This window comes from Artemia franciscana, chromosome 1 (genome assembly GCF_032884065.1).
Source record: "Artemia franciscana chromosome 1, ASM3288406v1, whole genome shotgun sequence".
NCBI lineage: Eukaryota > Metazoa > Arthropoda > Branchiopoda > Anostraca > Artemiidae > Artemia > Artemia franciscana.
Window position 1 is genome coordinate 70,956,951 of NC_088863.1, and position 288,358 is coordinate 71,245,308.

General features: G+C 35.2%; 5 protein-coding genes and 1 long non-coding RNA gene across 8 annotated transcripts in view; 4 read left to right on the forward strand and 2 right to left on the reverse strand.

Annotated features, from left to right (window-relative positions):
• The first annotated feature begins 32,277 nt into the window (after window positions 1-32,277).
• On the forward strand, window positions 32,278-32,910 carry LOC136038124 (uncharacterized). Its single transcript, XM_065721188.1, has one exon. It carries the CDS (start codon window positions 32,278-32,280, stop codon window positions 32,908-32,910), a length of 633 nt encoding a protein of 210 aa, XP_065577260.1.
• Window positions 32,911-33,134: 224 nt separating this feature from the next.
• LOC136038187 (uncharacterized) lies at window positions 33,135-33,650 on the forward strand. Its single transcript, XM_065721307.1, has one exon. The coding sequence runs from the start codon at window positions 33,135-33,137 to the stop codon at window positions 33,648-33,650; it is 516 nt and encodes a 171-aa protein (XP_065577379.1).
• Window positions 33,651-46,610: 12,960 nt separating this feature from the next.
• On the reverse strand, window positions 46,611-51,362 carry LOC136033521 (uncharacterized). The gene is made up of 3 exons (XR_010618936.1): window positions 51,293-51,362; window positions 49,735-49,931; window positions 46,611-48,378 (listed from the first exon to the last, which is right to left on the reverse strand). It is a non-coding gene; the product is annotated as an uncharacterized LOC136033521 (long non-coding RNA).
• Window positions 51,363-85,311: 33,949 nt separating this feature from the next.
• Window positions 85,312-225,032, reverse strand: LOC136033526 (SEC14-like protein 1). Of its 2 annotated transcripts, XM_065714272.1 has the most exons (18): window positions 224,841-225,032; window positions 209,356-209,505; window positions 192,901-193,032; window positions 185,833-185,961; window positions 174,003-174,130; window positions 171,482-171,588; window positions 159,521-159,639; window positions 156,515-156,704; window positions 150,824-150,912; window positions 147,273-147,410; window positions 138,416-138,536; window positions 131,963-132,081; window positions 129,040-129,102; window positions 122,872-123,006; window positions 113,319-113,457; window positions 107,282-107,436; window positions 93,951-94,111; window positions 86,530-87,011 (listed from the first exon to the last, which is right to left on the reverse strand). In XM_065714272.1, exons 1-18 carry the CDS (start codon window positions 224,901-224,903, stop codon window positions 86,897-86,899), a joined length of 2,253 nt encoding a protein of 750 aa, XP_065570344.1. In that variant the 5' UTR covers window positions 224,904-225,032; the 3' UTR covers window positions 86,530-86,896. The 2 variants fall into 2 exon arrangements, with proteins under 2 accessions (XP_065570347.1, XP_065570344.1); XM_065714275.1 differs by lacking the exon at window positions 129,040-129,102 and having other exon boundaries at window positions 85,312-87,011.
• A 14,716-nt stretch (window positions 225,033-239,748) lies between these two features.
• Window positions 239,749-278,713, forward strand: LOC136033560 (PHD finger-like domain-containing protein 5A). The gene is made up of 3 exons (XM_065714318.1): window positions 239,749-239,881; window positions 276,595-276,785; window positions 278,558-278,713. The coding sequence occupies exons 1-3, from the start codon at window positions 239,830-239,832 to the stop codon at window positions 278,645-278,647; spliced, it is 333 nt and encodes a 110-aa protein (XP_065570390.1). The 5' UTR covers window positions 239,749-239,829; the 3' UTR covers window positions 278,648-278,713.
• Window positions 278,714-285,412: 6,699 nt separating this feature from the next.
• Window positions 285,413-288,358, forward strand: part of LOC136033544 (LDL receptor repeat-containing protein egg-1-like) — a 140,905-nt gene continuing 137,959 nt past the window's right edge. For both annotated transcript variants that reach the window (XM_065714298.1, XM_065714288.1), the window contains exon 1: window positions 285,413-285,480. The gene's annotated coding sequence lies outside the window, so the exon portion shown is untranslated. The remainder of the gene's footprint in view (window positions 285,481-288,358) is intronic.

The following is a 288,358-nucleotide window of genomic DNA, read 5'->3' on the forward strand; positions in this document are numbered from 1 at the left end:
GTTTGGGATTTTGACTTGGATAAGGTCATCAATGCCTACCAGATTTTAGTTAAAAAACAAAAGTTCGGCGATATGTATTTACGTCTGAAAAATAAAGAAGAAAAAGAAAACTGAAGCTAAAAATGTAAAAACTGGGAGTTGTATAAATATTTCAAAATATTTTGACAATGATTAAAGTAATTCGAAAACCTTAAAATAGATACTTAAAATTTGAGGTTTGTCATAAATTGTTGACCTTTAGCATGCTTGGCACGTGAAGACTTTTCCAACTGTCAATGTTAGATTGAACATTGATAAATTGAAAAACATTGAAAAAGATAGAATATTACCAACTGAAAAAATAAAACTGAAAAAAGAAAAAAGGTAAAAAACTAAAAAAACTAAAAAGAAAAAAATGAAAAAACTAAAGAAGGTACAAAACTAAAAAGAAGAAAAAACTATAAAAAAGCTAAAAAACTAAAAAAAACTGGGAATTACACTAATATTGACAATAGATTAAAGTAATTCGAGAACCTGAAAACAGATACCCAAAATATTTAGGTTTATTATAAATTGTTGAGCTTCAGCATGCTTGGCACGTAAAGTTTTTCCAAGTGTCAATGTTAGAATGAACATTGACAAATTGAAGAAAACAAATCAATAAAAAGGAGAAACTAAAAAAAAGAAAAACTAAAAAAGAAAAAAATTAAAAAACGAAACAACAAAAAAAGAAAAAAAAGAAAAAATAAACTATTTATATCAAAATAAGTTGTATATATGCATATTTGTTTGTTTGTGGGTTTGCATTTGACGTCATTATGAGTATATAGAAATTACAGACCGGGACACCGGGACACAAATGACGACCGGGACACCGGGACAGAGGGAATATGAATGACGAATGACGACCGGGGCACAAATGACGACCGGGAACAGGGAATATAAATGACGACCAGGAAACAGGGACACAACTACAACGGGGACGCCGGGGGCACAGGGGGATATATAAATGACGACGGGGACACAAGGAATTTTCGATTAGCAATTACCATCAACAAAGCTCAAGGGCAATCATTAGAATAACGAGGTATAGATCTGAATACGGATTGTTTTCCCACGAACAACTATATGTTGCATGAGTCGGTAAACCTGACAATCTATTTATATGCCCAGACAATGGTACAGCGAAGAATGTTGTATATTTGCAAATTTTACGTAGTTAAAAACATATATCTATATATATAAAAATAAGTTGTCTGTGGATAAAGACTGTCAGGTGACGTCATGTTTGTGTGTTGACTGACGTCATGTTTCTTGATTGACGAAATTACACACCGGGACATCGGGAAACAAACGACGACCGGGACATAGGGAATATAAATGACGACCGGGACACTCAAAGAGAAAGCGACCGGGACACAAGGAATGTTCGATTAGCAATCACCATCAACAAAGCACCGGGACACAAATGATGACCGGGACACAGGGAATATAAATGACAACCAGGACACTCAAAGACAAATTACAGACCGGGACACCGGAACACAAATGACTACCGAGACAAAAATGACGACCGGGACACCGCGACACAGGGAATATAAATGACGACCGCGACACTCAAAGAGAAATTAGAGACTGGGACACCGGGACACAAATGACGACCGGTTCACAGGGAAACAACAACAACGGGGACGCCGGGGGGCACAGGGGGATATATAATTTACGACAGGGACACAGGGAATGTTCGATTAGCAATCACCATCAACAAAGCTCAAGGGCAATCATAAGAATAATGAGGTATAGATCTGAACTCAGATTGTTTTTCCCATGGACAATTATATGTTGCATGTTCAAGAGTCGGTAAACTTGACAATCTATTTATATGCACAGACAATGGGACAGCCAAGAATGTTGTACATTTGCAAGTTTTACGTAGTTAAATATATATATATATATATATATATATATATATATATATATATATATATATATATATATATATATATATATATATATATATATATATATATAAATATATATATATATATATATATATATATATATATATATATATATATATATATATATATATATATTCACAGGTGGGACACAACTACAATGGCGCGTAACTAATATGGAGCGTAACGACTTGCGCGCGCGGGGGGGGCTTGGGGGGGGGGGTTCACGAAGCGCCCCGCCAACAAGGTGTTGGGGTGGCGCGAAGTGCCAACCCGACAGCTAGTATATATATATATATATATATATATATATATATATATATATATATATATATATATATATATATATAAATAAGTTGTCTGTCCGTTACGCCACATTATATCTTCTATATATATATATATATAAACGAAAACAAACTAAAATGTAAAAACTGGGAATTGTATAAATATTTCGAAATATTTTAACAATAGATTAAAGTAATTCGGTAACCTTAAAACAGATACTTAAATTTGAGATTAATAATATATATATAAATAAGTTGTCTGTCCGTTACGCCACATCATATCTTCTATATATATATCTATATATATAAACGAAAACAAACTAAAATGTAAAAACTGGGATTTGTATAAATATTTCGAAATATTTTAACAATAGATTAAAGTAATTCGGTAACCTTAAAACAGATACTTAAATTTGAGATTTATAATAAATTGTTGAGCTTTAGCAAGCTTGGCATAAGAGGAATTTTTAGTATAGATCTTAAAATGACAGAAGAAACAGCCGAGGAAGCTGCTCAAATAGTTAATTCAAAGAGAAATTTTAGTATAGATCCTACAATGGCAGAAGAAACAGCCAAGAATTCTGCTCAAAGGGTTTATGCCAAAAGGCTTACGGCTAAAGAACGAAAAACCGCACAGTTAGATGAAAATCCACGTGGACAGCGAGAGTCAAAACGTATCAAAACTGAAAATGATAGCGATGATGATTGGGTTTGGGAATTTGACTTGGATAAGGTCATCAACGCCTAGGAGATTTCTCCAACCGTTAATGTTATAGGATGTTACCATAAGGCAAAACCAGCCTTGCGGTTCAAAGAGAAAGGACCAGATTAGGAATGTGCAATTTACGTCAACGAAGGCGTGTTGAGGAGCCTCCAGAGCAACGTGAAACCAAACTTGCTGCTGAAAGAGAAAGTAAAAAAAGAAAGCGTGTCGAGGAACCACAAGATGAATGTGAAAACAGGCTTGCAGCTTCAAGAGATAATGCTAGATTAGGAATATGCAATTTACGTCAACGAAGGCATGTCGAGGAACTACTAGAGCAACGTGAAACCAGACTTGCTGCTAAAAGAGAAAGTGAAAAAAGAAGGCGTTTCAAGGAATCACAAGAGCAAGGTGAAAACAGGCTTGCGGCTGATAGAGAAGCTAAGAAAAGAAAGTGTGCCGAGGAATCACAAGAGCAACCTGAAAATTATCGCATGGCATTCAGGTACAGCCAAGTCGATGATTATAGTAAATGTGTTCAAATCGGAACTATGTCTAAAATTTGTCCCTATTACCATCTAAGCGTTTTTTATCAAACATCAGAAAATATAACTCATGTTTTCAAATGACGTCGTTTGGGGCCCAAATCGAAAATTAAGATCAATTTATGCCTACTTTCAAAGTAAAAGGGCAAATTTATCATAGAGCTGGGTCCCTTCTACCATTCTCAGGTGAGAATCATAAATTTTTAGAATTGTACTTCATCAGTGATAGAAATTCTGAATTGAATACACATTGCAAATTTTCTCCCAACGTTGAAAGGACAATCGTTTCCCAATTGCAACATCTTTTCCACGAAAATAATAATTTAGTGCGTCTGTTCAAAACAGCCATCGATTTGATGCCTACTGATACGCCTAAAATTGTTATTTCCGCTGACAAAACGCCTCCTGGCCAACATGTGCGTAGATATAATGCTCCAACTATATACGAAGTGGTAACCGTTATGGTCGGTGATCAGTTTTTAACTCGAGATGTTACTCTTCATAAGCGAAATGCTTAGTTGGTAAGAATTGCTGAAATTCATCGATACACTTGGTCAGAGCACATGCGACGCCGAGCATGTGAGCGGGTCAATGAAAATCAACCTGGACAGCGAGAATCAAAACGTGACAAAACTGGGAATGACAACCATGATGATTGAGTTTTGGATTTTGATTAAAAAATTAGTTTTTGGTTAAAGTATCAAGGATTCCTCTATTATCAATTCCCTCCTGCTATTCGTATTAGTCCTGTTCTGATTGTATGGTAACCAACGATGAGAACTCAAATGCTGTGGTTCTAAATAGCTGACGTTCGATACTTTGATAGTTGAAGTTTAATCCCAAATAGTTGAAGTTTGATACTTGTAGCCGTGCTAATGCCTTGTGTCATGTTCAACAGAATTGAAATGAACCACATGTGTGCCAGTTCTTATTCTTTTTATTGAAAAACTTTGCAGTGGATATCTTTTTAAGTACACAATGCTTGTGCCACCTCTAGTCTCTTGTGCTTCGTCTTGACAGGCCAGATGGGTTTACGTAAAATGGCCAAATAACAAAACGACCTAATTAAATGACATAACTTTTGTTATCATTTATTGAGTTTATTTGGATTTTAAACTACCGAATGCATATGCTCCTGAGACCCTAGGTTTAGCCCTATTGACATTTTCTGCTTGAAAATGTTTAGAAGTGGAGATACAGTCCTGTGTCAAATGTAGCATTACCTGCCGATTTGGTTATATTGATGTGACATCTGCAACTTTTCTCAAGAGCTTATTATTTAAGGACTTGAAGTCTTAGATGCTCAAAAATTGATGAAAATCAGCGCTTGAGAGGGAAGAAGAGTTGAAAGGTAAGAAATTAAAAAAAATATATATAAATTTGAGAACTAAAACACTGGAGAAATTCAGGATAGAAGAATACACTTTTGTATTTTGATCTAAGAAACAAATTGGGTAATTTCCTCCACAGTTTTGTCAAAATTTTGACTGCAACAAGAAGGTCTGGTGATATTGCGTACAATAGAAAATTTGTCAGTGTCTAGCTGTTAATAGGAACTGCTTCAACTGGTTTCTTTTTAAATTAAGCTTAAACCATTGCTTCTGTACTTAAAGCAGTAAATGGAATAAAAATCCTTTATATTAACACTTGTTTTTTCCAAGGATTGAGACCAAATGTCCACCCTTATGGACAATCGATAAGGGTGAGCGGGAGGATTAGAATTTTCTTTGAGACAGTATTCGAAGTTCTATTTTTTCTGGCGATAATCATATGCTTTAAATGCTCTAAGCCATCTGGTCAAATCTTGAGTCTTATAGGGATATACTTGAAAAAAATTCTGACCCTCTTCGTCTTGAAAGCTTAAGCTGAATGCACTGTGATGACTTGTGACTCTTCGTAGAGACGCCAACCATCGAAAATTTAGGGGGACAGTAAGAATTTTTTCTGATGATATTAAAACGTTTTTTGCAAAATATAGGGGGTCAAGTACCCCCCTAAGACCCCAATTGGAGCCTCTACATCTTTGCAAAAAGCTTAGAAAGCTTAGAAAGCTTAGACCTTTTCAAGATAAATATTAACCTGATAATTTTTTGTAGTATCTCTTATATAAATAGAAAGAAAATATTGTCGAGACTGGACCAAAATTTAACAAGAAGGAAAAACAAAGAAAAGCAATATCTAGTATTCTAATATTTGTAACATTCTTTAGTTTTTTTCCATCATTGTCCTTTTCAAAAAACAAAACAGTATTCACTAAATAACAATGAACACAACTTAATTCATCGACTCCGGAGTTTCACAAGAAAAAATATCAGGTTGTTCTAAGCTGCAATCTAACGTAATTTCAGGTTATATTGGGAAGCTTACAGATTTTTTTTTCTGGGGAGAATAATGGCATAAAGCTGTCAATTTTTTCATAGAGCCCTGTCATACTTTGGTAATTTCTTTAGGAGAGAATAAAGGGATGTTTTTTTGTGTTCAAATATGAAACTAGTCAATATTTTGACTCTTATTCCCTATTAATGTTTCCAAGTCAGATTTAGAAATAACCTGTTAAATAAAAAGAGAAATAAAAAGAAAAGTGGACCAAAGTAAAAAAGTAGCTTAAAAGATAAATGAAGTGTAAAAGGTTTAAGTTTTAATTAATAATAGAAAAAATAATAATTTTATATAGTTCTGCAATATATTCTAGGAATATGATATGTTTCATCAAAATAGTTTTTTTTAACGAATAAAACCCAAGGACCATGGTTAAGGCAGAACAGGAATAAGCATTTGAAAAAATAAGAAACGACTATGACAAGAATGTTAAAACTAAAATAAGGACTTAAAAGACTTTAACGTTTTGAACCATGACTTAATCTCTAGCTTCAATGAAATAAACATATCAAGAGGCTCTTAAGCAGAGTTTTTTAGTTGCAAAAGTGGAAACCAGAAAAATACTGAATAAATTACGCCTCGTACAGTTTTGTACTCCAAACCTACTGATACTTCTCTCAAAAGATAAAATTTCAATATCTCTTGGAAATATTCTTTTGGCACGTCTATTCATGTGTCACTTAAGACCGACGTATTCGATAATAGGCTGGGCAGAAAATACTTAAAAATTGGCTAACTCTTGAGCAAAACGCTTTCAAATATCGTCTCTCTTAAAAGCTATTACAATCATATGGAAGAGTAGCCCTTCTAAGATAAGATTGTACCAAACTTTCCAAACCTGTGAAAAAGGCTAGAATGTAAAATATAGGTGTCTGTAAGTAGTAAGAACCTTTCTATTGCCTCTTGAAAGAAAAAATTGGAAGTGGTTACAAAACAGAAAGTATCTGAATATTTACACAATTAGACCGTCCTAGAATAATAATAAACAGAAACTATTTTGTTGAGTTTTTTAGTTGTGAAGGAGGAAGCCACAGTAATACTGAGGTGCACTTTCCCGAGCCAATATAAAACTACCTAATTAAATTAATGCACGTACAGTTATGTCCTCATAACCTGCTGAATCGTGTCTCAAAAGATAAAATTTGAATATCTATTGGAAATATCCTTTTAGCTTGTCTATTCTTGTTTCACTTAAGATGGACGCACTCGGTGGTAAACTGGGGAGAAAACATTCCTAAACTGGCTACCTTTTTGTGAACCTTACTTTCAAATATCGTCTCTCATAGAAGGTATCTCAATCATACAGAAGAGTAGCCCTCCTATGATAAAATTGTACCAAACTTTCCAAATATTAGAACTAGACAAGAATGTAAAATATAGAAGCTGTAATACCTTTCTATTTCCTCTTGAAAGAAAAAATTGGAAGTGGTTACAAAACGATAATATCTGAATATTTACACAATTAGACTGTCCATGGGATTCTGAGTACTTACCGACGCTGTTTGGTAAGCGCGAGATATTCTGCAAATCTATTCAAAAGCTATTTTTTCCAGCTACCCAAACCTCTCCCAAGGTGAAAAGTCTCTGTTTAGCCAGTGCGATGACTCATCATCAGCTTGGGTCTTTAGATAATGAATAATTAGCTGATTTCTCAAAGACCTCAGCCAATAAGGGAAAATGTTTAAAGTGAGTTAAAACCAAAGGAAAAAAAAAAATTAATCAATAGTGAGGTCCTGGGCTAGAAAAATAAGCTGAGAGGGAAATCAATGATCAAATATTAAAAGGGCACTTATGTGATGACTATGGCCAGAGGCTCAACAAAAGGTATGGATCATTATGCTCTATTTCCCGGTATCTTGTTTGCTTAAAATTTGGATTTAAGAATCATACTGACCTGATCAGAATGATATTCCTTGGGAGTCTCAGAATCCTTAGAAAGCTAAAAGGCATATTTCTAGGGTTGTTTCTGAAAATTTTCTCTTTAAGTCGTAGTCAGTCCTTTTTTTTTCATAATGTCCTGTCATTCTGGATGTCAAACTTTCCCTCCTTATTGAAGCCACTTTTGAGACTTCATGAATAAGCATAAATTGTTATTCGGGAATCTAACCACTCTTCGTTTACTCTTCATTTTACGTTTATAAGTTTTATTAAATTCTTAATTTATTGTCAAAAATAGTCTATTTTACTACTAGATGTTGCTTTTCTTTGTTTTTCCTTCTTGTTAAATTTTGGTCCAATCTCGACAATATTTTCTTTCTATTTATATAAGAGATACTACAAAAAAATATCAGGTTAATATTTATCTTGAAAAGGTCTAAGCTTTCTAAGCCTTTTGCAAAGATGTAGAGGCTCCAATTGGGGTCCTAGGGGGGTACTTGACCCCCTAGATTTTGCAAAAAACGTTTTAATATCATCATAAGAAATTCTTACTGTCCCCCTATATTTTCGATGGTTGGCGTCTCTACGAAGAGTCACAAGTCATCACAGTGCATTCAGCTTAAGGTTTCAAGACGAGGAGGGTCAGAATTTTTTTCAAGTATATCCCTATAAGACTCAAGATTTGACCAGATGGCTTAGAGCATTTAAAGCATATGATTATCGCCAGAAAAAATAGAACTTCGAATACTGTCTCAAAGAAAATTCTAATCCTCCCACTCACCCTTATCGATTGTCCATAAGGGTGGACATTTGGTCTCAATCCTTGGAAAAAACAAGTGTTAATATAAAGGATTCTTATTCCATTTACTGCTTTAAGTACAGAAGCAATGGTTTAAGCTTAATTTAAAAAGAAACCAGTTGAAGCAGTTCCTATTAACAGCTAGACACTGACAAATTTTCTATTGTACGCAATATCACCAGACCTTCTTGTTGCAGTCAAAATTTTGACAAAATTGTGGAGGAAATTACCAAATTTGTTTCTTAGATCAAAATACAAAAGTGTATTCTTCTATCCTGAATTTCTCCAGTGTTTTAGTTCTCAAATTTATATATATTTTTTTTAATTTCTTACCTTTCAACTCTTCTTCCCTCTCAAGCGCTGATTTTCATCAATTTTTGAGCATCCAAGACTTTAAGTCCTTAAATAATAAGCTCTTGAGAAAAGTTGCAGATGTCATATCAATATAACCGAACCGGCAGGTAATGCTACATTTGACACAGGACTGTATCTCCACTTCTAAACATTTTCAAGCAGAAAATGTAAATAGGGCTAAACCTAGGGTCTCAGAAGCATATGCATTCGGTAGTTTAAAATCCAAATAAACTCAATAAATGATAACAAAAGTTATGTCATTTAATTAGGTCGTTTTGTTATTTGGTCATTTTACGTAAACCATCTGCCTTGTCAAAACGAAGCACAAGAGACCAGAGGTGGCACAAGCATTGTGCACTTAAAAAGATATTCACTGCAAAGTTTTTCAATAAAAAGAATAAGAACTGGCACATATGTGGTTCATTTCAATTCTGTTGAAACATGACACAAGGCATTAGCACGGCTACAAGTATCAAACTTCAACTATTAGGGATAAAACTTCAACTATCAAAGTATCGAACGTCAGCTATTTAGAACCATAGCATTTGAGTTCTCATCCTTGGTTACCATGCAATCAGAACAGGACTAATACGAATAGTAGGAGGGAGTTGATAATAGAGGAATCTTTGATACTTTAACCAAAAACTAATTTTTTAATCAAAATCCAAAACTCAATCATCATGGTTGTCATTCCCAGTTTTGTCAAGTTTTGATTCTCGCTGTCCAGGTTGATCTTCATTGACCCGCTCACATGCTCGGCGTCGCATGTGCTCTGACCACGTGTATCGATGAATTTCAGCAATTCTTACCAACTGAGCATTTCGCTTATGAAGAGTAACATCTCGAGGTAAAAACTGATCACTGACCATAACGGTTGCCACTTCGTCGATAGTTGGAGCATTGTATCTACGCACATGTTGGCCAGGAGGCGTTTTGTAAGCGGAAATAACAATTTTATGCGTATCAGTAGGCATCAAATCGATGGCTGTTTTGAACAGACGCACTAAATTATTATTTTCGTGGAAAAGATGTTGCAATTGGGAAACTATTGTCCTTTCAACGTTGGGAGAAATTTTGCAACGTGTATTCAATTCACAATTTCTATCACTGATGAAGTACAATTATAAAAATTTATGATTCTCACCTGAGAATGGTAGAAGGGACCCTGCTCTATGATAAATTTGCCCTTTTACTTTGAAAGTAGGCATAAATTGATCTTGATTTTCGATTTCGGCCCCAAACGACGTCAATTGGAAACATGAGTTATATCTTCTGATGTTTGATAAAAAAAACCCTTAGATTGTAATAGGGACAAATTTTAGACATAGTCCCGATTTGAAAACATTTACTATAATCATCGACTTGGCTGTACCTGAATGCCATGCGATAATTTTCAGGTTGCTCTTGTGATTCCTCGGCGCACTTTCTTTTCTTAGGCTCACTATCAGCCGCAAGCCTGTTTTCACGTTGCTCTTGTGATTCCTTGACAAGCCTTCTTTTTCACTTTCTCTTTTAGCAGTACGTCTGGTTTCGCGTTGCTCTAGTAGTTCCTCGACATGCCTTCGTTGACGTAAATTGTATATTCCTAATCTAGCATCATCTCTTGAAGCCGCAAGCCTGTTTTCACATTGATCTTGTGGTTCCTCGACACGCTTTCTTTTTTTACTTTCTCTTTCAGCAGCAAGTCTGGTTTCGCGTTGCTCTGGTGGTTCCTCAACGCGCCTTCGGTGACGTAAATTGCAAATTCCTAATCTGGCCCTTTCTCTTTGAACCGCAAGTCTGGTTTTGCCTTATGGTAACATTCTATAACATTGACGGTTGGAGAAATCTCATAGGCATTGATGACCTTATCCAAGTCAAAATCCCAAACCCAACCATCATCGCTATTATTTTCAGTTTTGATACGTTTTGACTCTCGCTGTCCAAGTGGATTTTCATCTAGCTGTGCGGTTTTGCGTTCTTTAGCCGTAAGCCTTTTGGCATAAGCCCTTTGAGCAGATTTCTTGGCTGTTTCTTCTGCCTTTGTAGGATTTACACTAAAATTTCTCTTTGAATTAACTATTTGAGCAGCTTCCTCGGCTGTTTCTTCTGTCATTTTAAGATCTATACTAAAAATTTTACTTTAATCTTTTGTTAAAATATTTCGAAATATTTATACAATTCCCAGTTTTTACATTTTAGTTTGTTTTCGTTTATATATATATATATATATATATATATATATATATATATATATATATATATATATATATATATATATATATATATATATATATATATATATATATATAGAAGATATAATGTGGCGTAACGGACAGACAACTTATTTATATCTATCTATCTATATATATAAAAATAAGTTGTCTGTCTGTGTTTCTGTCTGTGGATCAGGTGACGTCATGTTTCTGTGTTGACTGACGTCATGAAATTAGTTGTCGTCATTTTTGCTTTGACGGTGACGTCATTCAAGATATTTAAGACATATGTTCACGTAGAAATCTATTAATGTTTAAGTTTACAATAACTGATGAACTTACCATGGCAAAAGCCGATGAAGATGCTCAAAGAGTCTATGCCAAAAAACTTGCTGCTGATAGAGAAAGTCAGAAAAGAAAGCGTGCCGAGGAATCAAAAGAACAGCAAGGAAACAGGCTTGAGGCTGATAGAGAAAGAAAGAACAGAAAGCGTGCCGAGGAATCAAAAGAACAGCAAGGAAACAGGCTTGAGGCTGATAGAGAAAGAAAGAACAGAAAGCGAGCCGAGGAATCAAAAGAACAGCAAGGAAACAGGCTTGAGGCTGATAGAGAAAAAAAGAACAGAAAGCGTGCCGAGGAACTACCAGAGCAACGCGGATGCAGACTTGCTGCTAAAAGAGAAAGTGAAAAAAGAAGGCGTGCCGAGGAATTACAAGAACAGCAAGAAATCAGGCTTGCTGCTGATAGAGAAAGTAAGAAAAGAAAGCGTGCCGAGGAATCACAATAACAGCAAGAAATCAGGCTTGCTGCCGATAGAGATAGTAAGAAAAGAAAGCGTGCCGAGGAATCAGAGCAACCTGAAAGTTATCGCCTGGCATTCAGGTACAACCCAGTCGATGATTGTAGCTTGAGTAGATGTGCTCAAATCGGGACAATGTCTAAAATTTGTCCCTATTGCAAGGCCTTGAAATTCAATGGTGAAATAATGGGAATGTGTTGCGCCTCAGGAAAAGTTAAACTTCCTCTATTGGCTGCACCACTAGAGCCATTGAAGACGAATGAATGCTTGCCTGAAAAATTCTAATTTATGGGCACACGTAAAAATATTAAAATTAACTACCAATATGCGTGTCCGATTGCAAAACGATGACTCTGGTCAAACATTTTCAGATCAATTGCTGACAATTGGAAACGGAAAGCTCCCAGTAGACTCAATTTCAGGACGTATACAACTACCTGCTGATTTCTGTAATTTAATGACATCCAAAAATGAATTGATTGAAAAAGTATTTCCGAATATTCTAAAAAATTATAAAAATAATAAATGGCTAAGTGAAAGAGCGATTCTCGCACCCGAAAATATAGACGTCCACGAAATCAACAATATTGTTTTGACCAAGATTCGAGACCAGGCAGTCCTTTACAAGTCAGTCGACACAGTTTTGGAACCAAATGAAGCGGTTAATTATCCATCTGAATTTTTAAATTCCATAGATCTTTCAGGGTTTCCACCACACGTGCTACAACTAAAAATAGGCGTACCAATAATACTTTTAAGAAATATAAACCCACCAAAGCTTTGCAATGGCACTCGACTTGCCGTAAAAAAAAACAATGGAAAACCTAATAGAGGCCACAATCTTGACAGGGCCTTTTGAGGGTGAGGCTGTTCCTATTCCTCGCATTCCCATGATTCCAACGGATCTGCCTTTTCAATTTAAAAGATTGCAATTCCCAATTCGATTAGCATTTGCAATCACCATTAACAAATCTCAAGGTCAATCATTAGAAAAATGTGGTATAGATCTTAATACTGATTGTTTTTCCCATGGACAATTGTACGTTGCATGTTCGAGGGTCGGTAAACCTGACAATCTATTTATATGCAGCGACAATTGGACAGCGAAGAATGTTGTATATTCGCAAGTTTTACGCAGTTAATTTGTATTGTATCTATCTATCTATTTATCTATATAAAAACGAGTTGTGTGTATGCATGTTTGTTTTTTTGTAAAAAGAGCGTTTGCATATGATGTCATTATTAGTACATACGGCTTTGTATATGCAGAGACAATGGGAAAGCCAAGAATGTTGTATATTCGCAATTTTTACGTAGTTTAACTCCTGCAGACAAAATGAATGCTTGCCTAAAAAATTCTAATTTATGGGCACACGTAAAAATATTGAAATTAACTACAAATATGCGTGTCCGATTGCAAAACGATGACTCTGGTCAAACAGTAGACTCAATTTCAGGACGTATACAACTACCTGCTGATTTCTGTAATTTAGTGACGTCCAAAAAGAATTGATTGAAAAAGTATTTCCGAATATTCTAAAAAATTATAAAAATAATAAATGGCTAAGTGAAAGAGCGATTCTCGCACCCAAAAATATAGACGTCCACGAAATCAACAATATTGTTTTGACCAAGATTCGAGACCAGGCAGTCCTTTACAAGTCAGTCGACACAGTTTTGGAACCAAATGAAGCGGTTAATTATCCATCTGAATTTTTAAATTCCATAGATCCTTCAGGGTTTCCACCACACGTGCTACAACTAAAAATAGGCGTACCAATAATACTTTTAAGAAACACAGGTGGGACACAGGGACACAACTACAATGGCGCATAACTAATATGGCGCGTAACGACTTACGCGCGCGGGGGGGCGCGAAGCGCCCCACCAAAAAGGTGTTGGGGTGGCGCGAAGCACCACCTCAACAGCTAGTATATATATATATATATATATATATATATATATATATATATATATATATATATATATATATATATACTAGCTGTTGGGGTGGTGCTTCGCGCCACCCCAACACCTAGTTGGTGGGGGCGCCCCCCAAGCCCCCCCGCGCGCGCAATTCATTACGTGCCATATTAGTTACGCACCATTGTAGTTGTGTCTCTGTGTCCCACCTGTGAATATAGATATATATATATATATATATATATATATATATATATATATATATATATATATATATATATATATATATATATATATATATATATATATATATATAAATATATTTTTAACTACGTAAAACTTGCGAATGTACAACATTCTTGGCTGTCCCATTGTTTTTGCATATAAATAGATTGTCAGGTTTACCGACTCTTGAACATGCAAAATATAATTGTCCATGGGAAAAACAATCTGAGTTCAGATTTATACCTCATTATTCTTATGATTGCCCTTGAGCTTTGTTGATGGTGATTTCTAATCGAACATTCTCTGTGTCTCTGTCGTCATTTAAATATCCCCCTGTGCCCCCCCAGCGTCCCTGTTGTTGTATTTTCCCTGTGTCCCGGTCGTCATTTGTGTCCCGGTGTCCCAGTATGTAATTTCTCTTTGAGTGTCGCGGTCGTTATTTATATTCCCTGTGTCGCGGTGTCCCGGTCGTCATTTTTGTCTCGGTAGTCGTTTGTTTTCCGGTGTCCCGGTCTTTAATTTGTCTTTGAGTATCCTGGTTGTCATTTATATTCCCTGTGTCCCGGTCGTCATTTGTATCCCGGTACTTTGTTGCTGGTGATTGCTAATCGAACATTCCTTGTGTCCCGGTCGCTTTCTCTTTGAGTGTCCCGGTCGTCATTTATATTCCCTATGTCCCGGTCGTCATTTGTATCCCGATGTCCCGGTGTGTAATTTCGTCAATCAACAATCATGACGTCAGTCAACACACAAACATGACGTCACCTGAAAGACACATCCACAGACAACTTATTTTTATATATATAAATATATGTTTTTAGCTACGTAAAATTTGCGAATATACAACATTCTTCGCTGTCCCATTGTCTGTGCATATAAATAGATTGTCAGGTTTACCGACTCTTGAACATGCAACATATAGTTGTCCATGGGAAAACAATCCGTATTCAGATCTATATCTCATTATTCTAATGATTGCCCCTGAGCTTTGTTGATGGTGATTGCTAATCGAACATTCCTTGTGTCCCCGTCGTCATTTATATATCCCCCTGTGCCCCTGGCGTCCCCGTTGTAGTTTTGTCCCTGTGTCCTGGTCGTCATTTATATTCCCTGTGTCCCGGTCGTCATTTGTGTCCCGGTCGTCATTCGTCATTCATATTCTCTCTGTCTCGGTGTTCTGGTCGTCATTTGTGTCCCGATGTCCCGGTCTGTAATTTCTATATACTTATAATGACGTCAAATGCAAACCCACAAACAAACTAACATGGATATATACAACTTATTTTGATATATATAGATATAGTTTTTTTTCTTTTTTTTTCTTTTTTTGTTTTTTCGTTTCTTAGTTTTTTTTTTCTTTTTTAGTTTTTCTTTTTTTTAGTTTCTTCTTTTTATTGATTTGTTTTCTTCAATTTGTCAATGTTCATTCTAACATTGACACTTGGAAAAACTTTACGTGCCAAGCATGCTGAAGCTCAACAATTTATAATAAACCTAAATATTTTGGGTATCTGTTTTAAGGTTCTCGAATTACTTTAATCTATTGTCATTATTTGTGCAATTCCCAGTTTTTTTTTAGTTTTCTTAGTACCCTTTTTAAGTGATCTAAAAAAATTGGAGGGCACATAGGCCACCTCCCACACTAATTATTTTCCCACAGTTACCCGATTAAAATTCTGAGATAGCCATTTTATTCAGCATAGTCGAAAAACCTTATAACTGTGTCTTTGGGGACGACTTACTCCACCAGAATCACCGTGGAAGGGGCTACAAGATACAAACTTTGATCAGTGTTTATATAGTAATGGTTATTGGGAAATGTACAGACGTTTTCAGGAGGATTTTTGGTTGGGGGGTTGAGAACAGGGGGTTATGTTGGGGGAACTTTCCACGGAGGAATTTGTCATGGGGGAAGAAAATTTCCATGAAGGGAGCGCAGGATTTTCTAGTCTTATTTCAAAATAGAACAATACAAAAATAAATATGGAACAGTTTTTTCAACTGAAAGTAAGGAGCAGCATTAAAATTTAACACTAACAGAATACAGAAGTTCGTTACGTAAGCTAACTTGTAAGTTACGTATAGTTCTAGTTGCCTTTTTAAGTAACCAAAACACTGTAGGGCAACTAAGCCTCCTCCCCTGCTCCTTTTTTCTCAAAGTGATTCTATTAAAACTATGAGAGAGCCATATAATTATGAAATTTCGTTTTAATTATTCATCTGTGGAGAGCCAAAATCAAAACATGCATTAGTTCAAAAACGTTCAGAAATTAAATAAAAAAAGACATATTTTTAACTGAAAGCAAGGAGCAACATTAAAACTTAAAACAAATATAAATTATTTCGTATGTGAAAGGGGCTGCTCCCTCCTCAACGCCCCGCTCTTTACGCTAAAGTTTGACTCTTTCTCTCAGCTCTACTTTTTAAAACACTAAAAAACTTTAGCGTAGAGAGCGGGGCGTTGAGGAGGGAGCAGCCCATTTCATATACGAAGTGATTTCTGTTCCTTTATGTTTTAATGTCGCTCCTTACTTTCAGTTAAAAAAAAACTTGTTTTTTTTATTTAGCTTATCCATACGGGTTCATTAAAAAATATTCTAAAGTTCGATTGTTGCTTCAGTATTTGTATATCTGAATTTGTATTCGGATAAGACTGTAATGACACATGATAACTACCCATACCTAGCACAATTATATTTATATAAACGGTTCTCGCATATCCATACTTCTTGGCAACCTTCCGTCGACAATTTCTGGTAACAGTGCCTCAAAATAAAATTTTTGTAGATTTGGCAGCATTTTGTTAGACCAGAGACACGGTCACGACCAATCTTTTCATAATATAATTCCTCTCCCCCAAAAAATATTACAAAGTATACAAAATCAATGTCACAACATTCCAATTGCATTTGAATTTGGTAATAGTAGTCATGTGTTCTTTTCAGCTTTATTTCACTATTAACTTTCTTTTCAAGACATGTATTTTTTAGCGCTATCCACTCTTCCAATGTAAGCCCTTTTGCTGTCAAAGGGCACTTCACCTCCAAAAGAGCCTTCTCACCCGAAGGAAAAATTGCTATCCCGTCCGGACTGGCCCCTTTCTTCTGCTTACTTATATATATATATATATATATATATATATATATATATATATATATATATATATATATATATATATATATATATATATATATATATATATATATATATATATATATATATATATATATATATATATATATATATATATATATATATATATATATATATATATATATATATATATATATATATATATATATATATATATATATATATATATATATATATATATATACTAGCTGTTGGGCTGGCGCTTCGCGCCACCCCAACACCTAGTTGGTGGGGCGCTTCGCGCCCCCCCAAGCCCCCCCGCGCGCGTAAGTCGTTACGCGCCATATTAGTTACGCGCCATTGTAGTTGTGTCCCTGTGTCCCACCTGTGAATAGAGATAGATATAAATATATGTTTTTAACTACGTTAAACATGCGAATATACAACATTCTTTGCTGTCCCATTGTCTGTGCATATAAATAGATTGTCAGGTTTACTGACTCTTGAACATGCAACATATAATTGTCCATGGGAAAAATAATCCGTATTCAGATCTATACCTCATTATTCTAATGATGTGTCCCTGTGTCCCGGTCGTCATTTATATTCCCTGTGTCCCGGTCGTCATTTGTGTCCCGGTGTCCCAGTTTGTAATTTCTCTTTGAGTGTCCCGGTCGTCATTTATATTCCCTGTGTCCCGTTGTCCCGGTCGTCATTTGTGTCCCGGTGTCCCGGTCTGTAATTTCTATTCGAACAATCCCTGTGTCCCGGTCGTCATTTATATATCCCGCCTGTGCCCCCGGCGTCCCCGTTGTAGTTGTGTCCCTGTGTCCCGGTCGTCATTTATATTCCCTGTGTCCCGGTCATGATTTGTGTCCAGGTGTCCCAGTCTGTAATTTCTCTTTGAGGTTCCCGGTCGTCACTTATATTCCCTCTGTCTCGGTCGTCATTTGTGTCCCGGTCTGCAATTTCTCTTTGAGTGTTTTTTCTTTTTAGTTTTTTTTTAGTTTTTTACCTTTTTTCTTTTTTCATTTTTCTTTTTCTTCTTTATTTTTCAGCGTCACTATGAAGTACATATCGACGAACCTTTGTTTTTTTTAACTTAAATCTGGTAGGCATTGATGACCTTATCCAAGTCAAAATCCCAAACCCAATCATCATCGCTATCATTTTCAGTTTTGATATGTTTTGACTCTCGCTGTCCAGGTGGATTTTCATCTAACTGCGCGGTTTTGCGTTCTTTAGCCGCAAGCCTGTTTTCTTGCTGTTCTTGTGATTCCTCGGAACGCTTTCTTTTCTTACTTTCCCTATCAGCAGCAAGTTTTTTGGCATAGACTCTTTGAGCAGCTTCCTCGGCTGTTGCCTTTGTAGGTTCTTCAGTCATTTTACAATTAAACACTTTTCCGTGAACGCATGTCTTAAATACCATTAATGACGTCACCGTCATAGCAAAAATGACGACAACTAATTTCATAACGTCATTCAACACAGAAACATGACGTCACCTGATCCACAGACAGACAGACAGACAACTTATTTTTATATATATAGATATATGTATATATATATATATATATATATATATATATATATATATATATATATATATATATATATATATATATATATATATATATATATATATATATATATATATATATATATATATATATATATATATATGTCATTGTACATAAATATCATTGTACTTTTGCGCATTTTTGCAAGATAGTTATCATTTTTTCTATAAAAATATATTTTTAAAGAGAAAATGCTACTATGAACAACTCACAGCAGCACCAGACCAACACAGCTGCACGTGCTACTCCTCCACTCCAACCTCCTGCCATCCTGTTAGAGGAAAACCTGGCTGTTGTTGGGCCAGATGTGGCTAATAAAAAAGCACAATCTTTGGCAAAATGCATCCAAAAAAATGGGATCTATTCATCTTAATATTTTTTGTATGATAGAAGATATCTTTTTTGAAGATGGCAGCATGACATACAGATGAAATATTCACTTAATTAGTTTCTATTTGCAAATAGTACCTGTTTTAAGTATCTCTTGCTTTTTTATGATGGAAAAGTAGTGTGGTCTCTGTTGTTATTAATACAAAACGGCGTTTTACCGAAATTGAATATGATCTTACCTGAGATTGATCCAAGGGCCTCCCACTCACGGTATAATTTTAGGACCTATTAGTAAAAGTAAAAAAGACCTATTAGGTCATAAACACATGCAATTAAATGAACTCTGATCATGAGGTACTAACAAGAGTTTGTGACATACTTTAGTAAAGAGACTTGGATCCAAAGAAAAGTATACTTTCTGACATCTTAGATTATATAAATAAGTTAATTTAAAACTGTAGGGTCAATATCTTGGCATTGTTAACTTCCAGGATAAAGTTCAATCTCTCAGGTTAAAGCTGTAAAACTGGCGTCGTAAAAAAAAAAAAAAAAAAAAAAAAAAAATTCAAATGTTTGAAAACCTTCCCACTGTAGCTGAAGAAGTGGAAACGGAGACCTAAGCGGAGCCCATTGTCGTTAAGTGGGTCGGGTGATACAGGACCAACTGTGCCACGCCATAAACCCATATCATCGCGCACTGTCGCATTGAAGTCGCCAAGGAGAACAGTTATATCATGGGGGGGGGGGTACTGTTGCAAAGCATCTGGACAAAGCAGAGTAGAAATCCTCCTTAGTTGCATCATCAGAATGGTTGGTCGGGGCACAGCATACAATGACAGTCATCTTGCCATGCTTGTGTCCAAAGCGGGCCTTCATTAATCTGTCCGATACAGCTTCGTGTAAAAGTAGGGCCTTTCTTGTAAGGCTATTTAGTGCAAGGCCAACACCATTCCTTCTCGAGCTTCCTCCAGACCAGAGCAATGAGTCACTGTTACCTATTCTCTTTTCTCCGCATCCGGTAAGACGTGTTTCTGTAAAACCTGCAATTGACACTTTATTCTTGCGAAGTTCTTCAGAGAGTAGGTTCTTTGAAGTAGGTGCATTCAAAGTCAAGATATTCCAGGTGGTTATTCGTAGCCCCCTTCGGTCCATAAGGTTTAGTCTTTCAGTCTTTCTGACGTCGTCAGCATGTCCATTGACGCGCGATGGTCGATATCTTAAAAGGAATCCGTGTCCGAGGCTATATTGTCACTTTTCGTAGCACTTAATTTTCGGGTGGAGGGTCGCTAGCACAACCGACCCTAGGCCTGGAATCTGATTAGAGCTATGTTAAACCTAGGTACTGAGATTTCCGGGGTGGGCTCCACCCGCCACATGAGGTTGCGGCCGTTCTGATCGGAGTGTTTAGTTAGGGGAGAAACCCCATATCCAGAGGCACGTGGTCAGCAGACAGAGTCTGCCTCATTCCGGACGAACTCCATTCACCTCCAAAAAATTTTGTACGTGGCTTTTGAATTGATAAGAACTCTTTTGGTATAAATCAGACAGAGACTTTGTCGAGAAGTCTTCACCTTATAAAAACAAATTTTTACGAACCAGCAGGGACCTCAGCAGAGGACAGTTCCTTGATGGGGTAGAAAAACGCCGATCTCGAACACGAACTTTCGTCAACGGAAAATTGTTTGTATACTTCCATTTTTATTTTATTTGAAGCTAAAAAGAATTCGAATCTGATAAAATTGCCAGTTATGATCAAAGTTAATTTCAGTAGAAACCTTATCTACTCAAAATTGCTTGAAAGTAAAACTGTTAATAAATCAATAAAATGTAGAATTGTATTGCGGCTCCTCCTCCGCGCACAAATCAAATTAGATTGTTTCTAGTAGGTTTTTTTTTATTTCAAACTAGGTCATTTTTCAATATGATAAAAAACTTTCAACTTCTCTTATTTCAGTACACCTTCAGACTTGGCATCAACTTATAGCTTTATATCCATTCCTTGTGGAATTAACTGAATTTGCTTCAGGTTCCGTTGGGAAATCTTTAAGAGACGCCCTTCATACGTTTTGGACGCTACTTACACCACCACAGCCATTCAATAGTGACTAATTTATTCATTTGTTATTTATTTCGTGTTTTTTTTTCTGTTTTCATTCCTCATTTGCGTTGTTTTATTTTCCTCAGGGTTACTGTTTTTTATTACATGCTGGAATTGAAAATGCTTGAACTAAAATTGAAAAATTATAACAGTCCCAAGTGCTTGTGTGTGATGGAAAGGCAGTTTTTCCTTTGTTGTTAATCAAAGATCATGTGTGTTGTTGGTTCTTTTTTCGTTTCTCGCTGAGATGATAGTATCAAACCCAGGATTTTAGAAGATCAGGAGAGGGCTCATTAAAACAAAAAATTAATAGTTTAAGTGACCAATTAGAATGGAAGGCAACTAGCCCCTTTTCATGCCGTTTCTCTGGGTATGACATGACCCTTCATAGCCCCTAGAGAGAGGGCTGTAATTTAATACTTTTTTCATTGTTTACAAATAGTATTTGCCATTAGGTAACATACGTATATTTTCATGGAAGTTTTTTTGTGTGTAGGGGGGGGGATTTCTAGGTGGAAAATTTTCATTGGAGAGGAAATTTTCGGGGAAGAATTTCTCTTCAATTCATCTTTCTAATTATTTTTATTTGTTTTACTTTCTCTTTGAATGCACGATTCTACATATAGAGTGAATGTCATGGTGGAGTTGCCTTCAACAGTGACTAAACTGTCTGGCAGGATTTTTCCGTAGGAAAATGTGGGTAGTGTCCATTGGGGTTCTAAATGGTGACACCTTCCTTATTACTGCACCAAACATTTCTGGCGTTTATTTTTACACTTTATTTTACTGTAGTGATATGCTTCATAATTCACAGATGTAATATTAAGGAGGGGCGCTGTGTCTTTATGGGGGGGGGGAGGGTAAGATGCGTAAAAGAGCACGTTTTGATGTCTAATTTCCTAAGCCTCAATTACCCACCAGATGAAAATTGAATGATTTTTTGGGACTTGTTGTCTAATCCTTCTTAGTTCATAGATATAATTTTAGTCTGTACCTTTATTATTGATGCTGGGAGAGGGGGGGGGGTAGGAATGACCAAGTTGGTTCAGGTTATATTCCCAAATGATATATCCTGCATGTCGAAAATGGACAAAATTGAATAGCTTAAAATCCTTCCCTGTGGGTTGTCCGCTCCTTTTTCTACTTCCCCCTTGGCATAATTTTAATGTTCCATCTTAATACTCTTATCCATTCCTTAGAAATTGATGCTGTACCTTATCACAATACCTTTACCATGAATTAGTAGGCTGGCTAATGGACTTCTTGGCTGGTAGACTTCAGGCTCAATGGGTATTCACAACAGACAGAAAAATGCATCTACTCCCAGCCCCGTAATGTTTTAAGCAGTGTTCCCCAGGGAACAGCTTCGGGACCCACATTGCTTCTTCTTTATATAAATCATATGATTACCGAAATCAGCAACCATTTAATCCTTTATGCTGATGACTCAAAACTTTTTGGTGTGCCTGATGAATCATCAATACAATCTGAAAATAACCACATTCAGGCATGGGCAGATTGGTAGCTTCTCTCTTTTAGCACATCAAAATGCGTCACCATTCATTTTAGTCACAATAATCCTCTATACCAATAAACTATAAATGATAACCAGACATCATCCCCCATAGATGATCTTCTTAAGGTCATGAACACCCTGCACAAACTGTTTCCAAAGCAAATTCTAGCCCTGGAAATATTAAAAGAACACTTACTAGCCGATCACATGGAATCTTCTTGAAGCTATACAAGGCGATTATGAGACCAGTTCTTGACTTTGGAACCTACCTTGCTGGTCCTTTTTAAAAATCTGATGTACAGTTGATTCAAGATGTACAAAGGAGGTTTACCAAGTTCATCTCTGGAATTGTTGAGAAACCATATAGTGAATGGCTATTTAAAATAAAACTCCCATCTTTGACCTTCTGACACAAGCGGAGTGATATACAAATCACATATAAATTGGTCAACCAACCCCAAAGAAGCTCTTTACCCAGCAAAAGACAAACACGAGCTCATTCTAAGAAGCTTCATAAGCCCCGAGTTAACAATAGAATCAGACAAGACTTCTTTAGCCAAAGGGTCATCAATGATTGGAACTGTTTAAGCAAGGAGACAGAGTCTTCAACATCAGCTGAAGTTTTTAAAAGGAGAGTCGGAAAAGAATAGAAAGCCAAACCTTCAAGATACAACTGGAACTGCCCATCGTCTGTGTCTCGTAAATAATGAATATTATATATTTATATAAAAAGAGTTGTGCTAGGATGCTGGTGCTGCTTGTTATACATAACTAATTTACATACCCTATCAGAAATTTACAATGTGCTGTGGCGTCTACTCTAAACTACAGAAGAATGTTCCCCTCGATCATACCTATCCGTGGTCACTGTTACCAAGTGGGCTTAAATTGCGTTTATCCTAGCACACTCTTAGTCGGAAGGCTTGTCACTGGGCTGTAAACACAGTCACAACCCTGTCCTTTTATATTCTGTGTAAAATGTTTTAACTCTCAGCTACAATGGACCAACAGCCATCTCAACAATGGAGCCGAACAGATCCAACATTGGACCTTATTTTGCTCTGAAGTGCGAATTAAGGTAATTAAGGTACTATTTTGTCAGACCTCCTGCATATAGTGTGTTTTGAGTTTGTTTGCTGTCCCCATCAACATTTCCTAAAGGTTTTTACCTTCATGCCCTTAACCGTATTGGATACTCAAAATCAAACTCGCAGGCTTTTCCCAATAATCAACATCATATATAAACTATCGTTAACCTATATAGTGTATACCACTTTCCCCAGGGCCTGTGGGGGGTATTTGTTATCCCTGGAAGTATATTTATTTGACTTTTCGACTTCTTCGAATAAGATGGGTATCTCAAAATTTTGCTTGGATATATTTGGGAAAAAAAAGGCGTGGGGGTGGTTGCCCTCTAATCACTTTTGAATCTCAAAAATGACTGTAATATTCAATTTCCAATTGAATGAGCCCTCTCCAAAGTTTGTATGAGCACACTTTCCATAACAACTTATACCTTAACAATGGATAACTTCCAAAGTTACAACCCTTGCATTGAATGCTGGTACAGGGCTGTCAGTTCTGGAGGTATGGTAATTTGATCTTTGAACTATTTTGAGCAAAATAGTTATCTAGAAAATTTAATTGTATTTTTTAGGGGTAAAATGGGCGTAGGAGAAGGGGATTAGGGGTAAAATTTCGTAGGGGAGGGAGAAGCCCTCAATCACTTTTGACTCTTAAAAAAACACTAGAACATTTAATTTGCATCCAAATGAACCCCATCCAAAGTTTACATGACCACTGCTTCCATATGAAGTGCCTCCAGGAAAGAAATATTACATTGAAGTCTTCTGGCTCTTTAGTATAGGTGAACGCTATAGCATTGCGTCTAACTTAAACCCATATTCCAGGGGGAATATGGGGGGAATTTGTCGGGTTGAGGTATTTTAAGTTCGGTTTCATTATTTATTATAAATTATTGTGTTTTAGTCTTGATTTCTTCTTTTATAATAATTTCTGTTCATTTTACGTTTGAATTATCCATAAGAAAATGTTTTCTTGTGTCCAATTTTAAATTCACTCTATGCTTTTCGTGGAGATAATCTCTTTAAATATATTATCTTCTGAATTTACGACAATTCTTGTTTCTAATATAATTTTATTATCAATTCTTTCATTAAATATTACCTTTGAGTCAAATTTTGGCAACTTGTCCTTATGCAATTCTTTTTTCTTTAATGAAAAAAAATATTCATTGAGAATTTAAATACAGTTTTTGAAATGCATAGCACCGTAACCAATAGAGCTGAAAGTGTATATTCAATTAACTGACAGGTTTATCCTCCTATCACATGGTCTTCTGAAAATCTTCATCCTGACAAAAACGAATGACACCAATCTCTTCCCTTCTTAGCTTTAACAACTTAAGTCACTGAAGCATAATTTTGATTACTTTTCATATGATCATATGATGGATAATTTCATCTTCAAAGCTGAATCTCAAGTGAATTTAAAAATTAGCCCTATTCGGTTTCAATTTTGGCTTTGACAGTCAGTAGTATCTTTTGTATTACTGGGTGAATATCAAGGCCATATCCAGGGGGGTTTTAAGGGATTTGGACCACCTTTCGTAATGTTTATCCGACTATTTAAAACGTCACAAAAATGAATATGAACACATTTTTGGTGCGTTTTTAAAGTTTTTTTGTACCCCCCCTCCCCGAAAAAAAATCCTGGATACGTTCTTGGCGAATATACTGTCTTTTGGTTTACTGCACTACTTCACCGTGAATAGAATCAAAATTCCATTTGGGAACCTTGCTCTCTATAATTTTTTAATGTATCCTTTTTATTCACAAATATTCACCGATCTTTAACGTCAATTTCAAAGTCTCCCATACATAATCCCTCCCCTAAAACAAAACCATATTCAGGTGCAAGATCAACGGATGTTAAAAATAAAATGAAAAGACTAGCGGTACTTCAAGTTTCCGTGCTAGCTGTGGAAGAAAACTGAAGCAGCGAAGAAAACTGACACCTTTGTTTTTGGCCGATTTGCCGCCTAAGAAAAAGAATTGACTAGGGAGTTGAAATTTTTGGACTTTGGCAAGGCCTTAAAGCTGATTGGTCTAAAAGCTCCTGCGTGAAATTTTAAGGCAGTGAAACGAATGAAAAGTTAAATCTGAGCCGAATGACTCTCCTGTTGAAAATTGCATGTCAACAAAAGTACAAAAAGTGATACTTGTATCTTAAAGCCATCACATTCAAGTTTTTGATTTGACGGAACCGGTTTTCTTCTGTATTTCAGTATGTACTCGGTGATAATCAGCTTAGCGTGAGAGAGTGCATATACAATTCAATGTAGGTATATTTTAATTAAATATTTTGGTTGGCATTTTGGTTAGGATAGGTTAGAAACCATTTAATATAATTCATTCTAGGGGGCCTTATTTCCATAATTATCTGCTGTAGTTACCATAATCTTGTTACGGAAGCATTTTTTTTTCATCATACTAAGGTATATTTCATTAGGGTTGACAAACTTCGTTTCTTGAGTGTGGTGGCTATAAGACGTAAATACCCAAAAAGTTATCGAGTCACAAGATATTTTTACAAATAGTCTCTCTGTTTCACTCTGGTAGAAAAGCTTAGCCGTTAAAAAATGTTTTCTGTTTCCGCCACTCTATAGGAACGAATTGGTTCAACTTTGACCGGCTGAAAAACAATATTAATTTGTAGCAATGGTGATACATAGTATCCCTCAATAGCTCACCTAATAATCCGTCCATTTATCTATTTTTTTTTCAAGAAAATGTACTACGACAAATGAATAATGAATTAAATCTGAACGCAAAAAAAAACTGAAGTACTTATACACAGCTAATGAAAGGTAATGTAATTAACATGCGGCCTCTTACTTAAGAGCCATTCAAAACCATCCTTTTGGATTTATGATATTGCATGATTAAGCTCACTGAATTGAACATTGAATCTCCGAGACTGGCAATACTGACGCTGGGTTAAGGTGAGGAAAATTCAGAAAAGCAAATTATTCTAAAGTTACACTTTTTTCTAAGTTGTATATATGTTATCAAAAAGAGAATATTTCAATTTAATTTACAGAAAATCAATTGGCTAAACAAAAATTTTAATGTAAGCAATCTTTTGAGTTTTCAGTAAACAACAAATGACAAGTCTTTTTGATATTAAATATGAAAAAAAGTTTTTTTTTAACTGCAAGTAAGGAGCGACATTAAAACGCACAGAAATGACTCCATATATGAAAGAGATTTTTCCCTCCGCAACGACTTGCTCTTTACACTAAGTTTTGACTGTCACAACTCTATTTTTTGAAAAAATGAAAGAACTTTAGCGTAAAGAGCGAGGCGTTGCGGAGGGGACAAGCCCTTTCATATACGGAGCTATTTCTGTTCGTTTTAAGATTTAGTGTTACTCCTTACTTGCAGTAGAAAAACATGTTTTTTTATTTAATATTTGAATGTTTTTGATTTAATGCATGTTTGATTTTGGCCCACTGCAAATGAGTAATCAAAATGAAATTGGTATATTTTTTTTTCTAACTGGCTTTCTTCATAGTTTTGATTTTGATAAAAAAAAGAATGAAGGAGGAGGCCTAATTGCTCTCCAATTTTTGGCTACTTAAAAACGCAACATTTTTTTTTTGAACGAACCTTCTGTTAGTAATAAACATACGTACCTTACGGATTAATTTAGATAGAACTTCTATATTTGTGTATTTTTTATTACGCATATGAGGGGGTTTTCCCCGTCGTAAATACCTCGCTCTTTACACTAAAGCTTGAATTTTACTGCAAATCTTTAAGAATGACCCCTAAATCGCAAAGGCTGTAGAGTAAACAGTTGAAATTACTAAAAATACTTTAGTGCGAAGAGCAAGGTATTTTGTAGGGGACGAACCCCCATATATACGTAAGATTTTATGTTTGTTTTAAGTTTTAGTGCTTTTAATACTGAACAAAAATCCTGCGCCCCCTTCATGGAAGTTCTCTTCCCACATGATAAATACCTCCATGGAAAGATCCCCCACATAACCCCTCCCCCTTCCCCTCTCCCGGCCCACTACCACCTCAACACGAAAAACCTCCCCCTGAAAACGTCTGTACACTCCATAATAACCATATGTAAACAATGGTCAAAGTTTGTAACTTGCAGTCCCTTCCCCGGGGACTGTAGGGCATTATATCGTCCCCAAAGACATAGCTATTAGGTTTTCGATTAAGTTGAACAGAATGGCTAGATCTCTAGGTTCATAACAACTGCATCTAAACTTCTTATTTACAGCAACTAATAAGCCATCATATGGACGGCCAGTAGTAGTTTCAATAGGTCTAATAAAAAATAAATGGTCAGACAAAACTTCTAGCATAGGACAATTATCCACATTGAGTTAGTGTTTGGCTATAAACAGACCATATCATACTTAAATAAGAGGTTCTAATATTTCTCGGGCGCTATTAATTTTCTGAACAAATACAGAAACTATATCACTAGCACTAGAGCCTATATTAAGACACACGGCTTATAGTTTCATTTCTAACATCGGGCTCTCGAACAGGAAGGTGTTTCTTAACCTCTGAACACGACAGGCTGTTGCTTCGATGACTTCCACCCCAGCTGCCACAGAGAAAGGACTGTGCCGAACAGCTCCTATTACAGTTTCGATAATTAATGGCACATTTGCTGGATTTAGTTGGATTAGAACAATCTCTAGCAAAACGACCAAAGCCTTCTCGATCGGCAAAGTGACTTATAACAAACAATATTCAATATTGATTCGGTGCCTAATACCACGATGTAATTTATCTTTTGATATAAATTCTAAATTGACAACGGACGTATTACCGAATCTAGTTGTACTATTCACACTGTTAACAAGAGTAGGTATTTGTGAAAGGTCATTGTCTTGGTCCATCCTGATAATGCCGGCATAGTCGTGCCTCACTACTTTCGTTCGAATATTTAGCATGTTCGGTATTGTGGAAAAAGCAGCAACCGCTGATTGTTCGTCAAACAGATGTATTACTAGCTTGTTTATTTTAGCCACAATATGCTGGACCTAGTCAGCACAACCAAGTTTTCCTGAAAATTACGTGTATTAACTAGGTTTTGAATGCTCAAGCTGCTCAGAACATTGATCAACACAACAGGAACAGAAGGTTGCACTTTAGCTTGCACTGGGGGTCAGACTACAGGGCATGAGGGCTGTATCGAGGTTTCCTGCTTTTCAACGAGAAAATTTAGCATCCACACGCACTCGTTTAAGCAAGCTGCTACAATAGTGGTTGGTTCATTAGGGATAGATGGTGCATCATAAGGATCAACTATAACAAAGAAGATGGATCCTCCTTGCGTGCTAAAAAAAAACTCAACAGATCATGGAAATCTGCCAAAAATGTTACGCTTGGATGCGAAGCCCTGCGCCTTTCAAGAATATCAAATTTCAAGGCACTTTTGCACACTTCCTGTGCCTGCTTTGTCGCACCTTTTGCGAAATTTTTTGATGCAGGCTTGATAACTGTATCTTTTCCTTTTGTAATGTTCCGCTCCAGAAATTTAAAACTGGAAAAACATGTATAGAGCCACTATTCTTCTGGGGCTTCCATACGAGAGAAATGAGGCAAGCGTTGAAGGCTGATTACCTTGTCCCCGTAATTTAAGGGGCAAGCCTGGCGAGTACCACGGCCACCAAATCTCTCACCCCCCCCCCTCCCCCCCCCTTCTTCTTACTTTTCTCTCACCACCTCTATTCCAGCGTGATTGCCTATAAATATCGGATTTCCTAATTACATTCTTACTGCTTGATGGTCAAATGAAGCGTAATTCTTTATATTACAGATATATATACATATATATATATATATATATATATAATATATATATATATATATATACATATATATATATATATTATATATATATATATATATATATATATATATATATATATATATATATATATATATATATATATATATATATATATATATGGAGAAAATAACATTGTACTTTTGCGCATTTTTGCAAGATAGTTATCATTTTTTCTTTAAAAATATATTTTTAAAGAGACAATGCTACTATGAACAACTCACAGCAGCACCAGACCAACACAGCTGCACATGCTACTCCTCCACCCCAACCTCCTCCCATCCTGTTTGAGGACAACCTGGCTGTTGTTGGGCCAGAAGTGGATAATCAAAAAGCACAAATGCATCCATAAAATTGGGTCCATTCATCTTAATATTTTTTGCATGATAGAAGATATCTTTTTTGAAGATGGCAGCATGACATACAGACGAAATATTCAATTAACTAGTTTCTATTTGCAAATAGTACCTGTTTTAAGTATCTCTTGCTTTTTTATGATGGAAAAGTAGTGTGGTCTCTGTTGTTATTATTACAAAACAGCATTTTACCGAAATTGAATATGATCTTACCTGAGATTTATCCAAGGGCCTCCCACTCACGGTATAATCTTAGGACTTATTAGTAAAAGTAAAAAAGACCTATTTGGTCAAAAACACATGCAATTAAATGAACTCTGATCATGAAATACTAACAAGAGTTTGTGACATACTTTAGTAAAGAGACTTGGATCCAAAGAAAAGTATACTTTCTGACATCTTAGATTATATAAATAAGTTAATTTAAAACTGTAGGGTCAAGAGCCTGGAATTGTTAACTTCCAGGATAAAGTTCAATCTCTCAGGTTAAAGCTGCAAAACTGGCGTCGTAAAAAAAAAAAAAAAAAAAAAGTTTCAAAAGCTTCAAAACCTTCCCACTGTAGCTGAAGAAGTGGAAACGGAGACCTAAGATGATCTAAGGAAGGATATCTAAGCCTTTGAATCAGAGATTCAACCTTATTATTCGGAATTCTCTTAACAATAAGCTGCTTAGTTTAAGATCCACTTCATACATAACCTGATTAAACATAAACTATTTTGTTAACTTAATAAGAACCCTGCATCTTCAATGTATTTTTTTTAGATTTAGTTAGTTTCATGTTTATCTATTGTGGTCATCATACCAATCTATTACTATGTTCCTACTATTTATAAACTCTAAAATTCTTAATAAATCTTACTAGCCAGTTACACTAATATTAAAATACGAATAAACAGATAGCAACAAATAATCTTCTTTAAATCAAAAATATCCACTGCAATTTCCTATACCAGCTTTATTCTTATTCATATCCATGAGCAAAACATTATAATTTTTTTTTTTATTTGCCGGCGAAATCTTTTTATCGTTGAAGATATAGACAGCTCTAGGGTACCCAGTGGATCGATAATGTATTTGGTAAGACGGGGCATGGGGTTCGTTTCCTTTGCCACAAGGTTAAAAGTGGCTTGTTACTTGTCAATGTAAAATAGACCCAGCAACTGAAACGTCAATTTCAACGTATTTTCTGTTATTAATGGGTATGGAGGATCTTTATCCTTAAAGTTGTGGGCACGACAATCCACTGTGCTAGAGTACCATGTGGCATCATAAGACTTAAGGATCCCAGTTTTGAAAACATATGCTCTATTTTCAATTCAAGCATGTAATAAAAAACAGTAACCCTGAGGAAAATAAAACAACCCAAACGAGGAATGAAAACAGAAAAAAAACACGAAATAAATAACAAATAAATAAATTAGTCACTATTGAATGGCTGTGGTGGTGTAAGTAGGGTCCAAACGTATGAAGGGCATCTCTTACAGATTTCCCAACGGAACCTGAAGCAAACTCAGTTAATTCCACAAGGAATGGATATAAAGCTATAAGTTGATGCCAAGTCTGAAGGTGTACTGAAATAAGAGAAGTTGAAAGTTTTTTATCATATTGAAAAATGACCTAGTTTGAAATAAAAAAAAAAACCTACTAGAAACAATCTAATTTGATTTGTGCGCGGAGGAGGAGCCGCAATACAATTCTACATTTTATTGATTTATTAACAGTTTTACTTTCAAGCAATTCTGAGTAGATAAGGTTTCTACTGAAATTAACTTTGATCATAACTGGCAATTTTATCAGATTCGAATTCTTTTTAGCTTCAAATAAAATAAAAATGGAAGTACACCAACAATTTTCCGTTGACGAAAGTTCGTGTTCGAGATCGGCGTTTTTCTACCCCATCAAGGAACTGTCCTCTGCTGAGGTCCCTGCTGGTTCGTAAAAATTTGTTTTCATAAGGTGAAGACTTCTCGACAAAGTCTCTGTCTGATTTATACAAAAAGAGTTCTGATCGATTCAAAAGCCACGTACAAAATTTTTTGGAGGCGAATGGAGTTCGTCCGGAATGAGGCAGACTCTGTCTGCTGACCTTGTGCATCTGGATATGGGGTTTCTCCCCTAACTAAACACTCCGATAAGGACGGCCGCAACCTCATGTGGCGGGTGGAGCCCACCCCGGAAATCTCAGCACCTAGGTTTAACCTAGCTCTAATCAGATTCCAGGCCTAGGATTGGTTGGGCTAGCGACCCTCCACCCGAAAATTAAGTGCTACGAAAAGTGACAATATAGCCTCGGACACGGATTCCATTTTAAGATCTCGACCATCGTGCGTCAATGGAAATGCTGACGACGTCAGAAAGACTGACAGACTAAACCTTATGGAGCGAAGGGGGCTACGAATAGCCACCTGGAATGTCTTGACTTTGAATGCACCTACGTCAAAGAACCTACTCTCTGAAGAGCTTCGCAAGAATAAAGTGTCAACTGCAGGTCTTAGAGAAACACGTCTTATTGGAAGCGGAGAAGAGCGAATAGGTAACAGTGACTCATTGCTTTGGTCTGGAGGAAGCTCGAGAAGGAATGCTGCTGGCCTTGCACTAAATAGCCTTACTAGAAAGGCCCTACTTTTACACGAGGCTGTATCGGACGGATTAATGAAGGCCCGCTTTGGACACAAGCATGGCAAGATGACTGTCATCGTATGCTGTGCCCTGACCAACCATTCTGATGATGCAACTAAGGAGGATTTCTACTCTGCTTTGTCGAGATGCCTTGCAACAGTACCCCCCCCCCATGATATAACTGTTCTCCTTGGTGACTTCAATGCGACAGTGCGCGATGATATGGGTCTATGGCGTGGTACAGTTGGTCCTGTATCCCCCGACCCACTTAACGACAATGGGCAGATCTTGGAAACGCAGACCATAGGCTTGTGTGCGCAAATCTTCGGCTTCGCCTCCATGCACAACGATCGAAAAGAAAACCCGTCGCTGCAGACATTGGGAAACTAAAGGAACCAGATACTCGCCAGAAGTACAGTATCGAGATACCGAATCGCTTCGAGGCCCTTGGCTCACTTAATATCAGCGAAGATCTCTGGAAGTATTTTAAATTGCAGACCAGTGAGGCAGCACAACTAGTGCTTAGCAAGAGGAGTTATCCAAAGAAATCGTGGATAACTAATGAAACACTGCAAGTCATAGAGCAAAGAGGGAAGGCAAGACTTCTTGGGGACATGACCACATATTGGAGGCTCAATGGAGTGCGGAACAGACTCATCCACCGGGATAGAACCCAGTTTGTTGCAAGGAAAGCCGATGAAATCGAGCTAGCTGCAAAAAAAGACATGGGCAGCCTATCCAAGCATCTCCGAGACCTCACTGAAAATAAAACTCCCACTTTGGGTCCCGTCCTGTCCAGGGAGGGTGCACTTCTCTCTGACGAGGATTCTTGTCTTGAGCAGTGGAAGGACCACTTCTGTTCGCTCCTCAACAATACTGGTCCATCTGCGCCTCCTAATGATAATCCCAGTCAACCTTGCAGTCATAGACCTGGAACAGATGTTCCTCCAGATGAGCCTTTCAGCCCCTCAGAAATTGGACATGCATTAAAAAGACTCAAGAATAATAAAGCTGCTGGTATCTGTGGCTTAAACTCAGAGCTGTTAAAATATGGTGGTCCTACAATGCTCCTGTTTCTACACACCCTGTTTTCTACAATCTGCCAAACAGAGATAATTCCAGAGGATTAGCGGAAGGGTTTCATCATCCCCTTGTGGAAGAGAAAAGGCTCGAGAAGCGACTGCTCCAACTACCGGGGAATAACCCTACTGTCAGTCCTTGGCAAAATGTTTGCAATGGTCCTGCTGGATCGATGTTGGAGCATCATTTGAAAAATCCGGCGACCGGAGCAAGCTGGTTTTATGTCGGATCGTTCAACCATCGAGCAGATTTTCACGATTCGACAAATAGTAGAGAAGACCACAGAGTTCCGACAGAAAGCATTTATTGCCTTCGTTGACTTCCGTGCTTTCTGAAGGACTAAAAAAAAGACGAAATAAGGCGAGTAGGAATAAAAGTAAAGAATACTTTTAAAACTGAAAGTCAGAAATGATGACCTGAGCATTTCACGTAGAATAGAGCATATTGAATGGAAAAATAGCAACTGTCATTGGCTTAGCCCTAGTCGGTTAACACCTATTCAGAATATCGAACATACAAGTTTTTTTGTGCATTAAAACTCATATGCTGAAGACATTGCGGATAAGTGATTCTATTTAGTTATGAGCCCTTAAAAATCTCTCAATGTTGTTCCAGTGTCCCGATACTTACTTACTTGTGCTTGCAGCAAGAAAGCCGTTTCCGCCTCAACCGGCATCCAAACAAAGCTTTTGAGTTCATTGGCCGGTTATGTACTATATCTTTGATAAACCTTAGCCAGTGCTTGTCCAATTTGTGACCGAATGTTTGTAAATTTCCAGTAGACCCCAGATCTTAAAAAACAAGCGACTACCAATTTTTTAATTACCCTACTTTTCTTCTAGGCTATGTTGATAAGGGTTCAACTAGAAGTGTCTGTTCAATGATGCGTTCTTTGGGGTGAAACAAAACGTGTTCAAGTAAGCAGAGACGATTTATCTTGATGGCGCTTGAGATTCCGTCGATGTAGGAAAAATGTCTAATATTATTCAAAAGATATCTATGTGGATGAGGTGCAATAAGATTGCTATAAATTATAATAAGTCAAATTTTGTGGTTTTGTATGCTCTCGTAATTGCAATGCATGGATATCTTCAGCTAAAGCTGGGGGCCTACCAATGTGGAGCACTTCAAGCGTTCCATGTCTTGGTATTATTGTTGATGAATCATTCTCATTTAAAGATCATATTGTAAAAGTTTCAAATATATTAGCCAAAAGTTTTGGCATGATTCGTAAACCCAAACATTGTTTTCTGAAGGAAAAAATCCGTATGTTATATTTTAATTTAATTCCCCCATATTTTGTATTTTAGTTCAATATGGCTTGGAAGTTTCACCTCAATCCTTCATCCAGTCCGAGTCTTGCAAATTATTAGAATATTTGCTAATTGAATCCCTTCTAAAACGTGTCAAGAGGCTTATGTTAGGTTGAGAATACTCCCTGCGGCTGCTCTCCGTGGCTTTTATTCTGGTGTTTTTATGTATAATTTCGTCAGAGGTAAGGCGGACTCTTTTCTAAGTGTGTTGACGCGAGTTAATGAAGTTCATTCCCATAGCACAACGTCAATGAATTAAATTTATGTTAATAATTTAATTACATCTAGGTCAGGGTTTTCTCTTATTTTTTAGAGGGGCTAAGCTATGGAATTCGTTAAATGAGAATCTCAAAAATAGTAATTTTAGCAATTTAAAAGGATGGTGAACAATGAAGGGGTTTCTAAACATGATTTTAATCATTAATGTAATAGGATACATAGTTGATAGATTAAATTGGTATTAAAATAATAAAGGTAATGATTTATTTTTATTGAGGTGTGTTAAGGAAGAAGTTGAGTGTAGAGCAGTGGTTCTCAACCTTTTTTTACCCATGGACCCATTTTCCCTTCTTTTTATCTTAGTAGACTCCTTCATAGCTATTGGACATAAGGACAATTTTCTATTCTTTACTAATATAAATTTTAAGGTTTTAATTATCAAAGAAATAGTATACGATTAAGCTTTATTTATAAATAAAAACTAGTTTAATACAAGTAAAATATTCAACTATAAGTAAAAAAAACTATAGTAAAAAAGTTAATTCGAATTTAAGGAACCAGTAGTCAGTATTTTTCTATCTATATTCCTCTTAATTGTAAATTCAGCATTCATTAACTAATGACTTTTTTTGTAGGTAGATGCTATGTACTTTCACTTCAGCAGTTAAATAAGTTCGAAATTTATTATTGTCTCTTTCTACGTTTGGAATTCATATTATTTGACGAAAGCTTGAGGGGTTATAAGCTTTCTGCCGTTAAAACACACAAAATTGCTGCTCTAATCAGGCTCTAGACTTTACGTCTTATTCCTTTTCTAGCACCCCCAAGGCGGAAATCCACGTACGTCCGTTTCTTCTGTTCCTGGCCTTTGGTGAATACGCATTAACTTAATGAATAGCCCCCGACGGAAGTCCTATGGAATAAAAGTTTCTCTATTTTGCATAGATCAAATGTACGTTTACATCTTTCCATAACAGAATCACTTTTGTGATTCAAATTGCCGTAACGTTGTTGAATTTGCAAGTAAGAGTTTTTTTTACAGCCTGTTAACAATACACAAATTTCTTCCCAAGGATCTGCAAAGAACCACGTCAAAATAGAGCAAAAGGTAAATAGTCTAGGATTTTATTCAAAAACATCACAATGTGTATCCTTCTTTCATCGGAACGGCTTTGAATTCGCTAGTAAGAAATTATCTACGAAGAGATCGTATTGCTCGCTCTCTTTTTGCATTATTAATGTCAGTTGCTGTTTTTTTTGGGGGGGAGAGACGGGTAGCAAGCCTGGCGCTCAACATTGCAGCAGCAGGAATCAAACCCCCGGCCCCGCATTGTCCAGCAGAGCATTCATCCGTATGATAACTCAGCGTCTCCCCCTATAGGTTCTGGTGCACTGGTATCAATAGGACGAATTTAGTTGTCAAACAAGGATGTTTTTAGTCATGGAGCTCTAGCTGCAGTTACAAATTTTATTAGGATGAATCAAGGCCTCCGAATGATTTTTTGAACTTGTGTATTATATGCCATTCAACATCTTCATTTAATTAGAGCCTGTTTCTTTGACGCTCAATCCTAATGAAATATCAAAAAATATGACACTTTAGAAACATATTTGGACTACATATTTGCGCATTATAGGGGGAGGGAAGTATAGAACATTTGCATGCAAAATGTGTTTGGTACAATTATCCTGCATATTATGAAGTAAGAATTATTTTCTGACTTCAAACTGTCCAAATACTTTACCCTTCTAATGTGCAAATATATATCCCAAATAATATATTTGCCATCTATTCTGTCACTTGTCTTTGTCTTGTCTCACGCTAACCTGAAAGTAACCAAGAAAGAGATCAGTTGCTCTCGAGTCTTACACAGCGCAAACTTGATTGAGTGGCGTATAACGCACAAGTACCGATTTTCTTTTTGAAATCGTTCCTTTTTTTGGCCTTATGCAAAAGTACGGTCATACAGCTTAAGTGAATTTTAATCAATAAATGAAAACAGGAATCTTTTTAAAAGAAATTAAGATTCTTACCTTCACGGAAAGACGTGACAACAGTGTACAGCTAGTCTTGACCCAGGTGTTCTTGCAATGAATGCCAAGCGACTTAAATCTACGTTAACTATTGCATAAGATATTCTCCATGCGGGATGACTCGTACATATAGACTAAAAAGAATGATTTTATATTGAACTAGGTGTTGGTGGGGGCACTTGGCGACCCCCCCCCAAGTCTCCTCCTACGCACTAAGTCGTTACGCAACATTGTAGTTGTGTCCTTGTGTCCAACCTGTGAATATAAATAGATATATATATATATATATATATATATATATATATATATATATATATATATATATATATATATATATATATATATATATATATATATATATATATATATATGTTTTTACTTAACTACGTAAAATTTGCGAATATACAACATTCTTCGCTGCCCCATTGTCTGTGCATATACAAAGCCTTATATACTTATAATGACGTCATATGCAAACGTTCTTTTTACAAACAAATGAACATGCATGCATACAACTTGTTTTTATATAGATAGATAAATAGATAGATATACTTTTACAATAAAAATTAACTACGTAAAACTTGCGAACATAAAACAGTCTTTGCTGTCCCATTGTCTGTGCATATATATAGATTGCCAGGTTTACCGACCCTCGAACATGTAACGTTAACGTTCAATTGTCCATGGGAAAAACAATCTGTATTAAGATCTATACCGCATTTTTCTAATGATTGCCCTTGAGCTTTGTTGATGGTGATTGCAAAAGCTAATTGAATTGGGAATTGCAATCTTTTAAATTGAAAAGGCAGATAAGTTGGAATTATGGGAATGCGAGGAATAAGAACAGCATCACCCTCAAAAGGCTGATGTTGATTTTTGATTGTCAGAAAGAGTCATCCAGCCTAATAGGCTGATTTACAACATCTACTTATGGTACTGCAGTATTATAATTTGTAGTACTGCAGAGAATACCGTATAGACTAAATAAACAAAAGAGTCAACCAAGTGATTTGACGTGAAACCTATGAAAAATTGAAAAAACGGATTAGGTCAGATTGGCTTCTGTATAGCCTAATGGCTATTTTTAACCAAAATCAGCCAACCTTTTAAATAAAACTAAAAATCTAGCAGTATCTATGTGGACAACAAAATGACATACTAAACCCCCTCCTGCCTGCCCCACACAGCCAACTATGAAAAAAAAATGGTTTCCTCTTTTATGATATGCTTTTAGAAAGAGTTCTAAGACACGAGTCCCTCTTTCGAGAGAGAGAGAGAGAGAGAGAGAGAGAGAGAGAGAGAGAGAGAGAGAGAGAGAGAGAGAGAGAGAGAGAGAGAGAGAGAGAGAGAGAGAGAGAGAGCTATAATCATGGCCTAATGCCATGATTATGGCATTTAGCTCGGCAGACACTACAGATGCATTATCGTGTAATCTCTCGCCTAAAGCGATATTATGGGTTGGGAAAAACGCTCCGCTTGCCACTTTCTCATTCATTTTGGACCCATCTACAAAAATTTTACCTAGGTCTAATTTTGATGGTAAAATGACATGGTTGAGACACATTGAGTATTTGTTAGGCAATATTAGGAGTAGATTAAACCTTATAAATGTAATTTGCCTAGGGAAAAGGGGTGCTCCTTTTAAGTGTCTTAGTAAAATTATAAAGGCTGTTATTGCTAGTAAGCTTGATAATGGTATATTGTGTAGCTAGTCAGAAGAATCTAAAAAAATTACATACACTGTTCCTCCGTGTATTTAGGCGATCCATTGGCTGCCGAGATAGTATCCCTATTCGAGCTATGATGCTTGAATTGGGATGAGCGCGCTTAAGCTACGATGTGCTAGGTTACTTGTTAAGTATTTTACTAAAAAATCTACATTTAATGAGGATATAATCAAGATGGAAATTAAATATAATTATAATAGTGATGTTAGTTTCAAGGATAGAATTACTCCAGCTTTTTATATTTGTAATAATATGCTTTCAAATGAGTGCCCAAATATAGTACCCATTAATGAGATAGTTTTTGAGGATAATATATTGAATAAGCTATGTGCAATAAAGAATAATGTGTACTTTCCTGTACCTGATCGTGGAGATAATAACAACTCGACTCTCAAACATGACTGGCTAAGACAAACTGACCACTTAAGAGACTATATACAAATTTTTATTTATGGCTCCAAGTCAGATAAGGGTGCTGGTTGTGCAGTGGTGGTCCCCAGTATTTCAGTTTCATGTGGTTTTAAGTTACCATGCAGCCTTTCTATTTTTTCAATTAGATGGGATTGAATGGTCAGAATATAAGTGAGTGAATATTTTGCATTCATGCAAAATGAATATTTTGCATGCATTTAAAAGATGTTCTGTGATAGAGAGACCAATAATTTTATTAGAAGTTGCATAAATCTAATTTTAGAACTTTATGACTATAAGGCACCACCTGATGGACTTAAGCATGATGTTAGATCTGTTGATGTTACTGTTTTTAGATTGAAGCCAGGTCATACCAAAAGCCGTTCAGTTTTACATAAATAAGGAGAGTTAGCTCGCCCTTTTGTGATACTTGTAACGAGTATGATGACGTTGGGCATATTCTCATGAAATGCACAAAATATGAAGTACAAAGAAATTTGTTTAGAAATTAGATTATAAAGTATCTTGGTGCATTTAGTTGTGGTAGTTGTAGTAGTATTTGTAGCATGCAAATGCTACCTTTTTGATCATTTTCCATTCTTTCCAAATTAATATACTCATTTATTCTTGTGTTGCGACCTTATGAAAAACTATATACACATAAATTGTTTCGATTAAGTTTAGCAGTATCCTCAACATTTCCTGATAGGCTCGTTTGAATGCCCTTCGTCTTCTTAGAAAGTAAACTTCAAATATGTGTATCCTTCTAAATAATATATACTATGTGTAAACCATGAACAAACTGCCCAACTTCTAGCCCTGGTCCTGAAGACAGCTGTTGACATCCGCCAAAACGAAATTACTGGACTTTTCAAAAATTCTGACAAAAATCTCTGTTACAATTTCATTCGCAAGTATTTTGGGAAACGATAGGCTTCGGGGATGGCTGATTGCACTCCTTTCTCTTTTGGCTCTTAAAATGGGCACTAAAACTTCAAACCTCCAATCAAATGAGCTATATCCGATCCAAAGCTTATGTGACCACCCGTTCCACAGAAACCTTAAATGCTCCAGGGCACAAACGACAATCCTTGCCAATGGGCTCTTGTCATTGTGTTCACTCTAAATGCACTGTTATTCGACTTTTCAGAACAAAATGGATATCTTACAACATCAATTTATTGTGGTTTGGGGAAAGAGGATTTTACCCTCCATCATGTTTGACTCTTAAAAGTGAACCAAAAATATTCATTTCCATTCGAATGAGCCTCTTCTAATGTTTACTTGACCAACCGTTCCATGATTTTATAGGATTGTCATTGTGTTCACTCTAAATGTTGTTGCATGTGCTATTCTTGCCTTTACATATTGCTTTTTTTTTATTGTATGTGCCTGGGTTAAATAAATTGCGTATCTTGATCATTACATGGTGTCAGAAGTGGATTAAACCCTAAAATGACCAAAATTTATTCATTACAGAAGGGTGACTCTTTCTGCAGCCCCCCTGTGTGGTCACAAAACGTTGAAAAATGTTAATTTGCTCGGTAATTGAGAGTTTTAGTCTATTTTTCCAAAGCTACAGCAACAGACCTAGAACCATTCCTTATATCGGGTCCTTTTGTAGCCACTTTGGACATCTGATTAACCTTGCGAGGTACCCATTTTGTTTAGAATCATTAAAGATACCAAAAACTCTCATCTACAGATGATATAGCCCTCAGTGTCCCTGGTATAAGAGCCGTGAATCATGAGAGCTGCTAATTTTTTACAGATATATTATATAGTAGAAAAAGGGGGGCATGTCTGATCTTGGGGGTCCAGTCGATTTAAACTTTCAGGGGTTATTTTCATATGTATTTTTAACCACAGCTATTATAATGGTACTGTTTTATAATTCCAAGCGTTTCAACTTAAAAAGGGGCACTAAAAGTGTGATTTTTGTTCTATATGGCACTTGCGGATGTTACAATTGATAATTAGTATGTACATATGAGCAATAGCTTTCAAATGAACCATGGAACATCACTATAAAACGTTCTGGCAGCCCACTAGCCCCAGGTTTTCCACTTGAGAAAGGGCACCAACTATGTCTTTTTAGTGCCATGAAGCACTTCTAGATAGTGGATTTTATAAGAACGTATATATGAGCAAAGCTTTCATATGAACTTTTAAACACCAGTCTACGATAATCTGGTAGCCCGCTAGCCCTACCTATTTCAAGATGGTACAATGTGCCGTTTTTAGTGCAATATGGTACTTTTACATTTTGAAATTTTTCAAAAGCACGGAGATTTGAGAAATATCTTATAAATGAGCTATTAAACATCTCTCTATGATGTTTTAGTAACCCAGAGGTCCTGAAACAAAAAAGGAAAAAAATGATTTAAGATAAACCGAAATAATAGTTACCATTCCTGAATCAGTGTCAGGTGACAATTTTCCCTCCCTACACAGTGTCTTTTTATAACGGGTTTTTAGACTTTGGGTTACTATGGGTTGTGGTTCATTAACTGCTGGAAATAATTCAATAGTGAGGGGTTAGTAAGACTAATTGGATGGGAAGTGCATTCCTACGGGTGGGCTTGAAGGCCTTATGGAATTGATGGTTAGTAAAACTAATTTCATGAGATGTGTGGCCCCTATGGGTGGGCTCGAAAGCGTTATGGTCTTACTTTTGTACATAATACAATAAATAGTATCTCAGAAATGGACATAATTTTAGGAAGTATATTTGAAATGATTTTAGCCACTTTTTAGTTTGAGCTTGTGCAAATCACGGTAACTGTGCCTTGACGTTTGTGGTTACTTCATATACAACTCCTCCCATACGAAGTGCCCTGATGAAAATAAAAGATGCGTAAAGTCCACTTAGCCCTTTTTAGGGACGGTATTGCGCTGCCTATGAAAAACTAACTTGTATATACATGTGCTTTAATCTGAAATGATATCTGAATGGGCTCATCTTATTTTTAAATTAAAACAACAAGTTTTTTTTTAATGAAAGTAAGGAGCAACATTAAAACTTAAAACGAACAGAAATTACTCCGCATATGAAAGGGGATTTTCCTCCTCCACGTCCCGCTTTTTATGCTAAAGTTTGACTCTTTCTCTTAACTATACGTTTTAAAACAGTAAGAAACTTTAGCGTAAAGAGCGGGGAGCTGAGGAGGAAAAGTCCCTTTCATGTACGGAGTAATTTCTGTTCGCCTTTAAAATTGCCTTTCAATGCTATTAATTAAATTAAAGTTAATGATTAAATAAAATAAAATAAAATTAAATTTAATTATATTTAAATGATTATTGTTGCCTTTAAATGTTAATCCCTTAAATCCTTTTTGTCTTAAATCCTTTCTTGTGAATTCTACCCACCCTTCTCAGGGGCAAGCATGTGTGGTTAGCTAAATTCTTTTTTTTTTCAAGTCTATTAAATCTTTGCGGATAATACAATTAATTTTGGTTAAATGTGATAAAGAGGTTAGAAAATGGAACATCACTCTTGCTTTATCTACCTTATCTTTAAATAAATGGTGCTGTCACAGCAAAATTAGTGTTTGTTGCCATCTTGGATTCCTGCTTCTGAAATATGAATTAAATAAAAAAAAAACTAATTTTTTTAGCTGAAAGTTAGGAGCGACATTAAAACTTAAAACGAACAGAAATTACTCCGTATATGAAATGAGTTATCCCCTCCGCAATCCCTCGCTCCTTATGCTAAAGCTTTTAATTGTTTTAAAAAGTAGAATTGTGGCAAAGAGTCAAACTTTAGCGTAAAGAGCGAGGTATTGCGGAGGGGACAACTCATTTCATATATGGAGTAATTTCTGTTCGTTTTAAGTTTTAAAGTCGCTCCATACTTTCAGCTAAAAAAATTATTTTTTTTTTATTTATTTTCTGAACGTTTTGAATTAATGCATGTTTGGTTTTGGCTCTCTGCACATAAATTATTAAAATGAAATTTGTATGTTAATTCTTTTTTCGGCTAAATGGCTTTCTCTTAGTTTTGATCAGACGATTTTGAGAAATAAGGGGTGGAGAAGGAGGCCTAGTTGCCCTCCAATTTTTCGGTTACTTAAAAAGGCAACTAGAACTTTTAATTTTCAACGAACGTTTTTATTAGCAAAAAATATACGTAACTTAAGAATTAACTTACGTAACAAACTTTTATAACCTTATATTTTTATACGAGGGGGTTTATACCCTCGTTAATACCTCGCTCTTTACACTAAATCGTAAGTTTTGTCCCAATTCTTTAAGAATAACCCCTGAATCAGAAAGGCCGTAGAATAAATAGTTGAAATTACTAAAAATACTTTAGCATAAAGAGCAAGGTATTTATCTCCTCCTAAATACCTCGCTCATTATGCTAAAGTATTTTTAGAACTCCTCATATGCGTAATAATCTCTGTTCGTTTTAAGTTTCAATGCTACTTCTTCCTTTCATTTGAAAAAAAAAACGTTTTCATGTTTATTTTTCATTGTATTCTTATAGTAATGCTAGAGAATCCTGCGCCCTTGTCATTGAATTTTTCTTCCCCCATGACAGATTTCTCCAAGGAAAGATCCTCCAACATAGCCCCCTCTCCTCAGCCCCACCCCCAAACAAAATAAAATCCCCCTGAAAACGTCTGTACACTTCCCAATAACCATTACTATGTGTAAACACTGGTCAAAGATTGTAACTTGCAGCCCCTCCCCCAGGGATTGTGGGGGAGTAAGTCATCCCCAAAGACATAGTTATTATGGTTTTGACTATGTTGAACAAAATGGCTATCTCAAAATTTTGATCCGTTGACTTTGGGAAAAAATAAGCGTGGGAGGGGGCCTAGATGCCCTCCAATTTTTTTGGTCACTTAAAAAGGGCACTAGAACTTTTCATTTCCATTAGAATGAGCCCTCTTGCAACATTCTAGGACCACTTGGTCGATACGATGACCCCTGGGAAAAAAAACAAATAAACACGCACCTGTGATTTGTCTTCTGGCAAAAAATACAAAATTCCACATTTTTGTAGATAGGAGCTTGAAACTTCTACAGTAGGGTTCTCTGATACGCTGAAACTGATGGTGTCATTTTCGTTAAGATCCTAAACTTGACGAAATTTATATATTTAAAATCAGCATTAAAATGCGATTCTTTTGATGTAGCTATTCATATCAAAATTCATTTTATTGAGTTTTGGTTACTATTGAGCCGGGTCGCTCCTTACTACAGTTCGTTACCACGAACTGTTTGGTTCAACGCTAAAATAAAAATAAACAAAAAACAATATCAATCACAAGGTGTATCTAAGATTTTTTTGCGGCGGGAGACTTTTTTGGAGGGAGGGAGTTTAAAAAAATTTCAAAAATGGGTTTATTATATTTTTTTTACGTGTTGACGAGTTAGCATAACGTTTCGGGGTGAAACTCCTCTCACTGGGTACGGCGTTGCCTCATTTTATCTGGTGCCTATTTCTGGTGCCTCTTTCTCTTTTTCATTGAAAGCTTATGTTTTTTGCTCTTTCTTTAGTTTTGTTTAGTGAGCTGATAAGCTGACTTGAGTAACGATTTCGAATCTGATTTGAGTTGTTCAATAGTTTGTTGTTTGTTATGATATAAGTATGTGAAATTTTAGCCCCAATGTACCTTCACCATTCTGGTCATGGGTGTGGCGTTTTTAATAGACAACAAGCTACATTTAAATGCCAAAATATGTTTGTCACTAAAAACCTTTTTTTTACTAGCAATTGACTCCAGCCAATCTACTTGTAAATACTTTCAGAGAATACTGAGAGGGTGTTCAAAAGAATCAAAATACGCTATATGTCTGCTGGTGAAAACGTGCATCAGCAATATCTCAGGAAGGGTTACAAGCATTAAATTAGAACTTTCAGGATGTGTTGATCATAGTTATGATGGCAGAGAGCCTCCCTCTTTTTCTAAGCCACCCGAAACAGTGATCAAAATATGAAATAGCCACACCACATAAAAACAGTCAATAGTCTAATAGCCATCCCTCTGAAGATGTCATACCCATATCCTCATGAGGAGGGATTGTACATAATGAACTGTGCTAATTCTTTAAAAGCAGAATTTATCATTGCAAAAGAAGGGGGATGTTTAATGCTGAGTTTATCAGAGAAGAATAACTAAGAGTATAAAGGTGAACCTTCAAGGAATGCTGAGAGGGATGTTAAAACTAAATCGAAAGACGCTTAGTGCATCCTGGTTATCAAATAAGTATACGAGCAATATTTTTGGAGTGGCTAAGGGTATTAGCCTTATACTTTCATGACCAACTTTATTACTACCAGGGGCGAATCTCCAGTATTTTTGATTGGGGGGTAAAGGGGTCCGTATGTGGATAGTGTATGGGCATCGGGTAAATAATAATTTCTCTCCACTTTGTTGGAGGCCAGTGCCCCCTTGACTTCCCCTCCCAAAAAAAAGACACTCAAATTACTATGAAAATTGATATGCTCTTGCCACAGCCTTTACCCCACACCTTGGGTTCCAGATGAATTCAGACATTTAGGGAAGAGAAGGGGAAATGGTCATCAAGAAAGTTTTCTTAATAGAGAGCCAGTAAGTAAAATAATTGCTGCAGAAAAAAAGAATAAACTGCGGAAAAGAATCGTTTTAAAAGGAACAATCGTTAAGTTACTAGGGTTTTATGATTTTGAAATTTGTTTTGGCTCTCCAAAGTGTTGCGACTAAGTGAAGGAATCCACAGTTACTATCTCAGATGGGTTGTTTGACAGCCATAATCAGCAACTTTAAAACGACCATATTACCAATATGCTTTCCAAAAATAGACTAAGAATGGATCTTTCGGTGAGGAGAAAGTGCTTGGGAGCAACCAAAGGGCTGTTGTTCTGCAGTAGCAACATCTGTAAAGTTCTATCCCTGTTTCGTAATTTCTTTCAGAGCAGCTTAACGATTTTCTCAAAATATTCACTCTTTTCAAAACTTGAAAATTCAAAGACATTTGTTCTGGCCATAGCACAGCCTAAACGTTAAAATGGTTGTCTTTTATCCCCTCCCATTGCAAATAAAACATAACTTGAAATTCTTCAGATTAGTAGTTTTTCTAACTCTGAAGAGAAAAATTTAGGACTTGAAAAAAAGGTCGTATTGCTTAAACCAACTAGACAAGAGACTAAATATACCCACAGTAAGACGAAATTCTGTTTGAAATTCCTGAGAGCTAAAGGGCTCTTTCTATCTGGACCAGACTCTGAATGTTAACCTATGAAAATCTATATCTAAGATATAAAAACTAACTTAAAACGACAAATAAAAGTATTATCAATTTATTTTTTCAGCAAAAAATAGTAATTCAAAAAATACAAGTTATTGTTTGTGAGTTTCTTCTGTTCGTGAAGCAAGCATCTCCTTTTCATTTGTACTGGTTGGAGCGAGTCTCAGTTTCTTGGCAAGTTGTAGAAAGTCACAAGGAAGGGGATTTCAAACTAGCAAGGTATCTGAGGCAAGGTATTGGAGTGCATATTAACAAATCATTTAGTATTATAATTGAGAAATTGAAAAAAAAACTGCCCCTCCCTCACGGTTACAAAAATTAAACTAAATTTTCATTAAGCTGCCTTTAGATTATGCCCGGTAGTTGTGTTTAAATACTTATCTATAAACTCAACTACCTAGACATAACCTAAAATAAGGCGACAGTGACTGACACTAATTCTACTGGAATCCCTGAAAAAAGAGTCACATTTAAAAAGGTAAGTTTAAATTTACATTTCACTCAACTTATTTAATAGGCCTATTTGCTTTTCACAGTTTATTTTTCTCAGTTATTTTTAACTCATCAATAGCCAAATAATTCTAAACTGGGGTTTGGTGGCCTATTACCCGTGGGCCACAGAGTAACCATTTACTGATATCAGGTAATTCACCATACTTTAAAAAAGGAATGGATAAAAATAACTTCCAGGAGATGAGAGACATGAAAAAACTAAAAAGGTGTATTTTGAAGCTCACAACTTTTGAGTCCAATGGGTTAGAAAGTAAATCAAGGAAGGAGGGACATAGATTTATTATTTTTATTCCAGAAGTTTCTTTTGCGGAAAAAGTTTCTTTAAAAATACGAAACATTAATTGTCTTACACATGGAGGCAATGTCTCAAAAATTATATAAAAATGTATATATAAACACTAAATATACAAGCACCAATATAGGTGATAAATTGAATTTAAAAATAAACAAGTTCTAAATAAAATTAGGGAGCAACACTAAAAGTTAAAATGAAGAAAATTTTTCCCCATACGATGAAACCCGTATTCTCACTAAACCTTTGTATAATACAGCGATGATCCTTTACTTAAAGGTAAACAAAAGCAGACCACCTTTCTACCCTATAATGGTACCCTCACCCCCATCATGTCAGTAGGGGAGATAAAAACATATAATGATAAATTAGGACTGCTTTCTGCGGTATCCGTTCAACCTACTATCTCAATTTTTTCTGAGTGCCAAAAAGAATATTTAGAAAATTAATAGAGAGACTTTAAAACTTTAAGAACGATTTTGGTTATGTCTACGGCTAGCGTAATAACAAGTTGAACAATATTTTTTTGCACACAGGACTACTTCTTTGATTTTACATATGATCCAGTATTCAAAGTTTGTTCCAGTGAATTGAAAATGACGCAGTACATTTCTGCTCGGTGTTTACAAAATAATTGATGATTCATGATTCTAGTTAGTTGTTGAACTAAAAATGGGCGAAATACAAATAAATCTCAGCTGAATAGAAATCTGACTGAATTCTGTGCATAACATGTTGCAATTAATATTTCTTAGAATCTTGCATTGTATTTTCTCATAGAATCTTCCAGAGTAGTTTCAACTTCAAAGTAGATTGACATAACCGGACCGGATCCGATCTCTTTGGGGGAGTTAGGGTTGGGGCGGGAGAGATTGCCAGTGCTTTGGCGATTGCAGGGTTTCTGGACGAATAGCAACATCGAAAACTCTAGTATCGAGTCCAGTTGTAGGTTCCGAGCTCGTCACGAGTGCCACAAGAGCTCTTGCTTTTGCTTGTTTTTGTAAGGGGTGATCGTTTTGCTCCAGTGGTCCTAAAATATCGCGAGAAGACTCATTAGAAAGGAAATTGAAAGTTCCCTTTTTAAGTGACAAAAAAGATTGGAAAGTAGCCTTTTTCCCCTCCGCTACCTCTTTTATCCCAAACTCTGATAAAAATCTTAGGATACCCATTCTGTTCATCATAGTTGAAAGGCCCAATAACTATGCCTTCGAATGAAGAATGATCCCCCTCCCAAGTCCCAGGGAAAAGATCTTCGAGTCATAAAATTTGCTCATTTTATTAACATAGCATTTGTTATTGTAAAGTATGTATACATTTTCAGTTGGGGGGGGGGATTTTTTGCTGGTGGTTTATCCATGGAAGAATTTTCTGTAGGGAGGAAAGAGTCCAGGGGGTGAACTGGTTTCAGGAAATTATACACTACATAATCTATCAGAATTTCTATATAAAATTCTGGAGCTGTTCAATATTTTCGCGTGGAGTTATTCGGCTTTTTGAGCGAAGCAAATGACAATGAAAACCACACTGCATTTCCATAATAAAACAAAGAGCAAAGCAATTTTATGAGCCTCAAACATTTAGGGGAAACAAAATACGGGTATTGAGAATTCCCTGTCAACAGTATACTTTAGGATACTTCTCTGAAGTTTAACATCTTCAGAAAAATTAGTGCTGAAAGAGAGGGCAAGCATAAAACTTTTAGTTGATGACGAACGCCAACTTCTTGCTGATGGTAACATGTTACCCACTGATAGATCTTATAACCATCCTCCTGCTATTACCATTTAACGATTGGTAAATAGAAAACTATATACCCCCAACATAACTTGTCCAAATGCCGAAACTGTTATATATGTAAATCTAATGCGGTAATAGACACAGAAATAGCAAGTAAAATGAAATGGGCGCAAGCTGACATTTTCTACAATGAGAATAAAGATTAATTGATAAATAACATGTAGGGGTAAATTTTGGAATTTCTTGGAATTTAAAATTACCATCTCCTATTTACCATCTTCTTGAGAAAGCAGACAAAATTCTCTAGTCGGCTACATTCACTCCTTTTGACCTCCTTAAGATTAAACACATTTATGTTTTATCTCTACCTTCATGGGAATATCAATACTTCCAGGGATATCTCCCATAATGTTTTTGGTACTGTTCATTCAAATTATATTTTACGGAATAGTGAAAAGGTGTTATTTTATTTTACTTTTAAAATAAATGTAAAAAGATTTTCTTCAAAATATTGGACCCTTGTCCCTTGTCCCTTTGCATGTAAAAAGCGTTTATTCCAAGAACTGGGCTTTAGAACTGATACATAGCCTAGGCAAAAAAAACAGTATCTGTCTCCCCCCCCCCCACATCCAATCGAAACTTTACTCACCAAAACTAGAAAAATTTCTTGGTAACTCTTCTTGTTGTTCCAAGTCATCTTCAGAGTCCGTTGTACAAAAGTTAAAAAAAAAAGCTGCAGAAATCCGTTTTCGGTATGATGCTGGAGTTAGAAAAGCTTCCATTCTCTTGGGACCATTGTCATCAGAGTTATCATCATTTTCTGAATCCGGCGATACATCAAACAAACTAAAATATTTGGCTGTTAATGGTGTAAAAAATTTCTCAGGTTTCGCACAGTGAACTTTATGTAGAACAGTGAACTTTTGTCACTATTAGAGAATCACCCTTTTTAAGTCTTTCAAAATTTTTAATCTTAATTCTTAAGGTTTTCTTGAAAATTACCAAAATTCAATAGCTAAAGTTTCTACATGCTCTACATAAATACTTCCTAATAGTAGGCCCTCCAATTGCTAGTTTGATGGTAAAAATTATCCCTGAACTTGAAATAATTAGCATACTTGTTAGTTATTTTAACTAAATTTAATATTTCTCTCTCAATTCTCGCAGATAATACTTCTATCTCATTTTTATATTCATCCTGTGTTTTTGGCTAAAACACAAACAGATTTATCAGAAGGTGTATACATATAAAACGATTTTATATCAAAACTAAAAAGTCTAGATTCACTTGATATTTCAATATTTATAACTTTGTCTTTTAAGAATTCTGAGCTTTTTACCAACGAATTTTGGAAATACGATAAAGGTTTAAGAGTCACTGCAACCCGTTTTTCAATTTTTTCTGTTGGTGAATTAGTCGTTGATACTATAGGTTTTTTGTATTTTTTTTTTGTATTATAGGTTTTATGTATTTTTGACAAACCATATTTTCATTGATAACCTCAAGTAAAGGGTCATCATTGAGGGTCAGTAAACGGCTTAAAATTGGATTTACGACAAAAACGGTTATGGTAGCGAGAAAAAGCATAAGAAAGGTATTGAGTGGTATGTTCCATTTATTCTAGGTCAGTAAGTTAAACTGCTCCCTATTTACAAGGATTACTTGGGGTATGCAAAAACATGAACTTATGTTTCATTATTGGATTATTTACAGCTTACTAATCACTGCCTTGTATTTTTGTATTAAGCAGCTTATATTATGGAATAACAACTTGAAATACCTTTTAGTAGGGCTAAACTAGAATTTTTGTGTTCCACGATTTTTTCAAAAATCAAGTGATTTTGTTGCTAATTTTATGATTATTCAAGAGTATAGGTAATTTTTCACCTGGTGGTAACACTGAGAGTGAGATAATAATTTGCCAAATTATTATTCACAATGATTTTAAAAACTGTTGCCGGTAATAATAAAAAAAAAAATATGATAATCCAATTATTAGAAACATTCTTCATTGCATAAATTAAAAATTTCATAGCTTATGTTTGTTAGTGTTAAAACTAACCACCAGTTTAAGGCATTTTTGAATTTAATATTTTTCGTCATAGCTGCAACTAATTCAGCATATGAAAAGAACTTCCTAGCTAGAAATAGAACCGACCCTACAAAAATGTGAGAGGAATATCATAAATCAATATCAAAAACTTACCTGCTAGGATGCTGGCTTCACGAATTTTGAAAAGAAACTGGCTGAATCAGAAAATTGCTCAGGACAAAAGTTCAGCTCAAATTGATTACGAAACCGTAATCAATGAACCAGAAACCTTGAAAGTGGGCAGTGAACTTTCCTGAATAAAGTATGTTTCTTCTATATTTTCATTATAAATTCACATACTTGTTATAAGTATATTGAAAACAATTTCAGAACTCAAAGTAGACAGAAGCTTTCACCGACCTTGAAACCAACAGAAGGAAGAGTATTATGGTCATTTTGACCATTAAATGTATTAGACGCTTTAAATGTATTAAATCAAAAAATAACAAGATTTTTCAACTGAAAGTAAGGAGTGATATTGAAACTAAAAGCGAAACAGAAATTACTCCGTATATGAAAGGGGCTGTTCCCTTCTAAACGCCCCGCTTTTTACAATAAAGTTTGACCCTTTCTCACAACTCTACTTTTTAAAACAATAAACAAATTTTAGCGTAAAGAGCCGGAACAGCCCCTTTCATACACGGAGGAATTTCTGTTCGTTTTAAGTTTTAATGTCGCTCCTTACTTTCAGTTGAAAAACTTGTTTCCTTTATTTAATTTCTAACATTATTGAATTAATACATGTTTTAATTTGGTTCTCCGCACATGAATAATTAAAACGAAATTTGCAAATTATATTTTTTTGTGGCTCAACGGCTTTCTCATAGTTTTGATCGGACGATTTTGAGAAAAAATTGGTGGGGTAAAACGCCTATTTATCCTCCGGTTTTTACGGTTACTTAAAAAGACAACTAGAAATTTTAATTTTTTTTCAAATGTTTTTGATAGTAATAAATATACGTAACTTACGAGTTAACTTAAGTAACAAGCCTCTGCTTTCGTATATTTTTATTACATGTTTGAGAAGGTTCACCCCTCATCAATACCTCGCTCTTTGCGCTAAAGCTTAAATTTTATCCTAGTTCATTAAGAATGACTTCCTGAATCACAAGGGTCGTAGAATGAACAGTTGGAATTACAAAAAAATGCTTTAGCGTAAAGCATCTAATAAAAAAAATAGATTTTTTTTTAATTTTTTTTAATGAATGCTAGAAAATCCTGCACCCTCTTCGTGGAACTTCTCTCCCCCCGTGATAGTTTCCCCATGGAAAATAATCCCAAGTAACACCCCCCTCTCTACTTCCCCCACCGACCAGGAAAGTTCCCCTGAAAATGTATATACACTTCCCAATAACCATTTATATGTGTAAATAATGGTCCAAGCTTTTGACTTGTAGCCCCTCCCCTGGGGACTGTGGAGGAGTAAGTCCTCCCCAAAGACATATCTCTTAGGTTGTTCGACTATACTGAACAAAATGGCTTTCTCGAATTTTTCATCTGGTGACTTCGGGGAAAAATGAGCGTGGGAGGGGGCCTAGGTGCCCTTCAATTTTTTGGGATCACTAAAAAGGACACTAGAACTTTTGATTTTCAATAGAATGAGCTGTTTTGCGACATTTTAGGACCACTGGGTCGATACGATCACCCTTGGGAAAGAAAAAAACAGAACAAATTAGCACACACCTGTGATCAGTCTTCTGGCCGATTCGACATTTTTGGTCTTCTGGCCGAAGAAAATTCGAAATTCTTGTAGATAGGCGTTTGAAGCTTCTACAGTAGGGTTCTCTTATATTTTGAATGTAATGGGATCATTTTCGTTAAGATGCTATTACGTTTAAGGGGTGTTACCCCCTATTTTCCAAAATAAGGTAATTTTTCTCAGGCTCGTAACTTCTGATGGGTAAGATTTATTTTGATGAAATTTATATATTTGAAATTGGCACAAGAGTTTGGTTTCTTTGTACATATTAATATCAAAATCCCATTTTTTAGAGCTTTGGTAACTAAAAACGAACAGAAATTACTCCGTATATGAAAGAGGTTATCCCCTCCTCAACGCCCAGCTCTTTACGCTAAAGTTTGACTCTTTCTTCCAACTTTTTTTTTTAAACAGTAAAAAAATTTAGTTGAACGAGCGAGGCGTTGAGGAGGGGACAACCCCTTTCATATACGAATTCATATTTGATATAATTTATGTTCGTTTTAATGTCGCTCCTTACTTGCAGTTAAAATTTTTTTATATATATATATTTAATCTCTTTACGTTTTTGAATTGATACATGTTTTGATTGTTGCTCTCCGCACATGAATAATTAAAACGAAATTTGCATATTAATCTTTTTTTTGGCTAAATGGCTTTCTCATAGTTTTGTTCGGACAATTTTGTGAAAAAAGGAGTGGAGAAGGAGGTAACCAATACCCTCCGATGTTTTGGTTACTTGAAAATACAAATAGATTTTTTAATTTTTTTACGAATGTTTTTATTAGTAAAAATAAACTTAACTTACGAATAAACCTAGGAAACGAACTTCTATATTCGTATGTGATTACTACGTATATAAGGGGGTTCGCCTTCTTGTCAATACCTCAGTCTTTTCACTAAAGCTTAAATTTTGTCCCAATTCCTTAAGAATGACCTATGAATCGCAAAGGCCGTAAAATAAGTAGTAGAAATTACTAAAAATACTTTAGCTTGAAAAGCGAGGTATAAGGAGGAGGTGCAGCTATTGCATGCGATGTAATTTCTGTTCGTTTTAAGTTTTAATGCTGCTCCTTACATCCAGCTGAAAAAAACTTTTTCACATTTATTTTTTTTTCTTTAAAGAATACTAGAAAATCCTGCACCCTCTTCATGGAATTTCTCTTCCCCCATGAAAATTTATGTACTCTTTGCTTTAAATTTTAATACAGCTCCTTACTTTCACTTGAAAAAACCTTTTCATATTAATTTTTTCATTTTTTTTATTGCAACAAAATCCTGCACTCCCTTGATAGAAATTCTCTTTACCCATGAAAAATCCCTCCATGGAAAGTTCCCCCAAATAACCCACCACTCTCAACCCCTCCCCTCACCCCGAACAAAAGAAAACATCTTGAAATCGCCTCTGCACTTACCAGTAACCATTAAAATAAGCAAACACTGGTCAAAGTTTTCAACTTGCAGCCCCATCCACTGGGACTGTGGGGGAGTAAGTCGTCCCCAAAGATATATTTATTAGTTTTTTTACTATGTTGAATAAAACGGCTATCTCAGAATTTTGATCAGGTGACTTTGGGGAAAAAATCAACGAGGAAGGTGGCCTAGGTGCCATCCAATTTTTTGGTCACTTAAAAATGGCAATAGAACTTTTAATTCCATCAGAATGAGCCCCCTCAAGACATTCTAAGACCACTGGGTCGATACGATCATCCCCGGGAAAAAGATAATAAATAAACACGCAACAGTGATCAAAAATCCCACTTGATTCAATATCCCACATTTTTGTAGGTAGAAGCTTGAAACTTCTACAGTAGGGTTCTCTAATACACTGAATGTGATGGCGTGATTCTCGTTAAGATACTATGACGTTTATGGGGTTTTTCCTCCTATTTTTTTTTTTTTAAATAAGACAAATTTCCTCTGGCTCGTAACTTCTGATGAGTAAGACTAAATTTAATGAAATATCTGCAGTACAGCTTAAATATATACAGTAGGGCTCTCTGATACACTGAATGTGATGGTGTGGTTTCCATTAAGATTCTATTAATTTTAGGGAGTGTTTCCCCCTAGTTTTTAAAATAAGGCAAATTTTCTCAGACTCGTAACTCTTGATGGGTAAGACTAAACTTAATGAAACTTCTGTATTTAAAATCAACATAAAAAGATAATTCTTTTGATGTAACTTTTGGTATTAAAATTCCGTTTTTTAGGGTTTCGGATACTATTGAGCTGGGTCGCTCCTTACTACAGTTCGTTACCACAAACTGTCTGATTATCAAAATACCCTAAGCAGTTATAAAACTATTAGCAATTAGACATCTTAAGAAATTGTAAATTATGAGATCCTTATGGTAAGTTTTGGTAACTGGTAATCCTTGAACTGAAAATTATCTTAGTTTTGAACAACTCAAATATGCTTTGAAGTCCTTACTCAAGTTTATCAGCTCACTATTCAAAAATCAAAAAAAGCAAAAATAATAGCTTTCAATAATAAACAAAAAATAGTCACCAGGTTTGCGGCTTTCTAACTTTATTGTCAAAGTTTAAGCTAAAGCCTAATGAAAGTTTTATATAGGTAAAACACACCAACAATTTACTGAGATTTAATGAACATCGTAAGTCAATATAAAAAAAACTGCAATTAAGAAAGCCTCCTGAAACTTTTGTTTCGGCTCTGGCTGAACATACATTTTTTCACCCCGAACATTTTATACAATTTAATGAGGCTACAACTATTTCTAATGACAGGGGATTTTTTCAGTGGCCGAGGAAGGGTATAGAAATTAAAAAAAAAACATATTTGATAATCTTTCAATAAGTAGAGACACGGGGAATTTAAATATAGACCGAATTTATGATTGTCTTTTGAAAAATGAGCCAATAGTCAATAAGGGAATTAAAATTTTACACAATCACCAGGGGACAAGATTACCTACTAGACCAAAAATAGTTGCTTCAATATTTGTTTCCAAGAGGATTATTTGGCAACAGAATAGTTAATTAGGTTTCAATTTCCATAATTTTTCCTCAGTTGCCTTGATGTTATCAATGAAGTAGCTCTAATAGCTTCTTTTCCCAACGTGGATCAGTAGCGACAGTCGTATTTCTTATTATTGGTGATGGTTTTATTTGTTTTTAGTGCTTTTTCCTTTTATCTTGTGCTGAGGACGCCTAGTTTGGATACAGGCGAAATATCCGCGTTATTTTAGTCTTTCCTCTCTATTGGCCGCAGTTTCATTTGAGGTTTTTTTTTTGTTTTTTTTATCTCTCTTTGTTGTTTAGAATCATGTCTTTCATGTTTCAAACGAAAGAATTTTCGAATTTTAGAAAAATACTTTTTAAAGTAAATTTTTAAAGAATCACGTCTTTCATGTTACAAAAGAAAAAAAAATCAAATTGTAGAAAAATGCCTTTTTAGTAAAATTTTTAAGACAGGAAAAATGGTTTTTATTTAAATAAATTAGTGGAAGATGCTTTATTCTGATTAAACCCGTTTTTTCTCTCTTTGTATTTTTGTAATTGGAAAAGCAGTATGAAATTTGAGATTTTTTTTCTTTTGTAAATTTTCCATCACCCTAAGGTGGCTAGCCAACCCGAGTCAACTATATTGTGCAAGCATCCGTGAAGGGAAAAAATTGGCAATTTGACAGTAAAACAAGCCTTACAGATTTACAGCTAAACTTCCTGGCACCAGAAACTCCTTAGCCGTTATTCATTTTTATTCGTACCGACCCGGCAGAACCTGAACATTTCTTAAAAAAAAGATTTAGAAGGAAAGACCTCAAACAGTGTAGCAAAGAGAGGTTGACCGCTGGCTCTATAGAGACGTATTTTTTTTCAAATTATTTTCAAAAAGGCAAAAATCACCTTTGTAACGTAATAACTGAGTTACTTCAGAAAGAGCCAAACATAGACGATATTGCGACATCTTTTGCCTGAGTCGCAACAAAGTCAAAACTTGCTTACTTCGGAAGGAGCTGAACATAGAGGATATTGCGACATTTTATGCCAGAGTCACAGCAAAGTCAAAACTGGCTAAATTCGGAAGAAGCAAAACATAGATGATATTGCCAAATTTTATACAATAGTTACTTCAAAGTTAAAACTAACTTACTTCGGAAGAAGCCGAACATAGACGATATTGTGACATTTTATGCCAGAGTCGCAACAAAGTCAAAACTTGCTTACCTCGGAAGGATCCAAACACATACGATATAGCAACATGTTATGCCAGAGTCACATCAAAGTCAGATCTTGCTTACTTCGAAAGGAGCCAAACTTAGACGATATTGCAACATGTTATGCCAGAGTCGCATCAAAGTCAAAACTGGCTTACTTCGAAAGGAGCAAAACATAGATGATATTGTGACATTTTATGCCAGAGTCGCAACAAAGTCAAAACTTGCTTACTTCGGAAGGAGCCGAACATTGACGATATTGCGACATTTTATGCCAGAGTCGCAACAAAGTCAAAACTTGCTGACCTCGGAAGGATCCAAACACATACGATATTGCAACATGTTATGCCAGAGTCACATCAAAGTCAGATCTTGCTTACTTCGGAAGGAGCCAAACATAGACGATATTGCAACATGTTATGCCAGAGTCGCATCAAAGTCAAAACTGGCTTACTTCGAAAGGAGCAAAACATAGATGATATTGTGACATTTTATGCCAGAGTCGCAACAAAGTCAAAACTTGCTTACTTCGGAAGGAGCCGAACATTGACGATATTGCGACATTTTATGCCAGAGTCGCAACAAAGTCAAAACTGGCTTACTTCGAAAGGAGCCAAACATAAATGATATTGCAACATGTTATGCCAGAGTCGCATCAAAGTCAAAACTGTCTTACTTCGGAAGGAGCCAAACATACACGATATTGCGACATGTTATGCCAGAGTCGCATCAAAGTCGAAACTTGCTTACTTCGGAAGGAGCCGAGCATAGGCGATATTGCGACATGTTATGCCAGAGTTGCATCAAAGTCAAAACTGGCTTACTTCGAAAGGAGCCAAGCATAGATGATATTGCGACATTTTATGCCAGAGTCACAACAAAGTCAAAACTTGCTTACTTCGGAAGGAGCCAAACATAGACGATATTGCGACATTTTATGACAGAGTCGCATCAAAGTCAAAATTGGCTTACTTCGGAAGGAGCGAAACATAAACGATATTACGACATGTTATGCCAGAGTCGCATCAAAGTCAAAACTGGCTTACTTCGAAAGAAGCCAAACATAGATGATATTGCGACATTTTATGCCAGAGTCGCAACAAAGTCAAAACTTGCTTACTTCGCAAGGAGCCAAACATAGATGATATTGCGACATTTTATGACAGAGTCGCATCAAAATCAAAATAGGCTTACTTCGGAAGGAGCCAAACATAGACGATATTGCGACATGTTATGCCAGAGTCACATCAAAGTCAAAACTGGCTTACTTCGAAAGAGAGAGAGAAAGATGGGTTTATTAATATAAATAACAAAACAAAACAAGCAAATGGTCCGAAGCAAAGCTTGTTTGGGCTTAATACCCCAATACACATACAAATAAAACAATACGAAAAAGAAGAAAAAATAAAAAGAAAAGAAAAGGAAAAGAAAAAAGAAAGAAAGAAGAAGAAAAAAAAATCAATTACCCTGCATTTCAACCGAAACGGATTTACACTTCAAAAGAGACAAAACAAAAAGAAACTAAAACTTTTTGAAAAGTTTAGCTTACTTCGAAAGGAGCCAAACATCGATGATATTGCGACACTTTATGCCAGAGTCGCAACAAAGTCAAAACTTGCTTACTTCTGAAGGAGCCAAGACGATATTGCGACATTTTATGCCAGAGTTGCAACAGAGTCAAAATTTGCTTACTTGGGAAGGAGCTAAACATAGACGATATTGCGACATTTTATGACAGAGTCGCATCAAAGTCAAAACTGGCTTACTTCGGAAGGAGCCAAACATATACGATATTGCGACATGTTATGCCAGAGTCACATCAAAGTCGAAGCTTGCTTACTTCGGAAAGAGCCGAACATAGACGATATTGCGACATTTTATGCCAGAGTTACATCAAAGGCAAAACTTAATTACTTCGCAAGGAGCCAAACATAGACGATATTGTGACATTTTATGCCAGAGTCGCATCAAAGTCAAAACTGGCTTACTTCGGAAGGAGCCGACCATAGACAATATTGCGACATGTTATGCGAGAGTCGCATCTAAGTCAAAACTTGCTTACTTCGGAAGTAGCCAAACATAGACGATATTGTGACATTTTATGCCAGAGTCGAAAACAAAGTCAAAACTTGCTTACTTCGGAAGGAGCCAAACATAGACGATATTGCAACATTTTATGACAGAGTCGGATCAAAGGCAAAGTTGGCTTACTTCGAAAGGAGCTAAACATAGACAATATTACGAAATTTTATGCCAGAGTCGCATCAAATTCACAACTGGCTTACTTCGAAAGGAGCAAAACATAGATGATATTGCGACATTTTATGCCATAGTCGCAACAAAGTCAAAACTTGCTTACTTTGGAAGGAGCCAAACATAGACGATGTTGCGACATTTTATGCCAGAGTCGCAACAAAGTCAAAACTTGCTTCTTTTGGAAGGAGCCAAACATAGACGATACTGCGACATTTTATGACAGAGTCGCATCAAAGTCAAAACTGACTTACTTCGGAAGGAGCCAAACATAGACAATATTGCGACATTTTATGCCAGACTCGCATCAAAGTCAAAACTGACTTACTTCGAAAGGAGCCAAACATAGATGATATTGCGACATTTTATGCCAGAGTCGCAACAAAGTCTAAACCTGCTTACTTCGGAAGGAGCCGAACATTGACGATATTTTCAACAAAACTCGCTTACTTTGAAAGGAGCCAAACATAGATGATATTGCGACACTTTATGCCAGAGTCGCAACAAAGTCAAAACTTGCTTACTTCTGAAGAAGCCAAGACGATATTGCGACATTTTATGCCAGAGTTGCAACAGAGTCAAAATTTGCTTACTTCGGAAGGAGCTAAACATAGACGATATTGCGACATTTTATGACAGAGTCGCATCAAAGTCAAAACTGGCTTACTTCGGAAGGAGCCAAACATACACAATATTGCGACATGTTATGCTAGAGTCACATCAAAGTCGAAGCTTGCTTACTTCGGAAGGAGCCGAACATAGACGATATTGCGACATTTTATGCCAGAGTTACATCAAAGGCAAAACTTAATTACTTCGGAAGGAGCTGAACGTAGACGATATTGTAACATTTTATGCCAGAGTCGCATCAAAGTCAAAACTGGCTTACTTCGGAAGGAGCCGACCATAGACCATACAAACATAAAAAATCAATTACCCTGCATTTCAATCGAAACGGATTTACACTTCAAAAGAGACAAAACAAAAAGAAACTAAAACCACTTTACCAGTATCGCCAAAATCAAAACCAACATCTTGGCTCCACTTGAGGTCCACTCAACTATCAAAACCATAAATATTAAGGCAAAATAGCTTTAATTACAGCCGAAATTCAAAAAAACTATCCATCTTTCTCAAAGTCGTAGGTAAACAATTCCATGCATGGGGTCCTAGATGCCGAATAGAAAATTGAGATCTACGGGTAATAGCAAGTGGACGACGAATTATATCGGACTGTCTCGTAGAATTTGGAAAGAAGCCAAACATAGATAATATTACAACATTTTATGCCAGAGTCGCAACAAAGTCAAAACTTGCTTACTTCGGAAGGAGCCGAATATAGACGATATTGCGACATTTTATGCCAGAGACGCATCAAAGTCAAAACTTGCTTACTTCGGAAGGAGCCGAACATAGACGATATTGCGACATTTTATGCCAGAGTCGCATTAAAGTCAAAACTGGCTTACTTCGGAAGGAGCTAAACATAGACGATATTGCGAAATATTATGCCAAAGTCGCATCAAAGTCAACACTGGCTTACTTCGAAAGGAGCCAAACATAGATGATATTGCGGAATTTTATGCCAGAGTCGCAACAAAGTCAAAACTTGCTTACTTCGCAAGGAGCCAAACATGGATGATATTGCGATATTTTATGACAGAGCCACATCAAAATCAAAATTGGCGTACTTCGGAAGGAGCCAAACATAGACGATATTGCGACATGTTATGCCAGAGTCGTAACAAAGTCAAAACTTGCTTACTTCGGAAGGAGCCAAACATAGACGATATTGCGACATTTTATGCCAGAGTCGCATGAAAGTCAAAACTGGCTTACTTCGGAAGGAGCCAAACATAGATGATATTGCGACATTTTATGCCAGAGTCGCAACAAACTCAAAACTTGCTTACTTGGGAAGGAGCCGAACATAGACGATATTTCGACACTTTATGCCAGAGTCGCAACAAAGTCAAAACTTGCTTACCTCGGAAGGAGCCAAACACAGACGATATTGCAACATGTTATGCCAGAGTCACATCAAAGTCAAATCTTGCTTACTTCGGAAGGAGCCAAACATAGACGATATTTAAAATTTTATGCCAGAGTCGCATCAAAGTCAAAACTGGCTTACTTCGAAATTAGCAAAACATAGATGATACTGTGACATTTTATGTCAGAGTCGCAACAAAGTCAAAACTGGCTTACTTCGAAAGGAGCCAAACATAGATGATATTGCGACACTTTATGCCAGAGTCGCAACAAAGTCAAAACTTGCTTACTTCTGAAGGAGCCAAGACGATATTGCGACATTTTATGCCAGAGTTGCAACAGAGTCAAAATTTGCTTACTTGGGAAGGAGCTAAACATAGACGATATTGCGATATTTTATGACAGAGTCGCATCAAAGTCAAAACTGGCTTACTTCGGAAGGAGCCAAACATATACGATATTGCGACATGTTATGCCAGAGTCACATCAAAGTCGAAGCTTGCTTACTTCGGAAGAAGCCGAACATAGACGATATTGCGACATTTTACGCCAGAGTTACATCAAAGGCAAAACTTAATTACTTCGCAAGGAGCCGAACATAGACGATATTGTGACATTTTATGCCAGAGTCGCATCAAAGTCAAAACTGGCTTACTTCGGAAGGAACCGACCATAGACAATATTGCGACATGTTAAGCGAGAGTCGCATCTAAGTCAAAACTTGCTTACTTCGGAAGGAGCCAAACATAGACGATATTGTGACATTTTATGCCAGAGTCGCAACAAAGTCAAAACTTGCTTACTTCGGAAGGAGCCAAACATAGACGATATTGCGACATTTTATGACAGAGTCGCATCAAAGGCAAAGTTGGCTTACTTCGGAAGGAGCTAAACATAGACAATATTACGAAATTTTATGCCAGAGTCACATCAAATTCACAACTGGCTTACTTCGAAAGGAGCAAAACATAGATGATATTGCGACATTTTATGCCAGAGTCGCAACAAAGTCAAAACTTGCTTCTTTCGGAAGGAGCCAAACATAGACGATACTGCGACATTTTATGACAGAGTCGCATCAAAATCAAAACTGACTTACTTCGGAAGGAGCCAAACATAGACAATATTGCGACATTTTATGCCAGAGTCACAACAAAGTCAAAACTTGCTTAATTCGGAAGGAGCCAACATAGACGATATTGCGACATGTTATGCCAGAGTCGCATCAAAGTCAAAATTGGCTTACTTCGAAAGGAGCCAAACAAAGATGATATTGCGAAAATTTATGCCAGAGTCGCAACAAAGTCAAAACTTGCTTACTTCGGAAGGAGCCAAACATAGATAATATTGCGACATTTTATGCCAGAGTCACATCAAAGTCAAATCTTGATTACTTCGGAAGGAGCCAAACATAGACGATATTGTGAAATGGTATGCCAGAGCCACATCAAAGTCAAAACTTGCTTACTTCGGAAGGAGCCGAACATAGACGATATTGCGACATTTTATGCCAGAGTCGTAACAAAGTCAAAACTTGCTTACTTCGGAAGGAGCCAAACATAGATGATATTGCGACATTTTATGCCAGAGTCGCAACAAACTCACAACTTGCATACTTGGGAAGGAGCCAAACATAGACGATATTGAGACATTTTATGCCAGAGCCGCATCAGGGTCAAAACTGGCTTATTTCTATAGGAGCCAAACATAGATGATATTGCGACATTTTATGCCAGAGTCGCAACAAAGTCAAAACTTGATTACTTCGGAAGATGCCGAACATAGACGATATTGCGACATTTTATGCCAGAGTCGCAACAAAGTCAAAACTTGCTTACTTCGGAAGGAGCCAAACATAGACGATATTGCAAAATGTTATGCCAGAGTCGCATCAAAGTCAAAACTTGCTTAATTCGGAAGGAGCCGAACATAGATGATATTTCGACATTTTATGCCAAAATTGCATCAAAGTCAAAACTTACTTACTTCGGAAGGAGCCGAACAGAGACGATATTGCGACATGTTATGCCAGAGTCGCATCAAAGTCAAAACTGGCTTACTTCGAAAGGAGGCAAACATAGATGATATTGTGACATTTTATGCCAGAGTCGCAACAAAGTCAAAACTTGCTTACTTCGGAAGGAGCCAAACATTACTTCGGAAGGAGCCAAACTTAGATGATATTGCGAGATTTTATGCCAGACTCGCAACAAAGTCAAAACTTGCTTACTTCGGAAGTAGCCAAACATAGACGATATTGCGACATTTTATGCCAGAGTCGCAACAAAGTCAAAACTTACTTAATTCGGAAGGAGCCAAACATAGACGATATTGCGACATGTTATGCCAGAGTCACATCAAAGTCAAAATTGGCTTACTTCGAAAGGAGCCAAACAAAGATGATATTGCGAAAATTTATGCCAGAGTCGCAACAAAGTCAAAACTTGCTTACTTCGGAAGTAGCAAAACATAGACGATATTGCGACATTTTATGCCAGAGTCGCAACAAAGTCAAAACTTGCTTAATTCGGAAGGAGCCAAACATAGACGATATTGCGACATGTTATGCCAGAGTCGCATCAAAGTCAAAATTGGCTTACTTCGAAAGGAACCAAACAAAGATGATATTGCGAAAATTTATGCCAGAGTCGCAACAAAGTCAAAACTTGCTTACTTCGGAAGGAGCCAAACATAGATGATATTGCGACATTTTATGCCAGAGTCACATCAAAGTCAAATCTTGATTACTTCGGAAGGAGCCAAACATAGACGATATTGTGAAATGGTATTCCAGAGCCACATCAAAGTCAGAACTGCCTTACTTCGAAAGGAGGAAAACATAGATGATATTGCGACATTTTATGCCAGAGTCGCAACAAAGTCAAAACTTGCTTACTTCGGAAGGAGCCGAACATAGACGATATTGCGACATTTTATGCCAGAGTCGCAACAAAGTCAAAACTTGTTTACTTCGGAATGAGCCAAACATAGACGATATGGCGACATTTTATGCCAGAGTCGCATCAAAGTCAAAACTGGCTTACTTCGGAAGGAGCCAAACATAGACGATATTACGACACGTCATGTCAGAGTCGCATCAAAGTCAAAACTGGCTTAGTTTGAAAGGAGCCAAACATAGATGATATTGTGACATTTTATGCCAGAGTCGCAACAAAGTCAAAACTTGCTTACTTCGGAAGGAGCCGAACATAGACGATATTGCGACATTTTATGCCAGAGACGCATCAAAGTCAAAACTTGCTTACTTCGGAAGGAGCCAAACATAGACGATATTGCGACATTTTATGCCAGAGTCGCATGAAAGTCAAAACTGGCTTACTTCGGAAGGAGCCAAACATAGACGATATTGCGACATTTTATGCCAGAGTCACATCAAAGTCAAATCTTGGTTAATTCGGAAGGAGCCAAACATAGACGTAATTGCGACATTTTATGCCAGAGTCGCAACAAAGTAAAAACTTGTTTACTTCGGAATGAGCCAAACATAGACGATATGGCGACATTTTATGCCAGAGTCGCATCAAAGTCCATACTGGCTCACTTCGGAAGAAGCCAAACATAGACGATATTGTGGCATGTTATGCCAGAGTCGCATCAAAGTCAAAACTGGCTTACTTCGAAAGGAGCCAAACATAGATGATATTGCGACATTTTATGCCAGAGTCGCAACAAAGTCAAAACTTGCTTACTTCGAAAGGAGCCAAACATAGATGATATTGCGACATGTTATGCTAGATTCGCATTTTATGCCTGAGTTGCATCAAAGTCAAAACTTACTTCGAAAGGAGCCGAATATAAACGATATTGCGACATGTTATGCCAGAGTTGCATCAAAGTCAAAACTTGCTTACTTCGGAAGGAGCCAAACATAGACGATATTGCTACATGTTATGCCACAGTTGCATCAAAGTCAAAACTGGCTTACTTCGGAAGGAGACAAATATAGACCATATTGCGACATGTTATGCCAGACTCGCATCAAAGTCAAAACTGGCTTACTTCGATAGGAGCCAAACATAGATGATATTGCGACATTTTATGCCAGAGTCGCAACAAAGTGAAAACTGGCTTACTTCGAAAGGAGCCAAACATAGATGATATTGTGACATTTTATGCCAGAGTCGCAAAAAGTCAAAACTTGATTACTTCGGAAGGAGCCGAACATAGACGATATTGCAACATTTTATGCCAGAGTCGCAACAAAGTTAAAACTTGCTTACTTTGGAAGGAGCCAAACATAGACGATATGTCGACATTTTATGACAGAGTCGCATCAAAGTCAAAACTGGCTTACTTCGGAAGGAGCCGAACATAGACAATATTGCAACATGTTATGCCAGAGTCGCATCAAAGACAAAACTGGCTTACTTCGAAAGGAGCCAAACATAGATGATATTTTGACATTTTATGCAAGAGTCGCAACAAAGTCAAAACTTGCTTACTTCGGAAGGAGCCAAACATTACTTCGGAAGGAGCCGAACAGAGACGATATTACGACATGTTATGCCAGAGTCGCATCAAAGTCAAAACTGGCTTACTTCGAAAGGAGCCAAACTTAGATGATATTGCGAAATTTTATGCCAGAGTCGCATGAAAGTCAAAAATGGCTTACTTTGAAAGGAGCCAAACATAGATGATATTGTGACATTTTATGCCAGAGTCGCAACAAAGTCAAAACTTGCTTACTTCGGAAGGAGCCGACCATAGACGATATTGCGACATTTTATGCCAGAGTTGCAACAAAGTCAAAACTTGTTTACTTCTGAAGGAGCCAAACATAGAAGATAGTGCGACATTTTATGCCAGAGTCGCATCAAAGTCAAAACTGGCTTCCTTCGTAAGGAACCAAACATAGACGATATTGCAACATGTTATACCAGAGTCGCATCAAAGTCAAAACTGGCTTACTTCGAAAGGAGCCAAACATAGATGATATTGCGACATTTTATGCCAGAGTCGCAACAAAGTCAAAACTAGCTTTTTTCGGAAGGAGGCAAACATAGACGATATTGCGACATATTATGCCAGAGTCGCATCTAAGTCAAAACTAGCTTACTTCGAAAAGAGCCAAACATAGATGATATTGCGACATTTTATGCCAGAGTTGCGACAAATTCAAAACTGGCTTACTTTGGAAGGAGCCAGACATAGACGATATTGGGACATGTTATGCCATAGTCTCATCAAAGTCAAAACTTGCTTACTTTGGAAGGAGCCGAACATAGACGATATTGTACATTTTATGCCAGAATTGCATCAAAGTCAAAACTTGCTTACTTCGGAAGGAGCCAAACATAGACTATATTGCGACATTTTATGCCAGAGGCGCATCAAAGTCAAAACTGGCTTACTTCGGAAGGAGCAAAACATAGACAATATTGCGACATGTTATGCCAGAGTCGCATCAAAGTCAAAACTTGCTTACTTCGGAAGGAGCCGAACATGGACGATATTGTGACATTTTATGCCAGAGTCGCATCAAAGTCAAAACTGGCTAACTTCGGAAGGAGCCAATCATAGACGATATTGTAACATGTTATGCCAGAGTCGCATCAAAGTCAAAACTGGCTTACTTCGAAAGGAGCCAAACATAGATAATATTGCGACATTTTATGTCAGAGTCGCATCAAAGTAACGCTTGTCGACAAAAAACCAAATTTTATGAATGATCAATGTACCCAGTAAGAAGAGTTTCACCACGAAATTTTATGCTAACTCGTAAACACGTAACAAAAATATAGTAAAACTCATTTTTAAAGTTTTCTTGGAACTCTCTCCCCTAAAAAAAACTCCCACCGCAAAAAACAATCCTAGATACACCTTGCGAATTATATAGGGTTTTCTTGATTTTAGCTTCGAATTCATATTTCAGAAGCAGAATTCCAGGATGGCAAGAAACACTCATTTTGCTCTGACGGCACCATTTATTTAAAAATAAGATAGATAAGGCAAGAATCATGTTTAATTTTCTAACCCCTTTATAGTTTATAACCAAATTAATTGTTTTATCCGCAAAGATTTAATGGACTTGAAAAAAAAGAATTTAGCTAACCACGCATGCTTGCCCCCGAGTAGGGTGGGCAGAATCCACAAGAAACGATTTAAAGGCAACAAGACTCCATGGGAGGAGGCAAAAAGGGAAGCTTTGAACATCTGAGCGGAGAGGAGTGTGGGCAGCTGTGTTGATCACAGATAGCTTGCTGCTGCAGCGAGTTAGTAGTGCCAGTAGTATACGACTATATGCTGATTTTTAACCGATATAATGAACAGACAAAATATAGTAAGAAAAATTTTTTGAAGTGAAAGATTGTCGATTATGTATCATTTTTTTGTGCATGTTTGTTTTTTTAGTGTTTCTTGGCATTTTGGATTTTGCCAAGGGTTTTAAGTTCACAAAAACCCCAAGATTGCAACACTCATTTGATTAAAACTATTCTTGAGACTAATTAACAATTAACTCGTTGCAAAGGGTTTTATTCATAACTCATAGAATAGTCTTAGCCCCAATAACACAAGACATATACAACAAAGCAAATCTAACATATTATCAAGATACGTATTCTTATTGTAGGATATTTTCCTCTTTTGGTTTCGCTAAAGTGCAGAAAGTAACGCTATTTTTTGGTAGATAAAAACCAAAGAAAATGAATATCGAACTTTTTTTTGACTAGCTATTTCCAGATCCACCGTTATGAAGACGCTGGAAGCAGTCAGACAATGTTCAGGCAGAAGGGGACAGCGACAGACGCCTTAAATAGCGCATTACAAGGCGTATTAAAGAAAAAAAACTACCAAAAAATAACTGTTTGGTTATGCTGATTCCAGAGATGCCATTTTCTTTAACTTTGAAGTTAACCATTGAAATCTACGAGCCTGAGCACACTCATCAAATAAAAAAAAGGGGATAAACACCCACAAAAGGCAAGGGACATTCATAAAAATCTAATTATCAAAATCAACGTATCGGAGAACCTTAGTATATAGGTTGTCTGTACAGGCCATAAAGAACTTCGTGTACTTTTTGCCTCAAAGGGGACAAAATTAATATGGATTCAATATTCTGATATGGGTATACGCTTTAAGTCTTATATAAACTATATAGGCAATCGATGTAAGATCATCAATAAACTATTTATTGATATTCCCAGTATTAGAGGAATGCTATACAATGTTTCATTCGTTCCTCGTTAATCCCATAATCCTAAGAGAGGGGGGGGGGCAGACAGATAACACGATGAATTTTAGCAATCTCCATTAGTCTTTAGCTAAATATAAAGTGAGGTCTAGAGATTAGAGGGATTAGAGAGATTAGGGAATAACGGATTAGGAATTAAACACTAATTTCTCTTCATTTGAACTAAACCACTGAACCGTGAGGTGATTACTTTCGTCTTGTTGCATAATAATATACTTGTATATGAATTAAGCAAGGTACTTGGTGGGGTGCTTTTGTATTATCCCGACCCCTCTTAAGAAGTAAAGCTAGAGAACAATTCTTACTTCATAATATGCAGAATAATCGTAGCTAACGTTTTTAGCAACCAGTCTTACTTTATTAAGCCCCTAGCCCCCCTGATGTGAATATAAAATAACCCAAATTATATGTTTCCCATGAATCCTGCTACCCGCAACTTGTTTTTTTCTTTTCAGTTTTTGTTTCGTCAAAGTTTATTCAATTAACAGACAGCCTCCGTGGGTTGAAACAAGAGAGACACAATGCGAAGATAGATGTGCCAAATGTTTTCTTTGACAACATAAACGATTTTTTTCATATTCATACCAGAACAAAAGGTGAAGGGGTGGAGTATTCGTGTGGGAGTAATAATTGTGAATAAAAACTAGCAATAAAAGCCGAAAAAAGGTGAGTTAAGAACAACTACGAGATATCCGTTAGGAGACAAATATAGTGCGATATTACGATATTTATTATCTGAGCCACACCAAAGTCAAATTTGTCGACAAAAAAAACCATGTTTCATGAAAAATATATGGTTCTTACATGACATTAGCGTCAAGCTCGTAATTCAGAAGTCAAAAAATTAGTTTGAAAAGCTTGCGATACTCATTAAAAAAGTTTCGTTCAAAACTCATATTTCAACTTTCAACTTTTATTCTTTATTCAACTCAAAAATACACAAACAATATTATGCCATAGCAGAGAGTAGAGCTGTAAGGCTGGGACAATGCAAAACATAAGAAAAAACATCAACATCTCATCGTAATAATGATTTCATAATATAATACGGTAACAGACGAAAAAATAACAGAAAAAAACTCATAAAAGATAAGTAAATATATAAATATCGGGCAGGAGGGGTGTGGGAGGCCATCCCAGACACAGGGACACAAAAACAAACACACAAATAAGAAGATCAAATATTTTAATTTTCCATCATCAATGGTGAATAGTCAAAATTTTAGCAAACAACCTTTAACATTTGCTTTTTTAAATTTAGCTGAGATTTTTGCTGAGATTGTTGGGATGGATCAAACAGAATTTTATCATTCAGCTTATGATTGTTAGCAATGAAGGGTAGTTGGTATCTAATCAAAAACCTTGACCTTTCAGAACTTACAAAAGGAATTCGATACATCCTAGACCTCCAACAATCCGAACGAGGAAGTAAAATTAGCAGAGATTTGTCATAGAAATAATTTTTAGAATTTTGGATTTGAAAATGACATATGGAAGTATTTAATATTCGTATATCATTTAAATCCAACAAATTTAAGGAGAGGAATAATGTTTTAGTTTCTGAAACATTTTCAAGTTTTGAAGGTCGATGTAAGAAATTTCCAAGTTTTCTTATTGCCCTATTTTGTAGTACCTGTAAGGGTTTTATATGCTTCCAAAATGTATTAAGATATACAACTGAGCAATAATTCAAATAAGAAGTAATTAATTTTAATCATTTTTAAGAAGTAATCATATTTAATTTTATCATTAATAACACAAGACATAGCAAAGCCAATTTAATATATTAGCTAGACACACTTTTACAAGTATAGACAATATAATTACATTTAGTACACACATAAGAAAATTAATATCAAACAGTTTTTGTTAAACACTCCAATGATAACTTTGAACCGAGATGTACCGGTTTATTCTATTAGAATAAATCTCATCCTTGCTTTTGTACAGACGTATGTCCAAACGATTTATCTCGTGTTCAATATAGCTTATTGAATATAGCTTCTTCAATAGAATAATTTTTATTGGCCTTCAGTAATGAAAACAAATTGAAAAGCACTGTAATAAGCTATGTTGAGCTCAAAATTAGCCGAAAATTTCAATTTCTGCAAAAAGTTTTTAGTAATGTTGAACTAATAATAAGTTACAAAAAAGGGAGTTCACAATTTCAAATAAGCTGAAGTGTTTCGGAGAAAAACACATTTCTTTGCTTCATTAGAAAGTAAGCATATAAGAGTGTTTGGCCTTTAATAAAAAAAAAATAAATATATATATATATATATATATATATATATATATATATATATATATATATATATATATATATATATATACAAATTTCGTTTAATTTATTCATGTGTGGAGAGCCTAAATCAACACACGTATTAATTCAAGAATGTTCGAAATTAAATAGAAATACAAGTTTTTTTTTAGCTGAAAGTAAAGAGCGACATTAAAACTTAAAACAAACAGAAATTACTCCGTATATGAAAGGTGATGTTTCTTCCAACGCCTCGCTCCTTACGCTAAAGTTTGAATTTTTCTTTCAACTCTACTTTTTAAAACAGTAAAAAAACTTTAGCCTAAAGAGCGGGCCGTTGAGGAGGAATAGCCCCTTTCGTATACGGAGTAATTTCTGTTCGTTTTAAGTTTTAATTTCGGTCCTAACTTTCAGTTAAAAAACTTCTTTTTTATTTAATTTCTGAACGTTTTGATCTGACACTTTTGAGAAAAAAGGGGTGAGGAGGAGGCCTAGTTGGCCTCCAATCTTTTGGTTGCTTAAAAAGGCAACTAAAACTTCTAATTTCTAACGAATTTTTTTATTAGTAAAGAGTTAACGTAACTTACGAATTAACTTATGTAACGAACTTCTATATTCGTATATTTTTATTACGTATATGAGAGGGTTTCCCCCCTCGTTATTACCTCGCTCTTTACACTATAGTTTAAATTTTGTCCCAGTTTTTTAAAAATGACCACTGAATCACAAAGGCAGTAGAATAAATAGTTGATATTACTAAAAATACTTCAGCGTTGAGAGCGAGGTATTTAGGTGGAGATGAGCCAATAATATGTGTAAGAATTTCTGCTCGTTTTAATTTTTAATGGTGGTCCTTAGTTTCAGTTGGAAAAACTTTTTCCTATTTATTTTTCATTGTTTTTTTTTAAATGATGCTAGAAAATCCTGCGCCCCCTGCATGGAAATTCTCTTCTTCCAAGACAAATTCCTCCATGGAAAGATCCTCCCAAGTAGCCCTCTCCCCTTAAACCTTTCCCCTCCCCCCAAAAAACAAAAAATCCCCCTGAAAATGTCTGTATACTTCCCAATAACCATTACTATATGTAAATACTTGTCAAAGTTTGTAACTTGCAGCCCCACCCCCGGGGACTGTGAGGGAGTAAGTCTTCCCCATAGACATAGTTATTAGGTTTTTCGACAAAATGGCTATCTCAAAATTTAGATTGGGTGACTCTGGGAAAAAATGAGCGAGGGAGGGCGCCTAGATGCCCTCTAATTTTTTTCACTTAAAAAGGGCACTACAACTTTTAATTTCCGCTAGAATGAGCCTTCTCGCCTTTTCAGCCCTGGAAATAAAAAAAAAAAACAAATAAACACGGACCCGTGAACGGTCTTCTGGCAAAATTACGAAACTCCACGTTTTTGTAGAGAGGAGCTTGAAACTTCAACAGTAGTGTTCTCTGATACACTGAATGCGATGGTGTTATTTTTGTTAAGATTTTATGACTTTTAGGGGGTGTTTTCCCCTGTTTTCTGAAATAAGGCAAATTTCTCAGCCTCCTAACTTTTGATAGTTAAAATTAAATCTGATGAAACTTATATTTTTGAAATCAGCATAGAAAAATGATTCTTTTGCTGAATCTATTAGTATCAAAAATCTGTTTTTTAGAGGTTCGTTTACTATTGAGCCGTGTCACTCCTTACTACAGTTCGTTACCACGAATTGTTTGATTTGAATAAACATATTTTCATTGCTATGTACACTCTTTGCAGAAAGTTTTAATTCCCTTGTTTTGAAGAGAGCACTCCAAATAGCAAAAATCAAACAGCTGTTGGTAACAAACTGTTTCTGCATCATTATGATGAGAGGGGCTATTTGTTAATTTGGTAGAAGGGGGAAGTAAATCACGCTTAACGCGGGAGACATAGGATGTGCCACACACCTCATGGCAATTAAATATAGAAATTAGTTTATAAAAGAGCCCATATTTAGCTCTCATTGATGTCCAAGTGTCCAGTCCAGTTTTTCTATTCCAGAAATGTCCCCCAAATTGCACTTTTAGGGTATCATATTGCACTCTATTAAGACGAGTGGGTGAGAGCGAGTGGGCCACCGTGCGGCATTACTGTCTCTGAAAAAGGGAAACTCATAATTGAATTTTTTGAATATTTCAAACTGACTAGCAATCGATTGACAAGAATATTCCATAAGATAGAGATTATAAAAATGGTCGTATTAACGACAATAGGGAACATATTTGCTTAAACCCTGGTTCTACACCAAATCAACTATTAATCTCACTTTCTACCTAAACTGGAGCAATTTTAAACTCATACGATAGATAAATAATTTTAAATAATTTTTTTTCTAAAATAGCTTGGTGGGCTGCCTCCCTTTATTCCAAAAATCACATTCATAATTCTCGCAAGTTTTTTTTTTCTAGTTCGACAGCAAACATATCAGAGGCAATGCTCAAGCGATGCCTTTAGTAAAGAGGCATAAGTCTTCAAAATATCCTTATTACTTATTTCCAGAGCCACTTCACAAGGAAAGGGTGGCCGTGTAACTTATGGAGAGGATTCAATCGATTGATAATTCAAGTCCTTCGATTGGAAATTTAAAATTTCAACATTGACTACCACTGCAAGCGACTGCGATCACCTGTGATGCGACTGCAACTACATGCGACTGTAACTGCAACTACTCATGACTCCGTCTATTTTTACTTTTGACTATTTTCATTTTTTTTGGGGGGGGGCTTTGAAAAAAAAATCAAAGCATATTATCCGTATGCTGATTGTCAAAAGGGCATATCAGTAGTATCTCAGGGACAGCAAGTGGTATTAAATTATAACTTTGGGACGTTACAAACTTGTCCTACAGCCACCCCGATCTTTCCCCTTACCCTATTTTGATTATCCCCCTCAACATTGATTAACATTTTGAGAAGAAAGGTCGCTTGTTGAAAACAGTCAAACAGTCTAATAACTATACCTCCTAGGATGTTTAGACCAGAACAACCCCCGGATAAGATGTGCAAAATTATTTTGTTATCCAATTTTTTATATACAGGATTTATTTTTGAGAAAGGAGGAATATTTGGTCCTAGATGTACTCAAAAAAGCTCCGGGTGTTAAGGTGAAATTTTGGAAGATGTTGAGAGGGTCGATGAACTAATTCAAATGAAAAGTGAACTAAGGCTATTAAAAGGGGGGATCTTCAGCATCTGCGGAAGGGCTAAAAGCACTAACTTGAAACTTTATTGGTCAGTACTACTAATATTATAGTTGCAAGTGCGACTAAGGGTGACTGTGACTGCGACTACTTCATTTTGTGACTACTTCCAGGAAATTGATGGAAATATTGGACAAAATTAAAACACAATATGTGCATGCTTGACGTCAACCCAGAAATAGCTGAGGGTGTTAAGTAGAAGCTTTCAGGGCCTGCTGAAAAGTATTCGGAGAACGAAGATTTACCGTTTTCCATTTTGGATGCCCCCTCCCCTGTCAGCATTGATCGAATCCACCGTTTCGAATCCTCTCTTGTCAGCATTGATCAGAACTCAGGACTCAGAACCTAATAACTATGCCTTTGGAGATTCCATATCCTTGCATAACCCCGAAAACGGATCAGATATTATTCAATCTGCCCATTCTTTACATACAAGATTTGTAATTGGGAAGGGGGGGGATCTTTGATCCTGGTTGTGCCAGAAAAGGCTATTAGGGTACTAAGGAGAATCTTCAGGGAATGATAAGTGTGGCTGCAATTGCAACTACTTCCGACTACTTGCAGCTTTGGCTGACAATATTTGAATCTTCAACTTCAAGTATTTGCGACTTTGACTTTTTTCGACTGTGACTCCTTGGTACAACGAGTGCTTGTGACTCTGACTAGTGTGACTAAGTATGGCCGTGACAGGGACAACAGAGACGCATGAAGCTCTGAAGAATATACCCTAAATCACACTGCATATAAAATAAACCTCATTTGCATACTTACATGAGCACATATTAAGGTCACGACAACTATATGAATGATTTTTTTTTATTTGGGTCGAATGAAACTCTTCTTATGACAAACGCGTGGGCGAAGCAAATCGGACGCATTTATTATACGAAGCAAGTATTAATGAATCAAAAAGTGACAAATCTGATATCCCTTTTTTATGCCTTGCGATTCGGGTAAAGTAAACCATCGAACTTGTGTCACCAATGAACCAATTGCTGTGGCATTTTTAAGAGGTAACTTAAGGTCATCCATGTCTTAAGCTCCTAGGGGCATCCCAACCTTCGAAACTCCATGTCCTAACCTTTCAAACATTAAAGGATCCAGATAAGCTGCCTTTAAGAAAAGAGTAAATTCAGAACACTGGCTCATTACAAAATGCTTTTCTAACTTCAGGACTATAAGTTCTTTGAGGGTGCCAACAATGGGGCCATCACCGGCTCTAGTATTACAGAAGAACTCAAGCCCTTATAAATCTATGTGTTCTCGACTGCCAAATGGATAAGAAGAAGCACTTATCAGTACGGTGGCATTGTGCATAGTTCGGTAATAGCAGCTTTTAGGACGGACCGACAATTAAACATAAGCCTGAGACTCTCTATTTAATCGTTGCATTTGTCGAATAAAACAAATAACAAAAGAAAAAAAAACTAATTCCAGCCTTCCTACGTTTTTGTAGACTCGATCATTTTTGGTTTGCTATTCTACCACACTTTCATGTCAAGAAGGATATGAAAATGAAGGCTCTTTGCACCCTCTTTTAAAGGTCCAATGCTGGAAAATGAAAACATTGGTTTTCTTTTTGCAGCTTTACCAGTAACAAGTCTTTGGATATCCTTTGCAGCAGCCTTATTTTCAGACTGACTCCCAGTTCCCAGTTTTTTTTTAATTTAATTTCTAATCACTTTTAAATAATGCCAGGAAATCTGACCTTCCCTCCACAGAAAAATCCCCCTTCCCACGGAGATATCCTCTAGATAGTTTAATCCCGGTGAAAATTTACCCCGAATATTTACCCTTTACAACTCCACTTGTAAGATTAAGACAGACAAGAGAAAGCAAGACACATAAACATAATTTTGTATAGGAATTCTGGCAAGTTCTCTAACTTTTAAATTTCCCCTGACAAGTTCAACTCCTTGAAACTTCCTTCCCAATGAAAAATTCCCCCTTGGAAAATCCAACAGCAGAAAAGTCCCCCCCCCCTACCCGAAAATATATGCATACTTTCCTATAACAAACACTATACGTAAAAAAATGGCGAATTTTATATATTAAAGACCTTTCTCCTGGGGCTGTGGGGGGTAATTTCTTATTCAAAGGCGTATTTATCGGGCCTTTCAACTATCTGAACAATATGGCTATCTGAAAATTTTAATCAGACAATTTTGAAAAATAGGTCGGGGGAGGGATTCTAGCAGCCCTCCCGTCTTTTTTGTCACTTAAAAAGCGCACTAAAACTTTCAGCTTCAGTTGAAATAAGCCGTCCTCTCGATATTCTAGGACCAATGGGTCCTTACGATCATCCCTGGGAATAAACACACAACAATGATCTTTTTCTCCGTCAAAAAATAAAAAAAAAATCCATCTTTTTGTAGATATGAGGCTGAAAGTTCTCAAATAAGGTTCTCTGATGCGCTAAATCAGATGGTGTGATTTTCATTAAGATTTGTTGACTCTTAGGGACTGTTGATTTCCCTCTCCTGTATGTCTCAAAGCCTTGTATTTTGATTTTTCTTATATTACAAAGGTTAGTTTCCTGGAGGCATATTTTATCTACTTCATCTGTTGAAATAAAATTTATTATCTCTTCCAGTTTCCTTTTCAAAGAGACACTGCTTTCCTTTACAGGATACTAATTTGAGAGGGGTTTATTTTAATTTTTTGAGATAACGGTTGAGTTTAGTTCCTCTTGCGTTGGCGATTCCCTTTTTCAGTGAATGAATCAAAGAAAACCCTTGATGCAGTAAATACCAAATCAGCACAAGGAGAAGATGAAGGATGGGAATAGGAAGCAGAGGAGAAGTTTCACAAAAACTTACTATTGTTGTATAATGAACTATTGCAGAAAGAGGATTTCCAAAAGGTTAGGTTTAGTTTTTTATTGTTTTAAAAATAGAGTTGTGACAAAGAGTCAAACTTTAGCGTAAAGAGCGAGGCGTTGAGGAGGGGACAACCCCTTTCATATACGAAATAATTTATTTTCCTTTTAAGTTTTAATGTCGCTCCTTACTTTAGTTGACAAAATTTGTTGTTTTTTTTTTATTTAATTTCTGAACGTTTTTGAATAAATGCATGTTTTTATTTTGGCTCTCCGCAAATGAATGGTTAATTCAACTTTAATGAATGAATGATTAATTCAAAACTTTAGCGTAAAGAGCGGGGCGTTGAGGAGGGAGTAGCCCCTTTCATATACGAAACAAATTCTGTTCGTTTTAAGTTTTAATTTCACTCCTTATTTTCAGTTAAAAACTTGTTTTTTAATTAATTTCTGAACGTTTTTGAATTAATCCATGTTTTGATTTTGGCTCTCCGCAGATGAATAATAAAAACGAAATTTGCATATTAATTTTTTTTTGGCTAAATAACTTTCTCTTAGTTTTCATCGATGATTTTGAGAAAAAAGGAGCGTGGGAGGAGGCCTAGTTGCCCTCCAATTTTTTGGTTGCTTAAAAAGGCAACTAGAACTTTTAATTTTTTACGGACGTTTTTATTGGTAAAAGATATACGTAACTTACGAATTAGCGTAAGTAACAAACTTCTGAATCCGTATATTTTCATTACGTATATGAGGGAGTTCACCCCCTCGTCAGTAGCCTACCTTGCTCTTTACACTAAAGCTTAATTTTTATCCCAATTCCTTAAGAATGATCCCTGAATCATAGAGGCCGTAGAATATATAGTTGAAATTACTAAAAATACTTTAGCGTAAAGAGTGAGGTATTAGGAGGAGGTGAACCCCTCATATACGTAATAATTTCTATTAGTTTTAAGTTTTAATGCGGCTCCTAACTTTCAGTTGAAAAATTTTCATATTTATTTTTTCACTTTAAAAAAATAATGCTGGAAAATTCTGCGCTCCCTTCATAGAAATTTTCTTCTCCCATGACAAATTCCTCCATTGAAACCACCCCCAACATATCCCCTACTCCTCAGCCCCTCCCCTCAACCAAAAATCCCCCAGAAAACGCCTGTCCACTTCCCAATAACCATTTCTATATGTGAGCACAGGTCAAAGCTTATAACTTGTAGCCCCTCCCAAGGGGACTGTGGGGGGGAGAAGTCGTCCCCAGAGACATGGTTATATGGTTTTTTGACTATGCTGAATAAGATGGCTATCTCAGAATTTTGATCAGGTGACTTTGGAAAAAAAAATAGAGTGGGAGGGGGCCTAGGTGCCCTCCAATTCTTTGGTCACTTAAAAAGGGCACTAGAAATTTCCATTAGAATGGGTCCTCTCGCAACATTCTAGGATCACTGGGTTGATATGATCACCCCTGAAAAAAAAAATAATAAATAAACACGCATCCGTGATCTGCCTTCAAGGAAAAAAAAATACAGAATTCCACATTTTTGTAGATAGGAGCTTAAAACTTCAACAGTAGGGTTCTCTGATAGGCTAAATCTGATGGTGTGATTTTGTTTAAGATATTCTGACGTTTGGGGGGTGTTTCCGCCTATTTTATAAAATGAGGCAAATTTTCTCAGGCTCATAACTTTTGATAGGTAAGACTAAACTTGATGAAACTTATATATTTAAAACCAACATTAAAATACGATTCTTTCAATGTAGCCATCTGTATCAAAATTCCGTGTTTTAGAGTTTTGGTTACTATTGAGCCGGGGCGCTCCTTATTACAGTTCGTTACCACGAACTGTTTGATAGTGATTTTATGTTTATACTGATAACAGTACAACTCGGTAAAAAACAAAACAAAATTGAAAAAAATACAAAAGAGAAGTAAAGAGGATAAGTAAATAGCTAAAGATGCATGTAAATTTCAGCAAAAAGGGCTTTAGACTTTTGAGCTTAGGAAAGCAGGAGAAAGGCAATAGCAAAAATCCTGCTTGTAGTAATTTTTGTTCGTTTCGAGTTTGACTAACGAAATAAGTTTGCATGAAAAATAGCGCGAACTCACCATTTAATCAAGACTGGAAAGAACGGGGAAACGATCTGAAGGAGATCAATTAAAATTTAAAAGTTTCGATTTTCAAAACGCCGTTTGAATTCAAATGCCATTTTTTGGCTAATGTTACAAGAAGGGCATATATCCATTTTTTTTGTATTTTCTCAAATGCTTCAACAAATACCGAAATCTTGAAGTATTTTCATAAATTTCCTTCTTAATATTGTAATTAACGCTTCATATTATTTACTTCAGTCATTTTATTTCTTACTCGAATTTTTCATCTTAATTCTCTTAGCCTTAGTTGTAGCTCGAGTTGTAGTAACGTGCACATTGTCTTTTAGTCAATTGATTATACCCCTAGTCATTCCTTAGAAGCTCCAAGTAATGGGAATACATGTACTAGAACTATCAATATTAGCAGTAGAATAAACGTTAAAGATAATGAAATCTTAGACTAACTATTACTACATCTTGAATTTTCCAACAAAAGAAGAAACATTAAAACCTCTTCAATTTTATGACATTGTCTCACACACTCTAATAAATACCAAAATCTGGAAGTATTCTCATTAATCTCCTTCTTAATATTACAATTAACGTGTCATATTATCTGCCTCAATTATTCTATTTCTTGCCTGAGATTTCCGGCTTAATACTTTTAGCCTTAATAGTAGTTGGAGCAGTAGTAGCAGTGTGTACAGATTGTCTTTTAGCCATTTGATTGCCCCTTCCCTAATAATTTTCTTGTAAGTCCCAAATTATTTTCCTAAGCCATTCCTGATATACACTCTTTTGAAAACCTATGTGTGCGTAACATGTTTAGATTTAATTGAAATTTCTCCTATGCATGCTCTGAATTTCCCATATTGTACCCTTAGCCTTAGTAGTATGATATTATAAACCGCTCCTATACATTGCTGACATATCCTTTTGACAATCTGTATGCCCATACGGTATTTTGATAAGTCTATCACTTCAAAATTTTCTGAAATTGTCACGTCCTCACCCTTAGTAGAGGTTGCAATAGAACAGTAGCAGTAGTAGCAGTATCAGGCGCATAATGCCTTTTGGTCAGTTGATCATGCTTCACGTAATTTCACGAAAATTCCAACTTAATACTCTAAACCATTCCTGTGATACGTCCTTTTGACAACCTGTATGCACATAGTGCTTTGATTTAGTTCAAAATTGTCTGAAAGTTTCCCCCCTTACCCAAAACAAATACTAAACATGAAAAATAGGCAAATTTCATAGCTTACATTCCTTGCCCCAAGGGTTGTGGCGATCGACATCCTCAGGAATATTAATTAGGCCTTTCAACTATTCTGAACAAAACGGCTAACTCAAAACTTTTGATTGGATTTATTTATGGAGTAAAGGGACTTGGGATAGGGACTGGTTGACCTCCAGTCACTTTTAACTCTGAATTAAATATAAAAAAACAAGTTTTTTTTAAATAAAAGTAAGGAGCAGTTCTCTTTTTACTTACTACTTTTAAAATAGTAAGAAACTTTAGCGTAAAGAGCGAGGCGTTGAGGAGGAAAAGCCCCTTTCATATGTGGAGTAATTTATGTTCGTTTTAAGTTTTAATATTGCTCCTTACTTTCATTTAAAAAAACTTGTTTTTTTTTATTTAATTTCTGGACGTTTTTGAATTAATGCATCTTTTGATCTTTGCTCTCCGCACATAAATAATTAAAGCAAAATTGCGTATTGATTAATTGCAACTAATTGGAAGATTTTGACAAAACAGGAGTGAGAGAAAAGGCCTAGTTCCCCTCCAATTCTTTATTACTTAAAAAGGCAACTAGAACTTTTAATTTTTTACTAACGTTTTCATTGGTAAAAAATTATACGTAACTTACGAATTAACTTACGTAACGAGATTCTATATTCGTATGTTTATATTGCGTATATGAGGGGGTTCAACCCTCGTCAATACCTCGCTCTTTACACTAAAGCTTAAATGTCCCAATTCCTCAAGAATGACCTCTGAATCCAAAAGGCCGTAGAATAAATAGTTGAACTTACTAAAAAAACTTTAGCGTAAAGAATGAGGTATTACGAGGAGTTAAACCCCTCATATGCGTAATAATTTTTGTTCGTATTATGTTTTAATGCTGCTCCTTACTTTCAGTAGAAAAAACTTTTCATATTTATTTTTTCATTGTTCTTTCAAATAATGCTAGAAAATCATGCGCCCCCTTCATTGAAATTCTCTTCCCCCATGATAAGTTCCTCCATGGAAATATCCTCCCACGTAACCCCCCCTCAACTCTCCCCCCTAAACCAAAAAAAATCCCACTGAAAACGTCTTTACACTTCCCAGTAGCCATTACTATATCTAAACAAATGTCAAAGTTTTTAACTTGCAGCCCCTCCCATGGGGACTGCGGGGGATTAAGTCGTCCCTAAAGACATTGTTATTAGGTTGTTCGACTATGGTGAATAAAATGGCTATCTCAGAATTTTGATCCTGTGACTTTTGGGAAAAAATGAGCGTGGGAGGGGGCCTAGGTGCCCCCCAATTTTTTCGGTCACTTAAAAGGGGCACTAGAACTTTTAATTTCCGTTAGAATGAGCTCTCTCACGACATTCTAGGACCACTCAGTCGTTCGAATAAAAAACAAACACGCATCCGTAATCTGTCTTCTGGCAAAAAATTCGAAATTCCACATATATGTAGATAGGCGCTTGAAACTTCTACATTGAGGCTCTCTGATACGCTGAATCTGATGGTGTGATTTTCGTTAAGATTGACTTTTAGGGGGTGTTTTCCCCTATTTTCTAAAATGAGGCAAATTTTCTTAGGCCCGTAACTTTTGATGGGTATAACTGATCTTGATCAAACTTATATATTTAAAATCAGCATTAAAATGCAATTCTTTTGATGTAACTATTGGTATCAAAATTCCATTTTTTAGAGTTTAGGTTACTAATGAGCCGGGTCACTCCTTACTATAGTTCGCTACCACGAACTGTATGACAAGAATGCTCAAACTTTCGATTACTAGTCGAATTAAGTCCTTCCAAAGTTTCTACGACAAAGACTTCCATGCAAAGTGCCTTGGTGAAAAAAAAAAAAAAAATAAAAAAAATACATAGAGCCCATTTCGCTCTTTATTTTGGAACCACTATTACGCTGCCTATGATTGGTCCAAAAAAAATATATAAACAAATATATGAACCATATCATAAAAAGAATTTAGATATGTGAAAAAAAATTATAAAAGTTGGGAATACAAAAGGGGAGCCCTTGGGGAGATCTTTAAAATAAAGACGACCAGTTTTTGGAATACAAAAATATGATAGAGCGGACCTAGCAGCCCCAGATAGGGGGAGAGGAGTTTATCCGCAAGTAATTACTAGAAAAAAAAATCAAGTGAATCAAAATCTAAAAGCCATTCAAGAAGAAGGGGGGCAAAACCCTGGATTAGACAGGAGTTTAGATGGAGAGCCCTGATTTGAATGTATGTCTTGAATAAATAGAGGCAAAAACAACTGAATGGTGCAATAAAGCATGTAGATTGCTCACCTAAGCAGTCTTTCAACCGCTGTCACTTTTCAACCGGTGAATCTTTTCAATATCCTTTTTATTTAAAAGTTTCGTCATCCAAGAATCCAAAATATTACTGCAGTAGAAAATATTTAATCATTTTAACTATGCTATAAGCGAAAGGTAAAATTAAGATGGTTAAAGTGGTTAGCATTTTTGACCTAAAAAAAGGAACAATGTTCCTCGGAATATTCTACCCTAATAGTATATGTCCAATTCCATATATTTCAGAATTTTCGGTTTTTATCCACGGAGGGTTTTTCCAAATATAACCTTTCTATTATCCATAAGCTTTTAAGTAATCCCTATATACAATAGAAAAAAACAGACGCTAGTTTCTATATTTCCGAATTAACCACATAAACAACAACTTTAAAAAGAAGTTCAGGGTAAAAAAAGACAATGAAGAAGGGTAAAACACACAACAAATTCGCAGAACTAAAAAAAAAAAAAGATGATACTCCGACACCGTCTCAACTTTACTGTTACGAATAGGCTAAATTAGTGTTTCTTAGCCAAAGACATTCTTCAGGAATGAGTTTTCCTCAGTTAAGCCTTTTTATTCCCAAAGGTTTTCAATTTTAGGTTTCAGTAAATTTTTATTTTGACCTTTCGATTTCTTTTCATACGTTTAACGAATGTCTTTTTAACATTCGTTGATTTTAGTTTTTACTTTTAAATAGGTTTTAAAGGGTGGTCTTCTATGTCTTATTTTTATTTTTTGTATAAGGGTGGTATTTGTATTTGTACAATGAAGAAGGGTAAAACACACAAAAAATTCGCAGAACTCTTAAATTGGTTTAAAAAGGGTGGTGTTCTATGTGTTGTTTTTTGTATAAGGGTGGTATCCCCTTTCTTTATAATACCGGGTGAATTGTGTCCCATATCAGGTCTGTCAGACCATGTCATTGGTTCCCATATTCAGACCATTTTTTCAGACAATGAAAAGGATGGCAAACATGTCTGATTTAAAATTTACCACAATTAATTAAATCCTGGTTAAACATGGTTGAGTTGTGGATGTTGTGGCAGTTTTTATCTATTCTTCTTTGATATTTTGCAATCATCTAAGGCCATTATTCCCACTGTGATTCATGACAATATTTTGGTGGGTCACCGGTAGGGCGTGCACCCTTCGGCTAACTATACTTTAGGGCCTTGGTCTTGAAAAAACAAAAAACATTTTTCATTTAAATAACGTCACATCCAAATGCATTTAAAGAGCAAAAAAGATACACGATGTTGCACTCAGATAATATTTTTAATTAGTACAAAATATGCCAAGAGCCTTTTAAGTTTCCTTCACGTGAATACACGTAACATTTTTAATAACAAAGTTTAATAATTACAAAGGGGCATCATGATTCTAGAAATGCTAGGTGGGGCAAGGCCCAAAATCGGCTGGGAACCACTGATCTATGGATCCACTGATCAACTAAGAACCACTTATCTATATAAATATATATATATATATATATATATATATATATATATATATATATATATATATATATATATATATATATATATATATATATATATATATATATATATATATATATATATATATATATATATATATATATATATATTTATGGCACTTGGAAGTGACATCTAGCAATCGTAAATTCTGTCGGTGTCTGCCGGTCTGTCTGTCTGCCGGTTTTGCTACTTTAGGCACTTCCAGGTAAGCTAGGACGATGAAATTTGCCAGGCGTATCAGGGACCGGACCAGATTAAATTAGAAATAGTCGTTTTCCCGATTTGACCATCTGGGGAGGAGTGGGGTGCCTGTTAATTCGGAGAAAATAGAAAAATTGAAGTATTTTTAACTTACGAACGGTTGATCAGATCTTAATGAAGTTTGATGTTTGGAAGGATATCGTGTCTCAGAGCTGTTATTTTAAATCCCGACCGGATCTGGTGACATTGGGGGGATTTGGGAGGGGGAAACCTATAATCTTGGAAAACACTTAGAGAGGAGGGATCGGGATGAAACTTGGTAGGGAAAATAAACACAATTCCTAGATAAATGATTAACATAACCGGAACGGATCAGCTCTCTTTGGGGTAGTTGGGGGGTGGGGGGTGGGGTTAATTCTGAAAAATTAGAAAAAAATGAGGTATTTTTAGCTTACAACGGGTTTATCGGATCTCAATGAAATTTGATATTTAGAAGGATATCGTGTCTCAAAGCTCTTATTTTAAATCCCGACCGGATCTCGTGACTTTGGGGGGGGGGGGAGGGTTGGGAGGGGGAAACAAATAATGTTGGAAAACACATAGAGTATATATATATATATATATATATATATATATATATATATATATATATATATATATATATATATATATATATATATATATATATATATATATATATATATATATATATATATATATATATATATATATATATATATATATATATATATATATATATATATATATATAAATTATATTGTAATTATCAAATTATATCAATTATATTAATGAATAAACGTAGGGCCGGTTGGGTTTTCGTTCGTCACCACTCTCCACCAAAAATATCGATATTTATCCTGCTATTTCAAATATTGTTCTTATAATTCGTCTGTGTCTTTTTTTCATTTTATTAACCACCATGGAGATATAAAATATAGTATGAAATATAATTATTTATTTTATAAACTCTAGTTACCATCAACCCCCTTAAAAAAAATTGTGTATATGAGCTAAATATAAAGAAACTCCATCTTTCGAGAAATTTTTGCTTAGGCGTTTTCTTCAAAGTCAAATATAAAAGCAACTTTTCCTCTTAACGTGCTTTTCTTCAACTATCTAAATTATTCTGAAGATTGAAATATTCCTCTTTTTTTATCATATAGTTTTTTCACGGCAGTTGCCACCTAAAATGTCAAAATATTAAATGAAGTCTAGATCACAGGCCAAGAAACACATTATACTAAATTTTAGAAAACAAATAACTATTATAAGTTACACCGTTAAAAAACAATAAATGTCGGACCTGTTTCTATACGGTATCCTTTACGAATTTGAAATAACACGGTCAGAAAAACTAGTTCTATTCTTTTTTAAACATCGATTTTAATTTAGCACCGTTATTGACGGCAAAATCACTAATACTTTATTTAAAATTTGGCACTCATTTTCGCAGATCTTTTTTTCTCTTTTTTCACCAAAACATCTACCAAGTGAAAGAAAATGGAATGCAACAGAATAAAAAATGTACCGTATGATCAGGGGGTTTATCTCTGCAAAGAATGTTATTTAAATATTTCTGTAATCATGACTTTAGAAACAAGCAGACAGGTGATCCTTCCCCCCCCCCCCCCCGGAAGAAAGGTCTCTTAAGAAAAATCAAATCATTTAACACAATTTTTTTGTAATGCTCTAGAAACAAACAGGTTATTACAATTGTCAATACAAAAAATCTGGTTCCTAGACAGTTTCTGGGATGATATCTTGGCTGACATCACAAAGGGGTTGGGTAATAATTATCGAAATTGTAGTAACAAAGAAAACATTTTTCACTGTTAAACGGACTTACAAGAATTTCAGAAACTTTGGTCAGATCTAACAGCTAGTAAATTTTCAAAAAATTTCTGCATCAACAATTAACAGGAAAAAAAAATCTGCTACAAATGCAAGGAAATGGCACTCTTTTGTATCTGTTTAACAATCTATTTATATAACAATTTATTTAACAATCGATCTGTTCGATAAATTCAAATTTTCAGCTACAGAGAGAAAAGTGAAGAGAATTAAAAATGAACGAAAGAAGAGCACAAAAATTGTGCTATAAATTTGACAGAGTTTGAATTCCTCAAACGCTGCTAAAAATTCGAACACAGACACATTTGCTGAATGTTATCCAATGAAACTATTTTTACTCAATATTGAAAACAATGTAGTTAAAAGAATTAATTATTTACCCAGAAATTCACAATTTTTATCATTAAAAATATCGAACTGACTGTGACTACAACCGGTCAAGACTAAAGTGAAAAATTAGCTTTTCTAGAATAAGTTTCAAAATTAGCCTTTCACCGACAAAGTATTTATAATTTTTTTTTCAATTTTCCCTAAGAAGGAAAAGAAAGAAAAGTTCCGCTTTGATTAATATCCCTACAATAGCAATAATATTAATCAAGGACACAAACCTTCTAATAAATCACCCAAAAGGTGACCAACTTTCAAAGACAGAGTACACCAGGCGCCTTTCTAAATACATCAAGTGACAATTAATTATGAGAACTCTCATATATTCATCATAAGCCACCGAAACTATCGGCGGCATAAACCTTTTAAAACCAACCAAAATTTCAGGCAGTATCAAGAAATAAATGGGAAGCCACTGGCACTGGGAAAAAATGGGGCCATATATTTCCTACAAGAAATCTTATTGTAGAAAGCAAGATTTAAAGTAGGCAAACTTAGTCATCACCGTGACGGGCAACCACTGTTAAGAGATTTGCGGGACTTCATTGAAATGCTGGTGGTAGTACTTATTGCTGAAAAACCACTTTGGGAAGAATGAAGACTTGTCATTGATCCTCTAGAAGAAAAACGGAAATAAAAGTATGCACAAAAATAATACGACTAGTTTGTTTAGAGTCAAGTCTTTTTTCTGGAAAATTAGGTAATATATGGGATATAATCTTACACTTTCGTTATTTCATTGAATTTTTTAAGTTGCGTGAGGGTTTTAATTACCCCCTGAAGAGCTGTACTGTCAGCAGGAGTTACTATTAAGTCAGCATCACTACACAGAAATGACAAAATAGCTGCCATCATTTTTCATAAAAGCATTCATATCAACACAGACCATTATTAAGGCTATAATTGAAGATAAGTTGATGCAGAAAAAGAGCTTTGTAAACACCAGGCTACGCTTCCACGACCACCGTGGTTAATGCATAGCCTTACATTTAAAATACATTCAAAATAAACAATACTTGAAAAAAAACTTTTAGTTCGAAACACAGTGAAAAATATTTGGAAATAATATATATATATATCCTTGAATGGTGATTGTTTTTATCGGTTGAACCTTAAACATCTGTTAAAACTACATTTCATTTGCTGAAATATCTGCCATAGCTTCGTTATTTAAAGCAAATAAGACTATACAAGCCGTTTACCTTTGAAAGCACAGGGACAATATATATACATATATATATACACACACACACACACATATATATATATATATATATATATATATATATATATATATATATATATATATATATATATATATATATATATATATATATGTATATATAGTACCGTCACTCAGCACGCAGCAGGCTTTTATATATGGATTCTCATTGTAGCTTGTCTTCTAACCGTAGACAATTTGCTGTCTTTTCATACTGCAGTCCTGGCCCCAGCACTCGTGACGCGACAGGCTCCTATATACGGATTCTCATTGTCGATTGTCTTCTAACCGCAGACAATTTGAGATTATTTACTCTCTTTTCACACTGAGTATTTTCAAATATATTTAGTTATTAAAGCAAATCTGATTTCTAACAACGATATCTACTAAGCTTAAACTTTTGCTTTTCTATTTTGCGTTTTTTTTTATTTTTTCAATCCCTTGTTAAAATATACACGAGTGTTTTTGCGATTACCAGCCGTAGGACCCTGGCATTCGGCACGCGGCAGGCTTCTATATACGGATTCTCATTGTCGCTAGTCTTCTAACCGCAGACAATTTGCTGTTTTTTTTTTCATGCTGCGGTCCCGGCCCAGGCCCTCGGGACGTGGCAGGCTTCTAAATATGGATTCTCATTGTAGCTTGTCTTCTAACCGTAGACAATTTACTGTCGTTGCATTGTGCGGTCTTTTCAAAAATATTTAATTATTAAAGCAGTTGCAATTTCTAGCAACGATTTGTACTAAGCTTCAATTGTTTGGTTTCTTTTTTCAGGTTTTTGAATTGTTGTAATCCCTTTTTTAAAAAATATACAAATATTTTTGCAATTACCTGTGTTTTGCTCTTTACGCAATTTAATGTCTTTCCGTACTGTATCTTTTCAAAAATATTTGATTATTAAAGGAGTTGCAATTTCTAACAATGATTTCTACAAAGCTTCATATTTTAGGCTTCTTTTTTAAGGTTTTTGAATTATTGTAATTCCTTGTGAAAATGTGTACAAATATTTTTTGCAATTTCCAGTTTTTTGCTCTTTACGTAATTTAATGTCTGTTCATACTGTATTTGTTCAGATATTTGATCACTAGAGCTACTCTGATTTCTAACAACGATGTGTACTAAGCGTGAAACTTTTTTTTATAAGGTTTTTGAATTGTTAGCTTCTTGCTAAATAGAGTAATAAAATAATTAAACCTTGCTAAATAGAGAATCATCATTTGTAATAACTACAAATTTTTGGTTTTTGGGACTTCCTACTGACATTACATAACTGGTTGCGTTGGAACCTGTAAGCTAATAACATAGCAAGCAGAATTTATCCACAAAAAAATCTAATGTTAAATTTTCAGGTATTTCTCTAGTTTTAATTAAACATTAAAATTATTGCTTAGGCACCGTGAATATTCCTGACATAAAACTTTAGAGATTCTAAACTGGACTTAAAATCAGCTTTTTCTTCATTTCTTAAAATGATATTGTACTGATAAGAAAATAAATTTGGTTATGATGTTGTTCAAAAAACTAAAAAGAAAAATGTATTCTCTGAGGCCAACCTGACTTTCATACATAATGATGATAGAAGGTAATAAGCTTACCTAAGCTATGGATGTCAGGTGATTGATTTTTCTTCTAACGATAATTTTGCCTGTCATCATCAGGTTAATTCAAATTTCTTGCCAGAAAGTAAAATCACTAAATAAATAAAACTAAAAACACTGAACAACACTAATTATGAGCCGAACCTGGAGTTATTGTTGTGCCATGGCCCGAATTTTGGTAGAGGCGTTGATGGCTGCTGTCCTAGTGGATCTTAAAGAGGTTGGGCCTTTAGGAAAGGGGTGGAGTTTTTTGTGAGTTTTCAATTTATGGGTGATTGGTTCCCAAATTTTGCTAATATGAAACTCACCATTGTCTTTATTGATGACTGGTTTATTTTTAGCAATTTCCAAAGCTTCTCTGATTTTCTGCTTTAAGAGTTGTGGGACAATAGCAATAAGTTGGGCTTGGTCAAACTTAATGGAGTAGGAAGGGTTTTCAAAGATATGATGGGCCAATGCAGAGAAATTATCTTCCTCCTTTAGCTTTGTCTTTTTAAGGCAGGCTATAACCAGAAAAGTACATATAGATAAGCTGGAAAAGCTTAAGTTTGAGAAGTTTTCTTCTAGGGATACATACATTCCTAGAGTATCTCCAGGTCCAGCAGTCATCAATTTAAGTCAACAAACTTTTGACCAAAAGAAATTAGACATTCTTTCAAAAGGATGGAAATTTTCTATCCCCCCCAAACACATACCAGTAGAACAAATCATATCCAATGTAGAGTCAGTTATAACTCTAAATAAGACAAAAATCAATGTTGACCCACAAGATATTAGAAGCTTGGTTTCTAATACCCTACGGAAAGGTTTTTCCAAGAAGAAACTTGCTGAGGAGAATCTAACAAAAGATGAAATGAAAGTCCTCACAGATCTTAAGAATGATACCAATATCATAATTACCAAAGCTGATAAAGGCAATACAATAGTTATCCTTAATGAGACTGAGTATGTCAGCAAATCATTAAACCCCTTGAGTGACAATAAAGTGTATGAAAAAGTTGACATTAATGCTGTAAAGGTTGCTTATGATAATGTCAAAAAAGCTCTGAATAATCTCAGTTTTACCAATAGGATTAATGATAAACTTTACCGAACACTCCTTCCTGTCAGACCAGTCATTCCTAGATTTTATGGTGTACCGAAAATTCACAAACCAGATATACCCCTTAGACCTATTATCTCAAGCGTAGGTTCAGCCACACAGAAGTTGGAAAGATATTTGGCTGGTATTTTAAGATCCATAACCCTCAGCAGCAAGCACACAATAAGAAATACTAAAGAAGTAGTTGATAAGCTAAATAGCATCAACATTGGGGAGAATACCACAATGTGCAGTTTTGATGTTGTATCTTTGTTTACCAGCATACCTTTGCCGCGTCTTATACCAGCTTTACAATCAGCTTTAGAAAAGGATGGTTCCTAGAGAGAACTGACTTGCTTGGACTCCACAAAAATCATTACTCTCACGTCTTTATGTCTCAGCAATGCTTACTTTACTTTCAGGCATCAAACTTATAAACAGATTTGGGGCATACCAATGGGATCAGCCTTGGCACCAGTTCTTAGCGAGGTGTTTCTACAACATATTGAAACTAATATCTTCAAACAGGATTTCAAGTATCTCCAACTCTACATGAGATATGTTGACGATTGCTTAATAATTTGGAATGGGGCACAAGACAAATTAATATCCTTTCTCAATATTTTTAACAAGCAGGACCCAGAAGTTAAGTTCACCATTGAACTTGAAAATAACTACAATTTACCCTTCTTAGATGTCCTCATTACAAAACGAGAAACTAGGTTGGACTTGAGTGTGTATAGAAAGCCAACACATAGTGATAGATATCTGAGATATGACTCCTATAACCACCCTATAGTTAAAAATTCTGTAGTCTATTCGTTGGTTGATAGAGCATTTCTGGTGTGCTCCTCTGATTTTAAGCTGAAGGCTGAACTTGATTATATAAGAGATGTTCTGATAGGTAACGGATACCCCCAAAAAGTCATTGACAAGGTTATTTTCAGGAGAAAGATGAGTGGAATTACCAAGAATTTCGCTCCTAAGATTGAAGATGATAAACCATTTTTGTCATTACCTTATATCAAGGGCATTACTGATATTTTAAGCTCCAAACTCACTAAACTTGGCTTTAAGGTGTTTTTCCCCTCTGGAAGGACTATTTCCTCCTTCTTGAACAAAGGCAAGGATAAGATTACTTCAGATCCACCAGGGGTATATGAGATTCCTTGCAGTTGTGGTGATACCTATATAGGTCGTACCATGAGACCTCTACATCACCGATTAAAAGAACATGCTGATTCCATTGATGCCTGCCTTAAAAAAGACAAAGCTAAAGGAGGAAGATAATTTCTCTGCATTGGCCCATCATATCTTTGAAAACCCTTCCCACTCCATTAAGTTTGACCAAGCCCAACTTATTGCTATTGTCCCACAACTCTTAAAGCAGAAAATCAGAGAAGCTTTGGAAATTGCTAAAAATAAACCAGCCATCAATAAAGACAATGGTGAGTTTCATATTAGCGAAATTTGGGAACCCATCACCCATAAATTGAAAACTCACAAAAAACTCCACCCCTTTCCTAAAGGCCCAACCTCTTTAAGATCCACTAGGACAGCAGCCATCAACGCCTCTACCAAAATTCAGGCCATGGCACAACAATAACTCCAGGTTCGGCTCATAATTAGTGTTGTTCAGTGTTTTTAGTTTTATTTATTTAGTAATTTTACTTTCCGTCAAGAAATTTGAATTAACCTGATGATGACAGGCACAGGTCCTGTCGAAATTATCGTTAGAAGAAAAATCAATCACCTGACATCCATAGCTTAGGTAAGCTTATTACCTTCTATCATCATTATAAAAAGAAAAAAAAAGAAAAACTAATAAAAAACTAAAAACTGAAAAAGAAAAAAAAAGGAAAAAAACTGACAAATAAAGGAGAAAAAAACTAAAAAAAATGAAAATAAAAGAAAACTAAAAAAGGTAAATGTATTCAAGCCGAAGTAGCTGAGTTGGTAAAGCTTTATGTTCCAGGTTCTAGGTACGAGAGGTTCCAGGTTCGAACCTTGGCTTTAGCATTAATACAAAAGAAGAAAAAAAACTAAAAAAAGCTTTTTCTTAATTTCTTAAAATGATATTGTACTGATAAGAAAACAAATTTGGTTATGATGTTTTTCTAGCAACAGTTTCTACGAAGCTTCAAACTGTTGTTTTTTTTAGTTTTTGAATTACTGCAATTCCTTGTCAAAATATATGCAAATATTTTTGCAATAACCAGTTTTTGCTCTTTAATCAATCTAATATAAATTTCTCCATATATGAAAATCTACAATTATTCCACATAAGTGATGTCATTGCAATACTGATGTATACAAAAATAAATTCATCCACATATTGTTTTTTCTCTTCTTCTAAAGTTAAGACTCTAAACGAATTTTCTAAAACTTCTAACCTATCTAGATCATTTTTTTTTTCCAGAATATGCCAGGATTCCAATTTTTCCGAAAAATATCTAGCCGTTTTCGAGAAGAAAAAAAATTAAAAAACAGACATACACAATTATATTTTTTAAGTCTTCATATGTATTAAATGTCTCCATCAGTATAATTTTTTAAGTCTTCATATGTATGAGGGTCGTTACTCTAAACTTTATCAAGAAACTAAAGTTCTTTTCCACAAAGTTCAATTGGCACACGGCTCTTAAAACCAGAAATATGTACTGCATCGCTAACGTTCTTCTTACATCAGCATCGCTATGAATTGTTGCAACAACGATATTTTCGGAAAAAACTTAACAGTCTTTGCAGTTTATGGTCGTCCATATCCCTTGATCAGTCTACCAACGATTTTTGTTCATAGGGTTGCTTAAAGATTGAACTTCCAAAATTTTAAATTGGAATTCATTCAAATTGTCAGTCTAATAACTATGTCGGTTATTAATAATTGTCTTTCAAATAACTGTAAGATGCTTACTTATTTTCAAATTCAAGCTTAAAAAAAGAGATTAAAATCAGACAATTTTGCTCATTTGAACAATTGTTTTGCAAGGAATAAGGCTCCGATCATCATCCAAAAGGAGTGGTGTAACACCATTGATACAAGGGCAAAAAGCCCTTACAGGCAAATATTAATAACTAGGACATTTTGACTAGTTGGCATTTTGTCAAGCAGTTGATCCAAAGTTTATCAACAGAGCAGTCACAGGATGATTACTCACATTTGGATTTTAGACATTAATTTTGTTTCTCCTTTTCTGTCTTAAGATTAAAAAAGATCATCCAATTCGGAAAGAAAAATACTGGAGCAAGAAAATAAGGTTACGAAAAAAAATAAGAGTATTAATACAAGATAAGAATAAAAGACAAAAGATAAAAGAGTTAATGAGCTATTCTTTCTTGCGGAAAAACCCCTCACCTAGTCGCTCCAGTCTGCGAGTACGCTGGATTTGTTTGCACTTTGTACGGTAGTTGGGATTTATCAATTTCGAAGATTGTCCCTTTCGGCCCAACATCTAAGGCTAGACAGAAAGCAGGTCGTGTCATAAAGAAAGATTTAAAAGAAATGGGAACTTCCTGGGAGGGTGTAAAGAGGGAGGCTCTGAATAGATTGGGATGGAGGAGGAGCGTGCGTAGCTGTGTTGACCTCCGGTGACTTGGTGTTGCAGTGACTTGTTGTTAGTAGTAGTAATTTCAAAAAAGTGCCAAAAGCCTTACCGATAGTCATCAGAGTTAAGAACTTCATAGTAATACATAAACTTTGCCTTGGAAGACGTAATTGATTCAATGAAGTCTTTGGCATGAGTAGGATGATTTACTGGCTCATTGAATTTCCATTGAAGAATGTAGGTTCCTTCCACTGAGATGACATGCGATCCCTGCAATGTCAAAGTTCAAATTTTAACAATACATTTCTAAATACTAATCTTCATCTGTGCTAAAACAGTGACCTCTTATGCACCTTGATTTGCGTGTAGTTATACGTCAGCGATACGTATACCGCATACGATTGCGTGTAGTTATACGTCTCTATCAGCGTAACTAATTCCTTATTCATATCTAGCTAAAGGTGCTCTTAAAAGATTCGTTGGATGTATTTGCGGTGACAACTAGACAAAAGAAATTTTTACAACAAACAAGAAGAGAGGGTCACTTTCCATCAACTGGAGCTCACCACTAAGATAATTAGTGGAATAATTACAGGATCTCTTTAGCAATCAATCAATAATCTCAAATGAGCTCTTGACATTACAAAACCAGTGCCCACTAAGATTGGAATTTCTCCGCGAAGGAATAGGCAAATAAGCACAAGTTTCTAAGAAAAACTACGAGATCTCATAACCTGGGAGAAGAGATACTTCTATTATGGGGTTGTTACTGAATAAAATAATTGTCTGTTTGTCTGGCATTGTAAATGGTAATTATTGATTTATGCACAGGAGCCCAGTACTAAACACACCTACAAAAGAAAGAAGAAAATCAAAGATGACATTGTGTGAACTGCCAATATTGAGCATTTTTTGAAAATCCATGTCTGTTTTTGTTACTCGCTCGTATTCGTTTATTTGAATATAATTCTATCGATAAAAGGGCATAAGAAATGAAATAAAATAAATATGAGATAAACACAAATACAAATAAAACCTAACGCAGTTTACAAAACGAATACATAGTCATTATTTTTGCTAACTCATTAAATAATCACTGACTGTGACAATACAAACGATTTTTCGAATTGATTAAATAAAAACTTACACAAATATAGTCCTAAATAAGTCCTAAAAAAGGACAAACCGACGATTCAATTCTCAATGAAAAAGACCTTCACATTTGTGGTTTTTGGTAGCAGTGGGCGTCAGATTTTAAAAGTGTTACAAATATTGCCAAAAATGTTGCACCAAACACCTAAAGGTCTGGATTTACTTTGAAGATTTAGCTAGCTAGAGGAATCATGAGATTCCTACTCTTGAACATTTCTCAGATAAAAAATATTAGTTTTTAGTGGTATCGGCAATTCAACAATACCAAACTGAGGAAGGGGATAAACTGAGGAAGGGGATAAAGGGGGCGAAAAATTTTTTTTGGAAGAAAAGAAAGTGCAGTATCTAAGAATTACCATATTACCTTCCCAGCTGTCGGAAGAGGAATTTGGAGCTGATATGATTACATCCAATTATTCGTAGACTTGCGTGATTTTAGGATACTTTCTTTTTTTCATTTTATCCATTTCTGTTCTTTTATACTCTGTCTTTGATATTTAATTTTATTGACGGGAAATTAACTTAATCATAACAAGTATTTAAGGTGAACTCGAATTATATGTTTTAACTTTCAATTTGGTAATAAAAATTAAAAAATAATTTCATACACGGAGTTATTGGCTATTTGAATAAATATCCAAAGCCAGGAGTGTCTGCATTATATAGGTTTTACTAGAGCAAATTTTTACACCTGAGTAGACAATAGAGCTAGATAAACATTAGGGGAATTTATGGCATATTGATTTCCATTTTAAGAATATTTTTATTGGTCACAACGTCCACTTGAATAAAAGAAAATTACCTTAATAACCAGGAAAAAAGAAAAGAACCAGAATAGGGAACGTGACTGTATAAAATTTATTGATATTCAATCCTGGATATCTCAGTGATTCTGACTGGCGTTAGCCATATGAAAGTAACTTTTTTTTTTGCACAATAGAGACACATTACCAAAATTGGAACTTCCAGTTGTGACGATAAACTGATCCTCTTCAAAAATCTAAGCCTCTTGAGTAGATAAGTGGTGAAATTACAAATCTTGGTTTAATACTAAATCAATGTTCTTTCAAATTAGGCCAAACCGGTACTTAAACCGGAATCTAACCACATTAACAGTTAACAAGCTGCTTTAAGATTTCAGACCATGTAGACGCCGCAATGAAGACTTTAAAGGCCAGTGGATCCTCGATTTAGACAAAAAAAAAGACGGGTTTTATGAGTATTTTTTCTTAAAAAAACAACCAGAATACTTTTCCAGGTTAATTAAAAAACAAAATTCTAAAATATATTTTCCAGTTAAAGCCTTGAGTCATTATGGATATTCATTATTATGCTATCATTTGAGTAATACCAGCTTTCGCGATGGTGCTTGTTATCAGGGTGGAATGGAATCAGTTCATTTTATGGAATTCTGAAGCCTACAGTTTTTTGCTGTTGTGGCAATTACTTACGCATTAGAGGCCTTATATAATTATTTAGCTACTGTTTATGTTGCTTTTGCTACTTGGAGTTGTTGTTGCTGTTAGCCGTGCCAGAAACTAACGACCAAAGCAGACAGCACATTTAGATCACCGTGGGTACATAACTGTTATTATTAGAGATTAAATAAAAAAAACTAATTTTTTTAGCTGAAAGTAAGGAGCGACATTAAAACTTAAAAGGAACAGAAATTACGCCGTATATGTAATGGTTTGTCCCCTCCGCAATCCCTCGCTCTTTACGCTAAAGATTTTAATTGTTTTAAAAAGTATAATTGTGGCAAAGAGTCAAACTTTAGCGTAAAGAGCGAGGGATTGCGGAGGGGACAACCCATTTCATATACGGAGTAATTTCTGTTCGTTCTAAGTTTTAATGTCGCTCCTTACTTTCAGCTAAAAAAATTAGTTTTTTTTTATTTAATTTCTGAACGTTTTTGAATTAATGCATATTTGGTTTTGGCTCTCCGAACATAAATTATTAAAATGAAATTTGTATATTAATTCTTTTTTTGGCTAAATGGCTTTCTCTTAGTTTTGATCAGACGATTTTGAGAAATAAGGGGTGGAGAAGGAGGCCTAGTTGCCCTCCAATTTTTCGGTTACTTAAAAAGGCAACTAGAACTTTTAATTTTTAACGAACGTTTTTATTAGTAAAAAATATACGTAACATAAGAATTAACTTACGTAACAAACTTTCATAACCTTATGTTTTTATTATGTATACGAGGGGGTTTGTACCCTCGTTAATACCTCGCTCTTTACACTAAATCGTAAGTTTTGTCCCAATTCTTTAAGAATGACCCCTGAATCAGAAAGGCCGTAGAATAAATAGTTGAAATTACTAAAAATACTTTAGCATAAAGAGCAAGGTATTTATCTCCTCCTAAATACCTCGCTCTTTATGCTAAAGTATTTTTAGAACCCCTCATATGCGTAATAATCTCTGTTCGATTTAAGTTTCAATGCTACTTCTTCCTTTCATTTGAAAAAACGTTTTCATGTTCATTTTTCATTGTTTTCTTATAGTAATGCTAGAAAATCCTGTGCCCTTTTCATTGAATTTTTCTTCCCCCGTGACAGATTCCTCCAAGGGAAGATCCTCCAACATAGCCCCCTCTCCTCAGCCCCACCCCCAAACAAAATAAAATCCCCCTAAAAACGTCTTTACACTTCCCAATAACCATTACTATATGTAAACACTGGTCAAAGTTTGTAACTTGCAGCCCCTCCCCCAGGGATTGTGGGGGAGTAATTCATCCCCAAAGACATAGTTATTATGGTTTTTGACTATTCTGAACAAAATGGCTATCTCAGAATATTGATCCGTTGACTTTCGGAAAAAATGAGCGAGGGAGGGGGCCTAGATGCCCTCCAATTTTTTTTGGTCACTTAAAAAGGGCACTAGAACTTTTCATTTCCGTTAGAATGAGCCCTCTTGCGACATTCTAGGACCACTTGGTCGATACGATGACCCCTGGAAAAAAAATAAAAACAAACAAAAAAACAAACAAATAAACACGCACCCGTGATTTGTCTTCAGGCAAAAAATACAAAATTCCACATTTTTGGAGATAGGAGCTTGAAACTTCTACAGTAGGGTTCTCTGATACGCTGAATCTGATGGTGTCATTTTCGTTAAGATCCTACGACTTTTAGGGGGTGTTTCCCCCTATTTTCCTAAAAAAGGCAAATTTTCTCAGGCTCGTAACTTTTGATGGGTAAGACTAAACTTGATGAAACTTATATATATAAAATCAGCATTAAAATGCGATTCTTTTGATGTAGCTATTGATATCAAAATTCAATTTTTTTGAGTTTTGGTTACTATTGAGCCGGGTCGCTCCTTACTACAGTTCGTTACCACGAACTGTTTGATAGGCGAGTATCTTTATTCTTAATTTTAATTTCAATTTGGTATGAGGCGTCATAGCAAACGTAATCATCTTGACGAAGACCTAGAGAACCCTTCGAATTCTACAGTTAATAACACCAGAAGCTCGCTTACCCAAGTTACCATGGATACTTTGTCACAAAATTTAAACCAGGAGCTAGTAACCATTCAAGAAAATGGCAAAAAACTTGACATGGTGAATGATAAGCTAACAGCACTTGAAGTCCGTGTTTCCAAATTAGAGGTGTCCCAGCTGGTACAGTGGCCTAAATTACTAGCCTAGATACTATAATTGCATTTCTAAGGAATGAGAATCATCTTTGAAATCCCGAGTATCTGTTCTTGTGAAGGAAGCTAAACCTCAGTCCCAGGCAGTTTTAGATTTGTCAGATAAGGCTTCTAAACCGGAAATTGATCAGAGGAGTAAACATATAATTGTTTTGACCACAGCCAGTGAGAACGAAAACGCTGCCACTGATTTGTTTAAGGACATTATTACAGTTGGCCTTGAACAGCTTACAGTTCCACTATTTAAAGTAATCCAATGTAAAAAGGATGCCAATATTTTTAAATTGAAATTGGTGACAAGGTAATAAAAACAGGCCTATTACGCAAGGCAAATAAACTAAAAAATAACATTATTGGCCCATCCAAAAAATTGTTTCTCAGTGATGATGCAACCTCTGACATATGCCGAGCCAGAAAATCTCTACTTAGTAAGCGATCCCACTTACATGATGCATGGGTATCTAAATCATTTCCACCCTCTTTGCAAATCAGAAGCCCTGACGGATCGATAGTTAAATATTTTCAGAATGATCCAATTAATCAAATTGATAGATCTGTTACTAGACAAGATTATAGTGAGCGTAGTCAAAGAGGTCGATTCGGGCGAGAGAATTGAGTGTTTTCTGTTTTTGTGCAATCAATTGAAAGAGAATTATATCGTCGTTGAAAGGACTATGAACAAATTGTTGTAATAATAATTGCTTGCGTGTTTGGTAATCCTCGTGTGTGGTTATGATGTATGTTTTCTGCTGATTATAATGATTGCTCTTTCTGTTTGCCTTTATCTAACAGTTGTGTTTTTTGTTTCTTTCTTCTTTGGTGTTCTTTTCATTCTTTTTTCATTAGCTGTTTTTTTTCGTTATATCCCATTACGATAGTTGAGAGCGTGTATTTCATTGTTACTGGTATTCGCCCTATTAAACACCACATACCATTTAGATCTTTATTAAATAGTGGTTAGACAGATTGTTCTTCCCCCAAGGGCTCATAGCATAGTTGATTTACAAAATTAGAGAGTAAATTTTTATTATTATTTTAATGAAAGAATTAATAGAAATCTGGATTTTGTTGTTCCGGTTTGTGAACCCTTGAATATATTAAATTTGTATTTAATTATGATTTTAATGATCTTGGGATGCCAACATGGTGTATCACAGGATTTGTCATTTCATTTACCGAGACCTTAATACGACTTTTGATTTTCTAGTTAATTTGGCAAATCTTAATTTCTTCCGTTAAATTGCTTTAACGGACACTTACCCATTTGGATATACTATTTTGTTTACACGAAACAAAGAGCTACGTCGGCACGGGGGGTCTTGCAGCCTATGTACATGAAGATCTGCACGTGAAAATCCCTGATGATCTGAGAAAACATAATGAAATAGTGTGTAAAACACTAGTTCTACCAGCTAGATTAAACAATGTTGATGCATATTCAGTCATTGTGTACAGGAATTCTCTCCCTCTAGATCTAATAAAGAATTCTTTGAGATTTCTCATGAACAGCTGGCGAAAGTGCAATTCAGCAATAAGCCGTGTCTCATTCTAGGTAATTTCAACATCAACCGGTTAGATATCGAATCTTCGGTGACTTATAAACTTTTAAATCTATGTCTGTCTTATGGTTTAATCCCTACGATTAACATTGCGAATAGAATTTCTAGTACGTCCGCAAAACTTTTGGACAGTATATTTTCAAATGTAGCTTTTAGATCCCGAGGGTTGTTGTGAATGTCGAACCTGACCACTTTGGTGTTTTTGCTGAATTAGAGGTATTTACTAATAAGCTAGTAATTTTTGACTTAAGTAAAAGCGTTGCAGTTTTTTTTTTATCAAAATACCCTCCTGAAACAAAACAATGATTTGGTACGAGTTGATGGGATGTCCCTGCTTGGAGAGGATAAAGATGCAGACAGAAAAGTTGCGCATTTTTATGGTTATTTTAAGATTATTATGGTTTTTTAAGTTATTGGAAAAGACTAACGAAGTGGGAGTTCTTAAGAATATAAAAGGGCAAAAACATACTTCCTCAACCCTTGTTCTTTACTCCAAAGTCTTAAGGTTAAAAAAAAAAAAAAAAAAAAAAAAAAAAAAAAAAAAAAAAAAAAAAAAAAAAAAAAAAAAAAAAAAAAAAACACTTCTCGTTGAAATTGAACAGCCTTTGCATATGAGCAGTCATTCTTAAAGAATTGTGACTAGTCCTAATGGATTTTAAGTTTGTTTGCTGAAGATATTCGTTTTAATTTCAAAAGATTTGAATGTTTCCATTTGTGGTTGAACATGAACTTAAGATTAATCTTGGTAAGTAAAATTTTGTCATTTTTCCCGATCTCCTGTTTTTTATCTTTTGATTCATGAAATTCTAACGCATTGCGGAATTTAAAGGCGTGCTTTATCGATTAAGCACCTGGGCGTTTATCTTGATGAGATTTTATTATTCAAGTATACTGCACAGTCTATGGGTAAAATTTTGTCTCGTAATCAAGGTATAACGAGAAAACTTTCAAACAGCTCCTGGTAACGAACTATAGTAAGGAGCGACCCGGCTGAATAGCAGCCAGAACTCTAAAAAACGAAATTTTGATACCAATAGTTACATCAAAAGAATCACATTTTAATGCTGATTTGAAATATATAAGTTTCGTCAAGTTTAATCTTACCCATCAAAAATTATGACCCTGAGAAAATTCGCCTCACTTTAGAAAATAGGGGGAAACGCCCCCTAAAAGTCATGCGATCTTAACGAAAATCACACCATCAGATTTAGCGTATCAGAGAACCCTACTTTAAAAGTTTGAAGCTCTTTTCTACAAAAATGTGGAATTTTGTATATTTCTTTTTGCCAGAAGACAGATCACGAATGCGTGTTTTTTTCCCCAGGGGTGATCATATCGACCCAGTGGTCCTAGAATGTTACGAGAGGGCTCATTCTAACGAAAATTAAAAGTTCTAGTGCTCTTTTTAAGTCACTAAAAATTGGAGGGCACTTAGGCCCCCTTCCACACTCATTTTTCTCCAAAAACGATCAAAATTTTGAGATAGTCATTCTGTTCAACTTAGTCGAAAACCTAATAACTATGTCTTTCGAGGCGACTTATCCCCTACAGTCCCCGGAGGAGGGGATGCAAGTTAAAAACTTTGACCACTGTTTATATATAGCAATGGTTATTATGCAGTGTACAGATGTTTTCAGGGAGATTTTTCACGTCGGGGTGGGAATTGGCCAGGGGAGGGGGTTACGTGGGAGGATCTTTCCATGGAGGAATTTATCATGAGGAAAGAGAATTTCCATGAAGGGGGCGCAGGATTTTCTAGCATTATTGAAAAAAAAAAAAACAATGAGAAAATAAATAAAAAAAAATTCGCCTGGAAGTAATCAATTAAAATCATCCGATCAAAACTATGAGAAAGCCATTTAGCAAAAAAAAAGGAAATGAAATGCTAATTTCGTTTTAATTATTCATGTGCGGTGAGCCAAATTCGAAACATACATTAATTCAACAAGAGCTAAGAGCTCATATGGCACTTGTGACGAGGCCGAAAGAGCCAAGAGCCAAGAGGTCATATGGTATGAGCTCTAGCAAAATCTAAGAATCAATAGATTGATTTTAAAGGAAAATCAGAGGTTTAATGCTGGTCAGGACTTAAAATAAGAGCTCTGAGTCACAAGGTCCTTCTAAATATCCAAATTCATTAAGATCTGATCACCCACTCGTAAGTTATAAATACCTCATTTTTTCTAATTTTTCCTCTCCCTTCAGCCCCCCAGATGGTCGAATCGGGGAAAACGACTTTATCAAGTCAATTAATGCAGCTCCCTGACACACCTACCAATTTCCATCCTCCTAGCACGTCCAGAAGCATCAAACTCGCCAAAGCACTGAACGCACCCCCCCATAACTCCCCCAAAGATAGCGGATCCAATACAGTTGCGTCAATCACGTATCTACGACATTTGCTTGTTCTACCAACCTAATTTCATCCCGATTTCTCCACTCTAAGCGTTTTCCGAGATTTTCAGTTTCCAAGATTTCTGTTTCCCCCTCCAACCCCCTATTTCCTCAGGTCCGATTCGAACTGAAAATTGAGTATCTGAGACATAAGATCCTTCCATATATGAAGTTTCATTGAGATCCAATCACCCATTCGTACGATAAAGATACCTCAATTTTCACATTTTCCCAGAGTTGGAGGGTTTCCCCCTCCAACTCCCCCCAATGTCACCAGATATAGTCTGAATTATAAATAAGAGCTCTAAAGCACAAGATTCTTCGAAATATCAAATTTCAATAAGATCTGATCACCCATTCGTAAGTTACAAACACCTCATTTTTTCTAATTTTTCCGAATTACTCCCCCCCCCCAACTGTTATGTCAGTTGCCCCCCCCCCCGATTATGTCAGTCACGTATCTTGGACTTGTTTTTATTCTTCCCACCTGGTTTCATCCGGATCTCTCCTCTTTAAATGTTTTCCAAGATTTCCGGTCCACCCCCCCCCCAATAACGCTGGATCCGGTCGTGATTTCAAATGAGAGATCTGAGTTACAAGGTCCTTCTAAATATGAAATTTCATTCAGATCCGATCAATCCTTCGTAAGTTAAAAGTACGTCATTTTTTTCTAATTTTCCAGAATTAACCCTCCCCCAACTCCCCCAAAGAGAGCAGATCTGTTTCGGTTATGTCAATCACGTATCCAGGACTAGTGCTTATTTTTCCCACCAAGTTTCATCCCGATCCCTCCACTCTAAACGTTTTCCAAGATTTTAGGTTCCTCCCCTCCAAACTCCCCCACTGTCACCGGATCCGGTCAGAATTTAAAATAGGAGCTCTCAGACACGATATCCTTCCAAACATCAAATTTCATTAAGATCCGATCACCCGTTCGTAAGTTAAAAATACTTCATTTTTTTCTAATTTTTCCGATTTAACCGTTCCACCCCCCAAATGGTCTAATAGGGGAAACAACAATTTCTAATTTAATCTGGTCTGTTTCCTGATACGCCTGCCAAATTTCATCGTCCTAGCTTACCTGGAAGGGCCTAAAGTATCAAAACCGGGACAGACAGACCGACAGAATTCACGATCGCTATATGCCACTTGGTAGATAACAAGTGCCATAAAAAACCAAACCAATGGCCTATTTGAATAAAATAGCCCAGTCCGAAAATTTTTGGATTGCACAGGTTTTACTATTGATGCAATAGTGTAACGATTATCTTTAGAAATATGGAAATGTTTATAGCTTAGATGGGATACGTTTACTGTTCCTTTAGCTTAGTCCCTCCCCCCCAAAAAAATCAACCAAAATTACAAAAAGAATGTACACAAAGCCGTATCCAGAGGGAAGGGGTTAGGGGGTCGAATCCCCCCTCCCCCAAATATTTTTCTAACTCGTAAAAACATGACAAAAATGCCTATAAACAAATTTTGGATGTATTTTTTGTTTTTTTTTTTGTAGCTCCCCCACCCAAACAAAAATCTTGTATACAGCTCTGCATGTAGATGGTAGAACTTTCAGATCCCAGAGAAGAAGCAACCTCCTTGGATCCAGAAAACCGTCAAACATTATAAAAACTTTTAGGTTTTAGTCTCACTTCATTTCAAAATTGCGGCCTGCTAGCTTGCCTGTCTTTTAGTCAAAAGCAATAAAAAAAGCCCGAAGAAAAGAATGCCTCAGGTAGTCCTCTCGGACGTGGATTATGAAGCTTCATTTCATCTATTGTAATTAGTAAAAACCAGCAAATTGCATAGTCTAATAAAAGTAAAAAATAATTGAATAATCCTAATTGTGGAATCAAAAGGAATAGAATACATAAACCAGATATAGTATACCGGATGTCCAGTACAATTTGATGAGCGTCAACTTTCAGGACATCATACTTCTATGAAAGAAGATTAAGCAGCTAAAATAAGGTCGACGCGGTTGCCCATAAAAGGACCGTGGGAACAAACTAATTATAAAGTTATCATACTGTAGGTATTTTACAAAGTTTAATACCGGTTTCGACAATCCGGGCAGAAATCCTAACTCTCCTTCAAAAAAAAGTACAACCTTACTACTTTAAAGCAATGAATTTAAATCCTCTTCATAAAAAAAGGATACAATCAAAGTGATGTTTCTAAGGCAAAATTTCCATTAATTCAAATTTTGTTGCCCAAAATTGACCTATTAGAATCATTGATCAGTTTATTTATTGAACCTCTGAAATTGATACTGAATTATAAAAAATTGTATGTATTCTAAAGTCTAAGGATGTTTAATTTTTTGGTTTCTATTTGCTTTGCACTAAGATAAATGTAGCACAAGTTAGAGGTCTCTAACTCAAAAAAATTACATTTTCAAGTATTTCTTGTGAATTTTGCTTTTTTCTCGAGATTTCTTCAAGACGGCTCTACATTTACTTCCTTTTAAGATTTTCCTGATTATTTCGAATATTTTTGTGAATATTTGATCATACAAATTTTCCTTTTGAGGGAGCTGCATATTTTCTAGCTATACCTATGACACGGTCATAGAAACATCGTGACGGTATAAATCCGTTGTTTTACGCAGAAACAAAACACAATGATGTGCAGAAAATTCAAATATAAAATGAAGCAAGTGTTGTGACATCTAAGACACATCGCTTTTTTCATAATACGCTGCCCGGTGGCTAAAAATGGCGGAAAAAGTGGTAGCAGCGAGTACATTTTGGAAAAAAGACTGATTGTGATGCTTTCTTGTGTCTTGTTAGACAGCATTACGCGCTTAATTAGATTGTGATTATGAATTAAATTGTGATGCTTTCTAGTGTCTTGTTCGACAACATTATGCGCTTAATTAGACTGTTCTTTCAGTTAGACATTGTCTTCTGAACCACCAACAGCCTAAAAAGTGGGGTGGTGGTCCGAGATTCGAACTTGAGACCTCCCGTAGACTGACTGTGATGCTTTCTAGTGTCTTGTTAGACAGATTGTCTAATTGTGGGAAAATCTGCAGCTTTATTCTCCAAGAATCTTCATTAAATTTTGTTTCTAATCTTTTCATTATTATTTAGCTTTGGAAAGTCTCCACAGAATCTTGAAAATTTCCCGTCATTTTTCTCGGGTAGTAACTTGTGCGCATCACGCGAGCTTTTTTAAAGTGCTACCAAACAAAACATGCGCAAAAATAGCCATTTAAACTAGATGCGACTATGCACAATATAAAACAAAAGAAAATCTCAATAAAGTAAAAAAGTAGAATCGCCTTGAAGAAATTTAGAAAAGTAAAAAATTACTAGAAATGCAATATTTTTTGAAGTTGGAAACACCTAGCTTACGCTACATTTATCTTAGTGTAAAACAAAGAATAAAAAAAAATGAATCATCTTTGGATTTTAGAATATATACAGTTTGTTATAATTTGCTTTCAATTTCAAAGGTCGAGAAAATAAATTGTCAAATTATTTCCTTATAGGCTGATTTTGGTCTTGTAGGCGTTGGAAACCCCTAGCTTACACTACATTTATCTTGGTGTAAAACAAAGAATAAAAAAAAAAAAAATGAATCATCTTTGGATTTTAGAATATACAAATTTGTTATAATTTGCTTTCAATTTCAAAGGTTGAGAAAATAAACTGTCAAAAGATTTCCTTATAGGCTGATTTTGGGCTTGTAGGCGTAGATGAACCTGTTCTACATGGTTGCACGCTGGTGTGCCTCAATATCCAAAATCAGCATAATCAGTTACGCTAGTAATCCCCTCTAACCAAATGCAGCAATAGAAATAAAAAAATTCATTTTTATTTTGAGTCTAACTTTTGAGTTCTAGCTGAGATACCTTTCTTTGCTTACTTACAAGACATGCGATTTGCCGTACCTAGTGGGGTTTAATTGTAGATGACAATAGCAGGTATGAAGAAAGTTCCAAAGCTGCCAGTAGCAGAATTATAAAAGCTGCTGAAACTTTAGCAGCACAATTCATGTTTTGACAGCTTTTCTTTGAGCAAAAATTATTGTTATATGTAGGATGGTATTTTCAGATAAAATGTACCAGCAAATTTGAAAACTACCAAGTAACATTGTTGCAGTCCTAGCCCACTTTTTCCATGACGAAATCAAAGATTCTACTTTTCCAATAGATGTGGTAGTAGCACCTTTCAACTTAAACCTAATTTGCATCAAAATATTATACCACGGTTATCCTTTTCGTCAGTATTCAATCTTTATATCGGCATAGAAGGAAGGGGGCTGGGATATGTAAACAAGTCCCAGCAAAGTAGATACAAAAATATCCAGATATTTGTGCGCAATGGCCTTTTTTCCAACAAAAATAATCATACCCCCCTCCCTTTAAAGACCTTCCAAGTGTATCCTGCTATTTTAGGCTATTTCCACTTACAACAGTGCCTGGCTTGAAGATATATTGGAAAATAAAACTGATAATTTATTTGAGTTGTTCAAGCTTTATATTGGACAAAATCTGAGCCTCATCAAGACTTTTCTCCTGACCAGCCTTATACAAGAATTGTTTTAGACACCAAATTTCTTTTAATTAAATATATTTTTTTAAGAAAAAACTTCAAAGACGTTTTAACAAAATATTTATCTAGAAAGAAAATGTATCTGTCTTTCAGATTGACAGTGACTGCCCGTTTTAACTTACTTGAATACTTTCTCCTTCGTGACAAGCAAGCGGATTTTCGACAATAAAATAATCGATGTCCTTCTTCCAGGATCTTTCTATGACTGATCGATGATCTGAGTCAACTAAAAGCTGGTTCATGCTGGTCAATACATCCAAGGGAGAACCATGAGTAGCTGAAAAACAAATTTCTCTTTTGATCACAAAAGAAAAAGAAAAAGAGAAAAGGAAAAGGGAAAAGAGAAAAGGGAAAAAGAAAGAATCTCCAAAAGGGGTCAATACTGCAGGACATCACACTGTCTATGTATGGTTTAAAGGTTTTCGCCTGACTTTCTTTTGTATCAAGGACAATGAAAATGAACTCTGGTTGTTTGAACCTCTTAAGTGGAAGCTTATACAACTATACGTAGGTATTTTGAAAAGGTTAAAAAGACCAGAAATTCAATTTTTAATGACAAAGGCCTCCAAATGCAATTCTACTGTTTCTGGCAGTTTCAGACAAAAAAAAAAAAAAAAAAAAAAAAAAAAAAAAAAAAAAAAAAAAAAAAGAAGAAGAGAAACGCAGTTGAGAATAATAAAAAAAAGCAAAGAAAGTATGACACCAAACAGGTTGAGAAAGCATATCATTCTTTAGAAAGTCTAGTCTGTGGGAATCAACTGATTATTAGATATTTAAATTTTCACATACAAAAAGTTTGAGACATGGAACATTTTTGTTTATTATTTTCACGATTCAAACTGACAACATCTGTCACAAAATGAATCACCTTTTAATTTCTGTAGACTAGTCTTCGTCCAGAATAACCTAGCAAAGACTATATGCAGTCTGAAAAAAAAAAATCATTTTGTGTTCAATAACGAGACTTCACGGGGTTTCGGCCTTTAGGTATTAGTCCTTGAGCAGATTCTATTTTTAAGAAACACTCTAACCAAATTATATGTGCAAAGAAAAAAATGAACATGTTATCATACCGAAATTGATATATATTATTTTTATTTCGTCGTTCTTGCAGATATATTATTTTTTTTTCAGAATATATTTGCAGATATATTTTTATTATTTATTTTTTATTTCGTCGTGCTTGCAGATATATTATTTCGTCGTGCTTGCAGGATAAAATCTTTAGCGAACTGATTTTTTAATTTTTTTCAAAAGAACTTTTGGTCTGCAGTACATCAGAAATCAAGAATCTCAACGAAGAGTATTCACATTACAGACTGTGCTTTAGAAAGTGCTGATTCTTATAGACCATCTATCCACTCCTTACTGTTGAATACGCGGCCCTAAACTAGGCAAGCATGTTTGCAAGTCGCATAACAAATTCTATTCATAATCAAGATACCTTCCAACTTGCTGTATCCTTCACACAATAAAATAGTACACGGAACGAAGAGTATTCACATTACGAATTCTATTACGAATTCTACTATTACGAATTCTACGAATTCTACTATTACGAATTCTATTACGAATTCTACGAATAATATTACGAATTCTATTCATAATCAAGATACCTTCCAACTTGCTGTATCCTCGATATCACACGATACGTGTGTATCCACGATTCACACGATACAATACACGATTACAATACACGATTGTATACACGATACAATGAAACAACCTTCACACAATAAAATAGTACACGGAAATGGAAGCATTCCAAAGGAGCTACATAATATACGTTGTTTGTCAAACCGATGACATTCAATCGACGGATTTTTGGTTCTCATGTAATCGCTTTTCCATTCTATTAGAATATTTGGGCATTTGCCAACAATAGTAGTAATTCTTGTTAGTTTGCATTTGCTTCAGCGTCTAGTTATGTCAAAAATATGCTTCTCACAACAAAGCTTGTTGTCCAATACTTACCAAATCGTTTTAGACTTGATTAATATATTGCATTCGGCAATGAAGTCGAAGTCACGTCAATGAAGATTCCAGCTTTGAATGAGAGGACTCTTTCTTTGGATAATGGACAGTATGCTTCAGTTGGTGTAATGTAGCAACTTTAGAAGTAGGTCTCAGCTTCATTATAAATTTAAATACACTAATTTTCGACAACCTTTATTGAAGCACAATCACATCCTTTGTAGGTTCGTCTTTTGTCCGTCCGCATCTTGAATATGCTTGTCCACTTTGGCACCCTGGTATCTCTCGTAAAGAATCGGAAAAAATTGAATCAATCCAAAGAAGAGCCTTTCGAATAATTTTCAAAGAAGGCAAGCTCCCATACTCTCTGCTCCAAAAAAGAGCTAATTTGGAAATCCTTGAGCGAAGGAGGGTTTCGTTGTGCCTCCGTTTTGCAAAAAATGCAATAACAAATCCTCGGACGGCAAGTATTTTCCCCAAACGTCACTCCCCATCCAGATTACAGCCGCCTCAAGCTGTTTGTGAGCCCATCCCTGTTTTGTTCTCCATTCGCTGCATTACTTCTAGATATGAAAAAAACTTTTGTCCCCTTCAACACAGAAAAAATGGATAAAATATCCCACTAGTTTCTCCCTTTTTTCTCTATTTCTTTTTTTTATTGGCTGATGGTGCTGCCCAGGTTATTGAACTTATAAGGTATCCCCCCTCTGTGTTTTTAGTTTCTCTTTGAATTTTTCATATTTTTTATGTTTCATTCTCTTTTTTTTTTGTTTATTCACTTATTTTTTGTCCCCCCTTCTTTTGACAATTTTTTTATCTTTTTAACTCTTTTATTGACTTATATAATTGACTTGGCAGTTAAATTATTTACACTTTTTGTGTCCCTTTTGATTTATACGTATATATATATATATATATATATATATATATATATATATATATATATATATATATATATATATATATATAGATATATAGATATATATATATATATATATATATATATATATATATATATATATATATATATATATATATATATATATATATATATATATATATATATATATATATTTCAGTAAAAAAGCATAATGTATGGTCACATCACGATTGTCTCGTGTGATTTGTCTATTATCTTAGTCTTTTCGATATGCTACAAGGTCATGTGAAAATTCTTTTTTATTATTTTGGTTCAATTTGAGGTTATAACGACGACGATACTTTGACTATGCATCATCCAAAAGAAGTGTAGCTTCTTTAAATTGTATTGAAAAAACAAAAGAGGTTATCTCACACTAAAGCATTTGAATCATACAATCGCATTACACATAAAAATGTGTACCATTCAATCATGGAGGCCTAGTATTGAAAAAAATTATCCGTATCCATGAAAAGTTCACAAAAATAGCTCTTAGTTTGACTTTTCGATTATTTTATGTGAAGTTTTCCTGGAGATGGCCCAATTTTTGATGTGTTTGGCCTGACCGAATACATATTTGAACAGTACTCTTATGCGCAGACGGTGAAGAGAGTGTAAAATAGCATTCTTCATAGGTGGAAACTGCAAATTCATACAAAATTTTCAGCATTTTGTAGAATTTCTAGAGTTGTCTAGAATTTTCTAAGGTATAAGACTCTAGAGCCAGGTCCTAAGTTAAAACCTATTGAGGCAAAGCACCAAATTTTACAGGCGAATGGGATTTGCCTGTATATTAAGGTCCACAAAGATCTTGTCTAGACATGGTTAAATTAACAAGCATCTGATCACCGTCTTAGACTCTCAGTGACAAATAACAACATATTACAATCAGAGTTGCCACCTCCATTTGCTAAAATATGCAATACAAGATGAAAAAGTAATGGCTTCAGAACCTTTTCGAGCATGTGATACTGAAACAAAAAAGAACGAAGTTAAAGTGAAAAAATGTTAACTTGGTATGATATGTGTCTTTACACAGTTTACTAACTTTAATAGAAATTAGTAAGAAAAGGCTATTTTCTTAAGATATACTCGTGTAACTTTATATTTTGAAAGAACATATAGACCCAGTCCATTTAGCGTACTGCCTATGACAACCCTTACTACTACAGCTACAACTAACAACCCACTTCATCATCAAGTCACCAGAGGTCAGCTACACACGCTTTTCCTCCCTCCAAATCTAGTCAAAGCCTCCCTTTTTACACCCTCCCAGGAAGTTATCATTTCCCTTAAATCTGTTTTTACAACATTCTCCCAACCCATTCGAAGATGAACTGCTTTTCGTTCATCCCAAGACAGTTGGACAAAAAGGACAATCTTTGGCAATTTTTCATTCTTCATCCACACAACGTGCCCAATCCATCTCAACCTTTTTCTCATCATAGCCCTTGAAAGCGGGATTAAACCACATTTTCCGTAAAAGTTATTGTTTGAGGTACGGTCAGTCAGTAGGGCACCCAAAGCAATCCATAGGCAACTTCTCTGGAAAACATCTAGAAAATCCTAGTCCGTTTTCGTAGCACCCACTACGCACTATCATCACAGTAGCTTCTGTTATTCTAATCTTGGTCCACAGACTTATCTTCCAATTCTTCCAGACTTTTGAAAAACGAAAAACGCACTGGGTCTTGGTTATTTTACTTTTCACTTCTTCTTTGCTCCCACCATCTTTACTAATAATACTATTAGGCAGGTCAAGCTGTCCACTTGATCGATCTTCTAACTACCCAATAACACCTTTCCCCTTCACTTTTTGCTAGTCTTAGCGACTCAGTATTCTTAACATAAATTTTCAAGATCTTATTTTTCACCCGGAACTCGCAAAACCTATAAGAGTTTATTTTTTTCTAGCATTTTCATCTAGGATACTTAAATCACCAACAAAATCTAATTCCAGGAGGGTGTTACTTCCTGGATAGAACGCTACTCTGCTTAAACCCTGACTCAATACGAAACTAGCTACTAACCTCATTTCTTACCTTAACCGCAGCAATGTTATTCTCGAACATAGTACTAGTCACCCTAGTGTATTTATCTGGTATATTGTACAAGGAAAGGACATTAATAAAAGTTCTCCTATCACCTGCATCAAAAGCTTGCTCATAATCTACAAAACCGAGGCCTACTGGCGTTTGAAGACTAAGGTACTTCCCCTTTTTCAAAAATCATATTCAGGTTACACAGTAATATATTTCTAACCTCGTAACCACCATAATTAAGAAACTCATATATCACACTATCACCACCTGAGGCATTATTATTTTTTAATCTTTTCAGTACTATTGTCATTAATTCTTCCTCTAGAAAATAAATCTCCCTTCACATCCAAAGTGTCAATATCTTTTCATTCTTTTTCATACCTTTTCCTGTAACTCTATCACAGTCAAGAACATTCTCAAAATGTTTTTACCATCTCCTTTAACTCTTCCCTTGTCACTAATTGTGGCCCTGTTCCTATCTTTAACTGGGACAAGTCCGGATTGACTACTCCCTCTGAATTTATTAACATTCCAGTACAATATTTTTCTACTATGTGATCTAGCTGCATCTTCCAGATCCTCGGCAATTTTATCTATGGTCTCCACTTCATACCTCCTTAGCTCATATTTTAATGCTTTCTCCACTTTCTTTATATTCCACTTATCTTTACCTATTACCTTTATTACAGCAGCCTATCTTCTAGCGATTTTGATTTTTTAATATTAACAACAAGGAGCAGTTGACCATGAAACAATGTTTAGAAGCGAAAAAATTTAAGAGTCATACTTGGAGATGAAACTTGCTCCTTGAGAGGGACAGAGACCTTTGTCCTAAGACCTTTGTCCAAAAAGGACCTTTGTCTTTTTGGGAAAAAATTCAAGAGTCATACTTGGAGATGAAGCTTGCTCCTTGAGAGGGACAGAGACCTTTTGTCCTAATATTAACAACAATGAGCAGTTGACCATGAAACAATGTTTAGAAGGGAAAAAATTTAAGAGTCATACTTGGAGATGAAACTTGCTCCTTGAGAGGGACAGAGACCTTTGTCCTAAGACCTTTGTCCAAAAAGGACCTTTGTCCTTTTTGGGAAAAAATTCAAGAGTCATACTTGGAGATGAAACTTGCTCCTTGAGAGAGACAGAGACCTTTTGTCCTAATATTAACAACAATGAGCAGTTGACCATGAAACAATGTTTAGAAGGGAAAAAATTCAAGAGTCATACTTGGAGATGAAACTTGCTCCTTGAGAGGGACAGAGACCTTTGTCCTAAGTACAGTGAAATCAACATCCTGCTTGGTCACATCAAAATCCCAGCAGATAACACCTCCTTTCTCAGCCGCAGAGATCACTTCTTCGTGCACCTGAAAATGTAACAGGTTTTAGAATTCTAGATTTAAGTATTTCCTGTCTTTTCAAATTTTATACTTGTTAAAACCGATAATACTTAAAAAAAAGTTCAAAAAAAAGAAAAAATATGAACATGCATCAAAATCCAATAGCAATAAAAAATAATTCAATGAAGTAATTTTTCATGAGTTTCGTTAAACGACATATAACGTTCAAGTTTTAAATTATAGGAGTGTAAAAAGATATCTTAAGATTTAGGAACTTCATTTTTGTACTTGAAAGCAAAACATGATAAGTATTTTGGACATTAACTGCTAACAAACAAAGAATAACACGCAAAAAGACAAAAAAAAACTAATACTTCTATGAAATAATTTTCTACTAATTTCGATAAAACGAAATAGCCAACAAATTGAAAATAGGCTAATATAAAGTCCAGAAATACATTTCATAATTCGTTAAATTAAATGTTCAAAAAGAAATCGAAGAGATAATTCAAATGAACCTTGAAATTTATTAGGACATACAGGTAAAAACATTTTTTCAAACGAAAAAAAAAGGTACAAAAGAGTTTATGCAATTGTGGTTCTGATAGAAGGAGCTGTCGTAGAAACTTCAAAAAGAACTCATTCGATTAGAAATTGAAGGGGATTAGTTCCCTTTTTAATAGTCAAAAGTGATAGGAGATCGACCAGCCTCCCATGACCATTATGTCCCCAAACACATCCAATCAGAGTTTTGAGATAGCCATTTTATTCAGCGAATTTGAAAGGTCTGGAAATTATATCTTTTAAGGATGACAACCCCCTCCCCACAACCTTCACGACAATGGTTGTAAGTTATAATCCAGAGGTATATAATTTTTTAAATAGAAAAGGTGGTCGCATAAATTACGAAGAGGGCTCATTGGATTGGGAATCAAACCTTCTGGTGCCATTTCTAAGAGTTGACATGATCGAATAGCAGCTATATCCCTCTTCTAAGTCATATTTTCCCCAAATACACCCAGAAAAAAAATAAAAAAATTTTAGACAGTCTTTTGTTAAAAAAAATATGTCCAAATGTGACATAACACTGTCTTCAGGGTTGAAACGTCTAGGTGCAAGGGTTGAAAGTTATGCCCTGGAGGCAAATAAGGTTAGGGGTTGTTAAGTGAAGTTTTGAAAGGGGTAATTTGAATAGAAATTTCAAGTTCTAATTATCTTTTAGGATTTAAAAGTGATGGAGGGCAACTAAAACCTCTCCCCCGCTCTGACACCCTCTTTTCCCCAAACGCATTCGATCAAAATTTTGACATAGCCACTTTGTTCACAATAATCCACAGAGCATATGACAATACTTTCAAGGTGGACATAACCCCCCAGAGCCCAGGGGCAAGGGTTGTAAGTTATACTCCGGAGCATACAAGGTTTGTACGGAACGGGTGGTCGCATTAACTTCGAATCGGATAGGGTTTAGTTGATTGGAATTTGGATGACTTATCGCCCTTTTTAAGAGTCGAAAGTGAATGGAGGGTTACCAACACTCCCCACAAGCCTATCATTCCCCAAAACATATCTGATCAAAATTTGTCTTGAAGAGATTTTCCCTATTGTTTCTACTTTGTATTTGTTTGATCAAAATCTTAACAGAACTATTCTGTTCAGCATTGTTAAAAGGTCCAGTAATTATGTCTATGGAGATGTCAACCTCCCCAGAGTTCTCAGGGCAGGGGTTTAAGTTATACAATACGTTCATTCTTTAAATATAGTACATGTTATTGAGAATGGTATGCATGTTTGAACTTTACTTTCTAAAATTATACGAAGGACATTCAGGTGAGCCTTTCAGTAAATGATGAGGGGAATGTTCAACGATATCAAAACACGGTATGTGTTACCAGATTGCCAAAAGGACGTAGCTCAGGAATGACTTACGAAAAAGGATCAGGAATGACTTTAAAAAGGCAATATTTGTATGCCACCACTACTACTGCGGTAACATTACTCCATTTACAATATTGAGGGGAAACATGAAATAAATCAAAAGACACTATGTGTATGTACATTGTAAAAAAAGTGTATCTCAAGAACTGATTTGGGTATTATGTTAGAACTTTCAGAGCAGGATTAAAGGGGAAGGTCATCTGACCAAAAGGCAATATGTGCATGCTAATATAATACTTCTATCACTGCTGTATTTACCACTACTACTTGTATTGCAGCTACTTGTAAAGGCAATACATTAATACCACTGCTGCTGCTAGTACTACCGCTATTACTATTAATACTACAGCTAGTAATACCACTACTACTACTCTGACTACTATTACAACTATGCCTAAGGGTATAAAGGTGAAATTTTCAATGAATTTTGGGAATGGAAGATGAACTTAATCACAACACGCCGTCTGTATGCAGGTTGTCAAAACAACAGCAATATCTTAGGTTATTAATAGGTATTAGGTATTAGGTAATTTAGTAATTTAGTAATAATAGGTAATTTAGGTATTAATAGATTGGTGAGTGAAGTTGAAACCAACAGGGTTTCTTGTCAGGAATGTTGAACTAACCAAAAGTTAGTTCCATTTGCTTCCTCTTGCTACTGCTTCTACTCATACTTCTACCTCTACTACTACTAATGCCACTAAAGCTAAGGCTACTACTATTAATTCTACTGCTACTGCTGCTGTTAAAACTAAGGGTATAAGGCGAAAAATTTGATTGAAACTGTATGAGCAGAAATGCTCTAGGAATGCTTGTAGAGCAGAAATGCTCTAGGAACAGTTAATGGTATTACGTTTAAACTTTCAGTGTGTGTTGAAGGGAATGTTCAAGAAACCAAAGGTGCTAGGCGTATATTGCTACTAATCCTACTACAATAATTACTACACAAGTAATATGATAACTATTACTACGAAACCCAAACCGAACGGAAACTACAATAGATAACCGAGTCACACTCAAAACGAGAAAAAATTAACATGAGTAAGGCTGAAAACCCCCATGCATTCTCAAGACCAGATCATAATATGCACTTTACTAAAAAAATACATTTTGAATGTTTTCACTTTTTCCATTTTAATAAAAATCATTAAAACTTAAAGGAATAAATATTAGTCATCTGTTTTTTTTTTTTGTTTTTTTTTTTCAGTAAAGCGCAAATTATGTTCAGGTCTTCAAAAGGGATTCGGGTTTTCAGTCCCACTAATGTTAATTTTTGTTCGTTTTGAGTTTGCCTCGGTTATTTATTGCAATTTCTGTTCGTTTTGGATTTCACATATTTATTGATGGTGATATATGGTAATTTTATGCTTGGAAGATTATTTTGCTTTATATCTACTTAATTTTGTTTTAGTAGAGTTCTGTAATTTTCTTTGAAAAACTTGTTTTGTGGAAAAGGTTTTTCAAATTAATCAGAGAAAAGGGCTAATTTTCAGGTTGAATATACATATTATGGATCTTCAACCTCAATAATAGCTAGGATACTTAAACAATAATAACTAAGATTGAATCATCAAAAACAGTGAGCATCCAATCTGATCAAATTGTTGAACAGAAACTTAAAAAATCATATACATCTTAAAAAATCAGGAATTTAATTTCTAATAAAATTGACCTTCATATATAATCCTGCAGGTTTCGGTAGTGGCAGGCACAAACGATGTAAAAAAAAATGTAGTTTAAAAACCAGCAGAATAAAGGTTAAAAACAAATTGCTTTACACAGCTGAGGAAAGTGAAGCTTTCCAATAAAATTGTGGTTACCTAACAGATTGCTAATGTTTGAACTTCCCCTGAAAAGAAGCTGTCACATTTAACAAATAACAATAATTTTGAAGGATTAAACCGAAAATATTCAAAAATAACAGTTTTCAGGTATGAAGATGGACCCTAGGGACATTTTTTTACATACATCCCTAGGGACATTTTTTTTTACATACATTGCGTCACACGGAATTAAGCGTCAGACAGAATTCTTCAAGACAGCGGAGTCAAGTAGCCTTGCCATTGTGATGAGTTCTTAAGTGTCTGTGTACATTAATATGGTACCTAAGTTTTTGTTTAGTCCTGTTTATTTATTTATTCCATTTGTGGTCTTGTACGGTTTTCGAATGAGAAATAAAATTATCTACCCAGCCATATTCTTGTTGCTTTAATTACTTTACAAATATAAAAAAACCTTTAAGTGAAACAAGAGCTAAGAGCTCATATGGCACTTGTGAGGAGGCAAGAAGAGCTAAGAGCCAAGAGCTCATATAGTATGAGCCCTAACAAAATTCTAAGAACCAACAGATTGATTTAAAAGGAAAATCAGAGGCTTAATACCGGTCGGGATTTAAAATAAGAGTAAGTCACGATGTCCTTCTAAATATAAAAATTCATTAAGATCCGATCACCCACTCATAACTTATAAACACCTCATTTTTTCTAATTCCCCCCTTTACCCCCCCTCCCCTCAGATGGTCGAATCTGGTAAAATGACTTTATCAAGTCAATTTGTGCAGCTCCCTGACACGCCTACCAATTTTCATTGTCTTAGCACGTCCAGAAGCACCAAACTCGCCAAAGCACTGAACCCCTCTCCCCAACTCCCCCAAAGAGAGGCGAATCCAGTACGATTACGGCAATCACGTATCAACGAAATTTGCTTATTCTATCCACCAGGCTTCATCCCGATTCCTCCACTCTAAGCGTTTTCCAAGATTTCCGATTTCCCCTCCAACTCCACCCAATGTCAACGGATCTGGTCGGGATTTTAAATAAGAGCTCTGAGACATGCATTCCTTCTAAATAACAAATTTCATTAAGATCCGGTAACCCGTTCTGATGTTAAAGATACCTCAATTTTTCTAATTCTTCCAAATTAACACCCCCCCCCCAGCTCCTCCAAAGAGAACGGATCCGTTCCAATTATGTCAATCACGTATCTAGAACTTGTGCTTATTCTTCCCATCAAGTTTTATCCCGATATCTCCACTATAAGCGTTTCCCAAGATTTCTGTTTCCCTCATACAATCCCCTATGTCCCTGGATCCAATTCTAGTCCAAAATGGAGCATCTGAGACATGAGATCCTTCTATATATCAAGTTTCATTAAGATCCGATCACCTATTCTTAAAATAAAAATACCCAAATTTTCACGTTTTCTAAGAATTCCAGTTTCCCCCTCCAACTCCCCCCAATGTCTCAGGATCTGGTCGGAATTTAAAATAAGAGCTTTAAAGCACAAGATCCTTCTAAACATCAAATTTCATTCAGATCTGGTCACCCGTTCGTAGGCTACAAATACCTCATTTTTCCGAATTATCCCCCCCCCCCCCTAAATCCACCAAAGAGAGCGGATCCGGTCCGGTTACGTCAGTCACATATCTTAGTCTTGTTTTTATTCTTCCCATCCAGTTTCATCCTGATCCCTCCGCTTTAAGTATTTTCTAAGATTTCCGGTCCCCCCAAATGCTCCCTCCCAATGACGCTCGATCCGGTTAAGATTTAAAATAAGAGATCTGAGTTACGAGGTCATTCTAAATATGAAGTTTCATGAAGACCGGATTACTCCTTCGTAAGTTAAAAATACGTCATTTTTTCTAATTTTTCAGAATCATCCCCCCCCCCCAATAGATCGTATCCGTTCCAATTATGTTAATCACGTATCTAAGACTTTTGCTTATTTTTCCCACCAAGTTTTATCCCGATCCCTCCACTCTAAGCGTTTTCCGTGATTTTAGGTTCCCCGCCAAACTCCCCTATTGTCACCATATCCAGTCGGGATTTAAAATAAGAGCTTTGAGACACGATATCCTTCTAAATATCAAATTTCATAGAGATCCAAGCACCTGTTCGTAAGTTAAAAATACCTCATTTTTTAATTTTTCAGAATTAACCCCCCCACCCCCCAACTACCCCAAAGAGAGTGTATCTGTTCCAGTTATTTCAATATGTATCTAGGACTTCCTATTTTTTCCGAATTACCCCCCCCCCAGATGGTCAAATCTGGAAAATGATATGGTCCGGTCCCTGATATGTCTGCCAGATTTCATCGTCCTAGCCTACCTGGAAGTGCCTAAAGTAGCAAAACTGGGACCGACAGATCGACAGAATTTGCGATTGCTATATGTCACTTGGTTAATACCGAGCACCATAAAAATAATAAAATAACTTATGTACTTGCATTCAAGTTACTCTAATATTTAATGTAAACAAATTCCAACGTAAACAGTAAGCAAAGTTTACACGAGAAAGGGGAAAACAGAACACGAAAACAAAAGGCCGCCAAAAATGCTGCGAGGGTACACTTAAAAAAAAAAATATGTGAATGTATTTATTGACGATTCCGACAAATCTGAATTCGAAGGGAGAATTTACGGGGGGTTGGAGGGCTAGATGAGGTTCAAAACATGAGCCGACTAATTACGAAGTGTGAAAATTTATTAAATAAATTTCATAAAATTTATTAAATAAATTAGCCCGAATGTGATTAAATCTTATTTGCTCCTTACTGCTCCGATCTTATTTAGCTTGCGGGAGTGTACAATCTATACTATAGTTTGTCAACCACTGTTGAGCTTAACAGCGGCTTACTTAATCAAAAGTGGTGAAAGTGAAAATTATACCATTATAATGACATTAGAGCTTAAAGTAATTTTAGGTATCAAGTGTTTTTCCCATTTCTTTCCTTTCGCGGGCTATATGAATTTGATCAAATGTTAACCATGGAATTGTTCGATATTGAGCAAATATTTACTTGACATGTCCTTTTTCTTCTGGAACACCACAAAATTTATCTGATACCTACTGATAAAGATAAATACTACATACTGATAATGTCTACTGATATTAAAGATCAAATAAAAAATGGAAAATTTTCAAACTAATGGGAAATTGTTATTCGATTAAAACTGAAATTAAACAAAATTGAAAAATAGAAACTAAATATTAGCAACAATTGAAGATTAGACATAGCAGAAATTATAGTCCAAAGAAGCCACTGTTTACCCTAAACGTGAATTTGACTGTGGGGAACTAGAAAACTCATCGAATTGAAGTGCTCTCGTGATATTCCAATTAGAGATAATCTTCTGATATAACTAATTTCTAATGGAAATCACACTTATTCATAGCACCTAAATTAGCCTCAACCCTGATTTATTTTCGTTACAACAACCAAATTAGGCCCACTAAATAGAACCAATCATAGACGAAGAAGGTTGAAATGTTGAAAGGACGGGGGAGTCACTATGTTCACGATAGTTTAGAGGAATGATGCTCCAAAAAGAATTGGTTTTATTTGAAAATCTATGTGGTAAGCTTTTTAAGTGGCAAAGTAAGTAAAAATGAAATGTGATTGCTTAAATTGGTTAAGTCAAAACTTACACTACATTATTTATCTTAGAAAATCGGAATAAATGAAGAATTCAATTATTAGCAGAAATTGTGTTGCTTATTGTCTATCTTGCACAGATTTATCAAAAGTCAATATAAATTAGAAATGTATCCGTCGTTGGTTCATAAAGCATTGGTCTAATAGTCAAATCCTTGTCAAGGCTTGGCAAAATTTCAGATTGTGTTACTATATATGACTACAAGGCAACCGCCCTCGTTCTGGCTGGGTTTATGATATACGTCTTCCTACCAAAAGAAAGTTTGCAACAGAACTATCTTTCTATACAAGCAAATTAGTTGAAGATCTTTATCGGGAAGCTTCTTAATCCCAAACTTCCATCTGTAGGAACGTCTCAAAGAGCACTCCCACAATCCACCTATCTGCCCGAGATCTTCCAAATTCCAAAAAATTTTTATTCGTCTGCTTGATTTTCTGCCACGATGACACCTTTCAGTCTGAATGCGAAGATAAACTTCAGATTTCCTATCTATTTATCTTCTTGACAACTTTGTTGCCTCAGTTGATTCAGTACTGCAAGCAATCCTGATCCTAAAACATAAGAAGCCTCCTGGTATTGAAGGGGTAACTCATCTTCATATTATCCATAGTAGCAAGCTAATGGCAAACCATGTCACTATTCTCATACCAATGATTGTTGTCTAAGAAGTTGTGCCTTCTTACTTCTTAATTTAAGTCTTACTCCAGTTCCAAAAAAATTCAAAGTTGTCACTCAATGCTCGTGTTAGTCTCATCGCTGCGTTAGTCGCAACTAAGTTTTCTAGCTTCTCAAACTACTTTTCATTGACCATACGGGTGCAAAACATAATGTTCCATCCACACAATTCAGATTCCAACCTAGTCTCAGGTGTTTCTCCTATTTTTGTCGGCAGGAACGCAACCATTGATGCTGATGAGGCAAGTGAAAGTCTGGTGCAAGCAGGTCATAACGATCGTAAAGCGTTGGACTCTCTGATTCACAAACTATGTTACGTCATGCCGCAAAACACGAGATAACCCCTTCCTATACCCAAATCCTTTATGATACGCGATCTCATATTAAGGTTCACCTAATGATCCACTTTCCACCTAAAGCTGACGACGCTCAAGTGACCTAAACTGCTCATCACTACCCACCCAATCCTAATATTTTTGTTGACTTGCAGATAGCTACAGGTCAAGGTGCTTTTCCTTTGCCTTCACTCTTCAAAAACGGAGTTTTTGTTGCAAATTCATCTGCTCCATCGTCTTTCATCCTTGGCGGTCTTAATTTATCGCTTACCCACTTTTCAGACTATATTCTGAATTCGGTTGGTATTGTCCAGCGCATTAGCAATATTTTGCATCGCTACAATCCAACAATGGAAATCTTTCAATCCCGAAGGCGGAACTCTTTTTTTTTAACATTCTTTTCGTGAGCACTAGGATCATGCAAGCTATCACATTGGCTTAAACTGGTCTTCCAATTGGCTCGTCGATGAAGCTTAAACGACAACTCTTAACAGCTCACAATGACACACGAAGTGGTTATATCGTATACATCTTTCGTCACGAATAAGATTCACTTTAAACGTTGTCTTCTTTCGAGACTTTTTAATTCTGTTGCTTTACCACATTACACACGCATGTCACCTTTCTGGAAACAATCTACAAATTCAAAAAAGACAAACTTTGATCAGATTGCTTTTGTATCATAAAATATTCCACATGAACCAACATTTTGTTGTGGGGTTTATTTCCCCATGTGGCCCCGCAATTCTTATCTTGAAAGGAAATTTAACAATGTTGACTCAGTAACTACTGTGGAAAAGAAACTTTCTACGAATAATTCTTATTTATCAAACTTAGCTATCTTTGGACATTGGTACCGACACAGTAATCTGTTGAAATTGTGATGCATTTTGAAGTGTTTAATTTTTTCTTTGATGTTTCACTCCTTTATTCTTTTTTTATTGCTATTACTCCGCCATCTTATTTTTTTCTTTTTTTTTGCACGACCGGCTTTAAAAAAAATAAATAATAAAGACCGGCGTTTAAGAATACACCCTTTGAATTAAAATCCAAACTTACTTGTCCTTTGGTCAAAGAAACACATTTATACACACTTTCGTCGTAGATAAAACAGCCACTTTGTCTTTCTTTTTCAAACTGTTCTTCTGTCATATACATGGACTTTGGCACCATTGAACCATCTACAGAAGAGATCTGAAATCAAATTTAAGAAATAAGATAGTGATTTCTGCCTCAAAATCCAAGAAATTACAAATTTCAGGGAGAGAATTTAAACTTTAATCTCCCTTTATTCTGAATAATGTTTCTTAATATTTGTTCCGACTTTTCGGGTATCTTATCATACAGCATTTCGAATATTATATCGCAATTCTAGTATCATACAGTATTTCCACTCTTTCAGTATGTTATATTCCTATACATTTACATGAGTTGGCTCTAATTCATTTTTCCTTGTCGTCTTTGGATTTCAAGTTCTATTTTTTCAGATATGCGTCACTACCTTTTTTCTTATAAAATATATTAAGAAATACTTTTAAAGACTAGACAGTGACTAGCGCTCAAGGACCATGATTTTAGTATAAGATATTCACCTGTGGTCCCGGTTTTCACACTTGTAAAATGCCTTCAGGAAAACTCTTAAGATTTTTCTAATTATTATAATAAGAGATCTTAATGGATCTCTAGATTAATCAGGGCTAGGCAAACAGTAGATTGTCATAAACTGAATATTTAGCAGTTTTGAAGACTGAATATGATTTAGTAATTAATTTAAAGGAAATTTTAAACAAAATACTGATGATGATGATACTGATTATGTGCGCGTTAGTTTTACACAAAGCCAAATGGATTTGGTATTTTTACCAATTTGGTAATTTTTTCTTTGAATTTTTAAATTTTTGGTAAATTTTACATTGGTCATAAAACCAATGGTATTTTTTTGAACCAAGTCATATAACTATGGAAATGGATACAATAAAAAATTATGCATAATATACGAAAAAACTGCTAGACTGAATTAATAAATAATTAGTAGACAACATAAATATGACAACATTTACAACACAACACAGATACAATACTTATAGGTTGGTTAGTTACGAATAAATATACTAGTGTACATTTCATTTGCAAAATTGAATTGCGCCCCTACCCAACAGAACAATATATATACATATATACAAAAACATACATTTGAAGCCCCCCAAACCCAACAGAAAAAAAAATTAATACTAAGATGAATAGAAGAAGAGGCGTTTGGAAGAAAAATCAGAAAAGCAAAATATATGCGAGTGTAACTGAAGTTTAATCACGAAATTCGGAATATTCTACAGAAAACAAAAACAAAAAACTACTACTTTTTAATTTTTTTTTATTTATTCAGTTGAATGATGCTAACACAACTACAAACTTTCCAGCAATCTAAATATGTAAAATGAACAACAGAAATATGAAGCCTTACACAAAAAAAAGAAAAAAAAGAAAAAAGAGCAAACAAGACCTAAGAGCTCATATGGCACTTGTGACGAGGCAAGAAGAGCAAAGAGCCAAGAGCTCATATGGTATGAGCTCTAACAAAATTCTAAGAATCAATGGATTGATTTAAAAGGAATATCAGAGGCTTAATGCCGGTCAGGTTTTAAAATAAGAGCTCTGAGTCACGATGTCCTTCTAAATGTCAAAATTCATTAAGATCCGATCACCACTCGTAAGTTATAAATACCTAATTTTTTCTAACTTTTCTTCTCCCTTTAGCCCCCCCTAATGGTCGAATCTGGGAAAACGACTTTATCAAATCAATTTGTGCAGCTCCCTGACACGCCTACCAATTTTCATCGTCCTAGCACGTCCAGAAGCACCAAACTTGCCAAATCAGTGAACCCCTCCCCCCCAACTCCCCCAAAGAGAGCGAATACAGCATGGTTACGTCAATCACGTATCAAGGACATTTGCTTATTCTATCCACCAAGCTTCATCCCGATTCCTCCACTCCGAGTGTTTTCCAAGATTTCCCCCTCCAACTCCCCCCAATGTCAAAAGATCTGGTCGGGATTTGAAATAAGAGCTCTGAGACATGAATTCCTTCTAAATATCAAATTTTATTAAGATCCCATCACCCATTCGTAAGATAAAATTACCTCAATTTTCAAGTTTTCCAAGAATTCCGGTTCCCCCTCCAACTCCCCCAATGTCACAGGGAAAATCTAGCCGGAATTTAAAATTAGAGCTTTAAAGCACAAGATCATTCTAAATATCAAATTTCATTAAGATCTGGTCACCCTTTCGTAAGTTACAAATGCCTCAATTTTCAAAATTACCCCCCTCCCCAACTCCACCAAAGAGAGCATATCCGGTCCGCTTATGTCAGCCACGTATCTTAGACAGGTTTTTATTCTTCCAATCCAGTTTCATCCTGATCTCTCCGCTTTAAGTATTTTCTAAGATTTCTGGCCCCCCCCCCAACTGCTCCCCCCCCCCCCTAATGACAATGGATCCGGTTGAGATTTAAGATAAGAGATCTGAGTTACAAGGTCCTTCTAAATATAAAGTTTCATGAAGATCCGATCACTGCTTCGTAAGCTAAAAATACGTCATTTTTTTCAAATTTTTCAGAATTAATCCCCCCCCCCCCAATAGAGCGGATCCGTTCCAAATATGTAAATCACGTATCTAAGACTTCTGCTTATTTTTCCCACCAAGTTTCATCCCGATCCGTCCAATCTAACCGTTTTCCATGATTTTAGGTTCCCCCACCTGACTCCCCCCAATATCACCAAATCCGGTCGGGATTAAAAGTAAGAGCTCTGAGATACGATATCCTTCTAAATATCAAATTTCATTGAGATCCGATCACCCGTTCGTAAGTTAAAGTCCCTCATTTTTTTTTATTTTTCAGAATTAACCCCCCCTCCCAACTACCCCAAAGAGAGCGGATCTGATCAAGTTATGTCAATCATGTATCTAGGACTTGCGCTTATTTTTCCCACCAAGATTCATCCCGATCCCTCCACTCTAAGTGTTTTCCAAGATTTTGGGTTTCCCCCTCCCAACTCCCCCCCCCCAATGTCACCAGATCCGGTCGGGATTTAAAATAAGAGCTCTGAGACACGACATCCTTCTAAATATTGAATTTCATTGAGATCTGATCACCCGTTCGTAAGTTAAAAATACCTCATTTTTCTAATTTTCAGAATTAACCCCCCCCCCCAACTACCCCAAAGAGAGCGGATCAGTTCCGAATATGTGAATCATGTATCTAGGACTTGAGCTTATTTTTCCCACCAAGTTTCATCCGGATCCCTCCACTCTATGTGTTTTCCAAGATTTTAGGTTCCCCCACCCGACTCCCCCCAATATCACCAAATCCGGTCGGGATTAAAAGTAAGAGCTCTGAGATACGATATCCTTCTAAATATCAAATTTCATTGAGATCCGATCACCCGTTCGTAAGTTAAAGTCCCTCATTTTTTCTTATTTTTCAGAATTACCCCCCCCCCCCACTACCCCAAAGAGAGCGGATCTGTTCCAGTTATGTCAATCATGTATCTAGGACTTGCGCTTATTTTTCCCACCAAGATTCATCCCGATCCCTCCACTCTAAGTGTTTTCCAAGATTTTGGGTTTCCCCCTCCCAAATCCCCCCCCCCCCCAATGTCAACAGATCCGGTCGGGATTTAAAATAAGAGCTCTGAGACACGACATCCTTCTAAATATTAAATTTCATTGAGATCCGATCACCCGTTCGTAAGTTAAAAATACCTCATTTTTCTAATTTTCAGAATTAACCCCCCCCCCCCCCCAACTACCCCAAAGAGAGCGGATCAGTTCCGAATATGTCAATCATGTATCTTGGACTTGAGCTTATTTTTCCCACCAAGTTTCATCCCGATCCCTCCACTCTATGTGTTTTCCAACATTATATGTTTCCCCCTCCCAACCCTCCCCCCCCCCCAAAGTCACGAGATCCGGTCGGGATTTAAAATAAGAGCTTTGAGACACGATATCCTTCTAAATATCAAATTTCATTGAGATCCGATAAACCCGTGGTAAGCTAAAAATACCTCATTTTTTTCTAATTTTTCAGAATTAACCCCACCCCCCACCCCCCAACTACCCCAAAGAGAGCTGATCCGTTCCGGTTATGTTAATCATTTATCTAGGAATTGTGTTTATTTTCCCTACCAAGTTTCATCCCGATCCCTCCTCTCTAAGTGTTTTCCAAGATTTTAGGTTTCCCCCTCCCAAATCCCCCCAATGTCACCAGATCCGGTCGGGATTTAAAATAACAGGTCTGAGACACGATATCCTTCCAAACATCAAATTTCATTAAGATCTGATCAACCGTTCGTAAGTTAAAAATACTTCAATTTTTCTATTTTCTCCGAATTAACAGGCACCCCACTCCTCCCCAGATGGTCAAATCGGGAAAACGACTATTTCTAATTTAATCTGGTCCGGTCCCTGATACGCCTGGCAAATTTCATCGTCCTAGCTTACCTGGAAGTGCCTAAAGTAGCAAAACCGGCAGACAGACAGACCGGCAGACACCGACAGACCGACAGAATTTACGATTGCTAGATGTCACTTCCAAGTGCCATAAATATATATATATATATATATATATATATATATATATATATATATTATATATATATATATATATATATATATATATATATATATATATATATATATATATATATATATATATATATATATATATATATATATATGTATATATATATATATATATATATATATATATATATATATATATATATATATATATATATATATATATATATATATATATATACATATATATATATACCGTTGTGTTTAAATCTACCTCGAATTTTTTGAATGAGTTTTTGAGTCTTCGACATTCCTCTTAGCACTTCTTTACTGAGTGTATCTACAGAGGTATATTGACGTCACAGGAGATTAAAAGGTTTTCATCGGTAGTTGGGAATGACAAATATATTTATAAAAACTGGAATACTAGATGAGTTTCTGAAATAATCTTTGCCTCATTTCTAATTTTTTTCTAAGTCACTAAAAGTGGTGTATCTAATGAAAAATAATGATAAATTTACTGTTCGGGCGTTTGAAATGAAGTTAAAGGATTATTTTGGAAATAGCATTAAGGTATTTAAGAAGTATTTATTTTTCAAGATGAAAATGTAGACTAATATCTTTTTTAGTAAAACATGTTCTATTATATTTTCCCTTTCTTAAGTTCATCCAATGCCAATCAGGAATTAGACTTTCAAGGTGTTGGAAACCTAGTTTACAGCAAGGGGCTTAAAGGGGCAAGCTAGTAACGTTTACTTACACTCAATAGAAATCCACCAACTTACTTATGCAATTTTATGCATTGTTACCCCGCAAAAAATGAAGTAATTTTAATCATCTATATATCGTATTTTTTTTTGCAAATATCTCTTTTTCTGACCCCCCCCCTCCTCTAAAAACGAAAATTATATCCATGAATAGCTTAAAAACTTATAATCCTCCTCTTGTTAAAGATGGTAAACACAGTTTCAGTGAAACTGCCAGTACTATTAATAATTTTATTAAAATAGAATAATAAATAATTGCGCATTCATAGCAACTTATGGTAAAAAGTGCTTTTTTGTACGTCTTTTCATTATTAGTTATTATTTTTATAGCATATTTTTTTTTGCAAATTCAGCAAGTTTTATAAAATCATAGAGCCAATCAAGCAGCAAAAATTAATTGTAAAAGTGTTAGTATTCATAAAATGATCGATTGCTAATTTTTGTATTGACATACTTAGAATAAATTAAATGTACAATTCCTTGGCTGGAATCATGGTCCAAATAGGAATTTGTTGGAGTTCCTTGTCGAATGAAGCGGCGAAGCGGCTATCCGTAGCAAACTGTGGGATTTGGCAAACAATTTCATGGATTTTTCAAACAATTTCATGGAAATTTCAATTCTATTATTTCAATTAAATTTGAGTAAACTCAGCTTAACCTTCGTTAACGTTAATGCCAATGAGATACTTTTTTTTGGAAAAACTGCTATCAAAATAAAAATAAAAACAAAATGTTTATTCCCCTTAAAGAGTTTTTTTTTTTTTTTTTTTTTCAGGAAAACACCATATATTGTAAACGAGATATCAAAGAGTTATCATCAAACTTCAAGCGCCATCTACCTACGCGGACTATGGACGACAAGCAAATCCTAATCAAAATATCTTACACCTTCTTCCAAGAAACTATCAAATGAAGCAGGGATTGAAACCAAATTGCTACCATCGTCAAACTAAAATAAAACAATATTAACAGATAATCAATAAAATAAAGGACATTTTTAATCTATAGTAGTATATTTGAATATGCTCCAAATATCGTCAGTGCTATACCAAAAATTCATTTTCCAACTTCTGAGCTGATTACCGAAACTGTTTTCAAAGGGAAGATCCAAGGAAATGTACATAAGAAGGATAAAAGCGTGAAAAAGTAATGTGTATCGGATGGGCCGAAGCACGATTGTTTATACGTTGCCTTTTGGATCCCCCCTTCCGAAACAGCTTGGAAAATCGTTTTCACCAATTGTCTCAGGATTGTCTATTAACCTTTAGGCGAGACAGTGACAGTGTACATGTATTTTTTCTGCCACTCAAGTTCTGAAATTCCGAAATACAGCAGTATTTTCAATCTCGTCTTTTTCTATAAAATGAAGAATTTTCGAAAAGTTCAAAACAGGCGGAAAAAAACAATTAATCCAAACCTAAAGAATCAAATACTGAAGCCTCATTTAATTGCGGGAAAAGGCCGTAAATGTTTGCCGGTACTAAACTGTTATTTGACGGTTTACCAGTGCCGTTATTAAACATTCTTTGATCTACATCTACCACAATAAAGATTTTTGACAAACCAAACATAATAAATAAAAAGTACTTTTTTTTATCAAAGTATTAAATATGCAGCAGAAATTAAAAACAACAAACATTTGAACGTATTTGAGAATCAAAAGGTGAGAGGGGTGGGGAGAACATGGAATAAGTTGTAAACATATCATTATTATTAAGAGTTTTTTTTATGCTGATTTCATATATGGGTTAATTCTAAATTTAGTCATCCAAAGCCATGTTTACAATCAAGAATCATCACTTTTATTCATTTTATCATATACCAAGACCGAGGCATTTGATGAATAAAACTATCTTTAAAATTTAATGAATAAACCTTATCAACGAACGAATAATGGATACTTTTATTTCCTTTAAAATTGAAAAAAAAACATTTGGAAATAATAAGGTATTCAAACAACCTTGGAAAAATTCAAATGTTATAACCATAATCCTAGTACCTCTTCAATTCCAAAGCAAATTTAATTATAAGCTTCTAATATAAATTAGCTATTTATTCACCAATTATCGTGAATTAATCATTTCCATTTTTTGCGACAGTACAGAGGACACGACACGGCCACAACCCTGGAAACTGTAACAGTTGGATAGTTCTGTGTCCCAGCTGGTTTTGTGTTTTAATGAGCCATTTTTTATCAATGGTTATTTAGGCTCCTTTAAAACATTTTCAATGTGTATATCACAGTTGAAGTACCATTTTCCTGAGAAAATTTTTGTCATTTCTTAGGAACATTCATAAATCTACTCTCATAAAAAAATTCAAAAAGTTTTATCCAAAAGTTGTAGTCAAAAATTTTTTAGCTAATAATACTACACTTTATTATTCTCTTTTTCTTCAATTAGTTGTTATATTCATTACCATACATATTCAAGTTTCGGCTTTTTTTTACATCCGTTGTTCAAGATTATTTATAGCTCAAAATTTGTTATAGCTAATTTATAGCTCTTTGTTTATAGCTAAAAATTTACACACGTTTATGGTAATTTTAACACATATTTTTCTCTGTACTTCTTATTTTGTTTTAAATATTTATACATTTGTGGCTTTTTTCTTTCACAATTTTTCTCTTTATAATTAATTGATAAAATATTCTGAGACATTAGACCTAGCTTTTATTTCAGCTTTCTTATAATAAATAAATGGGCAAAATAAAATAAATACTTGAAATAACAAACCAAACAAATATATAATTATCAAATATTATAGAAATAAACAATTATCAAAATATTTATTAATTATCAAAAGTGAATAATTTCAGAAATAACAATTAATCTTGGTAATAAATAATTATTCCAATCCTTTTTTCTGAATCCGCGTATATACAGAAATGCACATTGTTTAGCGGTTAAGAGGCCATTGACTATTGCCAAGGAAACCCACTGAAAAATAATATATGGCTTTAGGAAAATTGTAGGTTTTTGAATGAAATCTCTGCATTCAAACACGTTCCAAAACTTCAGTGGCTTCAGCTATAATTTCAGAAAAAGCATCAGATTCACAGATGGAGCTGTAATCCTAATTTGGTTCGGTACTGAAAGAGACGAAGAGATAGGAAGAGAAGGGGGTAGGATGGAGAAGAGGGTATTTTTTTAATAGCGCAATCATATGATGCATATTTTTACCCAAAGGTTTCAAAGGGGGGCGGGAGAGGAAACCATTAGCCTCAAGAGATGTATGCTTTCAAAGAAATACTCCCATACAATCGTTATAGAAATTATGTCTTCAAAATAATTGCTCAAATTTTACTGGTCAGTAGAATTTGATCAGTAAAATACTGAGACAAGGAAATAGTGTCTTTAAAAATGATTGCTAAAATTGAGAAAAGGAAATAGTGAAAAACAATTGCTCAAATTTTACTGATCAGTAAAATTTGATTACTAAAATACTGATCAGTAATTTTCAGAGTAGGGCTCTGATTAAAATCTCCCTGATCACACCCGCACTTTACGTTACCACGGATTGGAAATTTGACCGTGGTTATAAGCAGTAGCTCATAGTAATTGAAAAAAGAAGCAGTTTCAAATAAAGTCCCAGACGTAAAAGAGTCACCTTCTCAGTGATTCAGGGATAGAAACTGTTACCGATATTAAGCTTAAAAGTAATGATATAAGCAAGTTCATAAAAATTTTCTATTCGTAAGCGACTTATTCTTATGTAAAGGCGACATTGTAAGTATTTGAAAAAGATATTGTTTTTGTAAGTATAAAATGAATATATTTGAACTGGTAATTAACTTTAGTTAGACATACCTGATAAGGTCCTCCAAGGAAATCTGGAATATATTCTTCTGGTATATAATCTAATAATCCACCAGGTTCAGAATAGTCCGTCCCGCCATGGAAAAGTATTTTAGTTCGTGTAACCTCATCTGAAAGATTAAGTAGGTTTAGTCACACACACTGATATACATATATATATATATATATATATATATATATATATATATATATATATATATATATATATATATATATATATATATATATGTATATATATATATATATATATATACTGCCTGAAAAAACATTCTTTAGTATACTGTCATTTAAGGGAAGACATATTTCATATTTAATTCCCGATCGTTTTTTAGGTTATGGCGGAATCCTCCTGCGTGGAAAATATTTTCCGGACCCCCCAAAGGAAAGTTTCTACCGCGAAAAACTCTCCACGGAGGATTTCTCCTGATGATAATTCTCCTCCCGTGGGACATTCTCCTTCCACGTAAAAAATCCCCCAAAGATTTCTAACTCCGCTAAAACCTTTTCCCCGACAATTCCCTCAGAGCATCTCCACATGTAAAATGGGTTTGCCAATGAGAAAGTACAACAAACAAAACAAATATTGTGTGTATGAATTCTGTCAAATTCCCCCCGTGTAAAAACCCCTGGAAATTTCATCACTAGAAGTTTCCCTTCAAGGGGGAAATTCTCCCTGTAGAAAATCCATCCCCAGACCCCCCCCCTCTCTCAGAAAAATATCTGTACACTTTCCAATAACAAATACTATATGCAGCAATAGGAAAATTTCATAACTGATGGCGCTTCCAACGGTGGCTCTGGGGAGTCATGTCATTCTCAAAGATATATTTATTAAACCTTTCAACTATAGGACTACTGAACAAAATTGCTATCTCAAAGTTTTGATCAGACAACTTTGGGAGAAAAGGGACTGGGGGGGGGGGATAGTTGTCCTCTAATTTTCTGGTAACTTAAAAAAAAAGCACTAGAATTTTTAATTTTCGCTCAAATGAACCCTCAGTCAATTTTGTAGGACTATTAGTTCGATCAGCCCTAGGAAGAACAAAGAAGAAAAAAAACACATCTGGGATCTTTCTTCTGGAAAAAAAATACAAAATTTCACATTTCTAAAGATTGGAGCTTGAAAGTCTTCTTTAAATTTTCTCTAGACCTTCTTTGATATATTCTATTTTTATTGTTATTTAGAAGCAGGCTATACCTATTAGTCAGAGCGCCAGATTCTGTATCGTGCACCCACCCATGCCGGAAGGTACAAAAATGCTGAGGACGGATCCTAGGGTAGTCGACCATGCTGAAAACGAATATCGTAGGGCGCATGTTCGCCGTTGGGGCGTTTCTGAGATATAGGTCAAAAACGCCAAGTTTAGCCTATAACTAAGTGTGACGATTCAGGATTTTTTTGTGACTTATTGGGCTGAGGAATCTGGCGTAATGTTATATCAATCGAAAGAAGAGATCTAGATCTACAAGAATATGATTTTTAAATTAAAAAAAAAACACTAGTTTTTTCTCTATTTACTGCAGTTTCAAAATAAGTGCTGTAAAATTCAACAATATCTCAAAGAAAGGCTAAAAACTCAAAATTTCTTCAAGGTAACAAATTTTTTTTTCATATCCGAAAAGAAAGTGCATTCAATTCCGTACAATTTGAGCTAAAACTATTGTTATTTTTAAAAGGTCTGCGATTTTTTTGTAGTGTCACTGAAATGATCACTAGCCGTATCGTGAAAAAGGACATGTTTTTTTTTCTTCAAATGGTAGGAATACTTCAAACTTCATAACTGTTTAAAATTTTTAACTTTTACTTAAAAATAAAAATAGGTTTAAAAAAAATGTTGACTTTTTTTTTCTTATAGAATGGACGAATATGTTTTCTGGTGTACTAAAGCGTCTGCAATTACCTTTTTGGGACCTGATTTGCCAGTAATACGACTGAGCTATTTACTACATAAATGAATTCTGCTTCCCAGATGGATTGGCTTCATGGATTGGAGTTGTCTTACTCGGCCTGCCCGTAAAATTGGGTAATAGTAACTGATTAGGGACCTGTTTTAATTAAAAGTAAAGGTATGAAATAAAATTTTCACAAATATTCCTCATTTTCTTCTTCCGAGAATTCAGATGGGGCAAGGTCAGACTCCCTGCATGCCCTCCTCGTTCCGTGGCAGGAGCATAAGGTGCAGCATCCTTTCATTTTTGAGCAGCTGCAGCCTTTCCTGTATCTTCCACTTTTACATCTGCAGTAAGATTCCAGGCTTGATGCTTCTTTACAGTTTGAGACGACCGCATCTACTCCTCCTTCAGCCATCTTCTATCCAAGGAGAAGTGGATCTGGAATGCTCGGCCGAGCCTGTACTGACGACAAGATTATCTATGTAGCGAATATGGCTCTTCGTATGCATGGCTCGAAGGTGGAAGTCTTTTCATATCTTGTTTCTGGTACAGAATGTAAGCCCTTACACTGGCCAGTAAATTGAATCCGGCCTGTTTATCGTACTGTTTAAAATGACCTGGAATTTTGATAGGTCGTAAAATTCTCGAAACGCGTCGACTGAAAGCTTCCCTTCTGCATCCTTGATCTGCTCCGTCACAGACACCATTTTTGAGGCAAAAGTTGGAGACACCGCGGTGTTCAAGAAAGAAGCTTTCCCGACGCCGAAGATAAAGTTCGTTGTGTCACAACCTGGCAGACAGTGCACGAACGGTAACATAATCTGCTCCTCTTTGGACAAGTGGACTCCATCCACCGGCTCGTGTACTGGGATAATGTAAGTCGGGAACTTCAAGAAAAGTTCGCTCAGTCCTTCAGCTTGAAGCTCTTCAAAAATGAACACAGGCTACTGCCACGTCTGTGTCGTTGGCATGCACAACGATGCTACGAAGCTACAAGCGTAACAGCTAGCGTACTTGGCATGTGTCATAAGGCGTTGGTCAGTCTCTTCGTGGCTGGAGGACAAGCATTCCTCGTAGTAACAGTGTTCTGGTAAAGTTGGACAGCAGCCACGCTTGACCAAAGACACTTTGAATCTCTCCTTGAACCCACCTGAGAGAAAATGGTTGAATGCGTTCGGAAGCTGATCACTCATCTGCTCCTTGGCTTCATCCAAAATTTCGAGGAGCCGGCTTTTAGACACTGAGCTTGCAAGTTTGATTCTTTGATTATGCTAAGAGCGGAATTTTGGAGGTTTTTCCCTTTCCCTCGTCGGAGTCTGCATGCTGATTTCATAGAGATCAACTGTCCGGTGTCCGTGAGCTTCCCAAACAGCCCGTTGTACCGATGTGCGACAACGTGGACTTCAGGAATACCCACTGGAAGATAATTCAGCAATGATAGAAGCAATCTTTCCGCGAACGATTTGACTGTTTCAAACCTGGCAGGCCGATATGACCTTATCTTTGACATTAGGTCAATGATGTGTACTGTAGCTGATGTTGTTTCTTTGGATTTCAAAGTGGCCGGCCAAGCTGAAAGTCCTCCTTTTTTTCTTAGCCAGTTCAACAGCAGAGCTTTGTTCCCCGCCCTCATTTTTCAGCCAGAGGATGTCTCGGTTGATTGTTGCGGAAGATGTTCAAAAATGGATGGAGGAAAAGGAAGAATCTCTTTGGTGAGGATCTTTGCATCGGCTTTCTCATTTTCTTCGTCGTAGCTCAACTGAGCAGTAATATTTCTCTATAAGGCTGTTACTTCAGAGCTCAGGAGATCGGTTTTAGGGACACCATTCACTTTCTGAGTTTTTCTCTCTGAAGGGAAAGTTCGGAGTACAACCTTTTTCACATCGTCTTTCCTGTTGCACAGAAAGTCCTCAACCACCTCTTTTCCTTTTTTGGCTACGCAAGTAATATCAGAAACAATCTTCTCATCGTCCACAACTTCTGACGTCACAATATCCACTAGGTCGAAGTCCACTCTGCTGAACGGATTGCCACATGTAGTGAAAATGTCACGAACTCTACCTCGTGAAAGTTGTAATCCCGTCGTCGTCGACTGATTGTCTTCGTGATATTTCAATGTCTCTGTGGATACGTTGACTACTTGCAGGAAACCATTGCTGATGGCAGCGGAAATCGGTAAGGTAAGAATCCAAGCTTCAGTCTGTCTCTCATCCATTTGTTCTCCTATTATTCCGGCCGTCGTCTTTGCATCCTTGTTCACTGTACATTCCAGTATCTGATCGGAACAGGTGGCCGTAAACCTGGTGTGCGTTCTCTTCACTGCGAAGTATCCTTTCATGAGCCTTCTGTGTACATCAGGAAAGGTTTGTGGTAAACTTCGCATGTCATATAGGTACTGTATGAGACATCTTGTACACTGAGGATGGTCAGCCACCAACAAGTATGGCAACATCTGAGCAGTTGCTGTCAAATGAGACTCCCAGTCACAGTCTCGTTCAGCATAATTGAATTGCATCGCTATTTCAAGTATTTCTAAGAACTACCGCCAGAAAGCAAACGTGGGTGACGCATTTCGAAGGGTTTCGAAGGCATTCATTATGGGAGCCAAAGTGATTAAGGTATCGTTTGCCTTCTGAAGTGACGTCTTCTTGTGCTTCGGAGCAATACTCTTCCAAGGACTCCCAATAGAGGGCTGGCAAGACCTCGCACAGTATGCAGCAGGCATTGATATCTTGGTAGTAGCCTTTCCCTTGAAATAGCTTTTCGCATGTACCAGGTAGCAGCAGCTTTGCCTGCACTATAATTTCTTTGAGTCCGGAGCTGTCCATTATCTTACCAACTGCCTTGGTTAGTTGAGCAGGAGGTGGAAGCCTCCCATCCGTAGGATTACGTTTTCGAAGTCATCCAGGTATTTACTTTTCACTCCCTGTGCTAGCTGATAGATGAAGAGATCTTGCGTGACCACCATATCGTCACATCCGACAGCTTTACTTATCGCCGTGAACGTTCGCAGAGATTTTTCGACTGTTGCATGGTTGTTTGGTGCTTCATGAAGGAAAAGCAAGATATTAGATTAAACATTGACAAATCAATTTCAAATCACAGATGTTCCATTTGACAAGCATTTTCACTAGAACTGGAAGTTCCAATACTAAATCTGATTGATCAATGTAACATGCCTTTTTATCAGTCCTTATAAATCTAAATTAGTATCACCTACTTTCTTGTGATATTTAATTTTGTAAATTACTTTCATTAAGTCTCTTACTTCTGCAAAAAAAAAATTACACTCATTTTTCCAGCCAACTTTACAACACCAAAAGTGCTCTTAAAAATTCTATTTTTTTAAAATTGTTTTTTGATCTTCCAAATTTGTGTCATATTCTTCATTATCATCCATCAGCTAATCAGTATTTGCGTCAGAATCACATGTTGAATCAACCTGAAGTAACTGTTTTTGTTTTTTTATCTTGGCCTACCTGACTCACTTTTCTTTTTCATCTTCTGCTGGTCAATTTCTTCTGCTTAGTTTATCAATCAACTTCCCGCTAAGTAGCAGGTTACTAAACAAAATTCATATTATCGGGTACACTCGCTAAAAAAGTTGCAGACCCCCCAGATATAATAATTTAAACTTTTTTTCTTAGCTCAATGTGTTCGGAATTAAACGGGCTTTCTTTTTTAATATAAAAAATACTTTATCTTGAAAAAATTTCTGTTAGAAATTTGTTGAAAAAAATCTGACTTTTTTTTAAACTGCAGTAAAAGTGTGATATTTTTTATTTTTTTTTACAAACAAAAATCATATTCGTGTAGCCCCAAGTCTCTTCTTTCTATTGATGGAAGAGTACGCTGGATTTGACCAATCTTATCTGTAAAAAAAAAAATAGAATCATCGATCCCAATTATAGGCCAAATTTGGTGTTTTTGACCTATATCTCAGAAACGCCCCAACGGCGAATATGGACCCTACGATATGCGTTTTCAGCATGGTCGACTACCATGGGATCCACCCTTAACATTTTTGTACCTTCCGGCATGGGTACTAATCGAAATAAGCGAGATACAGAATCTGGCGCTCTGACTATATGTTTTGCTTTGGTGTCCTTCTCTCTGCAGCCCTGTTCATTTTCTATGCGTGACAACAGTGGTAAAAGCGACAAAGTCTGAATGTTGACACTTGTCCAAAGCATAATTTCCAGGGAAAACAATTATACTGAGAGAAACTTTCTACGGGGGAATTTTTCGAGGGAACATTTTCCACAGAGGGGAGGATTTCCTGGGATTGAAAAGTGATAAAAATTAAATAAAAAAGACAAGCTTTTCTTGCTGAAAGTAAGAAGCGACACTGAAACTTGAAACAAACGGAAATTATTCCGTAACATGAATAGCCAAGTATCGAGGAGCGAGGCATCCCCCCTTATAAACGGAATAGTTTCCCTTCGTTTTAGGTTTTTAACGTTGCTCTTTACTCACAATAAGAAAAACTTTTGTTTATATTTAATTATAAATAAAGGCAAAAATTCCAATGAAGTTGAATAGAATACTCACCAATAAAGGCTCCAATAATAGTCCATAGAATTGGGAAAACCCTTGGAGCTCGTGTAATTAGAATGCGACCCATGGTTTCTGGGTAGTTGGCCTCAACAATCTCGATTATTCGAAGCAATGTCTGGAAAAGATATAGCTATTTTAATTTGAACTGGTGTGTACAAACTCCCAGAGTAACCGAAGAATTGGTTAGATGGAGTGCTCAATCTAAGCTAATGAGGCACTGAGTCCCCTTTAAGTATCAAAGATAATGAAAACGATATCCAATGGTTTGAATTGGCTAAACTGAAACCTGCACAGTGAACAATTAAGACAAATACGGAATTGAATTTTACTTCAAATATAGTTAAGTGTTTTTTTTGGCAGTAGCAGGCATCAAATCCATAAAATGAAGTATGGGTTACAATGACCAAAATTCAAACTAAAATGTAGCACCGGAGAGCTTAAGAAAGTAAAGCTTTGTTTGAAGACACAGTTATCTTTGAGAATCAACAGATTGTTAGTCTTTGAATTTTTAAGAAAAAAAAACGTTGACAAATTAAGCAAAATTAATTTTATCTATTCATTTTGATGGTTCAAGGTGAGAAGAGTGACAAAATATGAGAATGCCCTGTAAACCTACAAATTACAAACAAAATAGAAAAATATTAGAAATTAGGGTACAAATAGACCTAAAATATGTTAAAAGAGAAAAAATGATTTTATTTTTAAAGGCTGAAAATGTTTTCTTCTTGTAAATTAAAGGAAAACTCCAGCCAAACATTTACTTCAAGCGAGGGGACAATTTGTATAAACAATTAAAGAACTTGGGAAAACAAACACCAAAAGCATGTTTTCAAGAAAAAACTGTTTGGATATTTCCGTTTAGCGGTAAAATGCCCAAATCATTTTAGAAGTAAGGATGTCCAAAGTTTCTGAGAGCCAAGATCTCTAAGATCTTTAGAATACAGGGCTTCATGAACTTTGCCAAAAACTGAACGACTTTTTGATAAGGATATTAATATTTAATCCCTCAGTAATATTTCTGAGAATATTTAAGGTCTACACTAAGATTAAGAAACTAAAGAGTAACATTACGTCTCGTAGCTGGCAGCATTTATTTAGCATAGAGTGGGGAATGCCCCTTCCTTGTCCCCAAACTCCCCCTCGTGGTCGTAGAAACTTCGAGGATGCCCGTTCGATTAAAAATTGAGAGTTCTAGCTCCTTTTTTATAAATCGAAAGTGATTGGAGTCCAACAAGCTCCTGTCCTAAAACTGTTTTTGATATATGGTCCTTTTAAACTCTTAGGACACCTGATCGACATTTTGAGGTACCTATTTTGTACATTCTCATGAAGAGGCAAAGTATAAAAACGTAAAAAAAAACTTTAAGGACTAAAACAGTCATGCAGATCTAGTAGTTAACTTTAATTAATGATAAAATTCAGTCACCAACTTGGAGAAACAGTGGCACACATAGCAAGCTTGTATATCAAGCCATACATGTCATCAGTGTGCCACAGATGCATGTAAAAAATCCCAGCAAATTTAAAAACTCTCTATAGGATTGTGTACTCTCGTGTCAGCATGAATGCTAGGCGACAAAGAACTCGTGATTACGAACGAGTGATTGTATCTTGATGAAATTTGATATTTAGAATGACCTTGTAACTCAGACCTTTATTTCAAATCCTGACCGGATCCGGTGACACTGGGGGGAGTCGGAGTGGGAAATCGGAAATCTTGGAAAACGCTTAGAGTGGAGAGTAGAGAATTCGAAAAAAATCGAAAAAATGAGCTACTTTTAACTTACGAACGCGTGCCCAGATATTGATGAAATTTGATATCTAGAAGGGTCTTGTGTTACACAGCTCTCATTTAAAATCCTGACCAGATCCAATGATCCGTCTAAAGCACACGGGCTCCAAGGTCCAGGATGGCTTGGTTTTATACAAGGCAAGAGGTAGATGAGCTAATCAGAACCCCTATTCGACCAGTGTGCCTGCCTATGGAAGCGTGGTTTTTCTCGTGAGTGATTCATCGGTCACGGTAACAGTATAGGATTTGTTTTACGAAGATTCACATGACTTTACATTACAGCAAACACTCACATGAAAGCACGATTCAACTTTGAAGATCTTAATTTTGAATTTGTCAAAGTGTTGTTGGAAACATTTTGCTTAGATTTAGATTTCTATCACAAATCTAATTCTTCTCGATCACAAATTCTTCTCGACAAATTCAGCATGCCTGGATGGTATAACCCAAAGATTGATGAGGATTAGAAACACCAAGCCATGAACAACCTATCAAAAAGACTAGATTATGAAAATACATGAACTGAAGAATACTGGGGACAAATATTGAACATGAAGGACGATGCTGAATATATTGGTCTTCGCAATCTTAAATGAATCTTCTTTTAAGCAATTCTGCAGCCAACACATTATTTAGCAAGTTGGAAATCATCAAAACTGACACAATTTAAATCTTGTCTATTCCATCGCAATTTCAGAATGAGGAGGGTCAACTCAAGTGTCATATCAATATGTGGTCAGTATGAACCTAACAGCGCGGTCAAGCCAAACACTTCGTGAATGACCATTAATAAAACTTCAAGTTCGGACAATGCCATCTATACTCAAGGCGACAGATGAGGGCGAGGCTGCATATTTTAGAATCCAGCCTCCACAATTTTTCTATTTGAAGAAACTGAATATATTGGCAATATTGACAAGTCAAAATTTTATTCTAATGTTTTTTTTTATTAGTGATAATTCATATTTAGCTTATTTATTCATACTGTAACTAGCACTTTGTATTAGCAAATAATTGTCGTTCATAAAGGTCGAACTACGAGAGCGATTAAGCCTAAAGTCTAAGATTAGCTGTGACTAATATTAAATGCACAAGTATACGAGGCTAGTTTACAAACTAAAAGCTAACTTTTTCACCCCTAAACTTGTAACCCCCAAAAAGCTATAGCTAAAATAACCTATCTCTTATCAAAGCCCTATTCCCTGTTAAAAAGGCCTAAAATCTTTTCTCATTGTCTGGTTAAAATTACTTGCCTAATTAGATATATGACCACCAAAGTTTGTGACTATCAAAACAGAATAACTAAGATATAATGTTAATTGCTGACCTTATCAAATAATATTGTGCAAAAAAATTAATTGATCAACCAAAAAAAAAGTTTGAGACTAGCAATTTTTAAATTAGCCTTGCTTTTTTTTAATTTTTCTTTTTTGTAGTTGCTTCTAATTGAACCTTTGTTAATAGCTATATTTTAGAAAATTTTTAGAAAATTTTAAAATTTTTAGAGAAGTTTTAGAATATTTTTAGAAAATGAATTGATCAACACAAAAAAAATAATTTGAGACTAGCAATTTTTAAATTAGCCTTGCTTTTTTTTAATTGTTCTTTTTTCGTAGTTGCTTCTAATTGAACCTTTGTTAATAGCTACATTTTAGAATATTTTTAGGAAATTTTTAAGAATATTTTAGAAAATGAATTCTAATTGAACCTTTGTTAATAGCTATATTTTAGAAAATTTTTAGAAAATTTTAAAATTTTTAGAGAAGTTTTAGAATATTTTTAGAAAATGAATTGATCAACACAAAAAAAATAATTTGAGACTAGCAATTTTTAAATTAGCCTTGCTTTTTTTTAATTGTTCTTTTTTCGTAGTTGCTTCTAATTGAACCTTTGTTAATAGCTACATTTTAGAATATTTTTAGAAAATTTTTAGAATATTTCAGAAAATGAATTGATCAACACAAAAGAAAAATAATCTTAGACTAGCAATTTTTAAATTAGCCTTGCTTTTTGTTGATTGAGTTTTTTTTGGTAGTTGCTTGTAATTGAACCTTTATTAATAGCTACATTTTGACTGCTATACTCAATAGGGGGGAAACATCTATGTATTCTTTTGTAACTACCTTCATTAGTTGCAATCCAATTAGAGAAGAGTAGTTAATTCTGATCTTAATGATCAAAGACACCTCAATACAATATAATCCATGTCACTACTTTTAAACAGTCTTGAAATTTCATTTAAAATTACTGCTCAAATGAAGCTGTTGAGCATGCAAATTTAGCGCAAAACTAATACGATATTCATTCTATCCCGTTCGAAGATATAATCTAGATTTTTTATCACATGTCTCAAAACTCTGTAACTTTTGGAGATATAACTGGGACGAGAACAAAAAAAAACGAGTTATAAAGCCGGCCAAGCGTGTATTTTTTTTCAAATTAGCCTTTAACTCTAGAAAGAAGTCCATGGGACTTTATCAACTTCTCTCTCAACATATATAGCGCAAAATTAATACAATATTCATTCTATCCCGTTCGAAGATGTAATTTAGATTTTTTATCACATGTCTCAAAACTCTGTAACTTTTGGAGATATAATTGGGACGAGTTATATCTCCAAAAGTTACAGAGTTTTGAGACATGTGATAAAAAATCTAAATTACATCTTCGAACGGGATAGAATTTAGTTTTCGGGATAGTTTTCTATTTGATTATTAGTTTCATTAAATGAAAAAACTATCAGACTAACAGTCAAAGTAAAATATTGACAACGTACAGCAGTGTTACAATAAAACTACGCCGAAACAAGAATGAAAAAGGCTTGGACAAAGGAATTAATCATATTTTCTCTCCTATCTTCAACACGACTACCTACCTATTGTAGGCTATGAGCTCTTAGAAACTTTAAAAAGGGTTCTCATTCCTAAATAAGTCCTGCCCAAACTCCAACAAGTACAAGAAACGTGGAAGATTTGGACGCAACCCATAGTATGAACACAAGGGACAGTGGATTTCTACCATAAATAAGAATGTATTAACAGCAATTTCTAGTCAGACTTATCCAATTCCAATATTCGTCATGTAAAAAAAAAAATTCAACTATTAAGCATGTCCAAATAGAGTCCAGTTAGTTTAGTACTAGAACTTAACTTTTAAGCCAGTTACCACTAGAAAACAGCTAGACTAAGCAGAATCTCAATCCTGTTACAGGATATTAACACATGTTCATATATGCCGATTGGTTTTGAAAAAAGTAAAAAAAAACCTCAAGAACAAGAATAGGTCAAGGCAGTTTCTGCAGTTAAGTGTCTTCAAGATACCAAGACACCTATCTATATCGATACCGATCTATACCGACAGCACTAATTCTATTATTTCAAGACATGTTGCATATACCACAGACATGCATTGAATAGCTCCTTAAGGCAGGATACATATTTTGGGGTTTTAAAATATATTGCTGACATCCCTGTTTTACATACTCAAAAAAAGCGACACTAAGAACAAAAATATATTTCATGATAAGAACAAAGTATACTTTATAAATATATTAAGAATAAAATATGCTAATATATAGTAAATATATTAATATAATACGTACTAAATATAATGCTAAAATATACTAAAAATATTAAAAATAATAAAAATACTACAACTAATACTAAAAATACTAAAATACTAAATATACTAAAAGAAAAATTTAATACTTGAAAGTGTACTAAAAAATACTAAAAAAATGCGAACAAAATATATTTTATGCAAAAATCTTAGCAAATTTTCCTCTCTTCCCTTGAAAGATTTTTCAGTTCCTTGGAAAAACTTAGCATAGGCTACCGTCTGAATCTCAGTAGATATAATATTTATGTAGACCTGAGCCTCCTTTACCTTAAAAATTATTTCTTCATCATTTTCGTGACTCTCAGGCTCGATTCTTTGCACACGCACTCCAGAAAAAGATACAAAATATGTAAGTCACGGACCATTTCACCTCAGTAGGTCAGTAAAACTAATCATATGTTGAATACCAAAAACTTACGCCTAAAATCGAGAAATTAAGGAAAATCACATAGAGAATAAAGTTACCAAATTTTGTGATAAATCACCAACGATGGCAACCCACCTATCAACAAACTGAGATTGTTCTCTGCTATTCGTTGCCTACTCTTGATTTTTCCGCTTGTATCTAAGTCAGATTTAGCCGGCGCGAAGTAGAGATCCACTTGCCTTAGTTTTAAACGTCAGGATTTACCTTACATTGACGATTGTTTGGCTCATTTTCGGTCGATTTCCGATTTGGCAAGCCGCAAGTATGCACAGTTTTGAATGCACTGTATTCATTGAACATTCAGGTTAAATGAAAAAGCCAAACAATTATAGAACATTTTTTGCTCTATTTATTACTGCCATTTGTGGGAATATCGAATGTAATAGTTGAGAGTTTACCTCAAATTGCAGAGGAAATTTGTTTTGGCTTTTCTTTATTCTATATTTTTTATACTTTTTTTTTATTCCAACAAAATATTCTTTTTTAACTTTTATAAAACAAAGACTGGCAAAATCGGTCAAATGCTTATCAGAAGCAAACCAGGAAATTCGTAATAGGGGAAGAATGGGAATTTCAATTTGAGAGGCATGTCCACTCAAAAATATGCATTCACCATAGTGTTGCAGATCAAAAATGGGTAAATATTTTGCTGGTCATACTATTGACTTATACTACTACTACTAACTCACTGCAGCACCAAGCCGCCTGAGGCCAACACAGCTACGCACGCTCCTCCTCCAACCTAATCTATTTAAAGCCTCCCTCTTTACACCCTCCCAGGAAGTTCCCATTTCCTTTAAATCTTTATTTATGACATCCTCCCAACCCAGACAAGGACAACCTGCTTTCCGTGTAGCCCCAGACGGTTGGCCAAAAAGGACAATCTTCGGTAATCTGTCATCCTTCATCCGTAGAACGTGGCCTAGCCATCTCAACCTTTCTTTCATTATAGCCCCAGAAAGCGGGCTATAATATATAGGGCTATAATTTATAAGAATTGACTTATAAATAAAGCAAATATAACACTCGATGGCTTTTTCTTATGGTCGACAGATGAGGGCGATATGAATACGAATATAATAATCGTACCTATCGCAAATTCAAATTTAAGGCCTTTTTGAACCCTTGTAAATGACCGAAAAATTCCTAGTTTTTGGGTATAAACAAGGTTTAAACCATGGATTTCAAACATACTATCAAGGAGGCACACTCGTGCCTCTTTAAAGAGGCGAACCACGACAATGTTAAGCGATCTTCGGTTCCAGTGGTTGCAGAGGGATGGGGAGGGATGCATTTCGTAGCCCGAGCTCCAACTAAGAAACCTGCCAAATTTCATCCCCCTCCGACTTTTCCTTCATGGGGAAAATCTGACCGAAAGTTTCGACCACCCAACCCCACCCCCCCCCCCCTTTAACGTTGTCCGATCGGGCTGAAATTCACAAGTTAAGGTCCCCTAGGGCCCAGGAGCTTATCCGCGAAATTTCAGCTCGATCCGATAACTCCTTCCCTGTTTTCCAGAAACCACGCATAGCCACTTAATGTTCATTTTCTTTTTTTTCTGCCACGCCTACAGGTCACAGCCGACATCGGATCTGGGTGTACGAAGACTCATTCGACGCGGAATTCTCCGAGTAATTTTCCTGGAAAGTTTCGTCGGAAAATCTTAACCCCCCGATTTTCTAGCTTAGAAAAACCCATTTCCCCATTGAAGGTAAAATTTTCTCTTGTAATAACATCACTTGTTTGAAAAATTCTTACACTAACAGCAGCTTGGCGCAGCGGAAGCGTGCTGGGCCCATAACCCAGAGGTCGGTGGATCGAAACCGCTAGCTGCTAACTTTTTAAAATTTGTAAAATTAGGTAATTTTGTCAGTTTGAATTATTGATACAGAAAGGGAGAAAATAAACATGGAAACATGTGATCAGAATTACATACTGGAATGTTCACAAGAATTTATACTGAAGCGGGGGTAAGGCTTGATGGAAGCAAGTTAAAAGAACCATTTAAATTGATTTCCTAATTGAAGCCGTTGGTGAAATTTTCTATTGTAATAACTTGTTTGATAACAAGCATAACAGCAGCTTGGCGCAGCGGAAGCGCGCTGGGCCCATAAACCGGAGGCGGGTGGGTAAAAACCACTAGCTGCTAAATTTTTAATTAAGCTGCTAAACTATTAAAATTATCAAAATTAGATAATTTTGTCAGTTTGAATTTATTGATACAGAAAGCGAGAAAATAAACATGGAAAATTATTATTAAATTACATCCACCATGGATTGTAGAAAAACGTACAGAAATAATATGAAAAAAACTTCGTTTTCTTAAAGAGTTAAAGAGGCTGCGTCCCAAAGTCGAACCTTAAAACGTACAGGAATTGGAGAGGCAGTTGGGGGGCTGCCGCCCCCCAAACCCCCCGCTTTTAAATACTCTTTTGTACAGGTTTTTTGTTGTGGGGGGCTGCCGCCTTCCTGACCCCCCGCTCTTGCCTTCGGAAAGGCCCTCTTTTAATTAACAAAAAATTGAAATGAATGAACAATGGAATAACTTCGAAAAATGTTAAACACAAGAGGACAGGAGAACCATTGCGCCGAAACTAGTAATTAGTAACAATGAAGTCCCCCCACAACAAAAAACCTGTACAAAAGAGTCTTTAAAAGCGGGGGGTTTGGGGGGCGGCACCCCCCCCAACCGCCTCTCCTAATTCCTGTACGTTTTAAGGTTCGACTTTGGGACGCAGCCTCTTTAACTCTTTAAGAAAACGAAGTTTTTTTCATATTATTTGATTATAAATCCATTTTTTAAAGTTATATAATCCACAAGCTTTCTTCTGTCGGCTTTGACATTTTTCGACATATAGTAGAAACGGCAGGTTTTAAGCGGCCTAATAGAACAAGAAGGAAACACATTGATTTTTTTGTTTTTTTTAACTTAATCTTGACAAATTTGCTATTTACAATGAAATAGGATTTATAATGAAATAATAAGTTTGAAACAAAAAACTACAATGTCTTACCTGGACACCTGGTCTCCACAGATGCCTCATATTAAGTCCCTCAAGATCAGCTAATAAAGTCCAAGATGAAATTGGTTTGCCCAGTCTCTCTGTAGCCTCTTCGCAGAGACGAAGCCCCTCTTCACATGTATGCAGAGTCTGGAGACATTCAAAATCCAAATTATTCAATTACAATGATAAATTGAGAATATTCAACAATGAAGCTATCAAAAATCAAATTACACTGCATCCATATTGTCGAGTTTTTTTTATGTTTTAATAGTGACTGAAATCTAAAAGTACGTGTCGATTAAAATCGCACTGTCGATTGTATTTGACCATAAATCGCATATAAATCGACATTGAATTATCAGCTAAAACGAAATGTCGAACAGCAACTTTAGTTTTTTCTTGCATTAGTCTCTTTCGTTTTTTTTATTGATACACAACGTTTCTTCATTTCTATGTTTTCACCAATATTTCTATATTTTCTTGAGTATTTTAGCCACTATTGTTTTTTATTGGTACTGAGACTGATAACAAATATAAACTGAAACTAATAACGAATAAATTTCCTTGTATAGTTTCTCAAGCTTAACCTTTTGAGAGATAAACCTAAGAAAATAAATTAGAAATCTTAACCTTTTGCTTCCTGTCGTATGATGGAAACTAAGGGAAGCATAAAAAAAGAAAAAAAAACGCTGAAGTTCCATTCAAACCTAGCAGAGTAAGTTGTGCTCAGTTGTTTTTGCAAATGCCTGGTAGATGGCGAGTTCCTGTATTCTCTTTGAACAAAGGTAACAAAATTACATATTGAGTATAAGGAACAAACCTTTTGTAACAAATTAAAGTTTTTGCATGAAAAACTTTAAAAAGGCATCAAAAATTTGTTTATGTTCATTTATGTTACGCTTTTATGAGTCAGACAAACATTTCAGAAGGTTCAAACCCCCTAACCTTTTAGACCATTTAGATGGAGGAAACTTTTTCCATCTTTTTTGTGAAGGCATGATAATTTTAAGTTTTGTATGGTCATTAATAGTTTAAATATCTGGAAAACGCAGCCATATGGTACAATAATAAAATATACTACATTTTAAACTAAAAATACAGACTAAAAAAAATATGAACGAAAATATAGAAGGCACTTAGACGTGACGAAAACGGCAAAACATTCTCTGAAAAGGCATGACGCTTTTTCCTGAAAATGGGGATACTACCACTTTTTAGACTGGGAAAACGATCTAGATAGGTTAAGACATTAGGAAAATTTGTCCCGCCACCGTACACTATTATTACATTTTTTTTTTTAATCTTCAGAAATATTTTAGGCGGACCAAAAAAAAAAATGGAAACGTTTTACAGCAAGCAAATGGCAAGTGAATATTAATCACGCCATTGCCATTTTTAAAAGTTGCGAGTTGAGTTTTGCACTCTTTTTTTTATTTTGTTTTTTTTTATTTTGTTTTCTTTTTTATTTTGCACTCTTTTTGCACAACTTTGCAATTGCTTCATTAAATAGCCGCCAAAACAGTATCTAGCTTTCTAATCAGAGAAGCCAGGCAAAGAAAAGAGTAAGTGGTTAGTACCCAAATAATAGTTATTCAATAATATAATACATATCTTGGGCCACTTTATTTTCATATTTAATACTATATATTTTATCATTCTACAGAGGTCGAAATTTTCATATTGAGTTTGGTTCTTTTTTCATCGCGACGCATGGCAAATGCCATTTATTACAAGCAACCTAGAATTAGAATAAGATCTTCCAGCCTCTATACTTGCCAAGTATGCAAAACGGAGGGGAGGAGGCAGCTTTTAAACTCTGCAAAAATTGCTCAAGAGGTTTTTTTGTTTGAATCGGGGTTTGGAAAGTATGTTTTTCTCTGGAGGGGGGGGGCTTGAAATGCTTGTACGTTTAAAATTAACTTCACTGAGCAAAGCTCTTTCCTCTGGAACTAAAACGTAAGACAAACAGAAATAAATTCCTATAAGGATTCAAACTTAAAACAGCACCTGATTAAAAATGAATAAGTTGTTTATTTTTTATTGACAGACTAGGCAAAAAGTAGAGCATAGATTATTACCATAATTTTGATTTTGTATACAATATAAGCTATTTCAGGATATATCATCGAACTATTTAATAATCTGTAGGTATTTCGCCAGACATGGATGTTTCATTTTGGGTATAGTTCAATAATAAAATCCAAAGCTCTCAGAATATTATTGAATCTATTAAACTGAACTCTAGTATTTTAAGCGATCTTCACGCGTCTTTTCCATTTTGTGTGGAAAAAAAGAAGGGTCAAATACCAAAATTGCCTATCATAGGCCATTTGAGCATTTGGGTATTTCCATAGGCTATGGAAAATCAAATGGCCATTCTGGAAAAAATTCCATTTGAATGGAGTCCGAACCATTTCTGAATTCTCAGTGAGATTCAAAGAGTTGGTTTTTATTAATCTCCGGTCTTTAGTTAATATTAATTTCATCAATTAGAAATTTAAAATTGTGACTGTCTAAAATATGTTTTTGAGAATAATCTGAGCAACGTATGGAATGAGCATGCCGAGGTAAGTATTGAGTGGCTGTAGTAAGTCCATTGGACAAGTAAGGCAAAGAAATTAGTAATCTACAATATTAGTTTTGTTTAAATAAAAACTCGTTGTATAAATAAAAAACTAAATATGATTATTATAGTTTTACCTTAATTTCCGAAAGCCACTATGCAATCCATTTTTTATTCTATTTTGATGGATCCCTTTACCTGCTTCTACTAAAAAAAAATATAAAAAAAAATATAAAATCAAAAAAAATTAAAAAAAAATTCCCAGAGGTAGGCTACTTCTCAGGAAATGATGTAAATCTCTAGCCCCTAGAATATAGGCTATAATTAAGTAAATACCTGTCACTCAAAACCAACAGAAATTAATTCAGATAAATTAAATTAATTCAGAACAGGGCAACAAATTGCTGCTTTTAATATGTTGCTTGTCAGGTAGAAATAAATGCATGTATTTTTGTTTATTCTTTATTTATACGTTTGATAATTTTATACAAGTGTCCTTTTCCCCAAATCCATCTGATCGAAATTTTGAGATAGCAGCCTCATTCAAAATAGTCTATAGATCATATAACAAGGCCTTCAGAGTTGAAACAACCCCTCAGAACCTGGAAGCAAGGGTTTACGTTATACCCCGGAGGCCTATATAGTTTTTATAGAAAGGTGGTTGTATAAACTTTAGAGGAGGCTCTTTTAACTGGAAATTGGAAGTTCTAATTCCCTTTTAAAAATAAGAAATATTGGGGGTTTATTCGGGTCCTCCAATCATGGGGGGTTCAATTCAGATTCATCCTAGTAAAAAAGAAGAAGAGAACACAAACAAAATGTCTAGTATACATTTAATTGTCCCATTCGAATAGGTATTCTGTTGTATGGTAGATAACAGGATACACAGATTGCTACAGCTAGTTCAAGAGAAGAAAAGCAAACGACAATAATAACGGTAAGAGAAAAAAATATATTAAAAAAATATATTAGAAAATATAAAGGCAAAATATATTACCAGCTTTAGAAGACCCTCTTCCCCCACCGATTTGACAAGTCCTTTCACATCCATTTGTCCTAAACAAAGCAAGTAAAGTGGGCGGCCATCTATAGGTAAATAAATCAAGCTGTATTAGGGTGTTTTCTAAAAGTGACAAGTTTGAAACACTTGAAAAAAAAAGTCAACAAGGGCTGAACCAAATATTCCTATTTTACTCACACCGATGTTAATTTACCCCTAAAAATAATTTTCTTAAAAAACCGCAAATTTATTTTAAAAACCTTTTTTTTCATTTTGACTCCATGACTAGAATATGATTTGTTCTACTTCATAGAAAATATAAACCGTTTTCCTTGGACATGGGCAGTTCCAAAAAACTTTGATAACTTTTTCTTTGTCCGTTACCCAAGCTTAAATATAAGTTCTACTTGTATGTATTTAACAAAATATTAATATATTTCACTAATTTAATATTTTTAACACGAATGACTTTAGAGCACACAGGCAGCAAATATAGACAAGTCACTTGAACTACGGGGAAAAAGCTGACCCCTTGAACCTTTAAAATACTGTGTCTCAGGAAAACGTTTACTTAAAACGAAAAATAGTTCATTTTTCCGTTCAGACGGTCGTAAAATACGTGGTTTCTACTTAAAACAAATTTTATTCACGATTATCTGATCCAAAACGCTTTGTTACTTTTTTAATATGAAATAATAAAATACGATATGATAAAAATATGTGAAAAAAAAACGACACTATATATTTTCATAATACTATATCCTAAGAAAACGTTCATTTTTTCCTTTTAAACGCTCGCAAAATATGTCGTTTCTCCTAAAACAAACTCCATTCTCTAATACCTGATCCAATACACTTTATTACATTTAGATATAATATAATACAGTTGAACGCAAGAGCCATTTGGTTCGTGGTTTCAGAAAGGGACAAAACAAGACAAAAACATAAAAAAAAACAATAACACAAAAACTAGGATCACCCAATGTATAGAATACTCTTTGGACACTTATCTCCCTTTATCTTTGCGATCCCTCATTCTCCCTAAACACCTCTTTAAAGTATTTTGTCCCCTAGACGTACTTCTCCATATTACCAACATAGCCTATGGAAAATCAAATGGCAATTATGGAAAAGATACTGTCCACGTAAAATATCCATCATTTGAACGTTCTCAGTTAACTTTAAAGAGTTGGTATTTATTAATATAGGGTCTTTGGTTAATATCATTTTCCTAAACTAGAAATTTAAAACTGTGATTGTTCAAAACATATTTTTGGGAATATGTTGAACCCTGGTTGGAACGAATATGCCGTGGTATGCTTTAGGATGACTGCGTTAAGTCCATTGCACAAGTAAGGCAGAGAAAACAATAACCTACTTACTTTGTTGCAACCTAAGTGTGATTGAAATGAAAAAATGATGATTTTTACAATATTTCCTTAATTTTTGAAAGCCCCAATAAAATCTTCTCTTTTTTGCAATTTTGATTAATCCCTTTACCTATTCTTGCTTCAAAACACCTCAATACCCACAACATCACAACAACTTTAACTACAAAAACAGTAAATATCTACCTTCTGAATTTTCAACATTAATTCCTTCTGGCCTTAATTTTATAAAATTCATCCCAAAAGTCCTTCAACTCCTTGCAATTGCAAATAATCTACTCTAAATCCTGATTATCTCATATGCAAGAGGAAAATATGGACAACTCCTTGACTTAAACAGCCTTCTTCAAACAAGTCCTTCTTTCTCAAATGGCATTGAAATAACCAACCCAATATCCTTCCAATATCATACATAAAAATTATAATATATAATATCTCTCTCTAAGGTCCCTCTAAGGCCTAGAAAAGCTAATAAAAGTTGTTATTTCTCACAAGCATATTTTCCAATTCAAATACGCATAATAAATGACTGGTCCGTTGTGCTGTAGTTCACTCTAAATCCTTCCTGAGCCTTTACCAATCTTTACCCCCATTCAAATCTTTTATTAAACCTACTCTACAAAATCTTTAGAAATGCTTACTTAGTGCATTCATTAATGAAATTAGCCTGTAATTTTCAAGATATCTTTTAGGAATGACACAAGCTAGTATTTATAATTGCTTTTTGAAAAATTTCAGGTTTATTTCAAATTTGCCCCTGTTCTTCAGGTTTACCGTTGTGGCCACTAGGTAGCCTCAATCTCAATGAAAAATGTCGTTTCTATCTGTATTTCTCAACGTCATCCCCATTTCCGTATTATTACCAGGATTCCATTTCTTCCCGGTGATACTATCTCTCTCACTCTATTTAAGGATTAATTTTAACAGCTTTTTCCGCAAAATAAGTTTTCCAAAGAAAATTAAAAAGCTGCATTAAGCCCAAAATGAGCAGAAGTAAAGTCAAATCATTTTCCAAGCGTAAATCTATCATAAATCACCATCAATAAATAAATGAAACCCAAAAGAAACAAAAATTACAACAAATAACCGAATTAAGCTAAAAATGAGCGGAAATTAACATGAGTAGGGCTGACATCCTTCATGCCTTCCGAAGACCAGAATATAATTTGCACTTTATTGAAAACTAAATACATTTAAATATTTTCACTTTTTTAAATTAATATTAGCATTAGTATATGCACATTAAACTGGCAATGCACATTCATTTGTTTTTTTGTTGTTTTTTTTGTTGTTTTTTTTCGGCACGCACGTTCACACACTGTAGGCTCTGATACGAGGATAGCGAAAAGCATCCTTTTTTCCTAGGCAAAACTATATGCAATTTACATAAATATATTATCATGCAAATAAGGAAAAATTTTCAATCCAAATAAGGAAAAATTCGGGAAACACACTCAATTTTAGCTTTACTAAAGCTTTACTGAAATTAAAAAGCCGATTTTACTTTAGTTGTTTTTATAAAAACTGAATTATTTTATTTTGTAAATGAATTAGTTTAAGTTTTAATTTGGTCCTTATTTTAAGCAGAAAAAAACTTCTTTTTATATTTAATTTCTCACCTTCTAGAGTTAGCGTCACTAGAGCTAGTGACAGTTCTTTAACAAGCTTTTCATGTTAGATTTCAGAAAAACAAAATAATTTCATATGCATAAACAGTACAAGTAACTGTCATGTAAAATTATGCAGTTTTAGTTCTTCAGCTATGTTTTTAAACGTTACTTTATAATATATATATATATATATATATATATATATATATATATATATATATATATATATATATATATATATATATATATATATATATATATATATATATATATATATATATATATTATATATATATATATATATATATATATATATATATATATACATATATATATATTATATAATTTTTATTTTACTTTTTAAATAAAATGAAAGTTTTCTTCTACAAATAAAAGTAAAAGTTACAATAAGACCTAGACAAACAGAAATTATCGAGAAAAATTATCGAGAGGGTTTTATCCAGGGGGGGGGGGGGTAAAGGGGTTCGAGCCAAGTGCCCCGAACTATTTGTCCAACTCGTAAAAACAAAATAAAAATCAATTTAAACAAATTTTAAATGCGTTTTTTGAAGCTTATAAGGAAATTAGTGAACTCAGTGAACAGCACAGTGAACACAAGCTAGGCGGATATTTCGACTATTTATGCAACAGCCGTTGTCAGTGAAATGGCGAGGAAGACTCTTTTAAAAAAAATTATGATTTTGCTTTAATTTTTTTTTTACTCTCTTACCGATGAAACTTGTGCAGAGTTTGTTTTCTTTTATTTATTTAAAACTGTCGAAAACAACGGATTAAAATCGTAAAAACCGTCAAAAATACACCGGTAGCCCATTCGTGGAATAGGTTGAAATAGGTGGAATAGGACAAAAAAGCAACAACAAAATACGGCCCAATATTGCTTCCTCAGCAAAATAAGACAAAATAAGCAAGAATATCGCTAATTTACAGCTTTTAACACTTCTTTTACAAGTTTTCATATTAGATTACAGATAAAACTACCTTGATTCTATCTCAAATGGGATAAATTAGACGAATCACTGGGTTAAACTATTGGAAAGTTAGATGAATCACTGGGCTGGCTTTGTTTAGCCGATATAAGTCAAAATAAGCATGAATGTCACTCTTGTGGAGCTAGTAAGAGTTCTTTTACAAGTTTTCATATTAGATTACAGATAAAACTACCTTGATTCTATCTCAAATGGGATAAATTAGACGAATCACTGGGTTAAACTACTGGATAGTTAGATGAATCACTGGGCTGGCTTTGTTTAGCCGATATAAGTCAAAATAAGCATGAATGTCACTCTTGTGGAGCTAGTAAGAGTTCTTTTACAAGTTTTCATATTAGATTACAGATAAAACTACCTTGATTCTATCTCAAATGGGATAAATTAGACGAATCACTGGGTTAAACTATTGGATAGTTAGATGAATCACTGGGCTGGCTTTGTTTAGCCGATATAAGTCAAAATAAGCATGAATGTCACTCTTGTGGAGCTATTAAGAGTTCTTTTACAAGTTTTCATATTAGATTACAGAAAAAACTAACTTGTTTCTATCTCAAATGGGAAAGCTTAGACGAGTCACTGGGTTGGCAAGGCAGAAAAAATATTGCTTGACCACCCTCTTCAGATATTGCTGAAGTTTAAACCATCGGAGGGAAATACAACAGCTTGCTATCAAGCATAAAATCTTTATAGCCCATTTGTCGGTTTGAAATTGTCCGGCATGTGAAATTTAATTTTTGTCACACCTAAGTTGCCTAGATATTATTTTTTTTATACAACGAGCTAGCTTTTGAAACAATTAAACAGTTGGATTTTTGTTCAGAGGGAAGGGGGTATAAAAAAAAAACTTTGAAAAGCACATTTTACGAGTCAGACAAACATTCCGAGGGGGGAAGGCCGACCACCTAAACCCTCCCCTGAATATGGCCTTAATTAAAATACAGTGAGTGATCTTACAGTTTTCCCAATTTTCCTGCGAAACTTGTCACAGGCATGCAACGTAGCGACTTGAATACGGCCTTAATTGAAATACAGTGAATTCAGCCTGAATACGGCCTTAATTGAAATACAGTGATCTTACAGTTTTCCCAATTTTTTTTGCAAAACTTGTCACAGGCATGCAACATAGCGACTTTTGACTTTTCACTACTGACATGTATTTTTTTGCTCCTGTCAATATTCCTTTGATTTAGTTTAATCGAACTCAAAACATATGAGGAACTGTTAAGATAGAAAGTTCAAGCTTACCTTAGAGTTTATGAAAATAAAAAGAGATACTAACACCATCTAATGTTAAAGCAAAATTAAAAATTAGTATATACAGACATTTACTGGCTTCTCCACCTTTTTGGTATAACGCAATCAATAATTATGAACGTGCAAAATACAGAAATAAAAAAAGCAGATGTAATATTTTCCAGAACTGGTATATCAGTGGTATCAATATATGATTACTGATCACCATTTGACGCATCAAAATAGCTATGAGAAGTGGCTATGTTCCAAAAATTATGAAAATTTTTCAAGACACTGGCTGATTTGTTCTGAATATTTGCCCATTTGTATAAAGTTGTTTGTCAAAAGGGTGTAACCACATGCTATGTAAGGTATAAATGATCTTTATCACAGATACCGAAAGAATTATGAGTTTCTTTCAACTATTTTTCAAATTAGATAGCTTACCTTTATCGGTGTGATGCCAGGAACCGGGAAAATATTCTTTTATCACCCTTGGTATCTGATATTCAGATAAGATCTTATCTACTTGATATTTCTTTCGCCACACCAAGGACTGCGATAGCATTTCTCTGGCCTTGTCGACAGCAAAATCCCTCGCACGAAGAAAACGAAGCAATGTCATGTCACTGGGTACCTAAAACAGAAAAAAAATTATATCAAGTTCATCAGACAATATGAATCTTCTAGTTTGAACTCTGTTTTTATATTAAAATTCACCTTATTCTTTTTGTCAAAGTAGATGAATAACCTATAATCCATATTAGACCGAGCTTTTTAAATAAGAGATTTTTATCATTAGACTTATAAAAATTCGTGTATCTTCCATGCAGCCCACCGAATTACTTTCATAGTTTGTTTTCTTCCTTCTTTTTTTTGCAGAAATTCATGTTTGACAATTGTTAGTGACTTTGTCAAATCTGTGACCAGTCTGGTTTAGGAAGTCTTCATCTTTTGCTAATGACATGCATAGAAATGGAACGTTAGTAATTTATTTTTCATTGGTAAACCACAAAGTATTTCTTAAGCCATACTACCCTGCCATTGGTAATTCATATTTGACAATTGTCAGTGGCTTTGTCAAATCTATTACTAGTCTGGTTTAGAAAGTTTTCATCTTTTGCTAATGACATGCATAGAGATAGAAAGTTAGTCATTTATTTTCCAATGATAAACCACAAAGTATTTTTTAAGCCAAACTGCCTTGCTATTGGTAATTCATATTTGACAATTGTCAGTGGCTTTGTCAAATCTATTACTAGTCTGTTTTAGAAAGTTTTCATCTTTTGCTAATGACATGCATAGAGATAGAAAGTTAGTAATTTATTTTTCAATGATAAACCACAAACTATTTTTTAAGCCACACTGCCTTGCCATTGGTAAATAAAATGAAATAAAACACATATTCACGAGTAAAAAGTTAAATGAAACAGCGAAAAAAATAACAGTATTGTTTTACCGAATATTTTTCTTCTTTTCTTTTTTGTTGGTAAAGAAAGCAGCTAGCTTCCGAGTCTGAAGTGGAAATATTTAAACTTTTTTTAGTATTTGGATATATACATTTTTGCTCGTTTTCGCCGTCTTAATTTATAGCCTAATCATCTTTTCATGTCCTTCTAATTATAATAAATTATACAAAATAAATATTTTGCTTACAAGGCTAAATAACCTGTAACAAAAAGAGAGATATGACGCCTAGTCACATATTTTTGGTGAATGGAAATATGTATTTTTCGGATTCTAGGGGGGATATATGATTTTTTTTAGTTTCATCAATAAGGGTCATAACTCATCCACCAATTTCCAATACAGAATAGGCTGAAATTTAACCCGTAAAGCTGGATTCTCATTTTCAGTCCACTTTTGGACAATATTTGGGGAAAAGGTGCATCAGGGAGGCTGGTTGTCCTCCGATTACTTTTGACTCTTAATAGGGGAACTAATTATCTATTTAGTATGTTGACAATAAAAGATACAGTGGATTGAACACAATTAACTCCATTGATTTCAACCGTAATCCATGTTTTGATAAAGTTCTGTTTCTGATTCTGTTTTTCCTTTTTAGAATTCACAAACATTTACCCCTTGCCAAAGAAAATTAAAATAACATGTAAGTAAGCAACATAAAAAGGTTTTAAACAATACGTATTGATTTTTTTTTATCCTTTTTTTTCCTTGCTACTCTCATTTAATGCAGTAACTGCATTAAATGACTATAAGTAACTTTGTAATGACTTTGTAATGATAAGTAATGACTGCATTAATTACTATAAGTAACTGCATATTGGTTAACTTGCAGTATCACAATGGATTGATCTCTGCTTGGCAAAACAAGTCCCGGAATTCAATCAAAGCTAACGTCGGCGAAGGGTTTGCTACCTGTCCCCAAAAAAGACACGGCAATTGAATCGGAGACAAGTGTCGACCTTCTAAGGACCATCAATGCCTCTTGATGATATATATCCCTACCTTTACCCTTTTTAAGGACGATTGCTAAATTATAAATTTAACAATATAATAAACTATTTTTTTCCGTACATGCGTTTCATTTTTCTAATTGTTACATTTATCCCTCTACTACCCCTACCCTATCACACACAAACACAGTAATAACACAAATTCAACGACATCTCTGGAAGAAACAGGCTCTCTACTATTTAATGCCTTTTATTTCCCTTTCCTTTCAGGATAATTACTTAACAATGTATTGACTTTATATTTGAATTGGCTTTAGAAAAGACTATATGTTCATATAAGGTGATCAGAACCAAGTTGGAAGATTGGGTCCCTACAGCTCGGTTTGAGCGGTGTCGAACTTAAAAATCTCAAAATTTGTCAGCCATAGAACATTTTGTTTTACTCGTATGGGAGGAAAAAATTTTTTATTTGCAATTCAATTGGTTTATTTGCTTTTCAGTTCGTCCCGACAACGCAAGTGAAAACAGCCCTTATGTGTTAATGCAATCAAACAATTCGTGGTAACGAACTGTAGTAAGGAGCGACCCGGCTCAATAGTAAACGAAACTCTAAAAAACAGAATTTTGATGCTAAAATATACATCAAAAGAATCAGATTTTCATGCTGATTTTAAATATATAAGTTTCATCAAATTTAGTCTTTGCAATCAAAAGTTACGAGCCTGAAAAAATTTGCCTTATTTTAGAAAATAGGGGAAAACATCCCCTAAAAGTCACAGAATCTTAACGAAAATCACACCATCGCATTCAGCGCTCTTTACGCTAAAGTTTGACTCTTTGCCACAATTCTGCTTTTTAAAACAATTAAAAGCTTTAGCGTAAAGAGTGAGGGATTGCGGAGGGGACAACCCATTTCATATACGGAGTAATTTCTGTTCGTTTTAAGTTTTAATGTCGCTCCTTACTTTCAGTTAAAAAAAACAGTTTTTTTTATGTAATACAAACAGAGATTAACTTGTTTTCTTATGATCCTGACCTTTCCTTTCTGCAATTCGGCGACCCAGGTGCGCAGTTGAATAAGTCTCGATTCTTGTAACGGTGTCAATTCACCAAGATATCTTTGGATATACTCTGCTTCAAGCTTGAATTGAGATTCTAGAAAAAAAAGCAAGGTTCCAGATAAAAGCTCTATACCGTCATGCCTAAACTAAAAGGGCAAATTCATTGAGTTTGTGGAATCATTTACTGAACCCCCGCCTAGCTTCTGACTTTTGGGATTGTTCAGGTTGGCGACTGGATTATGGCTTTTTAGTTTTTCTTTTTTTTTTTGAATTTTATTTGAACTTAATTAATTTAGTTTTGATAGCAGTCGATTTGGAGTGGAGTAACGCGAAATGGAAGTACCAGTGGGACGCCACACCCCAGCACACCCGCTAATTGTGTCACCTCATCAATTCATCAGCGAGGTGTTCTGCAGGAGGATGCCGTCCACCTTATCTCGCTGTAAATGCGATTTAAGGTATAAGGTACCTGACTATAATGATATTTAAAGAACTCAACCATACTGTTTGCTGTGATGTTTTATATATATATATATATATATATATATATATATATATATATATATATATATATATATATATATATATATATATATATATATATATATATATATATATATATATATATATATATATATATATATATATATATATATATATATATATATAATATGGCTAGGAAAATCTTGTTCAGGTCTTAAAAACTATTTTCCGGGATATCTATAGTCAAGCCTTTTTTTTTCCACTTCAACAATTATTTTTGATTATTTTCCATTGTAAGATGTATAAACACACTAAAACACCAAAATTTTATGCAAGTAAAGCAAGGAGTTCAAATTTTAAAATCTGCAAAATCAGCTTTATGTAAGAAAGATTGTCATGCTAAAAAGTTTTATTGCTGCTTTCAATACTTAAATTACACATTACTTAATTATTTAAATTACTTAATTCACTACATAAATTCACAATACTTAAATTGTGAACAACTGGTTCGTAATTTAAGTATTGTGAATACTTATTTATCCAAGTCTCTTTAACGTTTTGGCTGCTCTTTGCTGTGGCAAAGGCTTCGTTTCTTATAATTTTTCTTAATCTCTTGTCCTTTGTTCATTCTCTTTACTCATCGAATATTTTGAGAATTATGTTGTATAGTAGATTGTTCTCTTTGTTTATGTTTGTTTATTCGTAATTGATTGTTTTGCTTTTGTTCCGTGCGTTGTTTTTTCCTTTGTAAGATGTATTAACAAACAGAAACAAAAGCAAAAATTTTTTACGCTAACCACAACAACATAAAAAAATTCAAACTTCTAGATTAAGGAGACTAAGATGAAGTTGTTGTTGTAAATTCATTGATGAATAAATAAACTCCAACTCTCTGAACTCGTACTATTTTGAAAATCAGCTAGGCCATATCTTTATTAACCTTTCTGATACAAATTTGGACGAATACTATCAGAACCAGTGACTAATCAATGCATGCCATAATGGGATGAGTCCAGAATTCAGATGCTACCTGATTGGTCTCTCATTTCGACGTCACAAGGCAAAGTTTGCCTCAAAAAGGTAGATGAAGACGTGGCTTCTAGCGGGTGTTAATCCAGTAGGTAGTTTTCCCACAAGATGAGGTCAGCGCTATAAAAGGATTAATTAAGATACGCTGCAATATTTCCTCGCTAAAACCAGGAGAGTTGGAAAAATACTTAAAATTAAATTTTACTGCTTACGAAAGGCACCGAGAGCAAAATTAGTTTCTATTTAAAAATGGAAGATTGTATATACTTTCAACATTAAGTTTATTTTTAGTTGGGTGTTAAATTAACAAGATTCGTTTAATAAAAACAGCTTATATAATTTAAGCCTAGGACGCAAAAAAATTACGCTATATTTTACAATGTAACGTCAATAAATTACGAATGATTAAATATAATTATAAAAAAAGGAACATCACAGTACATTAAACGATTGGTACGGCATATCAGCAGCTCGATTTTATTCCTGCTTCGGGTAGGCAGAGGCCTTGTAAAATACTGTGGCAGCAACGAAAAATACTTCTGACTCGCGAGTACTCAGTGTCCAAACTTGAGGAAAAGTTCGTACCTGCACTCGCGGAGAGAGGAAATTTTAGCGACTCGAGAGCAGATTCATAAAAAAACATAGCCTGAACCTACTACAATTTTTGGAGCGCGTTTCTACACATTATCTATGGCAATACTGATATACTTTGTGTTGTGCACGTGAAAGCCCCAGACAGGACATACGTACTGGTGTCCTGACCACACATAGCATAGTTATGCTGGTCAGAGATCCAGATGCATTGTAGAAAAATCCAGGTACCGCAAAGTAACCAAACGATCTTAAGGCCTAATTTCCTTTCTTTAGTAGCTTTGCAATATGTGGGCAAAAGGAGCAATCTGAGCTAAAAGCTACATCGAGCATAACTGGGTACCATGGTTCGGGAGGGAGGAGATTAACCCTTCAGAGGGTTGAGCACCGTAACTTTTGCCTGAATGAACTGCAGAAAGACTTCGATCTTGTCAATAAGGCACTTCAACAGGTTGGATGAGTCACCAGCGTATTTAAAACTATCGTCAACTCCCGAAAACACGTATCTATAACCACTAACAACGGTAAGGCTGCAAGCTTGGAGCCTTGCAGTGCACCGCATGTTATTTCGGACCAATCTGAATCAGGAATCTCATGAGAAAAATACATAAGCACACTGATAACAGCCGCAAGGAAAGCCAATAACAAGCAGCGGCTTTTCTGCAGTCACCGCCTTTTAGTTTTTTGCAGCGGTAATATGACAGACTCAGTCAAACGCTTTTCAATAATCAGCTAATAATAAATCCACAATACTATTTCTTTGATCTAGCTAATCAGCTAAAAGCCGGAACAGTTTTACCAAATAGTGAGTGCTGTTTCTTTTCCGACAGCCGCACTGAAAGGGGTCAAGGGAAGAGCCAATTTGAGAAGGAGGATGAGCGATTCTGTCACTTTGGCTAATTTAAGAACAATCGATGTCGGCTACAGCTAGTTACATGGTTTTACAACTTCGACTGTGGTATAACTAGTGCGTACGCTTTCTTTCGTGCCAAGGGAAATCTTCGTTCCTTAAAAAACTGGATAATCACTGAGGTGAGGGTTTCGGCTATGGAAAATGCATTTTTAACCAGTAGTTTTACTGGTGGTTCTCCAGGATACGAAGCATTTTTCTTTTTCAGCTTCTGGATCTCCTTAAATGCTGAATATTCTGTCAAATCTGAAGAATCATTTCTGAAAGAAGACATTTCTTCGGACGAAGATTGTATGAGTGTTTCAATTTCACAGTTTTTGATGGGAGGGCAAGTGGTGCAGATTGAAGATTGTTTACTTCAGTAGATGTTACTATAGATCCATTATCAACATACGTCACAGAATCAATAATGAAGTTCTAATAATTATTTATTAGTTTATTGCCATAAACAACTACATATATATATATATATATATATATATATATATATATATATATATATATATATATATATATATATATATATATATATATATATATATATATATATATATATTTTATCAGAATATAATTTACCATGAAAGCTGTGCTTCAAATTTTGTACAGAAAACTACACAATTATTGGAATTAAGCCATATGACATTAATTCGTATTCGAATTCGTTTACTGAAATAGCTATCGTAGCAGTCAAAAATGAACGCTAAATTACGCTACTTTTACAATCAGAAAATGGTTACTTTTTCAATGCACTTAGGAAATATGGTACAAAGGAGTTTGCGAATCTTTTCGTACGGCACTTGATTGTTTCTAGTTTGTTGTAATGCCTAGTACGTCTGCTGATTGATGTGGATTGTGGAAGTATGGATCAGTCCTTCTCATTTGTTAATAGTGATTTCCCAAATTTCATTATTAGCTCATGTCTTCGATCGAATAAGGTCGGCGAATTCAAGAGTTCAAGATCACTTTCGTAGTTGCTGAAACTGGATCCGAGTATTATTTTAGTAGCGCGTTTTTGAACATCCTCTAGTTCAACTGCCATGTAAACTGAGTTCTGAGTTTGGGGACCACAAACGGAACAGCAATGCTCGAGCATAGGCCTAATATACGTAGTATACGCCATCAGGAGCTGACGATCATAGAAGCTTGAACTGCGCATACTTGTCAAACTTGGGATTGAGTAATGACCTGTGTTCACAATATTATTTACATGCAGCTTAAACTGGAATACTGGCTGATTTTCAGCCATTTCATTTCCATGGGATAAAAGATACTTAGTATCAGTAGACCATAAGCTTTACAACGCCTCAAATGTTTTCTTTGTGTGTCGGAGAATATCATAAAAAAGAGAAGCCCCAAATAACACTGTTTTGTATTATAAGGTCAACCTAACACATACACTTTAAATGAACGCGAGGGAAGAGATTTTTTTCTCTAGGAAAAGGAATCCATCCACAAATATATTCCTCGAAGCAAAAGTTCTGAACTTCACGTCCCTAAAGAAAACTCTCAATCACACCTGAATGGCTAAGAGCTTCGCATTTTATTAATCCAACCGAAAAAGCTAAACACCAAGTTAAAAGTTACAAAGAAAATAAGAAAAATTACTATATCTAACATCAGTGTTAAAAAGCCAGCTTCGATCCCATTGGTTGATTTTTTGACAAATTTTTAAAAACCAATTATATCATATCTTATAGATATGCCAGAGAATCCAAACATCCCCCTCTTTTTACCCGTTGCTGCTATTACAAATTTCACGCCAATAAAGTCCACTCGAAGGCAAATCCTGATGAGTTTCCATCTATTCTCGCCTTAATAATTAAAAATAGAGTTGCATTAATAGGACTTTAAATTTGTAGCAAATGATCAAAGAAAAATAATTTTTCGTTGAAGAAAGAAAGAGTTTGAAACTTTCAGCATAAAATATATCTTTGGTCGCTTGAATCGACAAAAAATCTTATGTTACAAATAACCACGATGGTGAAAAGCTAAAATAACATAAATTAATCTCCATTCGCAGAGCTGGACAAGAGCTCGAGCCAATACTTATCGCAAAACCTATTGTCACAAGAAAAAGATGAAAACTGAAATGTTTTGATGCTACCACGAAAAGTCATCCTCAGTAGTACTATCAATAGGGAAGTAAGAAAGCTGGATGAAAACACAATCAAAGAACACAGATAATATTAACGTACGGTGTTTTTGTACTTTTTTTTTACCGGCTTCGCGGCTCCGTCACAGGTAATGATACGCCGCTAGTCCTTGTAATAACCACGCTATTTATTTTTAAGGTGTTTATTAGACCTTCTCTTGAAAGCCTCAACAGAACAACTTTCTGGGATTGTCCCTACTGGGAGGCAATTCCATATGGCGACGGACTATCGACCGAAACTCATCTTCAAGCATTCTTGGCGGGATGTGCCTTGTACAAGGTAGTCCTGTCGATCTGTATTTGGCAAGTTGGTCAAAGAGCCTTTACTTTATCTGAATCAAGTTTTGATACCTCTTCAGATGGAGGGCAGTGCATGTATTTGTAAAACACCGACATTAAAGCCAAGTCAAATCGATTCCGGATCAACTGAAGTGGTTTGGCATCAGAATTGTTAGACATTACTGTGCAGACTCCTGGGTATTGGACACGTCGAAGAGGAGCGATGGGGCAATTTGAAGAGCTGGCAAATGACTCGTCGGGGAGGAGGCTTTTGTATTTTAGGATAACCCCTAGTTTCCGGGAGCAAGAGGATCGCACTTTGTTGAGGTGGTCAGATCAGGTAAGACCCGTAGAGAAATGAACTCCAAGAAGGCGTAGTGTGTCAACTCTTGATTGAAATTAAGAGCTCTTATGTTTTTGATGCACTGAAACTAATAAACAACTTATCTTCCCACACCTCCATTTTTTCAGGTGGGCCTGAAGCTCCAAATGGGGATTTCTGAGATCTTCGTACTTAGCGATGGAAATCATTGTCGCAACGTCATCAGCAAAGCGGTGAGGTTTTTTCACAAGGCTATCCCCTAGATCGTTTATGAACACCAGGAAAAGAGTCGGCCCATGAATACTTACTTGTGGTCCTCCGACTAAAACCGGACATTCTTTAGAAATGACGTCCATCAACGACGACCCTTACTGATGTCTGATGAAGGAAATCAACACGTACCTCATATAGACAACCATCAACTCCATAGGCTCTTCATTTGCATAGAAGGTCCTCGTGCCATACGTGATCGAAATCTTTTACGACGTCAAAGGAGAGAAGGCGAATGTCATGTCTCTGAAACAAAAGCTCACCATACTCTTGGCATTGCGCAATTAGACAGTCTAACGTTCCAAACAGTTCGTGGTGACTAACTGTGCATAAGATGAGATTTAACTCAGTGAGACATCCGATTATAAGTTTTAGATAGCTATATGACCCAGCATAGTTGAAAGGTCCAGTAACTTTGCCTTTGGGGAGTAAGGTTCCAAACAGTTCGTATAACTAACTGTGCGTAAGATTAGACTCGGCTCAGTGAGATACCCGATTACAATTTTTAGATGGCTATATGACTCAGAATAGTTGAAAGGTCCAATAACTTTGCCTTATGGAGTAACGTTCCAAACAGTTTGTATAATTAACTGTGCGTAAGATGAGACTCGGCTCAGTGAGACACCCGATTCCAATTTTTAGATGGCTATATGACTCAGAAAAGTTGAAAGGTCCAATAACTTTGCCTTTGGGGAGTAACGTTCCAAACGGTTCGTATAATTAACTGTGCGTAAGATGAGACTCGGCTCAGTGAGACACCCGATTACAATTTTTAGATGGTTATATGACTCAGAATAGTGGAAAGGTCCAATAACTTTGCCTTTAGAATAGTTGAAAGGTCCAATAACTTTGCCTTGTGGAGTAACGTTCCAAACAGTTCGTATAACTAACTGTGCGTAAGATGAGACTCGGCTCAGTGAGACACCCGATTACAATTTTTAGATGGCTATATGACTCAGAATAGTTGAAAGGTCCAATAACTTTGCCTTTGGGGAGTAACGTTCCAAACAGTTCGTATAGTTAACTGTGTGTAAGATGAGACTCGGCTCAGTGAGACACCCGGTTACAATTTTTAGACGGCTATATGACTCAGAATAGTTGAAAGTTCCAATAACTTTGCCTTTGGGGAGTAACGTTCCAAACAGTTCGTATAATTAACTGTGTGTAAGATGAGACTCGGCTCAGTGAGACACCCAGTTACAATTTTTAGATGGCTATATGACTCAGAATAGTTAAAAGGTCCAATAACTTTGCCTTTGGGGAGTAACGTTCCAAACAGTTCGTATAATTAACTGTGTGTAAAATGAGACTCGGCTCAGTGAGACACCCGGTTACAATTTTTAGATGGCTATATGACTCAGAATAGTTAAAAGGTCCAGTAACTTTGCCTTTGGGGAGTAAAGTTCCAAACAGTTCGTATAATTAACTGTGCGTAAGATGAGACTCGGCTCAGTGAGACACCCGATTACAATTTTTAGACGGCTATATGACTCAGAATAGTTGAAAGGTCCAAAAGCTTTGCCTTTGGGGAGCAACGTTCAAAACAGTTCGTATAATTAACAGTGCGTAAGATGAGACTCGGCTCAGTGAGACACCCGATTACAATTTTTAGAAGGTTATATGACTCAGAATAGTAGAAAGGTCCAATAACTTTGCCTTATGGAGTAATGTTCCAAACAGTTCGTATAATTAACTGTGCGTAAGATGAGACTCGGCTCAGTGAGACACCCAATTCCAATTTTTAGATGGCTATATGACTCAGAATAGTGGAAAAGTCCAATAACTTTGCCTTTGGGGAGTAACGTTCCAAACAGTTCGTATAATTAACTGTGCGTAAGATGAGACTTGGCTCAGTGAGATACCCGATTACAATTTTTAGATGGCTATATGACTCAGAATAGTTAAAAGGTCCAATAGCTTTGCCTATGGGGAGTAACGTTCCAAACAGTTCGTATAATTAACTGTGCGTAAGATGAGACTCGGCTCAGTGAGACACCCGATTACAATTTTTAGACGGCTATATGACTCAGAATAGTTGAGAGGTCCAATAACTTTGCCTTTGGGGAGCAACGTTCCAAACAGTTCGTATAGCCAACTGTGCGTAAGATGAGACTCGGCTCAGTGAGACACCCGGTTACAATTTTTAGATGGCTATATGACTCAGAATAGTTAAAAGGTCCAATAACTTTGCCTTTGGGGAGTAACGTTCCAAACAGTTCGTATAATTAACTGTGCGTAAGATGAGACTCGGCTCAGTGAGACACCCGATTACAATTTTTAGACGGCTATATGACTCAGAATAGTTGAAAGGTCCAATAACTTTGCCTTTGGGGAGCAACGTTCCAAACAGTTCGTATAGCCAACTGTGCGTAAGATGAGACTCGGCTCAGTTAGACACCTCATTACAATTTTTAGACGGCTATATGACTCAGAATAGTTGAAAGGTCCAATAGCTTTGCCTTTGGGGATGAAGTACCTCCCCCCGCAGCGCCTTGGAAAAGATGCTGTATGTTACATAATTTGCCCATTATTTACTTACAGCATTCGTTGTTGAGAAATGGACAATTTTCAAAGGAGAATTTTCAGTGATGGGGAGAAGATTTTTTCAAGGAAATAATTTTTCATAGGAAGGGATGTTTTTGGAAGAAAATCTTAGAAGGGGTGGGACAGAAAATTTCTGGGCACAATCTGAAAACATTTAAAACAAATTTAAAAAGAAAAACAAACAGTTTTTTTCAACTCAAAGTAAAAATCAGCATTAAAACATAGAACGAATACAAATTACTCCATAAATGAAGCGGGCTGTCCCGTCTTCATCTCTCACTGTTTATGCTAAACTTGAACTCTGTGTCCTAATTCTTCAAGAACAGCTCTTGAAACACAACGTCCGTTGAAATTGAATCATAAGTATTTAAAAAAAAAAAACTTCAAGACTTGGCATAAAGAGCGAGAGATAAAGGAAGGGAGATCCCCCCTCGTATAAAGAATAATTCCCACGTATAAAAAATAATTTCTATTCTTTTCGAATTTTAATATTGCTCTTCACGTTCAGTTGATTTTATTTTTTTTTTACTTAATATGATCAAAGCCCTAAAACAATAAGTGAATTGTTTCTATAATTCTTGATGACAATTCAAATGGCTGAAATTTTTTATGGTAATTCCAAAGTAATTCCATAATAAACTTTCTAAATAATTCTAGGTGACAAGATGATTTTTGTAAAATTAAGTAATTATAGATACTACTTGACAAATTAACTAGCACAAGCTGATAATTTTATGAATTCATAACTGACGAATATTGCATATACTTCCTGAATTTAATCAATGGTATAAATCTGTTCTTGTTTGAGACCTGGACAAACATTCTCTATGCTTTGCTTCCATTCTTACTTTTATCTCTCTTTATGGCATTGAATCTACAAGATTTCTTTCCCCTCCTCTTCTTGAAGCTTTTTAATTTTCAGTATTTTTAAAGTGCTAGTACTTGAACCAGTTGAGCATCTCGCTGTTTTATCAGGCCAAAGAGCCTAAGAGATTTAGAAAAAGAGGAAGACAACAGGCCGTTTAGAGCATGGTAATGCATTTACTTTTTGTTTAAATTAAAAAAAAAATGAAGGAACTACATAAAAAACAAAATCATTTTTACATCTGGAGAATATCTTTGAAACAAAGGTAAAACATTCAAAAATAATTTCAAAATTTCAATAAGTCATATTTAAGACTCCGCGGTGTAATCCTCATTCCCAATTAATTAATGATTATCATTACTGTAAAAAATTTGCTGCGTAACTGTTTCTCTTCATATGAATTTTTATCCACATGGTGATTAATTCGGCAGCTAAAAGAGACCCAAAAGCGTTTGGATAGGGTCATAATCTAGAAAAATTGATGGATATAGTTTATACTACAAAACAGTTAAAAATTACGTTTTTCAACCAATGTGTTCATTATTTAGTAAAATATTTAGTAGTGTCAAAACGAATGATTCATTACCAACCTTTAAAATCATCCTTGTTTTTATAGAATCCTATATCTATATCTATAAGCTAATCTTTATTATAAAATCCTCTTTATATTTATAGGTTTTCATTACGAAAACCTTTAAAATCTTCTTTAGAAAAATAATTACTCTTCCTAACTGTCGAGGTTGTCCACCTTCAAAAACCATGTACACCATTTTCTGTAGCATAGATTTCTCGACGTTATTTGAAAAACTATCGGAAATTTAAAAGATTTTTTCTTCAACTGAAAGTAAAGAACGATATTAAAACTTAAAACGAACAGAAATTATTCCGTATATGAGAGGGTTGCCACCCCCTGAAAAAAGAAAATCAAAAAGCAGGTTCATTGTCGTTTTAAAATACAGAAAAACAAAAATTTAGATACTTCCTTCACATTAAACACAGTCACATTTGCAGCAGGGGCGGCCAATTGCACATATTTCGTCATATTGGCATTAGTAAGCATATAATAAAATAAAAGAATACGAAATAATAAAATATTATTTATACATGATTTCCAATCTTTATTTAGATAAAGAGAAAATAAAATGTCTCGGATTTATTTTCTTGTTTACCTCGACTCAGGATGCGATTTCTTGGCTAAGGACCAAGTAAATTCAATCGGAAAAGACAAAAAACTACTTGGGACTATTTTTTATGAAATACTACCATTTAATATTTTAATTTGGACTAATTTGCTATGGTTTGGTAGCTGAGATTCAGTTTTATCCATCCACATTACATTTTTGAGATTTGCTTTGCGATTTTGTTTAGACTGAGATAACGTTCAAAAATTTTTAAATATGAATATTTTCGTGTTTTTAAGCAAGCGTAGGTCATTTTTGTCACAAGTCTAGCCTAAAAAGCCTATAAACCGTATAAGAAATTTGTTTATATTCATTTTATTAAATTTTTAAGAGCCGGACAAACATTTGGGGCGGGTGTCAAACACCCTAACCCTCATTGGATACCCTGGAAACAAAGGAACAAGTACTGCCCATATTAATTTAACCGTCCACAAGGCTAATACAAGCCTTCAAACACTTACCAAATGACACGTTTTGGGTGTGATACTGAAAGTCTTCTCCATGCCTACATGTGTTATGTTCGCCCGTTGCTCGAGTACGCGTGCCCGGTATGGGGTCCATCTGCTATCCGCACAGCGTACCTATTACGCGACATAGAGTGAGTCCAGAAAAGAACAACAAGGATTATACTCCGGAACTGTGACCTACCCTATGATCACCCTCGCTAAATTAAATTTATCTCCACTTAAAGTCCGGCTTGAACACCTTATTCCGCAATTTGGAAAATCCGTCCTAGCCAATAAGAGCCACCGATCAATACTACCCGAACCAGCCCCTCCCAATAGCCGAACTCGGTTACAAACTAAACTTGTACCCCCAAAAGTGCAAACTAATCGTTACGCCAACTCATTTGTGCCTTTCTTCATATCAATTTTTAATGCTGAGTTGTAGTGTGTGGTTTTTGTTTAAATGTATGATTTTTGCGAAAAAACTGAATTTAGCTAAGCTACGATAGTTTTTTAAATATACCGATCTCTCTCTCTCTCTCTCTCTACTTTGGAAACAAAAATTTAAATACTTTCTTCACATTAAACACAGTCTCATATGCAGCAAAGGTGTCCAATCACACATATTTTGTCATATTGGCATTGTAGCTTTGACTACTTATTTCCATTAATTATTATCAATTGGGAGTGAAAGAGTTGGGGGAGGAGACGCTTTGTTATTACACCCTTGATTAAAATATACAATTTTGGATATTGAAATATTAAGCTAAAAGAGTCCATAAATTATTTTCATTTCTATTTTGAAAAAATAAAATATAACAATTTTTTAAATTACCTAACTTAAAAAACAAATTGGAAGCTCACCGTCAACAGGAAATTGTTTTTCCATTTTTTGTAAATCTACAGTAGAAGCAGATGCTCCTATATTCAACACTTCAGACGAAATTGATGCTCCACCACAAGATTGCTCTCTAAAAATCAGATATAAAAATTATTCATGTCCATAGTCAAAATAAATTAAAGTGATAACCAAAACCTTTTTTTTTTCAATGAAGGACAGATGTTCTCTGCTCAGAGGCGACCTGTACCAATAAAGATCAATATTTGTTTCCCTTAAGCTCGCTCTTCAGTTGGTAAGGTATAGCAGTTTTCCAATTTCTTCAGATATTTGTTACTCCACTTATATTTCATACTTTCAATGTTAACTGACTTTAATATTAGAAGAACTTTCAATACTAAAGGAAAAAAACCTTGAATTAAATTCTTTTTTGATTTTGATCCTATTACAGAAATAGAACTTCAAGTAGGTTCATAAGAACTTTCATGTGTTCGAGGAAGCTTTAAAAGCCAATTGGGAACCGATTTCGGATATATTTATCCGACACAAATGAAATTTTAATCTCTTTAAACAAGCAATAACTATTTACATACATTTATTTTTGAATATATTTATGAATATATATATATTATGAATATATAAGGATGCATATGAATATATGCATACTTTTGAACACGATACTTAAAAATATATACATTAATAAAACCTAAATGTTTAAAAAAAAAGAAGCAAATTAACTAATTTACAGAATCACAAGCAAAGATTTCTTCTTCAATATGTATAGTGCTTAATATGTAGTTATTAGCAGAAAGATGTATAAACTTTGATATAGAGTCTCAGAATACAAATGATGTAACAAAATATAAGACCGAACAAGATATACCTAATTTCTACAGACGTGACAGAAAAAAATTGATCTTCCCTTCCCAGTTGATCGGAATTCTGACAACTCTAAAAGAGGTCCTGCCGGGCTTATTCATTTAGGGGAAAAAAATTCCATTATGGCTTTACAACGATAAACACGCGAAACCAGGAATTTTACCGGATCCTTCTGGAGGATTTTGTTGTTCCAAGGTAAACATCTAAAAGGCAATTAGAACCCTTGTTAACGAAAAATTGTGATTATGATGCCATATTTGCTCCCAGATTATGACCTAAAAACAAACTTAAAAGTAAAAAATAAAAAAATAAAAGTAAAACTTAGAGTACAAAAACTGAAAGTAAAAATTCTACGTTTCCCGTAGCGCAACAGAATTTAGTTATCAAACTCAAAATGACAAGATTTTGAGGCAATAAAATTTCTGCGTACATGAAAAGACAACAAGGCATAATCCTGAATGAACCTGGGCCAGGTAGAATTCGTTTAGGGTACTTGTTATATATACCGACCATACTCAAGTTTTTGATCTGAGTAAAGCCAGTTTCTCTCTGTATTTCAGTATATACTCGGTGATAATCAGCTTAGCCTGAGAGAGATAATCTGCTATGAAGGCATATTTTAATTAAATATTTAAAATATAGAGTTGGTATTTTCTTTAGGTATTTAATATAACGCTTTCTGTGTAGCCTGCTTTCAATAATTCTCTGCTGTCGTTTTCATAATTTTGCAAAATAAGTATTATATTATCGTGATATTTTGGTATATTTCATTAGGATTAACATAACTTTTTTTCTTGGATATGGTCGGGATATGGTTTAAGGTATTTAATATAACGCTTTCTGTGCGGCCTGCTTTCAATAATTCTCTGCTGTAGTTTTCATAATTTTGCAAATTAAGTATTATATTATCATGATATTTTGGTATATTTCATTAGGGTTAACATAACTTTTTTTTCTTGGATATGGTCGGGATATGGTTTAAGGTATTTAATATGACGCTTTCTGTGCGGTCTGCTTTCAATAATTCTCTGCTGTAGTTTTCATAATTTTTCAAATTAAGTATTGTATTATCATGATATTTTGGTATATTTCATTAGGATTAACATAACTTTTTTTCTTGGATGTGGTCGGGATATGGTTTAAGGTATTTAATATGACGCTTTCTGTGCGGCCTGCTTTCAATAATTCTCCGCTGTAGTTTTCATAATTTTGCAAATTAAGTATTATATTATCATGATATTTTGGTATATTTCATTAGGATTAACATAACTTTTTTTTTCTTGGATATGGTCGGGATATGGTTTAAGGTATTTAATATAACGCTTTCTGTGCGGCCTGCTTTCAATAATTCTCCGCTGTAGTTTTCATAATTTTGCAAATTAAGTATTATATTATAATGATATTTTGGTATATCTCATTAGGGTTAACACAACTTTTTTCCGGGGATATGGTCGGGATATTTAACAAGTACCTCGTTTTGCATCGGGAAGGGACGAATACACTGAATTAATGGTTATTTCTGTTCAAGATTCCGCAGCTTTTGCTTTTTTTTGTCATTATGCTATGTTTCTCTTTCAAATTAATATCCAAAATGAACATTTCGTCTCTTTATAAATCAGGCAAATTCTAAAAAAGATACCTACCAATATGATTATAACATTTACTTACTTATCATCATCATACGAAGTTGTAAGAATAGCTGGAACTTTAAGTGATGAGGCATCTTTAAATGGAGGTACGTATGTGATCCCTTCTGCTTCTAATTCTTTGAGGTAATACTCGATAATCTCTTTTCCCTGTAAAAATTAAATGTAAATAATACAGAATCAACAATATCTTAACGCTATTTAAAGAATCGACAGCAGAATTCAACAGAAATACTTTTAAGGAAAGGGGGAATTGTATTTTCTAGGATGGGGGCAGGATTTAGTAACATTATCGTTGTTTGTTTCGTTTGTCTGTTCTTATTTTTTTCAAAGGGTATCTTTGATTCATTTGCCATGCTACAATCACAGAAAATATATATACATAATATATATATATTATATATATATATATATATATATATATATATATATATATATATATATATATATATATATATATATATATATATATATATATAAAAATAAGTTGTCTGTCTGTCTGTCTGTGGATCAGGTGACGTCATGTTTCTGTGTCGGCTGACGTCATGTTAAAAAACTAAAAAAAGGAAACAAAAAGAAAAATAAAGGAGAAAAACAAAACTAAAAAAATAAAAATAAAAAAAAAACTAAAAAGAAAAAAGAAAAAAAAAACTAAAAAAACTAAAAAAATGTAAAAACCAAAAAAAAACTAAAAAGAAAAAGGGGAAAAATACAAAAATTTATTTCATCATTTACCATTTCAAAAACGAATGTATATACAGACTGGGACACCGGAATACAAATGACGACCGGGACACAGGGAATATAAATGACGACCGGGACACAGGGGCACAACTACAACGGGGACGCCGGGGGGCACAGGGGGATATATAAATGACGATGGGGACACAGAGAATGTTCGATTAGCAATCACCATCAACAAAGCTCAAGGGCAATCATTAGAATCATGAGGTATAACTAAAAAAAAACTAAAAAAAAGGCAGAAAACTAAAACCTAAAAAAAAGACCAATTCAAAAACGAATGTATATACAGACTGGGACACCGGGACACGAATGACGACCGGGACACCGGGACACAAGGAATATCAATGACGCCCGGGACCCTCAAAGAGAATTCACAGACTGGGACACCGGGACATAAATGACGACCGGAACACATGGAATATAAATGACGACCGGGACACCGGGGGAACCACGGGGATATATAAATGACGACGGCGACACAGGGAATCGTCGATTAGCAATCACCATCAACAAAGCTCAAGGGCAATCATTAGAATCATGAGGTATAGATCTGAATACGGATTGTTTTCCCATGGACCATTATATGTTGCATGTTCAAGAGTCGGTAAACCTGACAATCTATTTATATGCACAGACAATGGGACAGCAAAGAATGTTGTATATTCGCAAGTTTTACGTAGTTAAAAACATATATATATATATATATATCTATATTCACAGGTGGGACATAGGGACACAACTACAATGGCGCGTAACTAATATGGCGCGTAACGACTTACGCGCGCGGGGGGGCTTGGGGGGGCGCGAAGCGCCCCCACCAACTAGGTGTTGGGGTGGCGCGAAGCGCCACCCCAACAGCTAGTATATATATATATATATATATATATATATAACGGTCTAGAGAGGTCATGACTACGGGAAAATTTAAATTTCCAAGGGGGAATCGTAATGTTTTTGGCATCTATGACGCCCTTCGAAATTATACAAGATGATGAATGAATCCGAAAAGCCAAAGCACAAGGCACGGATAAAATGTCTGAGGTAATGAAGGACGAAAATAAAACACAACAAAATCTGAAGCAAAAAGAGATGCGGCAACGAGCATATCAGAAAATCACATATGATATTGATGCACATCAAAATGTGCGGTTAGAAGACAAGCAACAAAAAGAATCATAATTCATCGCAAACAAAAATGCTATACAAAGAAATTTGCGGTTAGACGAATGTACTCTCTTTAAGAGAGCAATAATAGCATATATATATATATATATATATATATATATATATATATATATATATATATATATATATATAAAAGCTGAAAACGGCTCGATAATTTTTGGTCTAAATCTGAAGAGTAACCTTTTCTGACTTAAAAACACCGAATCACAACCGAAAATAGTGCGCAACGAAATTTGCAAGTAGAAGTCATTACGTTATTTCATAATGTGCCTTTTAACCCTTTCTAGTTGAAATAGGTTTCTAATAGCCCTGATATTCACCACACTATATCACCAAGACACCCTTTCTCCTCCCCATGTTAGAACAGAGCCATGAAAAAGCCTGAAGTGAATAACCTTCTGGACCGGGTTATAGCTATAGACCTGTGGCCTGTAGGGCTATGGCCATAGTCGCATGTCTATAGATCAATACCAAATATATTTACTTTCCGAGATTTTTCTTGGGTCAAAAGATTGCGTATATTCTTCATCAAAATAGCTCTTATAACTTTGTTCTACAAGATTGACGAGGAACAACAACTGAAGAAGGGGTAAATTCAGAGTTAGCTTTCAAAACTATCATTGACGTCATTGCATGCTTTTCTTGGCAATGCCTTCATTTAGAAAATCACGAGTTCCTTTCGCAACGCTCCTACGCAATTATTCCTTCTGAAAAATAGGTTATTTCTATTTTATTGATTATACTCCTAAATTTACTTTTTTGTTCTTTTAAGAGGCTTCTTTGTTAAAGCCAATAAAAGTGGAAAAGAAACAAATAACTTACAAAACATGCCTGACGTACATTACTGTAAGAGTCAGTGTATCTATATATATAAAAATAAGTTGTCTGTCTGTCTGTGGATCTGTGGATCAGGTGACGTCATGTTTCTGTGTCGACTGACGTCATGTTTTCGACTGACGAAATTACGAAATTACATTGGGACACAAATGACGACCAGGACACCGGCACATAGGGAATATAAATGACGACCGGGACACTCAAAGAGAAAGCGACCGGGACACAAGGAATGTTCAATTAGCAATCACCATCAACAAAACACCGTCAACAAACCATCACAAATGACGACCGGGACACAGGGAGTATAAATGACGACCAGGACATAAGTAAAAAAAAAACTAAAAAAAAGGTAAAAACTACAAAAAAACTAAAAAGAAAAAAACAAACTAAAAACTAATAAAAAAAATAAAAAAGCTAAAAAACTAAAAAAACTAAAAAATAAAAAAAACTAAAAAAAGGAAACAAAAAGAAAAATAAAGGAGAAAAACAAAACTAAAAAAATAAAAATAAAAAAAAACTAAAAAGAAAAAAGAAAAAAAACTAAAAAAACTAAAAAAATGTAAAAACCAAAAAAACTAAAAAGAAAAAAAGGGGAAAAATACAAAAATTTATTTCATCATTTACCATTTCAAAAACGAATGTATATACAGACTGGGACACCGGAATACAAATGACGACCGGGACACAGGGAATATAAATGACGACCGGGACACAGGGACACAACTACAACGGGGGCGCCGGGGGGCACAGGGGGATATATAAATGACGATGGGGACACAGAGAATGTTCGATTAGCAATCACCATCAACAAAGCTCAAGGGCAATCATTAGAATCATGAGGTATAACTAAAAAAAACTAAAAAAAAGGCAGAAAACTAAAACCTAAAAAAAATACCAATTCAAAAACGAATGTATATACAGACTGGGACACCGGGACACGAATGACGACCGGGACACCGGGACACAAGGAATATCAATGACGCCCGGGACCCTCAAATAGAATTCACAGACTGGGACACCGGGACATAAATGACGACCGGAACACATGGAATATAAATGACGACCGGGACACCGGGGGGCACACGGGGATATATAAATGACGACGGCGACACAGGGAATCGTCGATTAGCAATCACCATCAACAAAGCTCAAGGAAATCATTAGAATCATGAGGTATAGATCTGAATACGGATTGTTTTCCCATGGACCATTATATGTTTCATGTTCAAGAGTCGGTAAACCTGACAATCTATTTATATGCACAGACAATGGGACAGCAAAGAATGTTGTATATTCGCAAGTTTTACGTAGTTAAAAACATATATATATATATATATATATATATATATATATATATATATATATATATATATATATATATATATATATATATATATATATATATATATATATATATATATATATATATATATATATATATATATATATATATATATATATATATATATATATATATATATATATATATATATATATATATATATATATATATATATATATATATATATATATATCTATATTCACAGGTGGGACATAGGGACACAACTACAATGGCGCGTAACTAACATGGCGCGTAACGACTTACGCGCGCGGGGGGGCTTGGGGGGGGGGGCGAAGTGCCCCCACCAACTAGGTGTTGGGGTGGCGCGAAGCGCCACCCCAACAGCTAGTGAGATTATAAAAGGTTATATAATCAGCAGCCAAAAGAGAAAAAACAAAAGCCTGACAACCTCATACCTTCTCAAATCCAGAACGTAGTCTGCACTTTAGCAAAAAAATAGAAAAAAAATAAAATAAAAGAAAAAAAATGTGGACTGATAGTTTAACACACATATGTTGATTTGTATTCCTTAAAGTCTCAACAATTTTTGATTTATCAAAGTTAAAAAACTGAAAACATTAAAATGTATTTTGTTTTCAGTTAAGGTCTTTCAGTAAAAGTGTAATTTATGTTCCTTTTGTGTTTCATTTAATCATTGATGGTGATTTTTTGTAGATTTATGTTTGGAACATTATTTGACTTTATTTTCGAAAAAGAGGGAAAACACCCCAAAAAGTCAAAGAATCTTAATAGAAATGACACCTTTAGATCTACCGTATCAGAGACATCAAACTCCCATTCACAAAAATATGAAATTTTGTGTTTTTTGCCAGAAGAAAAGGTCACGGGTGCGTGTGTATTCGCTTTTTTTACCTAAGGGCGGTCGTACCGATCACCATTGGTCCTAGAATATCTTGTGCTCATTCAAACGTAAATTGAATGTTCTAGTGCCCTTTTTCAGCAACAAAAAAAATTAGAGAGCAACTAGCCTCCTTTCTATGCCAATTATTTCCCCAGTCATCTGATAAAAATTTTGAGGTAGCCATTTTGTTCAGCATAGCTGAAAGATACAATAACTTGATAACGTGACAGGACCTGGGGAAAGGACCTATAAGTGGCGAAATTTGCCCTTTGGTTACGCATAATGAGTGAATTTCCCTGTGGGTTTTCCAATGATTTTCCAATGGGTGAATTTTCCGTACGGAGAGAAATTTCCAGGGGTAAAGTTTCCAAGAGAAAATTCACACTTGGGAAATTTTCCAGAATTTCTATACAAGATTCTTCTTATTTGTCTTAATTTCTCTCTGCTGAATCAATTTTAAATGTGGGGTTTTCTAGTGGGATTGTCCAGGGAAAATTTTCTGAGGGAGAATTCTTTCATGGGGAATTTTCCAAGGAAGAAATTCTCCATGGGAGACTTTTCCACAGTAACAACTATTCACTGAGGGGGGGATATTTCCGAGAAAATTTTTCCACGAAGAGAAGATTTTCGGCATCATTTGAAAAAGGACCAGATATTCAAATGAAAGTATGCTAAGAACAATTTGTCAGGCCGAGTCATCCGTAAGATATTTTGCAGTTGAATTTTCAGCGAGGATCGAATTATCCAGGGGGACTTTCTGGGGGGAGGTACATGGGAGGAACTTTTAATAGCGATATTCTTAGTGGGGAGAGGAAATTTTTCGCGGGGAAAGAAATATTAGAGGGGGGAATTTTTTGTGGTGGGCGGAGTAAATTCTCCGTGGAGAATCCAGATCCTGATATCCAGACATGATTTGAAAAACAATCAAAAATTAAAAAAGAAGCTTTATCAACTGAAAGTAAAGAGAACTTAAAACTTAGACTTAAAAACAAAAAACAAACTTAAACTTAAAAACAAACAGAAAGTATTCCGTATAAGACAGGGGTTGCCCTCTCCTCAATATCTTTGAGTCAAACTTCACAAAAGTCAAACTTCACCCCTAAGTTTGACTTTTTGACCCACCGTTTAGAACGACTCATGAAAAATGAGTTATCTATTTAGGATAAGAAGCTGCTCCTTATCTCCAGTGGAGTTATTTTTTTTTTCTTTCTTTTTTTAATTGAACATTTTAAAGGCCGTGCTTTACTAGCACGCTTTGCATTCTAGCGCGTTTTATAATAATAACTATAATATACTATAGATTATAATAATATAATATTATTATAGTATAATATTATATATAAATATATAATTATATATAAATAAAAATATTATAATATATAATATAATATTATGTATAATACTATAGATAATATATATTATATTATAATATATAATATAATATTATATATAACATATATAATATAATATTATAATAATATACTACAGATAAAAACTATGTTTCGGGCAGTGTTTTTTTACTGGTCATAATACAATTTTTTTTTACAGCAATAAAAAAATATATATCAAAAGTTTAATCAAGGTTCAAAAACAAGATTGATACTACTCCTTTCTCAAACCCTCAAAACGGTTTGGGTTTAACATACATTTTAAAACAATATACATTTTGAACAGAGTGGTATTATTTACAAGATAAAATATATAAAAAAAACAAGTTTTTTTTTTAACTGAAGGTAAGGAGCAAGAATAAAACTCGTACTTTTCAATAATTTTTAATTTGTGTTTTTGGTTCGTCATTTAGGCATATTTTTGTCAAACACCTTTTTGTTTATAAGTTTGTTTTTTCTACTAATGAGGCGACTTGATAGTGTGCAGCCTTAGTACGTTATTTCATTATAATATTATGAAGTAAGCTATACATCACACATATAACATCATAGATACCCAACAATTTTTGATGCGATCACCCCTGAAAAAAAAATCCCAGTTGTAATAAATCCCAAGTTGTAACATGTCTATATTATCTTTTCCAGCGATCAAATTTAAAAAAAAAAGTTTTTATCCTAAAGTAAGTAGCAACATTAAAACTCAAAACGAACAGAAATTGTTTCTTATATGAAGGGGTTAACTCCCTCCTCAATATGGTAAAGCTTTCAACAATTTAAAAAAAAAGGTTTCTATTCTAACTAAACGGTCCTTGTGTTTCAGGAGCCGTTCTTAAAAAAAAGGGATAAACAGTCAAACTTTAACGCAAAGAGCAAGGAATTGAGAAGGATGACAACACAACCATATAAAGAATAATTTCTGTTTGTTTTGAGTTTTAATGTTTCTCCTTATTTTCAATGCTCCTTAAACTTACCCACAAAGACGATCTTTGACTTTGACCCTACGGAAGCCGGTTGGAAGCGACCCCGCGGCCGACCGAAGAAACGGTGGTCCGACAGCCTATCCGAGTTTCTGGCGATGGCAAACACCACACCAAGTGAAACACAAACGCTTGCACTGGATCGCAGCGGATCGAGGAGGCAGGTGTCACTCTCGACGCCAAACAGCGCCCAGTATGAGACTTAAGTCAAGTAATTCAAGTCCTTATTTTTTTGTTAAAATAACTTTTTTTTTTTTTTATTTCTAATCTTTTTCCAAATAACGCCGGTAAATGTGAAACAACCTCTAAGAAAAAATTCCATCCCCCACAGAAAAATCCTCCGTGGAAATTTCCTCACACGTGAAATACACACCTCTCACCGGATAAAATTCTCTCCGGACAATTCCATCTTCATTGACCCACCTCCCCCCGTAAAATTCCTTGCAGACGATTCACTCTGAAAAACTCTCCTTACCATATTTTGATTTGAAAAAGACTAATTTCTGATTCTTTCCCCGATCATTCCAGAAATCCCCCTTCCGAGGAAATTTTTTCCCAAGAAATCAAAACACGCCGAAAATAGTCCAAGGTTAATTCGCCTGGAACATCTCCACATGCAAAGTTGAGTTGGTGAAGAGAAAGTCAGACAAATAAAAACAATTTCGTATAGGAATTCTGTCAAATCCCTCTAGTGTAAAATTTCCCTTGGAAAGCTCATCCCCCCAGAAATTTTTCTCCTCACGGAGAATTCTCCCTATGGAAACCCAACCAAAGAACAAAATCCCCCCACCGAAAAATATCTATATACTTTTGAATAATAAATATTATACGTAAACAATACGCAAAATTTCATAACTTGCAGCCCATCCCCATGGCCTTTGGGGATTATTTTACCCCCTAAAGACACAACCATAGGATCTTTCAACTATGCTGAACAAAATGACTATGTCAGAAGTTTGATTGGAGGACTTTGACAAAAAGGCGTTGGGGGAGGGGCTAGTTACCCTTCAATCTTTTTGGTGACTAAAAAAGGACAATAGAACTTGCACCCTCTTCCGCTCTTCTAGGACCATTAGTTCGAAACGATTATTCCTGAGAAAAAAAGACTAATAAACACGCATCCGTGACCTTTCTTCTGGCAAGAAATTAAAATTTCCACATTTGTGTATACAGGAGCTTGAAACTGCTACAGTAGGGTTGATGATACGCTGAATTTAATGGTCTGGTTTTCATTAAGATTCCTCGACTTTTAATTCGAAATTCATGCAAATCAATCAAACTGCTGACTACAGGTATTTGATGACTCAGAACCTGATTAATCTAGGAGTGAAAATTTGGTCGACGCATTCTCTTCTTTTCTTAAAACCACGCCAGTCTTCTCTGAAAACGTTATCTACAGCACCTCTAAGTCTAAAAAACTTCATCACACTAAGTAATTTGCTTTCTACATAAACCTAGCTAATGCCTCTACAATTACCACACTTTAATCTCCCAAAATCACAAGGTACTTTTCCTTTTCCAAAAATCATACTCGTAACCTTTAGTAAATTATTTCCAACTTCACGTTATTTCCAACAACATGAACTCATTTAGATTAGATAAGATAATATTTATTTGCAAAAGACTATCACAAGCTCTATAGAGCCGAATTCGCTTTATATGTCAAGTAAAAGCTAAAAAGAAAAAAAAATTCAAAACAGTACATTAAGTCAAACACTTAAAATTAAAAGGAATTAAAAAAGCAAAATCATCAAAGATAAAAGGCAAATCAGTAAACTTAACAATTAAATTACAAAAACATTGCAGTAAATAAAAAAAGAATAAAAACGGCAATAGAGGAAAAGGGGAATTTGGCAATTACATAATCACGAATTATTATTAAGGTGTTCCAGAATAAAGGGTATAAAACTTTTGCGAAACCATTCTGTAACAGCATGGATCGGAGAGTAAGTTGGGATTGCTAAGGAGGCTGACCGGGGGAGTCGGAGTCTAATGGGATTGTGAAAATCAGGGAGTAAGTCCTCAGTACGGGGATTGGAAATGACTGATTAAGCGAAAAGCAGGCAAATTTTTTCCGAAAAGCAGGCAAACTATCAGCACATGGAGCTTTATTATCTTTTAATCCTTTAGTACTGCCACTAATCCTTACAAACAAAATGAATCTTCTAATATTTCCAAAGTGTCACAAACTCTTTCATTCTTTTCTATATCTTATCACGGTTTAGCACATTTTTAAAATATTCTGTAGATCTATCTTATCCTTGTTGTAGCACAGTAGATTCATGCTCTGCTTGGCAATAGTGGGCCCGGAGCTAGATCCTCGCCACAGTAAGGTTGGCTCCACGACTTGTCCCTGTAAAAAAAAGCCAGCAACTGGAACGTCAATTCGACACCCTATGTGTCAGCAATGGCTCAGGACAATCTTATTCTTTTTTTTTATCTCAATTCATCTTTTATTTTCATCACCAATTGAGATCCCGTTCCTATCTTTAACTGGGACAAATCCAGATAACTTTGTCCTCTCCGTTTTTAACATACCAATAGCGCAGTAGTGGTGCAGTGGGTTTGATCTCAGCTTGGTAATTCACCCACATTCGAACTAAGCTGCAGCAACACATTACGGGACTTCGAATTCCGTTACGATGATCAGTTTAAGCAAAAGCGTCTCCATGTTATTCCAAACAAGAGAAAGAACATGCCAGTACAATATTTTACTACTATACCATCTGAGTGCATCTTTCCGATCTTCAACAATTTTACCTATGCTCTCCACTTCACACCAACTTGATTTATATTTTAATGCTTTCTCCACTTTGCTTACATTCTTCTTATTTTCATATGATCAACTCAAGCATTTCTTTTACAAGCCCCTCCTCTTCTTAACTAAACTTAAAGAATTTTCACTAATATTCCTTCCTGCATTTCTAATTTAACTCCCTAAAACACTATTTGCGACTTCACAAGCTATATTCCTAAAATTGCTCCATCTATGTTCTAAATTGTCAAATTTTAGACTCTCTAGTCTTGTATTCAACTGTTTTAAGAAAGTTTGTCTCAGATTCTCACCCTTCACCTCATAACTTTCCGGAAGTTTGCTATCATTCTGAAATTTCAGCTTTAAATTAATTTTAGACACTACTAGATATTGATATTTACTTTTGACATCAACAGCAGCAGTTCTATACCCTTTAGTATCCATCCTATGCCATCTTATCACAAAATACAGTATTGGTTATTACTAGATTGTTACACCCAAGAAAATTGCACTAGTTCAAAACCGGTTCTGTTTTATTTTCCAACATCAAATTTACCTGCGCTAGGAAATCATCTATCCATTTTTCTACAAGTCTGGGGATTAAAATCCCCTATTAAAAACATCTTATGTCTACCTGGGATCCTGTCTAACTGTTCCAAAAGTAAAATTCTTCTAAATCCCTATTAACTCCTTGCCTACAAATATAAAGCTAATATTGAGAGGCAGCTCATACAACGTACCTTAGCCAGGAAGAGGTATGTCATCAAAAAAAAACTGAAGCCGAAATGAATTAGACATTAATCAGAATTCAGTGCAAATACTGCGTCGTTTACTAGGAAGAATTTCTTCGAGAGGGGCCACTCCTGAAGTTCAATCAGCTGTGCCTCTTGCAGTGACGGTTCTGATTAGGCAAATTCGTGAAAGGTCCACTCTGAGGCCAATATGAGGCCACACAAGCATGATTTATAATACGAATACTATTCAACTGAATAGCCTATAATCATCTTCAAGTTAGACAGCTTAGCAACAAAATACTCTTTGGGTTTCTGAAGACTAAAAGCTTTATACAAAAAATGGCGAAACTTTTTTGGTAAAATTCTATTTTAGCTACTATTTGCTATTCTGGAAAGGGATTGGGTTATGAAAACAAAATTTAAGAGTAATGGATCAAGAGCCAAAAAAAAACCTTGGGAAGGTATTATCAAGCTTCTATGTTAACCCTCTTATAATTTCTAAGCATTAGAAATTTGCCTACTTGACAGGTCTATTATACCTATTGGATTTTTGACAAAACAACAATATCCCTTAATTTTCTTTTTTCAGTTTCTTTTTCTCTGGTTTTCGTCTTTAAAATGCAATTTCTGTAAATTGAGTAGAAATTTAAGTCATAGCTATGGGTTTTATTAATTTAGGAAATGTATTCCGAGATCTTTAAAACCTCACAAATTGGGATTGAAAAAAGTTGTAAAGATGAAAATAGTTTTCGTGAAGTTCATTAAAGCAAAAGATCTATTTTATAAGGTTTCACTTTTCCAACACAAGGATTTCCAAGGATCAGTGCACTGCAGAGGGAGAAGGAGTGAAGGTATGAACTTCAAAATGCATTCCCACGACAGTCTACAGTCAGTAGATCCATACCTAAAAGTTTCATTTTCCTAACCTAAATTCTTTCCAAGATAGCAAGAAGTAGCTAATCTAGAGCTTTACTCCTTTTGTTGAAAACATAAACAAATACATGAAAGGATTCAGGAGGCAAACTTACTTTGGCAATACTTTGCGAATATTGCTTGACTGCGATTTTTTCAACGATGGACTCAAATCCAAAAAATGACTTGACATCAAGGCTGGCTGCTTGCTCAAAACACGTCCAATTTGGATTATCAGGATGCACCTGCAAATAAAGCACCCCAAAATTCAAGCAAATTCTACGCAAAACTTTGCATTCGCAACCCAACTCTCAAAAAGGAAGAAAGACTACTTAGAAATTTGCTTTTTTTAGTTAACCAAGGTAGGAAAAACAACATAAGCACTACCTCTTGTATTTATAGAAATGTTTTTGAGACTAAATGTCATAATCTAGGATACAATACAGTGAAACTCCGTCGAGATACTCTTCTAACGTTTATTGTTGAAAATTCTTTTTCAATGGATCTTTTATTTCTTCATATTTCGTTAGAATCCATAATTCATTTCTTTAACTTTTTCTCTACCTTTCTTTGAATTTTTATCTTCCATTACCCAAATTGCTTTATTTATTTTCCACGACAATACATAATGAAGATCCTCTTAATTATAATTTATTTATTTTTTCCCAGAGATACTTCACATGAAAAGGGCGGTCGTATAAACTTTGGAGGAGGCTCGTTCGATTGAAAACTGAAAGTTCTAGTACCTATAAAAGTTTGGTTTGTCTTTGTGATTGGAGGGCAACAAACAACCCTCCCACTCGCTATTTCATCCAAGGATATTAGACCAATGTTTTAAGGTAGCCATTTGGTTGAAAATAATTATGCCTCTGGGGTTGACATAGCCCCCTGCAGCCAGGGCTGTATGTTATACAAGTTGTTCATTGTTGACATATAAGATTTTTTATACGGAAAAGGGAGCAGATTTGATCCTGGGTTTCAACTAATTCTAGAGTATTAAGGTGTAACATTTAGAAAATGCTGAAATGAAATGTGAAATACAATCAAAACGAACTATATGCATGCTGGTTATCAAAAGGAATGGTCGAAAATATCGAAGGAAGGGATGAGGGTATTAAGGTGAAGCTTTCAAAGTATGTTGAGAGGGAGTATCAACAGTTATAGGGAAACCTGTCCCCTTTACCCTTTCAGGTGCCCCTCTTTTCAATCCTGATCAAAATTTTGATCATGAATTGTCAGGAATCTCCTTTCCATATATTGTTACTTTTAGAAAAAAAATAGCTTAGTAAGATTTTGATGTTTTTAGGCCTGATAGTTTTTATGGATAGTAACGTTAGTTTAGTGTGAAAGGTTTATTTACAAAATATGATTTCTGGATGAGTATTACCAAAGATGAACAAATAACACAAACATCATCAGAACTTAAATCTTTATCTCCATTTCACATTTATAATTTTTGAATAGTTTGCTTGTAACGATTGTAATGATTTTAGACAATAGTCCTGATATTTTTAGGGACTTGAAAGTTAGCCTACCTTAAAATGACTTGTTTAAGCATGAAACCTCAGAGCAACAAAAAGGAACTTCCGGACGAGGAGTTAGTCAATTTTGAAGATTACTTTTGAATAAGCTTTCCCCAGATAGCCTTTCACGTTGTTTATTTTTCGAATATAAACCATGACTGATCTTCCTCTCAATTATATGCTTTTTCATGCTTGAATAGTTTGCTTATATTTACTCCGATAACTTTAAGTAATGATTCTGATAGTTTTATATATTTCTTACGCTGGCCTAGTATAGAAACTTGTTTAAGCGTAAGAGGTCCTAAGCGAAAAATAGAATTTCTGATAAGCAGTTCATAGCTTTTCCAGATAAATTAATAAGCTTTTGCTGTAAACCCTTTCGCACCGTCTTTTTGTACCACAAAATCATCATCAGGGGTTGGATATGCATCTCCATTCCTTATTTCGAATTTTTATTATTTTGTTTACATGAAATGACGATTTTATACAATGGTCCCAACAGATTTTTAGATATTTCACTTTGGCTTAGCGTGGAAGGGTGGTATTTTTGGATGAAAGTTAATATATTTTGAAAATACATAGATAAACATTCCTCAGAAAGCCATTCATGTCGTCTTCTGATCATCAGAGTTGGAATCTAAATCCTTATTCCGAATTCTTGAACCGTTTCCTTATAAGGATTGTGATGGCTTCAAACAATGATCCGGACTGGTTTATCGGTTTCACGTCAGTCTAGTCTAAAAAAACGTGTTCAAACTGCTTTCCATTTTCACACTTTAAAAAAAATATTCAAGAACCTCAAACGAAAGTAAAACAGTTCAAAATAGGGATGATACCTTTTTATTGACAGTGAATAGATATAAAATTATTTAACTGGATATTTCGAATACATATACAGTGTTCATCATCAGCAGTAAAACTAAAAGACATGAATAAAAATAAACAACATTTATACCTAATAAACTAATTACATATAGTTTATGGCTCTTATTTTTTTCAATGCAACAGCCGAGGCAAATCTCTTTGACCTTTTCGGTTCCGGTTCATTAGAATTATCTGACATATTACGTGGACAGAGGTCATAGCTCTTAGGTGAGGTGATATTTACTTTATTTGACCTCAGTAAATTATCATAAATTGAGTTCAATTCAAATTCCCTGTATCTCTGTTTATGGAATTATTCTTGAATAGAATTTTTTTTAATTTCGATTGTTTCCCTGAAAGTTTGCTTTAAACCTTGGCCCCTAGAAATCAAAGAAACATTTTCAAACAAAATAAAGTGATTTGGAAAATTAAAGATATGCTCCGAGAGGGCCAACGTGAAATCTTCAGGTTTGGTATTTTGCTTTAAAGACGATGAAATAGAATTATGATGTTGTAGCAATCTCGTTTTTAAATTCTGGTTAGTACGTCCCCCATAAGAGCTTCCACAAGTACATGGGATTTTATAAACCCCACTTTGTTGCTCTACGGAAGTCCGATCCTTTCCAGAATTTAAAAAACTAGCCAAAGTATTACTACCTATTAAAGCTACCTTTAAGCCATTATTTTGTAAAATTCTTACAAACAAAATCTGTAATTGTTAGTATTTTTACATAATTTCAGTATGGAATTATGGGGTGGAGGAATTAAAAAGTTTTTTAGAACATCTTAATTTTGGGGGAGGGGATTTAAAATTTAAAATAGAAGAGGATAATAAACTTCCTTTTCTGGATGTCCTTCTTTTAAAAAATGAAAATAGTCTGGATTTTAAGATTTACAGAAAACCTACTAACAATAACAGATTTTTGTCGTTTTTCTCCGGTCATGCTCGCCAAGTAAAAATTGGTTTAATCATATCCTTAACTGACCGCATTTTTAGAATTTGTTCTCCAAAATTCATTGAGGAGGAATTATTGTTGTTAAAAGAGATTTTAATAAGTAACCATTATCCGGGTTGGTTAATTGACCAGACTTTTTCGAAAAGAAGGAAAAAATTTCTAGAATGTTCTGACGATATTCTGGAAACAACAGAAAAGAAAGATATTTTTTGTTCTCTACCATATGTTCGAGGTTTGAATGAAAAACTTATAAGAATTTTACAAAATAATGGCTTAAAGGTAGCTTTAATAGGTAACAATACTTTGGCTAGTTTTTTAAATTCTGGAAAGGATCGGACTTCCGTAGAGCAACACAGTGGGGTTTATAAAATCCCATGTACTTGTGGAAGCTCTTATGTGGGACGTACTAACCAGAATTTAAAAACGAGATTGCTACATCCTCTTCTATTTTAAATTTTAAATCCCCTCCCCCAAAATTAAGATGTTCTAAAAAACTTTTTAATTCCTCCACCCCATAATTCCATACTGAAATTATGTAAAAATACTAACAATTACAGATTTTGTTTGTAAGAATTTTACAAAATAATGGCTTAAAGGTAGCTTTAATAGGTAGTAATACTTTAGCTAGTTTTTTAAATTCTGGAAAGGATCGGACTTCCGTAGAGCAACAAAGTGGGGTTTATAAAATCCCATGTACTTGTGGAAGCTCTTATGGGGGACGTACTAACCAGAATTTAAAAACGAGATTGCTACAACATCATAATTCTATTTCATCGTCTTTAAAGCAAAATACCAAACCTGAAGATTTCACGTCGGCCCTCTCGGAGCATATCTTTAATTTTCCAAATCACTTTATTTTGTTTGAAAATGTTTCTTTGATTTCTAGGGGCCAAGGTTTAAAGCAAACTTTCAGGGAAACAATCGAAATTAAAAAAAATTCTATTCAAGAATAATTCCATAAACAGAGATACAGGGAATTTGAATTGAACTCAATTTATGATAATTTACTGAGGTCAAATAAAGTAAATATCACCTCACCTAAGAGCTATGACCTCTGTCCACGTAATATGTCAGATAATTCTAATGAACCGGAAACGAAAAGGTCAAAGAGATTTGCCTCGGCTGTTGCATTGAAAAAAATAAGAGCAATAAACTATATGTAATTAGTTTATTAGGTATAAATGTTGTTTATTTTTATTCATGTCTTTTAGTTTTACTGCTGATGATGAACACTGTATATGTGTTCGAAATATCCAGTTAAATAATTTTATATCTATTCACTGTCAATAAAAAGGTATCATCCCTATTTTGAACTGTTTTACTTTGGTCATGGAAAGGCAGTGTGGTCTTCGAAGTTATCTAAGAACCTCAAACGTGAAATAAATCTGGACATTGGAGTTCTCTTGAATATCTCACGTCATAAAAATATGGGATGAGAGTCTTTCTAGGAACGTTTATTAATTTATTTTGAAATTTTATAAATTGCTCATTCAGAAGTTCTATTTTGTCGCTGCTATGTTGATTTTTTAACAACGCAACATCAACTGTTACATCATGCAAAACTCTATGGAGAGTTCAAGTCTGCTTTGCGCTGCCTAAGCTAGGGCCAAGATTTTGCCCCATTAGATTCCAAAATGCAACATAGAGTCTTAAGTTATGCTTGCAAAAAAGGTTCTACAGCCATGATTCCAAATTTGGGGCGCATGTCCTGCTGCCCCACAGGTGGAATACGGCAACATTTCGTTGGATCATGTGCAGGAAGGAAAACCTCTGGCTGACTATAATCTATAGCCCTAATTGAAATTTTTTTTTTATATGATTGACGTCACATTCATATGCATGTAAAGAGGTGGCAAAATACATGATAATACTACAATAACGTCAGTTTGTATACAGACAATAAGAGCCAAGAGATCATATGGCACTTGTGACAAGGTTGGAAGAACCAACATTTCACAATGTTATCGCGGTGATTTTTTTTTTTTTTTTTTTTTTTTTTTTTTGAGGCTACCATGATAAGCACTACTGCGCGGGATTTCTACCTCTGAAGCTGATTAGCTTTTTCTATAATTTTTGATCGCGTTAACATCGCTTGATACAGCTCCTCCTACGCTTGCTGGCCCATACTATAGCAAATTCCAGATTTAATCACCATAAAACGTGATCCAATCTGATATTTTTGGTAAAAAATGTTAGCTATTGTAAAAGTAAAAGTGTTGGCAGTAATAGCGTAGGATTATTAGTGGTAACAGTAGTAGCAGCAACAGTATGAATAACATTAGTAACAGTTACATTTTGCCCTTTGGTAAACTGGAGATCCCACTCATAATGCCCCTGAAGTTTTTTCTTGATATTATAAGCTGTTCCAAAAATATTGCTGATACGCCCGTATCAGCAATCTGTATACACATAGTATGTTTCAATTTAGTTCATATTTCAGCTCAACGTTTCCTCAGGTAATGTTTCTATGTCCTCAGCCTTAGTAGTACTCGCTACAGATGTTTTAGTTTTAGTGATAGTAGTGGTAGTAGTAATAGTACTTTTGGTAGCAGATGAAGCAGCAGCAGCTGTACTAGTAGCGTGCAAATATTGCCTTTTTGGTCAATTGATCATCTTCCTTATCATTTCCTGAGAATTTCAAATTAATATACTCAGACATTTTAAAAAGGGTTTTCGAATTAAACTAAAAATGACAGAGTAAGAAAAAAAAACTTTTAAAAATTGTCTATGTCAGAAATACCTACAGAACAACCTACAACCTTCTGAGTAGAATACCAACACCAATACCACTTCCCTATGTAAGCCTTCAAAGAGACATTTTTTATATTATTTTTCTAATTTTTCCTAATTAACCGTCCCTCCACTCCCCCCCCAGATGATCGAATCGGGAAAGCAACTATTTATAATTTAATCTGGTCCGCTCCCTGATACGCTTGCCAACTTTCAGAGGCTCAGACGTGAAATACAAGGTTCTTTTCTCTATCCTCGCCATACACAGGGAAGACCAAATCCTAGTGTATTTGGGCTGGACATTATGCGTTCGGGACTTTTCACAATTTATCAAGACAAACTAAGTTTCACTTGGTAAATGTAAAAATTTATTGTGTCACTATGGTAATTCAAAAAATTTATTAAAGCGTAATACTTTTAAGAATTTAGATGATGGTCGCTTATTCAATGGAATATTTCAAATTCTTTTATAGTCGTTACAACATTAGTGTTATTGTGTTTATTCCTATCTTGAGTGGCAGACGAAGAAAATGGATGGTATTTTGTTTTATTTCCTATTAGCTGGCTTAAACTTTCCCCCTTTTTTTCTTTTTTCACTGTGTTTAATTTCACTCAATTGAGTTAATATACGTTGAGTTTTAGTATGGTCAAAGGTTCCTTGGCAGGCTAATGTCTTTGAGTCCATGGCATGTTTGTTTTTTCAGTGAAATAAAAAACACGGTTCATACGTAAAACAACGTTGCTTTTTTCAAAGTGTTTAATATTACTCAATTAGGTTAATTTACATTGGGTTTTAGTATGGTCAAAGGTTCCTTGGTAAGCTAACGTTCTTGGGTCCGTGGCATGTGTATTTTTTCAGTGAAATAAAAAACAACGTTCATAAGTAAAACAACGTTGTTTTTTTTTTTATTGTGTTAAATATCACCCAATTGGGTTGATCTACATTAGATTTTAGTATGGTCAAAGGTTCCTTGGTAAGCTAACGTCTTTAAGCCCATGGCATGTTATATCTTTCAGTGAAATAAAAAACAACGTTCATATGGTTCAAACTAGGAATACAAATAGAAATAAAGACAAAACAGTAAAAATCCAACAAATGTATATTACTTACAGAATAGACACAAGTTTCTTTGATTATCAGTCTGTTAGAGAAACTTTCATTGAAGGTTTCAATATGCAGAGTTCTTTTCCTTCTATCCAAGCTGTTTTTTTGTCGAAAGTTGACATAATCTACACCAGTTAGCTAAAAGTAAAAAACGTTCATTCAAAAGCCAGCAACAAATACTTGCGGGAAGAAAAAGAGCCATTCCAGAAAAAAAAAAAAAAAAAAAAAAAAAAAAAAAAAAAAAAAAAAAAAGGTTCAATTGTGAGACAGAAATTTCGAATATACATGAAGCCCTCTAGGTTGATGCCACTGCCTAAAAATGGAACCTAATGGGAAATGTTAAGGATATTACATATTTACTGAAAGAAACACATTTGAAACAAAAAAAAATTCAGACATTATACAGTATACTTTGCAAGAAATTTCTTCAAAAAGAATTCAATAGTGTTGAATTCATGCTTTTTTAATGTCCATACTTTGACAAATTAAGAGTAATCCATAGTCTTACAGATTATCAGTGGTTCTTATATAGGTCGTGAAAAACTGATATTCTGAATTACATTTGACTCTGTTCAAGAACATATAAAAATACTATATGCCAATTAAAAATCTGATGCAACTAATTTCAACTTAAGTATAACACCAATTTTTTTTTTTAATCCAAATAGGCCAACCGTTCTTTGTTTCTTAGTGTTCCTGGGAGGGGAGGGGGGTCGGGGTACTTTGACATTACAAATACAAATTCCCCATAAAATTCTAATTGTTGTTCTTTGAAAGTCTCTACTTTTCCAATTTCTGATCTGTGTTTCAGAAAACACTTCAATGTTTTTCTGCTAAAAAAAATGTTGGATTTTGTTCCTTTTGCAGAGAATGCTACGAAAGCAGGTGATGGCCTTTTGAGAGGGAGGCCGAGAGGTGGGTGAGCTATTCATTGTAGAAAAGCTTACTCCCACCTAATGTATTTTCCATTCCCCTCAGATAAAAGGCTGCAGCCAGTCTGCCTTAGTTGTAATGATCAGGATTACCTTTTTGATCAGGATTACCTTTTTAATATTTATATGCCAGTTAGCTCAAGTGAGAATATGCATGAACTCTCCCTGTACTTTGGTAAGCTAGTATCGTTTTTATCTGATAATTATACTTATGTTTGTTTCCTGGGTGATTTTAATACTAATTACAGTACAGAAACTATTTTCAGCCGTTAGCTGAAGGCAGTAATAGCTGAAAATGATTTGGTTTGTTGTGATGAAGTGGCTCTAGAGCCATCGACTTTTACATATTTGTGCCCGTCAGGCCATACGTCATGGATTGAGCATGTGGTGTGTTCAAGTTATTTTAGTAGCACTGTTATGCCTATTTCTGTAACATATGATATATTTGGTTCAGACCATTTCCCTCTTTTGTTTGAATTATCTAGTGCTATTCGTGCTGTGGATTCTGTATGCAGATCCACCACCCCCTTGTGCGCCTGCTGTGGAGTGGGAGCGCGCAAGTGCGTCTCGGCTTGTGGTCTATGGTGTGGAGATTGAGAGGCGTATCCTTGCTCTGGATATAACTACTATTTACCATTGTACTCTCCCTTACTGTACTAATCCTTCTGATACTAATGGGTTAGGGGCTCTTTATTATACACTGATTTCGATTCTTATTGTTAGTGCATGTCATACTCTACCTCTTCGTCCGGGTAGTACTAACAGAAAAAGGGTGGGGCTGAATGTTATTCCTGGTTGGAATGCTCACGTTCGCCCTCATTATGTAGCTTTGTGAGTTGCTAATGGCAGACCTCTTGGAGGTGGGTTCGATTCTGCGAGGAAAATTCTTTACAATAGGCTCCAGAGTGCCCTTCGGTGGTGCAAAAAGAATATGGAGAGTTTGAGGACTTCGGCTCTAGCCAGTAATTTGGTTTCACTTAATTTTGGTGATTTTTTGGAAAAATGTTCTAGTTCTAAGAGTGCTGGGCCCCAAAAATGTAAATGCAAAGTTGGCTTTCGACCGAGTGAACCTTGAGAAGATCCTTGACAAAATAGACATTAAAGGAGTTGACTGTCGTATCAATGGAAATTTTTAATACTGGTTTGAAGTGCAGCGTTTCAAAATCAAATGGAGTGGTTATTTCAGTGAGTCTTTCCCTGTTTTGAATGGTGTGCGGCAAGGTGGGGTCCTCTCGCCGTTGCTACATAACCTTTATGTGGATGATCTTAACCTGCGTTTGGCACAAACTGGGGTAGGCTCTTTCATTGGTGGTGTTTGATTCAATAACCTGAGTTATGTTGATAACCTGGTCATTTTAGCTCATACAGTGGCTGCACTTAACCATTTACTTTCAATATGTGATGAGTTTGCGTTAGCCAATGTTATCGTGTTCAACACAGCCAAGACCCAGTGTATGGCGTTTATTCCCCGGGGAACTCCTTTGAAACATATCCCTATGGCTTGGCTTTCTGGAGTGTCATTATCTTTTGTTGGATCCTACAAATATCTTGGATTCACGGTGGCTCCAACTCTGAGTGATGAGCTTTATGTTAAGGCACTTACACGTTCGCTGTGCTGCAGGGCTAACTTACTCATTCGTAAGTTCGGGAGTTGCGACCCTTCTGTAAGATGAATTCTTTTCAGAGCCTACTGCACTCCGTTGTACGGTCTAGCTTTTGTACAATCTCTGTCTGTTAGGTGTGAGAATTCTCTTCCGGTTCTTTATAATAATTCTTTACGGTGGCTTCTTAATCTTGCTTTGAATTGTAGTGCATCTGGAAGGTTTGTTGGTGGTGGCCTCCCATCAATTCCTGAGCAGCGTAGAAAATCTTCTCTTTCTATCCAGACAAGGATACTTGCTTCGGATAATCCCCTCATTTTGGTGCTTTCTGAGGCGCTTCTTCGCCTCTCTCTGCCACTTTTGCTGACTTGGTCAAGTATGATTTACACACAACAATTTTGACATGTTCAAATGTACCATTGCTATTTGATTGAACTGTTTTGTTTTGTTTTTTTTTCGCTGATTGTTCTTTGAGTGTTATTGATTTATCTGTTTTTGTTCTATTTGTTTTGTTTTTTTTTATAAGTGGTTGGCCTTAGTTGGTCTTATGTTTGATAAATAATAATAATAATAATACCTAACATCAAAAGGATTTATTTTGAGAGGAAGAATTAGTGACAGTACTAAAAGGATTAAAAATAATAAGAATCCAGATTCTGATAGTGTGGTAAATGATTTACGGTGGCTATGAGGTTATAAATAAGTTACTGTAGATTATGAATGTTATTTTTGAAAAAGGTGAAGTACCTTGCGATTTTAAGAAACACCTGACCATACCCTCTATAAGCAAGGTGGGTGACAAGAATGAGTGAGGATATAATAGAGGGATTAGCCTGGTTTCTGTAGGTAGCAAATTACCTACTATAATGATACTTATAAGACTTAGAGATGCTGTCGACCAATTTTTAATAGAAGAACAAAGTAGTTTTAGAGGCAGAGAACATATCGATCAAATTTTCACTTTCAGGATAATAATTGAGAAACACCAGAGTAATAAAACCTCTTTAGTCCTCAGTTTTATAGATTATAGGCAAGTCTTCGATGTAGCTGACAAAAGAGAGCTTTAGAGAAGGTCTTATCCTTGTGTTGTATACCAGACAAACACATTACGCTACTCCAAAGAGAGCGGATCCGTTCCGGTTATGTGAATCACGTATCTAGGACTATTGATTATTTTTTCCACCAAGTTTCATCCTGATCCCTCCACTCTAAGCGTTTCCCAAGATTTTAGCCCCCCCCCCAATTCACCCCAATGTCACCGGATCCAGTCGGAATTTAAAATAAGAGCTCTGAGGCACGATATCCTTCCAAACTTCAAATTTCATTAAGATCCGATTACTCCTTCGTAAGTTAAAAATACCTCATTTTTTCTAATTTTTCAGAGTTAACCCCCCCCCCCCAACTCCCCCAAACAGAGTAGATCCGTTCCGGTTATGTCAATCACTTATTTAGGACTTCTGCTTATTTTTCCCACCAGGTTTTATCCCGATCCCTCCACTCTAAGCGTTTTCCAAGATTTTAGGTTCCCCCCTCCAACTCCCCACAATGTGACCGGATCTGGTCGGATTTAAAATAAGAGCTCTGAGACACGATATTAAATTTCATTAAGATCCCATCACCCATTCGAAAGTTAACAATACTTCATTTCTCTATTTTTTCCGAATTAACGGGCCCCCCACCCCCCTCAGATGGGCAAATCGGGAAAAAAATATTTCTAATTTAATATGGTCAGGTCCCTGATAGGCCAGCAAAATTTCATCGTCCTAGCTTACCTGGAAGTGCCTAAAGTAGCAAAACCGGGACAGACAGACAGACCGACAGAATTTGAGAACACTTTATGTCACTTGGTTAATACCAAGTGCCATAAAAAGGTACTGAAAGCTGATTATAAAAGGTACTGAAAAATGTACTAAAAGCATGTTTTGATTTTGGCTCTCCGCACATAAATAATTAAAACGAAATTTGCGGCATTAATTTTTTTTTGACTAAATGGCTATCTCATAGTTTCAATCGGAAGATTTTGAGAAAAAAGAAGCAGAGGAGGAGGACTAGTTGCCCTTCAATTTTTTTATTACTTAAAAAGGCAACTAAAACTTTTAATTTTCTTACGAACGTTTTCATTAGTATAAAATATACCTAACTTACAAATTAATTTACGTAACAAACTTCTATATTCGTCTGTTTTTATTACGTATATGAGAATTCACCCCCTCGTCAATACTTCGCTCTTCACACTAAAGCTTAAATTTTGTCCCAATTCCTTAAGAATGACCCCTGAATCACAAAGACCGTAGAATAAATAGTTGAAATTACTAAAAATACTTTAGCGTAAAGAGTTAGTTTTAAGTTTTAATGCTGCTCCTTACTTTCAGATGAAAAACTTTTTCATATTTATTTTTAATTGTCTTTTTTTAAATAATGCTAGAAAATCCTGCAATCCGTTCATGGAAATTTGCTTTCCCCATGACGAATTCCTCCATGGAAAGCTCCTTCGACATATCCCCCTCTTCTCAGCCCCTCCTCCAACCAAAAAATCCCCCTGAAAACGTCTTTATACTTCCCAATAGCCATTACTATATGTAAGCACTGTTCAAAGTTTGTAACTTGTAGCCCCTCCCACAGAGACTGTGGGGGAGTAAGCCGTCCCCAAAGACATAGTTATAAGGTTTTTCGACTATGGAATAAAATGGCTATCTAAGAATTTTGATCTGGTGACTTTGGGAAAACAATTAGCGTGGGACACTTAAAGAGTCACTAGAACTTTTGTTTCCGTCAGAATGAGCCCTCTCGCAACATTCTAGGACCACTGGTTCGATACGATCACCCCTGGAAAAAAAAAAAACAAATGAACACGCATCCGTGATCTGCCTTCTGGCAAAATATACAAAATTCTACATTTTTGTAGATAGGAGCTTGAAACTTCTACAGCAGGTTCTCTTATACGCTGAATCTGATGGTGTGATTTTCGTTAAGATTCTATGACTTTTAGGGAGTGTTCCTCCCTATTTTCTAAAATAAGGCAAATTTTTTCAGGCTCATAACTTTTGATGGGTAAGACTAAACTTGATCAAAATTATATATTTAAAATCAGCATTAAAATGCGATTCTTTTGATGAACTATTGGTATCAAAATTCAATTTTTTAGAGTTTCGGTTACTATTTAGCCGGGTCACTCCTTACAACAGTTCGTTACAGCGAACTGTTTGAAAATTACCTTTCATTATTGTTTGATTAAAATCAGACTCGAAAAGAAACTATAAAACAAATAGGTAGATTGTTACAAGGGTTTGTGCTATTCTTCCAGGTTTATTCACAGTATTAATTTTCATCGATATTTAAATAAAATCAGACACGGAAGAAAGCGAAGATAAGACTTAAAGAAAACATTAGCAATTAATGGCTGATTAGATTGTAGCAGGAGTGTACGTCGATTTTTCAGGTTTGCTGCTAGCATTAGATTTCATTCCTGTTAGAAAAAAAAATATCCAGAAGAAAAATAAAATAGACTTAAAAGAAAATATAGACAAATAAGAGTTGATTAGACTGTTGAAGGAGCGTACGCCGATCTTTGGCGTTTGCTGGTAGAATTGTCTTTTATTGATATTTAAATGAATTGAAACTCGAAAGAAAGATAAATTAGGCTCAAAAGAAAAGTCATAATTAACAAAAGCTGATTAGATCGCAATGGGAGTATGCACCAAAGTACATGTCTCATGTTACAAATTGTATAACCTCCATGACTTCTGGATTTCTTGGCTTCTCCAACTAAAGAGCGGCACCTTATGAAAACACACACGCGCCATAGACAATGAAAACCTATCTGTTTATTCGCAAGACTCGCATAACACATAATATGCTTAAACCGTGTAATACAAGATTAGGAGCGGTGAATATGTAGGTCATGCAAAACTGATATTCTGAATTACTTTTGGCTCGGTCTAAGAATCCGTAAATATATTGCATGCCAATTAAAAATCTGATGCAACGAATTTCCACTTAAGTATAGTATCAGATGTTTTTTTTTCATCCAGATAGGTCAACAGTTCTTTGATTCTTACAGCTCCTAAGAGAGGGTGGTGGTTTACCTTGACATTTCAAATACAAATCCTTCATAAAATACTAATAATTTATATATTAAATTATCTACTATTCCATTTTTTTTCAGTTGCTCGATGTCTCATGGGCTGTTTCATTCCACTTCACTACCAGCTCTTCTACACGCTTTACCAGCTACCAGCTCTTTCATATTTAAACAGCTTAAATATTTAACATATTTAAACATATTAATCATATTTAAACATATTATACATATTTATCTGCATATTTAATCAATTTAAGCTTAAACTGGACTATTCTAAAATTGTTGGAAATCGTGAACATTTCCAGCGACAAGCATTTACAAAGCTGTACTCGAGTTTCTGCGACCATTCTGTGTTATTTTGTGCTGGGTTTTATATGCTTTTGAATAGAGGTGACGTAAAGAGGGTCAAGACGGATTATTATCGGTATTGCAAGTTCTTACTTTATTTACCACGATCAGTTCAGAACTGAAGGTTAATTAGTAAATATCAGGCAACGGATATTGTTCTCTCAGTGGAGAAAATAAGTTCAAAATTAATTGACGAAGCGCCAATCCGTCTTGGTCCTAACAATCATTTTATCCGCCTCTTTTGCTAAATTGTTATTTCTTGTATTTTTTGTTATTTGTAGTTCTTTGTTTTTTCTCCTTGTACTCCACTTTTTCCCTTTTGTAAGTGGGTAAGAAATAAATTATTATTATTATTATCATTATATTGGCTTTAAAGCATATTTTCGCTTAGTTTCAGAAAGAGGGAATGTTTTTCTCTTATTACCTAATATTAGAATGACCCTATCTTCTTTCCCTTCTGGTTGAATAAATATGCTCTCAAAGGCTAGTCTTTAGTTCTTATTACCAGTGTTTATTTTTGTTTAATCAGTTGTTTTTTCCTCAATATTCTTCTGCTGTTTCTTACGCCTTTAAAAGCTATTCTTTAGTTCTTTTTAAATAAATAAAAAACAAGTTTTTTTTAACTGAAAGTAAGGAGCGACATTAAAACTTAAAACGAACAGAAATTACTTCGTATTTGAAAGGGGGTGCTTCCTCATCAACGCCCCGCTCTTTATACTAAAGTTTGACTCTTTCTCTCAACTCTTCTTTTTAAAACTGTAAAAAACTTTAGCGTAAAGAGCGGGGCGTTGATGAGGAAGCAGCCCCTTTCATATACAAAGTAATTTCTGTTCGTTTTAAGTTTTAATGTCACTCCTTACTTTCAGTTAAAAAAAATTTGTTTTTTTATTTAATTTTTGAACGTTTTTGAATCAATGCATGTTTTGATTTTGGCTCTCCGCAGAGGAATAATTAAAAAGAAATTTGCATACTTTTTTTTTGGCTAAATGGCTTTCTCATAGTTTTGATCGAATGATTTTGAGAAAAAAAGGAGCGGGGGAGGAAGCCTAGTTGCCCTCCAATTTTTTGGTTACTTAAAAAAGCAACTAGAACTTCTAAGTTTTTACGACTGTTTTTATTAGCAAAAGATATACGTAACTTATAAGTTAGCTTACGTAACGAACTTTTGTATTCTCATGTTTTTATTACATATATGAGGGTTCACCCCCACGTCAGTACATCTGAATCATAAAAGCCGTAGAATAAACAGTTGAAATTACTAAAAATACTTTAGCGTAAAGAGCAAGGTATTAGGAGGAGGTGAGCCCCTCATATGCGCAATAATTTCTGTTCGTTTTAATGCTGCTCCTTACTTCCAGTTGAAAAAAAATTTTCATGTTTATTTTTTCATTGTGTTTTCTTTTACATAATGCTAGAAAATCCTGCGCTCCCTTCATGGAAATTTTCTTCCCCCATGACAAATTCCTTCATGGGAAGTTCCCCCAACATCTCCCCCTCTTCTCAAACCCTCCCCCCAACCGAAAATCCCCCTGAAAACGTCTGTACACTTCCCAATAACCATTACTATATGTAAGCACTGGTCAAAGTTTGTAACTTGTAGCCCCTCCCAATAGGACTTTGGGGGAGTAAATCGTCCCCAAAGACATAGTTCTAAGGTTTCCCGACTACGCTGAATAAAATGGCTATCTCAGAATTTTCATCCGTTGACTTTGGAAAAAGAATTAGCGTGGGAGGGGACCTAGGTGCCCTCCAATTTTTTTGGTCACTTAAAAAGGGCACTAGAACTTTTCATTTCCGTTAGAATGAGCCCTCTTGCAACATTCTAGGACAAGAGGGTCGATACGATCACCCCTGGGAAAAAAACAAACAAACAAATAAACTCGCACCTGTGATCTGCCTTCTGGCAAAAAAAACAAAATTCCACATTTTTGTAGATAACAGCTTGAAACTTTTAGAATAGGGTTCTCTGATAGGCTGAATCTGATGATGTAATTTTCGTTAAGATTCTATGACTTTTAGGGGGTGTTTCCTCCTATTTTCTAAAATAAGGCAAATTTTCTCAGGCTCATAACTTTCGATGGGTAAGACTAAACTTGATGAAAACTTATATATTTAAAATCAGCATTAAAATACAATTCTTTTGATCTAGCTATTGGTATAAAAATTCCATTTTTTAGATTTTTGGTTACTATTGAGCCGGGTCGCTCCTTATTACAGTTCGTTAACACGAACTGTTTGATTACCACTTTTTATTTTTGGGTTATTAGTTGTCTTTCCTAAAGATCAGTTTCCTGTTCTTATCCCTGTGTTTTCTTTTGAAAAAAAAAGGCTTGAAAGAAATATGTAAGTTAATAGCTGATAAAACTGTTGGATACACTAGGCTTGAAAAAAATTACTTAAATATACAATGATTGATTGAATTGTAGAAGGGGTGTGTGCGAATTTTTCCCTTTTGCTGCTAGTCATAATTTCGTTACTATATAAATAAAATCACAATCGAAAGGATTGTAAAAACAGACCTGAAAGAAAAAAATAAATATATAGGAGCTGATTAGATTGCAGCATTATATTTCATTAGTAAGATATAAAATCTGACTAGAAAAAAAGATGAAAATGAGCTTGCAAGAAAAAAAAAGATACCGAAAGCTGATTAGATTGTAGCATGGATATGTGCTGATCTCTTGTATTTGGTGGTAGGGTCAATCTCTTTTACTGACTTTAAATAAAATCAGACTCAAAAGAAGACAGGTCTGAAAGAATACATAAATAGTAGCCCTCTCCACAATACCTCAGTCTTTATGCTAAAGTTTGTTTTAAGAACTTTTAAAAGTGCTTATTACTGTATTTGAACAACCTTTGTGATTCAGGAGTCATTCTTAAATAACTGAAAAAAAAATCAAGCTTTAGCGTAATGAGCGAGGTATTGAGGAGAGGGCGACCCACATCATATATGCAGGAATTTCTGTTCGTTTTAAGTTTTAATATTGCTCCTTACTATTCAGTTGAAAAACTTGTTTTTTTCATTTAATTTCTGATCGTTTTTTCAAATAATGCTGGGAAATCCGGTTCCCCCTCAATAGAAAATTTCTTTCCTCTATGAAATATTCCTCCATGGAGATCCTCCCAAAAAATCCCCCTCCTTCCACCGGAAATACCCCCCCAGAAAAATGTCTGTATACTTCCGAATAACCAATACTATATGTAAACAATGGGCAAAGTTCATAGCTTGCAGACTTTCCATCGGGGACTGTGGGGTGTCAAGTCATCCTGAAAGACATTGTTATTAGATTTTTCGATTATGCAGAAAAAAATGGCTATCTTAAAATTTCGATCGGGAAATTTGAGGAAAAATGAGCATGGGAGGGGGTTTAGCTGTCCTCCAATAATTTTGGTCACTTAAAAAGGGCACTATCACTTTTGATTTGATCAAATGAGCCCTCTCCTGATCTTCTACGAACACTGGTTCAATACGATCACCCCTAGAAAAAAAATAAGCAAACAAATAAAAAAATAAATAAACACGCTTCTCTGATCTTTCTTCTGGCAAAAAAGCAAAATTCCTCATTTTTGTTCATAGGAGCTTTAAACCTTTTCGCTAGGGATCTCTGATATTCTGAATCTGATGGTGTCATTTTCAGTAATATCGCTTGATCTTTTGGGGAGGTTTTCTCCTATTTTTCGAAAATTTGGCAAATTTTCTCAGGTTATTAACTTTAGAAGTGTAACATTAAATTCGACGGATTTTAAATATTTTGAATAAGCATCAAAATTCGATTCATTTGTTGTATCTATTGTTATCAAGACTCTGTTTCTAAGCGTTTCGTTTACTATTGAGCCGCATTGCTCCTTACTGTAAAGTTCGTTACCACGAACTGTTTGAAAGTTCGTTACCACGAACTGTTTGATATTAGCTTTTGGTAATGCTAATCTTCTATTTCTTTTGGGAGCAGATTTCTTTTAAGTTATTTTCCATAATTAATTCTGAGTACTTAGGGTTGAATGTGTCAAATGAACCAAACAAAACTTAAATAAGAAGACATCCCTAAATAGAGGCATGGGTGAGTACACAGTCAACGCTATGTATACACTCAACCCTAGACACACAAAATTAACTATAGAAAATAATCTCTGATACAACTTTCTAAACTTTCCTAATTCTAAGTTTCAGCTTAACAACCTTAGCCTTTTTAGAGCTTAATTCAAGACGATCTTTCCGAAAAGGAAGTTTTTCAAAGAAAAGTAAAGAGTCATATTAGACTTAAGAACAGCAGAAATAACTTCTTATAATTGGTTAATTTACTCAAAATGACTAGAAATTATTATTAAAGAATAGATAAAACCCGAAACAAACAGAAACAAAAAGATCACAAAAAAGCATTAAAGTTTGTTTAATACAGTATTTCTTCCATTTTTCATGTCTATGACGTAAGAATTAAAATATCAGGTTCAAATTTAATAGTTATAATTAATGGCTTTTGATATATTTCAACATGCCCTCCTCCTTAAGATTCACTGAAAGTTTCAACTAAATGCAAAATCCAGTTTCTGGGACATATCAGAGTTGCCCTTCTGACAACCGAAATATACATAGTATCGTTTGATTGAATATTCTGAACCATAGCCGCTCCTAAAATGTTGGAGATTTACCCTTTTGATAACCTGGATGCACATAGTGTCTCCCGATTCATCCAACATCCCCCTCAGCATTCCCTGAAGGCTCAAGCACTATTCAACATCCACTTACAGTTTTAAATCAGTGCCCATAACCATTTCTGAGATATTGCTGATGCGTCCTTTTGACAATCAGCATGCACATAGTGTGTTTTGATCTTGCTCAATATCCCCTAAAATTCCCTGACAGTAGACACAAGTACATGTAGTACCAGTCACAAGCAGTCACAGTCGAAAATAGTCGCTGTCGCAGTAACAACCAGTCCCAATTGCAGTTGAAGCAGCAGTAGTGGCTCTGAAAGTTTCAAGTTAATGCCCTTATCCGTTCCTAATTTATTGCAGATAGGCCTACTGGATAACTTGGATGCAGGTAATGTCTTTTGATTTAGCTCAACATGCCCTTCAGTATTCCTCAAAATTTCCCCAAAAAAACTCTCGGTCTTTTCATACACACATAGGATCAAACATCCCTCCCTTTCCCAATGATAACTCCTGAATGTTAAAAATGGGCAAATTGTCTAATTCAAAATCATTGCTCCGACAGCTGTGGTGGCTTAGCATCTCCAGAAGCATAGCTTTAGACCTTGTAAATATTTGGAACAACATATTTTTTTCAAGATTTTTCAGTGTAAATGGGAGAATCTAATAGATTAACAAGAAGGGGGACTGGTTGCCCTCCTTTCCTTTTCAACTTTCCTCTCAACATGATTTTATAGTTCCAACTTAATACCTTTAACCGTTCCTTAGATACTGCTAATGTACCATTTTAACAGCTCTCCTGTATACCTGACAGCTCTCCGTGCTTTGATTTTGTTTGACATCCTCCTCAACATTCACGAAAGTTAATTACCCTTAGCCTTTTTGGAGACTCAGGATCAAATATGCCCCCTTTTTCCAATAACGAACCATATTTCTAAACAATGCGCAACTTATATAATGTAAAACTCTTGACCCAAGGGCTGTGAAGGGCTTTGTCATCCCCAGAAGCAGAGTTGACTTTTCGATTGTTTCGAACAAGATGGCTAATCCAAAATTTTGATCACGTGTTATGGGGCAGATTACAGCTAAACAAAAAATCATGGGAAGGGAGCTGGTTGCCCTCCGACCATTTTTCACATCCTGCTCATCTTGAAAGTTTAGACTCAATACCCTGGGCCGTTCTTGAAATATTGTAGATTTTTTTGGAAAAACCGGATGCCCATAGTAACTTTTGACTAGTTGAGACTGCCACCCAGCATCCTCTGAAGCTTTGTCTTAATACATATAATCTTTTCCATCACACTCAGAATTAAACATTTCCTCTCTTCCTAACGATAAATCCTGTAATCAAATGAGTAAAATCTATAACTTACAATCTTATTCTAGGGGCTTAGGGGTGGGCAGTGCATCCCTCCACAGGTATTAAGATGCCAGAGGTATTGCAGTGCAATAACTCTGGCATCTGTTAGACAAAAGGTCTAGTAGACTAGACCTTTCGTCTACTGTAAACAAAATCACTTTTTCCATATTTTTTATCAGTGCTGGGATAAAAGGGTATTAACAAGGGTAAAGGGGAGGGAGACTGTAGCCCTCCAGTCACTTTTCAAAATCCCCTGAAAATACCCAGTAAGTTCAAAGTTGAAACCCTCAGCCATTCCTTGGATATTGCTGATATGCCTTTTTGAAAACAAACATTCACATAGCATGCTTGTTTGTACTTAGCATGCCTCTCCAAAGCTTTGGATGGTTATTCAATCCTCATAACCATAGTCATTTGACCTTTAAACTATTTTAACATGATGGCTATTTCAAAATTTTGACCAAATTTTCTGGAGAGGGCACCTAAAGAGGCCAGGAGAGAGGTGCTCCCAGACATCCAACCACTTGAAAAATCTCCCTTAACATATCCTGGACGTTTCAGCTCAATCCCCTCAGCAATTCTTACGATATTGCAGATCCGCCTTTTAGATAATCTGGATACAAATAGTGCCTTCTCATTTAGTTTAAGATACCCCTCAACATTCTCCGAAGTTTCGCCTCAAAACCCTTAGTGTTTTCAGATAAATCCAGAAACAAAACTTTCCTCTTTTCTTAAGGATAAATCTTGCATGTAAAAAATGGAAAAGTTGCATAAATTACAGTCCATGCCCCGGGGCTGCAGGGGGAATGGCATCCCTGGAAACATAGCTTCGAGACCTTTTGAACAAAATGAAAATTGCAAAATTTCAATTATTTTTGAGGAGATGGGTCACATAAATAGGGCAAGAAGGGGGTGGTTGCCCCCTAATCTCACTTCGTAATCCCTTCTATATGCCTTGAAAGTTTCAATTTAATACCATCAGCCTTTCAGTCGATATTGCTGATACTCCTTTTTCATAACCAGCAAGGACAACGTGTGTTTTGATTGTGTTTGGTGTTCCTCTCACGATTTCCTTAAAGTTTCACCCTAACCCTCTAAGATCTTGGAACATCCAGGATGTTTTGAATAAAAGTGCCATCTCCGAAGCTTATACGACTACCCTTTCCATAAAAACTTATAAGTTAACAATGGCAATCTCCATAACTCACAGCCCCTGACCCAAGGGCTGAGGGGGATCAACTCCGGGGGTATGAACATTTGACCTTCAGATAATTTTGAACAAAATCACTATCTCTAATTTTTTATTGAATACATTTGGATATAAGTGTGTGTGTGTGTGGAGGGGGGGGGGGTGGCTGGTCGCCCTCCGATCACTTTTTACTCTAAAAAAGGGCACTAGAACTTTCAACTTGCAATCAGATGAGCCCCCTCCACAGTTTATAAGACTAACCCTTCCATATGACGTGCGCCTGGGAAAAAATAGCAATAAATCATAATACACTAAAGTCTTATGACTCTTTACTATAGGTAAAGCTATAGCGTTGCCTCTGGTCAAGGATCAAACATGTACCCATTTCCCAATAACAAATCCTACAAGTGAACAAGGGGCAACTTGCATGACATACAGTCCTTCCCTAGAGGCTGTGGGAGTCATTTCGTCCTGGTGGCAAAGTTATTGGACCTTTCAACAATTTTGAACAAAGAGGCTATCCCAAAATGTTGGTTTGATGTCTTTGGGAGAAGACCAGCAGAAAGAGACGAGGAGAAGGGTTTGTTGTTTAGACTCTTAAAAAAGGGACTAGAACTTCCAATTTCCAACCAAATGAGCCCTTTCCAAAGGTTCTATATTAACTATTTCCATCCAATGTGGTCTGGTGAAAAAAAATACATTGAAGCCACTTTGCCCACAAATCTGCCACAGACAGTCTGTATTCATTGCCATGCATATGGGCTAAATTTGGGTAATATGAACTGTATTGAATCTATCGGCACTGTTAGTTCTGTTTCTCATTATTGCAGACTCTATACTCATTCATTATGAACAGCAACGATTGGAATCAGTTGTTTTTTGAGATTCAGAAGGCTGCCGAACTGCCAGTCATGTAGCTGGGACGGGTGCTGCCACACAAAGGTCTTAACTACAGACTCGATTATGAATGCATTATAGGTACAGTTATCTGTAAGTAAGATCGATGACACTGAAGCACTGAAAAAAGCAATTAGGCTCCAAAAGATTATAGAATTTAACATGATTATCTTCCAAATACCTTATATAAAAGCAATTGTGCAGGCGATGGACTTGCTCTCCTAAAATTCCTGGCTGTTGACTTGGTTTTCCGAAATCGCGTATCCTGATTCAGACCCGAACTCCCTCTCCTTCAGTCATACATTTCACTTCTACTGCTATTTCAGAAGGCAGAAGAGTCTGTAACAGAGTCTGTAAAATTAAATACCTGACATGAATGAACCCAAGACTGGACGCTTCTTTGTTTATCAGAAAGGACGACCTTAAGGAACTTTAAAGATCATATAGCACCTGAAACGATTTGTGACATATTTTACGGTAGGAAAGAACCCCAGTAAATCTGACAAATGGACTGTAACTCTGGCGGACGAAACGTCGTGAGAGTACTTCAAACCTTCAACCGTTTACCAGCCGATTTTGACAGAAGGTGCACAGAAACCTGCCAGTGCTTGGCACACTGTAAGGCTTGGATTCAAGCTCCAAAAAACTAACCTTGTTTTCAAGCTTAGAGCAAGTAAAAACATGTTTGTAGTTAAAAGCAGGATATGGTTGTCTCAGTCATCTTCTTCTGATATTTGCAGAAGAAAGTTTGGCAAAACTTCGGATTACAGGTAGCTTCCTGACAATTTTGCAAAGACGAAACCTTGGCAGTTCTCGTCGTCATCTCAGTGCGATATTATTTTTTGCTTTTCTTGTGTTTTTCCCTCTTATAAATATATCTTATCTGGAAGAGTTCTCCTGAAGGAGAACAGATACCAAACCTCATCATAACAATAAAGGTTACATTCAAGGACGTATTTTTGACTTATGACAGAAAGTTGCTTGCTGAGGAAGGCCAGCCCTACAGTCTGATTGAACTTTACACTTTTGATTGAAGTTTCTCTTCACTGCTTTGAAATTAATCTTTGCTAAAATAATGAATCTCAAAGATCAATGTGTTCCATAATTAGTTACAGTACAGGTAAAACATGGGTAACAAAATACATTTTACTTAGAACATTTTATTGATGTGCTGCCAAATCCGTACCTTTTTACTTACATGACACGAAGCAAAACAACAGTGGTCTGAGCCAGATGTGGTTCTTTCCTACCCCAAAATTTGGCCCAAACAGCACCACTACCGAGTAGGGCTCTAATGAGCTGCGTGTCAAATTTCCTATATACGCAACTTTTTTTTTCAGGAAATATATCACACACATTACTCAATTATAATCAGGCAAGATAAAATGAAGAGTAAAATGCACCTTTTTCAAAAGATATGGAACATCAAATCCCAATTTACAAAGTCTTTCCACGACGTGTTGGGCTTTATCTTCACTTAATGTTTCGTTGACTATTTCAGAGCTTACCAAGATAGGCATCAAATGTGTCGTTGGGAATCGTCTTTGATAAGCCTAGAAAAGAGTTACTACACTCATACCTGTACATACTATGGACACTGCTGATTATTAGAATTCTCTCTCCCCCTTGATTGGTCAAAACAGTCCCTTCCTCTAAAATAAGAAAAATTGTGACATACACCCCCAATAACAAATTGATTTCCCCTTTTAAGGCTTGGAGCCAAAAATGTTCATAAACATGATCTAAAAGAAGGCACGATTGCTAAGAGCAAAGTTAGGTTCTTGGATTGGACACACACTACAAATACATTAATCAAATCCAATCCAGCTTTTAATAACTTCTCAAGTATCATTTTCAATTCTGATAAAGCATGATAAACAGAGTTCCCCCCCCCCACAATTAAAACTTTTAGGAAAATGAATTACTATTAAGATAGATCAAAGTATTAGGATCTAAAACCAGGTCATTTCTTTTGAATCTCGCCCTTCCTTTACGGTTTCCATTGCCCATACTAACTCATTTCATTTGATAGCTTAAACTTCTATATTTGCCTCTCCAATATTATTTTTCATTGTAATTGCCATCAACAAGATACTCCTGTTAGTTGTTAGTATGAAGATACAGATGTTTAAATCAGCATATCCTGTTCTAGTTACAGGGGGTTGGTCAACTTGTCTTCATTGGTGTTTTGTTTGAATACTTCGATAGTTGTTGATATAACTGATTTCTCATTGAATATGTTCCATAATGGCACCATAAAGTGATACTAGGAGTGTTTTCCTGGTAAGTCTACCTCTCTCCCTCCAAAAAAAAACGTATTCCCATATAAAAGATCGAGTATGAAAAAAGAAAGTCTGATAAATACAAAACAACAAAGAAAAGAAGAAATTTTGGAATTTTTACCTATATTCAAAAATGTAGACGGAAAATAGGGTTTAGATTATCCTTTACCAGGGTAGTTACTAACCAAAATGTTTGGAGGGAGAGCAAGAGATTTTACCGACTGGCTGGTTATTTTTTTCAACTGTTTTTGTCAAACATTAGCATAGGTAGGTAGGTTTTATTTTTATCCACAATATAAACATAAATAAAAATGACAACACTAATAAATTATTGCAGCAAAAAGAAAGTCCAAAGGACTTGTGCTGCAAATTCATAGTATGATTTATATCTTATAAATAAATGTCTAAACATAACATCTCATGAATATCCACCTAGCCTATCTTATAGAAAAGAAAAAACAACAACACATACACATGAACACAATGCAACAAAATAATCCCATTAAATATTATTTACCGGTTTCATCCCCCACCCCACTCCAAGAAACTTGCGAAAAAAGACATCAAAAACCTCCCACCCCTCAAAATCTATTAGTTAAAAAAAATGTTTTCAATTTATTTTTAAACCCATATTAAGTGACAGACTGCCTGATGCTAACCGGCAGACTATTCCAAACAGAAGGCCCCAGGTTATGCACCACATATGATGATCTGACTGTATTTCTTTTTTTATGACTTAAAAGTTGTGAATTTCTTGTATCATAATTATAGTGCTCCTGATTCATGGAAATATAATCATGAAAATACTCAGGGCATATATGTTTCATGCTCTGGAACACAAAAATTGATGCCTGGTAGTCACGAATCTGACCAACATTTAAAACATTACACCGGGAAAAGCTATGTCCGTTTCGAATACAATATGTAAAATCACAGTACGAGTCAGTAAAACCACTGTATTTACCAAATGAAACTCAGATTTCGGTACATTTCATGTCACTATTTTAATGCTGTTTCCTTAACCATGTGGAAAATTGTGGCACCATTTGTAAAATTACGGCAGGAGTCGGTAAAAGTGCTCCGTTTACTGACCAAGTTCGAAATTTCTGTAGGTGACACGTAAGTATTTTCGTGGTCTTAATTGAACCGGACAAAGAATTTTAGTGACGTCGGAAAAAACGTGGCACGAAGCGCCACGATTTAACCGACTTCTTTTTACCGAGTGACCAAAAAAATCTGAGGGTACATCCCCCTCCCAATCTCATACGTGACGGCCATGTCCTTTAGCAGCTATTTTACATTTTAATCTCCTGTAATTCTTTTTACTGTGTTTGAGGGGTTGAGTTATTTTTACCGACTAACTTGAATGATATCGCTGTAAAAATTGCTTTATTTTTGGTATTTGATGAGGCTAATATTTTTGCATTAGTTTTACATTATATAATTCCATTGGCTTATTTATACTAAAAAACAAACAAATTATCAGTAAAAATGTGATACTTCAAATCAACATTTTACTGTCTCAAATTTTTTAACGACTGACTTAGAATATTTGAGGCGTCCTCCCTCCCCCACCCATATGCGACGCCCCTGGAGACAACTATAGTACACAGAACCAGTTCACACCTTTCGGCCAAGAAGGCATCTACTAGGCGTGTATATCAGAAGGTTTTCCCGTCCAAACATAAGAGGCATGTCCGTATTTTCTTTTTTTTTCTTTTTTTTTATTTAACAACATAGATTCAAACTCTATCTTGGAAACAAGCAAATTTAAAATTGACAGAACTCCTTATTCCAAAAAAATGATGTAAGTATCTTTAAGTTTTTTTTTGTCTTTTTTAATTTACCAAGGCATTGGTCTGGTGTCGATAACTATTGTACATGATACCACTAAAAGGGCCTTTAAAGGGTTCTTTTTTTCATTCCTGTGGACTTGGTTTGGTGCCCATAACTAAAGTGCATGGTACCAGCTCATCCCTTATGATTGCGTCCACGAAGTGTTTATGTTGAGAATGCACCCGCTAGGTTTACATTTCAGAGGGGGAAGGATTCCCCCTCTGAACTATCTTCGAGGTGCATTTTTTACTTAAATTTGAATTATATAAAGTCAGACTTTAAATCCATGTTGTTTGAAGGGAGAAAAATCCTTAAATAGTAGCTTAAAGAGATATTTCTTTTTGTAATTTAAATAGCATTGAGTCAGACTCTAATTCAGATTAAATAAAAAAATCTAGTTTTTTAACTGAAAGTAAGGAGCGACATTAAAACTTAAAACGAACAGAAATTACTCCGTGTATGAAAGGGGCCGTTCCCTTCGCAACGCCCCGCTCTTTACGCTAAAGTTTGACTCTTTCTCTCAATTCTACTTTATTAAACAGTAAAAAACTTTAGGGGGTTTGTCCCCTCGTTAATACCACGCACTTTACACTAAAGCGTAAATTTTGTCCCAACTCCTTAAGAATGACCCCTGAATCAGAAAGGTCGTAGAATAAATAGTTGAAATTAATAAAAATACTTTAGCCTAAAGAGCAAGGTATTTTGGAGATGAACCCCTCATATGCGTAACAATCTCTGTTCGTTTAAGTTTTAATGCTGCTCCTTACTTTCAGTTGAAGGGTTGTTTCCCCCTATTTTCCAAAATAAGGCGAATTTTTTCAGGCTCGTAACTTTTGATGACAAAGACTAAATTTGATGAAACTTATATATTTAAACTCAACATAAAAATCCGATTCTTTTGATGCATCTTTTAGTATATAAATTCCGTTTTTTAGAGTTTCGTTTAATTTTAGAGTTTCTTTTTATTAAGCCGGGTCGCTCCTTACTACAGTTCGCTACCACGAACTGCTTGATGCAAACAAATTTAAAGTTAACAGAGCTCCTTACTAAAAATAACCAAACAATTTTTTTATTAAATAAAAAAAAAATATTTTTTTTATTAAATAAAAAAAACAACAAGTTCATTTTAACTGAAAGTAAGGAGCGACATTAAAACTTAAAACGAACACAAATTACTTTGTATATGTAAGGGGATTTTCCTCCTCAACGCCCCGCTCTTTGCGCTAAAGTTTGACTCTTTCTCTTAACTCTATTTTTTAAAACAGTAAAAAACTTTAGCGTAAAATGCGGGGCGTTGGGGAGGAAAATCCCCATACATATACGGAGTAATTTCTGTTCGTTTTAAGTTTTAATGTCACTCCTTACTTTCAGTTTAAAAAGAAAAAATTATATTCAATTTCTGAACATTTTTGAATTAATGCATGTTTTGATTTTGGCTCTGCACATATATTACGTAAAAAAAACAAGTTTTTTTAACTGAAAGTAAGGAGCGACATTAAAACGAACAGAAATTACTCCGTATATGAAATGGATTGTCCCCTCCGCAATCCCTCGCTCCTTACGCTAAAGCTTTTAATTGTTTTAAAAAGCAGAATTGTGGCAAAGAGTCAAACTTTAGCGTAAAGAGCGAGGGATTGCGGAGGGGACAATCCATTTGTCCCCTACGACTTTTAGGGGGTGTTTCCCCCTATTATCCTAAATAAGGCAAATTTTCTCAGGCTCGTAACTTTTGATTGATAAGACTAAACTTGATGAAACTTATATATTTAAAATCAGCATGAAAATGCGATTCTTTTGATGTAGCTATTGATATCAAAATTCAATTTTTTAGAGTTTTGGTTACTATTGAGCCGGGTCGCTCCTTACTACAGTTCGTTACCACGAACTGTTTGATAATTAAAACGAAATTTGGATATTTATTTTTTTTTTTGTCTAAATGGCTTTCACATAGTTTTAATCGGAAGATTTTGAGAAACAGGAGGGGGAGGAGGCCTGGCTGCCCTCTAATTTTTTGATTACTTAAAAAGGCAACTAAAACTTTCAATTTTTTACGTACGTTTTCATTAGTAAAAATATACATAACTTACAAATTATCTTACGTAACGAACTTCTATATTCGTATGTTATTATTGCGTATATGAGGGGGTTTACCCCCTCGTCAATGCCTCGCTCTTTACACTAAAGCTTAAATTTTGTCCCAATTCCTTAAGAATGACCCTTGAATCACAAAGGCCGTAGAATAAATAGTTGAGATTACTAGAAATACTTTAGCGTAAAGAGCGAGGTATTACGAGGAGGTGAATTCCTTATATACGTAATATTTTCTGTTCGTTTTAAGTTTTAATGCTGCGCCCTGCTTTCAGTTGAAAAAACTTTTCGTATTTATTTTTTAATTTTTTTAAATAATGCTAGAAAATCCTGCGCTCCCTTCATTGAAATTCTCTTCCCCCATCTCAAATTCCTCCATAGAAAGATCCTCTCGCGTAACCCCCCTCAACTTCTTCCCCCAAACCCCAAAAAAATCCCCTGAAAACGTCTGTACACTTCCCAATAACAATTGCTATATGTAAACACTGGTCAAAGTTTGTAGCTTGTAGCCCCTCCCAAGGAGACTGTGGGAGAGTAAGTCGTCCCCAAAGACATAGTTATTAGGTTTTTCGACTATGGTGAATAAAATGGTTATCTCAGAATTTTGATCCAGTGACATTGGGGAAAAAATGAGCGTGGGAGGGGGCCTAGCTGCCCTCCAATTTTTTTGGTCACTTAAAAAGAGCAATATAACTTTTATTTCCCGTTAGAATGAGCCGTCTTGCAACATGCTAGGACCACTGGGTCGATGCGATCACCCCTGGAAAAAAAAAAAAAAAAAATAAACACGCGCCCATGATCAGTCTTCTAGCAAAAAAAAAAATACCAATAACATTTTTGTAAATAGGAGCTTGAAACTTCTACAGTGGGGTTTTCTGATACACTGAGTGCAATGGTGTGATTTTCTTTAAGATTCTATGACTTTTAGGGGGTGTTCCCTCCTATTTTCTAAAATAAGGCAAATTTTCTCAGGCTCGTAACTCTTGATGGGTAAGACTAAACATGATGAAACTAATATATTTAAAATCAGCATTAAAATACAATTCTTTTGATGTAACTATTGGTATCAAAGTTCAATTTTTTAGAGTTTCGGTTACTATTGAGCCGGGTCGCTCCTTACTTCAGTTTGTTGCCACGAACTGTTTGAAAGAGAGAGGGACTGAGGAGGGGAAAGTCCCCTTCATACAGAATAATTTCTGCTTGATTCAAGTTTTAATAGTGCTCCTTACTTTTAGTTGAAAAAACTTTCAAATGTAACAATTCTGAAGCTAATTGATGTACATTTTTTTTATTTAATTTCTAATCGTTTTTTTTTATTCACACCCAGGTCTAACTAAGCTATGGGTTGAACCAGCCCCATAATCCCCTGATTTCTTGCTATTGAACTGCATACTATAGATCAATAACTATGAATTGAATGATGGTATCCCGCTTTTCAGTTTTGTTCTGTTTAAGAACTAAAGTGTTGGATTGTAATTAAAATTGAGAACAAAATTTGAAGATTCAGTCAAAATTTTCAGTTTTGTTGAATAAATTCTTATTAACATTTTTACTATAAAGTACAAGTAGACACAGAGGGATATTACTGTTCATATGATTGGCAATTATGTTGATTTTTTATCTTCTACATGACTGAAGTCATTGCAATCCCTATTGAAAGCCATTCTAATGTTTATATACACTGAATGAGATTAATTAAACGAAGCTTTAAAGCAAATGTCGAAAATATTTTCAAACAGTTCAGGGTAATGAACTGTAGCTAAGAAGCAACCCGGCTCGATAGTAATCGAAACTCTAAAAAACAGAATTTTGACACCAATAGATAAAGCAAAAGAATTGAATTTTTATGCCGATTTTAAATGTATAAATTCTATTAGGTTTAGTCTTACCACCAGAAGTTACAATCTTGACAAAATTTGCCTGATTTTTGAAAAAAGGGTGTAATACCCCCCCCCCCTAAAAGTCATAGAATTTAAAAGAAAAATTGCACCATTAGACTCAGAATATCAGAAAACCATACTGTGGAGGTTTCAAGCTTCTACCAGCAAAAAGGTGGAATTTTGTATTTTTTTCGAAAAGAAAGATCACATTTTTATTAGGTTTAGTCTTACCATCAGAAGTTACAATCTTGACAAAATTTGCCTGATTTTGGAAAAAAGGGTGTAATAACCCCCCCCCCTAAAAGTCATAGAATTTTAAAGAAAAATTGCACCATCAGACTCAGAATATCAGAGAACCATACTGTGGAGGTTTCAAGCTTCTACCAGCAAAAAGGTGGAATTTTTTTTTTCGAAAAGAAAGATCACAGACGCATGTTTATTTGGTTTTTTTCCAGGGGTGATTGTATCAACCCAGTGGGCCTAGAAAATCGGGAGAGAGCTCATTCTATCGGAAATTAAAAGTTCTGGTGCCTATTTTAAGTGACTACAAGATTGGAGCGCAACTAGACCCCCCGCCAACGCCACTTTTTCCAAAATCTTCCAATAAAAATTCTGAGATTGCTATTTTCTTCAGCATCGTTGAAAGACCTAATAACCATGTCTTTGGAGATAACATGACCCTCCACAATCCATGAGGGAAGGTTATTAGGATATAAAATTTGTCCATTGTTTTCATATAGTATTTGTTATTGGGATTTATGCATATATTTTTTGGGTGGGGACGACGAATTTTCAGCAGGAGGGACTTTACATGGGAGAAATTTCCAAGTTTCCCGGGAGTGAACTTTTCAGGGGAAATTGTATACTGGGGGAATTTGCCAAATTCCCATACAAAATTTCTTTGTCTTGCTTTCTCCTTAGTGACTAAATTTTATGCATGGAGGTGTTAAGGGTAATTGTCCAGGGAAAATTTTCACCGGGATTGAATTCTCCAGAGGATATTTCCATGGGAAGAGGGATTTTTCCATGGAGGTGGGGCTAAATTTCATAGCGCTATTAAAAAACGATCAGAAATTAAATAAAAAACAAATTTTTTCAACTGAAAGTAAAGAGCAACATTAAAGCTTAAAATAAACAGAAATTATTAGGTATATGAGGGGGTTGCCTCTCTTCAATGCCTTGTTTTTTACACTAAAGTTTAAATTCTGCCCAAATTCTTTAAAAACGACTCCTGAAGCACAAGGGTCATTTAATTAGAACAAAAAGTAACCTTTTAAAAGGGGAATAAAACTTTAGCATGAAGAGCGAGGTGTTGAGGAAGGGGGACCCCCTTATATACCTATTAATTTCTGTTCATTTTAAGTTTCTATGTTCCTCCTTACTTTCAGTTGATTTTTTATTTAATCTGCAATAAGAAGCAAGATATTATCTTGCAGCACCCTCATTTGGGCCTAGTCTAAATGAAGAGTGACAAGAGACAAGTTCCTATCATGCCCCATACTGCTTTCTATATTCACCTGAAGGCTCATGGAGTGTTGCAAAATTTGGGCATTGAAATGAGCTCTTTTAGGCATCTGGGGAAATTTTTCTATGGAGAGAGAATACACCAGGTCCCCTCCATAAAATAAGGGTAAAAGTAATTTTGCTGACTACCATTTTGAAAGATTTTCATAAGTGGGCCCCTTATACAAATATTTCGGTTCAGCTACAGAATCTTTCTGTAGCTGAATTCTAGCATTTTCATCAACATGTCCTACTCTAACAACCAGTGATTTGGTTAACCAGTCTTCGTTGATGTTTTGTTTGAACCCTACAACAGTGGCTAATGTAACTACTTTCTCATTGAGTGAGTTTCATTACAGAATTATAAGGTTAGGGTGAAAGTCATTTGATCTTAGACTATGTAACAAATTATTTAGGAAAGGCATAATACAGCACTGACTAGAAGCTCGAAATTTGCTTCTTACTTAAATCAATGATTAAATATTATAATCAGCTTATTTAAAATGTATGAATGAAAAAGAGGGAGGGTTGTTGAGTTTGCACCTTGGTTCCAAAATTAGAAATAGCTATTTCTCTGCTTGGGCTTAAATTTTAATAGGATGTCAGTTTACTATTATAAGGTTAGGGTGAAAGTCATTTGATCTTGCCGCATCAAACAGTTCGTGGTAACGAACTGTAGTAAGGAGCGACCCGGCTCAATAGTAACCAAAACTCTAAAAAATGGAATTTTGATACCAATACCTACATCAAAAGAATCGCATTTTATTGCTGATTTTAAATATATAAGTTTCATCAAGTTTAGTCTTACCCATCAAAAGTTACGAGCCTGAGAAAATTTGCGTTACTTTAGAAAATAGGGAGGGGAACGCCCCCTAGAAGTCATAGAATCTTGACGAAAATCACACCATCAGATTCAGCGTATCAGAGAACACTACTGTAGAAGTTTTAAGCTCCTATCTACAAAAATGTGGAATTTTGCATTTTTTGCCAGAAGGCAGATCACGGATGTGTGTTTATTTGTTTTTTTTCCCAGGGGTGATCGTATCGACCCAGTTGTCCTAGAATGTTGCAAGAGGGCTCATTCTAACGGAAATGAAAAGTTTTAGTGCCCTTTTTAAGTGACCAAAAAAATTGGAGGGCACCTAGGCCCCCTCCCACGCTAATTATTTTACCAAAGTCAACGGATCAAAATTCTGAGATAGCCATTTTATTCAGCGTAGTCAAAAAACCTTATAACTATGTCTTTGGGGACGACTTACTCCCCCACAGTCCCCGTGGGAGGGGCAACAAGTTACAAACTTGTAAATGGTTATTGGGAAGTGTACAGGCGTTTTCAGGAGGATTTTTTTGGTTGGGGAGGGGTTGAGAAGAGGGGGATATGCTGGGGGAATTTTCCATCAATAATTTGTCATGGGGGAAGAAAATCTCCATGAAGGGAGCGCAGGATTTACTAGCATTATTTAAAAAAAAAAACAATGAAAAAATAAATATGAAAAAGTTCTTTCAGCTGGAAGTAAGGAGCAGCATTAAAACTTAAAACAAACAGAAATTATTACCCATTTGAGGGGCTCACCTCCTCCTAATACCTCGCTCTTTACGCTAAAGTATTTTTAGTAATTTCAACTATTTATTCTACGGCTTTTGTGATTCTGGGGTCATTCTTAATGAATTGGGACAAAATTTAAGCTTTAGTGTAAAGAGCGACGATCTGACAAGGGGGCGAACCCCCTCATATATGTAATAAAAATATGAGAATACAAAAGTTCTTTACGTAAGCTAATTTATAAGTTACGTAAATCTTTTACTAATAAAAATATTTGTAAAAAATTAAAAACTCCAGTTGCCTTTTTAATTAACCAAAAAATCGGAGGGCAACTAGGCTTCCTCCCCCGCTCTTTTTTTCTCAAAATCATTCGATCAAAATTATGAGAAAGCCAATTAGCCAAAAAAAAAATGCAAATTTTGTTTTAATTATTCCTCTGCGGAGAGCCAAAATCAAAACATGAATTGATTCAAAAACGTTCAGAAATTAAATAAAAAAAACAAGTTTTTTTTACTGAAAGTAAGGAGCGACATTAAAACTTAAAACGACCAGAAATTACTTCGTATATGAAAGAGGCTGCTTCCTCATCAACGCCCCACTCTTTACGCTAAAGTTTTTTACTGTTTTAAAAAGAAGAATTGAGAGAAAGAGTCAAACTTTAGCGTAAAGAGCGAGGCGTTGATGAGGATGCAGCCTCTTTCATATACGAAGTAATTTCTGGTCGTTTTAAGTTTTAATGTCGCTCCTTACTTTCAGTTAAAAAAACTTGTTTTTTTATTTAATTATTTAAAAAGGGCATAATACAGTTGACAACCTTGCTATTAATACTGGCTGCCACTAATTCAAATCTTAACCTTTTACATCCTTCTTAAATTCATTATATACTTTGACAAAGTTCAAGAGAATTTAGCCCATGGTAGCATCCTACTTTAGGAGCTTGTCTTATATTGTTTTGGAAACTTAAAAAACATTTGTTGTAGAATTTTAAAACAATGGATTAGTTGATGCAGAGTATGATGGTAGCATAGTCAAAACCACTGAAGAATAAAGACTAAAATGAAAGAAAATGAGACCTGCTTAAAAACACCTCTTTACATAGCGTATTCATATTTTCACCACTATCATTAAAATCTCATGAAACATTTGCCTAATTTAAAAATAATTTGTAATAAGCCATGATGTTTATGTAAATCCATACTGAACATGACAATAAACAATCTGATTAGGCTTGCTTTTTATAGTATTCAAAAATATGGCACCAAAACATTAGTCAAACAATTATTCTAAAAGCAATAATTAATAACTAGATTTTTAAGCCAATTTAGATAGGTACATTTTTTTTAAATTATGAATCACCTAAAAATTTCATCTAAGGAATTCGAAACACAGGAATATTTAACAATAAAGGGAAAAGTTTACACAAATACACACTAAAACCTAGCACATGAAATAAACAATAAGGGTAGTAACATTTGTATCAAACAATGAGACTATGTTAAAAACCTCACTAAAAAAAATAAAGACCTAAAAACCCGAGACCAGTGAACTACAACAGCCTATTGACAAGCTCTATGTATTAAATTATGCTTCTAATCTATGATTACTTCTTGGATTTACAAACTGAAGTATATGTCATGAAAGCCAGCATTTAGAATTAATGAAAAACTATATGAAGTCTTAGAGGAATCTCAGAAGAATTGAGTCTGATTTCAAGCTTCTGTCTCTGCTCCTTTCTTACCTGTAAACTTTAAGAATTTGCAAAGACAGGTCTATCTATACCTGTGGTAACTCAAGAGAAATAAATGCATTGGGCATAAGAGTTGGATTCCTTAGAATCTTGGCCTTTGAAAACAAGTTGGTTTGGGGGCAGCCTACTGAACCAACTTTGAATTTTCTTTTCAAAGTTAAAACCTATTTTTTAAGAATATTAGAAGCTATACAAGAGGAGGAAGAGACGCTTGAAGATGGAAACACATTCTTTTCTTATTTAGGTCATTGAAACAGCTCCAGAAATATGTCCACCTATAAATCATTTTTCCTAGTTAAAGGAATGAAACTTATTATGCAGTTTATACTAACCCAAATTACTACAGGAAGGGTTCTACTGAAATTTTTAGTCATTTACTATTTGACAATCATCTGCTGTTACAAATGAGCAATCAGAATTCATATTTACTGAGTTCAGATTAAAAAAAAAGCTCAAATTAATGATTATTCCATGAATCCTAAATAAGCAACTGTGTTAATTTAAAGTCATAATTTTTAGAAATTTCCCAGAAGGTATCTCACTACACTCTTGACTTTTTATCCATTCCATTCAGTAAACTTTGTGCAAAAGACAAAAAAAAACAGGGACCATAAATCAATAATAAAACTTGGTATTTAGAAAATATCAGTTTAACAAAAGTTTACAAGGTTTTCCTGTGAATTTTGGCTAAGCAATCCCTGATTGTAATACTTGACCTTTTACTGATTGAAAATCAAAAGAAATAACTTTGCTTTGTCCTAGTCTATGACTAAAGTCAAAAATTTCAATGAGGAAAGACACCTACAAAGACATAAGGAGGACCCCACCTATTTCTCTGGATAAATTAAAATACATGAAACTCTGCACTTGAGCACCACAGAAGAAAAATAATACCCTTTCCTAGTAAAAAAAATACTAAAATAAGAATTTACCTCCTGTTCAAAAATCTGAAAAAGTTGTTTAACTTGGTGAATGAGACTTTCAAAACTATATTGCCAGCTTAAACTAGGGTAAAATAATGAGCTTTCAAGCAGCATTAACACCCTTGTCCTTGTTCAATTTCCAAATTTTATAAACTTGGAATGTGTTTCTTCTTTAGAAATATAACTTTTAGTGACAGATTTACTTACCATTTAAAGCCATGGGATATACAATAACACTTATTTTTTAAGAGTCTATCATAGGCTGCAGTTAAGGCAAATTCACTTCTTTATATAAAGCAAAGAAAATACATGGAAAAAATACAACAACAAACACAAACAACACTTACCTACAATTAAAAGCAAAATACAGTAAAATAAAAACTTTTCAAGAATTTTTTAGAATATGGATGACATAAGTAGTTGGTCAAACAATTAACAAAAATACATTCATAATGAATGGCAGAAAAAATGGAACAATGAGGAAAAAGATCCAAAAAAGCATCTTCAATATGATGCATATTTTCCTTGCCTATAAGGTTTGAAAGATTCTAGGAAAATTGGTCCTAATGGTTTGTCTATAGAAGTTTTTAAGGCAATTCAGCAAGAACAAAATAAAAATAGGGGAGAGTCTCTGTACTTGGAACAATTTTTTGTGTTTGCCTCCAACTTCCTTGTGCTTTGTGATGAGGAAAGAAATATTTTAAAGCATGATTCAATGGACTTTGAAATATCTTCAAAATGTAAAAGCTTGTCTGAGCTACTGTCATCATATGTTTTTGGTTAATTGGTAAAGGATTGGATGTAGTAATCAACAAGATACCAGAGACCAAAATCATGCTTGAAAAAACAAAAGCATATATCTTTCCAGTTTCTGAAACTAAAGTCATCAAAGTACAATGAAGAGGAGCACCTAAATTTAACAAATTAGATTGATGGGATTAAATTTGATTGATTGACAAAATTTGATTGATGGGTAGAATGTTGAAAAGTAGAATGGTAGAATATTAGAATGGGATAGCAATTTCTGTTGAAACTGATTCTTAGATAAGCCAGCTTGATTTTTCAAATTATTACTTTAAATTTTAATTTTTGTTGGCAATAGATATATACCTCAGCCCATCACTTTGAGTTGCATTTAAAGAAGCACTAAAGCTGCAGATTGTCCTCATTCCTATAAGGTAGTGGTGAAAATTATTCAGCTTGAGTCCTTAAAGAAGCCCTAAAGCTGCAGATTGTCCTCAATCTGTGAGGTAGCAGTGAAAATGATTCAGCTTGTGTCCTTAAAGAAGCCTTAAGCCTTTGTATTTAAAGAACCCCTAAAGCTGCAGATTGTCCTCATTCCTCTGAGGTAGCAGTGAAAATGATTCAGCTTGTGTCCTAAAGGTATAGGATCCAGATAATAATCAGATAATTTAATATGCTACAGGTTACATAGAATGGATAGATAACCATCTCAACAAATTTAGAATTCAAATTTTCATCTCAGAAAAATTCAGGGCATAGGTCAATTGCCTGTACAATTTAGGGTATATATTTGAGCAGTAGGTAAGGGGATAAATTAAATTTGCAATGAAAATGAATGTTTTCTTAGAATTAAGGACAAAAACTGGTAAATTTGGGAGAGTTATCAATAACCGGGCTTAGAAACAGACATAGACCTACCTTTAGAGTCAAGATTGCATTCTAACTGTAACACTTTTTACACTGGAAACAAAATTTACCCTAACCTCTCTAATGTACAATTTAGGGTTCATATTTTGTACCTAGAAATGAAACTTTGCAATGAATTTCCAAGTGTCTAGACATGTCAGAAGTGTCAGAAGTGTCAGAATTTGGAGAATCAAGTGACTTAAGAAAAATCCCATGCCCATATACAATTCAGGGTATAGGCTATATTAGAAAATTAGGGTAGGGTAAAGCTAATTCCAACAGAACTGATGTTATATTTGGATTCAGGATGTAAATCTAATGGTAAATTTTTCACAGTTCATAAAATTGACTTACCAATAAAGTGAAAACACCACTTGATGCCTTTTTTTATGTTCTTTGCAAATATTATAATCACTTTGACCACAAATTTTTGAGCTTTTACTTTTTGAGATCTTAAAAATGACAAATTTTGGTAAAATTCTAGTTAATTGACTTTTTGCTATCTCAGAAAGGGTTTAGGTTAGGAAAATGAAACTTTCAGGGATAGGTCTACAGGCCAAAGTATGTCCCGGGAAGGTATTTTAAAGTACCCACCTCCACTCCTTTCTGCCTTTAGAGGGCCCTGAAATTTGCCTACATGACATGTCTATACCTATTGAAATTTTGACAAAACAACATTTTACCTTAATTTTCAGTTACTAGTTGTTTTTTCTCTGCCTTTAGTTATGAAAATGCAATTTCTTTTATTTGAGTAGAATTTTGAGCCATATCAATGTTTTTTTTTCAAAATTTAGGAAATGTATTTGCATATCTTTAAAACCTTATAAAATGGAATTGAGCAAAGTTACAAAGCTGAAAACAATTTTGTTGTACTTCAATTAAGCAGAAGATCTATTCTGCAAGGTTTCACTTTTATAACACACATATTTTTAAAGGTCATCAAAGGTCAGGGCCCTCTAGACAGAGAAGGAGTGGAGGTAGTTGCTTCAAAATACCTTCCCAGGATATACTTTAGTCTGTAGATTCATTCCTGAAAGTTTCATTTTCCTAACCTAAACCCTTACTGAGATAGCAAGAAGTCAATTAACTAGAATTTTACCCAAATTTCTAATTAAAGTAGGCCTATGAGTTATTAGTTGTTTTTGAGAAAATAATACTACATTTTATCAGTACCAAAATTATCTATAGCCTAATAAGATTGGGCTCCAGGTAAAAAACTGCTTAAATTGGAATTTGTGGTTGAAGTGATTAACCTATTATATTTGTAAAGAATAATAGCGTAAAAGACATGTGGTAGGCCTATGTTCACTGTATTGGTTACCAATCTAGCTCTACAGGTAAGCTTCTAAATTTCTTAGCTAGGCTATCTGAATAGTGAGTGAATGAAAAAAATTAACAAATTTACATCAGGGATAAAATTTGCCAAGCCTATTTACCTCCATTATAAGCTCAAATGGGTGCTTGTAAACTCTGACAGGAGACTGATAAGTCTGCACCATCTTAGAAAATGATGTATAGTTTATTTGGACAGGCTTCTCTGACAGGTATTCTACTTTTTACACTAGCCTATCCTGAAATCGAAATTTTCAATGTAAATAGTCAACACAATTAAAGAGAAAGTAACAGCACTGCCTGCTCTGATTGAACGAAATACTGTAAAGCCAATTGTATATGGTACTTTTCAGCTATAGAAAATTGCGCCAAATTCATTACCCACATCAGGGCTGTGGAGGTAGTGTTGGCACTTGTTTAATAACCACATGAATAGGAGTCATTTGGTATTGAGCTTTTTATGATCATCCGATTTAGAAATGGTAACTTCTAAATTTGCTGGGTTGGCCCATTAGTGTATCTCACATAAAATTCCCAACAATTGCTTTTAGTTGTATCTTGTGTCGCATGGAATAATGACTTTTTGGCCGAATATGAAATATCTAAAGATGTTGCTGTCTGTAGAATTCTGGTAAAATGTATTTGTTTTTTTTTTTTTTATTGTAAAAGTTCATAAATTTGTAACTTTTCTAATGATTTTAACCAATACATCTTGTCAAATCCATAAAGAAGACAAAATAGATGTTAAAAATTTAATTGTTGTTAAAAATCGAGGCCGGATAAAAGGCGATTAGAACTACTGGGCTCAATCGGGCCCCATATTTAAACGAGCCCAGCGCTGCCATCAAAATAAACACTTTTTTTCTAAATTATTAAATATTCTTAACAATTCCAGTAAGTGTTGCTTCTGGAGAAAAATTATTTCCGAGACTAAGACCAACAAAAACTATATGATAAAAATAAGGCATCAGAAGACATTAAATTGTTTAACAATTATGTTAATTGAAAAGGAAGACGCAATGCAGTTGGATTTGAAAACAGTTGTAGAAAAATTTATAGAGCGAAACTTAGAAACATTTAAATCTATTCATATTTTATCATGCAAATTTCAAAAAGCATTTTCAGCTGTTTTGCAATATCTAGAAGGCAGAACGAAAATTAAAGCTTGGTCAAAATAAAGACAAAAAAGAGGACAAAAGTATGAGCTAAAAGGAACAAACTAGACCATCAAATATGTCAAAATAAAAAAGAACTGAGAAACGTAAATGTATAGGTAAAAACGAAAAACCATCAAAAGTGACAAGACCATTCAGAGTTGCTAAAGATCGGGGTATAGAAAAAATGTCTTGAACAATAATTAACGATAAGAAACAACAAAAAATTATATAATTAGAATACTGGCAAAAACAATACTTACAATGAGTCAGCAATAAAATTGAAGAAAGAAATTTGCTGTTAAAAGATAAGTGGCAATGAGAATTACTAGGAATCAAAATTTTAAAATGAAGAGCACAGTAATATGCATTTAGACGATACACCCTGGCAAGAAAAAAGAAATATGCAATTAGGAGATAAGCGAAAATTACTGTTGGGTCTCAGCATGCGGTATGCTCCTATAAATATTTTCTCATTGTCGCTTGTCTTCTAACTGCAGAAAATTTGAGCATTTTCTTGATGTCATGAATTCACCTCTACTTGGTATCATAACGTCACCACATGTTCTTTACAACCACCCTGGGAAAAATATGAGTTTTTCCTTATAGTCCTGACTTACTTAGATCGTTTTTGGTGACCTGAAATGTTATTTTTTATAACACTATATGTTTTTACATTATTACATTATTCTTTATTTTTTCTTTCAATAACCTTTACAATCATTTAATAATTTTATCTAATTTCTTCCTTTATCTAATTTTTAAATGTCTTTTCAAGATCAGCCGTTTTAGAATCAAAACGCTTAGGTGCAAATATATCAAAGATTTCACCTTTAAAATTCATGGTAATAACGAGTTTATTCTTATATTTAGTTTATTTAGTTGTAAAACATTTCAATCCTGTAATCATGTATTCCATTTCCAATGTCTAAATTTTCTTTCCATATAATTCGAGTATATTTATTTTCCATTTTCATTTTGCCTAAAAGTTTCTTGATTTATTAATAAATAATTTAATTAAACCAATTTTCAAATAAAAAAAATATATAGTAACATATAATTTGCTGTCAGTGACCTCAATTATTGCTTTTCTTTCTGAAAATGTAACGCAGTAAATGTTTTATGGATTAGCATGTACTTGATCTAATAAAAGGTTAATTTCTATATTAGCAGTTGATCCTCTTCGATAAATATTCGATTCATGCTTTGAAACATCAAAACAAAATAAAGGATACCCTGTTTTAAAATCATTATAACTCAAAATTGCTCCACTATATTCATTTTCATGTTTATATCTTAACTGCTAAATCGTTATTAAGCCTTAGAATAATCTTCATTAGCATTACTAAAATCATAATTCAAATCTTATTGTGCGTATTTATACCCATTTACTCTCAATTCATTTCAATTAGTGTTCATATGGCCAATGCCGTATTGTTTTGCGTATAACTATTATCTTTTTCAGAATTATGTAACATAACAACAATTTTAGTTATATTATTGTGGTTCACTGATTACCCTCCTTGTTAATTCTTCACCTGTTGGATTATCACTTTTATAGGTATTAAACGCTTCCTGTCTTAATTTGAATGAGATGCCCTTTCCTAATCCAGCTTTTAATTGTGCCACTTTCTTCCTTAATCCTGCTTCTAATTGAGCCACTATGGGTAAACTGGAGTGTAATACTGGTAAAATCTATGATAAATGAATTATATCTACTTAAAAAATTTTGAGCTTCAGATCTTAGAATTATATTGAAAATATTGTTTTTTTAATATAACTTGATATACAACGCTCCTAAAACCATGATTAATATCTTGACAAAATCTAAATAATCGTGATACTGGTAAACACATACTAACCACGTGAATTTCTTTGGTTTTATTCGATCTTGTAAATGTATATAAACCAATATTAAAAGTGTTATTTTGTTTTATTGTTATATTTCCACCACCTGCTATAGAATATGTGAAAGTGCTTCCGAACTCATTTTCTGCTATAAAGGAGGATGGGACAAAATTATGAAAACTACAACAAAGAATTGTGGAAGAAGGGCTCATCCAGACCACATAATTTTAAATATGTAAACTAACAAAACCTAACCAAAATACCAACTAAATATTTAATTAAAACATAACTATGATGTAGTTTCTCACTACATCATAAGATGTAGTCACATAGGAAGTTATGTTACGTCTGCAAAACAGTATTCGACCCCGTACAAACCATCGTAATAAATGTATAGCGTCCAAACGTTATTACAGTATTACCGTAATAAAGTAAGTGAACTCTTTAAAGCACGGCCGAAGCAGTGGTATAATACAGTCTAGAAAATAGAATAAGAATAAAGAAAGAATAAGAAAAAAGAAAAAAAAGAAAAAAGAAAATAATCAGAAGCCCCATTAAATGTAACATAGAAAAATCATACTTCATGTCAACAAATGTATTATCTGAAGTGATTCCGAGCGCAAAGTCACCCGACTACATATACCAGATAGTGGCCGGTGTTTACCCCCCCCCCCAAAAAAAAAAACAGAAAATACTCCCCCCCCTGGAGCGATATTTCCAGGAACCCCCTGGAAATATCGCTTTCCAAATTTGAGAATTTATTTGAGTTTTGTTTTTTAATTTCCGCAGGGGGAAGGATTTTTGGTACTTATGTATTATGTGCCACTCACTCAATTTTACGCATCATAAAACATTTATACCAAAAATATTAGTAGCTGAGCTTCGACTATAGTTGTTTGAAAATTCAAATATATTTATAATCTTAGTCTTTATATCTACATAATCATAATTTTCAATTGATTTTCCATTAATAATATTTTCAGCATTTTTGAAATAAATTGAATTCATTATTTGTTAATTATTTCGCATATTTGTTCCTTCTAATCGTGTTATTTACACTTTTGCATTTTATTAACTATAATTTAATTGTTAAGACACATTCACATTCTTTTTTTTAATTTCTGTAAATTCATATTTAGTTGTAGAGTCGTCAATAATAGGCTTTTCAAATATTTCCCAATAAGGAACAATAACTTGATTCACAGCCACTTATGCACAGAAGAAATTAATAAATAAACTTTAAAAGATTTTCCAATAGTGGAGGCTGATCTTCGATTGTCACTGAGGGTGTCAACAAGTGCATCGCCGGAGATTTATTTAAAGTCCCTTCCCTAAAATCATTGCATGTTTGTAATTATCTAAATCAAAACTAAACATTTCGAAATAAGATTGTCTAGGATCATAGTCCTTATTAATTTCTCTCAGAAGTTCATCAAGAATGCAAGAATCGACAATAGCAATAAAAGTTTGTTTATTTGGGGGTAAATAGCTTGACTTGAGCTAGTTTAATTGCTTGCTGGAAAAATTCCTATGTTTCTTATAAATTGATCCAGTCTTTGAAATCATCTTCTTAAATTGGTTTCATTTACATGTAATGTATCAGTAATCATATTTGCATTTTTATCTTCTGCTTCAACGATTGGAGCCCACAATGTTTCAGCACAGTAACGAAATCCAGCTTGCTCTAAGGAACGTCCTTGAATTATAATTTTTTGAATTTCTCTACATTTCACTATGCTTGCTAATAATTTATTCAACTTTAGAGGGACCCATTTACGGAACAAAATTTTCTATTGAATAACTTTCGAAATTTCTTTTTAGTAAAGACTACCAATAATTAATTGACCAGTTTTATCTGACAGTTCGTATGTTATACAGAGGCGCCATTTAGGGGGGTCAAGGGTGGGCAAATGCTCACCTCAGATTTTTCAGGGGGCCCAAGCTTCCACCAAAAAGGGCCCTTTGCCGGCCATAATAATCCATTATGTCCAACATAATCCATTCTGTCCAATTGATTTGAAATTACTGTACGCCTATTACTTTCACAAACGTATAGTTTACTTAAATAAGTAAGTTTCTCGCTGAGGAGGGCCAGCCTTTAGTCTGGTTGAATTTTCCACTTTCAGTTTAATCACTTAACCTCGTTGATTATGATCTTTGATGCTATAATAAATCTTAGAGGTCAGTGTGGCTGAGTTCCACATTGGGTTACAGTACATTTCCATGCAACACATGGGTGCTGAAAATGAGTTTTTACTTAGAATATTCGATCGATGTGCTGCCAAAACTCGCATTTTTTCTTACGTGAAAGTTGGGGGGGACCAAAATGAAGTTCATGCCCACCCCAAGATTTGGCCCAAATGGCGCCTCTGATGTTATAGGGGTTATATGTTTCCCTAGAGCTTGTTGAAAAACATCAGTTGTATAATTTGGTAGGTAACATTTATAAAAAAAACCTTACTTTTATTAATTCAAACCAAATCACCAGCATTAAATTTGCTTATGCATGGTTTTGAACTTCGGCATCAAAATATAATTAAGTGTAGATATTCTTTTCTTTTCCTTTTTACTTGCTTCTAATGGTTTCATTTTAATGGATCATTGATAAGAATTGTTAATATTGTCAACGAAAGAGGGTAATACACATATTCAACGTTTTGTATTGTTATGAGGGAAATATTTCCATAATATCTCTTTGAATGTTAATGTAAACCGTTCAGCGATTTGAAATTTTAACTCACTTCCAAATGAAAACCAATCAATTTTTATGACTCCGAAAAATACTTTTATGTTTTTCATTACAAAATCTTTACCTTTATCTGTTTGTATTTTTTAAGGCTCCTATTTTTAAATTAACCCGTAACAGCATTGATAATTTCCATACTCGTTTTATCCCAAAAAGGAATACACCAAGCATATTTCATAAAACAATTGATGACTTTAAATATCAACTATTTTAATTTTGTAATACTTCTTTGATTTTAGTTTCTGCTGCCGCAAAACCATGTTCTTTTAATTTTGTATGTAAAGCATCAATACCTGAAAAGTATGAATAATAGAAATCTAAAAGTTTCTTTCTACACTAGCCTTACCAGTACAAATGCCACATCCTTTTATCGAGAGATTTTACTCGTTACTTCCTTTTTTTAAAATGATTTTTTTTTGCAACCACGAAATAGTTAATGCAACCACAAAGTTTTTATTAATGAAGAATAATAGACTTAAACGTTCTCAAGAAAGTCTCAATAGTACTAAATAGCAAGCAGTGAAATTCCTCAGACTTGACCATTTTTTAGGTTTGGAATTTTGTTTAATAAAATCATTTTTTTATACATGGCAGACATTGCAGAAGTTATTAAAAGTTGTTCACCAAGAAATCCAAATTTGTCAAGATAAAAAATCGATTGCCACATTATACAATTTATGAATTGCGGTCATTTGCCAAAAACCATAATTTAAAGGCTATTGGCAAAAACTTAGAATATTCAATGACACCAATGATCATCTTAATAATAAAATATCTATGTGCAATAAATATATTCATTGGTCACGAAGTGTAAAAAGAGAAAAAGAGAAAAATCATTATTACTATAATATTGAACCTGAATTAAAAGTAAAGTTAGAAAATGAAATCAAAGAAAAGAATAAAAGTATTTCAGTTGAAAAATTTCAATTTAATAAGGTACTAAATAAAGATATTACTTAACTTAATTTTTTTTAATCAAATCAGATTTCAAGTTTTGGAAATTATAATGTAGTGAAGAAGAGATTAAAAAATTATTTTAATCAATAAAAATCCACAGAAAAATTAAATCAATAAAAAGGATGAAATCAATAAAAACAATAATAAAATCATAAAAAAATAATCATAAAAAAGAATAATGAAATCAATAAAAATGATGTTGATCAAAATCGACAATTCATTCGAGATGTAAGTGGTAGAGAGTTTGTTAAAAAGGAACGGAATGTTGACATTTCAAATTTATTTACAACTTTGAAAAGAAAAAGAGAAGTTCCAGATATCCTAGAGTATATAGTTAAAGAAAAAGAACATGATAATAATCCAAGTATTCAATTGATCAGCAAAAATTCCCTTGCTGTTATTATTTCAATGAATTCAAATAGAACTCATTTTGGACCACTTTTGACTGTGTCTTGAGAGATTAAAAAAAAGAATTATTGATAGAAATAGTTATATATTTCAATGTTCAACACTTGTAATATTTTATTCTCAGAAGGATAATGAAGAACTTAAACCTATTCATTATCATTGATGATACTGGATTTTTGATAAGAATTGTGACATCGAACAAAGCCATTAAAATAGTAATCACAGGAATATACATATTTTAGTCGTAGATAATACACCCAGATCAGGTTTAAATTTTAAAAGAGTCAAAGGAACTGATTAGCATATGACAAGATTACCAAGTTACACGGGTGGTACTGATAAAGAGTTACTGATAAACTAATGGTAATAAATACTTTCCTATACTCACTCATCTTCATCCAGCTAAAAATCTTGTAGACATACTATCAAAAACATGAAAATGAATTCAACTTTAAAAAGATTACTTATTTTCCTATAGATATTCAAGCTATTTATAAATTTTAAATTAAATATAATATTAAAATTTGTTTATTTGAAATTAATGAAAATAAAATGGTTATAGCTCATATTCCTACAACTAAGATCAATGAGAAAACTGCTATACATGCGACTAATTTACTCTATTTTGACAATCATTATGTTTTAACTTAAGATTTAAATATATTATTGAGAACTCAAATTATTAAACATAAATCAAAAATTTATCTCTGCACGGACTGTGCAAATCATGGCCATATGACTGGTAATATACGTGGATTTATTCATGCAGAGTATAATAAAAACTTTAGAATTTCTAAACATATCCCAATAACGTTAATTTTGATTCAGTGGAGAATTTTATATCATTTTTTAAAACAATAACTGTTAAGGAGACTCAAAATGAAATGCGTTTTATAAGTTTACTCCGTTCTATGACTTCATCGTTAGATTGGCTTTCGAAAATTTTGCTAAATCTGAACGTAAAATAAATTGGAATGATTTAAGTATTAGTTTCATGTATACGTATAATGTATTTCTAAATACTTGAGAATTCAAAAAATAGAAAAGGATATATCCCTATGAATATATTGATAGCTATGACAAAAAATGATACAGAATTACCTTCAATAGACAAGTTGTATTATAGATTATGAAAGAAAATTATTTCTGAATAAGAATATATAAGAGCTAAATCTATCTGTTAATTCTTTAAATGTAAAACATTATTAGATGACAATAAATTGTACATAAAAATTTATAATTTAAATTTATCAGATGTCGTTCAGAATTTTAGAAACGTATAGTTAAATAAGTATAAACTAGATCAACTGCACATCTTCTCAGCACCAGGAGTAAAAGGGGAAGCTTTCCTCTAGCACTTTAAAGCTAAAATTATATTATTTTCTGACGAAGATATGTATTGCTTTATTGAAAAAGTAATAAGAGGTGTCGTATCACAGTATATGAAAAGATATGCTAAAGCAAACACTAAATATATGAAAAACTTTAATCAAACACAATCTTCAAATTATTTATTGTATTTAGATGTTAAAACTTATATGGTTGAGCAATGTCACAAAATTCTACCTGAGAAATACTTTTCCTGTATTAATATACCCGTCCATCTTAAAGAAACCAACATCTCAGATATCTGCATCTAATAAACATCTTATGAAGTTGATCCAAGAAAGTTACACAATTTACATAAAGATTTACCACTAGCTCATAATTATTTTCAATATAAATTAAGTACAACTTAAAATAATAAAGCAAATTATGTTTTGTATTATAAGAATTTAGAATTTTACTTAAAACACTGCTTAGTATTGAAAAAAGTACACAGAATATTAGCATTTACGGAGTCACCTTATTTAAGAGAATATATCAGTCTCAATACTAAATTATGACCAAGGGGAATAAATGATTCCAAGAAAGGTTTATTCAACTCATGAATAATAGTTTTTTTTGGGAAAATAATAGAAAAAGCTAATGTTGAAATAATCATTAGTGATGTAAAAAGTCAAAAAATATCTAAAAAACATAACTCTATATCGAAAATAATCTTTAGCGAAATTCTCTCGGTAACCAGAATGGCCAAGTCAAAAACAAATTTAGATAAACATATTTATATTGGATTTGCTATGTTAGAGTTATCTAAGTAACTGATTTGTGAATTACATTATCAATACATCAAACCAAAATTTGGTAAAAGTATTGACTTCTGTTATATAGATATGGATAGCTTTATTTATGATATTCGAACTGAGGATTCTTCTGAAGACATTAAAGCGGATCTAAAAAAAATTTGATACTTCAGATTATAAGAAAATTATCCCTTTAACTTCCCTGTAGTCAATAAAAAGTGATAGGTATTATGAAGGATGAATTATCTGGAATAATAATATCAAAGTTTGTAGGTTTAAAATCAAAAGTATATGCACATTTGAAAGAGGGTCACTATGAAACCAAAGCAATAAAAACATTTGAAAGGTATCAAAACGAATATCGTTATAGATAAAATAACATTAAAATATTGTAAAGATTTATTATTTAAAAAATTGGAATCTTTAATAGCAAATAAAAAAAAAAATCTTAGAAAAAAAAGGTTCTAGACCCGACTGACACTAAGAGAAAGGTTTTGAAAAATGAAGTAAACACGGTACCATGTGGATTTAATCCCTTGTAAATATCAACTATAATCCATAAAGTTCAACTATAAGCTGTAAACTTCAAAGCTATAAGCTATAATCTTTAAATATAGAAGCTTCATATCTATAAGCTTCTAAGTTTTAACCTTCAAAGCTATAAGCTTCATAGTTGAATTTTGCTTAGCAAAATTTACACCAAGTAAATGGATGGGAAAAAAACATTAAAGTATATAAATGTTGAAAAAATATAGATCGCTTTGAAAATTAATGGCCGTTTCGACTCTTGATACGTTGTAACTCAGGATATGGTAAAACAAATTTACTTTTGAACTTGATTTTCTATTACCTATGCTTTCAAAATTTTATCTGTATGCTAAAGCGATCTTGAATATAAAGGTAAAAGATAAATATAAAGATTTAATGATTAACATGAATGTCTTGGAAGAAAAAAACTATCATGAATCTTTTTTGCGAGTAAAATCTTTTACGGTTATCTCAACAGAAAAAGACAAAACTTATCTTTTACGATTATGTAACAGAAAAAGATCGGAAAAAAATTGAAGATTTATTTGGGAGATATAGAAAACGAAATAAATCATTAATCTATTTTATACACCTATAAGTGTAGCATCAAACTGTATCAATATTAGATTTTCAATTATTGTATTCCAAAAGAAATTGATAAAATCCGATAAAACAATGCATCTGACTTGAAAAAAGAATAATTTATCAACTACTTCAATAAGGTAACAAATAATCATGAATTTTTAATAATTTATTTTTAAAAAATTATGGATCTTTCAAGTACAGAAATAACTTGGATATTCGCTTAATAAAATTTGTGTATACTAAATGAAAAGGTAAGCAGGCTAAGAAAGTAAATATCGGAAGTATTCAAGTAACGAAAGTAGACTACTGGATGATGATGATCATCTTGATTAACAATTGAAACGATTAACTAATTTAGGTTATCTAAAATCAGAGTATTAGACAATTTCAAAAATGTTATTATTAAAATACTTGAAAAAACTCCCGATGAAGCATTTCAAAAGAGAATGAAGGTTAAAGTAAAAATCAAGCCTATAAGTTTTTTGAAATGAGTATTACGAAAATCTTTACCTTGGAATTTTATCTATAAAAATAGTTCTCTAGTAAATGGAAGAGTGAACAATTTATTCGTCTGAATTTCAAAAACAAAAAATTCTAAAGTGTTTTGATGCAAAACATAAGTATAAAGTGCGAGAAACGCATACAAAAGTGAATGTACGAGAACTTGTTAAACTAAAACTTCGTAAAAGACAGGTAACTAAGAGTGAAAAATATAAAAATGAAAATGAAGGATGCGATATTGATGTATCCTACAGCGACAACTGCAAAATCGTCCAAGATTATCGTTATTGTCTCTTATTGATAAATTATAAATGAAAAAAAAAACGCTGACTTTATTGAATACACATTTCATTTATCCCCTATTCAAAAAGTAACAATAAACACATTTTGTAAGAAAAAAGAATTTCAGAATTCGAATAGAAATACTATTGTTGGTAACGAACTTGTCTAATTTCTGCTTAAAAGAAATCAAATTGAACTATTTGATCAAGGAAAAATAAAGAATATACATATCTATATAATTAAGCGGTATCATCAAGTAATTCAAAATGGTGGCTTACTTCCATTTTTAATACCATTAGCAACTGCAATAGGTAAAGCTGCTCTAACAAGTGATGCTACTGCATTAGATACATTGGTTTAGTTACGTACTCTGGAAAGAAAATTGTTGATAAAATTACTGATCTTAAAAAGCTAAAGGTGAAGGTTTAACATTATCTTGGAGTTAACCGAATGGTCGAGGCTCAAAATTATTAGGTACCCACAAAATTGTTGGATATAGATCGGAAGTGGTTGTTGAAGCTCGCAAAAAACCTAACAGGCCCAAGAAAAAACAATTATAAGGGTTTAAAGCACTAAAACAGCGTGGAAGACCCAAAAAGCTACTGAAGCGGAGATTTCAGAATTCAAAGAACGGGGAATGGGAGTAAGAATCAAAAATCACATGATAGCGTACATTAAAATTGATTTATTAAATGAGTTGGATTATATTCCTCATTTTCGAGATATTTTTTCTAGAAATAAGCAACTAAATAAAATAAAGAAAAAGAATGAGGTGTAATAAATTATGACTAAATGGGATCACCTGGGATGCATTGGACTTGTTATTTCAATGATCATAATATTTCCTTGGGGCTTAGGTTAATATTATTCTGTTATTTTGATCTCTTTACTTTTTAAGGCTCTTCTTCTTATATGTTCAGGGATGGTAATTCATTCATTGGGTGTGCAGGATATACGTCAGATGGTGAAAGTTTCCAATATATTCTCGTAGACGATTTATATTATTCTGGTATCTTCCTTAAGATTGATTGGATTTCCGTTCCTATCGGGCTTCTTCTCAAAGGACCTAATAAATTAAATCTTCAAAAGACCTGGCTCTGTTGATTTCTAGTGTGCTTATGAAACATCATGTCTTCTGACGAGAATCTATTCAGAAAGGTTCGAAAATCTTTCTGCACATTCTACTTATTGCATCTTCTCCATATCATTTTCCAAGTTGACTATGGTTGAATTTAATTTGGTGATTTGAAAATAATATTTAATTTGATGATTTTAATTATATGATGTGTGTCGTATAGACTCAATCATTGCTTTTAGTAATTTAAATCTTCCTTTCATTTCAAGTGATCTATAAAACATGAATAGTATTTCGGCAATTACCACATTCTCTTTGTCAGGTTTTTTTCACAGATCAACCTGTTTATTTTCAACCATCTTTTCAATTTTTGACAAAATGGTGGCCTTTTTATTCACCTGACCTGAATATTGGTTTTTTAGGTCTGTTATTTTAGCATCATATCTCAATTTAGACGTTTCAATAGATGTCAATATCTTCCAAAACATCCATTATACTACGAGTTCTCCAGTACTTTAAAGGATTTGCAAGGTGTTCTTGGTGTCTAAAAGCTTCACCGGGGCCTAAAAAGCACTTTTGGACACATGAGGATGGTTCAAAATCACCTTCAGGGGTCTGTGATGGATGTGGCACTAGATTGATTTTGTGATAGGCAATGTTAAAGCTGAAAAAATTACCAATACTGCTGGCTCAATCATCGCCAATATTGAATAAAGTTAGATCAAAACGTGAGCGCAAGTTTTACATATGTTTTTCAAGCTCTTTAGAAACAAAGAGACGTCTTAAAATAGGCCAAAAAAATAATTTGAAAGCTGTTGTAATGGAAACGATATTTGATCAAGCGAATGGTAGTTTACAAATAAATCACTTCGGCCTGCTTCTTTTTCTGCGGAAAAATAGAGAACACTATAGTAAATTTATACAACGCTGAAGGTCACTTTATTCTTCACTTTCATTTTTGACATGTTCTTATTCTTCCTGTCACTCGTTATTCTCGCTTTCACATATATTTTAGTCATATATTTGTTTGCTCTTTACTTTTAATTTTGGATTTGTTCTTTTGCTGGTTATCGCTTGTCTAGTAACTGCTTTTTTGTTTTCTCCTCGTTGTAAATCTCGCTTCCACCGATCTTTTAACCACATATTTCTTTGCTACTTAATCTTGCTACTTAATCATTACTTCAGAAATTTCTTCAGTAACGACATATTTTTTTCTTCACTTTTGTTTTTAACCCGTTTTAATTTTCACTTCCGCTTATCTTTTAGCCACGTGTTTATTTTTTCTTCCATTTCGTTTTTGACTCATTGTAATTGTCATTTTTCCAAATATTCTAACCGCATATTTTCTTCTTTATTTTCGTTTGTCGTTGATTCAATTTTTTTTTCAGTAACCTTTGCCTTAGCTGCTTCAATTGGTCTTGTCTCATTTGATGGTCTAGGTTGTTTGATTTGATCGATGGTGAATTTAAATTTCTCAAGTTGTCCTCTTGATCTTGTCTCTTTGATGGTCAAGTTTGTTCATTTTGAACAATTGTTAATTTAAGTCTCTGTCCTCTAACTATTATTAAACTGATAAAAAAACAACTTGTTGCACTCGGTATCTTTTACTCAGCTATGTTTCTTTTGTAATTTTACAACCGTCTTAGATACTAAAACAATATAACCACTCCTAAGGCGGAAATGACGCATTTGCCCTTTTAAAATTTCTAAATAAATATGAAGCTACTCAAATAAACCTTTTCCTAGAAGAAGTGTTGCTCTTAAAGTGTTGCTCAAACTTGTGAAAAATCTAGATCATTTTTACATACCAGGAAATTTTAAGATGCTGATTTTCCACGAAAATTATGGAGCCGCTTCGAGAAAAATTTATGCATACATAGATGCAGAAATAAATAAGTAGCAATTATTTCCCGTTTAAGAAAATAGAAAAAAAACTTTGACTGAATACAAATTTATACCAACATATATGAATACATGAATTTATTAATGGCATTTTTATTCTCAGATTCCCAATCATCTCTACAAATTATCAAGAAACTCCATTTTGAAGTCACTAATAGAGATGTCCATCGGTTGCAAGAATTGATAATAGTCCTTGCCAAGGAGGGTGTAGATTTAGCTTTCCAACTCATCCCCAATCACGAAGGAATACATTTTAATGAGGAAGTTGAAAAACTGGCAAACCAAGCAATCCAAAGGTCTTCTGAAATTGGCCAAAACTCGGTATCTATCATCCTTAGCGATGTACTGAGACGTAGAAATTGTAAATTACTTCACTATAGACCGTTGAAGCTCATATCTAAAAACCGGAAATAACTAAGCGTTTCTGAAGATCAATAGCCATAGCATTTCAATTTTTCCATATTTTCTTAGGCACGTTATTTAAGGAAATCTTTTTGTTCTTATTTTGTTAGTTTTGCTACTATTTGCAAATTCCATGCCACAAAATTCTAACAACAATTTTCTTGGGTATTATAAGAAAATACTTAATGGCTAGAACTGATGCCAGGAGAGTCGTTATTTAAGTTATTTTCTATGTATTTTTTATTTTCATAGAATGGACTGTGTGTGATTTTGGATGATCATCTATAATTTTTAATTAGGCTCATTTCGAGAGAGTTTGAAAATTTGAGATGGAGGAAAAGTACGTATAGCTGTATTAGCCCCAACTGGCTTAATTCTGGAGTGACTTTTTAGTAGTAGTAATGGTATTTTACTTTCTTAAATTATTGCCTCTTATTATCAAATAAATCGTTTACCATGCATGTCGAATTTACGTTTTCTATAAGCCGAAACTCGGCATTTCTGCCAATAAAACTTTACACGTTTATATCACTGTGCAGAAGAAATAGAATTATGAAATTCGCCAAGTGCTGAGAGAATAAAATGGCTAAACATCATCCTGATTTGATTTTCTGTAGAAAACAAGCTGGTGTTGGTAAATTGGAGCCTTAGCTATCTTCTTAGACAAAATTCTAGTTTTAAGCTCAACAAGTTTATTTGTCACAAAACAGCACAAGCATCAATCAACACTTAGAATAGCCTAAGTCCTTGACACTATTTTAAAGTCCCTATCTCAAAAACCCATTTATTCCTAGCTTTTATTATTCTTAAAAGCACAATGTTTGGTAAAATTCTAGTTAATTGACTTCTTGCTATCTCAGAAAGGGTTTAGGTTAGGAAAATGAAACTTTCAGGGATGGGTCTACAGGCTAAAGTATGTCCTGGAAAGGTATTTCAAAGTACCAACCTCCACTCCTTCTCCCTCTAGAGGGATCTGAAATTTGCCTATATGACAGGTCTATACCTATTGAAATTTTGACAAAACAACATTTTACCTTACTTTTCAGTTACTAGTTGTTTTTTCTCTGCCTTTAGTTATGAAAATGCAATTTCTTTTATTTGAGTAGAATTTTGAGCCATATCAATGTTTTTTTTCAAAATTTAGGAAATGTATTTACATATCTTTAAAACCTTATAAAATGGAATTGAGCAAAGTTATGAAGCTGAAATTTTTTTTATTGTACTTCAAATAAGCAGAAGATATATTTTACCTGGTTTCACTTTTATAACACACATATTTTTAAAGGTCATCAAAGGTTCCTCTAGAGAGAGAAGGAGTTACATATCTTATTTTGGTAAAATTCTAGTTGATTGACTTCTTGCTATCTTGGAAAGTTGTTGGTCTAGGGAATTGAAATTTTCAGGGGTAGGTCTACAGAAAAAAGTGAATCCCAGGAAAGTATTTTGAGGTCCCCAACTATACCCCCCCCTTTATATAATGCAGCTTTTTGTACATAACAGCTTATATTTTTGAGGGGCTCAAGCTTCACAGGATGAAAAAGAATTGTATTTTTCTTAAGGATTTCTTTTTTGGGTTTTTGTACAGGCAAATTGTTCTATGTCACCATGAATCAAATTATGGGAAGAATAAGTAATGTACAGACATCAAACTACCTTTTAATAAATAAAAAAAAAATATATTGTATAAATAATTGCAAGAAGAATTGCTTAGGATAACCTGCACCTAATCATAATTTTGAGTGAGAAGTCCCTTAAGTTCAATGTTCTCATCTCTATTTACCCCTGTTTAAAGGTCTTTAGATAACACATTTCAAAACATGAGACTCATTAAATGCCTACATTCCACTCTGAATTATACCATAAAAGGTAATAATTGCTGTTTAATGTTGGTGTTATAATTATGGAATATGGTAGCTTAAGAAACAGTGAAAAGTTTACTTTTTCTAAGGTAAGCAAGGATTTACATTTTTAGTAGTATTATAGGATCAAATTTGACCAAAATATAAGCTGTAATGCACAAAAAGCTGCATTATATAGAGAAAGGGGGAGGGGTATAGTTAGGGACCTCAAAGTAGTTTCCCAGAATGTACTTTTTTCTGTAGACCTACCCCTGGAAATTTCAATTCCCTAACCCAACAACTTTCAAAGATAGCAAGAAGTCAATCAACTAGAATTTTACCAGAATAAGAAATTTTGTTTCAAGACAGTTGTCATTTCTAGCCAATTAAGAAAGCTTATGCACAAAAAACTTTCTTAATTGTAATCTTTATTGTTTTACTATCACAAGATTATGGATAAAACAAGCCAAACAGTTGCCTTAGCATACTTCACTGTTTGTTTGGCACTGTACATTTATCTAAAATGGAAAATAAAAACAATGAATAAGAAAACAAAATTAAATTTCAGTCTAAAAAATGTAAACATAGATGATGGAAATAGTTGGACTTGACACATTCTGATTGGCTGTAATGAAAAACCTGAAGTTTTAGCTCTAGAGTCTCTAACTGGATGATTAGCTATAACTTGTCTAGCCAAGCACAAAATTTTACTTGTGAAAAGTATTTGTCTAGACATTGATGTCTGGCCAGCCTCATGTCTAGACATGGGTCTGAAGGAAACATGTTAAGACAATTATGCAGAATAATTCTAATTTTACATATTTGGGGGGGGGACCTTTATCTTACTGCTTTCACTTTTGTACAAATTTTTAAACAAAATTCTGAAAAATAAACATGAATTCAACTGTATTTTCAATTAATCTCAATTTGTAGTTAGATACCATCAATGCCATCTACCAAAAACATAGGCTATTAATAGACAAATGTTGACAATATAGGTTAATTAAGGTTAGGTTAGTTAGATGGTACTTGGGTGTTTGCTTAGAAAGGATTTTCATAACTTAGAAAATAGACACAAATATTAAAAATGTGATAGAAAACTGGAAATACAAGGAAAGAAGAGCAAAATTCTGGATGAGGTATTTTTTTTTTTTGCTACCTAGGGAAGGAGTTAGCTTAGGAAAATAAAACTTTCAGTAAAGAATCCAGGGTCAAAACATACTTTAGGAAGGTATTGTCAAGCCACTTATCAATGTTGTTTTTTTTTTATTTAGGAAATGTACCTGCAGATGTTAAAACTTCATGGATTAGGGTTGATCAAAGTTGTGAAGCTAAAAATACTTTTCTTTTGCTTCATTTGAGCAAAGGATCTATTTTTAAAGGTTTCAGGTTTATAGCACAAAGATTTTTAAAGGTTGTCAAAGGTTGGTTCAATTTAAGGAGAGAAGGAGTAGAGAAAGGCACTTCAAAATACCTTCCTGGGACATACTCTAGTCTGTAGAGGCAATTAAAGCCTAAGCTTGAATATTTGAAATATGACAAAAACTTTCTATTATGCCCATGGTTAGAAGTTCTTTATCCATGTTTTAAAAGATGCTTTTTAGTCTGGATATAGACTAATATTACTTTAAATTGTAGTTGTCACCAAGATAATGTTGTGATTATCTGCATATTTCTTGCTGGGGAAAAGGTTAACTTTATTTTATGCTTGTCCCAATTCAGTTTAAGACTACATTGGCTAAATCTTTATGGGTCAGGCTTTGAATGAGTCTAGAATGGCTTCCTAAACTGTTTTTTCTGTCAAACCATTCAACAGTAGCACTGCTCTAACACCAAAACATTTTGACTGCTCTCTTTTTTTGGGGGACCAAGACAGATAGTTTTTTGGTGTTGCCTCTTGTACATTTCAGGAGAGGAGGGGTAAATAATTGTTTCATTACTCCAGAGTTTGGTTACTTCTGAGTGGTTGTTACATCACTCCTGGTAAATATTGAGCATGTATTGATTTCAAGTTGATTCTTTATTTAAGCCAACTGACTTACAACAACAAACATATAAGCAAGGCAATAAGCACAACATATGGCAAGCAACATAGTAATATAGATGAGAATATTACATCTCCTTTCTTTCATATGTGATGAGACATATGGCATGCTTATGCCATAGCTTAACAAAAATACTTCTTCACTTAACTTTAAAAAATATATACTTCCACACTTAAGCAGGCTGAATTTCTGGTGGCAGCTCCACATCACCTGTTGTTGCTAGGGGCTGTTAAGGAAAATCTATAGATATAGACCAGGTTTTCAATTGGACCCAATTCCCCTGATAGTATCCACTGTTTTTAGCCTGAATAAGATAGGATCTTGGGGCAATGCAAGACATGACTACACCTTTTGTCCATCTTGCATCTTTCTTTGATAACTTGAGCCAGATGGGCTGGTTGTCTTGACTTTGTTAGATCCTTAGAGTCCTTGTCATAATTCTGTGTCAATGCTTCTTGGCATTGGGTTCTGGGTGTGCAGAACTTTGTTTTCTGAACTGTCTTTGATTGCAATTGCTGCCGTGTGCAGGGGAGGAGGGACCTTAAACTTCTACTCATAAGGAGCTGTGACAGGGATGCAATAGCTTCTATCAGTATATCCCAATACTCTAATAGACGAATGTACATGTCTGTGTTGGACTTGATAGCTTTTTGCATTATTCTGACTGCTATATCCATGGCCTTCTCTGCATGGTCATTGGATTGAGGAAAGTTCAGACTTCAAGTCACATGTTGTATATCCCCTTTCTTCAAGAAGAGCTGGCATTCAACTGATGTAACTTGTGGTCCATTTTCTGACTGTATTTTCTCTGGGATGTTGTATCTGGCAAAATGAGCCTTGAGCTTCTTTATTGTTTCTTCAGATGTCACAGGATTGACTTGATTGATTTCTATGAAATGACTATAGTAGTCACTTGTGATCAGGTAGTCTCTGCCTTTGACTTTGCAGAAATCAAGACCCAAATATTCCCAAGGATACTTGGGAATTGGCATCAATGTTAGTGGTTCTTTCTGATTATCTCTTAAGAATCTTCCACACAGTTTGCAGTTCCAGATCAATTCCTCAATAGCTGAGTTCATTTTTGGCCAGTAAGCTCCATTTCTTGCTCTTTGCTTGGTTTTTTCCATCCCTAGGTGTGATACATGCAATTGTTGCAGTATCTCCTTCCATTATGCTTCTGGGATGACAACTCTGCTTCCTTTTAAGATGATGCCATTGATGCTGGACAGCTCATCTATCCTGTTCCATTAAGGTTTTATAGCAGCAGAACATAGATGTCTGTGTGTATGACTGATGTCATACACACAGACACCAATTTTCTCCACAGATGATCCCCATCTTCTTGTTGCTGACAGGAATACTTTTTACAACAGATTGGAAATGAAATTCAATATCCAGTGAGCATTCTTTGTAAATGTGGGATGGATGCAGTCTTAAGAGTGTGTTGGCAATAGATAAGTCCTTTTGTCTAACATATTGAACTGTAATGTTGTATGGCTGCAACTGCAACATCATTTGTTAGAGCTTTGGAGAGGCTTAACACAGAGGCTTTGATAATATAGCCTCCAATGGCTTGTTGTCTGTATGTGCAATGATTTTCCTCCCATAGACAAACTGGTGGAACTTCCTACAGCCATAGAGAATAGCATACAACTCTTTCTCAATCTGGGAGTAATTTTGTTCTGTTAGTGTAAGAGCTCTTGATCCAAAAATAACAATTTTCCCACTAACACATAGCTCTGCCCAAAGGCTGTGCTTGGAAGCATCAGTTTTCAGCTGAATATATTTTGCTTTTGTATCAAAAGTTTTGAAGTTGCTAAAAACTGAAGTTTTGATCTGCTCCATTGCTTCAGTGTGCTCGCTCATCTATTCAAAGTTGTTTTGTTTTCCTAACTCTTGGAGCAGATAGTTTAGAGATGACAAGTTTGGAATATATTTGGACAGAAAGTTGGTCATTCCAAGAAGTGTGGCTAGTTCATCTTTGTTTGATGGCTCTGTTATCTCTCTTATGGCTTGAACTTTCAAGGGGTCTGGTTTGATGTCATCTGCAGTAATCAGGTGGCCAAAGTAGGGTATCCTTGTTCATCTGAAGATGTATTTTCCAAACTGTATTTGACTCCAACTTCTCTGGTCTTTTGTAAGACTTCCTTCAGGTTTTCATTGTGCTCCTCATCTTTTTCAGATATGAGGATGTCATTAACTATGATGCCCATACCTTTCAAGTTGCCAAAGGTCTCTTTCATCTTTTGTTGGAATTCATCTTGTGGGCATGTTATACCAAACAACATTCTTTTGTATTTGTACCTGCCAAAAGGAGTATTGAATGTTGTGAGAAGTGATGACTCCTTGTTCAATGCCAACATCCAATACCCAGGCCTTGCATCAAGTTTAGAGAACTTACTGTGGCCATGAGTATTAGTTGCAATTTCTTCAAAGGTTGGCATTGGGTACTGGGGCCTTTGTACTGCTTTATTAAGGTCTCTTGGGTCCAAACATAATTGTAGCAATTGCTCTGACTTTTCAACTGCCACAATTGAATTAACCCACTCAGTTGGGGTTGTTACTTTGTCAATGATGTCTAAACATTCCAGGCAATTGAGTTCACTTTTTACTCTCTCATGTAGGGCAAACAGGATTAACAGATAGAATTGAATTATCTTTAATGTGGATTGTCACTTCACCTGGAAGTTTACCAATCCCAATGAAAACATCAGTGATTTTTTCTTGGATCTGTGTCTCCTGGTTACTCTTCTTGGTAAACAAGACAGAAATAGACGCAGGAACTTTCGCCAGTCCCATCTCTATACCCACTTGGTATCCTAGTGTTGGGTTTGATTGCATTTCCATTCTGTCTGCCATTCAAGGATTAAAATCCAGCAATTGGAATGTGACTTCCTCCATAAGCTATAAGGATCTGACTCATCTAGTTTAATTGTGGTCTGGGCTTAAGCCCCTCAAAGATAAATTTCGGGATGACATTTGCTTCTGCTCCCATGTTGATTTTGAATTGAGTCGCCAATGCTGAATCATTCAGTTTGATAGCCACAGTCAGTTGGCTCACTTTTTCAGCTATAGATCTAATGAACAATATATCTATATACACCTAATCTTCTTGATTCTCATGAATTTTCATCATAACTTTTTTGTCTATTGGTTTGCTACAGCAGACACAGGCAAAATAGTTTGTCTTTCCAAACTTTGAACAAGACCTTCTTCTTGCTGAACCTTGGTGACATGGGTCATATACCCCACCACAGAAGTAACACTTCTTACTTGTTGTGGGTTGGTCAAACTTCTTTTGTTTTTTCACAAAGTCCACTTCTTGTTTTACTGTAGATTCCTTGATTGTTGTAGGCAACATGGATATGGCCTACAACAATCACTTGGACATAAGCTGTTCTTGAGTTGTTACAAAAGCTCTTGCAATTGTTGCTGCCCTGTCAATAGTAAGGGTTCCACCATGAGATAGTAGCTTTTCTTGAATCCTGTGTAGTTTCAGCCTGCATATCAATATGTCTCTCACCATCTCTTTCTCAAAATCACCTGTAAACTCACAGTCTTTGACCAGCACCTTGAGAGCTGTAATATGAAATTCAAGTGATTCATGTGCTAACTGGTCATGCTTATAGAATTTGTAATGGGAAAATACATGATTGTTCTTTGGAGCAATATACTCCTTGAATTTCTGGAGATATACATCAAGATTGTCTTGTTCTTCTTAAGTTAGTGTCCAAGTACTAACAACATCCCACCCTTTTTCTCCTAACCAGACAAGAGGTATGCACATTGTTGCTTGGCAGTCTTCCTGCTCAGTGGTCCATTGAATGTAAGAGTTACATCCTGTTCATATATTGTCCATCCTTGTAGACTGGCTGATTCCCAGTTGAATGATGGGCATGGAAGTAGATTATCCATTTCTGAATTCTGACACCATGTGTTGATTTCAAGATGATTCTTTATTTAAGCCAACCAACTTACAACAAAAACAAGGCAATGAGCACAACATATGACAAACAGCATAGTCATATACATGAGATTATAATAAATAAATAAATAAATAAATATATTGGAAAAACCCGTCACAATTGAACAAAAGACGGATAAAAAACAAAAGAGAAGAAAACGCACATACAAAACACAACGAAACTTCTTGAAATGAAAATAATCACGAAGGAACTATAATACAACTATGTAAGAATGGCGGTCCACTGGTGGTTACTCGCTTCTACTCTATCACGGTACTTTTCAAGACACGCTTCCACCGCAGTAAATGGGTCAGGTACTGAATACCGCCTCGTTAGGTAAGAATTACTTGTTCTTAATGGCATCTCAAGTAGGAACTTGAGGTACCTGAAGAATATTCTTCTTATAGTTACTTTATTCGAATTTGTAAGTAACTTCCAGAACGGCGAAACGTAAAGAACATGGGGTAAGGCAACAGCAACAAATATTTGTGCACGCAGCGACCTATTTAGATTACGCTTGGAGGAAACCGAAGCTCCATAAGCTGACCTGATCTTCTTCTCGATGTGCTTTACAAGCAGTGCTCGTGTATGCTGAAGAGTTTCACCGATCGGCAGACCCAGGTATACAATTGACTTAGAGGGCATGACCACCTGTGACCCTAGTTGGATTTCGGGTTGAGAGGCATTCCAGTTAAATAACAGTACTTCACATTTTGTCACATTAAAACTCAACCCAATTTCATCATACTCCATCTCCAAAATTTTAAAGTTAGATTCCAAAGAAGACAAAATTCTTGAAAAGTTTAGAAGGTCATCTGCAAACCCAACTAGGGACACGTCAATGCCTTTAAAAATACAGCAAGGGGCCACTTTTGACTGGGCCGTCGATATGCTGTTGTTGAACAGATCAGGTGATGATACGGCTCCCTGTTTTATACCTTTCTTCACCACAGCAAACCTACGACTTAATTTACCTGACAGTTTAATACGGACCTTGAGCCTACTATACATGTCGTTCAAGGGTTTGACAATAGCACGGTCAACTCCGGACTTTCTCAGCTCAACCATATTCTGAGAATGGATACCCGAATCAAAAGCCCGCCGTACATCATATTCACCTATAGCTAGGCTTTCTTTCGAAATGTGGGCATCCAGTAGAACATTTGCAGCTACATGCAAGGCATGGGCACATCCTAAGCCAGCTTGGAATCCAAACTGGTGGGGAGGCACTTTACAACTAGCTTTAATGTCCGAAATTATGAGCTTTTCAAATAGCTTGCAAAACACAGATGATACAGTAATGGGTCTGTATGACGATGGTTCATGAGCAGGTTTACCCTTTTTCAAAACTGGAGTGATCACACCTAAACAGAAAATGTCCGGTACAATACCATGTGTTAGTATAATTTGGTAAGCTATTGCTAAATGCTCCGATAGAACTGGACCACCATTCAGTAGGTGTAGAGTACAGATTTGGTCGGCACCGGCGGATAATTTCTTCTTTAATTTTTGACAAAGGTGGGTTATTTTCGCACTAGAAATCACGAGGTAATTATGCTCTTTCGTCATAAGCTGATCGAGCTCTTCGCTAAACTTTTTATTTTTCACTTCATCTGGTGGGGAGAATTCAGCAGCAAAATAATCTACCCATATTTCCTCATCTATATCACTAGCATTTTGTCCCGTACTTTCTACAGGCCTGGCACGGAGCTTCCAGACCAAATTAGGGTTTTCAATGATTTTTGAAACTGTTTCCCGTTTGAGGCTACTACGATGTTTTCGTAGCTCTTTCGCGAACCGCCGTTTTGTATAAACCCGCAATTCATTGACTACCCCGCTTCTTGGCCGGTCGCACTCGTGCCAAACCCCCAGCCAGAACTTGGCAGCTGCTCTTGCCTTCACAAGCTCACTGTTAGAGGCCCATCCTTTCACTCGCGACCCACGTCGGACGCTACGTAATGGGACAGCAACCCTTTCAGCTACTCTCAAGGAGTGGCAAATTTCGTAGAAATACATGTTCAGTTGCAGGCGTATCTCGCTTTCCGTTAGGTCACAATCCCACTGTAGGAGGTGGAAAGGCACTTTAATTTTCTTCAAAATTTGTTCACAATTGAGCTGGAACTGCTCACGGACTACTTTTTTCCAATCACGTGCTGGCTCAGACTTGGTTTTTGGAGCACACTGGGGACTGACGGCTGGTATTGCAAAAGAGAGAGGTAAATGATCCGAATAGGCACCGTCAGATCCAACCGAGACTGACTCTAGGTCCAGTTTGTAAGTTACTACATGATCAAGATTTGAGACGGTTTTTGCGGTACTGATATAGGAATAGCACTTATCCTTCTTAGCAACTTTAAATCCGCTTGGTAAGGCGTTCAGCAATAGTACAGCCCGAGGGCAGGAATGATCGTCGAGATTGCAGTTAAAGTCACCAAGAATTATAACAGGGCATGATTTCTGGACTAAACTGAGGAGGCACTTTCCGAGCTTCTGGCATGCTTTTGCAAACTTCTTTTCTGAAGCGATGTCATTGTAATTGGTTGGTAAATAAACATTTACGAAAAACACGCCATGCATTTTGGCAGCTTGGAACCATTCATTCTGCTCGACACACACGGGGGGCCCCGAGTTAGAGCGCGTGATTATGGCTAGGCCACCAGAGGGACGACCCCGAGTCCCAGATCTTCGCGCAGGTTGAACGAGGTAATGCATATCCGAGGAAAACTTTAGAAGGTTTACACTATCATCGGTCAGAAAGTGTTCCTGTATGCAAATACAGTTATATTCTTTAGAAAGGTCAGTTAGAAGGGGGATTCTGTCCAACACTTTACCGTTCATATTCCAGCAGAATATTCGATTTTCCATTTACGTGCTAGTGTTAGGCTGGGCTTTGTTAAAGGGACAAGCAGCATGGTAGCAAGAGTGTCTACTAGAGCCGCAGTTTAGGCATTTTTGCGGATTACTACATGGGTTGTCCTTACTAGAGCTGTGACCATCGCCACCGCAGCGCGAACACCTTTCTGGTTGCGAACAGTCAGCTGCTAAATGACCAACAGCATGGCACTTGAAACACCTCCTCGGTAGAAAGCGGAACTCTTCAATCCTGAACAGTTCTAAACAAATCTTCAGCGGGTTCGCGATAGCGTTTTCAAGTGTTTGTCGACTTGCATAGAATAACTTGAATGCTCTCGTAGATCCGCATTGCGCCACTTTGTCGCAACCAGCAATTTGACAGAGTTCACTCTCGCTAACTGATGAGGGTACTCTTTTCATGATACCGACAAACTGGGGAACTTTGACTTTAGTGGTTATGTTCTTCCTTTTCATTGCTTCTGCAAGTTGGGTAGCGGCATCTCGAGACTGGACAAGAATCTTCCATTCATCGTTGCTACGTTTCAGAGTGAGAGAATCAGAGCTTACGTCGCTAGGGCAAACCTTTGCAAAGAAGTCTTTCCGGGATTGTGGGGACGTTAACTCAGGCGGCATATCGTTTGCTTTCACAACCACCGAGTAAAGTGGCTTTGATGGCGGATTCGCTGCTGAACGGGGAGTGGGTGAGCCCTGGGAAATAGCGTCGCTTATGGTAGTACATTGCTGCGATACCCCGGCGAGCTGCTGAGCACACTGTTCAGATGCAAGTTTGATCTTATCCGCGATAGCCCCTAATCCGGCATCAAACTTTCGACACATCTCGTTTACTTTTATTCTCACGCAGGCACTGACTTCATCAGGGCAGGTGGGCACTTCCTGCGGATCAAAAATTACGAAAGTAGGCAAGGGCTTTTTCTCTTTAGCGCAAAGGGCTAGGATTTTCGCCATTTCCATCACGTTATCAGAATCGTTTGCCGTTTTCCGATAGACGTAATCATAACCAATCTCATTGGCAAGCGTTATAAGTTTCTCCTTCGCACTAAGAATTTCAGCATGATCAAAGAACTCCACAGCTCGCTTAACAATGCTTTCAATTTTGTTCCCCGCTTGCATGGATCGCGTGAGAAAGTTCAGTACAGCATTGCGTACGAGAGTCCCCATTGTTTACGTCACAGCATTCAACGCAATTTTCGGATAGCGTACACAAGTATAAGGGAAGCGTCGGGACCTGCTCACCTATTCCCCGCAATTTAAGGGTAACTAAATACCAGCAGGTACGTACGGCTCTTGCGGCAGGCACCCGCCCCTCTTCTGCTTACAACCTGTGTACGTTTACCTATCGGGAATATTATTTCGCGGCTCGCTTTGCATGGAAAATTCTTCAAAAGAATTTGATTTTAGATCCAGATAATTCTTCAGACAACCAATCCTCACTCGACAGCCGATGAAATTCAGCAAAGTAACCTTGACTAGACTGAAGCCTATGCTGAAGTCATTTACTATCTAAATCTCTTGACAGAGGTCTTGTAAGTTTAGCCTAATTAGACAAACACATTTAAATCACACAATCTTCAATTCTCTGGTCTGTTGGTGGCTTTTTGACGAAATTTCACTGGACTTTGAATATGATAACCAAACTTTCCAAACGTTTTCGGCTGCCGACTTTTTGGCTGATTTTTCAAATTCGCCCAAAAGAAATTATATTGGCAACTTCGGAGCGGCAACAGCGACAAAGAAAAGTCGAAATCAGGACACGTTGAAATCTCTAGGGAATTACACTTATATATCACCAACTAGAAACCAATCAAACACAATAAAAATCCAAGGTAAGTAAGTATAGTATAACACTTTAGGGTCTATTAATAAGGAAAATAACACACTAGGTATGGAAAAATGTCTTTGACTCACTATTTGAGGCAATAATCCACAATTAGAAATTCGTAAATAACAGATCAGTCATAAATTATTACAGATCAGTCCACATTTATGTAAAAAAAAAAAAAAGCTACTACAAAAACTTGCTATAAAAGTCGAAAATCTTGTTTGAATTCAAAAAGGTGAAATTCTTGGATGACCAGAACCTTATGGTGCGGATCTCATGTAAAACTTTAGTAACATTATTAATGTCGCAGGAATCTCCCACAAGTGAGAATGAAGAAACTGCACAGGCCTTGATTTTTTTTTGTAGGTGTGCCTGTAGTGGGATTCGGCAGTTGAACAGTATGCGTGACTCTCTATAAAATAATACTTTTACTTAGTATTAAGTTATGTTAATCTCAATATTGTCAGATTAATGATGTTGTTATTATCAACATCCATTAATAAACAAATAATAATGATTTAATTAGCTAAGCTTTATGAGCTTTGTAAACAATTACATATTTATAACTTATAGTTTTTTAGGAGTAACTCTAGTATTTGTGCATCTCAGTTAAATAATCAAGTTCGAGTTGTTAATTTATGGGTATTATTATTCTTAACTTCGATTAATAAGCTAACAATAGTTGTTTCACTATCTGAGCTTCTTAAAAACTGTGTCAGTGACATCTAAACTAACCCCTAAATAGTTAACGCAGTTTTATGAATTACGACGCAAGTTGTGACTTGTGAAACATTGCAGCGTGATATAAAAATGAAAAATATGTACTCAGAAAAATATTCTTAAACCGATCTAAGCATTTTACTTATTCTGTAGTGGTATTTTTGACATTCCACTAATATACAAGGAAGTTTTATTTAGAACTTAGAACATCTTTTTTGGTAGTTTTTTTTTTCTTTCTTAAAATGCCATGGACAATGAAAGTGAAATTTGATTGTTTGAACTCGTTACAAGAAACAAACACAACAATATCTTATAAATTAGGAAGAATTGGAAATGACTTGACATGAAGTAACTTGAAGAAAATTCCAAGAAAATCGTGGTTTTCACGTATGAATGATGGGCTCAGAGATCAAAAATGTTTTTATCTTAATGTATTTGATACTTTTTTCACTTACGGTAGTACATCGAGTATGTTCAGAGGCAGGTTTAACGAGGGGGGGGGGGCATATCTTGCCCCTGGCGCAGAAATTTTAAGGGTACAAAATCTTAAATAATTAATCTAGCGTTTATAAACATTTTGTAATTTTTGAAATTTTATTGTTGTTAAAATAGAAGGTGCAGTTTGCAGTAAAAATAAGCAAATCGAATTCGAAATTTTCAATTTTCCCAGATTTAAACAAATGCAAAATCTTCTTAATAAATGAATTTTTTCAAAATTTTGCCTGAAAATTTTTGGGAGACAGGAGAGTTCGACAATTTTTGGAGACAGAATATCGTGTTTTAGAGCACTTAATTTAAATCCTGATTGGATCTAGTGACATTGGGGGAGTTGGGGTGGGGGCCTTAAATCTTGGAAAACGCTTAGAGTTGAGGGATCGGGATGAAACTTGGTGAGAAAAACAAGCAGAAGTCCTAGACACATGATTGACATAACCGGAACGAATCCGCTCTCTTTGGGGGGGGGGGGTTTCTAACTCTGAAAAATTAGAAAAAATGAGGTATTCTTAACTTACGAAGGAGTTATCTGATATTAAAGAAATTTCATATTTGAAGGACCTCGTAACTCAGATTTCTTATTGTAAATCCCGACCGGATCCAGTGTCATTGGGGGGGGGGGGGGGGGCGGAAATCTAGGGAAACGCTTAAAGCGGAGAGATCTGGATGAAACTTGGTGGGAGGAATAAGCATAAGTCCAAGATACGTAACTGACATAACCAGACCGGATCCGTTCTCTTTGGGGGAGTAGTATTTGTAACTTACGGACGGGTGGTCAGAACTTAATGAAATTTGATATTTAGAAGGATCTTGTGCTTTAGAGCTCTCATTTAAATCCCGACCAGATGCGGTGACATTGAGGCGAGCTGGAGGGGGAAACCGGAATTCTTGGAAAACGTGAAAATTGACGTAGGTTATCTTTATCTTACGAATGGGTGATCGGATCTTTATGAAAAGTTATATATAGAAGGATCTTATGTCTCAGATGCTCCTTTTTCAATTCGAATCAGATCTGGGGACATTGGAGGTAGGAGGGGGAAACAGAAATCTTGGAAACCGGAAATCTTGGAAAACGCTTAGAGTGGAGAGATCGGGATGAAACTTGATGGGAAAAATAAGCAAAATTTATAGATATGTGATTGACATATTTGGGAAGGATCCGTTTTCTTTGTGGGATCGGGGTGTGTGTGTTAATTTGGAGAAATTAGAAAAATTGAGGTATTTTCAGCTTAAGAGCGGGTGACCAGATCTTCATGAAATTGATCTTAATGATATTTAGAAGGAACTTATGTATCAAAGCTCTTATTTCAAATCCCGACCAGATCTGTTGACATTGGGGGAGTTGGATGGGGAAACCGGAAATCTGGGAAAACACTTAAAGTGAAGAGATCAGGATGAAACTTGGTGTGTAGAATAAGGAAATGTCGTAGGTACGGAATTGACGTAACAGGACTCAATCCGCTCTCTTTGGCGGATTTAGGGGGGGGGGGTCCAGTGCTTTGGTGAGTTCGGTGCTAGGACGATGAAAAGGGGTAGGCGTGTCATGGAGCTGCACAAATTGACTTGATAAAGTCGTTTTTCTCGATTCGACCATCTGGTAGGGCTGAAGGGAGGGGAAAAATTGGATAATTTGAGGTATTTTTAACTTACGAGTGGGTGATTGGATCTTAGTGAATTTTGATATTTAGAAGGACCTCGTGACAAAGAGCTCTTATTTTAAATCCCGACCGGCATTAAGCCTCTGATTTTCCTTTTAAATCAATTTATTGATTCTTAGAATTATGCTAGAGCTCAAGCCATATGAGCTTGCTATATTATAATTTTTTTCTAAATTATTGTGGGCAACTACCCCCTTTGAGCGACCCGACTCAATAGTCACCGATATCCTAGTTTTCCTTATTTTTCAATTTTCTATAGCATGCCTTTCAATTCATTTGGTTTCCTTAAAATATGCAATATAATTAATTAACTTATTCCGATTGACTAAGTAAAAGAGACGATGAGATTTCCCCAAATTTCGTAACTTGAATTGTTCCAAGGTTCTATGAAAACTGCATTGTAGTTGTCAAACAGTTCGTCGTAACGAACTGTAGTAAGGAGCCACCCGGTTCAATTGTAACGGATCCTCTAAAAAATAGAATTTTGATACCAGTAGATACATCAAAAGAATCAGATTTTAATGCTGAAATGTATAAGCTTAATCAAGGTTAGTCTTCCCCATTAAAACTTACGAGCCTGCGAAAATTGGCCTTGTTTTCCAAAAAAGGGGAAACCTCACCTAAAATTCATAGTCTTAATGAATGTCACACCATCACATTCAGCGTATCAGAGAACCCTACTGCAGAGGTTTCAAGCTCCTATCCGCAAAAATGTGGAATTTTGTATTTTTTGCCACAAGAAAGATCACGGATGTGTTTTTTTTTCAGGGGGGATCGTATCGACCCAGTGGTTGTAGAATGTTGCGAGAAGGCTCATTCTAACGGAAATTAAAAGCTCTAGAGCCCTTTTTAAGTGACCCAAACAACTGGAGGGCAACTAGGCCCCCTCCCACGCTCATTTTTTCCAAAGTCAAAGGATCAAAATTTTGAGATTGCAATTTTGTTCAGCATACTCTAAAAATCTAATAAGTTTGTCTTTGAGGACGACCTAGTCCCCCACAGTCCCCAGGCGAAGGGCTGCAAGTTATAAACTCTGCCTATTGTTTACATATAGTTTTAATTATTGGGAACTAAGCAGACGTTCTTAGGGAGGATTTTTTCTGTTGGTGGTGGAGGGGGTCTGGGGTTTTATGTAGGAGGATCTTTCCATGGAGGAATTTATCATGGGAGAAGATAATTTATATTAAGGGGGAGCTGGATTTTCCTGCATTATTTAAAGAACAACAATAAGAAATAAAATAAAAAAACAAGTTTTTTCAGCTCGAAGTAAGGAGCAACATTAAATTTTAAGACAAACAGAAATTATTTCGTATATGAGGGGGTTTTTCCTCTCCTTAATGCCTCGATTTTTATGCTAACATATTCTTAGTAATTATTAAAGAGCTATTTATTCTAATTAAACGGCCTATGTGATTCAGGGGTCATTCTTAAAGAACTAGAACAAAGTTCTAACTTTAGTGTAAAGAGCGAGGCATTGACGAAGGGGTGAAACCCCCTCATATACGTAATAAAAACATACAAATATAGAAGTTTGTCACGTAAGTTCATTCGTAAGTTAATTATATTTATTAGTAATAAAAACGTTCGTAAATAAAATTAAAAGTTCTAGTGTTCTTTTTAAGTCAGCAAAAAAATTGGTGGGCAACTAGGCCCCCTCTCCCGCCCCTTTTCTTATCAAAATCGTCGGGCCAAACTTTGAGAAAGCCAATTAGCCTGAAAAAGGCTGAATAGATTTTTAACTGAAACCAAGGACCGACATTAAAACTTAAAACGAACAGAAATTATTCCGTATATGAAAGGAGCTATCCCCTCCTCAACGCCCTGCTCTTTACTTTAAAGTTTGACTACTTTAAAGTTTTACGTATATCATTTATGTAGATTTTATATAACCGACTCCGATTCCAGATAGTTTTTATATATTGACTCTTAACTATTACTTTATTCAATAAAAGTTTACTACAACTCCGACTCCACAGCCCTGCATTGATGGGTTTTGAACTATTTCGGCTTTTCTGAGACCGAAGGTTTTTAAAAGGGAAATCGACTTCCATAAATACTCATCAGTTTATCCCTCAATTACATAATTTTTTTTAAACCCTTAAAATTTTTATGGCACTTGGTATTAACCAAGTGACATATAGCAAACGCAAATTCTATCGGTCTGTCTGTCAGTCAATCTGTTTGTCTGTCGGTCCCGGTTTTGCTAGTTTAGGCACTTCCATATAAGCTAGGACGATGAAATTTGGTAGGCGTATCAGGGACCAGACTAGATTAAATGAGAAATAGTCGTTTTCCAGGTTCGACCATCTGGTGGGGGGTGGGGGGACGGTTAATTCTGAAAAATTAGAAAAAACGAGGTATTTTTAACTTGCAAACGGGTGATCGGATCTTAATGAAATTTGATATTTAGAAGAATATCATGTCTCAGAGCTTTTATTTAAGATTCTGACCGGATCCGGTGACATTGGGGGCGTTGGAGGGGAAAACCTAAAATCTTGGAAAACGCTTAGAGTGGAGGGCTCGGGATGCAACTTGGTGGGAAAAATAAGCACAATTCCTAGACACATGATTGTCATAACCAGAATGGATCCGCTCTCCTTGGGGAAGGTAGGGGGAGGTTTAATTAAGAAAAATTTGAAAAAATGAGTAATTTTTAACTTTCGAAGGAGTGATCGGATCTTAATGAAATTTCATATTTAGAAGGACCTCGTAACTCAGATCTCTTATTTTAAATCCGGACCAGATCTGGTGTCATTGGGGGTAGTTGGGGGGAGAGGGCGGGGCGGAAATCTTGGAAAAGGCTTAGAGTGGAGGGATCAGGATGAAACTTGGTGGGAAAAATAAACACAAATCCTAAATACATGATTGACACAACCGGACCGGATTTGCTCTCTCTGGGGGAGTTGGGGAGGGGAGGTAATTGAGAAAAATAGAAAATATAAGGCATTTGTAACTTACGAACGGGTGATCAGATCTTAATGAAATTTGATATTTAGAAGGATTTTGTGCTTCAGAGCTCATTTTTTAAATCACGACCAGATCCAGTGACATTGAGGGAGTTGAAGGGAGAAACTGGAAATCTTGGAAAACGTGCAAATTGAGGTTTCTTTATTTTAAGAATGGGTGATTGGATCTTAATAAACTTAACATATAGAAAGATTGTTATGTCTCAGATGCTCCATTTTCAATTCAAATTGGATCAGTCCGATTTCCCCCTCCAACTCCCCCTAATGTCAACAGATCTGGTCAGGATTTGAAATAAGAGCTCTGAGACATGGATTCCTACTAAATATCAAATAACATTAAGACCCGGTCACCCGTTCTTAAGTTAAAAATACCTCAATTTTTCTAATTTTTTCAAATTAACACCCCCCAGCTCCTCCAAAGAGAACGGATCCTTTCCAATCATGTCAATCACGTATCTTAGACTTCTGCTTATTCTTCCCATCAAGTTTCATCCCGATCTCTCCACTCTAAGCGTTTTCCAAGATTACTGTTTCCCTCCTCCAACCCCCTATGTCCCCGGATACAATTCGAGTCAAAAATGGAGTATCTGAGACATAAGATCCTTCTATATATCAAGTTTCATTAAGATCTGATCACCTATTCGTAAGATAAAAATACTCCAATTTTAACGTTTTCCAAGAATTCCGGTTTCCACCTCCAACTCCCCCCAATGTCACTGGATCTGGTTGGAATTTAAAATAAGAGCCATGAAGCACAAGATCCTTCTTAATTTCAAATTACATTATGATCTGATCACCCGTTCGTAAGTTAAAAATACCTCACTTTTCTGAATTACCCGCCCCTCCCCCCAACTCCACTAAAGAGAGCGAATCCGCCTCGGTTATGTCAGTCACGTATCTTAGACTTGTTTTTATTCTTCCCATCCAGTTTCATCCTGATCTCTCCGCTTTAAGTATTTTCTAAGATTTCCAACCCCCCTCCATGACGCTGGATCCGGTCGAGATTTAAAATAAGGGATCTGAGTTACGAGGTCCTTCTAAATATTAAGTTTAATGAAGATCCGATCACTCCTTCGTAAGTTGAAAATACGTCATTTTTTCTAATTTTTCAGAATTAGCCCCCCCCCCCCAATTCCCCTAAATAGAGCGGATCCGTTCCAATTTTGTCAATCACGTATCTAAGACTTCTGCTTATTTTTCCCACCAAGTTTCATCCTGATCCCTCTACTCTAAGCGTTTTCCATGATTTTAGGTTTCCCCAAACTCCCCCCAATGTCACCAAATCCGGTTGGGATTTAAAATAAGAGCTTTGAGACACGATATCCTTTTAAACATCAAATTTCATTGAGATCCGATCACCGGTTCGCAAGTTAAAAATACCTCATTTTTTCTTATTTTTCAGAATTACCCCCCTCTCCCCCGTCCAACGACCCCAAAGAGAGTGGATCCGTTCTGGTTATGTCAATCATGTATCTAGAACTTGTGCTTATTTTTCCCACCAAGTTTCATCCCGATCCCTCCACTCTTTTTGTTTTCCAAGATTTTAGGTTTCCCCCTCCCCCCCCCCAATGTCGCCATATCCGGTTGGGATTTAAAATAAGAGCTCTGAGACACGATATACTTCCAAACATCAAATTTCATTAAGATCTGATTAACCGTTCGTAAGTTAAAAATACTTCATTTTTTCTATTTTTACGAATTAACCGGCCCCCCACTACACCCCCCAGATGGTCAAATCGGGTAAACGACTATTTCTAATTTAATCTGGTCTGGTCCCTGATATGCCTGCCAAATTTCATCGTCCTAGCTTACCTGGAAGTGCCTAAAGTAGCAAAACCGGGACCGACAGAATTTGCGATTACTATATGTCACTTGGTTAATACCAAGCGCCATAAAAACCGACTCCCTATATGAAACGTATTGGAAATTATTATGAAACTAGTACAAACCTTGGGATTAAAGACACTCATCATCTCCCCGTGTATACGTGTGTATCAACTGATTAATATTTTTCTTTATGAGTAAATGCCTTTCGAAGGATAATATGAAAAAAACTTCGTTTTCTTAAAGAGTTAAAGAGGCTGCGTCCTAAAGTCGAACCTTAAAACGTACAAGAATTAAGAGAGGCAGTTGGGGGGCTGCCGCCCCCAAACCCCCCGCTTTTAAAGACTCTTTTGTACAGGTTTTTTGTTGAAGGGGGCGTCCACCCCCCTAACCCCCCGCTCTTGGCTTCGGAAAGGCCCTCTTTTAATTAACAAAAAATTGAAATGAATGAATAATGGAATAACTTCGAAAAATGTTAAACACAAAAGGACAGGAGAACTATTGCGCCGAAACTAGTAATTAGTAACAATAAAGTCCGCCCACAAATAATACACAATCGAGAGTTTTAGACTCAAAAGTTTCGACCGCGAAGATCATACAGGATGATAACCGGTACCGTTTGCAATGTATACTGATAAAATATAGTGTCTCACCATGGATGTTCAAATTCAGATTTGGGATTCGCCCAAGGACCGACGAACAGGCAATTATGTTTTTCCTGCATAAGGGGTTCCAACAGTACCGAGGTACGTCCTAACATCAAATATGGCGGGCGGCAGTAAAGACAGAAGGTAGAGCTCATTTCAACGCGATTCTGGAGGACATTTCTGCGTTCTGGGTGCTTAATTCTAAGCTGTAGTTTTTACGATTTAGTTAATAAAGTATTATATTTTCATTATACTTTGCTTTATTTGATTAACATTAACCAAACTTCACTTCTCGAGTGTGTATTACATCACACATAACTACTGATTTTTAAGTTCTCTTTATTTTGAAAATGAGATTTTCTAGTGTTGTGCCCACTAATATTTTACTCATCAATAAAAACACTTCTCGATTTTTAAATAAGCTGTCTTGATTCAAAAGACGTCGTAGGCCTATAATTTGAATTTTTTCTTTTGCCGATGTAAGACTTAAAGCCTACCAACGTAAATTCTGCACGTTTGATTTGCTGTCAAGGCACATTGTGGGGTTCTGTGTTATAGTAAGGAGCACAACTTAAAGAAAGTGCGAATAATAGACAATTTAGTGGATGAATCAAGAATCGTATAAATCATACAAATCTCATTCCCGTGTGTAGGGGGGGGGGGGGGGGCACTATTAAGTCAAGAATACCGTGTATGGATTAAATGAAAATATAATGAATTACAAGTCTAGTGCATTCTAAGTCCAAGGCATTTGGTAAAATTCTAGTTTAGTGACTTCTTGCTATCTTGGAAAGAGGTTAGGTTAGGAAAATGAAACTTTCAGGGATGGGTCTACTGGCTAAAGTATGTCACAGGAAGGTTTTTTGAAGTACCTGCCTCCACTCCCTCTCGCTCTAGAGGGTCCTGACCTCTGATGACCTTTAAAAATATGTGTGTTATAAAAGTGAAACCTTGCAAAATAGATTTTCGGCCCTCTAGAGGGAGAAGGAGTGGAGGTGGGTACTTTAAAATACCTTCCGCGGGATGTAATTTAGCCTGTAGACCCATCCCTGAAAGTTTCATTTTTCCTAACCTAACCCCTTTCCGAGATAGCAAGAAGTCAATAAACTAGAATTTTACCAGGCATTTTATCATCTCTAACTTGTTTTTGTAGCTATGAAAACTGTTTTCTGAAAAGTAACCTAAGCGTAGTCCTTGAATGTGTTTCCAATAACCGACAAGTGCCCAAATAAATATTGTATCTTTGAAATAAATAAACGTGAAAAGCAAGATCTATTGTATATTTATATGAAACTCTTGCACATTTATGACCTACAAATAAAGTGAAAAATACCACTTGATGCATTTTTTTATGCTCTTCCTGAATACAATGACTCCTTTGGTGCAAATTCAATTTTAAGCTCTTTAAAGACCCTCAAAGATGGTATGCTTTTATCTTATTTTAGATACAGTTTTTTTTGTCTCTGTTTGCATCACTCTTGTTAAAATCAATTTACCCATAAATCAAGTCAATGGTGACAAAATCAAGAATAAAAAACACACAATGAAATATATAATATGGGCTGTATATTTGGGTGAAGTTAAGTTAAAATTGAATTTGCACCATAATAAATATTATATTCAGAAAGAGCATAAAAAAACATTAAGTGGTATGTTCACTTTTAATGTAAGTCAGATTGCTCAATATTTACCCTCCTCCTTCGTTGATGTGTCAGGAATGGCAACTTCAAAGTTTGTAGACATTATTCATACAGAGTATGATTCAGGGTGGGAACAAGTTTTCTTGACCCTCTCTTTATTCTCTCTAGGGCCTTAGTATCCATTTTGTATTGTATATATGTTACTACCATTCTAAACTGAAGGTAAGGATAGACGGGGGCTTTGCACATTTTTTTTTCCATAGATGGTTTTCTTGTAATTAATGCATGCTTAAAACAACAGCAACAAAGTTTTATGGGAAAGCTTATTCAATTAGCTGTGTAAGTTACCAGTGACATATTTAAATATTATTGCTCAAATTTGGCATTTTGAGGCTGGAAGTACATATTTTCAGTTGGTAATATAAGTTTGAGGAGAGATTTTGCTGATGAAGTATTCCAGGGTACATCAGTTATCACAGGGTCCCACCATCTATTAATTAGATGTTATCAATCAGATAAACTTGATAGCAAGCACTGTGGACAGGCTTTGTCTTCAGTATACCATCAACTGCACCATCACAGTCATCATTATTTATATAAAGAACAGCAACAAACAATAATATCAATAGTCTACTTAATATCTCTACCAATTTGTTGAAAATTGGTTAAGGTTTGTTGTTCTCACATCTTGATTAGTTTCATTGAGGGAGCTTTTCTAAATTCTTTGTTTCTCGTTTATTGCTGGCTATGTTTGCTAAGTAGCCTACAATTGTGACAGCTGAGTATTGCAAACTATAGTAGCCTAATTAGCGGTGTTATCCTCACCTTAGCAGTCCGGGTAGCCCTAGTCTACTTGACTATTGACTATAGAATCCAGTTCCAAAAATTGTCGGGAGGTATATGGACTAACACCAAGTCCTTTCACCTCTTTGACTTCTTTTCCAGAAAAACTAGCCATTGGAAGCACTATTCTTCTCCAGTCTGCAAACAATAAATATGTGCAAATATGAACATTAATGCACTGTTTTTGATTGTGGGAAGTGGGAGTACCTGAGCTACCTGTCCCCAGTAGTTTAAGGCCACTAGGCCGGCCGGTACCAATACGGCTCTTCCTAGTCATTCTGGCTCTTCTGCACAATCAAAAACTATGTATAAATCACGTCCTTTTAAAAATTGACTTCTTCCAGCATTAATCATTATTAAACAATATTTCTCTTCTTTAAGATATCAATTGCTGCCTTAAATATCTTACGATCAATTTCCCATGGCAGGTTAGAATCCAGGATAGCTATTTGGAATCTTAGACAAGGAGCAGAAACGCTTAAGAGCAATAGTCTCCTCACTCTAAACCTGGCAATCAAATAATATATGCTGGATTGTTTCACCCGCTGAAAAGCAGACTTGGCATAAAAGGGAATGATGTAGCTTCCAATTAAATAACAAGCTATTTAGAAGTAGGACACATGATTTCAGCCGGTAATATAGAACTGTATTTAATCTTGTATGAAATAGAGATAAAATTAATTTACTGTGGTTAACATTGGATCTTTGCCTGATAATCTCGTGAATTGAGATCAGAAGAAGGACTAGGAATTAACATGCCTTTGCTGCTAGAGAATCAGCCATATCATTATATTTTTTGCTTTTATGACTAGGAACATGTTGAAAATAAACTTCATTTCCTTTGATCTTAAGATTAAGAAGCTGTCTTCTAATATTATGTAAATCCTTGTCATTAGCAATTCTATTAAGATTTTGGATCAGTAATAATGCTGATATAAAGTCGGAGAGACAAATTATATTTTCAGATTCTATGTTATAATTTATAAGTGCATCCATGGCCAGGTGGATGGCACATAATTCAGCAGACAAGATAGAGGAGCCCAATGGGAGAGGAGAATAGATGTTCAAATTCAGGGATGGGATACGTGCTCCTGCTCCAGCTCTTTCCCTCTGGACAGATCCATCTGTATATATTTTTCTATAGTTTGGGTACGCCTTCAAGATCTGTTCAGCCAAAATAGTCTGGATCTCGTAATTAGGAATCAAGTCTTTACTAATAGAGATAAGTTCTACTTGACATCTTGGATGACTCATTTCCCATGGGGGGGGGACTCAGTAAAGGGATATGCATAAGGCAAATGTCGATTCTAGGTTTGGACCTCCAGTTGAAACTGATTCCATGATGAATGGGCATTAGGACAGGCTGACTTCTCAACAAAGGTATGTGCGTATACAGCATGCTTGGCTCCATAAGCCAGGATTTGCGAGAAACATTTTATCCTTAGACTGGATGCTCTTTCACTTAGGGACACCAATCCCGACAGTATTTTTAACTTTGACAGAGGAGTATGCTTATGCACACCCAAAGCTATTTGAATAGTAGAATTTTGTAAAGATTCAAGGATTTTGAATGAGGATGGAGGACCAGCTGAAAAAATTTGAATCCCATATTCTATGTTTGAACGAATATATAATTTGTAAAAATCCAAAATAATTTTTGGGTGACATCCCCACTTACTTCCAGCAAGTCTCTTTAGAATACAAAGTCTCTGAATAATCAGAGATTTCAAAGAATTAATATGTTCATGCCACTGCATTTTAGAATCCATTAAAAAACCAAGTAACTTCTCTGAATTGCAATATGGGATCTCCCTTGAGAAAATTGTTAGTAGATTAGGAGGATCTGTAGTACCATTAGTAAAAATAATGGCTTTAGTTTTACTCATTGAGATTGGGAAGCCAAATGCTAAAGAGAATCTCAGGACTAAACTTATATCCTGTTGAATAAGACTTTGAAGAAGGCCAATATCCCTTCCCGACTTCCAAATCATCAAATCATCTGCATAAAGGCCAAATGATGCATGTGATAATTGAAATTCAGAAACATACAAGTTGAATAGAAGAGGGTTCAATATTGCACCTTGAGGAAGTCCTCTAGTAATGGGACATTGCTCACCTCTAGACTGACTTACTTGAACGTAAAAAAATCTATCAGTTAGAAGGGACTTCATAAAACTAATGAAAGAATAAGGGAAGTCAAGATTTATTAAGATTTCCAATAATTTATTGTGGACTACATTTTCATAGGCATCCGACCAGTCAAACAGAACAGCCATTGTGACGCGTCTTATTTTAAGAGAGTTATAAACATCAATTTCTAGCTGGGTAATGTTGTCTAAAGAGCTATGTCCTTTTCTGAAACCTGTTTGTTCACTAGTAAAGAGATTGTTGACTTCAGCAAACCACTCAATTCTTGATAAGACAAGCCTTTCCAGAACTTTACTATAGGACGGTAAGACTTAAGATTACTAGATGAATAAGAAGGTTTTAAAGCTGGAAATACCTTAGCAATCTTCCAAGCATCTGGGAACTTTTGACTTGACCAAATAAGATTATAAAGACTTAAGAGGGCTGTATGAACCACCTTTGGGGACTCGAGAATCCACTTCACATAAATACCATCATGATCTGGGAAGACTTAATATTAAGAGAATTAAGTGCTACACAAAATTCATCTGGGGAAAAAGGTTTCATCAGAGTTCGTTTATAAGAACAGGTAAAAGGGAGATTACAAAAAGGAGGTTGGATAGGATGAAAATCTGAGCAATCATTTTTTTTAAATATTAGTAAACAGATCTGCCTTCTTTTTATCTGAGACAATTGGATAACCATCCTGAATGACATCATATCTACGGTCATCATTAGGCTGCTTTCCACTATTTAGTTGGCTAATGAAATTGTGGACCTTTGAAATTGGGGTTCTAAAACTGATACTTGAGCTGAAATTCAGCCATGCACTCTGTTTAGCTCTCCTACAAAGTAGTTTCACCTTAGCACATGACTGTTTATAAGAGATTGCTGTTGACTGAGATGGGTGCTTTTGAAACATTTTACGAGCCTTTCTTTTAGCCAGAACTGCAACCCTACACTCATCATTCCACCAGTTCTTGGGTCTTTTGGAGCCATTGTAAAAATGTACCCTAGTCATTGGAATTGCCAATTTAGCTGACTCCAGCAGGTTTGATCTCAGATTAGACTCAATGGCATTAATATCAGAATTAGAAGAAACAAAGGAAAAATCTACTTCATTCAATATCTCACGAAAAAGGGACCAATTACCTTTGGAGTTAATAAATGTAGGGATTTTGGGTTTGGGAGTATAGTATAAATCTTGAAATGATGTAAGAATTGCAGAATGATTAGATTGAAGAGACGACACCTTTACCATCTGAACTAGATCATAATATGAAGAAGGACCAAGAAGCAAATCTATAGTTGAGAAAGAGTTAGAAGAAATATTATATCTGGTCTGAAAGTCAAATGGAGTGAAAATTATGTAGAGCTTTTAATATGATTTCGTATGATCTTGACATTGGATGTGACGGGGAAAAAGTAATTGTTCCTAGCTTTGTGGATGACACTCATATAACTGTGGCTGCACGAACAGGAATTCAGCTGTTGAGTCGTATTAGTTCTTGTCTGGAGTTTGTACAAAATTGGATGAAGCTTAATAAGTTAAATTTGAATTATAGTAAATCTTGCTTTTTATTGTATGGTAGGAGCTCAAATTATTACCCTTGGATAGACAGACTTAATATTGCTGGTATGAGTATTTTAAGAATAAATTGTACAAAATATCTAGGAGTTTTAATTGATGAATGTCTCAGCTTTAGAGAACATATAGATTATATTAGTCTTAAACTCGCTAGGAATGTTGGCATTTTAAGAAAGTTGCAGTATATTTTCCCAAGAGATATTTTAAGAACTATATATTATTCCTTAATTCATCCTTATCTGCTATATTGTTGCAATGTTTGGGGTAGTACATTTCCTTCTCATCTCCATCGTGTTCAAGTTTTGCAGAATAAAGCGCTTCGAGTGTTATGTGGTGTAGGTTTTAAAGACTTGGTACAAAAGAGGTATATAGAATGCAAAATCTTGCCTTTAGCAGGACTTATTATTTTTTATTGAAGCCTGTTTATATATAAATATTTTCAAAATTGTTTACCAATATGTTTTAAAAGTATGTTTGAATTAGGAAGTGATATTCATACACATTCTACGAGACCTTACCTTAGACCTTAGTTCCTCCTGTGCCGCCAGAGGCACCCAGGGCATCCAAAAAGCCGCCAGTCGTCCCTCATATGTGCTGCTGCCCAGACGTCTTCCCACTGGGGTTGGACTATCGCATTGATGTGTTTTAGGTCCCGCTGGTACGTACGACGAAGTGTATTCTTCGGCTTCCCTCTTCTTCGGGTTCCCTCTGGTTGCCACTCCAGTACAGTTCTGGGGAGTCTATCTCCCGCCATACGGATAACATGCCCCAGGTAGCGCCATCTTCGTTGGCGTATGACATCTGTTACCAGGGGCTGGCGCGAGATAGACCGAACAGTCTGGTTGGTTATGTGGTCTCTCCAGTCAATGTTCAGTATTCTGCGAAGACAGTTGTTCTCGAAGGCAAGAATCCTCTTTTCTTGGTGTTGGTTTAGTTTCCAACATTCACAGCTATAAAGGAGGGCGGAGATGACGTTACTGTTGAACAGCCTCATTTTCAGTTTCAGGGAGTACTTTTTCGATCGCCACACTGGCTTTAGTCGATTAAAAGCTCCACTGGCTTGTCCAATCCTCGACTGCACCTCCTTTTCGCTGGATCCAGTTCGTTCGACTGTACTTCCAAGGTATCTAAAATCCACTACCTGCTCTACTGTATTGTCCCCGCACTTTAAGCCCAGTGGTGAGTCGCTCGTTGCCATGCTTTTTGTTTTGTCCGAGTTGATCTTTAGTCCCAAAAGACTCGCTTTCTCTCGGATTACTTCGAGAAGATCCTGGAGCCTTTCCTTGTTTGCTTCCATCAGGGTGATGTCGTCGGCGAAATCAAGATCTTCTAGTCGTTTGTTGTCGCTGATTTGGATACCAAACCCCGTGCAGTCTCGGAGCACATAATCGATTACAAGGACAAAAAGCAAGGGGGAGAGGACACACCCCTGTTTGACACCGGACATGATATGGAAATACCTTGTATTTCCTTCGTGGGTCCGAATGCAGCACTCGGTGTTTTCATATAGGGCAATGATCAAGGATACAAGTTTTTCTGGAATGCCGTAATATCGGAGGATATTCCACAGCGAATCTCGGTGTATTGACTCGAAGGCTTTTTCGAAATCCACAAAGACAAGGTACATCTTTTGCCTCCATTCATTGCATTCCTCGATCATCATGCATAGGACATATATAAGGTCGGAGCAGGAGCGGGATGGGCGGAAGCCATGTTGCTCGTCTTGCAAGTGCTTATCTAAGGCTGTCTGGATGTGACGAAGGATTATCTGTGAGAATAGTTTCTCCAGGATAGAAAGGAGACTGATGCCCCTCCAGTTATCGCATTTTGCTGCATCTCCTTTCTTAAAAAGCTTGATGAGTGTGCTTTTTCTCCATTCTTCGGGGACTTTCTCTGATTTCCATATACATGCAAAGAATGTGATCCACACAGCTATGCAAGCGCCTAAAGAGGCTTTAATCATTTCTGCTGATATCCTGTCGCTTCCTGGTGCTCTGCCGTTCTTCAGTTTGCGAGCGGCTTGTACCAGTTCTTTGGTTGACGGTTCTTCCGTATTGATTTGAAGTTCCAGGAAAGGGGTTGTGGGGATATCTGCTGTGTTCGGAGGACTAGGTCGGTTGAGAACTTTCTCAAAGTGTTGGGCCCAAACTTTAGAGATTTCATCGGGGGCTGTGACTGTCTTCCTGTTTCCGTCTTTTACTGGTCCATTTAGGTTGCGACGTTTCCCGATGATTTCATTGGTGATTTTATAGACGGCTCTGGAATCGCCGCGCTTGGCCGCTTCTTCTGCCATAGCTGCCTTTTGTTCTAGAAAGTTCCGTTTATCTCCCCTTGCGCTCTTTTTCACCAGCTTGTCTTGGTATCGATACAGCTGGTTACTCAAGACTGTGTCGCTGTTATCTCCATCATTTAGAAGATGTTGTTTTAGTTTCCAACGCTCTTCGATAAGGGTCCATGTCTTATCGGATAACCACTCGTCTTTGGGTCTTTTTTTGTGCCCAATTGTTTCTATTGCTGTCTGGTTGTAGGCTTCTTTTAGGGTGGCCCAGGTTGTCTCCACTGTGGCTTCTCTATCCAAATCTAGGGCCAAGCTCTCAAACCTGTTTGTAAGCTGTATGTTGAACCTATGACGAACTGCTGCGTTTGAGAGCTTTTCAGAGTCGTAGGCAGGTTTCTCTTTGGTTTGGGATTTTTTTGTGGCTTTCAGTTTGAGGGACAGCTTTGCAATCATCAAGGCGTGGTCTGAGGCGACGTCGGCTCCTCTGTAGGCTCTTACATCTTGAAGGCTTGACTTCCACTTTTTGTTGATCAAGATATGGTCAATCTGGTTGTGGGTTCGACCATCAGGCGAGTTCCATGAGTATTTGTGGATAGTTTTATGCTGAAACTGGGTTCCTCCGATGATAAGGTCATTTGTTAGTGCGAAGTCAACTAACAGTTTCCCATTCTTGTTTATTTCGCCGAGGCCTTGGCTCCCAAGAACCTCAGGACAATAGGACTTGTCGCTCCCCACCTTGGCGTTGAAGTCACCAACAAAGCAGACGAGATCGTGGCTGGGGATATCCTTGGCGACAGCTTGTAGGGTGTTGTAGAAGTTATCTTTTGTGGTATCGTCTGCCTCATTAGTTGGTGCGTAACATGCGACTACTGTTAACTTAGCTTGGCGACCTGTGAACCGTGCCACGATGATCCTCTCATTTATAGGCGTCCATTTCGTTAGGGCTCTGGACGCAGATTTCGACAGCATTATGGCGACGCCTGCTTCTTTCTTCTTTTTTTTTTCGGGGCCACTGTGCAGGATTGTGGATCCCTTCTTGAGGGTTTGACTACCTGCACCAGTCCAACGGACTTCCGACAGAGCTAGGATGTCAAGGCCATAATTGTCCATCTCATTCACAACCTGTTCTGTTTTAGAAAGTTGAACCATGGTCCTTACGTTCCAAAAACTAAGTTTAATTTCACAATTCGTTTTCAAAAATCGTGTCCGGGAGCGGTCCGAATTCGTCGTCAAGGAGTCCGGGGGCGGTCCATAGTCGTCGGCAGGTTGCATAGTCGGTATCATGTTGGCTCTCAATTAGACGGTTCTATGGCAAATCTTTTTTCCAGGGGCAGGCTGCTAGTCTGCCGCCAAACCCTCCTCCTTTATCCAGGCTTGGGACTGGCTGTATGATTACGAGACAGTCCGATATAATTCGTCGTCCGCTTGCTATTACCCGTAGATCTCAATTCTCTATTCGGCATCTAGGACCCCATGCATGGAATTGTTTACCTACGACTTTGAGAAACATGGATAGTTTTTTTGAATTTCGGCGGGAATTAAAGCTATTTTGCCTTAATATTTATGGTTTTGACAGTTGAGTGGACCTCAAGTGGAGCCAAGATGTTAGTTTTTATTTTGGCGATACTGGTGAAGTGGTTATAGTTTCTTTTTGTTTTGTCTCTTTTGAAGTGTAAATCCGTTTCGATTGAAATGCAGGGTAATTGATTTTTTTTTCTTCTTCTTTCTTTTCCTTGTCTTTTCTTTTTATTTTTTCTTCTTTTTCGTATTGTTTTATTTGTATGTGTATTCGGGTTGTAAGCCCAAACAAGCTTTGCTTCGGGCCATTTACTTGTTTTGTTTTGTTATTTATATTAATAAACCCATCTTTCTCTCTCTCTCAAATCAAAGTGTCTGGGAATTGGACAAAATGTACTCTATTCCTCTTCCTGCTTTGTTGCTACCAGCTGATTATTCCCAGAGAGGACTATGGGCATTAAAATCGCCAAAAATAAAGGTATTATTACCTGATAATTCTGCTTCCAAGATATTTTGGATGTCCTTACTCCCACATGGAATATTAAAAGATTTTATGGCAAGATGGTTACCATTGGCTAAGATAATTATTATACCTACTACATCTATTTCATCCCTGTAGATAGTTAAGGGTTGAGGGGAGTGTTGGGTTGAAACATGAACAAAGATTGCAACACCCCCTCCCTTTCTATTATTTGATCTATCTTTTCTGTAGCACTTGTACACAGGCATTTTGATTTTCTTGTACTGATGAAGATCAGTCTCTTGTAGACAAATAATCCCAATTCTATTATCATTTGCACATTGGATAAGATTAGCAAGTTTATTTTAATTTAAAGAGACACAATTCCATTGTAGGATCTGCAGCTTAGCTAACATAGGAAGAGTTGAATAGGTGACATGCATGATACTTTGAGAGAATGGATGATAATTCTGTTCCTATTTCATTGAAAATAGAATTGGAAAACTAGTGTTCTGCAATTTCTTTTGTTATACTGGCTTTTTATCTTTAGCCATATTTGATTGTAAGATTAGGTCCGCTGATGCAACATATTTAATTAAATTAGTAATATGAGGTCCAACTCTATCTTGTATAGTGTTGGCTTGAGAAGAGATATTAGGAAAAGCTGCCACTCTTTCAGACCAAGATTTAGGATTAGTTCTAGGATTGTTGAGGGATGGACTAGCTTCAGCCACCTTGGGATGTTCCTTAGCCAACAGAGGGTATGAATTCTCAGTAGGAGGTATGAGTGCCTGATTTTGGTTGTTATTGTGGACCTGTAGCCAGGGTTTTTGAGAAAGGGCTAAATTCACTTCCCTAGCCTCATTAGCTCTTGGACCTGATGGTACTTTGGAGAGCTTGGCCAGCTCCATTGCAGCTATAGGGAAAGGGACATTTTCTTGAAGAGCAATCCTTAAAACTTTAGCTCGTTGAACATATTTAGGAAATGAATTGTGATCTGTTGATAGATGTCTACCATCACAATTTGTACATTTAGGAACTTCAGTAACATCTACTTTCTGTAGACAAGGAGTGATTACCAAGGCAATTAGAGCACCCTGGTTCTGAAGAAGAACAATACTTAGATGAGTGACTAAGCTTAAAACATCTTGAGCATTGGAAAGGTTTTTCTTGGTATATTTTATGAGCTTTTTGCTGACCAAAAAGGAAAACCGAGTCAAATTGGGAATTAGTAGGTAAGATAAAGAGGACACTCTTACTACTTCTTGTTCCCTTAGAATCGAGCTTGCCCATACAATGAACTTCCAGAACCTCCAGCATTTCCCCCTTGTTGTTCATAAGACCATCTGTCAAGTCATCAGTTGACAGTTCCAATGGTATGTTGTACAGCACTATTTTCTGAGAATTTTTTGGGGATGGTTTCCACCATTCAGGTGTAACAGGGATATTGCCAATTTTATGTAGGCTAAGTGCTTTGCAGGCTTCATTTCTGTCTAGAAACATAACTGTTAGTGAACCATCTCTGTTTACGTTCACAGTGAAGCTGCATCTACGAGATTTGAAAAGATTCATTCTAATACTAGCAATATTTTTTATAGAGAAAGATTGATCTTTTACTGTTGGAGTAAAAAGGATAATGGGTTTGTCCTTTGTCTCCATAGCTGGGACTGAGTTTGAGAGTCCAATTATTTCAAGAGGACTCATAAAAGGCGTTTTTCGTTTCTGTTTTCTGCCCACTGTCTCAAAATCCTCATTCGGCAGGTTATCAGTTTTGGGGATTGGGGACTCAGAGACAGTAATCATGGTTTCATTCAGGCTATCATCATTGCATATTAGAGATACAACAATAGGAATACCCGCTTGTGATAACAAATTAGATGATTGGCCTCCTTCCCAGAGGGGGCTAGAAGAGCTAGGAAACATTGAGTTCAGGATAGGGAAATTCCAGAAACTCTAATCACGCAATAAACTTATATGAAAAAGCAAAAAATACTTCTCAAACAAAAGGAGTAGCAATAGCTTTAGTTCCTTTCACTCAGAAAATAAATGAAGCCAATAATATATATTTTCATCAATTGATTTCTTCCAAGTCCATAGAATCTGCACACCTATTTGTAGTTTTGAATTTTAAAGCCAGTATAGTATTGCCAGTGTGATGGCCTCTCCACAAGGTAACAAACATCAGAAACCAACTTCCCCTGAAACAGACATAGTGCTTTGTAAAAGCAAGAAAGTCATAACTGTACTTTTAAAAATTCTGAGAAAAACACAATTGAAAAAATTGGTTTTGTATTGCTGAATATATGGTAGATAGAAAAAGGAATGAAATGCCAATTTAAAGCTGCTATTTAAAGAGAGATCTGTTTGTAGAATCTTGGCTCAATTGGATGAAGTTTATTAGGTGAAAAGGTCAAACAAAAATGGATATAGCATTTTTGCTTATCCTTATTTCTTCAAAGGGTGTGACAAAAGGTTTGTGACAAAGGGGAGTTATGACAAAAGGGCAACAGTGCTTGGGTCTCTTTTCCACTATGTTATGACGATTTTTCATCAAGTTGTTTCAGGAATAGACAAGGCTTCTTTTTTTACTGCTTTGACTATAATATAGCCTCAGAAATTTCAATTACTGGGTAAAAAAAAAAACAAGGTAACTGATTAATTCTTTACTGATTGCCTTTCCCCCTTCTCAGATTTTTAATGGGAGGAAGGGGGCTACTAATTCTTCTTGTGGGCATGCTGTTTATAGTAGAGTGGGTTGGCTGTTGTTGTCTTTTTCTATGCTTGCAAAAACGCATGTGTACTACTCCACATTTAGAAGAGACGTAAACCTTAGACTGACTGCATTTGATTTTAATGTCTACTTGTAATAAAGGACAAAACACTTAACTTTGAGAATTCAAAAAAATTGTCCACTACTAATTATTTCCCCAGTTTCTGGGGAAAGGGGAAGTTTCTGGGGAAAATATCATAAATCTTTTGCTTACCCTGCATATCAATGATGATACTTTAGGTAGTCAAATCAAAGGGAAAGGACTGCTAAAGAGGACTAAACACAAATAGATATGCTCAATAAAACACTTGAATTTTGTAATTTATATAATTTCAAACATTTAATAAGTTCTTCGTAATTTGTTCTTTAGTTTGCTCTGCTGCACCATGTGTGTGCTACCTGGGGCACTTGCTTCCTATATATCTTCCTAGATCCAGCTCTGGTACCAAGCCAACCCATGGGCCGAAGTTTCATTTACACCAAAAAGATCATTGAGTAAGACAAGCCTAATTTCTTAAAGTAAAATCAAAAATATAACTTTAGACTCCTGTTTGATTATAATATCCCTCTGCACAATGGCTCATCATAATAGTACAGAACATCGATTTTTTATTATCTAAGGGATATCTTTTTAGCCCAAATTGAAGACTGGAAAGAAGTTTTGGAGCCTTTTCCCTACTTCTAAAAAGGCTTAAAATGCCATGATCTAGCAGTAGCTGCAATTTACCAAAGAACAAATGGTCCATAGTTAGGCTTGTATGCAGATTTGTTTTGGAGGGGGAATTGGTCAAAAAGGGAAAAGAATTGTATATTCAAATAGGAAGTGCTCAGAAGTTGGAAAAATTTGAGATCTTAGGGGACCAAGGCCTTTGCGTCCTTGTCCCTCGTAACTGGTTTTTACCCTTTTAATTTTGTTGTGAACATTTTTAGTTTAATTGTTGACAAACGAATGGTTTTTTAGGCTGATATGTTAATTTTGGCATTCTCTGCCAATTTTTTATGATTTTTTGTTTGTAATATTTTTATTTATTGGCTCCAAAGTTTGACTTCGGCCCTTTAGGGCTTTTTGAAATAAACATGTTATCCTCTATGCATCCCTGCCCATAGTAACTGAAAGTTTAGAAAGACAATACTTCGAACTAACACTCAAGTGAGGAAAATTTCCTTAAGATTCTGATAGTGTAATAAAAAAATATTAAGCTGAATTAGCACTAAAAATTTGTGAAATTGATTTTTTGGGAATTTTGAAAAAGAGGACATCTCATCAAGTCAAAATCAAAGGCACATCATTAACGTTAACATCATCAAAAGTGACAATCTGGAGGACAGTCCCCCTTCTTGAAAATAAAGAAAAACCATCTTTAAAAGAAAGAAAAACCAGGAGTGATCATAGACAATTGGGTAGAGCTCATTTGAACAAAAACATTAGCTATCAAAGTAAATGGCACTGCAGAAAGGTACTGTTTTCTGCCTATTATGTTGCAAAATATCAATTTTAGCCAGAAAGCTGGGGACAGTATGCTTTGAGGTAGGTAATCAGTTTTTTATGGTAAACTGGCCTTGAGTGGAGTTTTAAAACCCTAAGCCATTTTAAAACTAAGTAAATTTGCATGTTTGTTTGTGTGTATGTTTGTTTTAGGGGGGAGGTATTTCCTTCTTTCTACCAAAGTGATTGTATCTAATAAATGGTTGTAGATAAAAAAAAGGCTTTTTAATTTACTTTAGAAATTGTGCCATAACAGAGTGCACAATTTTTTTTTTAATCCAATATGGGCAAAATATCTGCAAGTTAACATTCTGAGATAGCCAGTAAATTGTTTATGGAAAAAAAAAATCCTAAACTGCAGGCTTATATTCAAAACCTCTACCTTATCTCTACCTGAAAATATAGCTTTCTTGCAATTGAAACCATGCAACTTTTACAAAAAATCTAATACACATTTTGGAAATATTAATACAACAAATAAAGACATACAAATAAAGACATTTCGTATGGCACATACGAAATCTACCACATGAAGGCAACATCTACTTATGTGTGATTTCAAACTAAATTAGATTTTTACAATCTGCAGAAATAGACAAACCAGTTATATTTTCAAAAACCACTTTGAATTCCATATGCCTATTCCAAGGCTTTTCCTAAGGCCTTCAAGTCTGGAAAGATTCATCTGAAATCTTGCAAGTTATGAAATAAAAACATCTTCTTCTAGTCTATTGAATGGACAGTGAGGTGGAATCCAAACAACAACTCAAGAATTTTCAATTGATGTCAAACAGACAAAGTTAAACTACCCCAAAATCAATTTATAACTTAACTTCTTCAATATTCAGGCAAAATTTCAAACTATCCAAAAATAGCTTGGTGTGGGACATGTCTTCAGAGCTTGAAAAACTAAGACTGAGACAGTTTGGTGTAAAGTTTTTGCATTTTTTATTAAGGCGGCACTTTTCACACAAAAGTAGTGAAGGAAATTATGTGCTTGAAAAAGGGAAGCTATTTCGACAAATGTGGCTGCAATTTTCAATACTGCCTTAATCTTATTAATTGAATAGTTTTATGGTAGAGTTTCTCTCAGTAGCTTGCCACAAGCTACATTCCTTCTATTATCTGACTATATCCATTCCTATATGAAATTTTGATTCCTATCTGACTATATCCATTCCAATTGAAAAGCAATACTGCATTGTGCTGTAAGGAAACGTGCTCCTAGTATCAACTGAGGCCTTATGAAAAGCCTTTTAAAAGGCCTTTGGAATTCAAAGTGGTTTTGAAAATGTGGCTGATTTGTCTATTCCCATAGATGGTAAAAATCTGAATTTTAGTTTGAAATCATACATAAGTAGATGATGATGCTTTGTTCATATGGCAGGTTTAGTATGCGCTATAAGGCCTTTATTTGTTGTAATAGTATTTGCGAAATGTATTTTAGATTTTTTGTATAAGCTGCATTGCTTGCAAGCTTTTGGCTTAGATCATGTAGTGTCACAGCAATTGTTAGGTTTTTCCTTTACTTAAGGATGTGTGTACAATGCCTCTCCACTGGTCATAGTAAAAAAGCTACTGAACCTTATCTAAGGGCCAAAATTGCACGCATGCTTGGCACCCTCTCTGTTGTTGGTTTACATCTAAATGACATTTTGCATGAGTTATTAAAGTGCATACAAAAGGTTTTGTCTGAGATCTGAGGAAGTTGAACACCTTTTTTTTTCATTTGTTGATTCTTTTCTGTTTATTTGAAATATGCTAATCTTGCTGTTATCTATTCTAGCTATTGGTCGCTTATGCGAAAAGTGTGATGGTAAATGCGTAATTTGCGACTCTTATGTCAGACCATGCACTCTTGTGCGAATTTGTGATGAATGTAATTACGGCTCATATCAGGGAAGATGTGTGATCTGTGGAGGCCCTGGCATATCAGATGCATATTATTGCAAAGAATGTACCATACAGGAGAAGGATGTAAGTATTTAACCGAAAGAGCATCTTAAAGCATTTATAAATGTTCAAGTTTTTTGTGCATTTCAAAGTGGTATACCGGTATTTGTAGACTATACCTGTTTGAAGCCCAATGGACTTAGCTCATAAGAGCTAACAACAGATTGATTGAATAGAAAGAACTAATGCTGGTGATTTTATATTAATGCATCCATTTTCTTATGGAAAAGGGTCAGTATTACAAATAATAAAGAGATGGGGGATTTGGAAAAGCTCCAATAAAAAACAAAAGCAAATAACTTTCAATTTTCTCTATCTTAATAAGGGGCAAAGGATATGATAATATCCCTGTAATAAAACTCAATTTTTGTTGTTTTTTTAGTTCACTAATTCTTTAGTTTTATTTGCAAAATAAAAGGAAATAGAAAGGCAATATCTTCCAATCATTCGAAACGAATATATCAACGTGCTAAAAATGGGTATAACTGATCAATTAGGTAGATTAATTGATCTGAATGGAGAGAATATTGAATATGGTTGAGTTTGAGGTTAAAGTGGAACCACTGAATGGACCATTTGAGCGTCGGTTGTTATTTTTTTTATTAATTTAAAAAACTTTTTACACTAAACAAGCTTTTCAAAGAAAAGTAAAGAGCTCCAAAAAGCCAAAAATAAGAAGAAAAAATCCAAATGCATCCAAGTTTGTATGCCAAGCTATTGTATCTAGTCACATTTGAATTCGTCTTTTATTTCGGACTGAATATAAAGAAATAATGATAATTTTCTCTTAAAGTACTCTGTCTGGACCTTTAGCGCAAAAAAAGGGGTATTGAGAAGGGCACAACACCCCTTCTATTGTGAATATTTTTTTTTATTTTCAAGTCCCAATGTTACTTCTTACTTTCAGTAGGAAAACACTTTTTATTTAATTCCATAAAGGACTAAACTATTCGGAATTAATTGGGTGGTCTTGCCATTAATTATATAGCTATGATAAGAGATCCAAATAAATGACAGAAAACTATAAGCTGACATCTGCTTTCCTGAGATTATAGAAAAAAAACTTTTAACTTCTTCTGTTTTGTGCTGAAGATACAGATATTCAGATTTAATGCGACTTACATCATTAGAAAGCATGAGTTTTGTCTTTTTGGTTGAACAGAGCAGAATTTTCGAAGTTCAGGCAAGAGCAGTCCCAAAAAAAATTTAGTACGCCTACTTAGAAACCATTAAAGACAGTTTTAGAAGTTTCCTGTTGTCCTAACCGCCATGACTGAAATCCTTGCCGACATCCGATGGATATTATTTATACTGTATATGCATTGAATAGACAATGTTTTGCTCAACAATTAGTTAGAAATTGTAGTTTTTTTTTAAATTTTCTACCAGCCTATTTTTAGCTTCTTAAACTGTTGATGCATTTGAGATCCCCTATCAGTTTCAACCAAAATCGCTTCTAAAGCGTCCTTTGGCGCTGGGAAAATTTGCCGGTGGGTCCTTTGTCTTTGAGACTGTCAAGCGGTGCTGAGAATCGTATATTGATATTTATGGTATTGAATATCCTTTACAAACTTAACAAACAAAGCTTACGAAATTCATGAAAAGTACCGCTTTTAGCTTGCGCAATTAGTCATTTTGAATCTTTGAATATTTTATGTATATTTTTCCATTCATGGAATTGTTGTCTTTGGACTTTTGAAAGCCTTCTCTCTTCTCCTTGTTCAATTTTGGTCCCGTGTATTCTTAAGTATTCTTGTTTCTGGAATAAATTTATTTTTGAATTTTTTTTTTTCTAGCGCGACGGGTGTCCTAAAATAGTTAACTTGGGAAGTTCCAAAACGGACTTGTTCTATGAACGGAAGAAATATGGCTTTAAAAAAAGGTAGCACATGGTATATTTTGTATTCTTTTATATTTTTGTGCATTGAATAAAGTGATCTTACAATGCTCAATGTTGTAGATTTTTATTTTTCTCCTGATAAAAAAATAACAAATTGTAGTTTACACTTCCCTCACAAAAGTTCTTCTGTAATATATATATATGTATGTTATTCCCATATATATATATATATATATATATATATATATATATATATATATATATATATATATATATATATATATATATATATATGTATATATATATGTATATATATATATGTATATATATATATATATATATATATATATATATATATATATATATATATATATATATATATATATATATATATATATATATATATATATATATATATATATATATATATATATATATATATATATATATATATATATATATATATATATATATATATATATATATATATATATATATATGTAACTGTTATTGTTATTCCTTTTTGCTGGTCACTCTCCGGCCGAATAGTATTTATTTGTTCAGTTATCCCCGAAGCGCCGTTTTAGCTATTGCAAGTGAGGTGGTCTCTTTTTTCCACATAGTTTTTTCTTTAAGTAGCAGACGTCTTAATATTGATACTGGATAAGTAATAGCTACTCAAATAGCCTCTTATGGGAAGGGGAAGGTATTTGCCCGCCACCACTTTCTGGGTTGGGAAAACAAATATTTGTATTTTCATTGAATTTTTTTTAATTAATACATTTAAAAAAATCGTCAAAAACAACAAACTTCTACCCCTCCCCCTACTTTTCTGTGAAATGACGTTTCTGGGTAAACCTAGGAGGGGTGCATTTGTCCGCCCACTGACTACAGTTTAGGTATGATCGTTTTTTTTGGAAAGTAGACCCTCTTAAGGTTTTAGAAGGGATGGGATAACTGATATTGTCACCGTGAGACTGGGAAACTTACTAAAACTTCTACCCTAGCACTCTAATAGCTGCAAACTGCAAAGTCTTCATTGTATTTAGGAGAAAAAGACGTTGAACAAAAATATGACTTAAGCCAGAGCAACTGTAGGTTTTTCGAAAATTTATCTAAAACTGTTGGTAAGTTTCAACTACCCCCTCCCCCCCTCCACACACACACCAAAAAAAAATCGTTGGAAAATCAACAAGGGAAAAAGTATGAGTTAATGTTCAGAAAAAAAATTTATTTCAAATGAGTTTGAGAAGGTTTCCTGATCAATCAAGTTAAGTTCAGACTGAACTTGGGAAATTTGGTCGAGGTACAATGACCATGTAACATCGTTAAGTCGAATCTGTGTTGTTTGCAGTGGCTTCAATTCCCGAAAATAACAGGAGGGGGGTAATTTCTGTATTATTAATTTCTTTCCAGTAAAATATTCCAAAAAAAGTTATTTTCCATGAAAACACCCCATAAGTTGTGATCCACATAAATGCCTAGCATTTAAGACTACTAAAACTGGAAAAGATATACAATCTCCTGCACTTCTTCAAAGCTGCAGATCACAGTCATTAGGTGGATTTATTTACTCGGGCGGGAATGATGTGATACATAGACTAGAAGTTGAGCTCATGATGAATAAGGAAGCTGCTAAGTTCTATCTAGGCTGGCGAGGTATTAATTATAGATTTCTAATTGCTCATTTTATGACTAAAAAATGAAGGGTATCAAGCATAATAGTATATGCCCCTTTGGAATCGACTGACGAAGATTGTATTGTTTCAGATGAATTTTACTTACTGTTACATGAACAAATAGACAGGGCCCCAGGTAGAAATATGGCGCTTTTAATAGGAGACTTTAACACCGAGGCTGTTAGAAACTGGGATATATGATATTTTAGTCTAGGTAGATTTGGTACAGGTAAATAAAACAGTAATGTTTACAGACTGCTGCAATTTTAAAGGTATAACAATCTAATTATAACCAATACGGTATTTGGTCGTAAAATGGACCATAGCCTATAAGTTAACATGATATTCATACGATGGTAAGACAACATACCTTGTTGATAATATTATTGTAAAGTTTGAAGATTGGCAGTATCATCAAACACCTTTATTCCTCAGTTTTATAGATTATAAGCAAGCGCTAGATTCAGCTGATAGAAGAGCCTCAGTGAAGTGGATGCCAGCTTTGCCTCGCACTCAGACTATCTGTCTTGGCTTTTCTCCAGTTCTCTCCATCTAAGGCTTGATGGCAATTTGATTTTAATTCGATTCCAAGGTCTCAAAGTGAGAGAAAAGCCATTTTAATGACGATTATTTCACAAAATGTGAATTCAATAGAAAAATATACTGGTTAGAAAGAATTCTTCAAGAGACACAAAAAGGGAAAATCACACATGTTATCTAGCAGTCATTAAATAATTGTACTACGTTTTCCTAGGTCACGTTAACAGTCCATCTTGCACTGTAATCCTGCTGTATAGACTTCCTATCTTTTCTTGTCATCAACAATCGCGACAGCGCAAATGGTTACTGATTTAGCTGAAAACATGTGCGTTATGAAAATTGCCGCAAGAGTACCTTATTCTCAATTTTCGATTTTTTTTCTAAAGGGAGAAATTTAAATGTTACGCCAATACGTGAGACCATACAATACTACGTTGCATTAGGGTAAATTAAAACTTGATTCTATCCAACCTTATGTTGGAGATCCATCTTAATCACAATCAATTGAATCAAGAAAAAACATACAAAAAGGAATATTTTTTAATGATAAATTTGAAAATATTTCAGGCCTTTTGTTGTGTTTAGACGAACTGGTCCGATCAATCAAGTGGACAGCTTTGCTTACCTTGGTAATATTATTGGTAAAGACGGCGGGTTCCTTGAAGATAATAAAAGTGCAATAGCCAAGATTCAGGGTGTTTTTTCATAATTGAAAAAAAAGCTTGGAAGAATAGGAAGATAATTATGAGAGCCAAGATTGGCATATTGGAAGCTAGACTGTAATGACAGTGGTAAGATATGGTTTTGACACATGGGTGCTCCAGAGAACGGACTAAGATTTTCTAGGGTTTTTTCCAGGGAAATTTCATACAGATTATTTTGGGTAACCGACTGACTGACTGTATGTCAAACAGTAAGCAGTAATAAAATTGTGGTTCAATCCCGATCCCTAGGGCTGTAAAAAGAGAAAGGCTGAAATGGCTAAGACACGTTCTGCGGATGAAGGATGTCGTAAAAAAAAAGATTTAGGGGAAGTGAGAACTAATTGGGATGTCGTGAAGAGGGGGGCTTTGATTGGAGGGGATGGGGGTGGGGCGTTCGCAACTGTGTTGGCCTTAGGTGGCTTTGTGCTGTGGTGAGTTGTTATTAGTTTTTAGCAGTAGTATCTTACAAAATATCGTTGTTTTCCTGCCATTGAGCGGATGGTCAATAATGACTGTCTGACTATGTGTTGAAATCCTACCCCTTTTACTGGTAACTGGTTAGCTTATAAGGCGTCTTCATAAATGTTCCACTCAGGCTCTAGTGCCAATGGTGAATTTCAAAGCTGAAGCTAGAGCTGCTATTGAGGATTTTTTCTGCTGGTCATTAGACCGACTTGAATTGCTTACAAGGTGTTTTTGTTCGGGATTCACAGGTCCAATTCCAAGGTCCTAAAGAGAGTGAAAAGCCATTTTTACGACCGTAATTTCACACACTGTTGAATTTAATAGAAAAATATACTGGTTAGAAAGAATTCTTCAAGAGGGAAAAATCACACATGCTATCTAGCAGCCATTAAAGAATTGTACTAAGTTTTCACTGGTAGCGTTAACATTCATGTTGTGCTGTAGTCCTGCTGTTTAGACTTCATATCTTTTCTTGTCATCACAATCGCGACAGCGCAAATGGTGCTGATTTAGGGTAAAACATGTGCGTTATGAAAATTGGCACGAGAGTACCTTATTCTCTGTTTTTTTTTTTATGGTTTTCGTCTAAAGGGGGGAGTTTAAATGTTGCAGCAATACGTGAGATCCCACAATACATAGGTCATTTTAGGGTAATTTAAAACTTGATCCTATTCCCCCTTATGTTGGAGAGCCATCTTAATCACGATCAACTGAATAAAGAAATAAACATACAAAAAGGAGTATTTTTAATGGTAAATGGTTGGTAGTGCCGAATTAAAGAGCAACTATAAGACGAAGTGAACAGAAATCAATCCATATCAGTCATGGTCAGAACCTAATATACTGACAGGTTTTTAATCTGGGCCATTGTGAATTAATGTACTCCATGATAAGGATGGAAACAACCATCATATACAACCCAATGCGTTTCCCTGATGATTGTTGAAGGAATATGTAAGCGTTATTTTGGTTAATAAATTATCTCTCTCCCTTTCTCTCTCTCTCTCTCTCTCTCTCTCTCTCTCTCTCTCTCTCTTATATATATCACTCAGATTATTCTTATGTAAGCCCCTTCTCCCCTGTATTTAAATTAAGGCTTTTTTTTACCAATATTCCTAGCTGCACTCCTAACTTTCTTTCCTAAGACACCACCAGCAACTTTACCTATTATTTTCCTAAAATTATCCTATCCATCTTCCAGATTGTCACATTTTAAACTCTCTGTTTTAGTATTCAACCTTTCTTGTAAAGTTTCTCATCATGGATTCTACCAACATTATTCTCGGGAGGTAGTATTCTTTCCGAGATTTCAGCTTTAAATTAACCCAGACACTACTAGATGGTGATCTTTTCTTTTAACATCAATAACTCGCTCCTATATACCCTAGTACCTAGTATTGATCCTGCCAGTCTTTATTTTACAAAAACATAGTCAATAAGGTTTCCTGTTTTACCATCACGTGGATACCACGTTATCTTATGGGCCATTTTATGACCCAACACTGTATTGGCTATAACTAGATTGTCATTCCTACAAAATCACATCAGTCTCTGGCCATTACTGTTTTCTTCTCCTATGCCAAATTTACCTAGGCTAGGATACTATCTATCCCTATTTCTACTGACCTGGGCATTAAAATCTAATAAAAACGTCATATTTTGTACCTGGGACCAGGTCTTTTTTCTCCTGTTGCTGCAAGTAAAATTCATCTGAGTCACTAGTATCTCCATCAATTGAACTTGATGGAGATCTCTGAACTTTTTAGTCATAAAATGAGCAATTAGTATTCTATTATTGACACCTTCTCAGCCTAAACAAGACTTGGCCGCTTCCTTATCATGATCTTTAAATCGTATCTATGTACCTCATCCCCCCTGCCTGAGTGAATCAATTGTATATCACCTAACTTCATGCTTCCTACTCCTGGGACATGAGTTTCTGAAACTCATAATAAGTCCAGTTTGAATCGTCTGAATTCGTCATTCAAAATGTCGATACGTTTGCAAGAATGGGAAATTAGTCAGTAAACCAAGATTAGAATATTAGAAGCTACAATGAAGTCAGTTGTAAAGTATTATTCTGAATCATGAGCGCTCCAAAGACGGAAGAGGATCTGTTACATGTTTTTCAGAGAAATTACCTACAGATTGTTTTGAGTACTGACGTGACTGGCATCAACCAAACTCGGAAAAACCATAACAAAACAAGCTAAACTGAGATGACGAGGGTTAAAACTGCTGAAAACCGGTTAGATATTTCATAGCACTGAAAAAATCTTCTGCATCTACATGGCACCACCACCAAACAAGATGAATGGAGTTCGAATAGGTTTGATCTTCTCGTATTTAATTTGTATGACATTAGCAATGGCATAACCCCATTATCTGTATTTAAGTCCCTTTTGGAGGATATTCCAAAAGGAAGATAAGAAAGAATTGTGATCTACATATTATAAATATGCAAAGTACCTCTTACGGCTTCCACCATGGACAAGTAACCGTATTGTGACAAGTCGGTATGGGATGATCGACCCTAATGAAGCGATAATAGCCCATATCTCTAGATATAAATTTAATTTTGTTACTCATCCTTGGGCAATTATTTTGAGGCAATAGATTTTGTTTTTTGTAGTTAGATTTCAGGGGTGGTGGTGTTCGAACCCCTCTAAACCCAAACTCTTGTTTATAGTGATGTTGTTCGTTTAAAGCTTGATTTACATATTCTATTGAAGCCTCACTCGTTTCAATATTTTTATTTATTTATTTATATTAGTACCTATTGTATGTTTGTTTGCTGTGATTGTTTATTTAATGTCTGTTTGTTTTGGATTTCTTTTATTCTTTAATAGTAATTTCTTGTAATTTATTCATTTGTATTAATACTTGTTGTATGTTTTTTTTGCTATGAGTGCTTATTTAATTCTTGTTCATTTTGGGTTTCATTTGTTCGTTAATAGTAATTTGTATCGTTTCTATCGTTTCATTCCCGAATAAAACACAGAAAGTGAGCAATGTCTTTAAAAGAGGCTTTAATAATAGAAAAGCCTCTATAGTCTCTATAATTTCTTAAAGTAGAGTTATATAAGGCTCTTTATGAAGTTCAACAAGAGATGCATTTGAGGAGGATGGAAGCAAAAACACACTGTTTTGAACAAATCCAGCATGAAAACACAAATTCACACAGATTCAAGATGTTTATCCAGCTCAAATCCTCGTGTAAATGGCTTCCTGGTCATCCAAAGAAAGCGCAAGAATTATTTAATTTGTCGAAAGGCTATTTTTCTAACTCTGTCATTGGCAGATATGCTTTCAAAATTGTCAGGAAAACGTCACTTGAAAACAAAGGAATGGTTTGTACAAGATTGATCATACATCACCATTTTTAGCACCATCTATGATTATTTTTTGAAATTCAGTGGCCAGTTTGAATCTGAGGTAGCATGCCTTTGTTCAATTGAAGTTTGAATTAAATAGTATATTAAGTTTTGAAGGTGAATGATTTTTAAAATATTTTAATTTTTTTCAGGGGTCAGCTATTTCAAACAGTAGGCTATAGAAAAATCTGGTTGAATACTGCTTTCTGGAATGCAGGTAGTGCGTGGTTGGGGTGGGAGGATGTCTTAAAGAAATATTTAAAGGAAATGAGAACTTCCTGGGAGGGCATAAAAGAGGGAGGCTATGAATAGATTTGGAGGGAGGAGTAGCATTCACAGCAGTGTTTGCCTCACTCAGCTTGGTGCTGTTTTAAGTTGTTAGTAGTAGCAGTAGTAAGGCAATTTTGCATTACAAGTCAGTTAGCCTAACATAGCTGTAGAATTCTACCAGATCATTAATTTATTAAACCCAAGCACCTATAGCCTATCAAAAGCACAATAAAGCAACTGTAAGCAAAAAACACAAGCATTAATATAAAATCAAAAGCAAGCCAGCATTATTATAACCTATATGCATGATATTACACCAACCAAAAGGTATTGAAGGCTGCTTAGGCTTATAGCCTAGCACAGAAATGGGTAAAATTCTAGTTAATTGACTTCTTGCTATCTCAGAAAGGGTTTAGGTTAGGAAAATGAAACTTTCAGGGATGAATCTACAGACCAAAGTATGTCCCAGGAAGGTATTTTGAAGCAACTACCTCCACTCCTTCTCCCTATAGAGGGCTCTGACCTTTAAAAATATGTGTTTTATAAAAGTGAAACACTGCAAAACAGATCTTCTGCTTAATTGAAGTACAACAAAATTGTTTTCAGCTTCATAACTTTGCTCACTTCCATTTTATAAGGTTTTGATGATATGCAAATACATTTCCTAAATTTTGAAGAAAAAAAATATTGATATGGCTCAAAATTCTACTCAAATAACAGGAATTGCATTTTCAGAACTAAAGGCAGAGAAAAAGCAACTAGTAGCTGAAAATTAAGGTAAAATGTTGTTTTGTCAAAATTTCAATAGATATAGACCTGTCATGTAGGGAAATTTCAGGGCCCTCTAGAGGGAGAAGGAGTGAAGGTGGGTACTTAAAAATACCTTTCTGAAACACTTTAGCCTGTAGACCCATCCCTAAAGTTTCATTTTCCTAAGCTAAACCCTTTCTGAGATAGCAAGAAGTCAATTAACTAGAATTTTACCAGTATTTTTAAGCAGCCACCTCCACTCCTTCTCCCTCTAGAGGTCCCTGACCTTTTATGACCTTTAAAAATATGTGTGTTATAACAGTGAAACCTTGCAAAATAGATCTTCTTCTTAATTGGTGACAGAAATTACTTTGTATATGAAAGGAGATGCTTCCTCATCAACGCCCTGCTCTTTACCCTAAAGTTTTTTACTGCTTTAAGTTTTTACTGTTTCAATATTTTCATAAATGATGCTCCTCTAGCTCTTAAAAGCAGGATGATGTTATATGCTGATGATTCCAAGGTAATTGGTCCAGCTAGCACTCTTGAAGATACTTCCCAACTTCAAAATGACCTTGATCTCCTTGGCGTGTGGGTGAAATCTTGGCTACTCACTTTCAATGTGTCAAAATGTCATGTTTTACACTTTGGGCACAAGAATATTAACACAACTTACTCTCTTTACGGTCAGCTCCTTTCTCCAGTATTGGAGGAATGTGACCTAGGAGTAATTGTTGACAATGATGTTAAATTTAGCACTCATGCAGAGAAGGCAGCAGGATCAGCTAGCTCATCACTAGGGCTCATAAAAAGAACAATTTCCTCCTGTTCTCCTAAAATTCTGAGCCTTTTGTATAAAGGACTTGTTTGGCCGAGGCTTGAGACAGGCATGGTCCTTGCATCCCCCTTTTTCAAGAAAGATGCTAAAATTCTTGAAGATGTCCAGAGAAGAGCTACTAAGATGGTGAGTGGACTGCATGAGCTCCCTTACCCTACAAGGCTCTGCAAGCTGAAACTCCCAACTCTGGTTTATAGAAGAAGATGGGGTGATGCCATTCTGGTTCATAAACTTATTAATACAAAGGCAGTTCCTGGTCTTCTTCCCCTGGCGTCTCAGGATTCTTGTACAAGGGGACATAACTTGAAGTTATCTAGGCATTTCTCCTCAAATCGGCAATGCGCCCATTTTCTTACCAACCGTGTTGCCAACCTCTAGAACAAATTACTGCCAGATACCATTGCTGCCCAAACCACAGACAGCTTTAAGAACCATCTTGACAACAAATGGTCAAAACAAGAATGGAAGTATAACTGGGAAGCACTCGATTCGGAATCAGCAGCATCAAACCACTAGTCAATGTGTGTTTATTCAACTATGTGTCATGTGTTGTCAACTCTGGAGTTTCTACAAGGTTAAAAGCCCTTATATTGCTCCAAGCTGCAATTTTAAGGTTTAAGGTTTTAAGGTTGTTAAAAAGTAAAGTTAAGATAATGAGTCAAACTTTAGCATAAAGAGCGGGGCGTTGATGGGGAAGCATCTCCTTTCATATACGAAGTAATTTCCGTTTGTTTTAAGTTTTAATGTCACTTCTTACTTTCCATTAAAAACTTGCTTTTTTTTATTTAATCTTTTTCCAAGAGTGAGTAGCTTTTTCAAGTTTAGGCTCAATTTTAAAGTGTGTATCCATGACTAGGCTCCACTCCTGACTATCAGTACATTTAAAATTGTCAGTGTTGCATATTATTTGAGCAGCATTTAAGCTATTCTTGTACTTGTTAAGAAAATTTAGACAAATCTAATAGTGAAGCAATGCATTTTTTAGATGCTGCAACAGAGATATTATAGTGAATTAACTATTGAAGCAGTGATTTGCTTTCTATATACTACATATCAATAGTCTAGTTTGGTGGTTCTGTACATTATTCTTTTTTTAATTAAGTTTAATTCATAATATGGATCAACTACTGATAAGAT

What these genes read in the sequence shown, in the direction of transcription:
- LOC136033560 (XM_065714318.1), top strand. Translation starts at nt 239,830, where the DNA reads ATGGCTAAACATCATCCTGATTTGATTTTCTGTAGAAAACAAGCTGGT. An exon ending in TAGAAAACAAGCTGGTGTTG is followed by an intron (nt 239,882 to 276,594) that starts GTAAATTGGAGC and finishes TATCTATTCTAG; the next exon opens with CTATTGGTCGCTTATGCGAA. An exon ending in GTACCATACAGGAGAAGGAT is followed by an intron (nt 276,786 to 278,557) that starts GTAAGTATTTAA and finishes TTTTTTTTCTAG; the next exon opens with CGCGACGGGTGTCCTAAAAT.
- LOC136038187 (XM_065721307.1), top strand. Translation starts at nt 33,135, where the DNA reads ATGACCACATATTGGAGGCTCAATGGAGTGCGGAACAGACTCATCCAC.
- LOC136038124 (XM_065721188.1), top strand. Translation starts at nt 32,278, where the DNA reads ATGGAGCGAAGGGGGCTACGAATAGCCACCTGGAATGTCTTGACTTTG.
- LOC136033526 (XM_065714272.1), bottom strand. Translation starts at nt 224,903, where the DNA reads ATGGTGCAGACTTATCAGTCTCCTGTCAGAGTTTACAAGCACCCATTT. An exon ending in ATAGTTTCTTGGAAGAAGGT is followed by an intron (nt 123,007 to 129,039) that starts GTAAGATATTTT and finishes ATTTGATTTCAG; the next exon opens with ATCTCTTCTGTAGATGGTTC. An exon ending in CTTAACTCTGATGACTATCG is followed by an intron (nt 87,012 to 93,950) that starts GTAAGGCTTTTG and finishes TTTTTCTTCTAG; the next exon opens with AGGATCAATGACAAGTCTTC.